Source organism: Carettochelys insculpta, chromosome 21 (genome assembly GCF_033958435.1).
Source record: "Carettochelys insculpta isolate YL-2023 chromosome 21, ASM3395843v1, whole genome shotgun sequence".
Taxonomy (NCBI): Eukaryota; Metazoa; Chordata; order Testudines; family Carettochelyidae; genus Carettochelys; species Carettochelys insculpta.
This window is the reverse complement of record NC_134157.1, coordinates 1,748,448-2,028,861: the sequence shown is the minus strand read 5'-3', so window position 1 is coordinate 2,028,861 and position 280,414 is coordinate 1,748,448. Positions and strand designations below refer to the sequence as shown.

General features: G+C 57.7%; 5 protein-coding genes across 8 annotated transcripts in view; 1 reads left to right on the top strand and 4 right to left on the bottom strand.

Moving 5' to 3' along the window:
* The window catches only part of CLIC3 (chloride intracellular channel 3), a 10,382-nt gene extending 8,045 nt beyond the window's left edge, over positions 1 to 2,337 (bottom strand). The window contains exon 1 of the mRNA XM_075015447.1: positions 2,302 to 2,337. Coding sequence (XP_074871548.1) covers positions 2,302 to 2,337 — 36 coding nt within the window. The remainder of the gene's footprint in view (positions 1 to 2,301) is intronic.
* A 6,288-nt stretch (positions 2,338 to 8,625) lies between these two features.
* ABCA2 (ATP binding cassette subfamily A member 2) lies at positions 8,626 to 98,911 on the bottom strand. 2 transcript variants are annotated; one of them, XM_075015082.1, is made up of 49 exons: positions 98,780 to 98,911; positions 65,974 to 66,067; positions 60,758 to 60,869; positions 59,721 to 59,887; positions 58,427 to 58,554; positions 57,522 to 57,617; positions 56,163 to 56,345; positions 55,614 to 55,832; positions 54,238 to 54,554; positions 53,145 to 53,304; positions 52,023 to 52,151; positions 50,899 to 51,066; positions 50,247 to 50,343; positions 49,527 to 49,700; positions 49,345 to 49,447; positions 48,837 to 48,951; positions 46,400 to 46,590; positions 40,278 to 40,428; positions 39,372 to 39,576; positions 38,941 to 39,105; positions 37,622 to 37,802; positions 36,922 to 37,134; positions 36,183 to 36,379; positions 35,170 to 35,352; positions 32,940 to 33,124; positions 32,527 to 32,647; positions 31,483 to 31,773; positions 28,575 to 28,793; positions 28,241 to 28,343; positions 27,371 to 27,699; positions 26,105 to 26,318; positions 25,002 to 25,107; positions 24,302 to 24,413; positions 23,659 to 23,719; positions 23,034 to 23,208; positions 22,154 to 22,269; positions 21,052 to 21,199; positions 20,632 to 20,755; positions 17,832 to 17,964; positions 17,132 to 17,249; positions 16,577 to 16,755; positions 16,083 to 16,224; positions 15,024 to 15,158; positions 14,425 to 14,528; positions 13,945 to 14,037; positions 12,813 to 12,915; positions 11,631 to 11,768; positions 11,110 to 11,316; positions 8,626 to 10,502 (listed from the first exon to the last, which is right to left on the bottom strand). In XM_075015082.1, exons 1-49 carry the CDS (start codon positions 98,843 to 98,845, stop codon positions 10,467 to 10,469), a joined length of 7,506 nt encoding a protein of 2,501 aa, XP_074871183.1. In that variant the 5' UTR covers positions 98,846 to 98,911; the 3' UTR covers positions 8,626 to 10,466. The 2 variants fall into 2 exon arrangements, with proteins under 2 accessions (XP_074871183.1, XP_074871184.1); XM_075015083.1 differs by lacking the exon at positions 56,163 to 56,345.
* Positions 98,912 to 126,883: 27,972 nt separating this feature from the next.
* FUT7 (fucosyltransferase 7) lies at positions 126,884 to 132,680 on the top strand. 3 transcript variants are annotated; one of them, XM_075015342.1, is made up of 2 exons: positions 126,884 to 127,193; positions 131,251 to 132,680. In XM_075015342.1, the coding sequence occupies exon 2, from the start codon at positions 131,269 to 131,271 to the stop codon at positions 132,391 to 132,393; it is 1,125 nt and encodes a 374-aa protein (XP_074871443.1). In that variant the 5' UTR covers positions 126,884 to 127,193; positions 131,251 to 131,268; the 3' UTR covers positions 132,394 to 132,680. The 3 variants fall into 3 exon arrangements, with proteins under 3 accessions (XP_074871443.1, XP_074871444.1, XP_074871445.1); XM_075015343.1 differs by having other exon boundaries at positions 126,884 to 128,078; XM_075015344.1 differs by lacking the exon at positions 126,884 to 127,193 and adding an exon at positions 129,517 to 129,653.
* A 14,717-nt stretch (positions 132,681 to 147,397) lies between these two features.
* LOC142023887 (POU domain, class 5, transcription factor 3-like) lies at positions 147,398 to 158,757 on the bottom strand. Its single transcript, XM_075015303.1, has 5 exons — positions 158,251 to 158,757; positions 153,478 to 153,592; positions 152,796 to 152,926; positions 148,769 to 148,933; positions 147,398 to 147,658 (listed from the first exon to the last, which is right to left on the bottom strand). The coding sequence occupies exons 1-5, from the start codon at positions 158,755 to 158,757 to the stop codon at positions 147,398 to 147,400; spliced, it is 1,179 nt and encodes a 392-aa protein (XP_074871404.1).
* A 12,599-nt stretch (positions 158,758 to 171,356) lies between these two features.
* NPDC1 (neural proliferation, differentiation and control 1) lies at positions 171,357 to 277,985 on the bottom strand. The gene is made up of 9 exons (XM_075015588.1): positions 277,779 to 277,985; positions 205,683 to 205,826; positions 178,972 to 179,067; positions 177,477 to 177,653; positions 176,747 to 176,813; positions 175,369 to 175,453; positions 175,009 to 175,088; positions 174,612 to 174,708; positions 171,357 to 172,486 (listed from the first exon to the last, which is right to left on the bottom strand). Exons 1-9 carry the CDS (start codon positions 277,879 to 277,881, stop codon positions 172,409 to 172,411), a joined length of 927 nt encoding a protein of 308 aa, XP_074871689.1. The 5' UTR covers positions 277,882 to 277,985; the 3' UTR covers positions 171,357 to 172,408.
* Between the last annotated feature and the right edge of the window lie 2,429 nt (positions 277,986 to 280,414).

Genomic DNA, 280,414 nt, shown 5'->3' with positions numbered 1-280,414 from the left:
GTGCTGCTCCGTCCCCACCACACTGTGGGCTGCCTTGGCCCTGCTCCCCTCCTGGCCTGGCTGGGGCCTCAGCTCGTCTTCCAGCTTGGCTAGGGATGGGCATGGGACTAGGCCCAGGACTAAGGGCCCCGGGGGCACCAGCCAGCTGGCCTGGGCAGCCCTCAGGTTGGCTTTGGAACAGCCGCTGCCCAGGGTCTACCTCAGGCAGCAGCGGTCCAGGCAGGGAGCCCCGCTCCAGGGTGCAGCCCCCTCCCAGACTGGTGGCGCCTGGCAGCCTTCACTCGCGCCAGACCCCACAGGGGGAAAGGGAGCTGAGGCTGCGCCAGGCCAGGAGCTGGTGTGGGCACCAGCATCTCTGAGCCTGCCCAGGGCGCATGGATGAGGACCTGGTCCAGACCAGCTCCCCCCAGGGCCCACTGCAGCAGAGCCCTGCTGAGCTGAAGCAGGAGGGGCCTAGCCTCAGCTCAGGACAGGGGGCCCTGTGCTCACCTAGGCCACGGAGCAGGGCCCCAAACCAGCCCTCAGAACCACCTGTGCGCAGGGCCCTGGAAGTGGTGTCAGGAGCTCAGGTGGTTCTCCGGGCTGGAGCCTGTGCTGCAGCCGGCTGCCTTAGGCCAAGGGGGATAGGAGAAGGCAGCTGCCTCCATGCACATGCCCAGTGCAGGGTGGGATCAGCCTCTGGGCAGATCTCCACTGAGGTCCCCCCTCTGCAGAGTCCCAGGGTTGGGTTACCCTACCTCCACCAACAGTCAGACCTGCAGGGGCAGCAGGTGGGAGAGCTGCGGGGAGCAGAGCTGCAGGGCCAGTGGGCAGGAGGTTTGGAGCAGGGGAGCTGAGCAGATGGCTCTGTGCTCATAGGTGCGTGATGGGGCCTTTGAATGTGTCTCCCTCCCCCTGTGCCTGTCCCCAGCCTGCCCAGCCCCCAAGCACAGGCCGAGCCATGCTCCTGCCTGCTCCGGGCCTTGGGAGGGATGCACAGAGCAATGGGAGTAGCTAGGGTGGCTCCGGGGCAGCTGTTCCAGTGCCGTGGACGGGAGCAACAGCGCAGGGGCTCGGGGCTGGGCCCTGGGACTAGCAGCCAACTTTGCTCACTCTGAGCACAGGCCGCAATCTGTGCTCCTGGAACCGGGGAGGTTACAGCCTCATTCCTCTTCCCTGCCAGTGGCCCCCAGCAGCTCATGGCCCCTGCAGCCCTGGCCCTTGGACAGTTGCACAGACCTGCCACCCACCCGCCCCCATTGCTTTAGCAATCCAGTTTTTCAACCCATACTTTTTTCAGCCTCAAATGCCGCTTTGGTGGCCCTGGAATGTGTCATTTCCTGTTCAGTAAACTCAGCAAGTCGGCCTGGGGTACCTTATAGGCAGGGAGGGAGAGCTCAGTGGTTTGAGCACGAGCCTGCTAAACCCAGGCTTATGAGCGCAATCCTCGAGGAGGCCATTTGGGATCTGGGGCAAATAGATTAAAAAAAAAAATTAAGAAATACTTTAGAGCAGAAGCTTTTGTGGGCAGAGACCTGCTGTATCAGGTGCATGAGCTCATCTGACAAAGGGGGTCTTTGCCCACAAAAGCTTATGCTCCAAAATATCCGTTACTCTCTAAAGGTGCCGCAGGACCACTACTTGTTTTTGAAGATACAGAGTAACAGGGCTCCCTCTCTAATACTGTTCAGCAAACTGTTTTGGTGAAGAAACAACCAAAGCAGCCCCTGGAAGTCCCCCAGATTATCACACTGGTTCCAGATTTGAATGGAAATAAGTTCAATGGTTTGGAATTTTCTGTAATTGTATTTTCAAAGCACGTAAAACCCGCTTTCCTTTTTGTTTCTGCCTTTTGCGCTCCCCCGGGCTGCGATTCTTCCAGCTGCCGCCCTGGGCAGATTCCAAGCTCAGCTCCGGCCAGAGAGAGGGGAATTGTCTAAGGCACAGCCCTGCGTCTTCTGCTCCCGCTGCCCAAGTCCCACCTGAGAACGTTCTGCCCCAGTCTGTGGCCACTGCTCTCTGGCACGCTGGCCAAGCCACTGCTGGTGCCGTGCCCTGGGGCAAGGGGAGGCCCACACTATGGGCACCAGCCCAAGGGGCTTCCATGCAGTGACAGCTGGGCTCCCCACCAGACTGTACCGTTTCTACACTGGGGCTCAGCTCCAAGCTTGCTCTCAGCTCCCTTTGCTGGCACACTCTGGGTAGGACTTGCTAGTAACACGCGACTCTGGGTCAGTGCTGTGCTGTGCACAGATACAGCCAGCCACCCCCAGCCAGCCCTGCCCGTAGTCCCCATGGCAGCCAGGCTGCGGCCTTGCTCACCTTGACAAAGAGCTGGAGCTTGCTGCTCTCAGCCATCCTTGCCGGCAGATCAGGAGGGGCAGGCGTTGCTCTGAGCACATGTTCAGGCAGGTCAGCTTTATGCAGCTTCTCGCTGGCTGCCCTGCCTTTGCCGGGGCACCTCCAAGTGCATTCCTCTCTGGGGAGCGTGCTGGTGTCCTCCCCACTCCGACACACAGAAATGAACCTGTCACACCCGAGAGCCATTGCCACACAACTCCACGGAAAGACAGGCAGGGGACATGTCGGATGGCCACACGCAGCTTTCCTGCTAACCTTTTTCCATCCATGGGCAGAATAAAAGTTGTTACATGCACAAGGCCATGAGCCCACATGTACCACCAACAGAATCCCAGGCCTGGAAGGGACCTCACGAAGTCATCAAGTCCCAAACCCCTGTCCAAAGCAGGATCGACCCCAACTAAATCGTCCCAGCCAGGACCTTGTCAAGCCAGGACTTAAACCTCGAGGGATGGAGATTCCACCATCTCCCTAGGTAACACATTCCAGTGCTTCACCACCCTCCTGGTGAAGTAGTTTTTCCAAATATCCAACCTACTCCTCTCCTTCTGTAACTTCCGACCACTGCTCCTTGTTCTGCCGTCTGACACCAATGAGAACAGTTTCTCTTCATCCTCTTTAGAGCTCCTCTTCAGGAAGTTGAAGGCTGCTATTAAATCACCCCTCTGTCTTCTCTTCTGCAAACTAAATAAGCCCAAATCTCAGCCTCTCCTCACGCGCTCCAGCCCCCTAATAATTTTCATTGTCCTCCGCTGAACCTTCTCCAGTATGTCCACAACCTTTCTATACCGGGGAACCCAGAACTAGACGCAATACACCAGAAGTGGCCTCACCAGTACTGAGTAGAGGGGACTCATAACTTCTCTAGATCTGCTGGAAATGCTCCTGCTAATGCACCCCAATATGTTGTCAGCCTTCTTGGCTACAAGGGCACACTGCTGACTCATATCCGGCCTCTCATCCACCGTAATCCACAGGTCCTTTTCTGCTGCACTGCTACTTCACCAGTCGGCCCCCAGCCTGTAGCAGCACTTGGGACTTTTCCATCTCAACTGCAGGACTCTGCACTTCTTCTTGTTGAATTTTATCAGATTTCATTTGGCCCAATCCTCCAATTTGTCTAAGTCACTCTGCACCCTATCCCTACCTTCCAACATACCTACTGTCCCCCCAACTTAGTGTCATCCACAAAGTTGCTTTGGGTGTAATCCATCCTCTCATCCAGGTTGTTGATAAAGATGTTGAAAAATATAGGCTCTAGCACTGACCCTTGGGGCAATCCACTTGAAAATGACTGCCAACCACACTTGGAGCCATTGATCACTACCCACTGGGCCCAACCATTTACCCAGCTTCCTGTCTATCTTACAGTCCATGTATCCAATCATACTTTAACTTAGGGGCAAGAATGTTGTAGGACTCTTTACCAAAAGCTTTGCTAAAGTCATGGTATATCACATCCATTGACTTCCCCATGTCCACAGAACAAGTTACCTCATCATAGAAGCTAAATCAGATTGGTCAAGCATGACTTACCCTTGGTGAATCCATGTTTACTACTCTTGATCACTTTCCCCACTTCCAAGTGCTCCAAAATGGATTCCTTGAGGATCCCCTCTCCCACCCCTTGATTTTTCCAGGGACTGAAGTAAGGCTGACCAGTCTATAGTTCCCTGGATTGTTCTTCTTTCCTTTCTTAAAGGTGCGCACTACATTTGCCTTTTTCCAATCATCTGAGACCTCTCCCAGTCTCCATGAGTTTTTAAAGATAACGGCCCAAGGCTCTGCAATGACATCTGCCAATTACCTCAGTACTCCAGGATGCATTAAATCTGGACCCATGAATTTGTGTGTGTCTAAAGAGCTCTTAACCTGTTCTTTTGCCACCAAGGGCTGCCCACCTCCTTCCCGTACTGCATTGCCTAGTGCCGTAGGTTGGGAACTGATCTCGCCCGTGAAGAATGAGACCAAAAAAAAAAAAAACGTATCGAATACTTCAGCCTTTCCCATATCTTCTGTCACCAGGTTCCCTCCCTCACCCAGTAACAGCCCCACACCCTCCTGATAACTCACCAGCATGTTATAGAAACCCTTCTTGTTCCTGTTCACATTCCTTGCTAGCTGCAATTCGTTGTGCTTTCACTTTCTTGATTACCCCTGGCCTTCTCCAGCCATATATTTGTACTCCTTCTTAGTCATCTGTCCAAGTTTCACCTTCTTATACACATCCATTTTGAGTTCAAGCTCACCAAGGATTTCCCTTCTAAGCCAAGCTTGTTGCCTACCATATTTGCTGTTCTTACTGCGCATCAAGATGGTTTGTTCCTGTGCCTTCAGTAAGGCTTCTTTAAAATACTGCCAGTTCTCCTTAACTCCTTCCCCCTTCATCTTAGCTTCCCTGGGGATCCTGCCCATCAGCTCTCTCAGGGAGTCGAAGGCCGCTCTTTTGAAAGTAAGGGTCTGTATCTAACTGCTCACCTTTCTTCCTTTTGTGAGGATCCTGAAATCTACCACCTCATGGTCACCACAGCCCAGGTTTCCACCCACTTCTATTTCTCCTACTATTTCTTCCTTGTTTGTGAGCAGCCAGTCAAGCTGAGCACACCCTCTGCTCAGTTCCATCAGCACTTGTACCAGGAAGTTATCCTCAACAGTCTCCAAAAACTTCATGGAAGGTCTGTATGCTGCTGTATTGGTCTCCTAACAAATGTCTGGGTGGTTAAAGTCTCCCATAAGAACCAGGGCCTGTGATCCGGTAGCTGCTCTCAGACACTCCTCGTCGGTTTTCGACAGCATCCTCCCAATTAACGTCCCGCATCTGCCACTCTTGTGAGAAAGTCTTTGGTGTTCTGATGGAGATCATTGCCAAAGCGTTTCTAGCCTACCCTCAGCAAGCACGGTGGTTGGTGATAGCTGTGTCCAAGTCCTCTGTGCCAATGCATGTGAACAGATGCAAGGAAATCCTGAACAAAGCTGTAGTCACATGAAGGCATCGTTTGGAAGCTTCATTGGTGATGCAAGACACCCAACAGATACACCACTAGAGCTACGCAGCAAATCGATTGCTGGGACCAACTCTACATTAAGGAGGCGTGTTCATGTCAAGACACTGAAAAAGCTAGCAGAGCAGACATTTCCTGAGCTGCTCATCCCCTTACAACCTGTAAGGGCACTTCTCTGCCGGTGCTTCCTGGCACGCATTCAAACTGTGACCCTTTCCCTGGGCCTATGTTGCAAGCTTTGACAGTACCCTTTCCTCTCTTCAAACCCCCAAAAGGTTACTTTAAGAGGAGGTTCAGCTGGACAGGCCTGTGCTATGATTTGGGAGCCAGAAGCTGACCAAGGAAAGGTTTAACTTTTTCATTACTAAGTGCTTAACAAAAGGTGTCATCACCTAGGCGAGAACTTCACACTCAGTACAGATACACTGCTGGCTGCAGGACTCTGCTATCCAGCTGGGCGCCTGCCCAAGCACTCACATTACACCGGCCATAAGGCAGCACCCCTCTTGCACCTTGCAGCAGCCAGTGACCAATGCAGCCGCTGGGGGTCGTACGTGTCATGGAAGCTCCATCTCCATCTGCTTCCAGCCCGTGAGCTCCCAGGGTGGCGAATGACACGGGCGCGGTGTGGGGGAGGAAACGCTGAGCCAGAGGGGAGTGGTCTGATGTCCCGAGTCGGGTCCCCCAGAACTGTGAGATTAGCCCTAACCCCCCCCACCCCCCAGGAGCTTTCATTAAAGACCTTGGTGCTGTGTGGTGGAGCTTTTCTCTGCAGCACTGTGGTAGAGACAGGGCCTGCCGTTCCCACGGAGGTGTGAGGGGCATTACTACCCTGTGGGCAGAGCCTCAAGGCCCTCTGCCCCCGCAGAGCCAGTGGGGCACCAGAGAGGCCCGGTGCTTGCCAGGAGAGCGCCGCTTGCAGTACTGGGCCTCGAAGTTCCCCCCTGCTGGCTGACGGGAAGGGGCAGGGCCTGGCACAGCCACCTGCTCCTTTACCTGGCTTCCTGATGTCTCAATCAGGGAGCCCAGGGGTGGGAGCCCCGGAAGCAGGCAGGCTCAAGCCAAGCCAGGCTGGGTGTCTGGCTGCAGCAAGTCCAAGGGAGAAACAACGGCACCTGGGAGCGGGCCTGCTAGAGGCTGGGGGCGCGCACGCTGCAGAGAGCAGCGGCTGGAGTCTCAGGGGGCAGGGAGCAGAGGTGTGGCCGGGGCCCTGCCCAGCTGAGCATAGCCCTGACCTGCAAAGCCACAGAGGGGCAGGGGCTGGAGGGGCAGGCTGGCCGGCACGTGGTGCATCTCCCTGGTGGGAGCAATGGATGAGAGGACAGATGGGTGCCAGCCTGGGGGGCCTGGCCTGCAGTCCTGCTCACTCCCCTTTGTGCCCCCAGCTGTGGCTTAAAGCAATTAACAAGCACCCCAGTAACATGCTCCACACGAGCTCCTGGAGGCAGCCTCGGAGCAGGTGACTGCAGCTGGGGGCTGGGCTATGAAGATATCCCCCACCCCTGCTTTAAATGTGGGTGGAGTGCCAGAGCTCACAACGTGGGGGTGCAGGGGTCAGGGCAGGGGGCAAGGGAGGGCTGAGGAGGGAAACCCTGAAGCTCTCCCTAAGGTTTCCACCAGGGCTGGGAGTGAGAAGAGCACATGGTGGGGGTCACAGCTGCTTTTTGCCCCCGGCTGGGCTGGGGGGGGGGAGGGGAACACAAGCAGCATCCAGTTACAAATCCCAGGCAGGGTGGGGAGGGCTTCAGCCCCTGCTGCCCTCACTACAGGGCTCCAGGTTAGGATGTGCCCCCAGCTGGCCACCCCCCCGCAGCCAAGTGCTCCAGCTCCTCCCCAAAAGGGCAGCCAGCTGCACCCCCTCGCTTCTCTGCTCCACACTGCAGAGGGCCGGAGCCTGCGCTGGCATCACCAGGCCAGGTCCTCTCAGCCCCAGGGCTCCCTGGCCTTCGTCCAGCATGGGTCAGTATGCGAAGGTGCTGGGCAACCCCGAACCTCTCTGCTCCCAGCCCCCCCCGGCGTAGGACACGGGGCGGGGGCAGGAGCTCAGGGCTGCGCCGCCACTGGTCTAGGGCTGGAGTTTTTATTTAAAACAACCATTTTCACATCCGGGGGGCGGGGGGGGGGATGTTTGCAATATACAGGCTCTCCCAGGTCACCCCACTCCTCTGTGCCCAACAGACCCACCCTCTGAACACAGGGAGCCAGCAGCCTCAGAGCACGGTGGGAGACCCAAACCAAAACCAAGCACCTGGAGTTAAGGCAGCGCGCCAGCCCGGGGCTCAGATAACCACAGGGAAGGCAACAGCTCAGCCTCATACAGGCCAGGCTTTGAGGAGACAAGTACTGTTGTGCCTGCAGGGGTCCTATCCCCTCGGCTGCTCCAGGGCACCGACTCCCTTCTCTGGGGCTGGGGCTGCTTACATCCCACTCCCCCTATTCCTCCCCCCCGCCCCCAAGGCCACAGGCAGAGCCAGGCAGCAGCTGCAGGCCAGGTACCCAGCTCCACAGGCAGAGCCGGGCAGCGGCTGCAGGCCAGGCACCCAGCTCCACAGGCAGAGCCGGGCAGCGGCTGCAGGCCAGGCACCCAGCTCCACAGGCAGAGCAGCGCCAGCAGCACCGAAGCAAAGGAGACAACACAACAAGTGATATTCCTCAATGTCACTTTTCACAGCAGACAGGGGCCCATTGCCACGCTGACTTCTGCAGCCCTGCTGCCACCCTGGGGTTGACAAGCAGATCCCAGCTACCTCTAGGCAAAGGATTCTGGAGGAGGGGGAAGCCAAGCCATGGGGCTCTGGCTGGCAGCCCTGGGGTGGCAGGTTCCCATTGTCTCCTTTACACCCCAGTTCCCAGTTGCGCATGGCCCTTGCCTATGAGCCCAGCCCCCCAGTGCTGCTTGCCAGAGCTCTGCCCAGCTTGTGCCTGGGGGGGAGGCATGCCCCCCACTTACAGAACCAGCAGGGGCAGGCACTCTTCCGGGCACCAGCACTGGTTACATACAGTTCTTTGGCCATGCTTGGGGCCCTTGGGAGCTAAACCAGAAGGCTGGGCTCTGATGTCCCCAGGGGGAACTGCACTCAGAAAAGGGGCCCTGGGTTGAAGGCTTACACCAGGCTGGGGCGGGTCCTGGGGCCAGCCCGCCCCTGTGGGCTGGGCAGCTGAAGGGAAACTGGTTGCCAGGTTGGTTGCTTGAAGAAATTGTGTGCAATTAACTGGGCCTCAGCCCAGGGAGGAGCCTGGGGGGTGCTGAGGCCTGAACGCTCTGTTTCTAATCCAGGTGGTTTGTAACATGGCCCAGCCGCCTCCTCTGCACTTAACAGCGACAGACCAATGCAGGAGCTGCCGGCCCTGCAGCTGCTGGAACAAAGGCTGCCCCTGCGCCTGGAGCACAGCTGGCGACTCCCCTGCCCCGCGCTCTCCTGGAGATTAAAAGAGGGAAAAAAAAAAAAAAAATCGGGAGCCTTGTGCTCAGGTTTCTTTCATGGAGCCTGGGCAGGTTCCAGGGGCAACACAGCCAAAACACCAGCTAAACCAAGTGGCCCCCTGCAAGGGGAAGGGGGGCTGGTTCACCTGGCAGCTGGGGGCTTCTTACGGGGGCAGCTGGTACCATCATGCAAGAACACGCCAATGGGGAGTTAGGGGCCTGATTCTGCTCCTCCTGAGTACGTGCCGGAGGAAAGCAGAATCAGGCCCGGCCCCGCGGCAAAGAAAAGCCGAGCTCCTGGCTGACTGGAGGGGAGAAGGGAGGCCCTGCAGTGGCAGCTGAGGAGGAAGCTGGGGGAGGCAGTGAAGGGCGGGCAGAGGGGGCCTCAGTGGTCGGGAGCAGCATGCTGATGCACACGCTCCAGCTGCTGCAGCTGCATCGCCGACAGGACTTAGTGCAGCTGAACAAGCTGGCCCAGCCCTGCAGGTTGGCTGCCACCCCCACCCTCCCGCCCCTCTGCCACAGGAAACCCCCTGGGAGTCACAGCTTCCAAGCCAGCACCGCCTGCAGCCCTCCAACCCCACAGCAGACAGGGCTGCGAGCTTCGTAACTCTCAGCACCAGGCCTGGTGGTGCTAACACAGCTCCCGTACACGCCCCTCCTTTCCCCAGCAGCACAGGGGCAGGTTAGCCCCAGAGGGCGCAGGCCTGGCGCTTACCTTCGCCAGCAAGGGGCAGCTGGGGAAGAACTCAATGGCTCCTTCCCCGGCAGAGAGGAGCGTGGAAAGCAGACGTAGGGTCCTGCCCCCTCCTGGCTGGGGTGGGGGCACAGTGAAAGGTAACCCCTATAGGCTCCCCACCCGGGCTCTCCTGCTGGCCCAACTCTTGCTCAGTCCAAGGAGTGGCATGGAGGATGGGCTGGTGGAGAAAGCAGCAAGGGGGCGGCTTCCACGCATCTGGCCCTGGCACTAGAACAGGGGCTTGCTGCCTGGAGAGAGCTGCAGGCCGACGGCCACGCACTGTGCTTGGCCAAGCCCTGGGAGGAACGGGCCGCAGTCCCTGGCCCCCTGGCAGAGGCAGCCCGGCTCAGCCAGCACAGTAGGCTGAAGGGAAAGGCCAGGCCAGGCCAAGCCTGCGGCTCAGGGGAGCTGGCCCTCCAGCCGTGTTTAAAAAAAAAAAAAGTATACAGGAGCCAAACCCCAGGGGAAGCCAAGTTCTGCTCCCACTGCGGCTGGCAGCTCTGTGCCGAGCCGCCTGTCACTTCATTAAAAAAAAATACATCTTCCCTCGCATAGGCCGGGGCCCTCCTGCCTCAGGGAGCAGCTGGCCAGCGAGTCCTTGGCAGGGCGGCAGAGGCGAAGCGCCCGTCCTGGCTGCGCTCTGCTCGCGGTGCTCAGAAATGGGTCAGAACACGGCGGCCACGCAGAACGTTCTGTCTATTCGCTCCTTCCCACGACCCTGCAGCCGTCCCCCTCTGCCAGCCGCAGGGAAAGCAGCTGCTGCGGGTCTGGCCAGCGTCCATCCAAGCTGGTGCTCTCCCCTCAGGTCTGGGCCTTGTGCCGGCAGCCCAGGGCAGCGAGCAGCCTTGCCCGCAGAGGGTGGAGATGGCCACCTGCCTCGCTACCGCTCGGTGGAGGTGGGGAAGGGGCAGGGCACTGGGGAGTCAGCAGCTCCCCCGCTGGCAGTTCGCAGCCCAGCTCCTCAGCAGAGAGTGTCCGTGTTGAAGGAGAGCTGAGCCTGCGGAGAGCAGGGCAGCCGGGTCACAGGGCAGCCGCTGGCCGGGGGGACCTCGGCCCCGTGAGCGAGAGTGAGACCCTCACCCCCACAGCAGGGAACGGCCAGTGTCCCTAAGCCAGGCCAACACTGGGCAGGGGTCCCAGCCTGGGTCCTGAAGAGCTTCTGGGACCACCCCTCCTTGGGCCAGTGGGCTGCACAGGCCCAAGGAGAAGCCAGACAGAAGCGCTCAGTGCCTGGGAATGGGAGCTCCAGGCAGGGCACAAGGGGCATAGCTCCCCAGGGGGTCTTGCCAGGGAGCAGGACTTGCAGAGGCTGCTTGAGCAGACGCCTGTGCCCCCAGGGCTGGGCTTGGACCCTCATTCTGCCCGGGCTGCCCCCCCAGCTGCAGGCTCTGGTGAGGGCCACAGGCAGCAGTGTCCAGCCCAGCGCTGCTCTGGGATTGGCCACAAAGTCCACTTTGGGCTCTCCGTTGCCTCCCTCTTCCCGAGTGGAGGGCAGTGCCCAGGACTCTGCCGGGTAACCTCGCCCCAGCACGCACAGGGGAGGGCACAGCTCCGCCCAAGCACCACAGGACGCCCAGGGGCAGGGCAACTGCAGCCGCGCTCACCCTCTCCTCCTCGAAGCTGATCAGGCCCTCGTCATCCGTCTCCAGGTCCTCAGGCTCCTCCACCACCAGGGCTTGCAGCTCGGTGGGCGCGGCACGAGGCCGCAGCAGGCTCAGGATGTGCTCCAGCGGCGACTGGACCGCACAGCTGGGGCTGGCCTCCTGCTGCTCCAGGTTGTCACTTTGCTTTTTGGCAAAGTTCACAAACACCTGGCAGGGCGAAGGGGAGACGGGGCTGGGGAGACCGCACACAGCACAGGTCCCACCCTCCTGCCTGCGTGCACACCCGGGGCTGGAGCCCAGCCTGTGGCAGCCCCAGCTCTGCCAGACTGGCCCTCCGGCACCGGCGAAGGCCCTCTCCACACGGAGCAGCTGGGGCCAGGCAGAGAACAGACGCGCTCCCTTCGGCATCTAGCCACAACGAACACCTTCAGCCCTCGCAAGGGGCGGCCCCAGAGAGGGCTGCAGCCCTGCTGGCTGACCCCCACCCCCCTCGCCCAAGAGCCGCCGGCCCCGGGACTCACGTTATCAAGCGTGGTCTGGCTGACGGAGTAATCCTCGATGCCCAGCACCTCCACCACCTGCTCCATCTTGCTGAAGACCTGAGCCAGCGAGATCTGCTCCGACTTGAGCTGGTACTGCACCTTGGTGTGGTGGCGCTCCTGTGGGGGCGGGAGAGGCCAAGGCTCAGCCCCAACAGGCCCGGGGCAGGCACCAGCCAGCTTCCCCGACCATGAGCCCCTCCAGTCCGTCTCAAGCGAGGGCCAGGGGCCCCCTGCTTGGAGGGCTCAGGGGAAAACGTACCCGGATGTTTGGAAGCCCCAACTTCCCCCCCACTCCGGTTGCATCTGCCCCAGGCCTGGGCCGGCAGCATGGAGCTACTCCTGGCCAGTCCATCTCCTTCCCCTTGGACTTGGCTGTGCAGCCTGTGGGGAGGGCCCAGGTGGACAAGGGGGAAGGAGAGGGATCCCTCTGCCCTGCCCACCCTGGGGAAGGGATCACAGGCGTGCACCCACATGGGAGCCTCGTCTCTGAGCCTGGCTGATGCAGGGTCCCCCCAGAAAGCCCCGGGCAGCGCAGTCCTGTGTCTGCCACCAGGCCTCTGCTTCCCACCTGAGCAAGGAGCTTACTGCCAGGCCAGGCCAGCAGAGCCTCTCCACAGCCCCAGCCCTGCTCGCCTCCTTCCTGAGGCCACACCCCAGCTTTGCTAGGGAACTGGGGACCCCACCTGGCCAAGGCCAGGGAAGCCTCAGGCCCACGTCCCCAGCCAGGGCAGGTGGAGGGGCCGCTGCTCCCCACAGCTGCCAGGACTTCCCTCATCTTGGCTCCAGGCGCCAGCCCGGCTGAGGGCAGAGCCTTGGCTGGAGCGGGCCAGGCCTGCCCGGCACCCAGCAACCTCTCCCTGAGCTGAACTCACTGACCCTGCCAAGGACGTGGGGGGCAGGAAGAGTCATTCTGATGACACCTCAGCCTGGTGCAGAGCACCACATGCCCTAACATCCCCCTGGCTGGCCCCACGTGCTGTGGGGCTAGAGATCAGGTCGCAGCACCAGCTGGCTGCAAGGGGCATGAGGGCTGCAGCCTGCCAAGCTGGCAGCCCCCACAACACTCTGCCATTCAGCCTGAAGCCTGCTCCAGAGGCAGGCGGCTGCTGGGGCTTGGGCCAGGCCGTCTGTGGGGCCGGGCGCAGCTGGGGAGACACTCACCTTGAGGACGGCCTCGGGGAAGTTCCGGTTGAAGAACCGCACCACCTCCTTGATGTTGAGGCTGGACTTGGTCCGCACCGTGATCATGTAGCCGTCGCCAAACCTGGGCAGGGCGAAAGGCGACGCGTGACACAGCAAGAGGCCTGGCCGCAGCCTGGGCCGGCCTCGCACAGCAGGGCACAGCGCAGGGCGAGGGAGGAGCCCTTGCCCCACGGGCGCTCTCCCTGCCAGGCCTTGATTGGCTCCACCCTGCACCTTCCTCTGCAGCCAGCCGAGCAGCCCCGGACACAAGGCCAGGCAGCTGCGCGAGTCAGCCCACTGCAGCGTGCATCCCAGGGAGCCTCTGGCTGTGCCACTCAGCTCACTCCTTCCAGCTGCACCCCCTGGCTGCCAGCCAGGCCCGTGTGCCTGGCACCCAAAGGAGAGCGGGAGCCTTCCTTCCCAGGTGACCCCAGCGACTGGCAGAGCGGCCGGCCGTGGAGGCCCTGGGACGGAGGAGGCCAGGAATCCTGAGGCTACAGAACAATTCTCCCTAACCCCTGCAGACAGGACAGCGGGAGAAGCCAGGGGCTTGGCCTGCAGCAAGGGAGGTGCAGGTGGAGCCTAGGAAAAGTTTCCTGCCGGGGGTTAAGCACCGTAAGGGCGGGCCAGGGAGGGGGCGGAATCTGCAGCGGGGACATTTCGAGGACACACCTGCCAGGGATGCTGCAGCCAGCACGCAGCCCGGCCACCAGCACAGCGGCTGGACTAGACGCCCCCTCGAGGGGCCTTCCCAGCCTACGAGCCTCAGGTACAGCCACACTGGTGGCAGGTGCTGCCCCACGACTGCCCCTCCCTGGCATCACGCCCAGCCCCCTCTTCGGGCTGGAGGCCGGTTGGGGGCTCCCCTTGCAGGGCCCTGTGGCTGGACGGGGCTCCTTCCGTGGCAGTCAGGAGCTCCCCTCCTGGGCCCCTGCGGATGGATGGGGCTGGTAGGGGGGCTCCCCTCACGGGCCCCTGCAGATGGGCCAGTCTGGTCCCATGGCAGTGGGGGGCTCCCCTCGCAGGGCCCTGCAGACGGATGTGGCTGGTGGGGCAGGGGGGGGGATGCTCTCCCCACTGCCCCTTCCAGCGCAGGGTGGGAACCACTCACCTGTTTTTCAGGTGCTGGATGCTGCCGAGACACTTGAGCCGCCCGTTCACCATGATGGCCAGCCTGGTGCAGAGCGCCTCGCACTCCTCCATGCTGCAGGGGTGAGGCCCAGGTGAGCAGGATGGCCCTGCCTGGCCCGGCTGTGCTGCCCACCGGAGTGCCCTCCGGAGCCCAGGCAGCCCAGGGGTTGAGCCTCTCACACAAGCGGCCCAAGGCTCAGGCTGTGCCGACCCTGGGAGTCTGGGGGGGGCCAGGCCCTGGGGTGCCATCAGCACAGGGGAGGCCCAGAGATGCTCTTCTGGGCCCTGATGTCTTCCCTGCCCAGGTGCCTGCATGGGGGTAGGGAACCGTGTCTGGTCCTTGGGTACTGGTGCCCCTGCGTTCCCACCCCACAGCTCCAACTCGGGGAGGCTGCCGGCTCCAGGGGCGACCCCGGCTAGCTCCCACCTGGGGGCGGGGGGGGGGGGCAGTGGGACGGACCTGTGGGACGTCAGCACCACGGAGCGGCCTGTTTTGATGATGTCCAGGATGAGGTTCCACAGGAAGCGCCGGGCCTTGGGGTCCATGCCCGTCGTCGGCTCGTCCTTCCGAGGCAGAGAGGCTGAGCTCGGCCACCTCCAGCACCAGGCCCAGCCTCACCTCCCCTCCCCTCCCCTCCGCCCCACCCCACCGCTCACGGTGCTGCTGCACCAGGCGTACCGCGGTAGCGCCCAGGGGCCCCAGCCCTGGAGCAGCATCTGTCTGTCCTGACCCCCGTCTCCATGGCACTGGCACACGGCTCCTGTCTGCCCCTCACCCTAGCCTGCGGCGGGGGGGCAGTGTGTGCAGACCCACCTGGCAGTCAGGGGACCCCCATCCCCGCTCAGCCCCCCAGGCTGGTGGGGGGGGTAGGCAGGAGAGCTCTCTCTGAGCCAGGGGGCAGCAGGGTGGGAAGTTCCTGCCACTCGACCCATTTTACCCCAGGCAGCTGCCTGCCCTTGGGGCGAGCTCAGCCCCAGGCACCTCAAGCAGGAGCCAGGACAGTCAGCGCTGGGCTGTGCCAGAGCCCCAGGCACACAGCCGAGCCGCGTGGGCCTCACCAGGAAGATGAAGGCGGGGAAGCCGATCAGGGCAATGGCCGTGGAGAGCTTCCTCTTGTTGCCCCCGCTGTAGGTGCTGGCGGGCTTGTCGGCGTATTTGGTGAGCTCCAGCTTCTTCAGCGCCCACTTCACGACCTGGAGGAGGCGCTGTGTGAGGGGCGGGGCTCGCTGGGCCCTCTGGAAGCAGCCAGCCTCCGGCAAGGGCCACGCTCCCGCTGCTGTGCCTGCAACAGGCCTGGCCGTCGTGCAGCCGGGCACGGGGCGAGGAGACATGGGCCTGGCGCTCGGTCTCGTGTGCCCCAGGCCTGCTGCAGGGGCTGGGGCAGCTGCCCCAGGTGCTTTGGGAGTTCCAGGGGACGTGCCAGACACGCTGGGCCCCAAGTCACAGCGCTCAGACTCAGGAGCTGTGGCCCATTCCCCACGTTCCCACCGGCCCCTCCTTCCAGGCACTCAGGCTAGGCACAGGTGTGGGCACTCCCCGGGCCGGGCTGGGCCGGGCCGGCCCCCAGCGCAGAGCTGCACCCCCATAGGTGGCTGTGCTGGGGGGAGAGGGGCACGTTGCCAGGCAGGAAGCTGCGCTGCTCACTCTGGAGCGCGGCAGGCGGGAGCTGACGAATGCTCTGGTCTCCCCGCAGCAGCTCAGTGGCGAGAAGGGGATCAGTGGGGCTGGGGAAGGGCAAGGGGCCCCTTGCTGAAGCCAGGCCCCTGGCAGTCTTGGAGAGTACCAGGGCTGTGGCTCCTGCACAAACACACAAAATGGCATTTCCAGAGCCAGTGGCCTGGGAACTCCCAGCAGAGCCTCCCAGAGCTGCTGCAGTGGGGCCCCCGAACCCAGGCCTGCCTTGCCCACCGGGGCCAGGGCTGGAGGACGGCCCACAGGCCCTTGGCAGAGAGACAGCCTGCAGCCTGAGCGGCAGCCCTGCTGCCCAGGGGAGGAGGAAAGCTCCCAGCAGCCGGTGCTCAGGGCCTCCTGCTCCTGGCCAGAGGCACAGGGACGCTGGCCCTGTGTGATGACCCAGCCACCCCTCGCCCTGCCCAGGGGGCTCCCCGCAGCCTGACCCGCTCTTCGTCCTTCCAGGGGATGCCGCGCAGCCGGGTGTAGAGCTCCAGGTGCTCCTGCGCCGTCAGCTCCTCGAACAGAGCATCGAACTGGGGGCAGTAGCCCAGGCTCTGCTGCACCTGGAGCAGCTCCTTCAGGATGCTGCGGGGAGGGGAAGGGTGGTGCAGTGGTTAGAGCACTAGCCTGGCACGTGGAGCCCTGGGTTCGCATTCCTGCTCCCCTATCCTGTGCGACACAGCCAAGTCCCAGCCCTGCTCTCCCCAGCAGCGAAGCCAGGCCGGCAGAGGTGCTGGCCCGGTCTGCGACTGCCGCCTGGAGCTTGGCTACTCCACGGCCTCCTGCTCTGGAAAATCCAAACCCACAGGCAGCCGGTGCTGCTCCGCAATAGCCCCAGGGGATGGATTGACTCCAGAGCGCCCCCCTGGTCGGGCTGGACCCTCCCCTGCCAGGCCACCCACAGGCCCTGAGCGCCAGGCTCCCCCGGCTGAGGTACCTGTGCCCGTTGATGAAGGCCTCCCCTCCTGTGGTGCTCTCGTCCCCCGTCAGCATCTTGAAGGTGGTGGTCTTGCCCGCCCCGTTGACGCCCAGCAGCCCGAAGCACTCCCCGGGCCGCACGCCCACACACAGACGGTCCACGGCCAGGATGCGCCCGATCTTGCGTGACTTGTACACCTGACCCAACGGGAACAGAGGGGCGCTTTCTGGGGCGCCTGCCGCGCGGCCAAGTGCTGGGCTGGCAACACACCAGCGCTGCCCACGCCAAGGGCGGGCAAAGGTCCCCAGCCGGCAGCCGTACTCTGGGTGAGCTGGAGCCATGCCCCAAGCTCCACCATGGGCTGCCAGGGCCAGGTATGTGCTGGCAGCTCGCTCTCCTGTCCGGCTGGGGGCTCCGCTGCATGCCCACGCTCAGAGCGGCCGGCGTGCACACAGGCCACCCGTCTCCAAGCTGGACACATGGCCTCCTAGCTCAAGCTGCGCCGGCTACCGGCTTCAGTGACCCCCAGAGGGGCGGAGGGCAGGTCTGGGTCCCAGCCAGAGACGCCCCTACCTTGGTGAGGTTCTCAATCTTGAGCATGTCGTTGTCGGCATCTCCGCGCAGGACCCGGTGCCGCTCGTTGGCCACGTCGATGTCATCCTCGATGGGCTTGGTGGAGACGGGCAGCCGCCTGCAGGAGGGGGCGGGACGTGGCATGACCTGTGCTGGGCAGCCAGGTGGGCTGCAAGGGGCCGTGGACCTTCTCAAGGCAGTGGGGGCCAGAGGCTGGACCATAAGGCCCGGTCCCGGTCACCCATTTCTAATCCCACCTCTGCTCTGACTTGCCAGGTAGCTGTATCCTGTCACACCTGCAGCTGTGCCTCCATTTCCCCTCCAACACAGGGCTAGTACCTCCCACTTCCGGCCTGAGAGGACTCGGGGGGGGTCGGGGGGTGTGTGTGTGTCAATATTCTGCTCACACACTGTCCTCTGGTGAGCTGAGCTGCAGAGTGACCCCTGAAGCGTTGCTGGCCCTGGCCTGGCTGGGCAGGGAGTCCCTGAGCAATGGCGGGATACACCCCTCCCCGCTGTGCTCTCCAGGGGCGGAGCGGCCACATGACAGGCTCCTCTCAGCCCGGGTGGCTGTTCCCGGCTAGGGTGCTGACCCAAGGGGAAGAATTCAAAGCCCCAGCTCTCCAGGGGGCCAACCTGGCCTGCGACTAGGCCTCCACGGCCAGCCTGCAGCCTCCCAGCCCCCAAGCCTGCCACTCACTGTGGTTTCCGGAGGAAGTTGTATTGGCACATGATGGTGATGAAGAAACCCACGAAGCCTTCAATCGTCATGGCAACCAAGCCCCGGGTCACAATGTCCCACTCAAAGGGTGATTTCATTTTGTCAAACTGCCCTGGGGGAAGCGAAGTGTTAGTGGGGGTAGGACAAGCCCCAGGCCACGTCACTCTGAGCGGAGGCCCTTCTGTTCGGGGACCCCGGCGCCGTGTGCCAGCTTCTGCTAGAGGGATGTTGAGTTTCCTTCTGGATCAACATGTGCCCTGAAGCACCAGGCCTGAGAGCACCAGTATTTTACCAGAGATTCGCACAGGAACAAGCCTGCCTAACCACAGTAACCCGGCCGAGAAGGAAAACCAGGAGCTCTGCTCACGGAGCACAGGGGCCACATTCCCAGCGACATACTGGCCAGTCAAGAGGCCAGGAGAAATGCCCTGTACCAGATCTCAAGCAACACCTAGCTGAGACCTGTGGCCCCGATCCTGCCAAGGTGCACACACCCGCTTACCTCTGTGCGCAGAGGGGCGCCAGAGGTGTCAACAGGCCACTCAGAGGGAGTAAAACACACACACACACACACACACACACACACACAGGTGCGCTTGTCGGGGCAGGGCCTTGGAACCTGAGCTCTTATCTCGTGTGTGTGTGGGGGGCGGGGGGGGGGGGGGAAAGAGACAGACAGACAGGCCAAGGATGACCTCTGGGGCTGTAACCTAAGTTGACAGGTAACACCTCTGACCTGAACACAGAGCAGGGGGAAGCTGTGGGGGGTTTGAATCGGAGGCGGCAGTTAGAAGCTGGGGGAGAGAGAGGGGAGGCAGCCAGCCTGGCTGAGGGGAAGCTACACCCCAGCTGGGGCACCCCTCGGGCTCCTCTCCCCAGGCTGGGTTGGAATGACTGTCTCCGCCGGCTGTACTGACACCTCTGTGCTGAGCTGAGCCTCTGTCGCCTCACAAACGTCCTGTTCTCCCTGCTGAGCGAGAGTCACTCCTGCCTGCAGATGGGGTGCAGTGCTTGGGAAACCCCTAACCCCATCAAAGGATGCAGAGTAAAAAAGGGTGCCCATAGGGTGAGAAGCCCAGATCTCAATATAATGCCCACAACGAAGATGAAAAAAAACCAGCAAGCCATGAAAGCCAACATTTCACAGGGCTGCCCGAGCCAGGGCTTAGACTGTGATAGGAGCAGATGTTCGACTGCTACCTTGAAGAGAGACAAAAGGAGGAGGTGGTTTTACCTAAAACCTGCTGCTATGGAGCGGGACTGGGAAAAGGAAACCTTTTCCATGGCAGGCGACAGTAGCACTGATACAATAGCGGTATTTCAGTTTCAATTTGTTCTTCACTTCTAGGATTGATGCCACACGAGATCTTGGGCAATTTATTGTCACCCGTGCTGGAGCTAGACAGAGCAAGGCCCTTCCATGTGGGCATCCTTCACCCGTATAGTCCTCCTGTCACTTCGCAATACCGAATACCAGTCGAAACTGTCTAGTCGGGCACTAATCCATAATCTGGCATCATCTGGTTTTAGTTGGCTGGACAACCACTGTCCCATAAAGTTTTTTTCCAGCCACCAGCCCCGGCTCTCAGTGTTCTGGCCTCTTAGAAGATACTGAGGTGTAACTTACAGCTAACTAAGGGCCCAGTAAGCAGTGGGAGCGTTGGTAATGTGCTAGACAATATCGACCTCTCGTGGTCCAGCACCAGTCAGCTCCTGAGCGCGCTGGACGAGAGAGGTTCAACCCGTACTCAGGAAACCCGAACTAGGAGCCTGTGGTTAGTCAAAGGCTGTCTCGGTACTTTCTGCAGCCGATTCCAAGACGGCAGCAGTTCTGGAATTAAACGCGAAAGCCGCTTGGAAAGAGGTTTCCCTGGCCAGAGCCCCCAGGCAGAGGGTGAGCTCCTTGGCGTGGGACCCTGGTTTGTGCTGCGTCCCCGCAGCACATGTGTGACGGGGTTCTGGGGTCCCCCAAGCTCTGCACCCTGTCCGCAGGCAGGAGAGTCTCTCACTCAGCAGGAGAACAGTGGGTTTATTAGCCGACAGGACACAGCATCGTACAGAGGAGTCAGTACAGCAGGCAGAGACAGCCAGTCCCATCCATGTTGGGGAGAGGAGGCCCCGAGGGGCCCCCAGAGCCGGGGCCTTGCCCCCTCCTTTGTCTCTCTCTCCCTCAGCCCAGACTAACTGCTTCCAACTCCCAGTTCCAATTCAAACCCCTCAGGCTCCACCTCCTCCTTTGTCTGCAGTACAAAGGTGTTACCTGGTTGTCAGGGTTACCCTCGGCAGGAGCCCCACACCCTCTGAGAGCCACTCACACACACACACACACACACAGGTATCCCCCACTCCATCACAACATGGCGCGCTGAAGTGCTGGTTCTTGCCCATGCCTCCTCGGTAAGCGACAGTTTCCCCAAGCGAACGGCAGAGTCCTGTGATCACTGACAACAGCCCCGTGTCTCTGCCGCACTTGGGAGCGCCCGGCCAAAGCTCGAGCTGGACATTGCGGCTAGTTTCATCGATGCCGGCCGTGAGCGATAGCCTGGGGGGCCTGGGGAGCACGCCGTCACAGTGACCAGGAGCCCTAGCCCTCCCCAGAGATCGCACTAGGTGCTGCACAGACGGAGCTCTACGAGGGAACCTGCTCCATCTCCCTCCCATCCCCCTCCCCAGTTGCTTGCACCAGCTGCATGTCCTCTGTGCCACGCGCGGCGTCCCAAGGCCAGCCGGCAGGGGGTCCGTGAGATGCTGCCTGTGCCAGGCCGGGCCAGAGCCTTACCGATCTTGGCATAGTACTCATTGATGTACTCGTTGTAGGCCATCTCCATCAGCCCGTGGCCCAGGTTGTAGTTGGGGAAGATGAGAAAGCAGCTCTTCAGGTAGCTGTTAACCACCTTCAGGTCCTGCCGAGGCGGGAGGAGAAGATGAGCCACACCCCACCCCCCGATGCCCTGTGCCCACCCCGGAGAAGCGCCCCTGAGAACAAGGCTGCAGGGTGTGGAGGGAAGATCTCACTGGGGTCAAACAGCTGGCGCATGCTCTGCTCTGCAGCCCCACACGTGGGGCCTGGCAACATGCTTCCTCCCTGCTGTCCCTTGGAGCAGGGGCCCTGCTGACCTGGAGGAAGACCTTGGGAGCAGGCCCAGAGCAGTCCTGGCAGGGCCGTCCCTCCCCTTCGGGCGCCCACAGGGGCACTTACCTTGTCATGTTCGAAGAGCTGCAGCAGAAAGGTGGCGACAGTGGCCGTGATGCCGATGAAGAGGTTGATAACGATCAAGAAGACGTAGGCTGAGCTGGGCACCTCGAACCAGAAGGAGGCCGGGTACATGATGGGGGTGATGGACCAGCTGGTGGAAAGAGAACGCCAACGGGAGTGCAACAGCTGCAGGACGGAGCCCCAGCCCTGCCCGCGCCGGCCACCCTGCCCTGCCCAGCCCCGTCCCACTAGCCTAGCGAGCAAGACCCCTGAACTCCGACAGCCTCAGCTCATGGACTATCAACCCAGCGGGGCTTTAGCCAGCCCTCAGCCAGCTCCTCCCAGGGCGACTCCTGAGCAGCGAACGCCTCCCTGGACAACACACCAGCACAGAAGCACCCACTCGCCTCGCGTTAGTGACTCCTTCCCAGACGCTGTCGCCGGAGCCGCCCCCTGAGCTACCTGGTGCACTGGACTGCAGGCAACAGGAGGCTGAGACCTGAGCATGTCAGGCTTCCACTGGGGCCGTCCGGCTCGAGTCCTGGGGGCTGTTTTGGCTGGCGCCGAGCGCTCACAGCTCTTACGGAACTGCACCAGCGCGAACCCCAATCTGCTCCAGTGCACTATGTCCACACCTGGCCCCAGTGGCCGCACCGCCAGCGTATGCCCGGGCCAAGAGGCCACTTGGGAACATACCACCCACACAGCCAGACCTCCTGAACCACATCCCCAGGCTCTGCCCACACCACCCTCCTTCAGCCCACAGGGAGCTGCGGAGCTCTGGGAACAGATCCTCCAGGCTGGGTTAGATGGGCTGGTAGCACAGAGCAGGCACATGGGTCAGGCCGGCAGAATCTGCCACTCTGCAGTGACTAAGGCAACGGTCCGGCGCCCCAAGGCCAGGCCAGGCCACGCACCAGCCCCTGCATCGCTGAGCGCTTTGCCAGAGGACTGCCCTCCTCCAGTGCTCCCAGCTCCACTGCTGGCTGTTGGGAACCCCCTCTGCCTGGGCAGCCTGAGACCCTGCTGCCCATTCACCCGCCGCACAGGTAGGGGCGGGTCAGGCCCGCAGGCGCCCCAAGCAGCGGCCGGCCAGCGCAGGTACCCGTAGAGCAGGAAGAGCGAGAGCACGGCTGGGAAGTTGGTGGGGGACGTGTACGCCGGGAGGTCGAAGACGAAGAGGATGATGATGCAGCATGTGGCCGGCACCAGGTAATTCAGCTGGAAGAGATGCACCGAGGGGAGGCGTGAGCTCAGAGCTCACCCGCCCGCGTTCAGAGAGCTCAGAACCGGGGACGCCGGACCAGCAGGGGAGGGATAACTGCCCAGGCCAGGACTGCCACGCTCCGACGGCACGGCTGTGTTGTGGTACCCCCCAGTCCCAGCTGGGCCAGTGATGCTGGCAAAGCCCAGGGCGCCCGCTGCCATGCCAACAGACAGGGCTTCTGGCTGCATGGTGCTGGGGAAAGGAGGTTACCAGGGCAACATCTGTGCACACGCTGCGTTAAAGGACAGGGCTCAGAAAGGGTTTTCCTGCCCACAGGATCGGAGGTGCCAGGAGTGTCCCATGCACGCCATCCACTGCTCCCTTGTGCTCCCAGTGTGCCCCACAGGCTCATGTGGGGCACAGCCAAACCCTCTCCCCACAACTGGCCTGTCCAAGCTTCTGTGCACTCCCCAAGACCAAGGAGAGGGCCACAAGACGCCACCTGACAAGCAATCCCCATGGACAGGGCCAGCCCCCCGACGTAAGCAGTGCGGTAACCCTCTGCCCAGGGATGGGAAGTGCTCAGCAGACCCTTCTCCAAGCGCTGGCTGCTAATGGGGGTCGGGGAAGAGATGGTCCTGTGCTGGGAGAGCCTGGAACTTCCTGGGGCTGGAGAACCCCTCCAGAGACCCGCACGTGCCTCCCTCTTGGGCATCAGACAGCCCCCAGTTTCCTTTGCCGCCCAGGTCTGTGCCCTGCCGCCCTCCTTGGCTCGTACCATGTCCCACACGTAGTTGGCCAGCCAGTAGATCACCGGGTTGCAGCCACTCACAAACTGCAGGTGCTTGGCTTTGGTGGCCTTCTCGGCCACCAGGAACACCACGAAGCTGGCTGGTACGAAGGACATGGCCACGATGATGAAGATGGCGATGACCACGTCTGTGCCTTGCAGGCTGCAGGGGAGGAACGAGGCGGAGGGGGACGAGGTTATCTATCCCAGGCGGGGGATCTGACCCTGGACTCCACACAGAACAAGCCACCGTTCACGTGGCAGCTGGGCATCCCTGCAAGCAGCCACCCAAGGCGCTCTGTGCGCGTGTGCAGAACTGGTGTGCAGGGCCTGCGTAAGGCTAGTGCATTGTCATGGGAATGAATTTCAACCCTCAGGAGGATTTCAGCGCCCCACTTCCTTGGGCTTCCCTGGGACCAGGAGCCAACCTCCCCTCACTGACACGTATTCAGGAGGGCTGGGATCCCTCCTCAACCTCTGGCTGGGGCCAGACCTGGGCTGGCCCAGTTCCTACCCTTCCAGGCCTAATGGGTTTCCCTCCCCTGCCAGCCATGACAAAATGACCCCACCCAACTAGGCCAGTCAACACCTCCCGCCAGCCCTCGGTACACACAGATAATCCAGGGACAGGCTGGCGCTCGTCTTGTTCATCGGATGGTTGGTCACTGTGATGCCTGCAGAAGGAAGCGAAGTGAGAGCTGGCAGGCAACAGCTCCTGAGCCTCACCCTGGGGATCAGCCCTGAACAGGGCGCCCATAACTACCCCTTGACTCAGCTCCTGCCTGGCAGACATTCAGGTTCCGATCCTGTCCCTGCCACCCAGAGACCTGTTCCCAATTCCCTGATCCACAGTGCCTCTGGGGCATGGCCCTGTAGCACAGGAGCAGCCAGACCAGAGCCTGTCTAGAGCCCAGCTTCCCTCCTGGGGCATTTCCTCCTCCCCCTCCATGAGCCAGCGGTGGGATTCTGCACCGGAGGCAGAGGGTGCGGGCTCGGGAAGGGTGTTCATATGCATTGAATCTCATTACGGCAACAAACATCTCGCTTGTCAGACCGTCAAGCCACAAGGAAAACACCACCGAGGGCGACCGAGGGCATCGTGGGGAAGGTCTCCTGAGACAGAAGGACGACCGCTGGGGAGCTCCTGGAGCCAGCCAGAAGTTCTGTCTCGGGAGAGTGAAGCGGAGGGGACGTGGAGGTGCCCTGTGCTCCACGCAGAGGCCAAGGGTGAGGCAGTAGCCTGGCGCCCAGCTCACCGTAGGCAGCGGGGTTCCCTCTGCTCTTGGGCAGGTTGGCCCGCAGGATGGCGTTGTTCAGCACGTTCAGGTAGGTGGGCATGCTGTGGTAGCCCTTGTTGTTGTAGAAGACCTGGAAGAGCCGAGCAGAGATGCGCCCTCAGCTGCAGGACGCTGCCCCGCTCCACGCTGGGGCAAGCGGAGGGGCCGGAGCAGTTGGCAGCACGTGAGCGCTGGCTCTGGGCTAACCCTGCAAGGCCTGGCTCATGGGCACACAGTGGGGCCCTCCCAAGAGCCATGACCAGGCGGGGCCGGCTCGACACAGGGACGTCGCTCTGGCGCGGTGCCTGGGGGAGCAGCAGCACCCACCGGCCTGCCTTCAGCAGTGGCCATTCCAGAGTCGCCGCTGCCCAAGGCTGGCAATGGGCACAACACCAGCTGCCAACCGGCAACCAAGTGCTGCTGAGGGGCACCAGGGAGACCTCCGGCCCCGGCTCACCCCACAGCAGGGCAAGCTTCAGTGGGGCGACACCTGACCTCCAAACAAACCCAACTTGAGTGGAGCCAGGAACAAGACTGGACTTTCCCCCCGTCCCAAGAGCACGCTGGGAAGCCTGGATGTCCCTCTCGTGCTGGGACCCCTGCCACAGGGCTCAGGAAGGAGGACTGGTCTCTGGGCAGCTCACAGGGACAGGACCTCTCCTTCCCCAGCATCCCCTACCTGGGCTGTTCTCCTGACTGCGATCTTCCGCACCATGGGAGGGGCCCTGGTGCCAAAGGATGCTGGGATGGATTTCTGGACATTGCCAACGGTGATCGCGCCATACCTAGGGCACAAGGGGAAGCAGAGACAGGCGGGTGCCACCTCCGTTTAGCCCAGGTGCTGGAGAGGAAAGACGATGACTCGAGGAACGGGACCCGAGCCTTCCCTGAAATGCTGGGCTCCACAGGAGAACCCTGGCAGGGCAGGGCAGGGAGCCCTGGCTGGAGTCTCGGCACTACTTCTGACCTGCAAGCTGCTCCCAGCCACCCAACGCAACCCAGTCCCTGAGAGCCGGCGGCTTCACTCAAGGTCACAGCTGCTGTGCCCCTCGGCCAGCCCTGCATGGGAAGGCCAGGCTGCTCCCTTTCAGCCAGAGCTCGCCTCTGGGAGCGCCCTGCTGCTTAAGCAACTAGGGTTTAGTGCTGGCCACAGCAGGGCCTGCCCAGGCTTCAGAGCAGGAGCCAACGCCTCCCAAGAGTGGGGCCACGATCCCCCTCACCACGTCCCTGCAGCACTGCTGCGGCCACGCCAGGGCTTCTCCTTTCCACCGCGAGGTTGGACACCACGCAGCCCCGAGGGCAATCTCGGCGCTCAGACATCCTGGGGGGTGGTCACAGCCCCGAGGGCCAGGCTGGGGCTCTTCATGGCCTCAGTTAGCCACTTGTGAGCTAGGCTCAAGCAGCACCTGCTGCAGCCTATCCCAGGAACAGCCCTGCCAGCCCTATGTGGCCCACACTCACTCCCTGCACAGCCCACAAAGGGCAGTGCTCAGTCACTGGCCAGCTGGGAGCTGGGGCTGTGATGCCGAATTAAAACAAAACCAGCGGCCCGTGATCACCCCACCCTCCTCCCCGCCCCCCACGTGCTGAATCTTCCCCTGCCCCAGGGCCTGCATGGAGGACAAGCCAGCAGGCGGTAAGGTGAGTGGAGCAGGCAGCTCAGCCTCCCCTCCCGCCTCACCCTGGTGCCACTGGTCCAGCTCCAGTCCCAGCACTGTCACGCTGGGACCCCACCCCATGCAGGGGGGAAGTGCCAGCTGGCTGGCCGGCCGGCGTGCTCACCGGTGCAGCCGGAAGCGGTCCGATGTGTAAAGCAGGTACTCGGAGACGTTGCGCCCTGTGATGTCCGTCAGGATGTCCCCAGTCACCACCTTCATCTGGGGCGGGTGGCCTCCCACACCGCTGGGGCAGGAGAAGCCCGTCCCCTGCATGGAGCAGGTGCACCGGATGGGCTCGTGGACGATGCGGGGCAGGGAGGGAGCCAGGGTGAGGGTCTCTGAGGAGACAAGAGGAACACGGTGACCCTCAGGAATGCCCACTGAGCATCTCCAGGTGAGGGGACAGGGGCCCTGCAGGGAGAGCCGGGGCTGGGGAGAACGAGCCAGCTCAGGGAGACACACCCGAGTTGGTGAGTCACCAGGGTGGGTCAGAGAGCAGCAGCGATGGGGCAGCACAGGCCAGAGGGTCCCGCTGGGGATCTGGCCCGTGCGGAGGCCCAGCTGCTACAGCACCGAGCTGGCCACGAGACACAGCTTCTGTACGGCTGCTGGAGAGGCCAAGGCAGCCTGACACGTGTTCCTGCGTTGGAATTCAGGCAGAGGAGTTCCCACGTGCTCCCGGGGGCGAGTCTCTATCTGCTGAGAAACCCTTCGAGCAAGCTGCCAGGGAAAGTGAGCCACAGGGGCATTCAGAGACGGGCGAGGAGAAGGAACAGGACCAGCAGAAACAGATGTGACAGGAGCGTAGGAGTTAGCGAAGGATCTCGAGAGGGGAGAGCTGGGACCTCCCAGCTTCAGGACAAGAGGGCGCTGGACAGGCTCAGAAGGAAGGCTGGCATTTCCACACCACGCACAAGCAGCCGTGGGACTCCCTAGTACAGGAACTCACCAGGGCCAGGAATGGAACAATGTTCAAAAAGAGAGCACGGCGCCGCCACGGACAGCGAGGCCGCCCAGTGCTCTGGGCTCTACGGGCACCTCGGATGGGGTGTGGGGCTTCCTGCTTGAGCTGATCTCTAACTATGAGCAACAGGGCCTGGCCTAGGCAGGGCACGTCGGATCCCACGTCTGCTCCTCCAGAGCGCGTACACTCTGAACAGCCAGGCCGGGCAGCCGTCACACACCCCGCCAGCCCATTCCAACCTGAACCCTGGGTGCCTTGTAAAGCCTCACCTCTCCCTGAGGCGGCGTTAGGGGAAAGCCCCAGACTGGGCCCCACAGCAATGCCAGAAACACAGGCGCTCACCCCCACGGCTGCCCTGGCCACGCGGGGAAGGTGTGGCTTGGCCAGAGGCTGTTTACCCACAGATGCCGCTGGGCCCTGCATTACCTCTGAGGACGGAGGGGTAGGTGGTGGAGTTCCAGGCGTGCACCATGTCGTCATCCATGGAGACGGGGTAGTCGGAGGGGGCAGGAGAGGGGGGCGGCGGCACGAAGTTGGAGAGGGGCAGGCCCTGGGTGAAGGAATCCACGCACATGGCGTCGAAGTACTTGGCCGCCAGCATCTTGGACTCGTTGCTGTTGAGGTTCAGGGTCTGCACCAGCTGGTCCAGGGTGCTGTTGAAGGCCGTCTTCAGCACGCAGGTGGCCCCCACTCCCGAGGGCAGGTGGAAGGTGCTGACCAGCTGCTGGGGGCTGGCGTCGGGCGACAGCTTTATGCTGGGGAGAAGGAGCCGAGGGAGACGGGCTCAGCGACCAGAGGACACTCCTCTGGGGCAGCCGTGCTCTCCAGGATGGGCCTGAGAAAGCCCTGGCTTGCCGGCTAGGCTCCAAGTGATTTGCCAGGTGGGGCTCAGCAGGGAGCCCTGTCACTGCAGTGCCACGGAGCCGGCACTCTGGCTCAGGGGGCCCAGGGGAGGGGATCAGGGGCCTCTCCCCGGAACGTCATTGGCCCAGGCTGGTAGCCACGGACAGGCCTTAACAGGCCACAGCTGGACACAGCATAGAACTTCTCCCAGGGCCGGCTGCCTGCGCGAGGCTGAGCACTGAGCCGGCCCTGCTGAGTACTGCGCCCGCGGTGGGGCCCTCCCCACAGCTGCACCTCCTTGGGGTGGGTAAGGAACGGGTCAGTGCCAGACAGAGCTCCGACCCTGCACTGCAAGCAGCGCCCCGGCTCTACAGCCTGGCAGCACACGCAAGCCAGGGCACTGGGGCCAGGCCGTGGCTGCGCTCCCAGGCCGGGCAGCGCCAGGCCTCTCACCGGTACTCCCGCCGCTCCTCGTTGGCGTAGGGGATGAAGTTGCCCTTGGGCTGGGTGTAGTTGTGATACTGGGATGGCGAGAGGATCAGAGGCGGCAGGTCGCCTGCGGGAACAAGAAGGGGCAGGCTGAGCAAGGTCCGGTCCCCACGTCGGGCCACCCCACAGTCCAGGAGCGCAGGGAGACTCCTGGATAGCCGGTCCCTGCTCCTGCCTGGGGCTGCTCCCGTAGCTGGAGCCAGAGACACTGGCCACATGCAGCACACGCAGGCCTGGCAGCAGCAACAGGCGGCACGGAGCCGGGCATGGGGGGTGGGGAAGGAGCACCCGCACCCACCTATTTCGGGCACCGAGAGCGCCACGGTCATGGCCACGCAGACGAAGAAGGCGGGCAGCAGGATCTGCGAGAACAGGGCCTTGGTGTTGCGCTTGGCGCAGTGGAAGCGTTTGATGATCAGCCCATGGAACTGGCGCAGTTTGAGCCAGGAGCCCTCCAGCTTAAAGCTGCCCTGTCCCACCAGGGCCTGGTCTGCAGTCTCGGCATCAGCCTCTTGGTCTGGAGCAGGGAGAGCAACGGTGGGCGGGGGGAGATGCGGGCAGGGGCTCAGCTCTCAGTCGCCGCACGACGTCTTGGGACTTGGCGCATGCACGACCGGGGCACACGAGCACGCGTGCAGCCAGCGAGGCAGGGCACGTTCCCCACGCAGCACGGGGCTCACGCTGGAAAGGGGGGCGGGACACCAGCCCCAGCACCGGCTGGCGCCTCTCGTGGACTGCGGTGCACGTGGCAAGGCAGAACCTCCAGCCAGCACAGGCCTTGGCAGGCCAGCAACGGGGGCCTGGCATCAGAAGCTGCTTTCTAAGTTCACATATCCTTTGTGCCAGCTGCTCCGGCAGGGTCAGCAGGTCACCGTAACTGGCCAGCATCCCCGAGCCCACCAGGGACTCGTAGGGCAGGGCAGAGCAGCAGCCCTGGGAGCACAGCAGCCTGGCAGGTGCCTTACTTCAGGTCTGTCACCGCCCTGCAGACACTGCCCTTCCAGGCAGAGCTCGCCCCAGCTCACACAGGCCAGGCACACCGCGCCAGGACCACAACCCCAGGCCACCTGCTTGAGCCATCTCTCTAGACCCCCCGGCACAAAGCCGTAGAGCAGGGGGAGCCTGCAGCCTTGGACGGGCCAGCTCAGCTCAGCTCAGCGGGCTCCAGCCAGGTGGAAGGCGCTGGTTTTATGCCATGCTGGCAGCTCCATTTTCACGGGAGGCAAAGGGGATTCTGCACCCTGGGTTCAACCTCTTGGTTTTGGAACCAGTCAGGACTCGGCGACCTGAGAGAGGGGGACCCTGCCCCACCAGCAGCACAATCCCTGCTGGCGTCATGACCGCTCTGTGCCTATCTGCCTTGGTCCCACCCATGGGGCTCAGGAGCCCCCACCCTCCAGCTCATCTGGGAGGGGAGAAGACACCAGGCTCCTCTTGAGAAAGCCTCCCTGACGGAGCCGCACCCAGCCCAGGCCAGCAGGGAGACATGAGGGACTTGGGAAGCTGTAGGGCTGGCCGGGAATTTCCCGCTGCCACCGCTTTCTGACAGAACAATTTTTCATGGTGAATAGCAACTGGTTTCCAGCCTGACGTGGGGATTGTGAAACGCCAGTGCAGAGCTGTGGCAGAGCTGTAGTTCAGGTGCCACAACACCAAAAGCAGATGAAGTGAAACAGGCACCAGCAGGCCGAACACCCACGCCACACAAGGCGCAGTTAACCTGTGGAACTCCCCGGGGTGGGATTGGGTAGGCCAACTTCTAAGTGAGTTAGAAAGAGACCCGGGGATAGGCCTGTTACTGATTAGTAGCCAAGACGGTTCAGGACATGACCTCCTGCTCGGAAGTCCTGCCCGAGGCTGGGAGGGGAAGACGGGACAGGATGCTCTCCGCCCTCCCCTGGAAGCTCTGGATTGCCAGAGACAGGACGCTGAGCAAGGTGGGCACAGCTTGGCCCAGTATGGCCGCTCTTAGGCCTCACGCCCCAGTTCTTTTCTATAGGCCAGGCTTCCCAGCCAGCCCTCGTTTCCCATGATGCACTGCCTTGAGCGCGCACGGGGCATTGTGGGAGATGCATGCGGAGCTGTAATGCCAGCACAGTGGGGCCCACGAGGCACCGCAGCCCCATTCGAGACCCAACATAGTTAGGGTTTCAATTTGCTGTTGAAAATCCAGCAATTCCCCCCTCACTGTTGCTGGCATTTGCCTGAGCTGCCGCCTCCCCTCCACCACGGCCGGAGCAGCTCTCGGCAGGAGCCGGCCAGTTGGGCTAGTGGCCCAGGCAGGGAGTGGGGTTCGAGTCCTGCGGAGGTCTCGGCTCAGGGGAGTCTGCGCTATGCTCCCTGCTCGCGCCTCCAGACATGCTCCTCAGGTACTGGGCAGCCACGACGCTCAGGGACGGGCTCCTGGGGCGGAGATAAAACACCAGTCCCCTGTGCTCGGTGCTAAGAGCCGTGAAATGAGCTCGAGCGGGGCTGTGACTCCAGCGGCGGCTGCTGGGTGACTGGTGTTTGGGGATTACGTTGCTATACCGGAATCCCCACGCCGGGGGAGACTCTGGGGGTCCTGGGAACACGTCACAGACCTCTGCACTGGGCAGCGCCCAGAGCTGCATGAGCTGCCCCCTGCCCCCGGGGCGAGCCTGGCTCATGCTGCCGGGGAGCAGAACAAAGCCATGAGACGGCGGCGGCAGGGCCCAGCCACCGGGAGCATTCGCCTGGGGCCCTGGCGGCTGGTGCGGAGGCTCGGTCGCTTGGGGAAGGAAAGGGGCCGAGCTGGCCAGGAGTAAACCAGCCGGAGCCAGGCCAAGGATGAGCACCAAGTGCAGCACTCCGGGGTACCCCCTCCCCAGCCAGAGCCTGAGGTGTTCCCAGCTGCAACCCTGGGAGACTGGTGCACCAACTCATGGCTTCCCCACGCAGGTGGGGTTGCACTCCCAGACTCCTAGCCACCTGCTGTAAGGCGGGGTCCCCGCACAGACAGCCAAGGCAGGCGCGTGCCCGACGGGCCCGGGGTGCATGGGTTGCACGTGCTGGAACAGAGCCCTGCCAGGCATCCCTGGTGTGTGTGTGGGGGCGGGCGGGGGAAGAAGCCAGGCGCTCAGCCCTAGCGGGATAGGTCTCTCAGAGCTGGCAGGAGCCCCCCACCTCCCCGTTCCAAGAAAGCCGAGCGCGGCACCGGGAGAGCGGCCCTGCGGCACATTACACACCTTGCAGACTGGCGTTCTCGGGGTCTTGTGGGTTATCGAACAATGGAGAGTAATCCCCATAGAACTCCGAATAAGTCCCACCTTCATCGCCCCGCACGGAGCCCACAGAGGAAGCTGAGCGCAGGGACGCCTGGGACTGGGCCAGGCTGGAGCAGGCCACCAGGTTGCTGAGCTTCCCCTCTGGCTTCTTGGGTACCTCCACATCAGAAAGGGGCTCCCCATTGGCCTCCGGCTTCGAGTCCGTCTTGGGAGCCGGCGGCTGCAGGGCGTCTTTCTTGGACTCTTTCATGTCTGGAAGGAGAAGGGAACCAATGGGGTCTGCCCAGCATGGCTGCGGGAGCAGCCATTCCGCTCATCCTCTGGGCTGGCTGGAATGCCTTCACCGGCCCCCCCAAACCTGGGCATGCCAGCAAAGGAAGGGGGCTCTTCCTTAATACCCTGCAACCCTCAGAGCACCAGGCAGGGCCCTGGCAGGAGCACCCAGCTCAGGGTTGGCCAGGAAGGACACTGATTTCCAGGGCACATCCAAAGAAAGCTCACACTGACGTACAAACCACAGCACCACAATGCGGCCACTGCTGGGGTGGAGCGTGGCAAGCGGCGTGAATCATCCCCACTCACATTGAAGAGGGCACCTCTGTCCCCGCCCCTGGCCGCAGGTATCCCTTCTGTTCACCCGAGGCCCGTGCAGTGCACACAGGAGTCAGGGTTACAGCTCAGCAGTGTGTATTAAACAGCAACAGCGGAAGCCGCTGATCACAGCTGCCAAAACATGACGCTGGTGTCTCTCGGTCCTGGCTTGGTGCGGTGTAACACGGGCGTCTCTACCACCTCCCTGCCCACCTCTGCCATTGCATCGCTACGCTGCCCTCACAGCCGCTTCGCACCCCTGCCCTGCTTGGAGGAGTCACTGCTGCGGGTCCCGACCAGACCCCACCAGCCACGCATTGGTGCTCTGCAAGGCCTGGCAATGTGAGGCCTCTAACCTGAACTCCCCACAAGCCAACCTCACCCACAAAAAACAGGCACACCCAGAGCCCTTACCAACATCACTGTTCTCCAGGGACAGATCCTCCTCAGAGACCTTGAGGAAGACCTCCTCCAGCGTGGTATCCATCAGCCCAAAGCTGGTCAGCTCCAGCTCCCCCAGGCTCTGCTCCAGGTGCTGCCAACGGGGGATTGTTCCAGGTGAGGAGAGGCAGGAGACCACAGCAAAGAGTCAACCAGCCACCCAGTGAGCACCCAATCCGAGTCCCGAGAGTGCTGAGTGCCTGCCCCCACCCCCAGGCCCTGCGGGCACCCCACAGCCCCAGCGAGCGCCCAGCCTGGCTCCTGCGGGCACCCCCACAGCCGGCAAAGACCAGAGCTGCGTTCTTGTAAAGCTCCTGCCAAGCCTCCTGATCCCACGTCCAGCCCAGCTGCACTCCCCTGTGCGGCCACCCCCGAAGGGCCGGTACCTGGAAGAGCCTCTCGAAGCAGCCTTTCTTGACGGCCTCGCTGGGCAGGATGTAGGAGAGCTCCGTGTTGGTGTCAGAGATCAGCAGGCAGGAGGCCACGTACTTCTTGATGAACTGGGTGACGCGGGGCTCAGAACAGGGGCTGGCGGAGGAGTGGGAGGGAGGGCTGTGCGTCTGCCCGGCATCTAGCACAGGGAGGGAGCAAAGGAGGAGGGGTCATGTCGCACACCCAGCTCTACCTGGGACAGGAGCCCTGGGGCTTTTCTTTCTGGCACCCCAGAGCGGACGCAGCTTTTCAGTTTTATTTTAAGGTCTCCACTTTCTGCAGTGACTCTCCCATAGCATTCGCAGCCCCAGGGAACCCTGCCCCGCACGCTCGGAGCAAACTGCCCAACGCCAGCCTGAAAAAGGAGGGCTTCCCTATCAACACTCCCAAAACGGGAGCAATATTACAGAGCTGCACCTGTCTCCTGTGGTCTCCCTTCTCTGCCAGGGCAAGCAGTGGCAACAACCTTCCACTGCTGACAGCCTGGGCTGGATTGAAACCAGCCCCCGGGAATCAAGGGCTCCATGCAGCATGTTACAGAACCCAGGGAGCAGATGCCAATCCCAGCTGGGCAGGGGGTTAGAAGGGTCTGAAGTGTGTGGGCAGATGAGCCCCAAGGCATTCCTGGCTCACACAGGAACCCCAGTGTCACTCTTCTTCAGACATCCCATTGTATGGCTTCTGGTGCCCGAGTCTGACCTTCCTCTGTGGGGTAGTTGGTCATCTCACAGGCTCTCTGTTTTGCACAGGGCTGGGGGGAAAGTCTGCCACTGGAATTTTTTTGCCCTCTGCACGGAAAGTTACGTTTGCAACTCAAAGTGATAGCTGCCCAGGAAAAGCGGCTCGGGGTAGCAGAAAGCCTGAGATACAGGCAGGAGGGTCAACAGCTTTAGAGAGAACCATTCCAAGCTTTGGCAGAAACCCCCAGAACTGTCAGAGTCAGAACTTTCTGCAGGTCGCTTTGCGACCAGCCCTAACTGGAAGGGATTTCCAGGGTACGTCTCACTTTCTCAACCCTTCCCCGCTAGAGCCTTTCCGCAGCTCAGGAACTGGCACCGGCTGGACTGACAGGCAGGAAGAACCAGGATCATCCCCCTCTCGGCTGCAGAGCAGCCAGGTCAGGTCGGAAGCATTTTGGGGCCAGGAAAAGAGTTCTCGGGCTCATCACTCAGGCACGTATGAAATTGCTTTACTCAGTAGTTGTCAGTTTCTCCTGCCCCGAGATGGAAACACTGGCTGCTTTGATGAATGGCCTGAAACAGCCAATCAATGTCCCTGTTGGATCATTACACACTTCTCAGTGTCCCGCTCCAATGAGATTGTAATAGCTTCCTAAAAGCAACAGGCCTCAGAGGTTCACCTCCGACAGCCCATGCCCTGTCCATGGGGATGAGCGGGGACTACTTTTCCTTCCCCCAAGCAGTGGAAGCACACAGGCACTGCAGAAGCTCCTGGGACACTGGAGATGAGACCCTCTGCTCACACACCCACACAGAACAGAGGGAAAACCCTTAAAGCCTCCACTGGAAAACAGCCAGCAGCAATGGGCCCCCTGGAACCAGTGTGGAAAACCAGCCACAGCTGGCGGGGAGCTCTTCCAAAGCTCAGCTCCTTACAAAACACTCATTCTCCCACACCAAACCTCTTCCAGGACCTTTCGTCAGGCGCTGCCTGGAATTTATAGCCCTGCAGAGGCGAACCAGGACCTCCGAGCCCCCAACCCTCAGGGCACATGCTGCCTTGCTCACGGGGCCAGCGACTACCGAATTGTTCATGCAAAGCTGTAGAGCGCCGGTAGGGAGTGAGGGCTTCACAGCTGGGCAGCTGACAGGAGAGGAGTCACCGATCTGTCTACTCCCTCTGGGCACCTGACCTTGACTGTGTAGGAAGACAGGACACTGGGCTGGGTGGCCCTGTGCCCTCCCCCAGTGCAGCCATTCACGTTCTGTGCACTCAGATCCCTGCTGTTGCCCTGAGCGCACCAAGGCACAGGGACGTCGATCAGAGTTCATCTGCTCCCACCGTGAGCAGGCCGCAACGGCAGAACCCTGCCGCTTCTCACAGTCGGGGAACTAGACTTTCAGGCCAGCCCTCTGGGGAGCAGCTCGGCCCCGCTCGCTGCAGCGGAGCTGGCCAGGGCAGAGTCCTGAGCCTGGGGTGGGGTTGGCGTGCACGGCAGCTGACCTGCGCAGGTCCTGGAGTCCGACTGCTTCTTCACCACCGTCAGCTTGTAGCCATCCCCGTAGGTGCTCCTCAGGAAGAGCGGGGAGCCGCAGCACTTGAGCTTGCCGTGGGAGATGACTGCAATGCGATCCCCAAGCAGGTCGGCTTCGTCCATGTGGTGCGTGGAGAGCAGGATGGTCCTTCCTGCAGGCCAGGGACAAGCATCGGGGGTGGGGGTGGGTGAGTGAGTGAGGGACGTGCTGTGAGTCAGCCCCCAGGGACAGCACAGCACCGGCTGCAGGAGATACCGTACGCCCTGCCGGGCAGCCACCGCAGACAGACAACAGCCTACTCTGCCTCCAAGCCCTGCATCTCCGGCGCTGGGTGCTTGGCCCAGGGGGGCGGCCTTACAATCCCTGCAGCTCAGGTGGGGAGACAGAGGCAAACAGAGACCAGGGAGGGATTTGCCCCAGATCACCCACTGCAAGAGTGAGCGGAGGCAGGACTAGAACCTGGGCATCCCGATTGCCAGCCCTGCGCTACAGCCCCTCCTTGCTGGGCCTAGCCCAGCTGGGACAACAAGGGGCTTTATTTGGTGCTCCGTCACAGCCAGTCCCTTCTCTAAAATCCAGGCCTGTCTCTCCTCCTCCTTCCAGGGGCAGGTTGCAGCCTATCAGCCAGGGCAGAGGGGTCTCAGTGCATGGAATGGACTGACAGGGACCAGAGCCGCTACAGGCTGAACCTCTCTCATCCAGCACCCTCGGGACCTGACCGCTGCTGGATGAGAGAATTTACCAGGCCACAGGAGGTCAGTATTGCCTAGCACATTTCCAGCACTCCCACTGCTTACCGACGACGTCTAGGGGTAAATCACAGCTAAACAGCCCAGGACACCGAGAGCCAGGGCTGGTGGCTGGAAAAACTTTATAGGACTGCAGGAAACTCAGCTGCGCCCCCCCATAAGTGATCGTCCGGCCAACGACGACCACGCCGGCTTACAGAGGTTCAACCTGCACCAGGCTCTGGCTGCTCACCGGGCTTGTACTTGAGGATCAGGTCCCAAATAGCCCGACGTGCATACGGGTCAACGCCAGCAGTGGGCTCGTCCAGGATAACAGCCCGGGACCCACCCACGAAGGCAATGGCCACCGACAGCTTCCTCTTCATCCCTCCCGACAGCGTCTGCACCAGGGAGTGCCGCTTGTTGGACAGCTCCAGGTCTTCGATCATCCTGGGGACAGAGCAGCAGCCTGGTCTCACATCCACCCTCTCCCGGCTCCTGCAGGGACGACGCTGGGGAGGAGCACGCGCACCGCGCAGGACCGGAGCTCAGAGGTAACAGCCACTGAGCGAGTGGGGCTGTTCACACCTCCCAGAGCTGCCCCTTCAGCTCGCTGCAGACTCAGACCCAGCCGCCTGCACCCAGAGCGAGATTTGCCCTGCAGGCACAAGGGTGGAAAAAATACCCTTCCAAACCACACAGCAGCTTTCCCCACCCAAGCCCCGAGTTCCAATAGCTGCTGAGGGTCTGGGATGCCGGACCAGAGACTCCGTAAGGGGGCCTGGCCCAGATCTTGCCAGCCAACACGCATGGCCCCTCCAGGTGTGCCCTGGGGCCCCCATCACTAGCTACTCTGAACATCTTTGGCCGATTCTGCTCCAAGGGGTGGACTCTGGGGCCAGCCGCACAGAGCACCGGTGGAAGTCCCCGAGCCCTGCCAGGCCAGGCCGGTCAGCGCCTTGAGGGGAGGCGGGGGCCGGGCTGGTCCCTACTTGTCCATCTCCTTGCGGATCTGCTCCTCCGCCATGCTCTTGAGCTGCGAGTAGAACCAGAGGTGTTCCTCCACCGTCAGCTTGTCGAAGAGCACGTTGTGCTGGGGGCACATGCCCAGGTTCTTCCGGATCTCGTCCATCTCCGTCCGGATGTCGTGGCCGTAGATGGTGGCAGAGCCCGAGGTGGGGGGGAAGAGGCCGGTCAGGATGGACCTGGGAAGAAACTCGGCAGCGTTAGCACCTCCCGCTGGCCGCCCAGGGATCTGGCGAGCGCCTTGCAGGGCGTCAGTGCCGCCAGGGCCAGAGAGCGCGTGCACCTGCCTGTGACTGCGACAGCCTGTGGGGCCCTCCCAAACCTGCCCCCGCCCCCACTCCGGGCATCGCCTCCCTCCACATGCCCCCCCGCCTGCACTGAGCACACCCCGTCTCCTTCAGACCCCGACCGGCTATGCCCCCACACCCGCTGCCCGCCCAGGGCACTGCCAGGCGCTGCCTGCCTCTCCCCTGCTGAAAGGGCCCAGCGCTGGCAGCGCTGCCAGGCCGGGGGCGTGCGGCACACGCATCGGCGAGGCTAGAGGCTGGCAGGCCAGGCTAAGCCTCCAGTGCCTGTGGTTGCGCAGCCTTGTCAGCACCAGAGGTGAGCAGCAGCCTGGGCCTGAGACACCCCACAGCCACCCCCTCGCCAGCGCCCACAGCTCACATGGTGGTGGTCTTGCCGGCCCCATTGTGCCCCAGGAAGGACACCACTTGGTTCTCGTAGAGGTTCAGGCTCAGCTTGTTCAGCGCCAGCTTCTTGTCGGTCTTGTAGACCTTGGTGAGCTTGTCCACGCACACGACGAGGGGCAGATGGGTCGGCTCCTCCTCAATGCCCCGCGGCTCCTCTAAAACGGGAGCGGGAGGAGGTGGGCAGCTGCCCGGGGAGCGCGGGAGAGGTGGGCAGCGGGGAGAGGGCTGCAGGGTGCTGCCACGCGGGCCAGGGTGGCTCAGTTACAGGGCAGAGGGGCGAACGCCAGGCCAGAGCTGCAGGCAGATGCCCAGCCCCGAGCTGGTGGCTCGGGAGAAGACAGTCAGGGGCCAGCCAGGCACAGCCTCCCCCAGCCCTGCACGCTGATCTGGCAGGGGAGGTGCTCACTTGGGGCCCCAGGGCTCGAGGTGCCCCCCGTCCTCCACCCCCGCCACTCAGCACAGAGACAAAGGAAACTGCTGGGAGGGAGGGAGGGGATGGACAAAACAGCCATGGCAAGGACCTGGGGGCTCCCGCCAGAACCACTGCGCTCAGCCCCACGGCTCTCAGCTCCGACCCCACCCTGGGTCCCCTACCTTGCGCCATGACCCCCACCAAACACAATCGCACCTGCGCTGCCCCCGTCCTCTGCCTCATCCCCCCAGGACCCCCCGCACCACCTCCCCTTCTCCTCCACCCAGTCCCCCTGTGCCATGACCCCCATACACAATCCCACCTGCGCCGCCCCCCGTCCTCTGCCTCATCCCCCCAGGCCCCCCCGCTTCTCCTCCACCCAGTCCCCCTGCACCGCCCCCTCCCCCAGTCCTCCTGGTCCACATGACTCTGACATCATCCCCATCCGCCCCCCTCCCCAGTATCCCGTCCCCCCTTCACGCTCCTCCCCAGAGAGCGGACCAACCGAACTGACAAAGAGCTCCCCCAGCCCTGCCCCACCCCTACCCAGCGGGGCCGGGAGCTCTTTGGGGCAGGGGCTGCTCGTGCTCCCCCAGCACAGCCCCTCCGTCCTGCCCCAGTGGCGTAACCCCCGTCTGGTACCCAGCGGCACTTGGGGCGAAGCCACAGCAGCTGTGCGGCTACTGCTGGCCGAGGGGCTGGCCCAGACTGTCCGGTCGAGCATCTCCCCCGTCCCGCACCTCCTCCTCTGGCACCTTCTGCTGGCGGCGCTCAGGCAGCCGAGCGCCAGGGCCCAAGGGGGCCCCTCCAAGAGGCCTGATGCCCTGGGGAACCTGCAGCACAGGGCCGAGCGCCTCTGCGCGAGGAAGAGGGTCTCGTACCCAGCCGCCTGTTCTCCATGGCGCAGGCCTGATCCTCCTCCATGACGCTGAGGCGGGTGGTTCTAGACCAGGGCCAGCTCCACTCCCAGGTTTCGAGGCGCCCGTTCCCGAGCCAATAGGATTTCTGGAAGGGGAAGTGCCAGGGCCGGGGCAGCCCGTACATGCCTGCAGAGGGAAGCGGCCGTCAGTTGCGTTCCGGGGCCGGTGAGGAAGGCCCCGGTGTGGTGGCCACCTGGGCCTTGCCCCAGGAAGCAGGCATGGTACACAGTCCCATGCAAGGGACACTCCACTTGGCCCAGCCGGGCACCACGCGCTGACCTCCCCCCAGCATTCACAGCCAGACCCAGGAGGCTATTGACAGGCCCTCCCGCCCCACAAGGGGGCCCTCTGCACCCATCCCCCTGGGGCTGCAGGGGGCACCCGGCCCGTACCTGGGTGCACGGCCTCGATGTACCACGTCAGCACGCCGTAAACCACGGCGTCCACCATCAGCATCATCATGGAGAGCAGCAGGTTGAAGTCGTCCCCCTCCACAGGCGACTGGCTGAAGGTGTGCCACTGGATGCCCACGCCGGCCACCTCATAGAGCGCAAAGTACTTGGAGCCCAGGCCGAAGGCCGTGGTCGACATGAGGGACTGAGCGCGGGAGAGGAGGGAGAGTCAAACCCCGTGCGGCAGCCCCGGCTGGTGCCGGGGAGCTGGAGGCCCTTGGAGCGAGGGGGGAGCCACGGCAGGTCCGGATGCAGGGAAGGGGGAATGGGGCAGCCCCACTGTGAGCAGGGGCCAGCTGCTGCCCTGCCTAGCACCATGGCAGGGAGCAGACCCGCAGCTCGCCTTGGTCACAGGAGGCAGCTGGGCAGGGCCAGGCTCCCTCCCAGCCTGCACGCCAGGTGGCAGGTGCTCACTGGCACACGCTTCTGCAGGGAAGCGGCTCCCTGCCCCCACAGCCGCACAGGGAGGCCTCAAGACCCCTCTGTTGTCGAACCCCCAAGCCCAGCAGGGCTCCGGCCAAGGAGATAGGTGTAGGGCTGGCATGGGGTGCCATGCACGCTTCAGTACCTCCAGCCCTATCCTGCTGCAGGCCACCCAGTCCTGGGGGCTGCAGCAGTCCCCCACTCCTCAGCTGGGAGGCCTGACTCCACCAGCGACAGGGCTGGAGGCACGGCCAGGGTCACCCTCCTGCCTGCATCTTGGGCAAAGAGCAGGAAGCAGCCCCCTCCCCGGCCCCCAGCCTGCAAAGACAATGGGACAGGAGCCGCAGGCCAGTGACTGGGCCCCGTCTCTGTGCCTGGAGAGGTTGGGCTCAGGGGTCCCTGCCGGCTGCGCCCAGTACTCACGGCGATGCACTTCTCAAAGGCCGTGATCCTGTCGTGGGCCACTTCCTCCCGGATGGCCACGTACATGTAGGGGACGTAGCTCAGGAAGTAGATGATGCCCCCACAGGCAGAGGCCAGCTTGGCCTTGGAATAGAGCACGGAGACCAGGAAACTGCGGGGCAGAGAGTGGGACAGCCTCAGGCACCCCAGCCCCATCCCTCCCCCCGAGAAAAAGGGGTTCCTGCCCCCCATGCTTTATAGAACCCCAGGGCTGGAAGGGAGCTCAGCAGGTCAGAGTCCAGCCCCCTGCCCAAAGCAGCATCAACCCCAACTAAATCACCCCAGCCAGGGCTTCACCACCCTCCCGGGGAAGTAGCTTTTCCTAACATCCAACCTCCCCCTCCCCCTCTGTAACATCAGACCGTTGCTCCTTGTTCTGCCACCCATCACTACTGTTAACAGTTTCTCTCCATCCTCTTCAGAGCTCCCTGTCAGGAAGTTGACGGCTGCTATTAAATCACCCCTCAGTCTTCTCTGCTGTAAACTAAATAATGCCAAATCTCCTCATAGGTCATGTGTTCCAGCCCCTTAGTCCTTTTTGTTGCTCTCCGCTGGACCCACATCCTTTCTACATGGGGGTCAGGGGCGCAGAACTGGACACAATATGAAGGCCAGGGCTCTAACAGAGTTTAAAAAAAGAGCTCGGTAAACATTTGGAGGTTAGGTCCATAGATGGCTGTTAGCAAGGGGTACGGTGCGGTGCCCCCAGCCTTTTGTCAAAGGCGGGAGATGGATGGCAGGAGACAAATCACTTGATCATCATCTTCAGTTCACCTCCTCTGGGGCACCTGGCACTGGCCACTGTCGGCAGACAGGATACTGGGCTGGATGGACCTTTGGTCTGACCCAGTATGGCCGTTCTTATGCAATAGAACAGATGTGGCCTCACCAGTGCCAAGTAGAGGGGAACATCCACTTCCCTCGATCTTCTGGAAATGCTTCTCCTAAGGCAGCCCAACACGCCGGTAGCCTTCTTGGCTACAAGGGCAGACTGACTCTTTCCCAGCTTCTCATCCACTGTAATCCCAGGTCTCTTCCTGCTGCACTGCTACTTAGCCAGTTGGTCCCCAGCCTGTAACAGTGCTTGGGATTCTGCCATCCCAAGAGTGGGACTCTGCCCTTGTCCTTGTTGAACCTCATCCGATTTCTTTTGGCCCAGTCCTCCAACCCATCTAGGTCGCTCTGGACCTTATCCCCACCCCTCAAATTCTCTACCAGTCTCCCTAGCTTCATGTCATCTGCAAATCTGCTGAGTGTGCAATCCACCCCTCATGCAGGTCACGAATAAAGATGTTGAACATTAGAACCGATCCTTGGGGCACAACCAGACATTGAGCCATTGATCGCTACCTTTTGGGTCCAACCATCTAGCCAGCTTTCTATCCACCTTACAGTCCATGTATCCAATCCTTACTTCCTTAGCTTACGGGCAAGAATGTTGTGGGAAACTGTATCAAAAGCTTTGCTGAAGTCAAGGTATATCACATCCACTGACTTCCACATGTTCAGAGCCAGCTACTCATCGTAGAAGCTAATCAGATGGCTCAGGCAGAACTTGCCCTTGGTGAATCCATGTTGGCTACTCTTGATCGCTTTCCCCTCTTCCAAGTCCTCCAGAATGGATTCCTTGAGGATTCCCTCCATAATTTTCCCAGGTACTGAGGTGAGGCTGACCGGTCTATAGTTCCCTGGATTGTCCCTTCCTTTTTCAAGCACGGGCACGACATTTGCCTTTTTCCAGTCATCCAGGAACTCTCCCGATCTCAATGAGTTTTCAAAGATAACGGCCAAGGGCTCTGCAATGACATCTCCCACTTGCCTTGGTTCTGTTCGATGCCTTAAATCCAGACCCATGGATTTGTGTGCATTTAGTTTTTCTAGGTAGCTCCTAACCTGTTCCTTCCCCACCGAGGGCTGCCCACGTCCTGGCGATACTGCAGCTTGTCTGCGAGCATGCAGTCCTGCAGACAGGCCATGGCCGATTGCCTAATGAGGACTTGGACAGGTGACCTCCTCACATGCAGGCTCCATCTTGGAGCATACAGTTACACAAAGAGCAATGCAATTCTCTCCACAGGGGAAAGGTTTAAAGGGACCCGGGGGTTCCTCCATCTTTGTCTCAGGCCTGCCTTGGAAACTGCCTGACACAAGTTAAGGAAGACTGAGAACTTTACTGGAGGCCCAGGTCAGGATAAGATCATTTCTGACCTGAAGATTTCACCTGATAGGAAGGCAGCTGGCTAGGGCCAGGCCGCACCAGTAACTAGGTCTCTAGTGGAACAGAAGAGAACACTACACAAAGAAGAAGAGGAGGAGGAGGAAGTTACTCACCATGTGCAGTAACAAGGGTTCTTCAAGATGTGTCCCCAGGGGTGCTCCACTCTGGGTGTCTGAGTCCTTGCACCGGCGCTCTGAGATTCTTCTAGAGCTGTGGCTTCCCATGCGGCGCATGTGCGGTAGCACCTCCTCGTGCTCTCTGGCACGCACGGCACAAGCCCCTCTGTTCCTTCTCTACCCAAGCAACTAGAGCAGGACACTCCAAAGCAGGGGAAGGAGGAAGGGAAGTGGAACCCCCTGCCATCGTTACTGCACAAGGTGAGCAACCTCCTTTTCTTCGAGTGACATCTCCATGGCTGCTCCACTCTGGGTGACTGCAAAGCAGTAGTTGCACTTGGGAGGTGGGTTTGGACCTCTGGAACTATATTATTGGGGTGTATTAGGAGGACCATTTCCAGCAGATCTTGGGAAGTTATTACTCCCCTCTATTCAGCACTGGCAAGGCCACATCTGGAGTATTGTGTCCAGTTCTGGGCCCCTCAGTTTAAAAAGGATGTGGATGCACTGGAGAGGGTTCAGCGGAGGGCAACGAAAATGATGAAGGGGCTGGCACACAAGACCTATGAGGAGAGGCTGAGAGAAAAGAGTGAGGGGTGATTTGATAGCAGCTTTCAGCTTCCTGAACGGGGAGCTCTAAAGAGGATGGAGAGAGACTGTTCTCAGTGGTGTCAGATGGCAGAACAAGGAGCAACGGTCTGAAGTGAGATGGGGAGGAGCAGGTTGGATATTAGGAAAACCTACTTCACCAGGCGGGTGGTGAAGCACTGGAATGCGTTGCCCAGAGAGGTGATGGAATCTCCATCCCTAGAAATGTTTAAGTCCTGCTTGACAAAGTCCTGGCCGGGATGATTTAGGTGGGGTTGATCCTGCTTTGGGCAGGGGGCTGGACTCAGCTGCCTGGAGGTCCCTTCCAGCCCTAGGGTTCTATGATTCTACAGCAGATAGAACTGCTTAACCCACTTGAATGGCGGAAGCAATGGAAGACGAGAGAGCATAGTGCTGTGAAAACGTATTACTGGAAGACCACGTGGCCTCCGCAGTCAGGGGCATGTTCTTGAGGAAGACGGTAGCGGAGGACACAGCCGGATAGAATGGGCAGTGACAGCACCCAGAAGCTCCCTTCAATGAAGCGCATAACAAGTCAGAGTCCAGGTGGAGATCCACCTGGACAGCCATTGAGATGAAACAGGCAGACCCTTGGACCACTCTGTGAAGGACAAGAGCCGCGTAGGGAGACTTGTGCCAAGGCCTCGTGCAGCCAATGAAGAAAGGCCACACCCACCGAATGGCCAGGAGCGTTCCACCCCGCATGCGTGGGGTCGGAGAGCAGTTTTGGGATGGGTTTGCCGATGTTCACCGGAGAGGGAACCTGAGGAAAAGGGTGAGGAGTGACCCTCTCCTTGGTAAACACGGTAGAAGGATGTTCAGCCCTGAGAGCAGCAAGCTCCTTGTCCTTCCTGGCAGGGGCAATGGCAACTAAAAACAAGACCATCATCGACAGATGGAGCCAGGAACACATCACTGCGGTGCAAAGTGTGGTTTCATGAGGGCCTTGAGCACATAATTAAAGGTCCCAGATAGGGACTAGAGGTTGTACTGTTGGGAGGGTGTTTTGCAGATCCATCAGAAAACGTTTGGTGATGGGATGGGCCAGGAAGGAAGTCTCACGCTCTGCCTGGTGGAACGCTGCAGCGTGCACTCAGACAGCGCTGAGGGCAAGGCCTGACTCCCACAGGCGTGTCAGGTCATTGAGGAAGACGGGAAGGGGCCCGGTGTGAGGTGGCACAGGACAGTCAGCGCACAACCCCTGAGAGAACGGCTTCCGCTTTTAGAGGCAGGGCTTGCATGTGGCCTCCCATCTGCTGTTAACGAGAAGCTTCTTCACCCTGCTCATTGCACGTGATTTTGGCATTCTGGAACCACACCCAGAGACGCAGCTCGAGCAGATCGGGGTGATGAGTGCAGCTGAAGTTCTGAGATAGAAGGTTGCAGCGAGGGCAGGAGGACATGGAGTCGTTACTGACATCCGATACAGGTAAGGACACCAAGCTTGTCTTGGCCACACCAGGGCTATCAGGATGAGGCAAGCCTGGCCCAGTCCGACCTTGAGCAGGAGCTTGTGAATCAAGGGGAAGGGGAAGAAACGCGCAGAGAAGGGGCACGTCCCACTTGATGGGGAAGGCGTCCCCACGGGAGTGTCTCCCCAGACCTGCTCTGGAGCAATACTGGTGACACTTTGATGACTTGGGTCACAAACAGGTCCATGGGATAGAGATGGGGGCGCCAGTGGCACCGGAGACCCTTAGTGGGGAGAGCTGAGCAGCGACAGGCCCAGTGCTGTGTGTACTCTTGGCAGCCAACCTTCGCAGTGCTGTTTGGACACCATGCTGCATTGTGGTGCCGGGGGCTTTGCCAAAGCAGTGTCCTGGCGCCATTTTAGTGCTGCACAGGAGTGGGGCGGTGCCTTGGCCCTGGACTTGCACAGTGCTGAGTCCAGTGCCTGATGCGAGCAGCGTGGAGACTTGGAGTGGTGCCACTTGGGCTCCAGGTCCGGGACAAAGGGGGGGCGGGGGGGTCTTGGAAGACCTCTTATGGCCTGGGGTAGAGGCAGCCGAAGCCAGTGGTGGCTCAGTTCTAAGAGCCCCCTCTTCAGTGGGGCCAGCACAGATGCAGCTGAGGGCACCATGGCAGATTTTCCCGCTGGCGCAGCCTGTGAAGCTGGCACTAGAGGCCAAGAACATGCCAAAGGGTCCACAGCTGCAGGTGGGGAGCCAACCAAGACAGAGGGACAAGAAGAGTCCGCCCCCTTAGTCTCCCTTGCCAACTCCTCAGTGGAAGGCTGCTCTGGGGCTGGTGGTTGGAGGAACTTTTCATATACATAAGTTATGAGCTTGTTGGCTTGGTCCCTCCTGGTCCTCGCTGTGAGGCTGGAGCAATGGAGAGCAGAACTGGGTCTGGCGGCCCTCACCTGAGCACCTAATGCAGGAAGCATGGCCATCAGAGACCGGCATGGCTTCCCTGGACGCTGTGCATCGCTTGAAGCCCAGCCTGGCAATGATACAGCAACTAATCCTAACACTAACTAAACTCTTCTTTTGTTATTTAAGCTTTAAACAGGAAGAAACACTTGGATAAGGGTAAACAACGTCCAACTAGCTAATGAACGTTCTTTGTCTTCCGGCTCAGTCTGCAGTCGAGGAAGGTAAAGAAGGAACTGAGGGGCCCATGCTGTGCGCCAAATTGCACAAGGATGCACTACTGCGCACGCAAGCGTGGGAAACCTGGCTACAGAAGAACCTCTGAGCATCGGCACGAGGCTGCACCGACACCCGGAGAGGAGCACCCACCCGGACGCTACTCGAAGGAGAAATAGCTCAGCCCTTGTCCTTGGATCTGGAAACTCATTCTGATCTGACCATGCTCCATAACCACTGAAATCCTACTGCTATGCTTACCAAAAGCTCTTTTTTTTTTTTTTTTTTTAAAATAATCCAGCCCAGCATCCTACCTGGGGAGGGCAACCACTGGGTGGATCTGCCCTTCGTTGGCATAGGGGCTTACCTAACGAGCCCTCCCTGTGCCAGTCTTCCCCACAGGAAGAGATATGGATGTATTCGGAGCCGTGGTTAAACAGCGTCTGCATTGCGCCGCGGGGTGGGTGACACGCGGTAATGCCAGCTCTGTGCCTTGGCTGAGGGAGACCACAGGACCTGGCTCGGCAGGACAGGGCGGCAGGGGACACTCACCAGAACATGATGGTGGCCACGGCATAGATGGCGAGGAAGAGCCAGATGATGAAGACGTCGCTGTGCATCAGGACCTTGCCGTACTTGAGGATGGCTGTGAGCGCTGTGACGGAGATGGAGAGCTGGACAAAGCCAGTGATGAACCAGGCCACCCAGTGCACAGCGTTGTTCAGGCCCATCATCTTCATCACCTGCAAGACACGGAGCCGCATGAGCGCGTGGCCCCCTGGGGCAGTTCCTGCCCTGCTGGCAGGGTACCCTCAAGGGACATGGGCAATAAGGCCACAGAGACCAGGCTCAATGAGCCACATGTGGCTAGTGCCTGGCGTGCTGGACACCAAGGGCCTAGGGAACGCTTAGTCCTGGCTTGAGAGCAGCGGACTGGCCTAGACGACCTCTCACGGTCCCTTCCAGTCACACGTCTATGGCCCCCGGGGCGAAGTGGGATTTTTGGTGATGCTTCCATGAAGACTGTATGTGCCTCGGGTTCCCTGGTGTGCTGCACTGTTACCTGGGAGCGGGAGAGGGCTGTTTGCCCTCCGACTGGGAAAGACAGATATGGTGTCACTTGGCAGCCTGGCTCCTTATGAATGGAGCCTCCGATGTGACAATGGCAAAATCGCATTGCCTGGCCGCTGACACCTGACAGCCAAGCACCCAGGGAGACGCAGGGGGCTGAGCCCTATCGCTCCAGCTGGCTGGAGGCGGCTGCTAGCAGCGAGACGACAGCTGCCAAAGGAAAGCAGAGCACGCTAGAACAAGGGGCTCATCCCAGCCTGGCTGGGCACCAGGCTGAGCAGAACTGACAATTCCTTCCCCTTCACCTCTGCGTACCCGCGACTTCCCCGCCACGTTCAGCTAACGAAGCAGCACGACTGCTGTGACCTCGTGGGTGGGCCCCTGCACGTGCTGGCTGAGGCACGTAGATCGCCAGGGTGCGCAAGTCTCCGGCGGGAGCTCAGTCTCGGGAGGTGGTGAAGCAGCGTGGCCTCCCCCCAGAGGAAGAGTGAGGCCCCTAGGGAGCCTGGTGTGCCAAGGGGATTCCCCGGAGACCCTCCCAAAGCTGGAGACACAGCACTGACCCTGTGGATCTGACACCCCCCGCAAAAGGGAGGCCGTAGGTCCGGAAAGCACCCGGCTCAGGGAACGTGCAGAGCTCTCTGCTCCTCTGCAGCCAAGGGTCCTGCCTGGTGTCAGCTCAGCCCCCGCACGAGGAGAGGCAGAGAACGCCACAGCCACCGTGGGAGAGAAACGCCACCTGCTTCTTGCTCAGCCGCCTAAGCCCAGCTGTCCCTGTGGCCCAGGCAAGGTGCAGCTTGCGCATATTGGCTGCAGCTGCAGGACACCAGACCCCGCATGTCTCTGGCTCTCCAGCCACACAGCCTGTGCTGCTGCCGCACATGGTCTGCCAGAGTCCTGCCAAGACCCCAGGCGCTCAGCAATGCCTGCCCCTGAGTGCCAGCTGAGCAGCACTGCCCCACAGCCAGGTGGGCGAGGTTCCGGGCACATTCCTGTCCGGCAGCGCATCCGCAGGACTGCGTGAGCCAGCAGCACTGGCGGTAACAGCAAGCTAGCCCGGTGCCCACGCTGCTGCTTGGAAGCGGCCTGTGGGGTCCCACTTGGACACTCGCCCAGCGGCAGGAAGCTCAGGCTGGCATTTTTCTGCTGCATCCACCTTGCCAGCGGGGAAGGGGCAGCCCTCTCTGGAAGCCTGCCATGCCCAACCTGGCAAGGGCAGGCTGGTTTCCCCTCACCGGGAGCAAGCCCCAGCCACTTCCTCATGCTCTGTTAGCTGCCAGCGCCCTGCTGCTCCTGCGGGCAGGTGCCAGGAGGGAAGCAGCGGCTGCCAAGGACCAAGTGCTGCAGCTCTCCGGGAGCAGATGGGACCCGAGGCGCGTGAGGCAGAGGCGATGGCATCCTTTCCTGTCCCAGTCCCAGAGCCGGAACACTCCCCACAGCACAGAGCTGCTCCTGAGGGCTGGCCAGCTTGGGGCATGGGTCACTGCTGCCCTGGGGCACCTCCTGTTCACTCCCACGGGGGAGGGCAGCTAACGCCACGCGCTGGTGGTTAGCCAGGAACTAGAGAGCCCGTCGGTTAGGGCGGGGGGTGGGGGGGACGACAACCCCTCCCCAGCTCCCATGGGTGCCACTGGGGGTGCTGGGGCCCATGTCTCCCAGGCTCTGCTTTGCAGCACGCACGCAGCCCCAGGCCTACCCTTGTTTTACACCATAAACGGATCTGCCCCCAAATTTACACCAGGGGCAGAACCAGGCCCTGGGGCTTTCCCTGTAACCCTTCAGTTGGACGTCCACTACCCTCCTCATGGGTGAAAGTGGCCTACCAGGGCCCTGTCGCATGGGCTCCCGCACAGCCGCACGTCGCCCCGGGGCCAGGGTACGGGGCCAGCGAGGTCGGAGAGGCACTTCCTGGGCCCACCTCTTTCAGCCGATGCTCCTTCTCCGCCACAATGTGCTGGATCATCATGGCCACCGAGTAGACCCAGGAGATCACCATGCACAGGGGCATCATGTGCTCGATGACGAACAGGAAACTGGGGAGAGAGCAGCAAAGCAGCAGTTTCCCTGGGGCGCTGCACTGTTACCTGGGAGCGGGAGAGGGCCGTTTGCCCTGGGCCATCCTGTGCTGGCGGGAAGGGCAGGGAGCAGAACAGGAGCCCATGGAATCTGCGCCAGCTTTCCTGAGCCCGCCACAGGGCCAGAACGTCCGGCAGACGAGCTCTGGCCTCGGGCCGGGGCCTTGTCCCCACGTCACGCCTGTGCCCACCACCCTGCTGGGACCTCGCTAGGTACCGCCCGCCCCGCCCGGCCCCCACCCACCCCTCTCACCACCACGCGAGCTGCAAGCTGGGAAGCCAGCTCCAGCATTGCCTGCCGGGCCCAGGCTTTCAGGCCAGCACGCGCCACCGGCCCCGGGCTGCACTCACTCATCCCTGGTGTAACACGGATAGGGGAACATCTGCACATAGTTGCCGGGCTCCACCACGTCGTGGCCCACGAAGGTGTTGATTATGGCTCGTTCCATCATGTCTGAGGGGAGGGAGGAGAGCCCAGCTCAGTGCGGGGCCGGGGCAGTGCCGGGCCAGAGAGGAGGCCGCCGGCCGCTCACCTTGGATCCACACGAAGCCGTAGAGGAAGTAGAAGCGCCCGCCCGTGTTGGGGCCCGGGCGCCAGTACGCCCGGCGGATCTCGTTGGTCTTCTCGGTGAAGCTGGAGTTCTGCCGGATCTTGTACATCACGTGGGGGGGCAGGGAGCCGTCCTTGTTGGTCTGGAAGATGACGCCTGAGGGAGAGCACAGGGTGCTGGAGGGGGCAGCCGGCGCTGGGGCTCAGGCAAGGCACTCCCCCTCCTCTGGCACCCGCGAGCGCAGCCCCCTGCCCAGGGCGCTCCCCAGAGATCTCCGTGATCCTCAGGCCACCAACCAGTGGGCGCTCCCTGCTCCTGGCACACCTGTAATCGCCCTAGCTCGCCCCCTCCCATGCATGCTGTCAGCGCTACCCCAGTGCGGCCAACCTAGGGGAGGGACCAGCCTGGGCCTCACAGGGCTGGGCACTGGCCCCAAAGCCACTCCCAGAAGCAGCTCCAACGGAAGCAGGAATGGCAGCAAAGCAGGTGCCCAGAAGCCAGGGCCAAGTGTGGAGGGGCCTGTCTGTGCTCAGGCGGGAGCCCCTGAAGCGCTGGGCCCAGAGGCCAGGGCAGCTGGCTGGCCCCAGGGCTTGCAGCTCAGCTTGCTGGGGAACAGAACAGGTGTGCGCCAGGCCGGGCACAGCCACGTGTGGCCTGGCGAGGGGTGCAGGAGGGGCCGTGCGAGGGGGGCAGGGCACATACTGGCGAACACAGTGACGTTGTCCTGGTAGGCCTGGTTCAGCGTGTAGTTCACAATGCTCTCCTCGTCGGGGAAGCCCTTGAAGATGTCCACACTGACCTGGCGGGAGGGAAAGGCCCCGTCAGACGTGGACCCACGGGCGGCTCCCCACTTCTCTGGCTGCCCCACAGGGGCTCTCCAGGCCACAGTCCGGTGTCCCATGGCCCCTCGCAGGCAGCTGCAGTGCCTCAGGGCGAGGGAGAGGACAGGGAAGAGGAAGCCTTTGTCCAAGCACTGCCAGCCACAGCAGCACTGCCCCTGGGACCAGCGTGCAGCCCCTCCAAGCATCCAGCTGCTGTTCCCATGGGACAGGGCTCCCTACAACTGCCCTGGGGGGTCCTGTGTGCAGCAGCCCAGCCCCAGGCGCTTGGCTCCTCCCTGATTCAGCCCCCCAGCTATGCCCCAACTCTTCGCCAGTGCGCTCTGGAGGCCCCGGCACAGCCGCTGTGGGCAAAAGACCCCGGCACTGCCAGCTACAGCCTGACCCGCTGGGATTTGAACCCATGGTACCAGGGGCCCCGACCACTTAGCTCCTGCCAGGCCCCTTGGCGAGCAGCGGCTGGGCCTCCCAGCACCCCCAGGCAGCCTGGCAGGGTGAAGGCCGGGTGCCGGCACCTTGGACATGAACTGGATCCAGCCGCAGGCAGCGTTGTCGATGGTGTCGAGCTGCTGCAGCAGAGCGCTGGCGTTGGGTAGCGAGATGTTGCCCTCAAGGAAGCTGCGGAGCAGGCTGCTGTCCGAGGCATTCAGGATCTCGGGGTGGCTCTGGAGATGGGCAGTGAACTGGGGAGAAGAACAGCCCCAGTGAGAGAAGCTGAGCAAGGAAGGAAGCGGGTGCTGGGAGGCCCCCTGCACCACTTCAGCCTCCCTCCTCTCGGTGGTGCTCTTGGGGGCCCCACATCCCTGGCATTGCCCCCTCCTTCGCAGCCGTGTGAACACCCATCCAACCCGTGACTCTCACTAGTGGGCGCTTTGCATTGCCTGCCTGGCACCAGGGCGGTGCGGAACCTGGCCCTGAATCGCTGTGGGAAAAGGTCTTTGCAGGGCCTGTGGTGCACAGAGCCCAGGGCAGCCACCCCCCTGCCGTAAGGCCCCGAGCAGGGAAGCAGCCCAGACGTCATCTTTGCTCTTGCCTCTCCTGTGATGTTCTTGTAACTGTGCTACGCTGAGCGGCGATAGCCCTGTCTGAGAAGGTTGGCCCCACCCTTCAGACTGGACATGAGGTGCAAGAGACCGGGTAGGACAGCACCCACCTGCCCACACGCACCCCGCCCAGATGCTGCAACCCAACTGGGAAGCTGGAAGCCAGGGTAAGGGGTCAGGGCCGGGCCCCTGCAGCCAGAACACCCGAGCATGGAAAAGCCCCTTGGAGTGGGAGTGGGGGACAGCAGTTTGGTCTTAAGAGAAGGTTTTGCCCTCGGCACGGAAGCGAGGGAGAGAAAGCTCTGAAAACCCCTGGTTCAACCGGTGCCCGAATCCGGTGGCTCTCAGAGTAAGCAGCTGGCTGGGGAGGGGCCATTCTGTTGGGGCAGCCCGAGGGAGCTGGTCTCTCTAGTGGGATCAAAAGGTTCTGGGGGTGGGAGCAGACCAAGCGCAGGCATGGCACAGGAAGAGGGTTCACACAAGAGACCCATGCAGCCCCCTGAAGTTGCTCCACGGCTCTGGGACCAGAGACAGGAGAACTTGTCAGCTGCTCCGATACTGGGGCAACCCCCTCAGCTTTCCCCACCCCACAGCACCTCCTGAAGCCAGCGGATCCGTCGCTGCAGTTTGCCCTCCTCCAGGAAACCCCGGATCTCAGAGGAGATGTTGAGCCAGACCTGGGCGTAGTGCGTCACGTTCCCGACAAAGGCAAAGGTCTCATTGGCCTGTGGGAGAGAGGTGAGCAGGGCTGACGGGACGCAGGGGCAGTGGGGAGCATCAGCCTCAGCGCAGCCCTGGAACAGGCTGACCAGGTCGTTAAGGCTCCGGGACAGCGGGGCCATTTCCAGGCTGGACAAGCCAAGCCAGGGCAGAGGTACTGGGCATCGCCCCAGACCAGCTCCTGCCCAATATGTCCCCACCCACGCAGAGTCCAAAGGCACTTTCCAGGGGAGCGGGACCCTCGGCCGGGCCCCACTGTAGCTTCGGCCAGCTGCTTGCAGCTGTTTGCAGCTGCTTGCAGACGGGTTAGGCGGAGGGCTGGCTGTGCTCCCAGCTCGCTCCGGTCCCCTGCGCTTGGCTGGGTGTGTTTGCAGAGCACCCGGCCCGAAGTGGTCCGGCCTCTATTTGGACAACAGCAAGCCAGTCTCCACAGGGACTGAGCCCAACGGCCGTGCACCTAGGGCAGGGCCCTCGCTCGTTTAACCAGGTCACTGAGCGCTGCCATTAAACCAGATGAGCTCTCGGAGCCCAGGCTGGGCTGCGGTCCTGCCCTGCCCCGTTGGTGACTGGGGACGATGCAGCCGCGTGGCACCTGGGACGCAGCCCCTCACAGGCCTGGTGCTGATGTGGGCGCCAGGCAGGTGGCAATGCTTCCGCAGCAGCCCCCCCCCCCCCCCCCCCCCGCTGGCCTCTGCCGCCCACCGCCCAGCCCTGCCACTGGCGCCACTCGACACGGAGCTTCCACAGCGCGACGGGCCCCGGGGGCCGGACACCACCTGGCTGCCTGCCATGTGGCCCAGACCTGCTGAAGCTGTTGAGCCACGCAGAGCTGGGCTCCCGCCGCTCCTCTGCCGCAGGCCGGGAAAACGTCCCAGCCCCTCACCGAGCGCGAGGCAGAGATCGCTGGGCCCTGCAGCCGGAGCGACGCACTAACCCTCACGCCCCACACACCGCTGCTTGGCTTCCCCAGGGCCCCGCCAGACCAGCACCCGCCTCACCTTCAGGATGACCTTGTCCACCTCCGTCCCCATGGGCGCGTAGAGGATCTTGGGGTTGCTGGTCATGAGGTGCACCAGCAGCCCCAGGTTACGCTGCTCCTTGCTGGTGAAGCCCAAGGAGCTCATGTTGCCCTGCTTCAGGGCCTCGGGCTCGATGGTGCTGGGAAGGGAACCACAGGGGTCAGGGCGGACGCGGGGGGAGCTGAACTCCAGGCACAGGGCAACAGGCCAGCAGTGGGGCTGAATGCCTGGAGCTTCTGAGCCTTCCTGCACCCTCGGCAACAGGGAGGGCTCAGCCAGCCCCCCACGGCAGAGAACTGGATCAGCAGCCCCTCCAGGGAGGAGGGGCCGGCACTGCCCAGGCGCTCCCTGAACCCCACCACTTCCCCAGCTGGGGGAGGAGGGAGACCTCGGCATTCCAGCCCTGGCACACGCCCGGGGACCCCCACAGTAGCAAGGCCGTCACACGGAGCCCTGTCCAGAGCCTGCCCCTTCCCCAGGCTTTGCCTGCTCCCTCCAGGGCCACCGCCCCTCCCTCCATGGCTTCTGGGGGCACTCCCTTGCCGACGCCTGGTGCGTCCCCTGCCAGCGCCCGCGAGGCCCAGCCAAGGCGTCACACCGAGTCACTGGCTGGCGAGACGCCACGGCCTGGGTGCTGCTGCCATGGAAAGCCTCCCACGGCCAAGGACGCCTGAGCTGCACATGCAGAGTCACTGGGACTCCGGGGCTGGTCCCTCTCCCTACCCCAGACTAGGCAGCAGCCAGCCCAGCTCCTCCACATGGCCCTAGGGCGTGGGCGTGCTGCCAAGGACGGGACGCCGGCTACGAGGCCCGGGCTGACCTGGCCTCTCTGGACGCTGGCTCCCAAAGCAGCCCAGGCTGCCTCCCAGTGCCAGGGCCAAGCCAGCCGCAGGCAGGTGGGGCCGGTGACAGTGTTGAGGCCTGGAGCACAGACCCTGCTCCCCCTCCCCGCTCTGCTAAGGGCACTTGATCTTAACCTGCCGCCACTCCTGCCAAGCCGGCTCTGCCGAGGGGCCGCGCTCAGGGTCCTTTGGTCCCCCTGTCCCAGGGCTGGGACCCCAGCAGCGCCTACCGGTTGTTCCCGCACAGGATGGGCTGCAGTCCTGCCCAGAGCTGCACGAAGGCCGAGCACTGGCCCTGGGGGTTCTCCCCCCATGGCTCTCGGTCACCCTCCTCCGTGGTGGCGTTGGCGGTGAAGTTGCTGCTCCAGCTGGTGCTGTTGGCGGGGGGCGGGGGCGCTTTGCTGGCACAGGCGCCCTTGGGCAGCAGCTTGGCCAGAGCCGAGAGGATGTCCACGTCCTTGAGAACTTTCTCCATCTCCATGAGGCCCTGCAGGAGCGCGTGGAGCCGGTGCTGGGCCACCGTGCTGTTCACCTCGTCCAGCTTGAGCTGCAACGCCAAGGATGGGAGAGGGTCAGACGCAGCCCAGGGCTCCCAGGGTCCCACTCGCTCGGCAACTGCTCAGGCCAGAGCCAAGGAACCACCCAGCTGGCGTGAAACACCCGGGTCCACCTTGGACATGGGCTGCGCTTCCGAGCACCCAGGCAGTCGCCCCCGCAGCCCGGACCTCCTTCTTCCCAGCCTCCTAGACGGTCACAGGGCTTCCTCCTCCAGCCCTCTGCCCGCCTGGCATCTCTTCCTTCCCCAGCCACCACCAACTTCCCTCAGCTGCCCCTCACATGCAGCCCTCTCCAGCCAGCCACCCGCTGCCTCTGGCTCATGACCTCCATCCCCTGTTGCTGAGCATCTGGGGGCGATGGAAACACCTCACCGTGGCTTTGTGCATTGCAAGTGGCCTGAGCCGCTGTGGGAAAAGGGCAAGACCCTCAGGCTTGAGCCCCAGGTGAGCAGCACCTGTCAAGTCTCCACAGCCCGACTGCACCTGGCAAGGGGCCTGGCTGCCAGCGGAGGTGCCCATGAGCTGGACGGGCCATTCGTTGGGCCCCCAGGAAGGAAGCTGACAGCGTGGTTACACAGCAGGCACCGTGCAATGCAGCCGGTCAGCATGAGGCCGTGTGGTCCTGGGCTTGGCACTGGCAAGCAGGGCCTGGGAACGGCACCAGCACATTCCCGGAGCACACACACGCACACACAAGTGGAGCTGCTCCCAGGGACACGGGGAAGGGGCTCGTGCGAGGGGAGCACCGCAAAGATGGCACCAGGCCACAGGAGGGAGGCATGGGGCACAGGCGGGGCGGCGCTCACAGGGAGCCTCGCTAGGCACCAGTGGCTCCAGCCGGGGGCGTGAGGACAGCAGCGCACGGGCTGGTAACTGCCGGGGGCGGGAGGACTGGGCTGGACCAAGCGCTGCCTGCGACCGAATGGGACAGCTGCCGGCCGGGGCTGCCAGCGAAGGAAGCAGCAGTCAGTGACTTTGGACCGGCCTGAGCCCAGCCGAGCGGGTCCCTGGGCACCATCTGCTCCCGCCTCGCCAGAGGTGCCGCTTACCCAGCTGATGACCTTGTGCACATCCAGCTGCTCCTGCAGCTCCGTGGCCAGCTGGGCGAAGCGCTCCCGGCGGCCGCTGGCGCTCCCGTTGCAGATGGCCGCGCGGTAGGCCCGCAGCCAGGGGTGCTGGCCCTCGGGGACGGACAGCAGCCGCCTTAGCTCCTCCTGCTCCTGGCTGCAGGTGAGGTGCTCCAGCACCGCTGGCGTGAAGAGGACGCTCTGCGGCAGAGAGGCCTGGCTGTCACTCCCCGCCTGGGCGGGGGCAGCAGGACCTTCTGAAAAGCGGGCAGCTCCTCAGGTGCGGAGCAGCCTCCCGGTTCCCCCCCTGCCCAGGCCATGGGCATGGTGCCAGGCAGGGATCCCTGCCCAGCTCTGCCGAGACTGGCTTTTGGACCCTGGGCACATCCTTCTCAACGCCAGCCAGGGAGCCCCCCGGCTGAGCCGGGAGCAGAATCCCAGCCAGTGCCCAGAGAGCCCCCTCCAGCATGGGGCAGGGAACACGGCCCTCGCCCTGGAGCCTCCCCACCACCGCCGCCGGCAGCCCCTCACCTCCATCTCCCTCACAAATGCCTGGGGGCTGTAGGCAGCAGCAGCCGCGGAGGGGGCACCAGCCAGCCCCAGGGCTTGGGACAGGAGGTGCAGCAGGGCCTGCCGGTGGGTTGATCTCCTGGGGTCACGCAGGGCCCTGTGGATCAGCCCATCTTCCAGGCTCCTCCAGCCCCCGAGGAGGCTCTGCTGGAACCAAGGGAGGAGGTGAGGGGCTGGGGCAAGAGGCCCAGGCAGGGTGTGGGCAGAAGACAGCCCTGGGGGAGGGGGGGGCACTGACCTCCCCCCCACCCCCAACATCCCTTCAGTGTGTTGCTGGTGGGAGAGGAACACCAGCCTCCTGCCTCCAGCACCTTGAGTGCTAAGGGCACAGGGAGGGGCAGGGAAAGCCCCAGCCAGCCAAAGGAAGGGTCCCACCTTGGCACAGCACGGCCGGCTGGGCAGAGGCACCTCACAGGTCCCTTCCCTCCTGGCAGCCTCCCGCGAAGCAACGAGGAGCGCTGCTGGGGGTAGTTCCCTCTGCCCAGAGCGAGCTGTACTGCTCTCCACCCTGTCCTGCCCTGCCAGTCGCCCAGACACAGCCCAGGCCGGCGGGACTGTTGCCCATGGGAGGCCTGGTGGAGAAGGGACCCACTGAGGCAAGGGCAGAGCTGGGGGCCCCAGCTGGAGGAACCAGCCCCTCAGCAGAGCGGAAGGCACCATGATGGGACGTTGTTCAGCAAGGTTGTGGTGCTGATGGGACCCACGCGCTGGCAGGCAGCAGAGGGGCAGGCACTGGTCTGGGGTGGCGAGCGAGGCAGGCCTGCCAAGCAAGCCCTAGCCAGAGCGCAGGCCTCCCCTCCAGCCAGCCCTCCCTTCCCTCTCCCAGCCACAGCCCGTCCAGCCCCCTGCACAGCCAGTCCCCTTCCAGGCCCCACAGCCCAGAGGACTGAGAGACCCGAATCAAGCAGTCACATCTGTGCCCTCGCCAATGCCCACAGGCAAGCTGGGCTGTGGGGGCGGGGTGCTCTCCCCAGCGTTTTTAGTGCCTTGGGGAGTTCAGCCGGCCCAGGGTCCCAGTGGTGTCCTGGATCGCAGCCCAGGGCCGGACGCAGGGGGCTAGCGGGAGGCCCAGGCAGGCAGCAGAGCCACGCACCAAGCGGGGTCCTGAGCTGGGGAGCCGCCCGCTCGGTAGGCCCAGGGTGAGAAAGGGTGGACCCAGCACTCCTTGCGTGCGACATCCCAGATGTTACACTGCCCCGGGGACGGTCCCTTGCTCCCGCCACCCCGAGTGACCGACACAGCTGCCCACAGCCTCATGACGTGCCCCAGCTCAGGGATACGCAAGCCAGCCCTCCTCCCACCCCCGGCCCCACTTCTCACCTCCAGCTGGAGAATCTTCTCCCCGGCACCAACCTGCTCCCAGGCCTCTCCTTCGTAGGAGCCGTCTGCCGCGGAGCCGAAAAACAGGTGGTACACCTGCAGGGGGAGGGCGCGGGGACGCCCGTGAGAGGAGACTGAGAGCAGGGCTCTAACCTGCCAGGCAGAGGCGGCCTGAGCCCGAGGAGAAGCCACTGCCTGACATCTGGAAGCCAGGCCAAGGCGTCTGCTGCCCTGGCTCAGCCAGATGTTCCCGAGCTGGGTGCAGGGACTGCAGCGTGCCGCCCTGGTGGGGACCAGGCACCAGGCCCCGCAGCTGGGATCCCCCTCCCCTGCTGCTGCAGAACCAGCCCTTCTCCTACGTCTCCTGGGTTCCCAGCCCAGAGAGCGGGACATCCCCTTCCCCCCCAGCTCCCCCGGTGGGCAGGGACGCAGCCCGACACCCCAGTGCCTGCAGAAGAGAGGCAGCACAGGCTGCAGAGGGCGCAGCCAAGGTTGGCCTGCAGCTCTGGCCACTGGATAAGTCACCGCGCCACAGAGAGGCCAGTTCAGCCACTCCCAGCCCATGGGGCTCTGGGACCCCAGGCCCTGGCAGGGTTTGCGGCCATTTCCAGGAGCTCCTGCACTTGATCCCATGGCGAAGCCTCAGCCTTGGCCGCTCCCCCTTGCCCTGCCTGGGGTCAGGGAGCAAGGGGAGTGCTGCCCAGGGTTCACACTGCAGAACCCTGCCCGATGGGCACTGTGAGCCCATCACACCCCCACCCCCTGCCACAAGCATCCGACAGAGGGAGCCTGAGCCTTACTGATCCAGCTCAGCTCCCGTTGGCCAGCAGCTGTGGGTACCCAGCACCTGGCAGAATCGGGCCTTTCGTGCCCTACCGAGAGGGGCTCCCCATGTCGGCACACACCTCCTTGAGGTCGACGGCAGAGGTCAGCAGCAGCTGGGCCGTCTCATTGGGCAGGGAGAGGTTCTGGGTGAGGAAGCGATGGAGTTCCCGCCAGTCCTTTGCCGCAGAGCCCAGCGTGAAGCCGGACACTGGTGGGGAGCAAGAGAAACAGTGCGACGTTGGAGGCTGGGGCCAGGGCTGGGCACAGCTCCACTGCAGGGGGATTTCACACCGACCCCTGCAAGCTGCAATCTGAGTGCCAGCCACGCTGGGGGAGCCGGGGGGGCTCCAACGGGCTCCTGGCCTGCCTCATACCCCACCTAGGCGTTCACCCCCTTCCAAGGGGGCTGTGGGTTATGGCCAGCTACAGGCATCCCTGAGGATTGGGCCCTGCCAGGTTGGCTCAGTGTCTGCCCAATAGGGGCCTGTCCGTGGCACGGTCCATTTGCATCTCCTAAGGAGGACATCTCTGCCTGCAAATCGGGCCGTTTTACACCTGGGGAGTCCACGCACAGCTGGGCACCCCTGGCTCTCCTCGCCGGGGCCAGAGGCGGGTACAGAGCAGCAGCACCATGCCACATGCCACGGCGCTTGGTTCAGACAAGGGTCCCCGGCTCCCCTCTTCTAGGCTCCATGCAGGGGAAACACGCCCAAAAGAGCTGCCAGGAGTGGGAGAGCCCTGGGCTCCTGGCCCCCCTCACTCGCATGGGAGGTCGGGGACACCTCCAGCCCCATGGGGCTTCGGTAACCAGGCACCAAGAGCAAATCCCGTCTCTTGGCGGCAGCTGGTGACGGCCCCTGGCAGGGAGCCGGCTGCCAGGACGGTGGCTGATCTGCGAGGGGCAGGTTAGCTGCCCAGGGCCAGACGGATCCAGGGAGAAGCGCCCTGGTTCAGACTGAGGCAGAGGAGTGCGCCCAACCCATTAACCGCCAGCGCTCTTGCCCTGGCCAACACCGGGCCCCATAGGTGTAAATGCCTCTTCCGGCTACACTGTGACATCCTGCTGGGCAGAGCCTGCCTCAGAGCTCCGCTGCCACCACTACAGCCCCTCAGGCCCCAGAGAGCTCAGTGGGGGAAGCCCAGGTCCGCTGCGGACACGGGATGCTGGTAGTGCTGCTGGCAGAACCGCCCCCCCCGGTGCGCAGGAGACACACAGCCACCCCAAGGTGGCTGCCCTGGGGCACTGCAGAAGCCCGGCCCCGAGGCGCAGCACCACAGATGGGGACTGGGCAGGGGGCCGCCTGGTAAGGGCTCCGTGAAGGCAGCGATTTCCTCAGCTCCCAGCCCTGCCCGGGGCCCCAGGGACACCCCTACCTGCACGACTGTCGAAGTGGCTCTCTATGGAGCTGGGCTCGCTGGTGCTGAGGGACTCCAGCTGCCGCCGCAGGGACTCCAGCTGCTCCTCCAGCCCCGGGTGCTCTGGGTCAAACAGGTTGCTTTCTTCCACCACTTCATTGAGCCGCTCCAGGAGCTGGGTCACACTGGGGAGATGGCCAGGGCTTAGCACGTGGGGGGGCACCGGCCAGGCTGGCCACCAGCAGGGAGGAACACACGGGACAACGTGGGGCTGGGTCAGCGGTGGAGCCCGCGTCCTTAGGGGAGATCCATCCCCTCCCTGTGCCCCCCAGAGAGCTCAGCTCCTTGCGCAGCCCCAGGGATGCTGCTATCCCCTTCCCATCCTGTCCCAGCCCAGCGCACGGAGGCTGGTGCTCGCTGAGCAGCAGAGCTTTCAGGTTCAGCCGAGCCCCAGCACATGAAGCCAGCTGGCTGCTGCCGACCCATGCAGGGGACAACTTGGCACTCCAGCGCTGCTCACTGTTAATCTGCCTGCCCCCCGCCCCAACCACCTGCCAGCCTCCCAGAGCACAGCCATGCCGCCTTGATGGGGGCACAAACGGGGCCCCAGCCCAGCTTGCTTGGGGCTGGGGGGCGCACTGGAATTATGGCCAAGGAACCCAACACAGCCAGAGCAGCCTCCAGGGAGCTACAACTCAGCTGGTCCCAAAGGGAGGGAGCAGCTTGAAGACAAGTCCGCAGAGAACTGGCACAAGTCGGGCACGTGGGGAGCGCCCCTCCCCGCTGTATCCTCAGGCTGCTGGAGACACTGGAACCCTGAGGATGGGGGCTGGAGGGCAGCTCACAGCTACCCCCCGCCACCCGCAAGCAAAGGCTGGCAGGGGCCAGCGACAGGCCCAGGTTCAAGCACTGCAGCTGCCCCCTCAGCCCTCTCCCGCTAGCCAGCAACTCACCAGCCAGCAGCCGCTCGGACGCGTGAGCAGCCAGCGGGGCGCAGAGCCTGTGCCTGTCTGCACGCACCCCCCGGCCCCTGGGGCCCCAGCAGAGAGACTCACGTGGAGTTGGAATACTGCAGGAATCCGAACTCATCTCGCTGGCCATCAGGGCACAAGGACTGCATCACCGGCAGGATCCCAGCCGAGGTGAGGGGAGCTGCGGTGTAGAAAGCTGGAGAGGGAGAGACAGTACCAGAGAGAGGGGAAGGATACAGGGGACAGGTGCAGGGAAGACAGACACCAGTTCAAAGAGAAGCAGGGGCGCTGGATCAGTACGATTATTGGCTAGTAGGTTATCTCCATCCAGTACAAGGACGTCAGAGGGTAAAGGTCAGAGGTCACAGAGCCCCACTGTCATGTTAGCTTCAGGGGGGTGCCCAGTGGGTCTCCCCAGCCTCAGCACCCAAAATCCAGGCCTGTTCTCCCAGCAGGACCCCGCAGGATGTGGCTGGTCCCACCACAGGCCTGGCCCCAGAACCACACAGGGGGCTATGCTCAGCTTCAGTCCCTGCAGGGTTTTTAAAGCCCCCTGGGTGCAGGCCCCTCAGCCCCTTATTGCCCCGCGAGCTCCCTGGAAGCAGCAGGGAGGGGGACATCTGACCTTTGCCCCCCAAAAGCTGCAGGCCCAGCAGCTGCTGTGATCAGCCTGGTAACGAACCTCAGAAGGAAGGTTGATTTTGGAGGGTGGGAAGAGACAGAGCGAGAGCAGCCAGTGCTAGAAACGCCCGGAGCAATTCCACACCCCAGTCTGGCTCCAGCAACCCCGGGGACCCCCCACCACCCTGGAGCAATTCCACACACTAGCCTGGCTCCAGCAACCCCGGGGACCCCCCACCACCCTGGAGCAATTCCACACACTAGCCTGGCTCCAGCAACCCCGGGGACCCCCCACCACCCTGGAGCAATTCCACACACTAGCCTGGCTCCAGCAACCCCGGGGACCCCCCACCACCCTGGAGCAATTCCACACACTAGCCTGGCTCCAGCAACCCCGGGGACCCCCCACCACCCTGGAGCACTTCCACACCTCGGCCTGGCTGCTGCAACCCCAGGGAACCCCCCGGAGCACTTCCACACCCCTGGCTGGCCAAGGCCAAGCGTGGGAGTTACTGGGAGGCAGCCATGACCAGGCAGGGAGGAGCACATGGGAGGGGGTTGAGGATGTAACAAGCCACCTGCCCCTCTAGCTCCACCATCAGCCCTGCTAGCACAGGCACATCCCTCCCCCATCCCAGGCCAGGCGCGGCTCTGCCGCAGGGTGCACCTGCCCAGCTTCCTGTCTCATGCAATTGCTGCTCCCAGAACAAGCGAAGAGCCCAATTAAAAACAGCAGAACCAGCAGGAGGGGGACGTCAGCTCATGGGCTCTGGGCAGGGGAGGACCACGAGCCAATGGACACCACTACCAAGCAGCAGTTTTCTACAGCAGCACCCACCAAGAACCCCTGGGACCACAGCAGCAAGGGACGCACCCCAGCCACGCCTGCTGGGGCGATCGGCACACCGGGGTGGTGGGGGGGAGCCAGGCAAGGATCCAGGGGGGACTAGACGAGGCACCAAGAGCAGCTCACGAGGAGCAGGGTGGACCCCGGCCTCGCGTCCTTACTCCGCGGGCCGGAGAACGTGTGTGAGGAGCCAGGGCTTGGTGTAGACACCCCTCCCATCTGAGCTGGGGGTGGGAGGAAGCGGGTCAGAGAGCCAATCCTCCTCTCCCCGCTGAGGGCATCCCTTTGTCCTGCTACTGGGTTGCTCACCAGCACTCCCCCCACGGAAGGGGTGGCCCAGCTACACCAGCCCCCAGAGACGGGGTTCTGCACTCCCAGCTCTGTTGCCACTAAACGTGGATTCCTGCTGCCTGCTCGCCAGTGCAGCTAAGCCCCTTCCCCCCGGCGTCCCGGCCACACAGCAGGGCTGAGGCTGAGCAAAGGCGCGGTGGGGACCCGCGAAGAGACTCACTGATGCAAACCCCAACTCTCAGGCCACAATCCCCTGGGGCCACAGGGCCCCCCGCCAGGCCCAGGGGTCCACGAAGTGAGTAGGAGCCCAGCCCCCCGGGGCTGCGGGGACCAGCCCACGCTGACCTAGCAGCCGGGGAAGGGGCTTCGCCCTGTGGAGGAAGAGCTGGGCAGCCAGTGGAGGAGGTGGCCCTGGGACAGCCCAGCTCAGCCATGGGGGTTAACCCCACTCGTGCCAGCAGCTGGCCAGAAAAGCCTGAGCCTGGGCTAACGCACACTGGGGAGAGGGAGACAAGAGCCGCTCACGTGGCTATCCCGTCCCTGTGCACCCTGCGGCTGGGCCGGGGGTGAAAGCGACGGTACCGATCAGTCCCAGGCCCGAGCCTGCTGGGTCCAGCTCCCCGGGTCCTTCAGCCTCACGCAGAGGCGGCTGGTTCACACCTCCAGGGCACGTCTCCCACAGGTCAGCTCCAGTCGAGGGAGCCGCACTGTCCGCGCACTGGGGACAGCCACTGGCTGAACCCTGCAAGGGGCTCCCAACGGCCGCACCTGAGAGCCCCCGGGGGAGCACGCAGGGCCGGTGCTCTGCGTCTGACCCGACCAGAGCAGTTTGCCCCACGGAGGGGCAGGAGGTGCCGTGGGGAGAACAGGGCTCCCCCACCTCTCCAGCTGAGTCCCCACTTCAACCGCCACAGAGCCCATGCCCGGCCGACCCCAGGCAAGCGCCCTGCCGCCGTTCAGCTCAGCTAGGGGCTGGCCATGGGATGGGGCTGGGTGTGGAGCCAGGGAACGAGGACGGTGGCCAGGAGGATGCCGGGAATGATGGCAAATCTAGTGCACAACACAGGGGTCCTCTCCACCAGCCCCTGGGGACAGGAGGAAGAGGATGGGGGTGAAGTTAAGGTTAAGTGTGTGTTAGTCAAAGCAGCCAAGAAAGCCGAGCCAGCATGGCTGCCGTTTCCCAGAATGCTTTGCCAAAGGGGAGCGGGAGCGCCAACCCAACCGACAACTTACAGACTGGAGCATGCAGTGGCAGCGGAGAGGCAGACAGGGGAGTGATGACGGGAAAAGAAAAAGAGAACGTGCGTGAGAGAAAAACAAGACGAAGAACGCAGGTCAGAGGCGCGGCCCTGGCTCCCAGGTAGCCGCGGCCCGGCCAGGGGCGCCTCTGGGCCATGCCAATGGCTCGCCGTGCGCGGTTGGGGGCTGAAAGAGGCTCAGGACGTGGCCGGTCTGCTCCCAGGCGCCTCGCTGAGGTGTCCCCGTGCCCCCGGAGACCCTCCCGCTGCAGCACGGCCGAGCAGAGCCTGGCCCCACTTCCCGCAGCAGCGACCAGGGGCTGAGATCTCACCAGGCTGGGGGGATGGAGCATTGGAGGGGCAGAGCCCAGCCCACTGGAACACGCCTGCCTTCTGGGCCTGCCCGCCCCCCATTCCGTGGGACTATTTCAGCCACCTCCCACCCTGGCAGGCCCCGGCCCCTGCGCTTTGCCATCCGACTCAGGCTGAGGAGAGAGGCCCCCACAGGGCCGCCTGCCCTTCCCTCTGAAGCTGCTGGGGCTAGCCCAGAAGGAGAATGTGCTGAGAGCCAGGCAGGCAGTGCAGCCTAGTGGGCAGGACTTCAGACTAGGAATGGGGACCCCAGGTCGGTTCCTGGCTGTGCCCCTGATGCTGGGTGACCCTTTCATCACTCAGTGCCTCAGTTTCCCCTTTGTTTGCTGGGTCTATGCAGCCAGGGGCTCTGTCAGGTGCCTCGCTGGGCGGCACCTGGCCCCATGGGGACATTTGGGGAGCCTAGGTGCAAACGTAAGGCCATGGAAGACCTGGCCTGGCAGTTCCTGTCGGTGCAGGTCCATCTCCACCCTCATCCTGCTGGGATGACACAGCCCGAGGGGAGCTGCCCCAGGGCCTGGCAGTGAGTGAACCCTGCCCTGGGCTCTCACTGCAGGGGCAAACCCCCAACAGGGACCCTCAGCTCCTCTTCCCAGAGGCTGCTGCCTCAGCGCTCTGGCCCTGGGCTCTCAGAGCCCCGGCTTTCTGAAGGGGAACCTGGCCAGGGCGGGGAGGCCCCAGGCGATGACTCTGCCTCTGGGGAGGACCGGCCAGAACTGCAGGGTATCACCCAGGTGAGCAGCGCATGGAAGGAGCCCAGGGGGAGTAGCCAGGTTAGCCTGGGCTGGGTGGGGCGTGGTGCAGCCACAGCACCCCAGCTCACCCGAGGGATTGGCTGCAGCCCCCCTGTACTGTAAGCCATGGGGATCCCAGGCCCCTTTGTGCTCCGACTCCATCCCGGCCCCTCTTGCAGGCAGGCAGCGGAGGGCTCATGGCTGGAGTTCCTTGGGGAGCAGGGGGCCCGTCCATTATTACCCCACCCCCTCTCGGCTGCCAGTGCTGGAGAGGCACGAGGTGGCCCAGGAGGCCTGGGAGCTGAAGCGGGGAGAGCTCCGGCCACAGGCAGGCGGAGGTTGCTAGCCCTGGCTCTTCATTCCCAGCCACCCATCCAGCTTCGGCCAGGAGCTCGCCCAGGCCCTGCTGGAGACAGCGCACACGTGGGGCGCACCCACAGCTGGGCTAGGCGGGCAGCACAGGGGTGAGCCCCAGCACTGTGACACTGCCCCTCCACACACCCCTGCTGTGCTCCAGAGCAAGCAGAGCCTCCGGCCTCCCACTCTGCCGAGTCCTCCCCATGGCCTCTCCGGCCCCCGAGCTAGCAGGGCGGTTGGTAACGACGCTTGGCCCCGGGTGATGTGGAAGGGGGACCTGACAGCCACCCCGTGCAGGGCAGCCAGCCAGCAGCCTTGAGAAGGGGCTCAGCCCCTCCCCATGCCATGCTCCCCTCTTGCTTTCCCAGTGTGGAGTGATGCAGTGGGCAGGGCTGGCAGGACCCCCTCTCCAGGCCCCGAGGGGAGCAGGCTGGGGTCTAACCAACTGGCCCAGCAGCTGCAGGGAAGCAGGTTACCAGTGAGCTGCCCCAAGGAGTCATGCGGGGAGCCCCACCCCCTGCTCCCCATCCCCTGTGCTGCAGCAGCACTGACAGTCCTGGAATCCCGCAGTCCTTGGCCATCTCGACCGACTGGGCCGGCACATGCTGATGCCCTGCTCAGCCCCACCAGGGGCTCCCAGCAAGCCCCCTCCCTGCCGAGGCAGCAAGGGCACCGGGCACCCTTCACTCTGCCCTTGCTCCCACCAATCCTGGCCCTCTGCAGCTGGCACAGGGCTTAGCCCAGGGGCCAGCCCACCACAAGGGAGCAGCTGCAGGCTCTGCGAGGGAAGGATCTGCTTCAGCCGAGGGTCTGTGCTAGCTCCCCACAGCCCACACTCACCTTCCTTCACGGGGATGGTGGGCTTCTTCTGCCGCAGCCCCAGGAGAATGAAGAAGAGGACTAAGGGGATGAAGATCTCGAAGGCCAGCACCCACTGAGGACAAGACAGCACAGGAGCCCGTGAGCTTCAGGGAAGGGCCACAAGGCAGGTTAAGTCCCATAGGGCCCACCCAACCAGCACAGACTTCGCCCAGTTGCGCAGAGGGGCAAATGTGCTTGGAGACACACACCCCCTGCCCCATGTACGGAGCTCGCGCCCTGGTGCACGAGCCCCAGCAGGGCCCCGCTGAGCTCCCAGGAGCAGCAGCAGGAGGTGCAAAGCCCAGGCACCCCAGCCTACCCGTGCACCTCAGCACGGCTGCTTTCGAGCAGGGCCCAGCGCCTCGAAGTGTTTAGGGCATTAAAACCAAGGGGCATCATGCCCTTGGGGAGCTAAATCCAGCTGCTCTTCGCCTACTGGATGGAGACCAGCCATCAAACCCACCTCGGCTCACAAGCGACACATGGGACCCATGGACACTCACCAGCACCCTAACACCTGGCCCCCGCTTCCCCAACCCCCAGCAAGGAGCGGAGAGGCTGTGGGTCTGGACTGAGGGGCCCAGGGACCACAGGGCTGGGACATGGGGCGTGGGAGGGGGATAAGACTGAGGCAGGGCCTGGCTGTGGGTCATGGGGCAGTGAACACCTGAGGAGGCTGCTGAGTGTGTGACGCACAGGAGGATGGGAAGTGGGTGGGGCTGCCAGGGAAGCTGAGCGGGTGGCTTTGGGGCTGTAGGACGGCACGGCTGAGCAGCATCGGGGGCTGGCAGGGAAGCTGAGCGGGTGGCTTTGGGGCTGTATGATGGCACGGCTGGGCAGTGTCAGGGGCTGCCAGGGAAGCTGAATGGGTGGCCTTGGGGCTGTAGGACGGCACAGCTGGGCAGCGTCAGGGGCTGGCAGGGAAGCTGAGCGGGTGGCCTTGGGGCTGTAGGACAGCACGGCTGGGCAGCGTCAGGGGCTGGCAGGGAAGCTGAATGGGTGGCCTTGGGGCTGTAGGACGGCACGGCTGGGCAGTGTCAGGGGCTGGCAGGGAAGCTGAGTGGATGGCTTTGGGGCTGTACGATGGCACAGCTGGGCAGCGTCAGGGGCTGGCAGGGAAGCTGAATGGGTGGCCTTGGGGCTGTAGGACGGCACGGCTGGGCAGCGTCAGGGGCTGGCAGGGAAGCTGAATGGGTGGCCTTGGGGCTGTAGGACAGCACGGCTGGGCAGCGTCAGGGGCTGGCAGGGAAGCTGAATGGGTGGCCTTGGGGCTGTAGGACGGCACGGCTGGGCAGTGTCAGGGGCTGGCAGGGAAGCTGAGTGGATGGCTTTGGGGCTGTACGATGGCACGGCTGGGCAGTGTCAGGGGCTGGCAGGGAAGCTGAGTGGGTGGCCTTGGGGCTGTAGGACGGCACGGCTGGGCAGCGTCAGGGGCTGGCAGGGAAGCTGAGTGGATGGCTTTGGGGCTGTACGATGGCACAGCTGGGCAGTGTCAGGGGCTGGCAGGGAAGCTGAGTGGATGGCTTTGGGGCTGTACGATGGCACGGCTGGGCAGTGTCAGGGGCTGGCAGGGAAGCTGAGCGGGTGGCCTTGGGGCTGTAGGACAGCACGGCTGGGCAGTGTCAGGGGCTGGCAGGGAAGCTGAGCGGGTGGCCTTGGGGCTGTAGGACGGCACAGCTGGGCAGTGTCAGGGGCTGCCAGGGAAGCTGAGTGGGTGGCCTTGGGGCTGTAGGACAGCACGGCTGGGCAGCGTCAGGGGCTGCCAGGGCCCAGCAGCACAGACAAAGCCCAGTACTGAGGGGTGCTTGAGCTCCGAGCCGGGGAGAGAGACCAGAGCACTGGCCTGACCTGGGCAGGGAGGGAGGGAGCACCCCACCCCGCAGGCAGCGTGGCTGGAGGAGACATGGCTCAGAAGGGCTGAGACAGGGAGTTACGCAGCAGTGTGTCAGCATTTCCCCTGGCACCTGGAGCAATCAGCCCCCCCACGAGAGCACCAGTCTCATCGCCACGCAGGAGTGAATTTCAGCACAGCCTCATCAGGCCTCCAGCACCCGCCAGCCACAGACCAGAGGGGCCAGGGAAGGGAGTCTAACCCTAACACACACACACACACACACACACACACCCCCCCTGAGGCCAGCTGTGCTTGGCCAGCTCTCCCAGCTGATGGCAGCCAGGGACCCGGAGGAACCGAGCTAGGCAGCTCTCAGCACAGATCCTGGTGGGCAGGCGCGGGTGTGAAAACGATCTGAGCAATGATGCCCACGGCAGAGAAGGGGGGGTGTCAGAGAGATGGTTCCTATACAGGCTACTCCACGTGGACCTAGGCTGCCACATAGGAGGGAGCTGGGGCGCACCTGCAACCCCCTACCCAGGCATGGCTCCGAGCAGGACAAGGGAAAGCAAGACAGCCCAGGGTTCTCCGATCGCCCGGGAAGCCAGCAGCTGGTGACTGGCTCCCTGCTGCTGAGTCAGACGCAGCCAGGAACTGCTGGGGAGACAGATCAGCACCTGCAGCTCCCCATGTGTGCGTGGGCTGCATGCAGGTGACCCAGCTCTGCCCATCCCCCAGGCAGGCTCCTGGGGACATTGAATCTCCCCCTCCGTGGGGGAAGCGAATCAGGGCTCTGCCCATGAAGCCTGCTCATGCCAGCAGCTTCGCCAGGCAGCACCGACGGGGCAGCTCTCCTTTCTTTCTAACAAGTGCTTCATGCCCACGAACGCACAGCGTGGCCTGCAGGCTCAGTGGTTAGAGCAGGGGGCCTGCTTCTGCCGGGCTCACCCAAAGCCCAGCCTTTGCAGCTCTGTGCCTCAGTTTCTCCTCTGCGGGGAGGGGGGGAAGGAGGAGGTTCTCTCCCAGGCAAGGATGCGAAGAGCTACTGGGCCCATGGATGGCAGGAGGCACAGGAAAGTGAAGGAGCCCAGGCCAGAGGGGGACCCCAGGTACTGAGAAGCAGAGTGAGGGGCTGATGGCAAGGGGAGCTGGGGTGGATGGCTGCTGCTGGCAGGTGCTTCCTAGGACAGGGCCCCAGAGGTACTGACCCTGCTCGAGCGAGTGCCCTACAGGGAGCACAGAGGCCACAGCAGGTCAGGCCGGCTGAGCACCTGCACAGGGGCTGGGAGCGATGGTCCTCAGTAATGGGCTGCAGCCACCGTCACCCCAAGAGCCTCAGCCCCTGGTGCCCGCTCTCCCCACTAGCCAGCAGCGCTGCCATCACTTCCAGCACCCAGGTTCTCTGCCCCTGGCCACCTTCCTATGCAAAGGCCAGTGCAAGGAGGCCCTGGGAAAGGGGACTAAGGGCAGACAGGGCCTTGAAGAGCCATGGGGAGCAGAGCACGGCGAGGGTGAGAGGTAGTGGGGAGCAGCCCCCATGCCTGCCAGGACCCGCTGGGTATGAAACCCAGAGAGGAGTCAGACCACCCATCACCCGCATGGGTCAGCAGCAGCCAGCTGGCTTCACGTGCTGATGCTGGGGCTTGGCTGACCCAGACAGCTTCCCACCACCGGCCGTCTGGCACATGCCACTTTCCAGCCTCCAGGGGCTCAGCCTGCGCTGGGTGCCGGGGGCCCTGACCGCTGTACACAGCTGGCTCCAGGCTGTGGGCCTGGGCCAGCCGCATGTCAATGCGCAGGCAGAAGCACCCCCACGGCTTCTCCAGGGCCATCTCCCTTCCCAGCACGGCATCAGATGGCAGCCAGCCCAAGGGGCAGGGGGCCAGGCCCCTCTGGTTTGCAGCTGGGAGGTGCTGCAGTCACACAGCTGGGAAGCACTGCCACGGGAGAGGTTCTGCCGCCGGGCTGGCAGCTGGGACTGGGACCGAGCCCCCCTCCCCACACCCGCTGCCTGGCATGGGGACTGGGCGGGCGAAGGCTGCATGCGACATCCAGCGCTGGAGATCAGGATGCCGCCACCACCTGCAGGGCCAGCAACAGGGAGCAAAGGGGGCAGCTGGCCATTGCCCAGGGCTCCCGGCAGGAGCAGCAGTGCCTGGAGGCTCATGGAACTGCAGCCATAGTGCCTTGCGGGGCGCTGTGGGCAGCACCAACGAGTGGGGGCGGGGGGCAGCCAGGTCTGGCCCACAAGGCCCTGCTCCTTCCAGGAGTGCGGAGCCGCCCCCCCCCCGCCCCCACACACACCTGCCCAGGGGCCCAGCAAGTCTGGTCCCACCCCCCCCTCTCCCCCCACCTCCCAAGTCCATCTGGCCCTGAGGCCAAATAGCTCCTCCCCAAACCCCCAGGGTCAAACACAGGCAGATAGGGCCTAGCGAGGGCCCCGAAGACCCCCACGGCCTGGCCTGGCTTCCTCTAAGGTCACATGGCTTTGCATCAAGGCCCCCAGGGGTTTGGCAAAGGCTCAGCTGCAGCCAGACAGTCTCTGGGGGCCTTACGCAGTCTGACTCAGGGCACAGCTGTGCTTCGTGGACTGCACCGATGAATCCCGAGTCTCAAACAATCGCAGCCACGTAAATCCCCAGCTCACTCCCAGGGCCAGCCCCAGACAGCCAGGGCAGAAGGCGCAGGGCCAGGCCAGGAGCCTGACCCCTGTGAGCCACCTGACCACTTACGACTTCCCCTTGGTCCTTACTCCCACGACCCCAGCATCACGCACCTCCCGACTGCACAAAACTCAGGTTAACGCGAGTTTCACACAACTCGAGGGCACCGGGTGCTCAGCTTCCCACAGCTAGGCAGGCTAAGAGCCCCTTCCCACAGCAGTGCCAGGCACCACTCTGAGAAGGCAGGGAGGCAGGTTTTAGCCCATGCTAGCTACTCACAGCTGCAGACAGCTTGGAGGCTAAAAACCCCTTACTGCCCTGGCTCAGCGCTCCCCTGTGGCCCCAGCTCAGCCCTACCCCGTGCACGGGGCTCCCAGCCCCCGGTGCACTAGAGCCCTGCACAGGGCTCGAGCTCCCGCGCCCCCCACGCAGCACACAGGGTTCAGGCTGCAGCCCCCTGCACGCCCCAGCTCAACTCCAGCCTCCCACCCCCTGGCTTAGCCCCTCAGCTCCAACCCACCACGCAAGAACCCGCCCGCCCTGACTTAACTCTTACGTATCCCAAAATTCGGGTGTGGAACACAACCCTCACTTATCTCGAGAGACCACTGGAGTCACCCCTCTGGGCTGTGCAGCAGGGCCCCAGTGCTAGGTGCTGTACAGACTGACCAGAGAGCTGACCAGCTCAGTGCAGCTGACAGTAGGCCTGGCTTAAGGCATCTGGAGATTGACACAACCCTGTGGGCTAACGGGACAATCACCAGCCGCCCCGACGCTGACAGCTACGGTACGGCCGAGAGTGCGTGTCACCTGTTCTCTCAAGGAACAGCGTCACACCCACGAGAGCCTCATTCTCGGGCGGTGCTACCAACCAACAGCTGGCAGGGCAGCTGGAGGGCAACACCAACCAGCTCTGCTCTCAGCGCTCCCCCCGGGAGGAGGGTTGAGAGGCCGTTCAGGGCGGGGTGGGGTGGTTAGCATAGCTCAGCCCCCACTTACACAGCACCACTCGGGGCAAAGGCCAGTACTGGGCCAGCTCCCAGGCCGGGCCCATTCAGGGGATGGGGCTGAACTTCTGATCGGGGCTGAGACTAGGAACGCCACATTCATCCAACACCTCCATGGACGCGTGCAGCCCAGCACCGGGCAGAGCAGGCAGCCTGAGGAAAGTCCAGGGCTTTGGCAGAAGAGCTAGTTCTTGCCAACCCTCCCCCCAGGGCCGGTGCCTGCACCAAAGAGAACCTGCAAAACCAGCTCAAGAGGCCGAGGCTGCACCCACACTCTGGGGAGTCCAGGGCCAGCGCCACAGAGCTTAGCTAGGCTGTGCCGAGCGAAGGGTTCCTAACCCACGGAGAACCCAGCTCCCCGAGCTGCAGTGGCTAGTGCCAAGGACAAGCACAACCCTCACCCTAGATGCAGCTGCCCCAGGGCGGGTCACGCCGGCATAGCTGTGACAAAGCAGAGTTTGGAACGGAGGCCCTGGGGAAGGGCAGCAGAGGGGGACTTGCTCTCCTATTGAGCTGCCGGCCCACCAGTGTCAGAGAGAGCAACCTGCTGGAGGGAGAGGCTCTCCAGGGTTCAGAAGTCAGCCCCTGGGCTGCAGCAGGACAAGCCCAGCGATATCCGACTCCAGCGCGAGGCAGAGCTCCTTACTGCTGCACTGACCTGCGCATTGCTTGTGCCAGCGAGCACTGGGGTTCAAATCCTGCCGCTCGAGCCCCGCAGGGGCCCAGCACACGGCCACTGGGAGGGGTGCTTGAGCCGGGGGAAGGGATGGTTGGACTCTGATGTCTTAGCTGGCAGGAGAGGCTTCTGGGTAGGGTGTCTGCACCTCACGTGTGCCGGGAGGGACCCCCTGCCGCTGCAATGACTGGACGCGGTTCGCGCCCGAGAAGCTTAAAGGGCCTCTGATTCAGCATTTGGTTCCCCTCACCGGCACCTAGCAAGCGGCCAGCACGGGAGCTCCCCAGACACGGGGCAGAGGCTCCCGGACCCCCAGAGCAGGGCACACCTGGGGGAAGCTGCCTGGCCTGCAGGGTTCTCAGTGAGCCCCACAGCCGCAAGCAAGGAGGGAACACACCCTGCCCTTACGAGCAGCGAGGGCAGCTGCCAGGTCAGTTCCAGCAGGGAAAGGACACAACCCCTCCCCTGCATCCCATCACCGGGCCGGGGGCACATGACCAGCCCACCTGGGCAGCAGCAATCGCGGCCGAGCAGACGCGCTGGGGTCCCAGGAGCACAGCATAGTGCTAGCCAGCCCCACTGACACTCGGCCTGGTACTAGGACAGCCTGGGCATCGCCCACCACAGGCTGGCAAATGGCTACAAGGATGAGGTTCTGCTGCTCGTCACCCACTGTGAAGGGATTACTCCCCCCCCCCCCACCATCCCCTTCCTCATGGGACCCCCCAGGCTCTGGAGAGCCACCTGCACTGCCTGAGTTGCGCCCTGGGCAGCGCCCGCTTTACCCACTGCTCCCTGTGGTGCTGCAGCCTCCTGGAACCCCAGCCAGCCAGCCAGGCCCCAGTTGCCCTGCGCGTGCGCATGCACCCCCCCCCGCCCACAGGCTCGGGCCCCCACCATGCCCACCCTGCCCCAGAGCACCAGCTGGGAGGCAGAAGGAGCAGGGGGGCCAGGCCGGCTCTCCCCCTACAAGCCCCAGAGATGCTCTGCTCCAAATTCCCAGTTTAGATCCTCCTTTGGAACAAGCTCTGTTCCAAGACCCTAGTCACATTCACCAGCTCCCGCTGGCCTCCCGTGGCCATCATGCCCCAGCAAGGAGAAGAGACCCACGAGTGGCGCTGTAGGAGCCAAGGCCAAGCCAGGCTCCCCTAGTATCCCGCCCCCACCCCCAAGGGCCAGCACAAGGCCTGCTCACTCTGCCGCCCTGCCCAGGCACTCAGCCCTGCTCGGCCCAGCCTGTTCCCACCCAGCAAGTGTCCCATCTTGGCTTTTCTTTCCACCTTCCCTACTGGCTTGGCCCTCTCCTGCCCATCTGCTCCCAGAAGCTACTCCTGGTTCATGCAAACCAAGGGGAGTCCAATGCGCTTACACCAGCACAAGCCCTCGTGATCATGTCCTTTTATCAACTCTAACAGTGACTGTGGTTTACAGCTGCAAAGCCAGGATTAAGCCACAAGCTGCCCCAGAGCCTGGCAATGCACAGCTCAGGCTGCCCAGCACCTGTCCAGAATGCCAGGTGGGAGAACCAGGCACTCCTGACCTACACTGGCTGGGCAGCATGTCCTGGGAACGCCAGACTCAGGGCAGACCCCACACTGGCTGGTATTTCCCCAGCCAAGCAGATGCAGCCCAACCGTAGGATGGCTCAGGGTGGCTTGCCCAGGCCCTGTGCTCTGGGGAGTCCCTAGCAGCAGCCCAGCCCTCTCAAACACCCTACAGACAGGGCAGCCCTGGGAATTCCAGGGGATGATGGGAGCTGGAGTAGTGTGGCAGCCTGATCCACTACCCCTCACTGCCCCATCCCAGGGAGCTCTGCTTCCCGCAGCCTCCCCAAGGTGGGGAGAGGGCAGCAGGGCACAGTGAAATGGAGCAGGATGCTTCGGTGAGTAAGTGAGCACCACGCGTCCTCTAGGGCTCGCCCAGGCTAAGCATGTGGCATCTCTGGTCTGTGCCTAGCAATCCTTGCCCCAAAGCCAAGCAGCGCCATGGGGAAGTCCCTCCTTGCCAGGTGCTCTTAGATCCCCTCTCCCCACCCTGAGCTGTAGACTCAAAGGATGGAGGAACTCGCTTGCAAGTCCCATCTAAGTGGGACAGGCAGACAGACAGAGGCTTCTGTCCTCTCTGGTGTCCCACTCAAGACCAGGGGTGTCCAATACATGGTCTGTGGAGCCTTTTTATCCAGCCCGCAGAGCCAGCCACTGTGCTGTTTTAAAAGGCAGCTGGGAGGCTCTTTAAGAAGGCAATGCTGGTGGCCCTGGGACACGGGGGACCTGGAGCTCCTCACGGAGCAGGGGAATCCTGGAGGCCCCAGGGTGGAAGAAGCCCAGGAGCTGGTGGGGATGGCAGTGAGCAGAGTTAGGGACTGCAAGGGGTCTAAGGCTGGGGGCAGTTAGGGGCTATTTTGTGTTTGGCCCCAGCTCTTACAAAAATCGCCGTGTGGCTCGCGGCCCTAGGCCATCGGGGGGCTGGGCCTGGTGTCAGCCAGGGCAGAGCCCCTGTGGCTAGGGAGTGCAGCTTACGCCGAGCCAGAGGCTCTCAATACACATGGGCACACGTGACCTCCCAGTACTGGAGACAGGTGCAACCCAGAAGCCTTCCATGGGCGCCACAAGCCTTCTTCCCAGCCCAACCCCTGTGGCAAACCACACTCAGCCAAGGGTTGTCAGTCTTCCATGGACACCTGGGACGTAGGCCAAGCTCACTCCTGCTCTGCCACCCTCACCCATCGCTGCACTTTAACCAGCGAGCGGCTCCCAGTACCAGCCACGCTACAGCCGTGCCACCAGGGCAGCAGGACGGGGCCCAGCTCAGCTTCACAGGTTTGACTCCCGACACACTGGTGAAACCGAGAGCAGACCCAGCCCAAGCACACACCCCCACAGCCTCACACTGCCAATCCAGCCCCTCTACGAGTAGGGCCAGCGCAGAGCCCACCGGTGGCATTTAACTACACCGAGGCAGGCCAGGAGGCCAAGGACAGCCAGTGGTGCAGGGACAGGAGGGACATTTCTTTAAAACTCCCCCTCCAAACCAGCCACTCCCAAGATCTCTGCCCCGAGGTGGCACCAGCTGCCCCAAATTACCCCCCAGGGAGCTGGCTGGGACATGCCCCAGCTTTGTCAATTGACCTGAAAGAGGAAAGCCGGGGCTCTCGGATGCTCTGAGAGGGACGGGCTGGGTCTGCCCTGCTCGGCGGCGCTGTGGTGGAGACTCTCAGCCCTCACCGAAGAGCAGGGCAGGGTCGGAATCGTTACCCAGCTGAGCTTCTCCCAGACTTCTGGGAGCTCTGCGGGCCGTGCTGAGACGTCAAAGGTAGTTGTGTGCACACGTGCAGTTGATCGACAACTTCCAGAAGCTTAGGGAGGTGCTCCCCCTGCCCCAGAACCCAAGGCCACGTGGGAACCTTGCTTTGGGGGCAGGAGCTCCCCCAGCCAACAAACCCCACTCCTGCGAGCGGCTTCTGAAGTGTTTCGCCAGCAGCTTCCCCATGGTGGGGCCTGAGTCTTGGCGTTAAAAGTCATCATGCAGCCTCGGAGTCACCCTGGCCCCTGCCCATCCGTGCTCTCCAGCTACCTGCTGCCTCTCTGCTCCCCAGACATCTCAAGGGCCAGCACAGCACTCCGAGCGGAAATCCCACCTATGCTACCACTGAGCTGGGGGAGAAACTCAGGCCCTGCACGCCACTGCTCAGAGCCTCCACTCTGCACCCAGAACCGCTCAGGTTACTGCTCCAGGCCTCAAGTCCCAGCTATGCTCCTCAACAGGCTTTGCCCATTTCAGAAGAACTCCCCATCCCTTGCCCTGGTATCCCAGACAGCTCCAGGCCGGTCTACACAGCCCTTTGGATCCCTGCAGCTGGGTGCAAAGCTCTGATTCTAGCCCTGCCACGCACCACGTGGCTCTGTGGGCTCCTGCTGCTCGGCATTGAGCTGCCCCACGCCGAAAGGAGAAGGAATCAAAGCGTATGTGGGACTTGCTAGTTCCCAGCTGCGCAGATGGGCGTGGGATAGTCTGCAGCAAGCTAGGCTGCAAAGCTAACACTTCAAACTAGAGGCATACGCCTTCCCGACCACACAGGCCTTCCCACTGCAACGGGTAGGGCAGAAAACAGTCACAATATACGGCTATCGCCACACAAAATTCCTACTGAAACTGCAAGATAAGTTGCCGCGTCTTTCAGCTACAGAGAGAAATTGAAACCCAGCGCGTCTGCCACATGGGGAGATTAGGTTCAGAGATAACCTTCTATTTCAGATCTTCCGTTTCCTTCTGCCCACCTACCACTGAGCCTACGCAGAACCCTGACTTTACCCAGCATGCAGTCCTGTAGCCATCCACTCCATGCAAGCCCAGGCTGGGTAAGGCTGCTGTGTGAATGGACTGCAATGCCTGCACGTCAGAGCTTTCAGGTTTGGGGCCTTCAAGGACATGGCAGAAAACAGGCCTGATTCTCAGCTATACCGAGGCCCCTTTACAGCCCTCTGGCCTCCAGAGGATCAGCTCCTCTGAAGCGCTCCCCAGCTGCCAGACAACTGATGTTAGGGCTACACAGAGCCTGACAATGGCCTGGGGGCAGATGTGGGGCATGGCCAGTGTTCAGTGTTACACAGCTGTTCTGCTTCCCATGGTCCATGGGACGAAAGCACGAGTTAGAGCAGCCCTGGTGCTGCTCTGCTTTACAACAGGGGGCAGGCAGACCCTGCACTGCTGCAGAAGACAGAGAGCACAACAGTTCAAAACTCCCTCCTAACTCCTCCCACGTGGTCCACACACCAAGTGCAGCACCAGCCAGAGATGCCATGGAAGCCCAGAAGCGTTCACAGCAAGCGTCCTTCTCGACCATGCCCAGGGCGCTCAGCCCTGGCAGGGGCGAGGGAGGTGCCAGCCAGCCAGCAGCTGGAGTTCTCACTGGAGCAGTTTGCAGCTGCCGCAGCAGTGCCCAGGCAGCCCAGCACTACACACCCCGTTAGTCCCAGCACAATGGGAAGAAAAGAGAGGGGTCGTCAGAAACCTAGGGAAGAACCGAGTACAGGGGAGAGCACAGAGCTGGGGAGGGAGATTATGCAGGTCAGTAGGACAAAGCTGGGACGGGTGGTGTCAGCAAGCTGGGAATCCAAGCAGTACAGCTGCACGAGGAGTCAGTGCAAACCTGGAACTCCAGAGCAGGGCACGTGCAACCTCTCCAACTCCCTGGGGCTGCTCCTTGTCCACCCCCACCCCAAGGGCCCAGCTCTCCCCTCTGGTCGCTCCCACTCTCAATTGTTTCCCCTGCTTAGCCTAACGCCTTTGTTCTTTCCCTCCTCCCTTGTTTACGCCGTCTCATAATCACCCCTCTGTTGCTACCAAACATTCAGGGTCTGTCCCCTTTGCCAGCCCTGCCTGGCACACACTGGGCCCAGTGTGCCGGCCGCGTGGGGCTGTTGTGGGATTTTGAGAACACGTCATTTGCTCTTTAAGAGAGAAGCAAAAGACAAGCAGGGGCTCGAAATCTGGCACCTGCATTAGTGCAGGACGCCCCAGGTGCTCAGTCCCCTGCCCTCCAGCCCAGCCCCCACGGACATCCCTTCCACTAGCACAGGCAGGGGCTGCAACAATGCATACAGCGGGGTGCTGGGAGCCACTGACCCAGCCTACAAACCTGCATGGCTGGGAACCACCTCCAGCCAGGGGTGCAGCAGCCCCCAGTGCCCCTGGGGGAAGGGCAGGTGGAACGCTCCTGAAGCCAAGCGGCTTGGCTTCACCCTGCTCTGCTCTAGAGCACAACAAGCCTCCACAAACTGATGGGCCAGGGCGCGGGGGGGCACATTCAGAGGAGACAGGGCACCGGACACAGTTTCTTGGGGGAGGGGGAGGGGGAGGGGTTGGGGACAGGTGTGGCTAGATCCAGGTATGGCGTTAGGAGAAGCTGCGCAAGTTCTGCTGGTGCCCCTCACTCCTGACCAGCAGCCCCCTTGTCGTCACAGTTAAAAGGGACCTCTCACGGGCGTGCCCTCCATGGGCAGAATAAGCTTCCCGATGTGCACCACGGCACGTGTGCGCACACACGCACGGCAGCTCTTCCCCCCCCTTCTCTCACACGCATGCATGCAGCTCTTCCCCCCCCCCCCCGCAACACGCACGGCAGCTCTTCCCCCACCTTCTCTCACACGCATGCATGCAGCTCTTCCCCCACTTCCCCACTCTGAGCCACTGGCCTCAAGCGGGGCACCCAGGGCACAACTGAAGCCCAGGACAAGCGAGGGGTCCCGCAGGGTGCCCGGGGGTGTGGGCAGTGACTGAGGGGTGGCAGCGGCCCAGGGCAGGGGGTGTGGGTGGAGGGCGAGAGGCTGGGAATCACTGCCCAGGGCCAAGGTGAAGAGCTTCACGGCTGGGGCTTTGTCCTAGGGAAGGAGCCTCCATGTCGAGTCCCAGCCCGATGCCCCACTGCTTCTCTGGTCACTCAGCGTGGGCGGGGACGGGCAGGGAGCAGGGCCACCCTCAGCCCCCGCCAGCCATCTCCCTTCCTCCGAGTATGGCGACGCGCGGGCCTGGCTGAGCACATGGGACACCCCCTCTTCCAGAGTCCAGGGCTCGCCCATGCCCAGCTTCCCAAGGGGCTGGGCGAGTCCTGGACAGGGTGGTGCCCTCCACTTCCCCGCCAGAGCGGGGGGCCATGCCAGGCACTTCCCCCTCACTCGGCCTCTGCTTGGCTTCCTTGCTGCACAAGTGACAGGCGAGGCCTCACCTTGCTGCATTGCCATGGTAACCACAGCAGCGTTGCCAAGGCAAGGGGAGGAAATGAGAGGCAGGTGTAGCGTGAGCTGCCAGGTTGCTAGGCAGGGCCCCCCCCTTTCACAACGGTTTCCAAGTGACACCAAGGGAACAGAACGGGGGTGTGGCTGGCTCTGCGAGAGCTCTGCAGTAGCTCCTGCGTGGGGTTGTGAGGGGGGGGAGGCTCTCTGGGGCAGTGGTGTCTCTGGTGCAGTTGTTTCCATGGGCTTAGGGCTCAAGCCATAAGCAAACAGGCTGGAGGGGACACTGCCAGGAGGGTTCTGGCCCACACAGCAAGACAGGATGGACGCACCTGCCCACTGCAGAGAGCTTAGCAGAGCAGCGCGTCCAGGCAGCTGCTGCCAAGCCTCAGCTTGCACAACTCCATTGCAAGGTAGGGCAATGGCCAAGCACATGCCATTAAGGGACTGACACCACCACAGGTTAACCGAAGCACAGAGCAGCCCCACGGACCAGTGCCGCTGAGCCAGACGCAGCAAGAGAGGAACGAACCGTTCGCATTCACGTGAATCCGCCACGAAACCCATGGAGTGCCCTGGGGTTGGCCTCAGAGCAGAGCCAACTTAGAATCACAGAATCCTAGGGCTGGAAGGGACCTCAGGTGGTCATTGAGTCCAGCCCCTGCCCAAACCAGGCTCAACCCGAACCAAATCATCTCAGCCACGACTGTATCGAGGTGGAACTTGGAAACCTCTAGGGATAGAGGTTCCATCACCTCTCTTGGTAACGCATTCCAGTGCTTCACCACCCTCCTGGGGAAGTAGTTTTTCCAAATATCCAACCTACACCTCTCCCTCTAATTTCACACCATTGCTCTTGTTCTACCATCTGTCACCACTGACAACGGCTTCTCTCCATCCTCTTCAGAGCTCCCCTTCAGGAAGCTGAAGGCTGCTATTAAAATCACCCCTAAGTCTTCTTCTGCAAACTAAATAAGCCCAAATATCTCTCAGCCTCTCCGCACACGTCATGTGCTCCAGCCCCCTTATTTTTATTGCCCTCTTCTGGACCCTCCCCAATGCATCTACATCCTTTCTATACTGGGGGGCCCAGAACTAGATGCAATACTACAGATAAGGCCTCACCTGTGCTGAAGAGAGGGAAATAACTTCTCTAGATCTGCTGGAAACGCTCCTCCTAATCACTCTAATATGCCATTAGCCTTCTTGGCCAATAGGGACACACTTGACTCATATCCAGCCTCTCATCCACCGTAATCCACAGGTCCTTTTCTGCTGCACTGCTGCTGAGCCAGTCAGCACCCAGCATGTAACAGTGCTTGGGATTCTTCCATCCCAAGTGCAGGACACTGCACTTCTTGTTGAACCTCAGATTTCTTTTGGGCCAATCCTCCAAATTTATCCGAGTCACTCTGGACCCTGTCCCCACCCTCCAGTGTATCCACTTCCCCCCTAGCTGAGGGTCACCTGCATATTTGTTGCGAGTGCGATCCATCCCCTCATGCAGGACAATACTGGCCCTAGAACAGTTCCTTGGAGCACTGGCTGTCAACCAGACATTGAGCCATTCATTGTTACCTGTTGGGCCCCGACCATCAAGCCAGCTTTCTATCCATCTTACAGTCCATGTATCCAATTCATACTTCCTTAACTTCTGGGCAAGAATGGTATGGGACATGGTACCAAAGGCTTTGCCAAAGTCAAGGTATATCACATCCACTGACATTGACATCCCCATGTCCAGAGCCAGTTACCTCATCAGAGAGGCTAATCAGATTGGTCAGGCAGGACTTGCCCTTGGTGAATCCCTGTTAGCTACTCTTGACCACTTTCCCCTCTTCCACATGTGCAAAATGGGTTCCTTGAGGATCCCCTCCATGATTTTTCTGGAGACTGAGATAAGGCTGACCCATCTATAGTTCCCTGGATTGTCCTTCTTTCCTTTTTTAGACATGGGCACTACATTCGCCTTTTTCCAATCAACCAGGACTTCTGATCTCCATGAGTTTTCAAAGATAACAGTGCAAAGGCCCTGCAACATTGTGATGGAGTGGGGGATACCTGTGTGTGTGTGTGAGTGGCTCACAGAGGGTGTGGGGCTCCTGCTGAGGGTAACCCTGGCAACCAGGTAACACCTTTGTACTGCAGACAAAGGAGGAGGTAGAGCCTGAGGGGTTTGAATTGGAACTGGGAGTTGGAAGCAGTTAGTCTGGGCTGAGGGAGAGAAAGACAAAGGAGGGGGCAAGGCCCCGGCTCTGGGGGCCCCTCGGGGCCTCCTCTCCCCAACATGGATGGGACTGGCTGTCTCTGCCTGCTGCACTGACTCCTCTGTACGATGCTGTGTCCTGTCGGCTAATAAACCCGCTGTTCTCCTGCTAAGTGAGAGACTCTCCTGCCTGTGGACAGGGTGCAGAGCTTGGGGGACCCCAGAACTCCATCACACTGGTGTCAGAAGTGGGATGTTCTGCACCCCGAGGATGGAGCATCCAGCAGTAAGTGACCGGGGCCCCGGAAGAAGTGGGGCCTGCGAGACCCAGGTGTGCTGAAGGGCAGTGAGGTGCAGTTCCCCAAGGCGGAGGGGCCTGCGGCCAAACCCAAGCAACTGCGGTCGTGGTCCTCGAGAGGGGGTGTCACACCCAAGGAGGCGTTACTCCTGGGAATCTGTTGGAGTCGGTCCCAGAAGGTGGAGGGGCCGAGAGCCCAACCCCCAGGAACAAGTGACCCCTGAGGAGGCTGACGCTGAATAAGTCTTCCCAAGACAGTGTGCCCATGGTCCCTGAGAGCGAGTGTCACACTGAAGAAGGGGTTCCGCTGGGAGTCTGTTGGAGTTGGTCCCAGAGGGCGGAGGGGCCTACGGCCTAACCCTGGGCAGCTTGTGACCCGCAAGGAGCCTGGCACACTGAAGGGATTCTTCCAGGAATCGTGGGGTGCAGAGGGCATCAGCCTGAGAGCCTGCAACCACGCTGAGCAACTCCGCTGTGAAGTGGCAGCACCTGGAAACTGAATTGAGATTAAAGAAGCTGGACAAGGCAGTGTGGATGTGCAGTGACAGAGCTGAGGGTTAAGGAAAATCCTGCAGAGGTGAGCCCGGATCGGGGCAGGGAAGCCTGGACTGCCTGGAGCTCTGAACCGAGTGGCCTGCTGCAGCTCAAGGAGGGAAGGAGCGATTCCAACCCATCATCTACTAGTGGCCAAGACAGACCTGCGGAGAGTTTTCCAGGCCTGGGCTGAGGAAGGTGCCTGTGTGTCTGTGCAGGAAAGCAGCTTGTCCACTGGAAATGGCAAGTTGTCTCTGAGAGAAGCTGCTCCACCTTGTGTGTGTGTGTGGAGACCAGCCGGGGGGCTGGGAGAAAGGAGAAAGTGTCTCCCATTGTCTGTCTGTGTTAAACAGCAGCAGCCTGGGGAGAGAGCAGAGCCTGCATTTGGAAAAGGTGCCAATGAGGAAACAGCCCATTGTCTGAGGAAGATTCACCAGCCTGGGGTGGCTGGAGAAGGAACCACCAGGAAAAAGCATTCCAGGTGTGCCTAAACCCAGCCATGGGGGCTGGAACAGAGGGAATGGCTCTGGGATGGGCAGTGGTGTCCCTGCTAAGGACACTGGTCCTTGGTGCAAGAAAAGTGCTTCTGCTTCTGGGAAATGAATCAATCCTTTGCCTGAGCCTGTGGGGGCTCGAGATGGAGCCAAGATCCCAGAGCTGGATCTGAGGGCAGCTGAAGCCCAGATGGGAAGTGGGCCTGCCTCTGTGTCTCTCAGGGGGGATGATGCTTTAACTTGGTCTAATCCAGTTAGTATCATCAGGGAATCCCAGAGACCAGACGATTCTGGTACTTGTTCTTTGCCTGATGCTGAGGTGTTACTGGGAGGGGGTGAGAGGACTCTGTCCTACCAGAGTCATCCTCTCACCAGGACACAAGAACAGACGGGCAATGGAGTTACGCTGACTGATGAAGATAAAGGAGCTGGTAGCAGAAGGGAGGAAAGGGACCCTGACCTTCTGTCTGGTGGTACTGGCTGTCTGCCTGGAGGGGGATTACATGGGAATCTGCCTGATGGGCCAGAAGTAATCCTGGGTGTAGGTGAAACCCAGGAGCTGGTTGTGGCTCAAGGGAGCAGTGCCCCTGTGGAGCCAGACAGGGGTGAGTTGTTGTTTGGGGGAGCTCTTGAGGAAAAGAATTTCCCTGAAACTTTTCCTGACCCGTCTGTGGGGACTGCAGAAAATGGAAGTGAGGTGGAGGAGAGTGAACAGGAAAGGTGCTTGTCTGTAAGCACCAGAGCAACCCTTTGCCTGGGGAGAAGTTTGTTTCAGCTCCTGATGGCCAGGACCTGCCTGAGTGTGAAACCACTGGCTGTGCTCTGCAAGGGTCCAAAGCAGGCAGGGTAAAAGTTTCTCAGGAATTGGAAGTTGATGCAAGTAAAGTGAACACTATCAGGTAGTGTGAGCAGCCCTGTGAAAACCAAGTAAAACAGCTGCACAGTCAGTCTCTGTAGGATGCAGGAGAGGGCCAGCAATTCCCCATCTCCAGATGGTGGAAACACTTATATTCTTATACTGGACTCCACTTCTAATTCCATGGGGAGGCAGTAGTTGGAGGGGGAAGGACAAAGGAGCTGTGGTCCTGGTGGGCCGATAAGGGATAAACAGGGATTCCTCCATGTGGATTCTGCGTCTGGGACTCACAAAACAACTTTTAGAAACCAGTTTGGTTTGCAAATTTCCAGGCTGGCTGGGAGCGGGAAGTCTCCCTGAGATCATCAATGGCCCAGCTCTTGTTAGAAGGGAGGGCACAGCCAGAGAGATCAAATTTCCACCCTAGGGGGCAAGAGAGAAGATTAGAACTTGATGGTGCTAAGAAAGGCCTCAGCCATTTATCCCCAAAATACCAGATTCTCAAGGATGTTGCACAAAGGTTGTGGTCTACCAAAGAGCAACGTAAATGTACAGTTGAAATGGGTTTGTTCTGTTACTCACGCTGACTGCTGTAACCAAGGGGTGCTGCTACCAAAAGCTGTAGAATTGTACCATGTACTGAAGGTTTGGAAAGAGCCATGTGACATGATGACATTGATGTAGAAGCATGAGTTGTATGTTGAAGGAGTCTGTAACTCTGAAATGTCACCATTGTTCCCTGTAACTAGTCTTGCAACCTCGCACATGAGGAGGAACATTCCAAACCTATTGTGTGGCATGGAAGGGGAAACTGAGGCACACAAACCATTTTGGTGGTCTGGCTAAATGCCAAGGGTGGAAGCATTTGTACCTTCCTTTACTGGACTGTAACTGAATTCCAAACATTGGCCGGAGCAGCTGTATGGGCTGGTGGTCAGACAGGGCAGGGCCCAGACCAGAAAAGAACTATTTGATCTGTTGGTGCTGCAGCATCTGTATGGGCTCTGCCTGCCCGATTTGAGAACGTGGCTGATGGACCAGAGACAGAAGCAGGGAGACCGACCAACTTGAGGGAACTAAAGGGACTTGCCCGGCTGCATCACATGAAAAGGGCCAATACCAAGCTCCTGAGTTGGAGCCTCCCCCAGCAGGATTATGACATGGAGGTGGTGCACATCAAGGGGAGCACTGAGGGTGCAGCCGATGCCCAATCACGAGGGGAGGGCCCCAAACTTCCCCAGGTCACTGGCTGAGTGACCCCGCTCAGTTCGGTCTGGAAGGGGGGAGAGATGTGATGGAGTGGGGGATACCTGTGTGTGTGTGTGAGTGGCTCACAGAGGGTGTGGGGCTCCTGCTGAGGGTAACCCTGGCAACCAGGTAACACCTTTGTACTGCAGACAAAGGAGGAGGTAGAGCCTGAGGGGTTTGAATTGGAACTGGGAGTTGGAAGCAGTTAGTCTGGGCTGAGGGAGAGAAAGACAAAGGAGGGGGCAAGGCCCCGGCTCTGGGGGCCCCTCGGGGCCTCCTCTCCCCAACATGGATGGGACTGGCTGTCTCTGCCTGCTGTACTGACTCCTCTGTACGATGCTGTGTCCTGTCGGCTAATAAACCCGCTGTTCTCCTGCTAAGCGAGAGACTCTCCTGCCTGTGGACAGGGTGCAGAGCTTGGGGGACCCCAGAACTCCATCACAAACATCATCTGTAAATTCCCTCAGTGCCCTCGGATGCATTAAACCCAGACCCATGAATTTGTGTGCATCTAGCTTTTCTACACAGTTCTTAACCGGTTCTTTCCCCACCGAGGGCTGCCCACCTCCTTCCCATACTGCATTGCCTAGTGCTGTAGTCAGGGAGCCAACCTCGTCCCTGAAGACTGAAGCAAAAAAGCACTGAGTACTTCAGCCTTTCCCATATCAGTCATCTGTCACCAGGTTACCTCCCTCATCCAGTAACAGCCCCACACCCTCCCTGATAATCCTCGTATTGTCAACATGCCTGTAGAAGCCCTTCTCATTGCTGTGATTTGGAAGCTCGTCTTAGCTGTCTGAAGAAATCATCTACTGATCTGGCGTCCATACACACACCAAACATCGCCTCTGTTGCTCCTGCTTCTAAGCTTAGCCCAAAGACCCTCAGCTGGCTTTTCGCCCTCTATACAATGGAGCTCCGAGCAACCATACTGCTCCCTTGCAGAGTGCACCTCACCCTGCTTTTCTCCCCTCTATCCTTCCTGAACAGTTTATACCCTTCCAAGGCTTGCCCCACAGCCCCACCTCGCTGCTGGCCAAGGCCCTCCTCTGACTCGGCCTCAGGATGCTGGTGGACGTAACCCAAGGGCTGGCTAAATCAGCCCCAGGGGCCAGATCCAGCTCACAATCATTTCTCTCTGGCTCACCCAGCTGATGAGCAGTGCATGTGTACTTACAGCCAGCAGCATGTGTTCAGCACCCCCTCCCCTCCACAGCTTGTTCCACGTGTGGCTGAGCTGCTCCTGGGATTCTCTGTTGGCTGCGCAGAGGGGATGGGGTGGAGGTGGATAGTACCGAAATCAGGGAGGTGCCCTGCCCTGTACCCCACCTCTGCAGAGCAGGGTCACAGAGAGCGGGAGAGACACGCAGCAGCTGGTCAGTGACTCACTCTGGAGCACAGAGCGGAGGAGGGGGAGACAGAACAGATTTTCCCTTAGAGAAACAGAGGGGACATCGCTCCAAAACTTACCCAGGGCAGCCAGCGCACACTGTGCCGCACACACACTAATCTGTGCCACGAAGTCTGGCTCACACCAAGTGTTTCTCTTTCACACCCTCACTGTCCCCCCCAGCCCCGCCCCACTTGGCCAAGGCCCCGCCCATTCCAGGAAGCCCCGAGCCAGCCCATGACCCAGACCAAAATTTGCAGAGTGGCCTCTGCAGAGGCTTTTGCCCTCCCCACTGTACCCAGTCTCCAAACAGACGCAGGCGGCGTAGCCTTCGATGCAGAGGGACCGGGCAGTGAACCGGCTCATCCCTGCCTCCCAGCTGAGCACAGCCTGGGGACTCCTCTTCCGCCCCCGGGAAGGGCCCACAAGCAGGCTACGCCTGGGGAACCCAGCCGACAGAGAACACTGCTAGAGCACCCCTAAACCAACGGGGAGCAGCACAACAAGAGCCTGAATGAAACACTCCTCACTTCGAGTCCTGGGTCTGCCCTGCAGGTGGACAGCCCTGGGGTGTTAGCCCCAGCCCCCACCAGCCCAACTGCATGGCAGTGGACCCCCCACCCCAAGATCGGGAGGGCCAGCCACCAGACCCTCAAGATGCTGCACGACACTTGCATTGCCATGGAGCCACCTCTCTTACTAGGCCCCTGGCAAGGAGCCCTGCTCACCCCAGATCCTCCGGGTTTGGATCTGGGAAGGTGGTCCGGAACCCACAGGCAGATGCAGCAGCTTTACCCACACACAACCCAGAGTGTGTCCATGCTATCTTTGCACCTGCCGAACTACAACTAAGAGCCCCATCTGCATAGCCCATTCCCTGTTCATATGCTCTCCTGTGCCCCTTCGCCATTGAGCCCAGAAGCCTGGGCTGGAAGTTCAGTCTCCTTGTTCTGTGTTTGTACAGGACCTAGCACAACGAGGTCCTGAGCCGGAGCTGGGGCGCCTGGAGGTTACCACAACACAGGACTTGTACTAATTGCCGTAATGCCAAGAGGCACTGCCTTGGACATCGACACCCATTTGCTGTTCCCCTAGGGCCAAATCCCACCCCTGGAGAGAACAGAAACAGCCCCCATGTCAGCTGATGGAAGACGCATCCCCTAGGGGATGTGTCCTGGGGGGGTGGGGGTGGGGGTAGAGCTGCTTCTCCAGCAACATTCCCCAGCCTAAAGTTACTCCACTTGCAAGCCTGCAAAATGCCAAATGCAGCAGGAACACGTTCCCCTGCCTCCCTGACCTCCCCTCACCATCCCCCCTTACTTCCCAGCTGCATCAGCGCTACACAGACACAGCAGGAAGCTGGGCACAAGAGGGCCTAGCACCTCCGAAGAGGTGAGGAGCGGTGCCACCCTCTGGGCTTCCACCGCTGCCCTCAGCCCCTTCATAATCCCCGGCGGTCTGGAGAGCCCTGTCCCACAGGCACACCCCCAACCAGCAGCCTGGCTCCGGATCATCATGTTCCAGTCCATCACTTCCAGCTTCTTCCCCACAACCGCAAGGGCTAGAAACAGACAAGATGTTTGTACCAATTCACATGACTCCCACAGCTGGGGATTTGGAGGCAAACACAAACACGTATTGCGCCACAAGCAGTGGGTGTGCGCTTCTCAATCCGGGGGCGGGGAGAAAGCATGGCTGGAAGTTATTTCTTTGGGACTGGCGCCTGTTCACATGCCCTGCGCCTCCCGAATTCTGGTTTTACCAAATTTGAAAGACAAACCTGGCTGTTCTTGCTCTGTTGGTTGCCACGCCCTGGTCACACCCTCCTCCGCGCACAAGTGGCAGGACAGGATCACGCTGCGGAAACCTAGGCTGCAGGCTACACCACTCCCAGCTGTGCAGAGGTGTGGGCCTTGCGCTCTCCTGGCTTAGCACACGCTGAACACACGGCGTGAACAGAGCCAGGCACCCCAAGCGCTGCCCACGTGCAGCTGCTGTATCCTTCGCTCCCGCTACCCAGCCCCGGTGGGAACGGCAACGTGGCCTTGACCGACTTGCCACAGGCTGGAACGGGGGCAGGTGAGACGATGCTCAGTTCGGACACACGAGGGCGAGCCGGGGACCTCAGCGGTGCCTCCTTCCCTCCCCGAGCCCTCGGCCAAGTTGGGTACGCTGCCCGCGGCTGTCAGTCACCTGCTGGGCAGAAGTGGCTGCGACCCAGCCTGAGGCTCCAGGGCCAGCAGCGTGGGGAAGGATGCTGCCCTTTGCTGTGGCCTGTGGAAATAAAGCCCCAGGCTCATGCAGCAAGCAGGGACCATTACCCAAACCCCTGGCAGCTGCAACGTGGACAAAGCACAGACGTCCCTTTTCCCCCCGGGCCATCCTACCTCCCTGGGTCTTCGCGGGACACACTGCTCCTCTCCCATCCAGCTGCTCTCGCCCAACTTCTTCCAACTCCAGCCACATGGGGGCCCTGTCCGCCCCGTGCCCAACCTGCTGAATGCGCCCCAGAAGGGGGCGGAGGGAGAACAGCCTGAGGAGGGGCAGAAGGGAGATGGGTAGGGGATGGACATTCCAGCACCTTGGAGCTGTGGCAGAGCGAGACTCAGTCCCTTACAGGCCCAAGGCCTTGTGGGTAAAGCAAGGCTCCATTCCTGGCATCTGCCACTGGCTTACCGGCCTGGAGCAAGTCCCCCGCCCGTTCTGCATGGGAAGCGGGTTCAGGACACGGGTTTCGACTGCGCGCGTATCACAGCAAATGCCGCTCCCAGCAGCGCCAGCCTCGGGCTCCTGACCCTACCCCTGGCTCTTAACTGGCCTGCGACAAGCTGCTGCCATGCTGGGCCTCTGCTTCCCCATCCCTAGCCCGTCCTCTTCCTCCCAGGGGAGGTGCTAGGTTGGACGAGACGACACCCCTGGGCTCTCACACCAAGGGCTGCGCCTGCCATAGGCGGTGACAAACGGCTGCCCAGCATGGGAAGGGAAGCCCGCCCCCGGCTGGGCCGATGGCACGTCAGACGCAGCAGTCCCCACGTGGTACAACAGCCACAGTCGCGGGCCAGGGGCAGCTTTCGGAGCCAGGATCTGCCTTCCTGCTCCTTCCCACAGGACTCAGAGCCACGGGGCCCCTCACTGGGGCTACATTAGCGCCAACGAACAACCGCCTCCCTTGCTCCAGGCTGGCCAAGCCTGCAGGGGCAACGCACACCAGCGAGGGCGTTGGCATGCCCAGCCCCCCTCCCCACCCCGGTTCCAGCTGCCGGTGCCCCATGACATCCCAGGCAGTCAGCGCAGAGCCTGTGCGCGAGCTCCGACCAGAGCGGGAGCAGCTGCTCACTGGCGTTAGCCTGGGCTGCTAGACCTCTCCCCCACTCCCCACTGACCTAGTTGGAAAGGAATTACCAGGCCACTGGCAGATCCAAGCTACCTGCTGCATGGACAGGAGAGAAGTCTGGGGGGTGCTGCGCCAGGTCAGGCTGCTGACCCCTCTGCTCCCGCAGCTCACCAGGCGAGGGAACTGGGCTGCAGAGCTGGCCTGGGTCACTGATAAGCTACAGGCAGCAGAACCTGCTTTCAGGGCCCAATCCTGCTACTCTGAAGCTTAGCAGCAGTGCAACTGGAGGCCTTGAGGCCGCCTGGTGCTAGGTGCTGTACAGAGAACACGAGGCAGTCTCTGGCCCTAGGCAAGACCAAGTTGGCTGGGAACACTGAAGCATAGAGAAAGGGTAAGTTGGGAACAGCCCAGGAGAAAGTCAGTGGCACAGCTGGGATGTCCCGAGGCCCTGGCAGCAGCTGCCAAGGCTTGCTATAGCAGAGCACAACGAAACCCCTGGTTTGCAGTTGCCGAGGAAAGAGCAAAAACTCCAATGACACACACAAACCACTGTCATGGCCTCCTGCTCTTCGTAGCCTTTAAGCAGCCACACTGGAGGACCAAGCCACTAGGAAACCGCGTTTCCATCCCTGGGAAATTCCAACATCTTGACATTTGTTTTCATTCCAGTTTGGAACCAAAAGCCAAAAATGCCATGTTCCCTGCCGGTCGAGAATTCCGAGCCATCTCGAGTCAGATCTGATATTTCGCCAGAATTGTATCGGAATGAAATCTTTCTAAAATCTGCATTAGCTACAGCATGGGAAGTACAAGCAAAAACCCCACAAGCAAAGCCACCCAGCTCAACTGAGCAAAGTGATACGTTTTTAACTGGTGGAAAAGATGCAGACATTTTTCTATTGCATGTTTCCACAGATGGACATGACCCCCGGGCTTTGGCCCCAACTTTGTAAATCTGCCACGTAGGACAGGAAATTGTTCCAACGGCACTGCCACCTGCCCCATTGGCCCCAGGACGCACCTCTGGCCCAGTCCCAGAACAGCGGGCCAGGAATTCCCTACTGGAGTTCAGCCAGGCAGGATGTTCCATTCCCTAGAGTACCTGCAGTGGCATGTTAAGGTTTCCCCTAGACCTCCTGCGTGCCTGTCAGCCAGCAGGGAGCTCTCACCCCACCGTGGGCTGGTTTTACCCACGCAGAAGCGGGCAGCTCCACTTTCTCTAGTGGTGAGAGGGAAGACAGGATGCAGAATGCCCTGTGCACTGCTCAGTGAGGCACTGAAGAACCTAGCAATGGCTGTGCTGGGTCAGACCAAAGGCCCATCTAGCCCAGGATCTGGTCTTCAGACAGTGGCCAGTGCCAGGCGTCCCAGGACAGGCAATCAAGCGATCCCTCCTGTCATTCATCCCCAGCTTCTGGCTGACTGAGGCCAAGGGCACCATCCCAGCTAATAGCCATTGAGGGATCCGTCTTCTGGGACTATCTGGCAACTTTTTGAACCCTGTTAAAGGCCTAGTTTTCACATCGGCCTAGGGCAAGAAGTTCCACGGGTGACCTAAGCGCTGCATGGAGAAATACTTCTTTGTTTTAAACCTGCTGCCTATTAGTTTCACATGCGGGGCCTAGTTCTCATGTTATGGGAGCAAGCAAATAAGTTTTCCTGAACCTTCAACACCAGTCACAATTTTATTGACCTCTACCCACACCCCTACAATCTCCTTCCAGCTGAGACAAGCCCCAGGCTTTCCAATCTTCCCGCTCAGGGCAGCCCTTCCAAATCCCGAGTCACTTTTGTTGCCCTTTGCTGAACTTTTTCCAGTGTCAAGAGACTTTTTTTTTTTGATGAGGTGACCGCATCCACACACTCTATCTTGAAGATGGGGAGGGACTTTGCAAACTGGAGCAGCCCCACCTACAGGTGGAAGTTTTCTGACTTGAACAGACTGGAGGTGGTCACTGACCCACAGGGCCGATGCTACGGCCCCAGTGTAGGAAGGGCTTCTAGGAGGAGCCCCTTTCGTGAGCTAGGCCCCAGAGGGAGCGCGCTCTTCCGCTAGGCAGGGTAAGCCACGCAGCTTCACCGCCCTGTCAGACCGAACCTAGAGGACTATGGCACCTTGCTCTACATGGGGAGCTCCGTTCAGTGAGTCCAAGACAGGCCCTTAGGGATTACTGCACCTCAGCGAGCACTTGCTGGGACCTCATACAGCTCTGTCAGCACAGTGGGGCTGAGTCACTAACTGGAACGCAGCATGGGACGTCCTGGGGGAGTCAAGAGACAGAGGTGTTCATGCATCACCCATTCTGGTAGCCCAGAGCACAGCCAAGGTGCAGCAAATCCCTTGGGTCAAGTTCTGCCTGTCTTCTCCTTGGCGAGTTCGTCTCCTTCCTTTCTAGCAGCCAGCTCCGAGCCCCTCAGAACCCTCCTGTGCTTTGCTCCCAAGCTGGAGGGCTGCGGTTCAGCTTCCTCAGGCAGAGGCAGGTCCCTCTGGGGTACTGGTCACTAGGTGCAAACGGATTTGCCATGGTCTTCTCGGCTACTCCCTGGCTCTGGAGACTACCGTGCAGACAGCTAGACAACACCCACACGCCTCAGCCTGCCCTGAGAGCAAACAGCCCCCTTCCACTCACTGGGCAACAATCCCGCATATCAGGGAAACTGAGGCAAAAGCCAGCACTCAAACATCCCAGAGAAATTCTCCACTGTGGCTCAGGGGCACGTCTCCTGCTCCTTAGCAGCACACTACACCATTCGAAGGATTCAAATCAGCCTTCCCCCTCCTTCTTAAACGGGCTCACTTTTGGAGATTCCCACTTCTGGCTGAGGCAGCGTCTAACAGGTCCTCCTGACTCTTACTGCTGCCCTGCACGCTGTTTGCATACAGGCACTCCCCTCCTGGGCACATCCTTTGGCGACCTGGACAGACTGACTGTGCCAGAGGAACAGGGGCATCACTACAGGCCTTGGGCCACAGGCGCTCTCGGGATTGCTCAGAACCACTTTCAGGTGTTAAGGGCACACTCCAAGCCAGACTGGAAACCCCAGCCCATGGCCCAGTGCCTGCAGTTCTCTGGCAAACCCAGCCCTCAGTCAGTGCTCTGAGCCCGTCGGAAGAGGCTGCCCAGAGTGCTGCCAGATGCAGAGAATCGACCAACTGGAAAAACCCAGACACCGGGCAGCGTTTCCAGCAAGCCCATTACTGACGCCATCTGTGACCGCAGCAGCACAAGAGGAAAACACAGCTTCCAAGATGTCCTCAATAGGATGCTGTTGCCACCAGGAACAGCCCGTTTCAGAACCCGGCACAGCAGCCATCTCCCCCCTACCACTACCCCGGTTTATTTTCCATTACAAAGTCCAAAAGCCCCAAAAGCACATGCACCCAAGGGACCCACGTCTGGTTAACCCTTTCGTAGCTGCACCACCCCACTTTGCCCCACATCCTCAACTCCCTGAACAAGAGAGTTCCACTGTAGCCCAGAGTGCCAGGAAAGACCAAGTACTTCCGGCTGCTGAGAGCACACCCATCTGTCACACTGTTGCCTCCCCAGCAACCGAGCCAAGGAGGGAAGAGAACACAGCAAGCGAGGGAGATGAGGAGGCAGAGATGCCCAGAAACAACCTGGGAGATCCCTGGACATTAGCAGGAACCTGGCAGGAGCTGGGAAGGCTTTTGTTTACTCCAGGGTTTGTTCTCTCCACTCAGGCGGCTGGAGCTCCGCTGGGCACTTGAAGCCAGGAAGCAGTCTCCAGTGTGGATGAAAAACCCGGCACCTCTTCCCCAAAGGCCCATTTACTGCCCAGGCCAGACCAGCTTGCCAGGTGCCGGAAGGAACTCCAGTGAGGTTGCAGTGCTCGCCAGACTGGGTGTTACACTAATCTCAGGAAGTCCTGCATTCAGGCTACCCTGTAATCCAAACTGCACAGGCGCCCAAGCCAGCCACAGCCCGTCTCTTCGGCACCGCAGGGCGCACGAGAAGGTGCTGGCTGAAAGAAGAGTCCAAGTGACCTAAGCAGACCCCAGAGACTCCAATCCCTGAGCTGTACAACTGTGGCAGGGGCTGCAGAGTTGGGTTTGGTTTGTTCAGGGGCCTTCTCAGGCCCAAAAGGGAGCAGTTTAAATGGAGCTCGCCATCCCAGCGACGCGTCAGGGCAGTGCTACTGACAGGGAGCGCTGCAGGGGTCTCCAGTCAGCTACAGCCTCTCCCAGGGAATTTCTAGAGTCAAACCCCGTCCTGATGCAGCCCCTGGAGGGGAGTCCCGCAAAGGCCCCGTGGGGCAAAAAGCCACCTTAACACAATGCATCGAGACACTCCAGCTTTCCCTGACGGTCACTGCTGCGTCCTACGCAAAGCGCCCCTTCCTGCCGACGCATCAGCCCGATGCCGCAGACCAGGCCCACCAACGGGGGGCAGTCAGCCTGGACCCAGAGCGCCAGCCACCACCCCTACTACATTGGCACTGGTGGCAGCAGGAACTCTGGGACCCTTTGAAGAGCCACAGCCGCACTGCTCCGCCCCTGTGCACGGCTATAAGGGAGTGGGGTGGGGAGCTCAGTGCCCCTGGGCTTGCCCCTTGTCGGGCACACAGCTGCCACCCGCTCCCGCCAGCCCCTTGCCTCAGGGCCTGCAGTAGCAGGCGGCGTTTTGCCTTCCGCCTTTGCCAGGTGAGCTGGGCAGGAGGAGCCAGGACGGGAGGGGGGACAGCCAGCAGCCGGCCAAGTGCTAGTGACGTCCTATGGCACCCATCAGATGTTTGCACAAAGCCAGTGGAGGAGCCGCCCTGTCCCTACAGAACTTTGACCAACTCCAGAGTCACTGTCACGCCCTGTGCAACTCACCCCTCGTTCAGATCCAGATCTGGCCTCCCCTGCCTGGTACGGCAGCCTGTTACCTAGGGTGGGGTGAGGTAAGTGGGGTCACCCGCCCCAGCAGACATCCCCAGAGGGAGCCAATGACAAACCAGCTCATTTCCAGACATCAGGGGCACCTGCCAACACCCTGGCAGGGCTGGGAAAGGGAGATGCTCAGACCCTCGGTGAGCGCTGCCCACAGCTGGCAATTTGCGTCACAGCAACGTTGAGACCCCAGCTGAGCTCAGGGCTCTGCTGGACAGGGGATGTACAGACCTGTGAGAGGCGGCTCCTGCCCACAGACAGAATACACAAGGCAGGTGAAAGGGAAACCGAAGCACAGGGCAAGGAGTGATTTGCCCAAGGCCACCAGGAAAGGTAGTGGCGGAGCCAGGAACATAGCCCCGCTCCGACTCCCAAGATCACCATCTTCTTCACGGGGTTTTTCGACTCCACACACGTCCGCACCTCTGCGGGTGCAAGACCACCCTGGCTGCCGTTCCAGGAGGCTGGCAGACAGCAGGGATATCACCTGCTCTGCCTTGCTGGCCACATTGTGAAGGCCACGGCCAACCCCCTACCCATCTCCCACAGCTCTCTCAGTCCCCTCTCTTCACCAGTCCTTAGCGACATGCACCCAGACACTACTGCAGCTTGGAGAGCATAGTGCAGGGCAGCCAGTTTGTCTGAGCTTCGCAGAGCAACCCTGAGGGCCACACGCCCCAGGCAGGAGAGCACATGAGCCAGATACTCTCTGCACAGCAATCAGAGCTGAGTGGCAGCACAGGGGGCTCCCAACCCCAGGCACTATGACCAGTTCCTGCACTCAGAAAGAGGAGAGAGCCTGAGTGCAGGGCAGAGGGAACTTACACGCATTCAGCTGCCCCTTTGTCCACATCAGGGCCTAGCCCAAGCCTGAAACCCACATCAGGGGCATATCTTTGCCTGGCAGGGCACAAGTTCAGACCTCAAGTGCGGGAGGTTCGCTGGTTATTTAGTGAACAGGAGGGGCACAGTGGGGCTGCTGCAACCAGCCTGGCCCGCTCTACCCTGGCGCCTGGCTCACCCCCTCAGCCCAGCCCTCAGGGAGGAGCCAGCTCTTGCACAGGTGCAGAGAGAAGGGGGGCCAGTCACCCAAGGCAAGAAGCCTGAGCCACACGGAGCAGTGATGCACAGGGCAGGCAGGGAGCGCACAAGTCAGAGCCAGGGGTGAAGCCAGCCCAGCAGTGGGAACGGGAGTGGCAGGAGAGATGCTCACATTGTGCCCAGTACCGGCCCAACAGGCTGCACAGAGACAGGTACCCCGATGCTGCTGTGACACACAACCCTGGCTCCCGCCGCCCCTGCAGCTGCCACCCTCAGTGCCACCACTCGCCCTGTCTCGCGCACCACACTGAGCTCCCTGCTCCCCACCCTCGCCTGGGGCAGTGGAGTGGGGAGCTACCCAGGAGGGTCTGATTGCACCTGCATCCGCTGCAGCACTGCCCCGCCCCAGGGCTCAGCTCCCCAGGCCACCTATTGACCCTCTTTGGCAAGCGAGCAGAACACCCCTCCGCCAACAGGAGACTCCTGGGGGAGGCAGGTCGAGCGGGGCCAGCGGCTGGCCACAGGCTGCACAGAGGGGGTGCAGAAACCCATCGCTGGAGCCTGCTTCGAGCCGGAGGCGCTGCCACACCCCTGAACAGGGGCTCGGAGGTCGCGTAGCAGCTGGAGCCACCACATCCCTTACTCCAAAGGGCAGGGCAGACCCTGTGCCAGGAGAACAGCAGCTCCTGCCACCGCCTCGCGAGGCATGAGCCACCAGCCTCTGCTCCTCCTCCAGGGCAGCTGAGCCAGGGGCAAGAAGCCGGAGAAAGCCAAACCGCCCAGCATATTCACCTGCTCCCTTCTTCACCCTCAGCGCCAGGTTCCCATCACCTTCCAAGAACCCACCCAGCATGACCGGCAGCACAGCTCAGTAAAGCAACAGCCTGACTCAGCTGGGCGCTGCGACCCCAGGGTAAGACCAGTGGGTTGCAGACAGAAGGACTTGGGCAGTGGAGGGGGAAAAGTGGCCTTGCCTGATCTCTCCCCGCTTCACGAGCAAGTCCCAGCTGGGCGGCCAGGGATGCAGGCGCTGCAGATACCTTGACGACATAAAGCCCAATACTGCACAAACCCGAGAAGATGGCCAACGTGAGCAAAGGTGGCAGGATCGGGTCTGCATTACATGTGGGGGAGGAGAAAAATACCAGCCCCATGCCTCTGAAGCTGTCGCTAGCTAGCCTTCAGCTCAGACTAGTCAGACTGCCAGTGGCCCCATGCCCAGCCCTGCCTGTTCCCAGGGCTCTGTCCATGCAGCTTTCCCCACTGGCCTGGAAGGACTATTCGCCTGCACAGCTCCCTCATCTTCCCCTGCACTGAATGCGGCCCCAGGCCTGTCGCCAGATCACCCAGGAAGAAACTTCCTCTGCTTAGGAACCCGCAAGCGCATTCTGCATCAATTACTATGCGCATAATTCTTCGTTAAATCAATGCCCATTGCAGCTCGCATGGTGGAAAGAGCTCTGTGCAACCCACGGAATGTACTTGGCCACCGCCGAATTTCTTCCCAACCAACCAGCCACAAGCAGGTGGGGAAAGGGAAGAGGTTAAACATCAGTAATAATCATCACAGGTTCCAAGGCCAGAAGGGACCGATGAGGTCAGCTGGCCCGACAGGCTGCAAAACACTGGCCAGAGACCTGCTCCCCCTAATTCCTAGAGCAGAGGGATGCTTTGCTAACCTGTCTCGATAGGACAGTTGTCAGCTATTGCCGAACCCACCGGGGCCCTCGGTAAAGCGTTCGATGGGTAATCGCTCTTAACATTAAAAATTTACATCTCATTTTCAAGTTGAAGCTGCGCAAAAGCAGCCTGCAGACACTACAGCGCGTGCACCTTTCCCTGGGGGATTGCAGAGGCCAGTGGTAACATCTGCTCCCCAGGAAGATCTGTGCAGACAGATCAATTCGCCCCTTCACCCCCCTGCGTTTAGCTAAGCAGATTAAGCTCCCTGCATCAACCATGGTGCGGTGGGCCCTGCCAAATTCACGCCCGTAGAAAAGGCAGCACAGACTGTGAAAGCTGGCCTGACCCTGTTCTATACAGATTTCACAGAGGAGAAAGGCCCACATCTCTCACACCGGAGTCCAGACCCAAGAGTTGAAGGGGGATTGTAAAGTTTTATTGCACGCTTGCTTCTGCGCTCTTCAGAGCTGGGCAACTGGACAGCAGGCATTGTAACGCTGGCGGGGTGCCCACCTCTAAAGGCAGCACCATTGCAGAAGGAAGAGCAGCAGTACCATGCCCTCGCCACCCTTATTTCTGCACTGCTGCTTTCAGAGCTGGGTGGCCAGAGAACAGCAGCTGCTGATTAACAGCCCTACTCTGCAGACAGCAGCGCAGCAGTAAGGATGGCAGTACACACCGGGCCATCCTCACTTCTGTGCTGCTGCTGACACTAACTCTGCCTTCAGTGCTGGGTTTCTGGCCAGCAGCCGCTGCTCTCCAGATGCCCAGCTCAGAAAGCAATGCTACTGCCAGCAGCTGTGCAGAACTTTTAGAGTAGCCGTACCACGACCTCCATATAATAACCTCGTGCCTCACACACAACTCCTTTTTGGATCAAGAACCCCACAGTTACAGCCCTGAATAGCTGCAATCATGAGATTTACCATTTTTAAAATCCTACAGTTATAAAATTGATCAAAGTGGACCATGAATTTGGCAAGACCCCAACTATAAGGCAGGTTTCTTCATCCTCTTGTAGGTTCGGTGTCTTTTCTCTAGCCTCCCCTGCTTAGAGATTAGATACAAGAGACTCTTCCTCCCCAAAGCCCTTGGGCTCAGGGAGCAGACAGGCTGCCAGGGGATCCCTCTGGCCACCTTAAATTTCTCTCGACCTGCCAAGCACCCAGAAGCAGGAAAGTGCCTTCCCCATGTGGTACTCTGGAGAGCTGCAGCTGACCCACATAGGATTTGGAAACCTATTTCCAGCACAGGGGTAGGAACCGCTTGTGAGAGAGAGCTCCCCTAACAGCCACATCCACCGGGATGATAAAAATGGAGCTTGATAGAAGCAGGGTGAACCTGGGCGTCCAGTCCTGCTCAGGGAGCTGGGGGCAGGGGAGAGAGGATGACAAAGCTGCAGATCTGGGCGAGCACACGACTCCAGCCCAGCTGTCCTGGGCCAGCGCTGCAGTGCCCCTTCCTGGGGGAACCCGGGAGACCTGGCACACAGGTGAGGGGCCCAAGCGCTGCTCCTGCACACAGGTGTGTTAAAGGGCCAGGCCCCGGGAGCAGCCTCTCCCCAGGACTCCCGCTGCACCCAGCGCCGGGCCAGCCACTGCCCCCGCAGAGCCGAGCCCAGCGGAGCCGCGCCGCGCCGCGCCAGCGGAGCGCTACCCCGAACCGGGGTGGGGGCTGGGTCCCGGGTCCCACGCTCAGAGGCCGGAGGCGGCGGGGGGGAGGAGGGAAAAAGAGAAAACCGCCCGGCGACCAGGGGGAGGGGCCCGGGGTGACGCTCCCCGGCTGGCGGCCTGCGGGGTCCCCGGAAGGGCTGCCGCGGGCTCGGGCGCGCCAGGGCAGGGGCCAAGCGGGGAGCAGCCGGCACCAGGCCGCCCCCGGCCCGGCCCGGCTTACCGGGCTCCGGCGCTTCAGCGTCACGTTCTTCCAGAGCAGGAGGTGCAGCTGGTGCAGGAAGCCCATGGCGGGCGGCGGGGCGGCCCGGGCCGGACCCGTCCTGTGCTGGCCCCGCCCGGCGGCCGGGCTCGGCGCGGCGCGGCAGGTGGAGGTGCGAGCCCGCTGCGGCTGCCTCGCTCCGTCGCAGAGCCCCGCCCCGCCCCCGGCGCCCGGCACCGCCTCTTAAAGCCGCAGAGCCCGGCCCGGCCCGGCCCGGCCGCTCCCCGCCAGCGCCGCCCGCCGCCCCGCCCCGCCCCGCCCCCAGGACTGGCGCAGCGCCTGGGGCTGGGCCCGGCCCCCCGCTCGGCTGTTGGGGGACGCGGTTCCCCCGGAGGGCGGGGAGCGCCGGGGGGCGGGGGCTCCTCCATCCCCCCAGGTCCTCCGGCCGGCCCGACCCCTGCACACGGGTGGGCGGCTGGACTCCCACCCCCGGAGCTTCCTCCACCCCACGGGCTGCGTGGGGCAGGGCTGGGGTCCTGCTCCCGGCGCAGAGCCAGCCCTTCCCCACCCGTCTGCTCCGGAGCCCGCGGGGGGCGGGGGTCTGGGGTGCAGTGGGAGCGAGGTGCACCCAGAAAGACGGGAGAGAGGGAGGGAGGCCCCCCACGCATCTCCTCTGGCCTCATCTTCCCCCCCGCGTGCCCTGGGCAGCGCCCCCGGCTGAGAGCCCGGGCCCGCCTCAGCCGGCTCTGCTCGTCCCGGCCCTCTGGGCTTGGCAGCTCCCAGCCTTCTGCAGGTACAAAAATGGCTTGAGTCCCAGCTGCCCAGTCATCGATTAAAGCCTGACCCCAGCGCTGCCTTCCTTGGGGCCGCGGGCCTGGGGCAAGCCCCGCTCCCTGGGGGGCTCCTGTCCTCACCCCAGCCTGCGCCCGCAGCGAAGCAGTGACCTCCCTGGGAGCTAGCTGCAGAGCAGCCGCCCTGTCCCTCCGCTTCCCGCACCTCCCACCACCGACCCCCGCTGCTGCCCCAGGCCGGGCCCCCGGATAATCCCCAGGCTGCTCTGGGCCCACGGGCTAACATCAATATGGGGCATCATCCCAGCCGTCGGACTGCTGGGGCAGCTGCAGCAGGGCCCCTCAAAGCCTGGGGCTTGGGGTGCCTACCCTGCCGGCCCTGCCTGTTTTGGGCACCCTCCACTGCTAGTTCCACTGACAGTAAGTTTTGGGCCCTGCAGCCCAGATTTTCAGGGTCGATCTGCTCCCAGACGGCACGTACAAAAGGGCCAGATTTCCAGGCACGTGTCGGTTTGCTGGGTGCCCTACGCTCAAAGCTGGCTCTGAGCGCAGGAGCTGATCACCCGCCTTCCTGGCCCTGCGCTCCCGCTTGGATTCGGTGAGCAGCTGTGCGCTGTTGATGTAGACTGGGGGCAGGACCCTTGGCAATGGGCAGGACAAGCTTTCCGGGTGATGCTGGGTTCTTACTGGAGCAAAGTTCCTTCTTCCGTGTCGAAGGAAGCAGCTCTGAAGCATCACGGCTGTCATGTCACAGATGACCCTGCCCAGAATCCTTTGCGGGACCAGCTGGCCCTGTTTGGGCAATTCAGAACCACAGCAGGTTACAGGGTTAGCACTGGCAGCACGCTTCTAGCTTGGCTACACAGTGTGCCAGCCCAGCCTTCCATCGGTCGAGCACAAAGCATCCCCCTGTGCCGTGTGGCTGTATCCTCCCAAGCCCTTTGGGACGTAGTATCCTTAGGTTAGAGATCGCAGATTGCCAGAAAGAGGCTATGACTTGCCCGGGTTCCAACAGCAAGTTTGTGACAGAGCAGGGACCTGGGTCTTCCAGCTCCTCAGCTAGTGGCCTAATCTGTGGACCAGCCTTCTACAATGCACCCATTTTAGGGCTGGGAAAACGGAAGCACAGAAAACCCTTACCTTCCAAGAACAGAGAGGGAGTCGCCACCAGACCCAGGATTAAGGCACACAAGATACTATTGCTCAGGCTGGCGTTCTTTGTTTGAGTTGCCCCTGCTTTCCTTCTCCCTGGCTTCTCTGTGACTCAGTGCTTCACCACTAAAGCACCATTAAAGTTGGTCAAACTACTCCATTAGCTTCTGATTGCTGATAGTACCTGTTGGTGACTCCTCTAGCCTGGACTTTCCACCCAGGGAGAGCAGGCAGCGACCCCATGTTTGTCCATAGCACCTAGCACAGTGAGGCCCTGACTTTGGCTGGACCTTGAGCAGCTGTTGCTGTGGGAAAACAGGTTCCTGAAAGCCCGTTTGCAGGGGAAGGACTCACCTCTTCCATGGAGAAAGTCAATCCCGCTCTTTCCAAGGCATGCACGTTTGCAGTGCCCTGGGAGTGGTGTAGCATGTGAATGGGCACTGCCTGGAAAATGCCCATTCTGAAAGAAACCAACTGCTGCTCAGCTCTGCTGTCTCATCTGTCCTGGCAGCTCCCAAGAGTTTGGTTTTAGTACACAAATAACTTTGCGCTCTACTATGCTGACCTTCTGTGAGCACAGGTGGAAATAACCAGCTATCCTCTGCCCAGCGCTCTCACTAAAATGCCAGCCAAGCTCAGGGAAATAGCCCAAACCCAGACTCTCCTGTGGAGCAGCCAAGATATTTAAGTTGAGAGGAAACAGCCTCTGACCGTGGACAAGAACTAACTTGCACGCTACGTCTTCAGAAACCCACCTGCTGCAGAATTAGCCTGAGATGTGGGGCTAGGGCTCCTGACTTTCGCGCTTTTCTCAGCCATTTCCAATCCTGTCTGGTGGGTGGCGAGTTTGATTGTGCAGAGGACTCACCCTCCCTGATGTTCCCCCGAGTAAGAGACACAGTGGAGGTGGCAGGCAGGAGAGATGGTGTTGTCCGTGTCAGAGGCACTCTGCTGAAGATCTGCACACACATTTATTGCCTAGAACTCTGAAGTTGGACTTGGGGGCCAGAAGAGGGAGGGCATTGCTCCCGTGCTGCGCTGCAGGGCTGAGTGGGGATCAGGGCGCAGGGGGGCTGGAGAGCTAAGGGAGAACCAGTACAGCAGCAAGGCGAGACAGCCCTGGAGCGAGCACTGGAGAGGTGGGGATGAGGTTCGGGTGCCAGGACAGGGCACAGAACGAGTAGGAAGGCAGGAGGCTCCTGGACTTCTGCCAAGCAGACTGGGGGTGGGGAGCACAGGAGCCGTAGTCCTATGGCAGGACAGCAAGGCCGGCCTGTGGAGGGCAGGAGGCCCCTTATGTGGGTGGGTGTTGGGCAGGATGGGGTCTGAGTGGCAGCACAATTCAGCCCCTGGATCTTTACCTGCAGCCTGAGAACAGCCAGAGGCTCTCTGGGGGGAGCACAGAGGACTGCCTCTCATGTTGGCTGGGCTGCACCTGGCAGCCGTTGCTGTCCTACCCTCGCCGGTCCCTGGGGCAGAGCTGCAGTCCCGTGGGAAAGGCGAATTGGTGCCTCTGAACTGAATGGCGTCAGCACCAGCTGTGCCCTGGACGCAGCCAGAGGGAGCCTCAGGAGAGCGGCCTGGGGACTTGGACACTGCGGCGCCTGCCTCCAGGTCACCAGCTCGACGTCCTGAGGCCCAGCTGCATTGATTCCCTTGCGATGCTCTAGTCTGCCCGGTGTGACACAGGCCAGGCTCAGAGCCCAGGAATGGCAGCTCAGTGGCTTTGATGAGATGACAGACTGGGCCAAGGACGAGGTGGAGGGAACCACTCCTGAGCACAAGGGAAGGTGAAGCCACGCATGGCTGTGTGGGGGAGTGAGAGCGCTGAGGGGGACAGCACACTAGGAATGGCTGCCAGACAGCACTCAACAGCCCAGGCTGCCAGCCCTGAAGCTCCCAGCTTGTCCTCCTTCCCTGCAAGCATGCCACAAGCGAGCAGGGACCGAAAACCCCGAGCCGGGGGGCCTTGCCTTTTGCTGTAGGCATTCAACAGCGTTGTGTTTCGCAGCGCACGTGTGCACACACATGCGCGCGCGCACACACACACACACACACAGAGGCATCGGATAAAAACACAGAAATTCTTGCTGGAAGGTTGCGACATCCCACTGCTTCAGGGCTTAGCATTCCCAGCAGCGGAGAGAGACAACGCAGGCAGCTTGCGCGGCAGAGGGGCACAACTCACACCACCTGACACTAGGCAGTTTGTTCCAGACTGACTGCTCCCAGGTCCTTGCTGTGCTAAGGAGCCCCCGCGTCTGCAGCAGGGTGGAGGGTGCCCACCCTTTAAAGTGACAGCTTGCAATTCCAGCCGTGCCAGCGCTGCACAGCAGCCAGCGTGAGAGCTAAGGAGCGTGCAGAGCGCGGCGGAGTGCAGGGGCTATAGCAGGAAAGACGCCGAGAGAAACCGTCTCTGGGGAGTTTGCACCACCTAGAGCTCCTAGCTCAGCTGTCATAGGCAACCCTCCCATAAAAGCACCCCAGAGCAGGCCAGGGCTCAGGCGTAACCCTACAATAACAGAGCAGTGTTGTGGGCAGAGTGGAGAGAAAGAGATTCCTGGGGAAGCAGAGTTGAAGTCCAAAGTAAAAAAATGAGTTAGATTTAGGGGTCCCTGCATAGGGGGGCAGCGTGGCCTAGTGGATAGTGCCCTGGGTTGGCATGCAAGAGACCAGTGCTCTAATCCTGTTGAGCTTCTGTGTTGTCTTGGCCAAACCCCTTCCCTATGTCGGCCAGGGAGGGAGAGGCAGGCCTGGCAGTGCGGGGGCTCGGCAAGGCCTGTTTGCCCCAGTTCACCTGCAGCCAGTGCCAGGCCTGGAGGGAGGTTAAAAGGATGGAACCTGGCTCAACTCAGGGCTGACCAGTGAAGGGGCAGGAGTTGGTTTTGCCAGCCGCAGACCTGAGCCAGAGCTGCCTACTGGGTTGTGGTGTAGCTGCAGGAGGCCTCTAACCCCTCTCCCAGATGCCAAGGGGGAGAACCAGAAGGAAAGTGGATTGTAGGGGCCATGCCCCACACTGCAGAAACAGACTTTTGTAAATGACAGGGAGCCCTACTCCCTAGGCTCTCAGCTAACCCAGGGAGCTAACCACTAGGCCACCCCACTGCCCAGGGGACCCAGCTACACTCCCCTTCCACATTTTGTCTGTTTCAGCTGTGAGCTTTGGGGCAGGGATCATCTCTGGCCATGTGTATGTACAGCACCTGACACAGTGATGACCTGATCTCAGGTGCAGGTTCTAAATGCTATTGGAATGCTAATAATTAACATTAACACCTTCCCAGAGCCCTTTGAGTATTGTGTCAGTGTTTTAATTCAAACTCTCCGTTTTTTTCTCAAAAAAACCATCTTTGACTGAAATATGACAAGCATTCAGTCGAGGGGCTATTTCAGCAGTTTACATGGCAACCAACCCACAAAGTTCGCTCAGGTTTTAAGCTAGTCAGCTAAAGCAGGAGTGGGGGGATGCTACTTTCTCTTTGCTGATTTTCCAGCCCTACAGACCGTTCTGTGCTCGCCAGCCAATTGTTTGAGCTGTTTGAAGGACATTTACAAAGGAACAAAAAGATACAAGTGAGCTACCTGGAAACGTTTCTTGAGGGCAAGTTGGCACATAAGGCCACACTTTGCACCGAGGTTAAGGCAGAAGCCCAACTTTGGCTGAATTTCACACAAGCCACATCTTGAACTAAAGCACCGATGTTCTGGAGCAGGTGCTGTAACAAACTCCTGTTCTCTGTGGCTTGGGCATGGAGGGGGCCCTGTGGCACTCACCAGGCCATTACAACATCAGCACGTCACTCAGTTTAGCCACTTCTTTGGACGGCTGCCTAAAATGTAAATTTCCTTATTTGCCATCCAGGTCTCCATTTGTCTGGTTCCCACGCCCAGGGATTATCACTCACCCCTTTCAGTTCTGCTTCCTTGTTGCACGGCTGGGGGCTGGCTTTCAAAAATCACATGAGTGCTGTGCACCCGTAAAAATGGTGTTGCCATGGCTGGTACCGCAGGGTCTCACCAGGTCTTTTTCTAGAGGTACATCCCTCCGTCCGACTTGGGCCATGACTCCCAACTCAGAGCTCACAAGCTAAAGATACCCCGCAGTCGGGGGTGGGCACTAGTTGCCCCCAGTTGGAAACACTGGGCTGCTGTGGCTACCCTGGAGTGTTGGTGCACTACCTCCAACAGACTGAGCACAGTCAGGCTACTCAGGCTGGTGTGATGGGGTCCCCAAGCTCTGCACCCCATCTGCAGGCAGGAGTGACTCTCACTCAGCAGGTAGAACGGGACGTTTATGAGGCGACAGAGGCCCAGCTCAGCACAGAGGTGTCAGTACAGCCGGCGGAGACAGTCGTTCCAACCCAGCCTGGGGAGAGGAGCCCGAGGGGTGCCCCAGCTGGGGTGTAGCTTCCCCTCAGCCAGGCTGGCTGCCTTCCCCCTCTCTCCCTCAGCTTGTAACTGCCGCCTCCGATTCAAACCCCCGACAGCTCCCCCTGCTCTGTGTTCAGGTCAGAGGTGCTACCTGCCAGCTTAGGTTACAGCCCCAGGGGTCATCCTTAGCCTCTGGGAGCTGCTCTGCCTGTCACACACACATCCAGCCTGACTCTCACCCCCCCGCCACTCCATCACAGGTGGGAATTACTGCTCAGGCTGCGAACTGGCGCTGCCTAGTGGTTAGTGTGGGGCGTCACTCTTGCCAGCCGCTGGGGACTTTGCCCCAAGAATTGACTCTAGTTAGAGAGACCAACGCAGAGAACAGACTTGCCCCCAGGAGGCAGGTATCGGCCCTTTGGGTGAGATCTCTGACAGATGGGGTTGGCCCATCCTCCATTTGTGACCACCTCTGTTCCAGGATGCCTGAGTCTGGTACACTACGAATATACCCTGCCTCCACCCCATTGCTCTCTCCTTCCACTGGAAACTGAGCTGCAAGTCCCTGAAAGCCGCTGTCACTCAAAGAGGTGACTCTAATTTACATTCTACGTCACCCCTCACCCAGAAGGGCTTGACATTGTAGGAGCTTCTTGTTCAGTATTTCTTAAATCATGTGTGATTGCCTCCCTTAAGTGGCTCCCTTGCAAAGGTCTCGACACAAAAGCAGGGCCCAGAAGTACAGGAAAGAGAAGGGATCATCTCTGGCACACACATTTGAAAAACAGATGTCACTTGTGCTTCACCCAAGGGTAACCCGGTGCACTCCCTAACCGGAGCCTGCTGGCTGGCCGCCCAGCTCTGAAGGCAGCATTGCCAGCAGCAGCAGCACAGAATCAGGGTTGCATGGAGAAGTATTTCCACCCTTACTTTTGCAACACTGCTGGTGGCAGCTTTCACTTGGTGTCAGTACAGGTATAGGTTGTTATTAGTACAGGTAGGGAGTTATCTATTTCATGTCGCGGAACTGGCCATCAATATTTACAAACGGGGCCTGGTCAGTGCACTGTATTTTTGCAAAGCATTAAATCCGTGGGCAGGAAGCAGTAACCAGCTAGAGCAGGGCTTTGAATGCACTAAAACTGCAACATCTCTAGTCACAGCCCTACGATAAGGGAGAACCAAGACTAGATCCCAGGGGGTTCTGCAGCCAAGTTGGAGCAGACAGGGCGCCTTGCCCAGGCCTAGAACACCAGAGCACCATCTTCCAACCGAGGACAAGTGGGCAGCAAGCATGCCTGGGCACCTCTAGCTAGGAGCAGGCAGCAACTCAGAGCACCTCCCTGCCAGTGGCAGTGCCATTCCCAGCTCCCATCAAGTGAGCACACTAAAAATAGCTCTGTCCCCTGGGAGGGACTTAGGCCCCAGTTCTCAGAGCCATTTATGTTCCTAACTCCCAGTGGGACGATCTGAGCTTTAGTCTACAGAGCCCGGATGCTGGTAAATGGAAAGACAAGAGGAGCAGCCACTGGGAAACTGCCAGACAGCTGCCCAAGACAAGCTACCCGTGCAAACCTCTCAGCAAGTCACCTCACAGGGTGCATCGACCAGGACTTTAACAGGGCTCAGAAAAGAGCTAGATGCATTCACAGAGGGCAAGTCCATCAATACTCATTAGCCAGGCTGGGTAGGGATGGTGCCCCTACCCCGTGTGTCAGAGTCTGGAAATGGATGGCGGGAGAAGGACCACTCAACTATCACCTGTTCTGTGTGTTCCCGCTGGGGCGTCTGGCACTGGGCACCGTCGGCGGACAGGACACTGGGCTGGATGGATCTTTGGTCTCACCCACTGTGGCCGTTCTTATGCTCTTAGCCTCTGCTTGAAAGTGGGTGGTTAACAATACGCCTAGTTGGCTGCAAGACTGGAGCCCAGGATTGAGAGGCGTGGACTCTGTCGACTGAGCTAAGGGACGAAATCTGCGGCAGTGACACACTTTCAACCACTCTCCCTGGAGGGGCCATGGGCAAGGGCCACGTGGCTTTTCTAGTCTGTGCCAGGTGCTTGCACTAGTCCAGCTTGTTCCCACTCCAGACAAGGCTAAAACGTTAGCTGTGTGGCTGGGACCTAGGGCAGCAGGAGACCAGAGCCTGAGAGGGATAGGGCCGGCAGTGCCTGCTCTCTGACTGTGAAAGAAGAGAGGGTAGCAAGATACTCAGACCCTCCTGGGAAGCAGGCCCAGGGGTGTGGGTGAGAGCTCAGAAGGCAGGTTGCCGATGCACCCACCTCTGTTCCAGGGCAGGTGAGCACAGAATCAGTGACTCAGCTGCACAAAGAAAATACCCAGATCCCAGGTCACTGGCTTCTCCTCCAATGGCCAACCCACCTGCGAGGCACAGACACCTGCTGTCACCAGCAGAGAGCAGCATTTGAAATTTGTCCAGCCCCTTCTGCTGCTGTTCCTACTTTAAGTAGCAATGACGGGTCCTGTGGCGCCTTATAGACTAACAGAAAAGTTTTGAGCATGAGCTTTCGTGAGCACAGACTCACTTCATCAGATGCTTTAAGTAGTGAAACTTGAATCCTGCTTAGCTATACCTTGATTTTACTGACCAACCATAACAGGCTGTAGCAGAATTACCTGGCCAATCAGAACCCACCATCTTCATTGCTTTACACCTAGCAAAGCTAATTATACAGCAGAGGGGACCAATTACAACCCAGGCAGAGATCATACAGAAGACAATAGACAAGTGAGGACAATCGTCATAGAATGGGGATTCCACAACCTCGGCTCTTGCGAAGTCGTTGCTTGCCAGACAAAATGCTGGTGACTAAGGTTTCTTTACCCATCTCAAGATCTGTTTCTTTATCTGGTAACAGCGGGCGGCATTAGGATGTGGGCTTCTTCTTACCAGCCCGATGTCACACTATTGCACTGAAATGCAGATGGAATGAGAGTGTGTGACCTGTAGCTTCACAGTTACCGGCTGCTGCTCTTTACTCTGGCTTCAGAAGAGCTCTAGGCCTCTCAACATGGCTAGAGAAACCATATTGGTTGTGCTGTTACACTGCCAGAGCCCAAGTTCACAACGTCTGAGCCTCTCAGTCTAACTATGCTGGGGGAGGACAGTTACGTCCACTTGCCTGTCCTGGATGAGACCAAACCAGCCAGTGGGACACATGTCTATGCCCATCTGTGTCTGTCCTTCTGGCTCTCACTCCTGCCGGACCTGACCCAAAGCCAGCTGAAGTCAAAAGGAAGATTCCTGGTGAATCCAGTGGGTTTACTGAAAACTAACCTACATTTATAAGCTTGTTACTTTGTAAGTGGGGGGTAGAGGGGAGGTTCCAGGTCCCGGCTTCAGGCAAGGGTGTCTGCAGGCAAGTGAGCAGCCTGGGCTTAGCACAGTCAGACCTTCAGAGAGCCTGTCCTGAGTAAAGTGGAGCAAACTGAGCCTGTTTTAGGAAGTACCACGTAGCTGGACTTTCATAGTGGGTCTGGAAACCATTTATATGCCCAGTGTGGCTATTGGCCCCAAATATTGTGCTGGGGGGGGGCATGCGAGGTATCAAACGAAGCTGATGATGCTCTGAATCTACGGATGCTACTGGTGTGTCTGTATCATATGTGTAGGTAAAGTTATAGATGTTTAACTCTGCAGCTGTGTGAGAAATGTCTCAGTTGTGGGGTTCACAATGAGAGGTGAGGCTCCACCCCAGCCAGCACAATTGACTGAGCAAAGGCCCAGACGGCCAACACCCAGTCTATGATGGTGGGGGTTTCCCACTGCGACTGCAACAAATGGAAACTCAGCTCAGAGACCGACTGGTCAGGTGGTGGGCCAAGGCCTGTGGAGAAGGTGGAATTTTCTCTCCACATATGAAATGCTGCAAGATGGTTCTTCAGCACTCAGGAGTTGAGCCTGTCTGGACTGGAGGCCTGTCCCTCAGAGGGGTGATGTGGATTTAGCAGTGTCCATCTTGGATCTTTTGTCTTGTGGTCTCCAAGGGTCCATGTCCCAGCATGTGGACCCCAGTGGGCCGGATCTGCAGTGCTCCAATGACTGAAGCTAGGTAACCTGAAATGAACTTTCAGAGACTTTCACGAATCAGCAGATAACATTGCTGGCTGCACCAGTAGTTCTGACTGATCCTGCTCTTTCTTTGTATTAATAAATCCTTAGATCTGAGGATCTGGCTTTTGTGTGGTTGTTTGGGTAAGATCCAAGTCTGTATTGAGTGGGGTCTGGGGCTGGGCCCTTTGGGGTCTGGGAGAATCTGTGTGGTGTTTGGTGAAACAGGTGTAATAACCTCTCACCTGAATTTGGGGGTTGTTGCTCTGGGCTGGTAGAGCAGCTGAGAAGTCTGTGGGTTTGCCTGTGTGGCTTCTGGCTGGCCAGAGGGGCTGGCAGAAGTGCTGTGAAGGCTAGTTGGATTTGCCTTAGTACGAAGAACAACAAGAAGTCTTGTGGCACCTTATAGACTAACAGATATTTTGGAGCATGAGCTTTCATGGGCAAAGACCCACTTCATCAGATGCATGAGTCGGGGGGTGGTTTCAGAGGGGTATTTAAAGAGTGGGGTCCCAGTAAGAGGGAGGGCCAGAGCTGACAAGGTCTATTCAGCAAGGTGGAAATGGCCCAGTAACAACAGTGCTTATCAAAAGAGTTAAAAACAAGTCAGATCAGACAGGGGGATGTGAGCCATTGTCAGAGTCTAATGGGGAGATGATAGCACCCAGAGCAGAGAAACTGCCTTTCTAAGCTGCGAGCCACTTCCAGTCTCGCTACCTCTCTGATACTTAGTAAGAAGGAATTCCCAGCCTGGGGCTGTAAGTGGCCCTGATCTTAAGCAAAGTTTCCCTGGGTTGATTTCTCTAGCTGTGCCCAGGACTCTGTCATATCACAGGGAGCAGCCTGCTTTGTCTCTGTCTGGTCTGGGGCTCTTGGGTGTTTTATTCTGAATTCTAAGAAATATAGCTGTGTCACACGGCACTCTTCCAGCAGCAGCGGTTGTGTACGTTTGCAGTGAAGTTTAGATAGCCTTCGATCAGGCATATAGTTCTCTGTCCACTGCTGTGCAATTGCTATTTCTGTCCATCAGTTGCAGTCCATCCCTCCTGCTTGATTTTCCTCCATTTCCACTACCCCTTCTCTCCCTCTCCCCTGTCTCTACAGCAGCGTGCCCTGAGGAATGCATTTGGCTACAGAAGATAGGAGTTTTGTTGCTAAGGGCGACTGAATTTCAATAGCTGCTCTGGAACAGCTGGCCTGTCACTCAACAAAGCCGCCTGTTGTCCCGGAACAAAGTTCCATTATACAAAAACTTCTGGGAGAAGCCTGGTGTGATGGAGTGGGGGGAGTGCATGTGTGAGTCAGGCTGGATGTCTGAGGCAAGCAGCAGCTCCCAGTGGCTAAGGATGACCCTGGGGCTACAACTGGCAGGTGACACCTCAGCCTGAACAAAGAGCAGGGAGGAGCTGAGCTGGGTTTTTGAATCGGGGCGGCAGTTAGAGGCTAGGAAAAGGGAGAGCTGGAAGGCAGCCAGCCTGAGGAGGGGGAAAGCTACACCCCAGAGGGGCACCCCTCAGGGTCTTCTCCCCAGGACAGGTTGGAAGGACTGTCTCTGGCTGCTATGCTGTTGCTTCTGTGAGAAACTGGACATCTGTTGCCTAATAAACCTGCTGTTGTACCTGCTGAGTGAGAGTCTCTCCTGCCAGCGGACGGGGTGCAGTGCAGGGGGACCCCTGAACCCCATCACACCTGGTGTGGCCCATCTGCCATGCTGCGCTAACCTCCAAATGCAGGGGACGGAAAGAAAAGTCAGGCGTGTGCTTACAGCCACAGAAGCCATTTTACAACCAGAGCAGAGCAGAGACAAGCCTTTGAGAGAAGCAACTGTGGGACAATCTTTAGTGTGGGCAGGTCCAAAGCAAGCCTGGGAATCCAAGGGCAGGGGAGGGAAAGGCTCATCTTTGTGAGGAGTTCACACAGGAGCTACAGTCAGGGAACTCGGTCAAGGCCTGCTCCTCCCTGCAAGGCCAGGGGGAAGCAGAGAGGTCATTCCAGGCAGTCAGCACATGGCTCTGTCTCTCAGGACCTCGGGCCTGGCTCAGACGGGGCCTTGGAGGGGAGTGAGCAGTGGTGGTCTGGGGGGTCGATGGGGCTGTCCCGGGATCGTGGGCTTTGAGGGGATTCCTGAGACAAAGAGGTTGAAGAGCTTTGCCAGCAGCATTTGGCGTGGCCCGTGCTGCCATTCCTCCTGGCCAGTGTGGGGCACCTGCAGCCAGGACTGGGGTGCGGGACACGGCAGTATGGTGGCAGGAGCCGAGCTCCCCCACTCCTGCTCAGAGTGCCCCCTTCTTCAGCGCTGCTCTCCGGGAGGCCTAGCTACCTGGCTCTGCCCGCACGCACGTCTGTGCCGGCCTGGCTCAGCCACGGCACCGAAGCGCCTGGGCGTGGAACGCTGGGCTCTGGGCGAGAGAGGCTCGCTGCAGAGCGCTTCCCACTCGGCGCTAGCTGGGTCCTGAGCAGACACAAAGCCTTGTCCGCTATCTGGGTGGCTCTGCCCCAGCCGTGCAGCAGGGCTCTGCCGCATCAGTGTTCGATCCCCTCCCCTCCTGCCTCAGGAACACACACACCTGCTCCCATGCGTTCAGCAGGCTCCAGGCCCCGGCTGTGTGCCACCTGACCCTGCTCTGCCATCCCCAGGGGCTCCTGGTCCCCATCACGCTGCTCCATGCTCTGGGCCTCCACCCAGGAGCCTCCCTCGCTAACAGCAGCTACTGCTCTGTACCCCAAGCACGGCCCTGGGAGCGCCGGGGGCGCCGTGTCACAGGCCCCATAACGGCACGCTGTATGGTGGAGTCTGTGCTGCTGGGGCACCGCAGGCCTGCCCAAGTGTGACAATGCCCTGCAGAGCCCACAGGAAGCCCTTGGACCAGGCTGCAGACATGTGGGTCGTTATAAGTTCCCACCTCACACTGTGACCTGGAGGAGCCAAGTAGTTCCACCCAGAGAGCAGCTCCCCGTATGCAGTGAGGGAGTTAGAGAGTGCCAGACCAGCAGCAGCCGGTCTCTGTCCCCACGCCCATGGAAGACCTGCTTTGGTACAGCAACACAGAGTGCTGGCCCCCCAGTCCCTGGCATCCCTGCCAGGAACCATAGATTAGAGATCAATCCCTCCTGGATGCATCCATGCCCCTCATGGTGTCATCTGCTAGGTAGGATGATGGCTTGGGACTCAGGATACCTGGGGGAGGGAAGCGAATAGTGACTCTGCTACTGACTTGCTCTGAGCCCTTGGGCAAGTCACTTAACATGACATCCGTTGCTTGGCTTTATTTTTCCAAGCAGTCTCTCTGCAGATAGGGCCCCCTTTAAGACCAGAAGGGGCCACTGTGGTCAATAGTCTGACCTCCTGCGTAACAGAGGCTGAGGGAGCCTCCCCATTAAGCCCTGCATCTGGCTGGTGGAGCTAGTGCATCTCTCTGCCGTCAGTGCTGGAGAACCTGGAGGGCCCTGAGAAGGCTGTGCCCAGGGCTCCTTGCTCGCACTGCGCCTGAGCGCAGGTCGGCCTTTGTCTAGTGTGGATTGCTGTGAGCGTGTTCTCCCTTCCCGGCCCCTGCCTCCCTGCAGCAGGGTCTCGGGCAGGGCGCGTCAGCTCCCCTGCCCTCAGGGAGGCGTGAGAGCAGCATGCCAGGCCCCTCTAGCACACCCCTGCTGCCTCTGCAACATCAGCCGCTGGGCATCACGCCTGGCTCACGCGGCGGACACAGCTGGCCGGCCCAGCTCGCAGGCTAAGCACATCAGGGCGGCCGCAGCACTGGGGGCAGGAGAGGCTAGTCACACTCAGCATGATCCAGCCAGGCCTGGGGCTCGCTTGGACCCTTATCCTTTCCCGCCCCCCACGCTGCCATGGCGACACGGCCCTTTTCAGTACAGGCTAGTGTGGGTGCAGCGCCGTGGGCTGGGGTGCACGTCCAGTGCCAATGCAAAGGCGTCTCCGGCCTGATGAATGCGCCCTCCCCGGCCCTGGGGCACAGCTGGGCTCTGAGCGCCCCCTGGTGCAGAAACCAGCTACAAGCAGCCCACGTAAGTGCTGGGAAAGGCACTGCCTCAACACAGGGAGAGAAATGTAAGTGTTCCCTGGGGCCGGTCGATAGCAGTGATCCTGGGATCACCTGCTCCAAAAGTGGGGACAGCATTTCTGTCAGCAGTGTTATTTTCCTGGTTGAGAGCATCCCTCTGACTGCTCTGTGCCTCAGTTTTCAACCCAGACAAAGGCTCATCTCAGGTCTGGCAACCAGAGAACCCCTGGGCTCAGCTTGCAAATAAAAAGGGTTGTGGGCGCAGAAAACTCAGGCTGGGAACCAAGAGCCTCGCTGAGGTCTTGTCATCTCATGCACCAACTATAAGAGCAGAGCTACGTGAGGCTAGGCTCTTCGCCCATAACCCCTAGAGGTGTCAGCGCATTGTCACACATGCAGCTGATGGGGTCTCAGCAAACGCACAAAGAGATTCCAGCTTCCTGGCTTGTCTCTGCGTTGGCTCTGCCAGGGGCAGAGGGGTAGAAAGGAGCAGAGGAGCAACTTAGGGCACATTTCATTCTCTTTGCTGCACAGAGGGCAAGAAACACTTGCTACAGCTGCTTCTGGAAGCTGCACAACACCTGCACAGGGCAAGCCCTGCAAGCGAGGGGTGATGTGCAGACTCGGAGGATGGCAAAGCCGTGGTAACAGATGGTACAGTCCCTAGTGCAGGAATAGACCACACACAGAGCAGCACATTTCGCTCAGAGTTCTTCAGCAGCTCACCAGCCACGCTTAGAGAGGGGGCAGCTGAGTCACAGACCAGTGAAGCCGATTTCCCCGAAGTTAGAGAGCAGGAAGCACCACTGAGGCATCCTGACGCCCACACCGCTGCCCGCCCACTCTACGAGAAACGGAACGCGATTAAATTGTGAGCGAATCGGCGTTCCGAGCGTTCCGTGAGCCACGCCGTGGGAAGGGGCAGGAGGTAGCAGCCCAGCGCAGCGGCGACCCGTGAACGGACGCTGAAGCGAACCTACAACCCAGGAGCAGAGGGCGGCGGCAGCCAGCACGCGTATTCCTCTGCTGAAGAGCAGCTGTACTGGTGTCCCGGATTGTGGGGGTCCCCAGGCCCTGCACCCCATCAGAGGCAGCAGTGACTCACTCGGCCCGTAGAACAGGTGGTCTGTTAGCCGACAGGGGCACAGCATAGCAGAGGTGTCAGGACAGCAACCGGAAACAGTCAGTCCAATCCACTGTGGGGAGAGGGAGGCCCCCAAGCCGGGGCCTCGGCCCCCCTTTGAGTCTCTCCCCAGCCCTCCCAGTTCCAATTCAAACCCGTCAAGCTCCACCTACCCCCTTTGTCCTGTTTCCCAGGGAACAAAGGTGTCACCCGGGCACCCATATTACCCCAAAGCACTGATGCTGCCTAGTGAAACTTAGGGAAGCAGCAGGGAACCACAGAGCATCAGGAAACGCCTGCAACCTAACCCAGGGGATAAAATCCCCACGCACCCCACTTCACCACAACCGAGTGCCAGGCTCCCTCCTCCGGGAGCACTCAGTAACTCTCCCAGATCAGATCGGCTTCTCCCCAGGGGTTAGCCTGTTTGTGGTCACAGGCTAGCAAGAGGTGAGGATGGTGGGTAAAAACCAAACGCTGCCCTGAAAGAGCAAGCCCAGGACATGCTGAGAGAGGGCTTGGTCCCCAGGGCCAGAGTCTGCCTTTCCTCGGCACTGAAGGACAGCAGGTTTGCTCCCACACCCACAATATCCCAACAGAACAACGGACAAAGTGGCTGAGCTCCACTCGAAGGAACAGATACAGGAGACAGAGATCCTGGGCCTGGGCCTGGGCTAGGACCAGAACCATCTCGTCGGGCCAGACAGCAGGTTCCCTCTCGCTGACAGCTCATCCAGGCTGCAGAATTGGAGCAGCAGGGCTGGAAGGGACCTTGAGAGGACGTCGGGGTCCAGTCCCCTGCCCTCACAGCGGGAGTAAGCACTGTCTCCATCCCAGACAGGGCTTTGTCTGACCTGCTCTGATAAATCCCCACTGATGGAGATGCCACAGCCTGGTGATGCTTAACCACCCTGACACTTGGGAGGTTTTTCCTGATGTCAACCCTAACTTCCCTTGCTGCAGTTTAATCCCACTGCTCCTTGGCCGGTTCTCGGAGGTTAAGGAGAACATTTCCCCTCCCTCTCCTTGTAACAGCTTTTTAGATATTTGAAAACGTCCGCTGTTCCCCAGACTTCTCTGATCCAGACTACACAAACCCAATGTGTTCAATTGTCCTATGAGGAGGCATCTTCCCTCCCACCTCTCCCGTCCTCAAGAAAAAGTAAACTCTGCGCTGCGGGCTGAGAAAACCACACCTCTTCTGCTTTACAGGGTGAGCTCCAGCGGCTCAGGTATAAAAGCAAACAGCTCAGATCAGAGGCTGATGTTTGGAGGTAAAGGTTGCTGCAGCAAGAAACCAAGGCACTGCACCCAGGCTGACGGTGTGAGGCAGAGGAGAAGAAGAGAGCTTCAAAAACTGCCCTGCGGCTCTCCAACAGCTACCCTCACCTGCCCCTTCTGCAACAAGGCCTGCGGCTCCAGAATCGGGCTGGTCAGCCACCAACAGTCTCACAAATAGGAGGGTGACATGAAGACGGCCTACTCGTTCTCAAGCAACCGCCAAGAGGACTGCGTACACACACAATCGCCATATTTTATTCTTTTCGTGTATACAGGACTTATTGATACCCCGGGGATCGCTAGCTGTCTGCCGAATGGCTATTTCGCCTCCACAAACTGCATTCGCTGTCCTTGGGGTTTGCTGTTGGATGGGGTTTACCATGGGGCAGGACCCAGCACCAATCACGCCACTGGGATTACTGAAGTTCCCGTCCTGTGGAGCTCACTAGTCTGAGTTTGAGCGCCTGGATTTGTGAGTGCGAGCGGACGCCTACGCTGCAGGGAAGGCTGACCCTGCCACAGTCAATCTTCTGGAATTCGATTTAGCCTGCCCAGTGGAGCCATTCGAAATCAAGTTTACAGGGCACCCCCATTGACTGCAGGGCTTCTGCCGCCGCTTGGCGTAATGGAAGTTGATGGGAGCACATTCCCTCCATGGAGATGGTGCAGCAGCCTGAATTAAGGTACAGCGCCTCTAGCGCCGTAATTAGTGTAGCTGAAATTGAGTCCCTTAATTCTCCCTTTGCCGGTGGGGCAGGCCTGCCCGGGGCCTGCGCATGTGGGTCGCCAGCTTGCCGAAGGACGGAGCGGGTCGGACAGGGAAAGGCAGAGTACCTGGCAGGACGAGAATTCACACAGCGACTGGAAAAAAAATGTGCAGCTGAAGCTTTGCCAAGCCCCTTTCCTCTCCCTCTCAGCCCCAGGAAGTCAGCGTAGAGAAGACTCCGGTTCACCTCTTCTCCTGCGCTGGGGAAGCCGAGATCTGCAGCCCGACTCTGGGGGACTGGGGCTAAAGTGCTCCAGCCGCTGCCTCCATTTGCAGCGGTACCATGCGCAGCCGAAAAACGGCTATTCGAGTTCAGGGTCTCCCATCCCTCTCTGTCAAGGGCACCTTGGGAAGGTGGCCCTGGGCCCTCTGCAGCCCCTTGAACTGCGCTCCGCCTCTTGCTGTCCGGGCAGGGTGGCTGGATAGCCAGAGTCCAGTTCTATACCCCTCTCTCAGTGCAGTGTGACCTCACAGCCCCAAAGTCAAAGCCATTCCCCTGCAGTGATGGTAGTACAGCCTAGCAGTCACTACAATTCACCCTGCGGTCATAGTCCAGCCCAGTGGCCATCAAGTCAGTATACTTCCCTTTGTGGTCAGGGTAGCACAGCCTTTTGGCCAGAGTCACTACAATTCACCCTGTGGTGGGGCCTAGATCCCTGTATGGGGGTTGGTGAGGAGCAGGCAGTAGAGGGACCCGGGCCCTCCCTTTCCACGGGGTCCCCCACCTCCACAATTCCCTGCCCTGGGCTGCTCCTACCTCTCTCTTGTGGGAAGTCCTATGTCCCTTTGCTCAGCCAGGTGAGCCAGGTTAACTCCTTCCAGCCCAGCATGAGGTTAACACACCCTGTCACACTCCTCCTCCTTCACAAACTGCTGACTGGCCAGAAGGCTGCCTCTCGGGAGTGCCCCCCAACTAATGGAGGATGCATCGGTTGTAAGTATGAGCAACAAAAGCCATGTCTACACTTGCACACTACTTCGAAGTAGCGGCACTAACTTCGGAATAGCGCCCGTCACGGCTACACGTGTTGGGTGCTATTTCGATGTTAACATCGACGTTAGGCGGCGAGACGTCGAAGCCGCTAACCCCATGAGGGGATGGGAATAGCGCCCTACTTTGAAGTTGAACATCGAAGTAGGGCACATGTAGACGATCCGCGTCCCGCAACATCGAAATAGCGGGGTCCGCCATGGCGGCCATCAGCTGAGGGGTTGAGAGATGCTCTCTCCAGCCCCTGCGGGGCTCTATGGTCACCATGTGCAGCAGCCCTTAGCCCAGGGCTTCTGGCTGCTGCTGCTGCAGCTGGGGATCCATGCTGCATGCACAGGGTCTGCAACCAGTTGGCGGCTCTGTGGATCTTGTGTTGTTTAGTGCAACTGTGTCTGGGAGGGGCCCTTTAAGGGAGCAGCTTGCTGTTGAGTCCGCACTTTGACCCTGTCTGCAGCTGTGCCTGGCACCCTTATTTCAATGCGTGCTACTTTGGCGTGTAGACGTTCCCTCGCAGCGCCTATTTCAATGTGGTGCTGCGCAACGTCGATGTTGAACGTCGACGTTGCCAGCCCTGGAGGAGGTGTAGACGTTATTCATCGAAATAGCCTATTTCGATGTCACTACATCGAAATAAGCTACTTCGCTGTAGGCTTCACGTGTAGACGTAGCCAAAGGGTCCTGTTGGACAAGAACCCCCACTAAGAAGTTACCCAAAATTGTCCACCACCAAAGGGAGAGGCTCACTGCAGGGGAACAGTGACACCTTCACAAAGCTGTGGCAGTTTGGTAAAGAAACGGAGGCGAGACACCTCAGAAAACCCTGGAGGTGGGGTCTCTCAAGCCTCACAACATAGGTGGAGGGGGGGGCCACAGGTCCTGCAGATTGCAGACATACTCGTGCTGTGGTGGTTGGCTTGCTCAGCACGGTGTGTCTGAGGTCAGCCAGTGCGGTGACTGGGTGGCTTGGTGGGAAGGCTCTGGCTTTCCTGGCATCTAGGAGGGCTCCTATGAATTCCATGGACTGTGCTGGTGCTGGTAAATTTCTGTGAGTTCATGAGGAAGCCCATCCTCTGTCAGAGATCTCGCATCACTTGAGTCTTGTGCCTTTGATGGACCAATGGGCCTTTGATCAAGAAGTCATCCGGATACAGGTATATTATTACGCCTTGTCTGAGATATGCGACGGCTATTGCTACCATCTTTGAGAAGACTCAAGGAATTGTTGAAAGTCCAAATGGGAGAACACAATACTTGTAGTATTAATGGCCAACCATAAACAGTAGGACACATCTGTGAGTGGGGTGGACACTGGTGTGGAAGTATGCATCTTGAAGGTCGAGAGCTGAAAACCTGCCTCCCTTTTCCAATGCCAGTACAATGATCATAAGTGTTACCAGCTGAGTATGTACGTATTGTTGAGATGTCTGAGGTGAGCCCGGGTCTCCTTCCCCCTGATTTTTTCTGGGTGAGGAGATATTTGGAATAAAATGCTCTTCTGTGGTAACATTGAGGAACTGACTGTGCAGCTCCCAGCTGAAGAAAGTGGTCAACCTACAGCTGGGTAATTTTGTGGGAAGAGTGTCTGAAGAGGGAGTGGGTAGAGGTGGTGGAGAGGAAGGGGATGACGTAAGATTATTTCAGAATCCATTGATCTGACGTGATAGTAGCCCCATAGTGGGAACAGAATTAGAATCATATACCCTAGGCCTGGAAAGGACCTCAGGGGGCCATCGAGTCCAGCTCCCAGGGGTGGAGGTGTTGTGGCGAAAGGGTGCAGGATGAAGCTGTAGCATGGGAGAGGTTCTTTGGGCCCTCGACAAGCTTTCAAAATGGTGGTTTGGAAGTGGAAGGAGGGTCTACAGAATGCGATTGTGGGGCTCGCCTTCAGGTCTGATATCGTTCTCAGTGTTTGGTCGAACAGCCGATGTGGTTGGTGATGGAGGGGTGGATCCTGCAGTCTGTGATGTGGGGTGTAACACGGCCTTTTGCTTGGTGACGTGTACACGTCTAGGGTGTGCACGGTGGCTTGCAAGCCTTTCATAGGGTGAAGCGCTTCATGAGCCTTCACCGCAAATCGCTGCACCTTGTCAAAGGGGAGATCCTGCCCTGCTGCCTGCACTTGTTTTAGCAGCTCCAGACCCCCTGGAGCCTGGAAGCTCTGTGCATAAACAATCGCCGTCGCTGCTGTTCTGGCAGCTGCCTGGAGGCCTGTACAGTGGTACACGCAATGGTGTGCACCTCCTGAAGGAGGATTGAATCCAGGGCTCTGCTCCTCTGGGAAATCGGACATAAGGTCCTGTAATCTGGAATAGTTCATGTCATCCTATTCTGCTCGTAGGGCCAAGTGGTTTGTGACTCGTAGCTGTAGAGTGGCCAAAGAAAACACCTTGCGCCCGAAGAGGTCAAGACTCTGGTGATCTTTGTCACGCAAGAGGGATCCGAACTGGGGCAATTTGGATCATTGCTGGGCCGAATCCACAACCAGCACATTCGGTTGGAGGTGGGAGAACAAGAATCCTTCCCCTTGGGTGGCACAAAATACACTCATCTCTCACTCTACGAGCACAATTGGTTCCCAACTTTTTGCTCGTAGGCAAAAACTCGTGAGAGGGACACTAAATTCCCATTAAATTGCACGTAAAAGTCTCTGATGTTTCCCAGAGCTGGGCGAAGGAGCGGCAGCGGGTGGTGCTGCTTTTGAAAGGTGAGTGAACCTTGGGTTGGGGGGTTGGAGAGGGTTAAAGGCTGGGGACGGTTTGGGGCCATGAGTGAGAGGGAGGGTTAAAACCTGGTGGCCAGTTGGGTCTGTGGGACAGGTGCAGGGGTTCAGGATGCTGAAGGCTGGGTGTGTGGTCCAGCGAGGGAGGGGTCAGGCTGCAGCGAGTTAGGTCTTGTGGGCTGGCGGGGGAAGCAGGCGGGGGTCAGGCTGCCACGGGGCGGTGGGGGGCTGGTGGGATCAGGCTGCTGCAGGGCCGGCAGACGTATGGGGGGATCATGCTGCTGCAGAGGGTATGAGTCAGGCTGTTGCAGGGCCAGCAGGGTAGGGTCAGGCTGCTGTGGGGCCGGTGGGGAGGGGGGCGGTCAGGCTGCCGCGGGTTGGGGCCACGTAGCTGGCCGGGGGAGGGTCAGACTAGGGCAGGTTGGAGCCGAGGGAGCGGGATTAGGCTCTTATTAGTGGGGGGAGTTCGCTCATAGAGTGAACAAAGGTAAGTAAACTTGTCCCTTGTTTAAACGAGTACTCATTAGTAAAGTACTCGTGTAACAAGGGACGAGTGCATTTCCTGTCCAGTCTCTCGGGTGTGGGGTGGGCGTGGATAGAGGCCAAGGTCTGCCAGATTGTGTCTGGAGACTCCATAACGGCCTTGCGGATTGGGAGCGCTGTTTTTGGTGACTGAGCTGGTTGCAAGTTTCTCAGTAGCTGGTGATGTTTCTCTTGAACCTCCCGCAGGTCTGAACAATTCTTGGAATTGTTTGATGTCATCTGTGGGCTCAAGCAGATGGAAGAATTGCCTCGTCTGGAGAGGAGGAAGAGTTATCAGGTTGATTTGCATCATTGTTGTCTGACTGCGGTACACCCTCTGTGTCCACAGTGGGGTCATCTTCTGCTGGGGCTACTGGAGTAGGTTGTTGGTTCTGCGCAATAGGTGTTGAGGCTGAAGAGTAGATTGGTGTTAGTGCAGGTGGGTATGGATGGGGTGCAGCCTCTGGATCCCAAGGTGGCCCTTGGGGTGGATATGGTGATGGTGCATATGACCATGGTTGGTTACACTGGGGCGGCTGGTGACTGTGTTGTGGTGTGGAGAGTTTGGGCTTGGAGTAAGCTGGGGAAGGATGTTCAGATGAGAGTCTCCAGATTCCATGGGAGCCAGCATGGCTGTGCATGGAGGAGGCTGCTGGAGAAAATGCCTGGCACATTTTGGACGGGAAGTATTGGTGCCAGTGTCCCCTGGTGGGCACCAGTGAGCTGCGCAGTTCTCTGCAGCGAGGAGGCGTCGGGGTCGAGGACAGGTGCTCCTTAGCAGACTGTGCCGGGGGCGTGTTGCAGCCGGTGCTGAGAGCTGTGCTGCCACGAGCACACGTCAGCGGCAAGCCTTGGCCCGGTGCCGGAGTATGTGTCCGCGCCGAGTCCGGTGCCGCGCCGTGTGTCGCTGCTGTGGCAGGTGCTAATGGAGGTTCACGTCAGGCCACTTTAGCATCAGTGCTGGGTGGCAACTTAGAACCGATGGCTGCGCGGAATTCGTCTTTTCGTGAGCTGCCTTGTTCCTCAGACGACTTCCTGGGACTCCGCCAGGCCAGGGGCGGGTCTGGGCCGACCTGTGATCAGGAAGGAGCCGCCAGCCCCCTCTGCTGCGGACAGCACACCCTGCATGACGGGACTCCCAGGGCCTTTGGGGTATGTGACAAGCCTGCCTGGACAAACTGCCTCCCTGGAACGCTACCAGCCTGGCCTCAAGTCCCCTGGGGTCTCTGAGCATCTCCTTGGACTAGCCGGTGGGGAGGGGTCTGGCCAATGAGCGCTCTCTCCCAAAGCGAGTGGGGAAAGGCGCAGCCCAGCTCTGACTGTAGCAGAGGGAGGGCGAGAGCTACCCAGGCAGGCTGCTGCTGCGCACAGGCCAGCAGGCTGCTTGCCCAGATCCCAGCCCCCACTATCGGGGGGACGCCACCTCCAGGCAGGCATGGCACAGTGGACTGGCAGCACCTCGGGAGCTGAGTAGCATCTTTCCCTTATTAAACGTACAATGGAAACTGGGCAGCTTTGCCCCAGGCCAGGTGCAGTTTTCAACTGGGGCAAAGGGGTGTGTATCCTAAGTTCCACTGCTCCCTCCTGGGTACAGCATTAAAAACCCTTAGCTGTGTCATAGGCCCTGTACCACCCTGGCCGAAAGGAGACTTTCCTTTGGCTCAAGGGGCACGTGGCTGGGCCTCTGGGGAAGAAGGAGCGCTGGTGACACTTGATACGTCAGTTGCACACAGCCCCGTGCTGGGGGCAGGGGGGTGTAGGCAGCTGCAGGTTTGCTTTGGTCTTCCCTGCACTGCAGGCTGCTCTCCTGCCCTGCCCTTGGGCACTGCTTGTGGCCGCCTGCCTTCTCTGGCGGGCGTGGGCTGCAGCGCAAGTTCTCATGAACTCAGCGTAGGCTGAATAAACCCCAGCACGGCAGAATTCGGGTTGCATGCCGCCTGGTATCTGCTTCACCCATCAGTCTGTGGCAGGAGAGTTGCTGTGTGCAGATAACAGGAAACAAGGACACATTTGGGTAGGAAAAAACACCCAGCCCTGAGCTGTAGCTGGCCTCAGTGGGTGCTGGGGGCGTTGTCTGAACTACACGGTGCTTCCTCCCTGGCACACATGCGACACAGAACCAGTGAGCAGAGCCAAGTGGTGGCTGGCACCAGGGGCCCCCTCATAGCTCTTCCTGCCAGTTTGCCTAGGGCCCCCCACGTCCCAGCAGGCTGCGGAAGGGCACAGAAGGGGATGGGCCTGACGCCTGGACAAAAATCCCCTGGTGAGGGATTGCGTGCTGGGGAAGGGGCCCTGGGTTGCTGGTTCAGAGCTGGGGCACTGCACTGCCCCCCCCAGACCTGGCGGAATCCCCGGGGGGGGGGGGGGGAGGGAAAGCTTGTCTGAGCTACCCAGGAGGTGGAGCATCTGAGCAGCCTGGCCCAGGGAATTCTAGGCTCTCCTCTGTTTGAGATTTCAGCCAAAGCCTGTGGGGCCAGGCCCTGAGCAACCCTGAGTATAACACCCGGTGCCTGGTTTGTGGGGAGGACAGGCCAGTGCTCGGAGAAACCGTGCCACTGCCCCATGGCAAACAGGGCCTTGCCATCCCCGGCAGGCTCGGCCCACGTGGCTGCGAGCCTCCAAGAGGCACCCTGGGCCAGAGCACAGAACTCAGCTCAGGAGTCTGGGGCCTGCCCCTCCCGTGGGGTGACCTTGGGAAAATCACGCTGCTGCTATGTGCCTCAGTTTCCCCTCCCAACCTTTGGTCTGGTGAGAGTGAGAGCTCCTTGCAGCAGGGGCTGGCTCTGCTGTGTGTTTGCACAGCACCTGGCACAACAGGGCTCGCTCCCCCACTGCTATTGTGATACAAACAATGCCATGGAGCCTGGACGAATGGCCCGATTGGGAATAGGAGTGGCTGGGATGGTCAGAGGTCTGTGGGGACTGACTGGTGGGGGAGCAGAGATCCTGCCCCTCTGGGTGGCACACAGCTGCTATCCATCCTTTCTCTATGGGGCAGCTGGGATAGGGCTGGGCAGGCGAAGCCACTGCCAGGAACAGTGTGAGCCAGTGGCAGTTTCAAGATGACTCACTGGGGTCTGGAGCGAGCCTGGCATCCTGTTTGCAGTCAGATTGTGACAGCACATGGCCGCTGGCTCCGAGCAAGGGGCTGCCAGCTTGCACCTGCATGGGCCTGGTGGCTCTGGACCAGAACTTGGGCTGGAGCCTGCGAGCCTGGGCCATGCTGAGCTGGGCAGGCACCCTGGGGCGAGGCCCCAGCTTTCTGAGGAAGCCCCATGCAGGGAGCTGCTGCTAAGGGAGGTGGGAGGCCCTGCCCTGGCCACACAGTGGTAATAAGCCGGTGGTTAAAGTGGGCCCTCAGCTTTTCCCATTGTTTTAATGGTTTGCGACCCCCTTCCCTCAGGCCACGCAGGAGCCCCACCGCTCAGGCAGAAAACCAACTGTGCACCCACAGTGTTTGCCCAAACCTCTTCCTTCGAGACGAAAACCAGGCGCTGCCCGTGGGAAGCTTTGCACCCATTGTATGCCACTGCTACGACGAAACCCAGCGCCTCACCCAAACCCTGGCCCATTTGCAGCCTCCCCCAGGTGGGCTCTCAGGATGGTTGGCTGGTTGAAAAAACAAATCGGTGGTTAAAAGCAAAACAGAATGTGAGTTCTAAATAGGGCACCTGTATTTCCCTATGCCACACACAGGACACTTCAGCGAGTTCAGTGAAACTAACCAGACCCAGGCCGTACAAACGTTCAAAACAGCACTGTTTACGGCACGCCCATTAAAAAGACACACGGCGTTTTTATAACTAATAATAGGTAAAAGAATTAAAATAGACATTGACGAGTCAAGGGTCACTGCTCTTTAGCAGGGCCGGCCTCTTGGCCCTGCATGAGACCCCACTGCGCATAAATCCGGGGCCCACCGGCGGTTAATCTGGACCTGACTCTGCCCCATGGGTTTCAGAGGTTCTCGTGGGGAATGAAGGATTAAGCCTTGCCGCTCCCAGCTGTTGCCCTGCAGTGGGGCACTGGCCAGGGGGGCTCCAGCCCTGCAGTGGTGGCTGTGGGCATAGGGGCTGCCCCTTCCCAGTGGGGGCAGAGGGCCCTGGGGATGAAAGCTGCAGCGTGCAGGCCTGTGGGGGTGGCTCCCCAGCCATAGGGCACTAGGAATGCAGCCTGGTAGAGAAGGGGGCTGGCTGCTGGGGGGCTGCCCCAAGCCATGGGACACAATGGGGCTCCTGCCCCAGAGAGGCAGGGGGAGGGCTTCTCCACAGCTGCCCCACACTGAAGGGTGCTGGGAGCTCGCTGCCCGCCTGCAGCAGGGGAGCGCCCAAGCTCCAGGGGTGTTTGCTCTATGGGAGCTACCACTCTGTGGGTGGGGTGTTCCCTGTCTGCCCCAACCTCCGTGGTGCCAGGAACAGGGCTGCAGCCCCATGGGTGTGGCTCCCAGCTTCTCCCCAAGCTGTGGGTGCCAGGGATAGGGCTATAGCCCTGTGGGTGCAGCTCCTGGCTTCTCCCCAAGCTGGATGATACTGGGAACAGGGCTGCAGCCCTGCCTGATGTTGTGGGCGGGGGGGGGGCTCCCTGGCTGGAGGGGCAGCTGCCTGGGGCATCAGGTCCCCTTAAAAATCTTAAAGAGCACTGGGGGACACAAAGAGCCCCCCCCCCCATCCCCTGCCTTACCTATGGCACAGCCCCTACTGGCTCCATCTCCTGCTGCTGCCTGGCCTGTCAGTATGTGCTACTCATACTCCTCCAACAACACCTGCCACCTGCAGCTGTAGCTGCTCTGGCCTGTGGGAAGGGCAGCTCAGCAGGGGGTGTGAATACGGGCCAGTTAGCCTGTTTGTTAAAGTAAGTCTTCCTAATGCCTGTGCTATGGGACCGTCCCAGCCAAAATGGGACACATGGGCACCCCAGTGCTAAAGGTTATTGTGAAATCTCCTCCAGCATCGTTGAAAGGTTTGATGGTTCCATAAACAATCAAAAACCTCCCAGACTCCAAACCCAACATACCAGGGCCCCGCGCTCCTGAGGCCAGCAGGTGCTCCGTAGCCACTGGAACAATTTCCTGAGGGCTGGCGGGGATTCGCCTTCCCCTCTCTTCTTAAATTAAGAGCAGGCGTGTTTCTATACGCTCTGTTCCAGGCAGCTCCCTGGCCTACGTCATGCAGGAGGACAGCCCAGCTGTTCCCATTTGTCCTTTCGACTCGACGGAGTCATGTCTAAGCAAGCCCCAGGTCTGCCGGGCAATCCCCACCATCTCCATCCTACGGCAGGCAGGGATGGAGCAGCTTTAGAGGTAGTGCAGCCTAGTGGCCAGAGCACCGGACTGGGACTCAGCTGAGCTGGAGTCAGTTATCAGCTCTGCCGGATGACCGTGGGCAAGTCACTTCTCGCCTCTGGTCTCAGTTGCCCCAGCTCTGAAATGGGGCTAAGGCCACACTGGTTTAAGGGCTTGGCGGCTGCCAGAAGAAAAGGGCTAGGTACAGACGTTTAGCATTCAGTCGCCCCCGGAGCCCACACTACTCAGAACACAGGTGGAGCTGAGCTCAGCCCCAAATCTCCCTCAGGTCAGGCACTGCGGGGGAGATGGCGGGAGGGGCGTCGGGGCGGAACCCCAGCTCACCGCGGTTTCCCACCAGGAGTGCCGCAGGCGGTGGCTGTTGTGATACCCCCCCACGGGAGGCACTGTTGTTCCTGTGCCACTGGCAGAGTTACCGCGCGGGGCAGAGCACCTCCGTCCACTGGCACGACAGAGCCCATGGCCCCCCGCGCTGGTGCCTTGCCCGGCCCCGGCCCCGGCCCTGCTACACACAAGCTGGCGCTGGACGAGGCGACAGGGTCCAAACGAGGACGGGCCAAGGAATTAGAAAAGGTTGTGTCGGCTTCTGCTTCCTTAGGAGACAGGCCCCAAGGGGTTATCCCCCTGTGCCCAATGAGCGCTCCTGCCAGGCAGGCTGCTGAGAGTAGTGGCCGAGGATGAGTGGGGAGAGGAAGGGATTTGCAGAGGGGCAGGCGGTCATCAGCTTCCACTGACCGCAGCTGCTGGGGAGACAAGCTCGCTGGGGCGGTGGCAACCTTGCCTGGGGACGTGCCCAGTTCGCACCGGCCGGGCAGGCAGGAGGTGAGAGACGGAGAAAACACACAGGGAGAAAAAAGGAACCACAACTTTTTTTACTGAGTGGGGGTGGAGGCGAGGGAGGGGGAGGGGAGTGGAGCGGAGCGAGCGCGACCGAGTGTGGCAACAGCGAGGACGGGCCCAGTGCCCGGATCTCCCCCCCGGGCAGTACCCAGACCAAGGGAGGGCTGGAGATGGCGGAACACCGCCGGCTGACTCCTCCAGCCTCACTCGCCTGGCCAGCTGGGTCTGTGGAGCCGGCCTCTCGCCGAGGGCAGCGAAAGCAGAGCCGGTGGGAGCCGTGAGCCAGCCCCGCCAGGACGCAGCTGACAGCGGCAAGCGGGGCTGTGGAGGAAGAGGACATGGTGCAACCGCAGAAAAGGAGAAGCTCTAGAGTGATCCCAGCTGCTGCCGGCCCTCAGCTGGGTGGGTTCCTTCAGCGCTACCCAGACACGGGCGGGAGAAGGAAAAACCGTCTGGGACGCCAGGCGCCTTCTGATCCGAGCAGCGGGTAAGTCAGCGAGCTCCAGCCGCTGCTGGCAGCCAGGGCTAAGGCGGCAGCCAGGGACGTGGCCATCGGGCGGGTGACGCTGGCATGTTTTGGACTAGGATTAAACAGCGCGCTGGGGATTTTAAAGAGCTGGGCAGCAAACCCAGCAGGGACGCGGGACCGATTTGTGCAGCGGGGCTGCTGAGAGCCGCTGAGCCACAGCTGGGATGGACACCCCTTCAAGCCAGGGGAGCTGCACCCCGAGTTCCCGAAGGACAGCGCCTAGAGCTCGCTGCGGCAGTGCCCGCACACACTGAGCAGTGCCCCTTACACAGGGTGATGTCACCAGAGCAAACCCAGACCTCGCAGCCCAGCAGGCGGGGACCTCACTTGGCTGTGCTTGAACACACAAGCAGGCAGTCCTGCAGCTCCTGAGTGACGAGCACATTTCTGGATCAGTAGTGAGCTTTCCACCCACTCGGCTTTCCAGCAGCTGTTAGAATCCAGACGCATTACTCAGTGTCCAGCAAGTCCCACCTATAAAAAGAAGCACGTGGCTGGGAGAAACCGGCCCCTGGCCCTGGAGAGAAGGAATCTCTAAGCAGAGAGCTCCAGGCAGGGCTGAGTTTGCAATATACAGTTCTGCCACGCCTCTAGGAGGTGGCTTTAGCGCTTAGGGGCCCTTCCTGCACCTCCAAGTACAAGTTGTACTATATCGAGTCTGTTCTGGTAAGGCTATGAGCTGCAGGAGTGGGTCTGCCCCACAAAAGCTCATCACCTAATGAATTATTGTGTTAGTCTTTGAAGTGCTACATTACTGCTTTTTTGTTTTGATTGAGCACAAGCTAAACCTTCTCGGACCAAAGTGTGATCCCTGGGCCAGGCGCTGCCTCACTCGCTGCCTGAGTAAGTAGAGTACTGAGTAAGGGCTTGAGCTGACACCCGTAAAGGGCAGGGGGTGAAACTCGCCGACCAGCAGAGCTGGTCCCCAGAGGCAATGCCCCGGGGCCTGCTCTTGAAAATGTAACTTAACCCAGCACCAGAGACTGGTCTATAGGGACCAATGCTGCCTTGACTGGGCTGTGGAGGCCTCCTCATCTACCAGTCACTCCACAAAGAGGGGTCAAAGAGGCAGAGCTTCCCCACTCTCCAGGTACGTCAGTGTTTCTGTAACTTGGCTAGAGAGAAGAGAGGCCGAAAGGGAGGTCAGGGCGGGTAGAGGCACAAGCCGCCTTTCTCCAGAGGGAGGGGGAAGAACGTGAACCTGACTATAGGGTTTTTTTAAATCAGTGTTTGAGCAGCTCAGACAGACAATAAAAGTAAAAATTCATATGCCTCCTACGTGATTTAGGAGCCTAAGATCCATTGACATTAGGGTTACATATAAAACAAAGGTCACCCCAAGAGGGAGTGTACCTGTACCAGAATCTACCCACTTGTGTTATAGTGTATCTAGCACATTACTACGGCGTGAGTCGGGCAGGGGGCTGAGGAGGTGGGGGGTTCAGGAACCAGGGCAGGAGACTGGGGGTAGGAGGTCAGGGCAGGAAGCTGGGTGTTTGGGACACATATATGAGTCCAGGAGGCCACTCCGTGTGTGTTGGGGCCAGGGGGTGTTGCAGGAGACAGCCACAATATCCAGCGTTGGTGCAGGTGTTATAGGAAATGTAGTTATTAGTGGTTCACAGTCGTGCTGGAAGGGTACAACAAGTGGGGCTCTGCAGGATCTGTGCTGGGACCAATTCTATTCACTATCTTCATCAACGATTTAGATGCTGGCATAGAGTACGCTTAGTAAGTCTGCAGCTGATACCAAGCTGAGAGGTGTTGCCATTGCTGTGGAGGGTAGGGTCAGAACTCAAATTGCTCTGGACAAATTGGAGAAATGGGCTGAGGGAAACAGGATGAAGTTTAATAAGGCCAAATGCAAAGTGCTCCACTTCGGAAGGAACAATCAGTTTCACACATACAGAATGGGGAGAGACTGTCTAGGAAGGAGTATGGCAGAAAGGGATCTAGGGGTTATAGTGGACCACAAGCTAAACATGAGTCAACAGTGTGATGCTGTTGCAAAAAAAGCAAACATGATTCTAGGATGTATTAACGGAAGTGTTTTGAGCAAGGCATGGGAAGTCATTCTTCTGCTCTACTCAGACAACTGGTAGCCAAAGCTACAGTTAATAAATCTGGTTAAGTTAGGAAGAACAAAATAAGAGTTATTTACAAGGTTAATTACCACAAGCGAATATGAGTCAACAGTGTGATGCTGTTGCAAAAAAAGCAAAACATGATTCTGGGATGCATTAACAGGCGTGTTGTGAACAAGCCACGAGAAGTCGTTCTCCCGCTCTACTCTGCGCTGGTTAGGCCTCAGCTGGAGTATTTTGTCCAGTTCTGGGCACCGCATATCAAGAAAGAAGTGGAGAAATTGAAGGTCCAGAGAAGAGCAACAAGATTGATTAAAGGTCTAGAGACTATGAGGTAGACTGAAAGAACTGGGCTTGTTTAGCTTAGAAAAGAGAAGGCTGGGAGGGGACAGGACAGCAGTTTTCAAGGACCTAAAAGAGGTTTACAAATGGGAAGGAGAAAAATTGTTCTCCTTGGCCCCTGAGGACAGGACCTGGAGCTTAAACTGCAGCAAGGGAGGTTTAGGTTGGACGTTAGGAAAAAGGTCCTAACTGTCAGGGTGGTCAAACACTGGAATAAATTGCCTGGGGAGCTTGTGGAATCTCCATCGCTGGAGATATTTAAGAGCAGGTTAGATAGACATCTGTCGGGGATGGTCTAGACGGTGCTTGGTCCTGCCAAGAGGGCAGGGGACTGGGCTCAGTGACCTCTCAAGGTCCCTTCCAGTTCTAGTGTTCTGTGATTCTATGGGGACGCTGTCTGGAAATGGCCCCAAGAAACCCAGGGTCTGGTCCCCGGCTTTCTGCTCTCTGCCTGACCGTAGACAAGCTGCTTCCTCTCTCCATGCTTCCATTTTCCTCCTGTAACTCAGGGACAACAATCCCCCCTCCCCCCAATCCCCCCCCATAAAATGCTTAGAGATAGCCAGGGTGACTGTATGTGAGTGGTGCAGCCAGGATTACTCCCCGCTGCAGCCCGGTCAGTGCTGGGGCGGGTGCCTGAGGAATGACCCAGAGATGAGGTTAAATAATCTGGAGCAAAGCTCACACACATCAGCAGAGCCATACAGGGTCACCCCAATGGGCAGGGAGGACGTCCCCAGCCTCCTTTTGTCAGACGCTGAGAATGGACCCATGGGGAGGGGTCACGTGACGACTGCCTGCTCTCTTCAGTCCCCCTGGGCACGTAGCATTGGCCACTGTCAGGAGACAGGACCCTGGGCTAGTTGCACTTGTGGCCTGACCCGGCCTGGCCGTTCTTTTATGTCAGGAGACTACAACATGGGCTTTACACATGTGTCTGTTTGTGTCCAGCTGCTGGGGGCTCTCAAGCAGGGCTCTGGGCTCTGCAGCTGGAAATAAACGGCAAGAAGCCCTGGCTCTGCTAGACACCTCTTGGGGCACTAGTGATAACCACCATAACTAACTAACAACCTTCCAGCCTGTGACCACATCCCCTTCTGCTGTCAGACCGTGAGCATAACGAACAACGAGCCACCCATCTTTGGGCTGTTGCTCTCCTAGGGCTCAAGCTGCCCGTCCCGGGTGCTGAAGAGTGACCCCTCTCCACCCCAGGTACTGGGGTCTGAGGCTGGCTAGTCGCAGCTGCACCAGATGCTGCTGCAGCTAGGAAGTGCTTGCCTCTTCCAGCTTTGCAGCCCAGGTGAAATGTAATCCCCAAAACGTTGTAGAAGGACGGCAAACCCTTTGGGCAGCTCTGGGCCAGAGCACCTCATGGCAGCAAGAGTCCCATAACCCACCTCCCGCAGCTCCATAAACAAGGACCTCAGTCTGGCGAGTGCCATCAGCACTTCTTCCATCTGCTAGTTCCCTGGGTGCCCTTGGACTTTCTCCCAACCCACCAACACGCTCAGACCCGGGAATGAGGATGCTGAAGGTGCACTGTTACACTCTGGAGTCTGATTTGCACCATCTGTCTTTTTTTCTTCCAGGGACTGGACTCACTGTTCATGAAGCAGAAATTCTGCCAGCAACTCCACCCACCCAGCAGCTGGGCACCACAAGTGCAATGTGAGGTATTACTGAAGATGCGCATTTGCTCCTTGCTTATGTTGAAGGCTTTGGCCAGTGCAACAATATTTGCAGTCATTCTCTGGAACCTGAATTTTCTCAGCTACCAATTAGAGATCCCTGGCAGAGCCCTGGGGCACCACAAACCCCTGACAATCTTGGTCTGGCACTGGCCCTTCCATGACACAACAAACCACAGCACTGGGGTATGCGCAGACTGCAACAGGAGCCAGAGCTGCCAGCTGACAAGGGACCGCACGCTCTTTAACCAGGCAGATGTGGTGGTGTTCCACCACCGGGAGCTGCAGGAGGGCAAGGTGAGACTCCCAACAGAAAGGAGGCCACCTGGGCAAAACTGGGTGTGGGTCACCTTAGAGTCCCCCACCAACACAAAGGCACCGGCTGGCTGGAACCGAACCTTCAACTGGGTCATGACGTACAGACAAGACTCAGACATCTTCATGCCCTACGGGGAGCTGGTGCCCCACCCCTCAGCCAGCGTAGACATTCCAAACAAAACTGGCTTGGTGTCCTGGGTCATCAGTAACTACCACCAGACTCAGAAAAGAGCACAGGTCTACAGAGAGCTGTCCCAGCACCTCCGCATCGATGTGTATGGGAAAGCGAACCAGCAGCCGCTGTGCCCGGACTGCCTTTTGCCGACCACCTCCAAGTACAAGTTCTACCTGGCCTTTGAGAACTCCATCCACCGGGACTACATCACGGAGAAGCTGTGGCGGAATGCGCTGCTGGCTGGCACTGTGCCAGTGGTGTTGGGCCCCCCCCGAGCCAACTACGAAAAGTTCATCCCTGCAGACTCGTTCATCCACGTGGAGGACTTCAGCTCCATGAGGGAGCTGGCCGGCTTCCTGAAGACCATGAGTGCCAGCCGCTACCAGGCCTTCTTCCAGTGGCGGCAGAGGTATGGAGTGAAACTCTACACAGACTGGTGGGAACGGTTCTGCACCATCTGCACTAGATATCCCCAGCTGGCCCAGGGGCAAGTCTACCCTGATGTGGAGAGCTGGTTCAGGGCTGGGGAAGACGGGACTGGGTCAAGCTGAGCTTAGTCAGAGACGTGTGGGCTCATAGTGAGAAACAAAGTTCTCTGTGTCAGCACAAGAGGCTGTCTGCCAGGGCCGGCACATTCTGAGTCAAGTAGCAGGCGGAGTGACTGAAGGGTACAGGGCTGGACGCCAGGAGCTCTGCGCACCAGTCCCAGCTCTGACGCAGGCTCTTGCGACCTGGTGCATGTCGCAGGTACTCAGCTTCCCACCTAGGAAGGTCTTGTTCCCTACCTACCTCACAGGGGTGTTGTGAGGTGTAGCCACTGCCCTGAAAATACATGGTGCTACCTGATAAGCCCGCGGATGCTGCTCAGCAGGTGGGTGGGTTCTACGCAGGCGAGGGGAGGGCAGTGGGCCTTCGCCAGCCCCCAGCAAAAGGACGACAGTGAAAGGGCTGGTTGCTCCCCTTCACTCCTGCAAGGAGTCCATGTCCTCCCAGTGCCTGATCCACTCTGGCAGTGGTGGGAGCCGGCGTGCCAGGCCCTCAGAGGTTTCCTGTCTCACTTGTGCTTAGCGAGTCCCAGCTGCGCTGCTTGGAGGCTGCAGCACAAGGTGCTCTCCTGAGCAATCACGGCCCGTTCAGTGCTGGGGACAAGTCATAGGGCGATGGCTGTGGTTTCTCACTCCTCTTTCATGCCCTTCACGGCTCTAGCAGGAAGCCGTTGAGTCTGGTTTCGCTCTGACGCGAGGCTCCCTGCAACGAGTGTGGCCTGCCCGAGCCCTGAATGTAGCCAGGGAAGGCATCACCCAACTGGCAGTGCCGGGCAAAGCAACAGCAAACCCCGAGCGGCAGCCAGCTCCCAACAATGAGCCGCCCCTTCTCCCCAGGGCTTGGCCCTGCTGGGCTTCAGAGAACAGGGGAATACAGTGCAGCTTTGCAAAGCTGCCTGATCTGAGCGCTCAGCTCCCATTCCAGTGCCCCACAGCCCTGCCTCGGGCAGTGCCCAGCACAGCTGAAGTGGGGGCCTGCAAAATCTTTAAAACACCTTGCCAATGCCCAGGGTCACAGCTCCCCTGGGTGCTGGGGAGTAGCTGCTACCACCTGAGTGGGCAAAGACCACCCCCCACCCGCTCCAGAAGACACACTCGGGACATCTTCCTGTGGGGTTCCCCAAGCTCAGCTGCATGGTGGACGTTGTGTTCTACCTCATTCCACGCCAGGACTGCGGGGTCACTTTCCAGGGCATGAATGGGCCCAGAGAGGCAGAGGTGGCAGCGTGACTCTGTCACAGGTGGGTGGCCACTGAGTGCACAGACCTCAGCCTGCTTAGTCCCACACAGGCATCAGCCAAGCACCGCCTATTAAAGATCCAGAAAAGGAAGTGCGGCGAAAGCCCGGCAAGTGCGATGTGGCCACGCAGCTGTCACGGCAGGAGTAGCGCCTGCTCCCTTTGCGTGTTGCAGCGGTTCAGTAGAGCTGGGCAGCTGCTGGTGGTAGTGAAGTATGACCCTGCCACTCTGAAGGCCACAGGAGTCAAACACCCAGCAAAGGGACAAGAAGAAGAGAGCAGCAGAGCCAGAAATCCCACTGCCTCTCGTGCTCTGGTGCCCACGCTCAGTGCTGGCAAAAGACTGGCCCAGCCAGGGCTTTTCTGCCACGCCAAGGCCCAGCCTGAGGCTGCTTAGGTGTTGGAACAAAGGCTGGACACCGTTTATGAAGCAAGCAGGAGGGTTTATTATGCACAGCGCTGGGTCTTATGCGGGAGAGACGGGGCCCAGCGAGGTACCGCACCACTCATGCTGAGTGGGTTTCTGTAATATTGGATTAGAGGCCTGCTCCAGACTTTAGGAACCGAACAGGGGGTCTTTAGCACAAACCATAACCTGCCTCAGAAATGTCCATCCTACATTAGGACATTGCTTTCAGCTGCCTCTCTGCTGGCACATTCACGGCCATTTGCAGAGTAGGTACCTAGGTCCAGCCAGGTCAGACTCGCTAGGCAAAAGGCAAGGAAGAGAGGTCCAGGAAAGGCACATGCATTGGGGAAGGAAAGGGACACATGGGACTGGGACTGGGAATGCTCCGGTGGTACCTCTCAGGCTAGCCCAGGCTGGAGTGGAAACTGGCTGGTGCAGTTGGGCACAACTGGCTGGCAGCTGGGAAGGGTGCTCAGGTAGGAGTCTATATACCTGCTTTGGCCTCAAGTGCTTAGAGCCTCACTTGTGGGTTGGCTGGGCCCCTTCCCTCATTATTTTGTCCACCAAGTAGGCAGGCTTTCCAGCACTGGCTTTTGCCCTTTAACAGCTGGTCCATTTTTACCAGGCAGGGGCCCCAGGGAACATTTTGTTTGGCCTAAACCATGTGTAGTACCCGGAGGCACTGAGACCGCATCTGGGGTGAGTGAAGTCTCTTCTCTGCAGCCTCATCTGAGAACCAGCTGACCTTTAGCTCACCTGGTAGCCTACTGGGCTTTTGACCCTGTGCTGGCAGGTTCTATCCCTGGGGCTGGTAACCTGCATCTGTTGGCGTTACATGTATTTCATCTTAAACTCTGATGCCTTTTACATGCAATTTTGTGTAACAGGCTGAATTGGACTTTGCTGGCTGGAACAGCTTAGAGCGGCCGGGGGCGGGGGTGCTTGCTACAGGCCTGCACCCTCTGCTCTGAAAACAGCTATTACATTTCCATAGGGGCTCTTGTGACAATAGCACTGGAGGGCTTCACGAGCCTTAGTGCATCCACCGTCACGACGCTCCTGGGGACAGGGAGGGAGCTGTTATTTTAAGTGGGGTACAGGGAGAAATGAGGGTTGGAAATTTCTGTTTATCTGGGTGCTCCAGCCACAGCCTGGAGGGTCTGGCTTTACCGCACAGCTCGTGTTCAATAGCATGGCCCGTGGCCCACACGCAGTGCCGGGGGGCATCAGCTGCTGCTGAGCAGGCGCTGCTCTTCTGCAGTAATGCCCCAGGAGCGCGAGGCAGGCCCCTGGGAAGTGCGCAGAGAAGAGAAGAGAGAAGGTTTGTGCCATTGAGTTGCTCGGCCCCACCCAGCGAGAGCTTTTGTGGCAGAGAAAGGGACAGACCCCCTGGCCTCCAAAGCAGCGGCAGGCTGTCTGATGTAGCAGACTGCTTTCTTGCCCTACCGTTCCATCTCACCACCACGGCGTCCAGCTTCTGCAACCCACCCAGAGCCAGCAGCTGCCTTCACCGGACAGCCCGAGCCATCCCCAGAAGAGCACCCCTCCTCTGCACTGTACGGCCTGCAAACAAGCGTGGGTGAGAATGCCCTTCGGGAGAGTAACTGAGCGCCTCCGCACAAGGGAACCGGAGGGTAATATTTACTCTGGCGGTTCCCAACTTTCGAGTGCCTGACTTATTCTAATGTGGGCAAAGCCCTGTATTTTTGGCCCTAAGCTTGTTCTCAGCCCTGGATGAATCATTTTAGCTGAAAGTTTCCAAAAATATTCATGCTGAAACAGACAAGTGGTAAATGTCAGCACGAACGGTTAGCGTTTGGCACAGCAACAAAAGCAGGGTCTTAGACTGGAAAGTGTTAGGTACCCAGACAAAGTGCCACCAGCTTCTCTTAGAATACTTCAAAATTGTGCATGATCCCTCAAACAAATACAACTCTGTCCACATGCTGGGGGGCTGATTTAATAGGACCTGGTACCACAATATGCCTGACTTGGGGTTTTCCAATTGCACAGTGGATGTATGTATATATGAGTGTATACACACACACACACACACACACTCTCTCTCTCTCTCTCACCCCCCCGCCCTTCAGGAGAGGGCTTTGTTGAGGGGGCACAAAGGGTTAGCTTTTAAACAGCCACCAGACTCCCCAAGAGTTGGGCTCTGGCCCTCGCAGGGGGGGCCTGGGAATCCCACTGCAGGGATGGCTCTGCAGAGCCTGGCCGGGCGCAGCAGCTGACCGTTGCCCTACCGTACGTGGGAGGGAGGCTGGGGCTTGGTAAGCTCAGCCCTTCCGAGACAGCATGTTACAAGCCCAGGCTACCATTTCCCTTGCAACACCCGCGTCTCTGCGTGACCTCAGGGCGGGGCATTGCTCCTCACTCCTTTTCACAGATGGCAGTGGGGTGAATCAGCCTTCCTCTGCTAACCTCAGTGATCCAGTGTCGTCCTGCCTGTTTGCACAACATGAGCTGGCACCTCTGCCAGGCCCAGTTCCAACTCAGCAGCTCCCAGGGAGGCCGGCAGCCCTGTCACCAAGACCTCCCACGGGCCAGTGTGGCAGCAGGGTCAAGAGACCGAACGAGGCACTCGCTTTAAGGGGATAAGCGCCGAAGAAATGCCGACAGCTTTTGAAAAATCCAACCAATCCCCCCCGCATTGGCATTAATCATCAAAACTAACCTTCGGAGCAACTCACCTGGGGTGTCGCTGTGCATCCCAGCGCCAGGCCCCAGGGAGCAGCAGGAATCAGTCGCTTGCTCGTAAACAGTCTGTGCCAGTCTAGAGCATGTGAAAAGGGCCAGCCAACCAAGGCATTCGTCTTGGGCACCAACACCGGCCAGGCCCTGCCGGAGTGGCTCTGTGAAAAGTCCCGTAATGCAGGGATTCCCAGCTTATGGGTCAGGACGCAAACATGGGTCGCCATTAGCCGGCTCTCAGCGATGGTTCCCCTCACCCTCCCTGCTGGGGATCCCACGGCTGGCACTGCTGCCCAGAGCTCCACACCCCAGCCAGCTCCCTGCTGCAGGGCTGCCAGGGTCCCCACCCCCTGCCCAGGTTTTTGGAAATCTTAGGGAGGACAGGAAGACCTGGCTGGGGATCTCGTGGGTGAGGCTGCCTGGCCCACAGAAGTTTTCCAAAAATCTGGTAGCCCTAGATGAGAGGGATTTCAGCCTGGGGATGGCAGGGGGGGGGGGGTGTTTTCCCAGGGGGAAACCTCCAGTCCCCCCACCCCCTCGTTTTGAATTGCCTCCAGTTACGAAGTGTTCTTGAACTGTCAAAATGAGCCTGTCTAAAAAAGGTTGGGAAGCGCTTGCAAGGAACAGGGTGCTGGGCACCCTTCCGCTCACCAAGCAGCAAAGCTAAGAGAGCCAGAGCCGCTGCCCTGCTACCCGGCTCACTCTCTGGGGCTTCAGTATGGAGCACAGCTCTCCAACCTTCTCCAACTGCTGTTGCTGGAGGCTGGGAATAAGCCACCCCCCCCGAGGGATGAAAGTTACAAGCCCTGAGTGCTGCTGTAGACAGTACTCTGCCAGCGGAGGAGCGCTGTATTACCCCTGAGAGCTTTCTCCCATCGGCACTGACCCCTTCGCCAGGTGTACTGTGGGGCTGCACCTTTAGCCTGGCTGCACCCAGAGGGGGCACCCTGTCAAAAATCATTCACTGAACGGCAGCACCGAACCCAATATTCGATATAGACATCACCCCACACACAGAGGGTGTGTCTACACTTGCATTCCTCTTTTGAGATGTATGCAAATGAGGGAACTCAAACATGCAAATGAGGTGCTGATTTACATATTTGGCATCTCATTTGCATATTCTTCTTTTGAAAGAAGAAACCCCATGTAGACACTGCTCTTTCGAAAGTAAACCCCATCTTCAAAAAAAAAGCCTTCCCTTTCTTTAACAGGAAGGATTCCTTTGAAGATGGGGTTTCCTTTCGAATGAGCGGTCTACAATGCTTTTCTTTCAAAAGCAGCGCTTTCAAAAGAATATGCAAATGAGGTGCCAGATAGGTAAATCGGCACCTCATTTGCATTTTAATTTCCTTCATTTGCATGCCTCTTCCAAGAGGAATGCAAGTGTAGATGCACCCAGAGCGAGGCGGGGGAGGGGGCTGTCATGCAGTGAATTACACTAAGCCTAGGGATGGGAGGGTGAGTGCCTGTCCACCAATGCAGGTGGTGTAGCAAAAGTCAGTGTCCGGGGGCATGCCAGTGCTACACTCTGCTGTCCTGCCGCCCCAGCCAGTTCCACTTGGACGTGTAGTTTTTCCTTTGCCTCCCCCTCCCCCGCCCGGAGAACTGGGCGGCGCTGCTCACACGCCCCCAGGTGCGCCCCACCGCTGTACAGGAACGTGAGCAACTGTTGCGTGCGCTGGGCCGGGCGTGCGTGGTAACGCTGCCAGCTGAGCTGTAGCCTTGCAGCGCTTTGGCACTCAAGCTGCTCACCGAAGTTTAGTGGGGGGGCAGGTGTCTGGTGCATAGAGCACTGCAGATCCGGATTTTAATCTTAGCTCTGCCCCCGACCTGCTGTGGGACCTCGGCCAAGCTGCTTCCCACCTCTGTGCTGTCATTTTCACTCTCCCCCACTTTGCCATGTCGACCTTTGTAATCACACCGCAGGGCAAGGGCTGCAGCGGTACCGTGCCTAGCCCAGCCAGGCCCTGATCTTCACTGGGACCAGAGGCAAACGTAGGTGGGTGCGCCCTGGTGTGCAGCCGAGGTATGGAAAGAGCTAGCAGGGACCTGGGTTGCAACAGGACAATGCCTTTTAAGTCATTTTCACATCTGGTTGGGACCTCCTGGGTCTACCATGACCCAAGTATTTAATACGAAGCACTAGGAAGTCTCATTAAATCACAGAAACGTAGGACTGGAAGAGACCTCCAGAAGTCACATAGTCCAGGCCCCTGCACTGAGGCAAACCAAAGCATTACCTCGGCCATCCCTGACAGGTGCCTGTCCAACCTACTCTTAGAAACCATCAAGGACAGAGGTTCCAGGCTGGCTACTTTTGTCATTAGGAAGTTTCTGCTAATGTCTAACCCCAGTCTGCCTTTCTGCACTTTAAGCCTGTTGCTGATTGACCTGACTCAGCATAAGAATGGCCATACTGGGTCAGACCAAAGGTCCATCCAGCTCAGTATCCTGTCTGCCGACAGTGGCCAATGCCAGGTGCCCCAGAGGAAGTGAACCAAAGACAACGATCAAGCGATTTGTCTCCTGCCATCTGTCTCCAGCCTTTGACTAAAGGCTAGGGGCACTACACTTTACCCTTGGCTAATAGCCATGTATGGACCTAGCCTCCAAAAATTTATCAAGCTCTATTTTAAACTCTGTTACAGAGTCCTGGCCTTCACAGCCTCCTCTGGCAAGGAGTTCCACAGGTTGACTGTGCGCTGTGTGCAGAAACATTTTCGTGTATTAGTTTTCAACCTACTACCCATTAATTTCATTTGGTGTCCTCTAGTTCTTATATTATCGGAACAAGTAAATAACTTTTCAATATTCACTTTCTCCACACCATTCATGATTTTATATTCCTCTATCATATCGCCCCTCAGTCTCTTTTCTAGACTGAAAAGCCTCAATCTCTCTAGCCTCTCCTCATATGGGACCCTTTCCAAACGCTTAATCATTTTAGTTGCCCTTTTCTGAACTTTTTCTAATTCCAGGATATCTTTTTTGAGGTGAGAAGACCACATCTGCACGCAGTACTCAAGATGTGGGTGTACCATAGTTTTATATAGGGGAAGTATGATCTTCATCTTATTCTCTATCCCTTTTTTAATAATTCCTTACATTCTATTTGCTTTACTGACTGCCGCTGCACACTGCGTGGATGTTTTCCTAGAACTATCCACTATAATTCCAAGATCCCTTTCCTGATCTGTTGTATCTAAATTTGCCCCCATCACATTGTATGTATAATTGGGGTTATTTTTCCCAATGTGCATTACCTTACACTTAGCCACATTAAATTTCATTTGCCATTTTGCTGCCCCATCACTCAGTTTGCCGAGATCTTTTTGAAGTTCTTCACAATCTACTTTGGTTTTGACTATCCTGAACAGTTTGGTGTCATCTGCAAACTTTGCCACCTCACTGCTTACCCCTTTCTCTAGATCACTGATGAACAAGTTGAACAGGATTGGTCCCAGGACTGACCCTTGGGAAACGCCACTAGTTACCCCCTTCCATTGTGAAAATTTACCATTTATTCCAACCCTTTGCTCCCTGTCTTTTAACCAGTTTCCAATCCATGAAAGGATCTTTCCTCCTATCCCATGACCACCTAATTTACATAAGAGCCTTTGGTGAGGGACCTTGTCAAAGGCTTTCTGGAAATCTAAGTATATTATGTCCAGTGGATCCCCTGTCTGCATGTGTGTTAACCCCTTCAAAGAACTCTCATAGATTAAAACAAAAAGCAGTCAAGTACCACTTTAAAGACTAGCAAAATAGTCGTTAAAGTGCTACTTGACTGCTTTTTGTTTTGATAGTGTATAGACTAGCACGGCTTTCTCTCTGTTACTATTCCAGTAGATTAGTAAGACACAACTTCCCTCTACAGAAACCATGCTGACTTTTGCCCAACAAATCATAAGAACAATTTGTCACCCACCTCCTTAAACCACCTTTTCTGGGGTGAAGACTTAGCACGTTCCCCATCAGCCTAAGCAAAGCCCCTATTTAAAATCTTTCAAGGGAGGTTGTGTTTTCCAGCCTTTTAATCCTTTTTGTTGCTCTCCTCTGGCTTTTTGAAGGGGGTCCACACTTTTCCCTGTACTGGGGTGTAGATTGTCAAGACCTGTCAGTGAGAGACATGCAAGTTGTGTACCGCATTTGTGCATCTCCTGCCAACAGTCATGTCAGGAGAGGCTCTGCCAACATTTAGCTTGTGCAGACTGGGCCAAATGTCAGGAAAACCACACCCTCTGCTGACACAGCCCTTCTTCCTCATGGCAGTCTGGACATAGCCTTTGGGTGAGGCCCAGAACCAGAACAGACACCTGCTCGGTGATGAGCCCAGCAGAATTACTCCTTGCAGCTTAAACAGTCTCAGCAGGGGAGCCGTGTTAGTCTGTAGTATCGCAAACAACAAGCAGTCCTGAAGCCCCTTAGAGACTAACAAATTTATTAGGTCAAAAGCTTTCCTGGGTAAGATCCCCTGAGATGAAGAGTTTACAGTGATGCAATCATGATGCAGGAGACAGATGAATTAATTGTATTACGCTGCCTGGAGCTGCAGGTGGGCTTTCTTCACTGAAGGAGCCCTTAAAAAGGAAATTGCTCAGTGCACCTTAGCCTTGCGGAACAGTGCTTTCTCCAGCATCAACCCCCCATAGGTTGGCAGGGGCCAGTTACAAAAGGACCATGCAACAGGAAATCACACTGCCAAAAACCACAGAGCAAAACAAACCTTTTGAGTCCGGTTCAAAAGGAGTTTGCCAAGCCGGCTTTGGACAGCGCTGCTGTCACTTCCCAAAGTCCACGCTGGGCCAATTCCTGGTGCCTACCAGCAGTAGCTTCCACTGGGTTAGAGGGCTCTGCTCATGAGACAGGGGTTCACACTGACGCCTCTAGCGCACAGGCTCTGGTCAGACAGCTCAGCAGGGGCCCAGTTTACTGATGCACCAGCAGGAACCCAGGGAGTGCTAAGTTTGACAATGAACAAAATGACACCTTTTTGTCTGATGAAAGTCTTTCACACCCATCTGGCCCCAGCTCCAACAACAGGAAACCCAGACAGAATCTACCAGCCCTGCCCCACCCCTGCTCCGAGTTCTAACCCCAAAAGGGAGAGGAGCGATGCATTATTCAAAAGAATAGCTCGATAGAAGTGCACTGCAAGCAGCTAACTGGAGGTTGGTCAGACACAAGGCGTTCGTTCCCTGAAGTCCCTGCTTGACCTAGGGACTCACTCTTTGAAAGACATCAATCTCTGAACCTGCCCTGTGCGGAGGACTCCATGGCCCTGCATAAGTTGTTTCAGGGAGGCACTACCCAGGCTGTAGGAAATATGCCCCTTATTTCTAGTCTGCATTTGTGTGATCTGGTTGTGTGCCACGGTTAGGGGGCCTCATCAGATCTCTGTTCCCTGTGCAGTACTTAGAGACAGACCCAGTCTCTCTGGGCCTTCATTTCCTTAGGATCAAGCGACAGGGCTCCAGGAGCCTTCAGTGCCAGGCCTGGCTTCCAGCCGTTTAATCGTTCTCCTGGCTTTGCAGGGACCTCGCCAGCAGCACGCCCCAGAAGCGGCAAGCCTGGGGCCAGGGCCCAGGGCCAGGGCCCAGGGCCAGGCTGGAGCAGCACAGACACCCGACTTCAAGGCATTTCAGCTGGTCGGGGGTTTGAGACGCAGATTTGGAGACGGGGATTCCTGGTGGGAGAGAACGAGGGGAGGGCTTTATGCAGGACGAACCTGGATGCTACCAGGGCACGGGGAGGGGCCAGTAAATCCCTCAGACCGATAAATGCTCCAGAGCTGCCGACAAGTTCGGGTTTCCCTCGGACATGGCGTGAGCTGCACACCCGTATAAGAGGCACTCGCCAGCTCGCCAGGCGCGCCCCCGGTCCCCCGCAGCTCCCTGCCTTCAACAGCTGCTCAGGCCCTTCAGGGTCCAGCCCTTCTGCTGACGCAGTCATCCGGGAAGCTGAGGTGGCCTCACCCTCCTGGGCCCCAGAGAAACAACGACCCAACGCGCTACCAGGTATCAATACCATGCCGCCCACTGCTCTTCCTCAGCAGGAGCCAGGTCCCCAGGCTGCCTCCTGGCAGGACTCACCAAGACCTCAGCTGAAACCAGACAGAACTTCAGACCTGCCCTGTGAGCCTCTTCAACAGCACCCCCCCACCAGGGCCACCTGCCTGGAGCCTCTGCCCAGGAGCGGCTCCGGAAAGGAAAATCCAGACCCATTCTTCCACTCCTGGATCTCTTCCCCTGCAGGGCCTCCAGCCCACGCCCCTCCAGCTGGGGCTGCTCCACAGCTGAGGCTGCCAGTTCTCCAAGCACAACAAAGCTGGCAAATGCAGCGCTCGGCCTCTAGAGCCGCTCACCAGCAGTGGGGGGTAGCACACTGCCTCAGCCGCCCAGAAATCACACCCCAGGGGCCCATTTCCAAAGCACACCCGGCTGGGGCATCAATCCGGCTCCTCCCGGCTCTAAGGGGGTATTTTCTAGCTTGTCAGGGCAGGGACAGGCAGGGGCTAACTTTGCTGTCAAGCTGCAGGGGAGCCTGGTGGAAACAGACCCTGCACAATGCCACAGCTGTTAAGGGCTCTTTGAATCCTGCCTTTGCCTCGTCCAGTTGCTGAGATGGCAGCTTCACATTAACTCTGTTTAGACTATCGGCCTGCCACCTCCTCGGGGCCAGGACCTCGTGGTTGTGTGTACAGCTCCCACTACAGTGGGGTCCGCCCACTGACCCCCATGATGCTCCTGCCTTAGAGCAGTTCGGAGGCAGGCTGCTCCCCTCAGGCAGGAGATTCATGCAGGAATGTGGCTTGGAGAAAGGAGTGTTTCCAGCTGCCTTCTCCCAAAGCTAATGCCAGGACATCATCCCATTGCATAGCCCCGTGCTGCACCGAAGGCCCCTGCTGACAGCCCTGGAGACTGAAATCTTCTCCCACCCCTAGAGCAAGGCCAGGCCAGAGGCAACAAAGCACATTTCTGATCTGACCGAGGGATTCATACGCCCCCCCCCCCCAAGGGCTGAAAGACCCACTCAGTCTCTGGCACCGCAGGGCGGCAGGGCCCTGAGAGCAAGCCCTACGCTTCTGTCATGGGGGAACCAGCACGAGTGCAACCCCCTCCCCTCCCACGCCCCCTGCACCCCACACAGTGCAGGGGGCGAGGAGCTGGCTTCCTGCGACGGCTGCTGCCCTGCTCTTGCAACGAGCACATGCCTTGGCAGAGCCGAGAGGTTTCAGCCAGTTCCGGGTCTCATTGTTCTAGGTGCTGCAAAGACACATTGAGATATTGCCTGCCCCAAAGAAAACCCCAGTACCTTTGCTGCAGGAGTCTCCCAAGGGCACAGTCATATTGCGTAGGTCCTACAAAAAAGAAACTGAATGACCTTATGCTACATTGGCCGCAGCTCTGAAATGTGGAGATCTGAGGCTGCAGCAGGAAGGCAGGTGGGGGTGGGCATGCCCTATTGCTAGAGGTTTTGGAACAAGCTGATGCACATTGGTAAGTCCTGCACGCCGGCTGCTATTCACCCGAGAGCTCTCAAGGAACCCAACAATGGAATTACAGAACTACTAACTGCAATCTGTAACTCTGTCCTTAAATCAGCTTCTGTACCAGCCACCTGGAGGAGAACTACCACCACACCACTTCCTCAGCAAGGTTCCAGAAGCCATCCTGGCACACAGACCAGCAGTGCCAGGCCAACTGATAAAACCAGAGTCAATATTAGAACGGTCAGACACACGGATGAACGCAGCGTTGGGGAAGAGTCACTGCGACTTTGTAAAGGAAATCGTACCTAGCCGGGAGGGGGGAACAAGCCCGTGGCAGAGGGGAATTCAGCGGTACTGTGTACTGGACTTTCTGACAGCGCCTCGCGTCAAATGCTCTTAAGCAAAGTAAGCCGCCACAAGAGCAGAAAGTCCTGTCCCAACCGGGTAACTGGTTAAGACAACAAAAGGAAGGGTGGGAATAAATCAGCTGTTTTGGCAGCGCAAAGCAGGAAATGAAGAGCTGTACGGAACCGTCCACTCGACTGACTCAAACACTCTGGAAAAGGGGTAAACAGAGCGGGCAAAGTTCACAGCGACACAAAACTGCTCATGACAATTAAGTCCAAAACGGCCTGGAAAGTTCCTAGAGGTGCTCACAAAACCGGCCCAGGCAACGAAATGGCAGCTGAACGTAACCGTAGATAAATGTACGTTGGACAACTTAATCCCAATTAGATGCACAAGATGACTGGAGTCTAAATTAGCGGTTATCAAGAGGCTTGGAGCCAAGGTAAGACAGTTCTCCGAAAACCTCCCTCAATGTGCAGCAGCAAACAAGCCAGCTAAGTTAAAAAGCATTAGGAAAGGCAGAGGTAACAGGACAGGAAGTGCCATGCCATGTGGAATGCACAGCACGCCCACGCGTGGAGCACTTGTCATCCCGTCTCAGAAACGGTGCACTAGAAACGGTGCAGGTACAGAGAAGGGCGAGAAGAGGGATTAGCACAGTGAGGAACAGGTTCCATCTGGAGACAGGTGAAAAGACTGGGAGCCCAAGGGGAGGTCTGCCAGACATCCCCCAGACCAGACCCCAAAGGGGGCAGAGACAGTAAGGAGACTAGAGAACACAGGTACCGGGGTCACCAGGTTTAAAAGGAACACAGGGAAGTTCTTCACCCCACACACAGCCAAGCTGCTGAACATGTTCCCAGGCTACGCGGGGGCAAAGCTAGACATGGATTGAAGGAATGGGGCCTGTCTTTCAGTGGCTACTAGCCCAAGTTGTAGGAGACGCAACCTCGGCTCTGGGGTCCCTAGCCAGGAAGGGACACGGGTCATTGCTACCTCCGGGGTCTGCGGCACAGTGAGGGAGACGCATTCTGCTAACTACTGTTCCCTTCATTCCCTCCGAGCACCTGGCATTGGCCCCCGGCAGGCCAGGACACTGGCCGAGATGGACCATTGGGCTGACCCAGGGTAGCTGTTCTGATGTTCTTAACTGCTTATGTTTCTTGCCACAGAGGCAGTGAAGCCTGAGCTTCCTGGCCAGGCATGGACACCACCAAGGAGAGGCAGGGAGAGCCCAGCAGCATGTCTGAACCCTGCCCAGCCCACAGCACATGTACGGTCGGGCCCAGAACATCAGCACCAGCTTCTGAACCCAGCGCTGCATTCGGTCATTTCCCTGGGTGGAGCTTGGGGAGTGCCCCCCTCCTTCCCCGGCCCCTTTGACACCTGTGCCGGTTCCCACAGTGCGCCGAGAGATCGGGACAGAGGTAGAACCCTGCACAGCCTGGCAAGCAGCCAGAGGCTCGGAAAAGGGCTTTGTTACTGTTACGATCCAAAGCATCTTCTACCCGAGCCCCTCTTGCCAGGCTGTAAATCCCAGCAGGGCTCCTGCTAGCAGGTGTGTCACTCTCCTGGCAGGGGGTGCAATCACGGCTGTGCAGAGCCAGGCAGTGGGGAAGCACCTCTGCCCCCTTCCAGTGCTTCGCCGAGTCAGCATCGCCCAGGGCGTCAGACGCAGAAGCTTCTTCACAGAGAGTCTATGCCCTACGGAGCAGAGTGCAGCCTGCAGGGGCCACCTGCCTTACCAGCACCAAACCCAGGCAGCGGCAGGCAAGCCTCCGCTTGCTCTTATGCCCTGCGCAGGCATTTAGTTACTAGAAGGACATTATGAACTCAGTAGCCAGGGGGCTGACGGGCACCTCGCCACAAAGAGCAGCCCGGGATTCAGAAACGAGGAGCACAGAGGTAATTCCAACCTCTTTCTGCCCTTTAGAAACCCTAGCGGCCCAGAGCAGTCACAGGCCTTGGCAGCTGTACAGTGGAGTAACCCAGCCAGCAGAGACGCCTAGTCCCCTGATACCATGTGGAAGCTTGTCCGGCCCAGGGCTCCTGAGGGACACAGTTGGTAGAAGACCAGGCAGCTGAAGCATCTGCTAGACAGACAGGCAGGGATGGCCCATGAGGAAGATGGGGGTTGAACTGCTCAGCGAAACATTCTCCTTGGAAAACGAAAACTGGCTGAGATCAAGCGTGCGTACAAGCCTGGGGAGCAAGGCTGAGCCGCAGGCTGGCACCTGCCTAGGAGAGTGGAGGGCCGAGCCCCCGACAGCACGCAACGGGCACCCTAACCCCCTTCGGCTCCTTGCAAACGCCCAGGATAACGGGTGCCTGGGACTCGGCACCCCTGCGGACAATGGCCCCAGGGCTAGCACAGCCCTGCTGAATGCAACAGACACACAGAGACAGAGCATTTTAAAACTAGAAATGGCTAAAAAGGGCTTTTTTTCCTTCTCCAACTAGCAATATATAAAATGCCGTTTGCACATGAATGACGAGGCCCCACCCCAGGGGAGGGGCAGGATAGGTAGATCAACCAGGGGGTCAGCTCCCCCCATGGGACGCAGGCTCCTTGCAGTGGGAGCAATTCGATGGGTGGGAAGGACAGAGATGTCCCCCGAGCCCAGGGTGAGCCGCTCCCTCCGCCTGGCTTGCCGCCCCTCACCCTCACCCACAAGGCAAATAAGCACAGTGACCCCCGCCCTCCCCCCAAACCCCCAAGTCAGGCACTGGGGTGCAGCTGGACGGTCTCTAGGGCGCTGCTCTCTCCGGGGAACCACCAAGCAGCACCGGCACGCAGACACCTCCGCCCGGCTCCCAGGCTCAGTTGCCGCTGTTCCCCATGGAGACCGCCGGGTGCAAAGCTTGCGGGAAGACCTCGCCTTTGTGGAAAGCCGGCATGTAGCTGGAAGGGGACGAGGCCAGAGGGGCTGGGGGATATGCTGGGGAGCTCACGGCAGCGGGCAGGGCTGGGTGCGCCAGGCCCGGGCTCATGTCGTACGGGGCTCCCTCGTTCTCATCGCCGAAGGGCAGCAGCAGCCGCTTGCCCTTCTGACGTCGGTTGCAGAACCAGACCCGCACCACCTGGGCGGAGATGGGAGAAGGCACAAAGGGGAGATCGATCAGCCCAGCCAGTGAAGCCTCTCCCTAGGGGGCAGAGCCCCGCCAACCCCACCTGCAGCAAAGAGCAAGGTGCCCGGGAGCATCTGGCCCAGCTGGGAGCTCCCAGGTCTTTCCCAGAGGGCTCTTTTCTCCCTTCTCTCCACCCTGCAGGGCCTGCAGACTCCCCACTCAGCTGGGAGCACTTTGGGCTGTCAGACAGACGGCTGGACCTCTGCAGGGCCCCATGACACCCTGAGGGACCCCACCACGAATGAGGCTGCCCTGCAACCAAGCTCCATTCCTTCACCAGGCGCATCCACTAGTGGAGGCAACCTGGGGTCTAATCCCACCTGCTGGTACCGCCCGATTTGGCAGACATTTGGCTCCCAGGGAGCCCATGTGCACTCTCAGTACAGCCGGCCAGACCCTCAGACAGGCGTGAGGTGGGGGTAGTAGCGGGTGCTAACACACTCCTATTGCTGCCTTGCTTTGTGCTAGGTCTCTTGGGGCAGGAGCGTGGTGCCTGCTCACCTCCAGAGGGAAGTCTGGGTCCCAGCTGGTCCAAGACATCGCATCCAAGTTTTCAAAGGAAAATTTAAATGTCTGCTCGCAAATCAGACTCTTTCATTAACGGGACTTGGCGTTTGGGAGCCAGGAGTCCCGCCCCATCCTCTCTAGGCTGGACTACAGCACCAGTGTACCCCACAGCCTGGGAGGCGGTGCCTTGTGGGCCTCCTCAGCCATGGTGCACCATGGGAGACGTAGGCTGGCTGGGCCACCCGGCTCATAAAGGAGAACAGGGAGATGTGGAAGCTCAACTAGGGCTCCAAAGAGGTACCAGAGCTGCCCTTCCACAAGGACAACGCTGGATTTTTTAACTAAAAACCCGCCTGTGGAAACAGCCATTTGGCGAGTATTTTGTTTCAGTTGTAAAGCCAATCTTCTCCTTAAAACCAGCTCGGGGGGGAAATTTTCCACCAGCCCTGCAGACGTGCGGAGCACCCCGAGAGGGCAGGCATTGGAGCCGTTCCTAGGGACCCTGCCTCTGAGCCTGCCCTCCCCGCACCAGGGCAGGGCGCCAGCCCAACCTACATCTTTGTCCAGGCCGAGCTCCTCGGCGATCTGCGAGATCTGCTGGGGACTCGGCTTCACGCACTTGCGGAAGAAGCTCTCCAACGTGCCCCTGACATTGTTCTCAATGCTGGTCCTGCGCTTCCTCTTCCGGGCCTGGGCCAGCACTTGCTCAGCATTGCACAGCTGGAAAGCAAGAGAGACAAACCCACAAGAACCATGGCACGTGGTCAGCTGTCATCCCCATGGACCCTGTTCCCAGCTCCTCGGGTCACACGCCAGCTTGGCTGAGGACCAGAGCTGAGAGACGCCAATTCAATGTGCTGCGAATCAGTGAAAACTCACCACCCCCACCTCCGAGAGGCAGTTCTGAGTGGAGCAAAAAGGACAGTGGATCGGTGAATCCTCCCCAAACAGCCACAGGGCTGAATGCTGTGTTTGCTTCACAGCTGGTTAAAGCGATGTTTGGAGACACACAACAGAGCGATGGGGACACTGATCTAATCTGGCTCAACAGTTTTCTGCGCTCATGTTGATTTGCTATGGATTTCGCTGCAGCCCACAAAACTGCATCTTTCTACCTGGTCTACAAAATTTACGGTAGCATGAATTCCCGTCACGGACAGCTGGGGAGAGAAGCCAGGTCCAAAAGGAAGCAATGGAAGCAGGGTCAAGCCTGCAGCAAAGTGCAAGAAAAGATACAAATTGCTTATAATTTCATCAGCTCCTCCTTTCCCCTTGGGGAAGTCCCCCTCCGTCCTTTCCTTTACGGGGGATCTACGCGGCATTAAGACTAGGGCCCACTGCATTTATCCACCACTCATTCAGCAATTAGCAGCCACCACTTAGGCTTTAGCTGCATTCTGATGGGCGCAGCACCCTCCGATTCTCCTTTCTTTCTCCTGCTCAGCCAGAAGAAGCTGCTACGCACCATGGGATTAAGGAGCACAGGGGGCAGAATTCGATGGCCTCTCGAGGTCCCTTTCCAGTCCTAGTAGTCTATGATTCTATGAAGGAGAAATCCCTGGTTTTCAGCTTTTCTGCAGCTGCTCCTCACTGGAAGCGAGGACATCAAAATTTGCAGATTTCAACAGGGCCGAGATTTCACCTGTGATCTTCCTGTTGTTCACTTTGCAGCGCCTCTTGTAACTGCAGCGTCTGGGCAAGGCACCACGGACCTTCTGCCTGGTACCCACCTCCCGCTCTGGGAAGCGCATGCATGGAAAACCCAGCTCCCCTGCAAGGTTTCACTATACCATGTCCCCGGTCAGCTGAAGAGTGCCAGCGGAGCCCCAGGAATAACTGTCAGCTCCAGGTCTTCCTCGGCAAGGAGCTGAAGAGGACACGGCTCAAGAGTGGTCCCCCTCTCACCCAGGATACAGAAAACGGTCTCAGATTCAGCCCTGGTCCTCGTGCTGTGGTAATCCATCAGTCTCAAAGGCACTCCACTGACTACGGCTGTAACATTAAAGAGACGGGGGCCCCTCTCCAGAGCCACCAGCAACAGCGGACCTCTACCCTGACTGCCTCTGGAGGCCGTCAGAACATCCAGCTTCTCCGGGGTCAGAGCCGGTTGAAGAATCTGCTGCAAACTACATTTATTGGGAGTCTTGGTACATTTTCCACCAAACAATGATTGTAAAGCTCTTCCCTCTCTGACCTCCACTTCCCTCATTCTGAGCCTGCAGCCTGCACTGCCCATCCCCGATTTTCATCAGTTGTCCCCAGCGCTGGGCTGAGTGTGGGTCTCGTAGCCCCTCCCTCTAGGCTGAGGAAGGGGCCTTAGCAAGACTGGGCATCATGGGGAGAGGGCCATGCCAACAGGCCAGCTGCAGCCGCTGCAGGTTGGGCTTGCTCTGTAACACCCCCCTCAGGGGCAGGACCCCACCTCCCCCACTGTGTCACAGCCTCCCCCAAACCACTGGCCAGGACTGTCGCTGCATTTACCAGGGCTGCAGCCTGACCAATGTGCTCACACCTGGCCGCTCCGGGGAAGAGCTCAGGCCTACGGGAGGGGCCATCTTCCAGGCACATCAGAGCAAGACAACTGCAAGGGACGCTGCAGAATGGCGGCTCTGCTGGCCTGGCCAGGAAGCGAAGGAAGGAATGAAGAAAGATTGTGGAAAAGTTACAATTTCTTTGCCTCGTTGTATGTCAGGGACCTCCCAGCCGTGAGCTGCTCTCAGGTCAATGGCTGGGGATTCGAAAGAGGATCTGCTGGAACAAACTGCTGATGAGCAAAATATCCCAGGGACCGCACAGCGCCACTCAGGAAATCTCAACTCAAAACCACTGAGGAACCCCGCAGCACCTTAACGACTAACAGATTTACTGAGACAGACGCTTAGGTTTGGAAGGCACCTCAGAAGGTCCTCAAGTCCAACCCCTGCCTTTCAAAGGGCCAGTCCCAACTAGCTCATCCCAGCCAGGGCTTTGTCAAAGTGGAACTTAAAAGACCTCTAGGGAAGGAGCCATGTGCACCCCTGTGGAGCTGCCAGTGCCCCATCAACAAGACCCTGTGCCTTTGGACTGCTCCCGCGCCCCTCCCGCCCAGCCCCCCATCCTGCACCCCCAGCCCCAGCCCACTCCTGTGCCCCCCAACCAGACCCCCCCGTGCCCCCATCTCCCCACTCCCGCTCCCCTCCTGCCCAGACCCCCACCCTGCACCCCCATCCCACTCCTGCGCCCCCGCTGCTCCATCTCCCCACTCCTGCACCCCTCCCGCCCAAACCCCCACCTCTCCCCCGTCCTGCACCCCCAGCCCACTCCTGTGCCCCACAACCAAACCCCCCTACCCCCTTCTGTGCCCCCCCGCTCTCCCATCTCCCCACTCCCACACCCCTCCCGCCCAGACCCCCACCTCTCCCCCATCCTGCACCCCCATCCCCAGCCTACACCTGTGCCCCCATCTCCCCACTCCCACACCCCTCTCGCCCAGACCCCCACCCTGCACCCCCATCCCACTCCTGCGCCCCCGCTCCTCCATCTCCCCACTCCTGCACCCCTCCCGCCCAAACCCCCACCTCTCTCCCGTCCTGCACCCCCAGCCCACTCCTGTGCCCCACAACCAAACCCCCCTACCCCTTCTGTGCCCCCCCGCTCTCCCATCTCCCCACTCCCACACCCCTCCCGCCCAGACCCCCACCTCTCCCCCATCCTGCACCCCCAGCCCCAGCCTACACCTGTGCCCCCATCTCCCCACTCCCACACCCCTCTCGCCCAGACCCCCCATCCTGCACCCCCATCCCCAGCCCACTCCTGCGCCCCCAACCAGACCCCCCACCCCTCCTGTGCCCCCCGCTCTCCCATCTCCCCACCCCACGCCCCTCCTGTGCCCCCCGCTCTCCCATCTCCCCACTCCCGTGCCCCTCCTGCCCAGACCCCTACCTCTCCCCCGTCCTGCACCCCCATCCCACTCCTGTGCCCCCCAACCAGACCCCCCCATACCCCCCACTCTGCACTCCTGTGCCCCTCCCGACCAGACATCCCACCCCCTCCTGTGCCCCCCACCCCCTCATCTCCCCACTCCTGCACCCTCCCGCCCAGGCCCCACACCCACAGCCCACTTCCTGGCAGCTCCTCCCTCACTGAACCCCTCTGTTTTGGCCAAACACCAGAGCCTAGAGAGGCCCACAACACGGACTAGCCCTGGCCCCCCTCGGCTCTGGGGCTGGGGCATGAGGGGAACGTGGGGACTGTCTTGTTCGCGTGCGCTTTTCAGTTGGGGACCTCACCCGGGAGGGCGTGGCGCTGCTCGCGTTGGTGAGTTTTCTGCTTCTCACTCGTGTGGCTCCTGACTGATGCTTTTGTGGGTAGCAGCCCCTGACCCAAAAAAGGCTCCTTACCCCAGCTGCTCTCCCAAGTCACAGCCGAAAGGGTACAACAGGTCCAGGCTCACGCCCTGCCTGGGGGGCTCAGGAAGGGCCCTGCCCTGCAACGAGGTTACTTCTACAGCTGCCCAGGAGCGTCACTGACACCTTGCTCAGAAGTGGCTGGTCCTGGCCCCTGGGCTAAGCCCAGGCCTGTCCGGCCTCCCCACCCCACTTACCTCTTGCAGGCTGTCGCTGTTCTCCGCCTCGTTGAGCCAGCGCTGCAGCAGTGGTTTCAGCTTGCACATGTTCTTGAAGCTGAGCTGGAGAGCTTCGAAGCGGCAAATTGTCGTCTGGCTAAACATCTTCCCTGGGGGAGAGAGAGAGAGAGAGAGAACACCATTCTCTGCAGGCGCCTGAGCCTCTACTCAGCCAGGGAGGGAAAACCTGGCCACCGCCTGACCCATGTACGGAGCAGCCACGACTCCGGGGGCTGCAGCCACACGTGGGAGATGCCTCCCAACTTCACCTTCCCACCCTGGAGCAGGGAGTCAGACAAGGGCTGTCAGCTCCCTTCCCCTCCCGCCTGGCATGGAGGGGGCGCTCCTGCCCCTCTCCCTTATGTGAGGGCTCAAGGGGCATCGGGGTGCCGGATTCGCTCCCTTCCCCCACTACAGCTGGATCTGAGTCCGTGGCGCTGCTCCCTCCACCCCAGGGTCCCCATCTCCTCTTGTGATTCTGCTATCCCTGCACTGCCTGGAGGGAGGGGTTAGCCGCTGGGGTCCCCTGGAATCACCACACTGCTCCCCGGGGCCCACTGCAACAAACAGCCAACTGGAGAAGAGGCTGTGCCCCCGCCCCACCTGGACCCAGCCAGAGACCTGCGGGGCCTGCCTGGGTGCGTGAGAAAGGAATGCTCACCATAGAGAGTCCCCAGAGCCATGCCCACGTCAGCCTGGGTGAACCCCAGGGTGATGCGCTTGTGCTTGAGGTCTTTGGCAAACTGCTCCAGCTCCTCCGAGGTGGGAGGGGTGTCCTGGCAAAGACACAAAGCCCATTTCTTCCTCTGAGGGTGGGACGAGCCCCGGGCGGGGGCTGGCAAGGAGAGAGGCATGTTGGGGTGGATGCAAACCCAAGGCCTAACCAGCTGGAGCCCTGGAGTACCGCTGCAACCAGGCTCCACAGGGCTTGCATGGCAGGTGAGAGGGCTCAGCCCAGCTCCATTTGTTCATGTGGACAGAGCAAGGGCTGGCCTGCGGGGAGGCCAACCACCCCACACCGAACCACTGCTGCTTTCCTCTGGGTCAGCTTTGTTGGGATCCATGCAGTGGGCTTATGCCCCACACTGCTCATCGCTGAACTCCCAACTGGACTGTCCCTCAGGCCACCCACGGCAGCGCAAGACAGCAAAGCCCCGATCTCCCACCGGGGGTGCGGGAGGGTGTCTGGCAGGAAAGACACAGGACTACAGTAGGGAAGGGGCAGCACAATCTCTCTTCCCCAAAGTGTCTGCAGAGTGAGCTGCCCAAGACAGGGTGGGTAAAACTCATAATTAAAATACAAGTTCTCGCTCTTAGCCTCATACTGAGGACACCACAAACAACTGCCAATAGCCACCAAGGCCACTTCCGAGAAGCTGCACCTCCACAAGTCAAGAAAGCCACAGTGCTGGCAGCAGGCTGAACCTCCCCACCTCCGGTTTGCAGTGGGAAGTGAACAGTGACCTGGGAGCACAAGTCCTTCAGTGCTGCTGAGCACCCCACCTACAGGGTTTTACAGACCTACACACTTTGGCCTGTTTCGTTCACAGTCAAGTTGATAACACAGGAGAGGGAGCTCAGCTGGCATTGTTAACACTATCTGTCAGGGACTCTCAGACACGACCGAGCAACCTGCTGACATTTAATGCCTTATCATCCCCAGCGTGGGGAATGGAGAAAGGGAGCTTGAGGCCCAGCTTCTGGGGTGTGGAAAATCCACACCCGAGATACACATTTATGCTGACCACTCTCCTGGCAGAGGAAGCCCTGTGTCCGTGAGTCCTGCGGGCCCAGCGAGTGCTTTGCAGGGAGGCTGAGCACCATTCGGAGGCGAGACGCTCTCTTGGCAGGCGTAGCTAGGGCAGGGTGCTCTGAGCAGGGATGAGTCCACCCAAGGCTGTACAACACTGTACATCCAGCGGAGCAGAAGGCTAAATCTAGCCTTCACACGAGCACTTTTGCTGGTAAAACTCTTGTCAGTAGGGGCGTGAAAAGAGCCGCTGCCCCTATGCAGACAGCCAAGCTGCTACTGCTCCGCAAGGAGGGGTTAATTGTACAGCTGGGAGCCCTCCCCATCAGCACAGAGCAGCTACACGGGAGACCTTCCAGCAGCACAGCTGCATCAATCTGGCTCTGCTGCTGTGAGGTCTCTGGTGTAGACAGAGCCTCTGTTCTTGCATAAGCAACGAGAAGTCCTGTGGCGCCTTACAGACTAAGGTTTTTTGGAGCATAAGCTTTTGTGGGCAAAGAGCCGCTTGGTCAGAAGCACGTGCTTGTCTCTTGCACGTCAGCCCAGGGCCCTAATCGCTGCACCTTCTTCTCTATACACTGAAGCGGTTTTGTCTGAAGGGATAAAGATCCGACACCATTAAAAACCATTCGCAATAGAAACTGAATTTTAACCCATTGTCCTGCTGCCAGTCATGCAGGTGCTTACCCTTGAGCACACCAGGCACCCACCTCTGGCACCAGGGCTACACTGTGGGATAAGTTCCAGTTAAGATTCATTGATTGCGTAACTGGAGTCAACACACCTTGACTCAAACTTTGGTGCCATCCCCACAGAAACACCCCCATCGACGTCCCTTACTCTTCACAACCCCGGGGCGTCCTGGGAGGTGCATCCCACCGAAACATGCTCCATCGAACCTGGGAAGATCACCCTCTGGAGCGTCCAGCCACAGGTGAGCCGAGCTGTGCCCGAAGTAAATGGCACTGTCCATTGGTTTTTAGGGGCCTTCACATCTTTGAAGATCTGGGCCACATGGCTCAACAAAACAAAAGGGATCCATACTCCTCTTCCCTCTCTCCGGTAGGCAGACAGGCTGCACCCAAGCCAGCACTGACAGCAGCAAACCTCGTCCTGTGAGAAGGTGCACAGTCACCTCCCTGGCTCGCCTGGACCATACTAGTATAACCTGCAGGATGCTGACAGTTGCTAGTGAGTCACCGGCTGCGATCTAAGACTGAGCTGAAAACAACATGGGCCCAGCTGCCTGCACCTTACATCATCATTTACACGGGCACAGAGCGGCACAAACAGCTAGGCAATCACCACAATGGCTGGTTACACTCGCCCAGGCAGTAAGTCTCAACACGCGTCCAGCACAGGAGAGACTGGGGCACCCTAGGTTTGCACAGAAATGAAACACACACAACGCAGTATCAGAGGGGTCACCCTGTTAGTCTGTGTCCAAAAGACAAGAAATCCTCTGGCACCCTGTAGACTACCAGACTTATTGGAGCATAAGCTTGCACAGGCAAAGACCCACTTTGCCAGATGCATCTGGGAGTCCACCCCAGCAGCACGCAGCAGCTACGCCAGAGAGCTTCCAGCAGCACAGATGCAGGTGGCAAAGTGGGTCTTTGCCCACCAAAGCTTATGCTCCAACAGCCGTTCAGTGCCACACACAATGGACTTGCTAGTTCTTGTGCACACAGGTTATCAGAGCCACCCTTCCCTCCACCTGGAGCTCTCCTGGCTCATGAAAGAGGGTTAATTAGTTCAGAGCCCTTCTGTACAGTTGGCTGTGTTTGAAAATTAGTCACCCTCACCATCTGATGGCACAGGGAGATACTGGTACTATCAGCAACTCACAAAAAAACAAATCCACCGCTGCGCCCTGCAAAATTTTTGTCCCTGAGTCCAGGAAAGCGTTCTCCCTTGGGTCCATCATTTACTTCCTCAATTTTCCCCTTAGAAAGAGCAGGAATGCCCAATTTAGATTTTCCCTGGCCATTCTGGGCTTCTCCACACACAGCTGTTTGCGCCAGTTTCCACTACAAGCAGGTTCTTGATTGGCTGAAGCAGTATAAACCACAGCATGGAGAGGCTTCAGTATGTTCTCCTGTCTTAACCGGATGTGGCTTAATCCACCTGCAAGTTAGGAATCTGAGCACTTTTAAAATGATCATAATCTGGAGGAAGCAGCCCAGCACGTTCTAAACAGCTGGAGTTTTAAAATTCCATTTCAAGCAAATGATACTCGTCCAATACTGAACGCAGGCAGCCCTGGCCTCTGGGGGCTGGCATCCGCAGAGCAGCGCACGACCGACTACACGGAGGAACAGACTTTTTTTTCTGCAGCAGCCAGCAGAGGGAGCCCAGGGGAAAGCCGATGTTCCAAAGGGTGCCCAGGAGAGGCAGCTCTGAGTGGTGCTGGGGATCCTGAGCACGCAGGGGTCCCTGTCCTGGGGCCTAACACAGCTTGGCCGCTCTGTCCAAACCAGGGCTCTGGAATTGCGCTCAATGCAGTAAACCAGGTTGGAGAGTGAAACTCACCTGCCCAGAGCCAACAGGGTATAATCAGGGCACAGCTCTGCCCCTAGGAACTCAACCTCCTTCCTGAGCCTGGGCAAGGCAGGAGGTCGCCAAAGTGGGAAACAGCTGCCCACGGTAACATTGTCCTATAGTGAACCCGTCACAGCCCGAGCAGCCTTCTGGACTCCTCCCTGATACACAGTTCCCGAATAGCTCAGAAACAGCAACTTCCCTGTCAGGCGGAGGAAGGCCCAGCCACCAGGGCCCACGTACGCAGGAGCCCCATCACCACGGTGTGCTGGAGCGGAAGGGGAGAGCAGCAGATCTGACCCACAGTGCAGTCAGTCATGGGAACCACTGATCTGCTGGGGTCACTAGACTGGTGCCCCAAAGAACGAACACACAAGGTCACCAAAGCTGGGGTGGGGGCGAGGCTGAGTGAGGGAAGGTTGGGTCACTGGTGGAGGGTGGAAGGTCACGCCCAGGAGGCTAGTAAGGGGAAGGGGTCAGCTGCAGGCCCTGCTGGGTATGTGCCAGGGGAGCGGGTGGGGGCACTGGCAGTCCCACTCCCCTAGCCAGCTCTTCCCTGCACACAGCACAGATGAGTCAGGCCGAGGTCAGACCAGATGACCCATAATGGTCCCCTCCAGCCTGGCACTGGAAAAGCCGGCGAGGGCAGGGGAGGGGGTGCGCTGAGAGCTGGGGCCTGGAGATGCAGGAGTGGAGAGAGGGGAACAGAGAGGGGAAGGCAAACGCAGAGAAATGCAAAAGCCGAGCGTGGGAGATGCAGCGATGGCGCTTCAGAGCCACGGGCCTGGGCAGAGCGGGCAGGGGGCACCGGCGCCACTTAACGTACCCCCTGCACCCCGCCTCTCAGCCAGACAAGCCAAAGACTTGGGCACCTCCCCAGGCTCAGGCCAGCAGAGCCCATCCACGAGCGCTGTCCCCAGCAGCGCGGGCAGCCTTCTCCCTCCCGTCCAGCCGGGGCACCCCAGGCCGGCCCTTCCCAGGCAGCCCTGCAGGGAAACGCACCCCGGGGAGAGGCGCCCCCGGGGTGGAAGGCAGCGCTGGCTCGCCCGTGCCACGGGGCCCGGCCCGGCCCTTCGCAGCCCCCGGGCGCTGCCGGCCAAGGGCGCCCCGCGCGCGCAGCCGGGCCCAGCCCGCGGTCCTTACCTCGTCCCCGCTCTCGCTGGACTGGCCGCCCTCGCTGGCCGCCCCGCTGGAGCTGCCGCTGCTGGGTTGCTGCGGGGCGCTGGGGTAGACGGGGCACACGCCGAGCCCCGGGAAGCTCTGGCGAGGCGCCGCCGGGCCGGGCCCCCCCAGCGCCGGCCAGAAGGGGCTGCCCCACGGGTGGGCGTAGTAGGGGCCGGCGGGCAGGAGGGCGCACGTGGCCTCGGGGGAGCCGCCGGGCCGCCCTTGCCCCGGGCCCGGCTCCTCCGCGTGGGGCGGCCGGCCGTGCAGCAGGGCGGGGGCCCGGCCCGCCTGGGGGCAGGGCTCGGGGCCGGGGAAGGGGCCCCAGGCCTTGGGCGGGCCGGGCTCGGCCGCCGGGGGCTCGGGCTCGGCTCGCAGCGCCGGGCAGGCGAAGGGGAAGAAGGGCTGGGCCGGGGCCGGGCCGCTGCCCTCCGCCAGGGGCCCCGCGCCCAGGCTGCAGGCGGCGGGCAGCGCCTCCGGGCTGAACATGGTGGGCGCTAGGCGAGCCCGCGGCTGCTCCGCATGTTGGCGAGCTCCGGGCAGCTGGTGCGCGGCGAGCCCTGGCGGAGCCCCTCCATACTGGCCGGCCCGGCCCGGCCGCCGGCGCCCCTCCCTCGCCGGGGCTATGGTAATTGGCAATTGCCCTGCTCGGCCATTGGCCCCTCCGCACAATGACACCAATGGGTTGTAAATGAACTTGAGTCTTTTGTGCGCCCGGGGGCGGGGGCGGGGGCGCCTCGTGCAACCACCTTGGTCGGAACCAGCCGCAGCCTCCCCTCCCACGGGCCCACCCGAGCCCTGCTGCCGGCTCCGGCCTGCTCGGCCCCCTGCTTTGCACGTGGCTTGGACTCCCGCGGGCGAGCTGCAGAGTGCGGCGCCAAACCCCTTGCCTGCTCGGGGCCAGGCTGCCAAACCCTCCTGCTGGCAGGGGCCAGGGTGCAAGGGCGGAGCGGGAGCTGGGAGTCCCCCCCGCCGCCAGCAGAGGGACAAGGGACGTGGCATGCAAAGGGAAGGGCGCACGTTTGCAAAGGCTGCTCGGCCCGTTTTCTGGGTGGGCCGTGCAGCTCAGCGCCTCAGGAGTTCACCAGGGCCTAGGACCTCGCGGGTTAGAAGGTTGCAGGGAGCGAGAACAGCCCCAGTCCTGTTTCCTGGGACTCAGATGCTGGACTGAAGCCTCCTTGCCCGGAGCACATGGCAACCACTGACTGAGCGCGGGAAGTACCTATGGGCCATCGCTGGGTTTTGGACCTTCTCTGCAGCAGCGGGTGTGGCCGCTCTGTGCTGGGTTACAGCTTAGATGGGTAATACATTGCCAGAGCAGATCAGCCCCCTTTGTTGCTGTGGCAAAGGGAAGGAGTAATCAGTCTGACAGGCAGGCGCTTCCTCTCCCCTGGCTGCAGGGCCTGAACTGAGATCCCCCCAGGTGGAGTACGGGGCTTTGCAGATGCCCTATTGACCCTGGCCTGCTCTCCCAGAGAACCTAGAGCTTGGATTAAATAGGGAGAGGTGCACATTTCCTAGCAGCTCCATTGCTTTCCTTTTCACCTCCCGGCTTCATGGGCCGCCAAAGGATGGCTGCAAAATGTCAGAGCCCCTTGGCGAGAGCCCTGGTGCCTCCCAGTTGTTTTGTGGACAGGTATTTGTGGTCCTGGGGTCCTAATCGTAAGGGGCTGGGACTTTTGCTCTCATTTCCGGGTCCCTGGCCTCTACCACTCACACCCACCTGCTGCACAAGGGTACACAGTCACTCTGGAGTCCGTCTAAAGGGGCTTTAATTGTGATTGCCACTTGACAATGGTGCAGTCCAGCCTGGGCGTATTACATGTCCCAAAACCACTCCCCTCTGCTCCCAGAGTCACTTTTCCACATAGCGGTTGCAACGGATAGGACTCTCCTGTCAGGGCGCAGCACCTACCTGCAACAGACCCTGGCTCTGGGCAAGCGGGGAGCAGGGTCACTCCAGAGGAAGGGGCTAGCCTGGCAGCCCCAGTCTGTGAGCAGGGACTTCCCTGCTGATTGACCTGGCTGGTTGGTACGGGCTGAGCTGTGGCGCTTTCTTTGGAGCCGTGCTCAGAGATAGGTCCGGGAAGCTCATTTCCTTTGTGTTTGGCCAGAGCTGCCGGCAGGCTCCAAAGGGAGGGGAGGCTTTTAAGGTTTTACTGAGGTAGTCAATTGCTTTGGATTATTGCGGGTGGGCTGCCCCTTGCCTGGAGGGGTTCTGAAGCGGCGCTGAGTACCCTTACTCCAGCTGGCTTCAATGGGCTCTACAGGCTGCCCAGCACCTCCGGGGAGAAAATGCCCTAAATCTGTCACCAAACTGCAGAACTATCAGAGGCAGGATGGGACCCTGACCCTCCTGCCATTCCCTGCAAAGCCGAGTCAGTTTCACTGGGGCCACGATTCCCCCCAGTGTTCAGACTGCGAGCTACCTGGGGCATGAGCCGGCCACGCCAAGATCATTACAGCTGCGCAGTCAGGCTCTGGCGAGCGAGAAAAGACAATGAAATGGCTGGATAACTTGAGTGAAGCCCCTTTGCCCATTAGGACAGTAACTCTCTGCAGGAGCACATGCGATTTCTAAATTACCCAGAGAGGGGCTGCAGAGTCTGCTGGGGCTGGAGTCCCAGTCTGAGCTAGAGCTGTCTCTGCCAACCCCCTGGCCCTGCCCGCAGGAAGCTCGGGCTCTGAGCTTTGAGGAAGTGGCACGGCAGGATTCCAATTGCAAGTGATTCTCCTCTGCTCCTCCCCGGCTCCAGCTGGGGACAGGACACTTTTAGAAGCTCCTTCAGCTCCACAATCACCCTCTTGCCTTTGATTTATTGTTCTGTGGCCTGGCCCCCCTCTCACTTCCCCAACCTGCTCTTTCACTCCCTCCCCCCAGGAAACGCAGCAACCCAGCAGCTTTCATATACAGGCCCTGGCGGAAGGGGAGCCCGTTGACTTTGAACTGCTCTTTGGAGAAGGGTCGCCCATTGTGGAGATCAGTGTTCTCCCTCGGGGGACAGAGCGAGCCAGTGGGGTTTCGCTCTCCATTTCAATGCGGCAATTCTCCTGGGTCATGGAAGGTGTTTCCCTCACTGTCCCAGGGACATTGGCTGGCTGGATCAGCTCACTAGAGCTGACTCACTGGACCCTCTTGGAGAAGATCCTGCTACAAGCTGCAAGTTGCAGTTTAGCCAAGACATCTACTGCGTCTTACAGGTGCATTTCTGCAGGCAATGCACGCACTATGTGCTGGGCTCCTGCGGGCGCGCTGCAGCAGGTGGAGTTCTGCACTTGGCTGTGTGCTTGTCCCCTATAAATCCACCTTTCAATACCAGGCAAGTTTTGAGGTCCATCACTCACACCCATGAGAGTTTTGCTAGAAGCAGAGCAGAAGGCAGTTTGCAACAAGGCCTGCAGAACTTGGCGATGGTAACCCGCTTTGGCAAAATGCCACCCCCCACCCACCTGCATTGAAAGCCCTTGCATGGGGTGCTGGAATAAGATTTTTGTGCCCACCTCAAGATGCAGGGCAGCTGGAAGAGTGTATGGAAGGGGCTGGCTAAAGGAAAGCCTCCCGTGAGCCTGGCTCAGAGAGGGGAAATGTACAGAAGCACAGGAGATGAACAGAGAGACAGGCCTTGCTCATGCTCTCAGGTAGGGAAAGATGGACAACCTGTGACCCCCCAGAAGGGGTCTGGGTTCGGAGGGCATGTGCTTGGCCTTCTCTGGAATTCAGGCCCCTTCCAAGTGTCTCAACCTGGGCACTGGATGCTGGGATGCAGACTCATAAGTCACTTTTAAAACTCTCAGCCACAAGCCATGTTCTTGGGAAGAGGGGATGAAAATTCACACCAGCTGGTCCAGTGAGAACCACACAAAAGTCCAGGCTCCCTGGCTCAATCCGTTCTAAATGCCCTTTTAGCAAACGTATCAGAGGGGTAGCTGCATTAGTCTGTATCTTCAAAAGCAACGAGAAGTCCTGTGTCACCTTATAGACTAAGATATCGCTTTCATGGGCAAGGAGCCGCTTCCTCAGATGCATGAGTCTGATGAAGTGGGTCTTTGCCCATGAAAGCTTATGCTCCAAAATATCTGTTGGTCTCCAAGTTGCCACAGGACTTCTTGTTGCTTTTAGAAGCTACTGAAAGCCATTCTGATCTGACCCAAGTTCCAAAGACGAGCAGCGGGACGAATGCAAAGCTCTCGCCATGATCAGCGAGAGAGGGACCCGGCCGCCCTTGCAGAGTTTCTCTTTCACATGCACACGTGACCAGCAGCCTTTCTTTAAATTGCCTCTTCTCAGGTAAGCCCCTGGCATTCGCTGAGCTGAGCCTGCCAACCCGCCAGCTGTCAGCCAGGCGGCAGAGAGAGTGAAGCGTCTACGGGGGTGCTGCCGAGAAGGACAGAGGCAGAATTCATTCTCCCTGTTCTGTGTCAGGCAAAGCAATGCTGCAGCAGCAAGGCCGATGGAGACAGCTGCTTTTCTGAAGGGGGGTGAAGAATGCAGGCCCAGAGCTGTCTCTCAGCTTCCCACTCCATATTGACTGGCTGCCATCTCGGAGGAGAGCCTGGCCTGGAGAATATGGGGGTGCTGGGCACCCAGAAGCCAAGGGGAAGCAAGATGCCGTGACAGAGCTGAGTGTCACCTGCTCTTGCCCTGTGCCTCAGCAGCTGTTTCCAAGAGCAATAAACCCAAGTCCCACCTCTCCAGTGCGGAGCTGGGATAGCTCAGACTCCAGTGCTGCCGATGGAGCCGGGCTCTGGTCGCAGCAGATGATAAAAAATGATTTATTTTTTCTCCTCCTTTAAATGTAGGGTTATTTTTTAACTAGCTCAGGGCCTGCTGCCTGTCCTATTGCCTTTAAGAAACCTGCCCTGGCCCAGGCCCCCTCCCTGTGGCTGGGCACAGTGCAAATAATGACACATAGAGATATGCACATCTCGTAGAGCTGGAAGGGACCTCAGGAGGTCACCGACTCCAGTTCCCTGCCCTCTTGGCAGGACCAAGCACCATTCCTGACCGATTTTTTTTTTTACATCTATTTGCCCAGACATCTAAATGGCCTCCTGAGGGCCTGAACTCCCAACGCGCTAACCACCGAGCTACCCCTTCCTCAGCACGGCCTTCTTCCCTGCGGGGTGGGCCAGGAGCGAACAGGTCTGTGAAGAGCACGGCTGCTGCAAGGCAGGGGAGCTCAGGGAGGACACTCATTGAAGTGGCTCTGCCTGTCAGGGTTGGGCGGGGGCTCGTGTGCCTAGCCCTGGGTCCCTGCTCACCTGCATGGCCTCCCCTTACAGCAGACCCATCTGGCAGGACTGGCTGCAGACACAGATGGATGACAGCCCCCTCCCCTTGGCAGGGGGGTCTGTCTCAGGCACAGAGGTCTGCAGAGTGCTGGGGGTGGGGCTCTCCACTAACCACATGCATGTCCTTGAGGAAGTGGCAGGTCTCTGCAGCAGCACCCTGGCCTTGTGATGGGCCTGCCGTAGCGCTGTGCTTTTACGTGGCACTGCTGTAGCTCTGTGCTTTTACATGGCACTGCCGTGTAGCCCTGCCGTAGCTCTGTGCTTTACGTGGCACTGCTGTGTAGCCCTGCTGTAGCTCTGTGCTTTTACATGGCACTGCCGTGTAGCCCTGCCGTAGCTCTGTGCTTTACATGGCACTGCTGTGTAGCCCTGCCGTAGCTCTGTGCTTTACGTGGCACTGCCGTGTAGCCCTGCCGTAGCTCTGTGCTTTACATGGCACTGCTGTGTAGCCCTGCCGTAGCTCTGTGCTTTACGTGGCACTGCTGTGTAGCCCTGCCGTAGCTCTGTGCTTTTACGTGGCACTGCCGTGTAGCCCTGCCGTAGCTCTGTGCTTTACATGGCACTGCCGTGTAGCCCTGCCGTAGCTCTGTGCTTTACGTGGCACTGCCGTGTAGCCCTGCCGTAGCTCTGTGCTTTACGTGGCACTGCCGTGTAGCCCTGCCGTAGCTCTGTGCTTTACGTGGCACTGCCGTGTAGCCCTGCCGTAGCTCTGTGCTTTACATGGCACTGCTGTGTAGCCCTGCCGTAGCTCTGTGCTTTACGTGGCACTGCTGTGTAGCCCTGCTGTAGCTCTGTGCTTTACATGGCACTGCTGTGTAGCCCTGCCGTAGCTCTGTGCTTTTACGTGGCACTGCTGTGTAGCCCTGCCGTAGCTCTGTGCTTTTACGTGGCACTGCCGTGTAGCCCTGCCGTAGCTCTGTGCTTTTACGTGGCACTGCCGTGTAGCCCTGCCGTAGCACTGTGCTTTTACGTGGCACTGCTGTGTAGCCCTGCTGCAGCTCTGTGCTTTTACGTGGCACTGCTGTGTATCCCTGTCATAGCTCTTTGCTTTTATTTGGCGCTGCCATGAAGCCCTGCCGTAGTGCTGTGCTTTTACGTGGCGCTGCCGTGTAGCCCTGCTGCAGCTCTGTGCTTTCACGTGGCACTGCCGCAGCGCTGTGCTTTTACGTGGCACTGCCATGTAGCCCTGCAGTAGCTCTTTGCTTTTCTGTGGCACTGCCGTGTGCCCTGCCGTGGCTCTTTGCTTTTATGGGGCACTACTGCGTATTCCTGCCGTAGCTCTTTGGTTGCATCACCAGAGCAAGCCCCTCAGAGATGTCCACATTTTTGTGGCTCACCATCAGGTGGGCTTGCACAGCCTCTGCTGGCCAGGCCCTGGCGTTTGCAATACTTTCTGTCTCCTCCAGGCAGGAGGGCAGCCAAACCCCCTCTGGGAGCACGCGATGCTCGGCCATTGCACCCAAGGGAAGGCAACAGGCATGTAGCTGAACACAGGGAACTTTAAAAGTGGCTCTTGGGCTTTGTGGCCTGGGGCTATGGCGTTTAAATTGGGAATCAGATCAGTCAGTCACGGGCAGCAGGGCTTGTTGGGACAGCTGCTGGACGACTTATGGCTGATACAGACCGCGCAGTGCCTGCGCTCTTGGTCAGGCCTGCTGCCGAGGGTGGGCAAAGGGGCAGTTGAAGTGCCCATGGCTCTGAGGGAGTTGGCAGTGCTGTGGTCTGGGTGTATTGAGAGCTGACTGCCCTGGGGCCCACCCCTTCTTGGGCACACATCCGAGCCCCCCTCCCAACTTGCCCCAGCGCCCATGTGGCTGGTGGCCCCGTTGCTCTTGGTTGACCATGGCACCAGGCTACTTGAGGACACAATTTTACTGTGTCACACTGATGGGATTAATTTGTGAACCCAAGACAATTTACCTTGACCCTCCCCCTGCCACACGCAAAAGAACCCTGCCCTGGTTTTGCAAAGCCGGCACAATGGCCCCTGCTCCTGTAAGACAAACAACCAACGTCTCCAGGTGAGATCCTACAGCCTGATCAAAGGGGCTGAAGAGACTGACGTAGGGAGAAAAGATTAAAGGAACTAACATGTTTAGTTTGGCAAAACAATGCTTAATGAGAGGAGGAAGTGGAGAGATAATAGCTATCTCCCGGCATTGGAAGTGTAGACACCAGGGGAGGGAAGGAGATAGCAGACCAGGGTAGAGTAAAGAGAACATCTAGAACAGTGTTTCTCAACTAGGGTACATCTTCCCGTGGGGCACACTGAGGTCTTCCAGGAAGTACATCCACTCACTACATCTTTGCCTAGTTTTACAACAGGCTACATTAAAAACACTAGTAAAGTCAGTACAGTCTAAACGTTCATTCAGTCAACGACCTGTTTCTACTGCTTCATATGCCTTACGCTGAAATGTCAGTACAGTGTTTCTATTCCAATTCACTGATTTGATAATAAGATGGTAGAAAGTCGGCAAGTTTTCAGTAGTCGTCTGCTGGGACATTTTTGCCTCTTTTTGTTGGCGAGGTGTAACAAATCTGACTCCTGCAATAGGTACAGGAGTGGAGAAAGGTTGAACGGTGCTTGTTTTCAGACCTCAGATCACCTTAGGACCATGTTTCTCAACCGTTGGTTTGTGCACCCCAAGGGTGTGCAAGAGTTGGGGATTTTTTTTTTGCAAGGGGGTACTTTATAAAGCAGGTGGAGAAACCCTGCTCTAGAACCACGCGCTAACAGTCACTGCGGTTGTCTCCCACTGGCAGGACTGGCCGCCCTTTCCCACATCTATGCAAGGCTCCCGGCTAGCTCTGCACACAGAAAACCCCCATGGACTGCGCATGGAAGGGGTAATTCGAGCCTGCTGAGGAACCAGCTGCACTAAGAGCAAATTTCTACCAAAACCTTCCTGGGCCTAATTCTTCTTCCCACATACAGTTGGGAGTCGGGGGAAGAAAGCCAGATTTGGCGCCTTTTGCTGGCTGATGCTGGACCCTCAGCCTAAGCACACCTGGCGGCAGACCCCAAGCCCAGGCTGCTGCGGCCTTCCCAGCTGCTCCCAAGCCCTGGCCACTGCAGATGGGTGCTGCCCCAGCCTGTACGCCCCAGCTGTAACTGGTGAGCCTCATCCGTGTGGGGGGGGCTGACTGATTAACCGCTTAACCGCTGACATCCCTAGCGTCAGTGGCTCCGGGAACAGCGCCGTGTAACTTGGCAGGCGGGGTAGGTGCCCCGCGTCAAAGGCACTCCTTGGCATCCAGATAAAAGTCCACCAACTGCAGGTTATGTATGGGCTGCAGAGCCTTGGTAGACGCTGGCAGCGGAAGAGCCAGTCTGCCCTGAGCGCGCTTCAGCCCGAGTCTGCCAGGAGTTCATCGCATTTGCCCCTCCTGTGCGTTGTGGCTCCAGCCAGAACTGAGCTCGTTACCAGTGCTCTCGCGCATCTCCTGCTGAGGCTCAGGCCTGGTCTCACTCCCGGGTATGGTCAGCACTGGCCACATGGCATCGACTTTATACGCAAGCCACGTCCGTCGCTTTTAAAGTCCGTTTGGGCACTCCAGCAAAACGAGGAGAAACGCTACATTCGACTGTGCCAGCTGGATTCAGGCTCAGTGCAGATGCCAGCGGGGACTGCGGCCATTACAGCCCAGTGCCCTCCAGACCCTGGGGTAGAGAACCCAGGGCTCTACTTTGCTGGCCTCCTGGCCCACGCAGAGGGAAAGAACTGGACTTCAGCTTTCAGCTGCTCAGTGGTGGTCGGGGTCCCTGTCAGCTGGGGCGGCTGCCCAGGCGAGAGTCAGGTGCTGCCCAGCTACAGCAGAGTGCCTGCAGCCACCAGCCGGTGTTCTATAGGTGGTGCACGTACACACACCCCTCGGTGCACAGAACAGCATTTATTCTTCCCACGGATGGAAAAAGTATAGTGTGAACACTGTTGGTGTAGGCAGGGGCCAGCTGGGGGAGAATGAGGACAGCGGGTGTGTTTACAGGTGACAGAACTGACAATTCTTTCAGGCCGGGGTGGAAGGAAAACCCATTTGTCAGTTACACTGTGTATGAAATAACGCGATGCTCCCTGCAAAGCCAGCAGGCACCCGCTGGAAGACTGCCAGGGAAACTTGTGCTGCTTTCTGTGTCCTGGGAGCCCGTTTGGGGCTATTCGGACAGGCCCTTTGCGGCTGTGCACAGAATCACAGGATGGGTGGGGTTGGGCGGATGGCAGTACCCCAAATGTTAAACTAAAACCTAGCTGTGGCTCCGGAGCCACCCTCCCTCCCACACACCACACTCTCAAGTGGTTTGAAATATGGTCATTTAATAAAACTTCCTTTTTACAGTAATACAATCCATCCAACAGTTACGGGCTGGGGTCACGCATCTAGCATTCTACACACGGTAAAGGATCAGGAATCGTAAAGTGACGATGTAGCCGTAACACCCTGCCATCAAGGCTTTAGCTGAGGCACAGCTGTTCACACACACACGGCCACTGGGTGCTACAAAACTGCCCTGGGGTCTGCCGTGCACAGGGCGTTTCCCGGGCCACCTGGGTGCTGGCTGATTCGCTAGCGGCCGAGACTTGTGGCTCGTCTCAGCAGGTGTGTATGTGTGTCTCATGCAAAGGTTCCAGCTCTCCTCTGTATGGTTAATTCATGGAGGGACTGATGGGAGGGGTGACGGCAGGTAGCGACACAGTGAACTCAGCCTTCCACGCCCTGGGTTTGAACGTGGAGCAGTATGAGTGAAAACAACCTGAGATTCAACTTTGGGCCAGATCCTGTCTGCGCTGCGTGCGCTCAGCCTGGAGCAGCCAGGGGTGTCTGCAGCCAAGGGAGAAAGTCTTGGAGGGAGTGAGGCTTGCAACAGGTGTTGGGAAACTTTGTACCCTTGAAATGGGCAGAGCTGCGAAGGGCTCCACTTCTGACGGCTTGTAACTGGCCTGGTAGTCACACTCCCAGCAGTGACGGGAGCTGCGGCGGCAGGGCTGAGAGGGTGGCTGTGGCCTGGGTAGTGGTACCGTGGGCCTGAGGCTAGTACAGAGCATCTCAGCGCACTGCGATGCAGAGGCCAGGCCAGGCCTTTGTATGGCTCGCAGGGAAATAGAAATATGCCCCATGTAGGCAAATAGCAGGAGGAGCATAATCCTGGGGCTCCTGGCAGCCGCAGAGCAGCCAGGCTTGCTGAGGTGCCCGAACCAGGGCTTGTTCAGCCACAGGGCTCATGAGGCTCAGAAGGGATGTGCAAATGGAGCAGTGGTTTCGACCAACTCTGAAGCAGCCAGGGCCCGGCTCTCTAGAGCACCGCGTGGATAACAAATTGGCGTCCACAGCCGCGGGTATCTGCATCCACACCTGCAGATGCGGATACCCGGGGATACAGAGCAGACTGACCCCCTCGGCGCACTCTGGGCAGGGTCCCTGGGACACTAACAGGAGGGGAGAAAAGCACAGGAGAGCTGGCTGGATTTTAAAGAAGCCTTATTGAAGGCGCAGGAGCAAACATCCCGCTGTGTGGTAAGAAAAGTAAACGCGGCAGGCGGGCAGCCTGGCTTCACTGTGACATCTTTGGTGAGCCTAGACACAGCATGAAAGCTTACAAGAAGGGGAACCTTGGATAGACAAGGAAGGCAGGGAACGAATACATCACTTGGGCAGCCGGGGCGGAATCAGGAAGGTCAAAGCACAGAGCTGTGGTGAGCAAGGGATGCAAGAGGGAACAAGAAAGGGTTCTACAGGCACGTTAGCAATAAAAGGCTGGGCAGGGGGTGGGGGACCTTTACTGGGTGGGGGAGGTAACCTAGTAACAGATGTGGGAAAAGCTGAAGTGCTCGATGCTTTTTTTGCCCCGTCTTCACAGACAAGATGGGCTCCCAGAGCGCTGCCCTGTCTGGGGAGGGGGCGGCAGCCCTCGGTGGGGAAAGAGCAGGCTAAGAACTATTGAGAAGAGCTGGACGCGCACAGATCCCGGAGGCTGGATCTAATGCAGCCGAGGGGTTTGGCCGATACGATTGCAGAGCCATTGGCCGTTGTCTTGCAAATCTGACTGGGGAGGTCTGGGATGATCAGATCATGGCGAATGTAGCGCCTATCTTTAAAAAAGGAACGAAGAAGAATCCAGGGAGCTACAGACCGCTCGGCCTCACCTCAGCCCCCAGAAGAGTCATGGACCGGATCTTCAAGGAATCCATTTAAACCAGGTGGAGGAAAGAAAAGTGACCAGGAATAGTCAACATGGGCTCACCAAGGGCAAGTCGTGCCTGACCACCCTGACTGCCTTCTGTGACAAGGCTACTGGAAAAGCGGTTGATGTAAACCTTGTCTTTAGCAAAGCTTTTGATACGGTCCCCCATGGCATCCTTGCCAGCAAGTTAAAGGCGTATGGATTGAATAAATGGACTGTAAGGTGGATAGAAATTTGGCTACATCATCGGGCTTAATGGGTTATGGTCAACAGCTCTATGTCTGGTTGGTGGCTGGTATCAAGCTGAGTACCCCAAGGATCGATTCTGGGGTCAGTTTTGTTCAATGTCTTTATTAATGACCTGGATTAGGAGATGGATTGAACTCTCAGCAAATATGTGGTTGCACTGATCTGGGGGGGAGGTTGATGTGCTGGAGGGTAGGGATGGGGTCCGGAGAGGCAGAGAAATTGGAGGATTGGACTAAGAGAAATTTGATGAAGTTCAACAAGGAGAAGTGCAGAGTCTGCATACGGGAGAGAGGAATCCCAAGCACTGTTTCAGGCTGCGGACCGACTGGCTAAGCAGCAGCTCGGCAGAAAAGAACCAGGGGATTACAGTGGATAAGCTGGACATAAGTCAAAAGGGTGCCCCTGTAGCCAAAATGACTAATGGCATAGTGAGGTGGATTAGTAGGAGCGCCTCCAGCAGATCTAGGGGAGTGATTATTACCATTTATTGAGCACTAGTGAGGCCACATCTGCAGTACTGACTCCAATTCTGTGCCCCCCAGTACAGAAAGGATGTGGATGCATTGGAGGGAGTCCAGCAGAGGGAGACAAAAATGCTCAGGGGGCTGGAACACGAGGAGAGGCTGAGGAACTTTGGGTTATTTAGTCTACAGGAGAGTGAGGGATGATTTGACAGCAGGCTTCAACTACCTGCAGGGGGGCTCTAAAAAGGATGGAGAGAGGCTACTTTCAGCAGTGATGGATGGCAGAACAAGGAGCAATGGTCTCAAGTTGCAGTGGGGGAGGTGTAGGTTGGATATTAGGAAAAACTATTTCCCCAGGAGGGTGGTGAAGCACTGGAAGGCGTTACGGAGAGAGGTGGTGGAATCTCCATCCCTAGAGGTTTTTCAGTCCTGTCTTGACATGGTCCTGGCTTGGGCTGATTTGGTTGGGCTTGATCCTGCTCTGGGCAGGGGGCTGGACTCGATGACCTCCTGAGGTCCCCTCCAGCCCTTGGGTTTTATATCCATAGATTTGCAGGGCTCTGGTGACCTTTCACTGTTTTTCCTAGGAACGAGACGAGGCTGTCTCATGGTACTCATGCACTGTAAAGGGAAGTGCAAGGCCTCTATGGAATATGCTCTCCCCAGCAAAGATGCCTGTTTGCTACTTGCTCCCAGGCCAACAAGGCCAGTTGAAAATGCCTGCACTGGCCCACCAAACAGCATCTCCAGCCACAAACCCAGCACAGGACCTGGCATTGCCATGTCTCAGCAGCTGGGCAGGGCACCAGCACCACAATAACTGATGCACTCAACCCCCAGGGCCAGCGACTTGTTTGGGCGAGCGAATCAGAGCCTAGCAGGCTGAGAAATCCACCAGCAGAAACCTGCATTGCTGCTTTATTGGACAAACCGTTTCACACAACAAAAGACAGAAGATGGGCCCTGGCCAGGCTACGTGTTGGAAAACGCTACTAACACAGAATTATAAACCCTGCATCCCAGCAGCGCTCGGGGATGGGCCAAGCTTGCTGTAGCAGACCCCAAGCCCCAGGGACAGTGAGAAAAGGCACCAAGTCTAGAATCACCCAAGAGGGAAGCCAGAAACCAAGCGTAATTCAGGGTGGATCTTTCCCCCTGTTGGGATGGGCCAATCCGTGGGGCTAGAGTAACTCCACAGCTCCAGGACAAGGAGCTCTGGAGAGGGCTGATTCCCAGGTTCCAAGTTCCCACCCATGGCTCCTGCTTTTGACATCACACCATGGACCTGATCCCCCAGGGCTCGCTGGCCAGGCAGGCATCACAGCAGCTAGAAAGGACGGGCACTGTGACCATGGCTACCCCAAATCGTTCTTAGACAGGTTCCCACCAGTCGGGCTGTGAGCACTAGTGCCCCCTGGGCCCAGCTGGCCGCCAGCATCAGGCACCGTACCAGTCAGCTCTGTTCCTGCCAGGTTCCCACTCTTGCAGCAGCACTGGCATCGGTCAGGGCGGGGCGTTTTCTGTAGCTCTGGGGAGCGAAGGCGAGCCCCTCGCCTTGCTGCTCACTCCAGCATCCCCTCCCAAGGTCCTTTCCCAGGACCCCTTTTCATCTGCTACACCACAAGTGTCCCTCCCTGCTAACCAAGCAACCCCGCCCCAAGGTGGAGATCCTGACACCCCTGCGCTGGCACTCAGCCAACCAACCGGCCCCCAGCCGCAGGGGAAGCGGAGCGCCCAGCCGCGCCAGAGGGCCAAGCAGCTGAAATGATACAGGGAACAGGCAAGGACACGACAGAGAGCAGAATGAGAAGTGGGAACCCGGAGGGAGGCCCCTGCACAGGTATATTCCCTGGGGATCCGTGGCCGGAGTCGCTCGGGAGCTGCTGGAGTTCTGGCTTGCCAGGGTGCGGGCATTCTGCGTGCCAGTCGTGGCGAGCCGCCGGCGGGAGACAGGTTACAGGTGTGACCTGGGGCCTGGCGGGGGCAGGGTAGAGTCGTCAAACAGGGGGTTCTTCACTTCCATTTCTCCAGTCTGCAGCCGTTGGCGGGGACAGAAGAAGGGGGGAGATCACATCAGCTTACGGCAACCCTCCCACACCGTTTCCCTCCCCACCCGGGCCCCACCGAGCTGCGCACAGATCAAGGCCCTGCTGTGCTGCACTGACACACGACTGGGACCTGCTGCGGCAGGCACGGCGAGACAGCCCTGCCCTAGACTGAGCTGGGCTCGCAGAGGGGGTGGCGGGAGGAACGAAGCCGTGTTTGCACCACAGGGAGGACCCGGGAACAGCTGCAGCAGCAGAGGCCGGCAGCGCATTCTTCCGCCTAGCTAGCCGCCTCCACACCAGGGCAGACGTTTGCTCCACAAAAGGAGCCCGTGGCAGCAAGCCTCGGTGCCGGGCTCTGCGGATCTGGGCTGTGCTGCAGAGCTGGCCGGAGCCCGTTGGCTTGCCGGGTTTCTGAGCAGACGCCCACACAGCTCGTTACAGCGCCAAGCGCCAGACAAGGCTGTGGCCCGGGGCTCCCACGAGCCCTGCTGGAGCACAGCCTAGGGACGTGACTTGCCAAGGTCACCCAGCAGGTCAGCACCCTGGGAGTTCCTCCTGGCCTCTACCTGCTGGGCCAGGGGGCTGCTCCAAAAGACCTTGTGTTTCCACCAGTAGGTGCAGAACAGGCAACTGCCCTGGGGCTGGGCCTGCTGGAGATTCGCAAGGAAGGCTGGGGAGGCAGCAAGCGGGAGGGCTCTGGGGCCCTTGAACTCTGCCATCCTCCCTGCGCGGTGTTGATCCTGGGGCGTGCCCGAGCTACCCGGGAGACGAAGGGACCGGCCAGGGATGGAGCTGCCACGTTGGGTGGTTGGTAGGGGGCAGGGCGCACAGCTGGACACGTCCCGGGGCGCTGCCTCTCCGCAGGGAAGGAGCGGAGAAGGAGCGGCATTTCCACTGCGGCCGAGCTACCCGGGGACTCTGCTACAGGCAGCTGCACAAAGCCAGTCTGGGAGGCAGCTGAAAATCTCACAGGAACCAAGTTCCTGGCACAGGCTGCCAGGATGGGACACAGCACCCTGCAACGGGCAGCGAAGACGTAATGACGACAGTTAATCTGGGCGCTGATGGCCTGGCAGAGACAGCAGTTACCATGAGAAAGGCCATGTCTGCACTACAGCTCCCTTCCCAGACCTGCGCCCTTGCACCACAGCCGGCAACAAGGCGGGTAGATGCTGCCACTGGCTGGGAGGGGCCACTGTGGCCAAGCCCAAGACAGGCGCTGGGGGTGTGCAGCTGAGGTTTCCTGAAAGCGCATCAGCCAGAAACCCCCGGGGGGTGGAGCAAGCCTGGCTGTCCTGATCTAATCAAGATCACCTGGCCCCTTGCCCGGTCTGCTGACCCCTGGGACCACCCCCACCCCTGCTCCCTGCCGGGGAGAGCTTGAGAACAAGCCGTAACCAGGCACAGCCATTCCTGGGTCTGTGCCTGCTCTGCACACACTCCACTGGTGTAGCTTTGCTGTCCCACCCCCGGCACAGACGCGGCGAGGACCAGCTGCCGGGGGACACAACAGTGACAGCCGATCTTCCCCAGTGAGGTTGGAGGCATAGCTAGGGGCTTGTCCACACTCCAAACGCCCCAGCGATGCCAATGTCACGCCAACGATGGGAGGGATCGCCGGGCCGCAGGCAGCCCGCCTCCCTGAAAGGAGCTAGAAGGATTCTTCTCCCACGCCCCGAGCCAGCCCATCCCTGGTGTAGACAGCGCTAGGTCGAGGGAAGAATTCTGTCACCCGTCTAGTGACCACCTCCGAGGTGGGGCCTGGAGAACCGCTCCCCTCCCTGCAGCTAGCGTCCAGCTTTGACTTGACCGGCAACGACAGCTGTTACCAGACCATTGGGATACAAGCGGCACTGGCGGGTCACAGCCTATGAGAGCCTTTTTCTAGTTTCCCTTTGACGATTGTGACTCCACACCTGCTGCCCCCCAGCCACACACTTGGGGTTCAAAGGGAGGGGGCGGAGCTTCTTGTCCCCAGCGCCTGCGGCCTGGCAGATGCCGGCAGTGCTGATGCTAGTGCCTCTCAAGCTGGCTGGGGTTTGCTCATTGCCGGGGGCACGGAGAGGCTCCTGGGATGGGGCAGAGGACATGCACATGCTGCCGACTTACAGGCGCCAGCCCCGGGCACTCGTACACTGTGAAATCACCGTCCTCGTTCTCCTCGTCTGAGGACGCCGAGTCTGGCAGCTTGGGCTCCTCTTTATGCCTGTAAGAGAGAGGTGTGTAGAGACGGATGGAAAAGCCACAGGGGCAATTTCCTCTGCTCTTCAAAAGCTCCCCCTCTGCAAGAGTGGGAACCAGCCCTGTCCAGAAGAGTGGACCTTCCACCGAGGAGGCTGAAGCACATGGAGATTCCTAGCACCACGCTGCAGGCACCTCTCTCCCTGCCCCAGCCTTTCCTGAACCTCTCAGGGAAATTCTCAGCGAGTTCCAGGCTTGGCTGGTCCGTATTCCGGGCTGGCAAGGCCAGCGCTGCTTTCGCCGGAGGTGGGAGGGAGGCACTTACTTTTCCATGGAGAGCATCTGCTGTTTTTGGTGTTGGTAGTGGTACATCTGGGCGCTCTGCGCCAGCTTCTGGTCTCCGGGCTTTAAGAGAAGAACAGGAGAAGTGAAGGCAGGTCTCCCAGGAGCAGCTCACTGCCTGGGGCCCCCAGAGCCACCTGTGCAGACTGAAACCCAGAGACTGGTTTTGGCATGACCTGATGTCGTCTTTGAAAACCCCTCCCCGTGACTCCCCCCGCCCCGGGCTTCGTGTTTCCCTGTCCTCTCCGGGATCCATACAGGGGCTGCTCACACAGCACAACCCCTCGTGTTAGAAATGGACCCACGGCCACCGAGTCTGAGGGGCGGCCCAGAACATGCTTACCGAGAGCTTGTCGTACGGCATGGGGCCAGGGAGCTTCTGAGCTGGGTAGTCGGTTTTCTGGGCCAGTCGGATTTCCTTCTGAAGCCTATGGAGGGGGCAAGGCTCTGGTGAAGCAGGAATGATTTAAAGGGACAGGTCTCAAATTCCTTCTTCGCTTTCTCAAATTTCCATTTCGACCAAACTACCACGGCTTGGGGCTGCCGCAACGACTCCTCCCACCTCTATGAGGTTTGCTGTGGAACAGACCAAGGGGCTGGGTTCCCCACACACTGAGCAAAAGCCAGCTGTGCACCTGTCTGCTTGCTGCTGGGGCTCAGAACCACTCTCCCCACTCAGAGGTCTGCAGAGATGCAAGCTTGCGCAGGCCCCTCTGAGGTGGTTCGGTGCTGCCGCGGGGGGTAAAGCACTGGAATAAATTGCCTGGGGTGGGTGTGGACTCTCCACCCCGGGGATATTTAAGAGCAGGTTGGATAAATATCTAACAGTGCTTGTGGTCCTGCTGTGAGGGCAGGGACTGGACCTGATGGCCTCCTGAGGCCCCTTCCAGCTAACGTTCTGTGATTCTACCTGAGGTGGCAGCAGACACTGCAACCAGGGCAGACGAGTTGCCCCACTCTCCAGCCACGGCCCTGGGCTGGAAGAGTTGCGTCCCCAGTGACTACTGAGGGAGGGGGACCCATGCCCTTGCTTGCCCTGCTAGGATATATTTACTGGCCACCACAAGTTACAGCCTACCCAAGCGTGCGGCACCCCTCTGCCCTAGAACGTCCTGCGTGGCTGAGACCCAGCCCTGGAGAAGTTGCTTTCCAGAGTACACCACCCGTCAGGAGGTGCGTTAGTCCTGCGTACCCCACATCCCCTCACTTAAAAACAACTCGCTTACAAGCGCCCAAGAGTCACAGCCTCACCAGCACGGCCAAATCGCCGACGCTCACTTCTGCCCCAGAACTATAAACTAATTCCCTGGGCTGTCGCCACTGACGGGCCCCATCCACAACTCGCTGTCTGCAAGAGTTTCGTTTGGGCTGCAGCCTGTCTGTTGCAACACAAGGCAAACCTCTAGACGAGCTGAAGTCCCCTGGAAGAGCTCTGGACCTTGCTCAGTGACATCCCTCATCACCCCTGCGCCTTCTGCAGTGACTGGAGCTGAGAATGATCCCTCCCTCCCGCCTTAGCTGTCCCCTTGCCACCCGTGGGGGCAGACGGTCGTGTTTTGCACTGTGCCAGGCACAGGTGCAGCCAGAGTTTCTTGCCCAGGAGAGCTACCTTGCTCTTTTTAAACCCCTTCCCTTTCCAATTCCACAGGCATCCCGGCTCCCATTCAGCGGGAAACTAAAAGCAGGACCAGCGTTTGCTGCAGGAGGCCCTCCTGACTTACCTGCACCAGCAGATTGCAGCCACGATGAGAGCAACAATGCCAGCAACAGAGAACACCACGATCATCCCTGGGGAGGGAAGGACACAACGCAGAGCTCGTCACCTGTCCACTGCTGCCCAGGACAGTGCAATGCAGACCATGGGGCTGTTATGGACGGTGACGGCCCCCTCCCTGCCCTGGCAACAGCTCTGTGCCCCAAACTGCCTGTCCTACAGGCCACAGTCACTCACCCCCACTTGGAGCACAGCAGCTTTGACGGCTGCTATTGCAGCTGACCGGCCAGCCGCCCACTCCACGGACTCCTTGCTGGACTCATAAGCAAACCGAATTCCATCTCTCCCTCGGGAAGATCAATAAGCTCGCAGGAGAGGCCAGATGGGACTGCAACACTCCTCTTTGGAGCCAAACCACTTCATGGCCCATCCCAGACAGCCGCAAGCCCTGAGGGGCTAACTCTGCCCCTGCACCCCTAGCGGGGACCACAGCCACCGTGGGCCAGCTCTGCACGCTGGAGGTGGGGGGCCTAGGACGCTGGGCTCCCTGCCCCATAGCTGCAAGCGGCGGCACTCTCTGCTATGGCATTCCCAAGGGGCCCAGAGCGCTGGCCACTGCCACTGCCAGGCCCCAGGGCAACTGACCCCTTTGTCTTCCCATCAGCAGGCCTGTGTACCCTACATAGCCTGGCCGGGCCCACGTCTAGCTCTGAACTGCAGAGGAAGCCTGCACCTACCGAGTATCAGGAGGTCATTAGATGTGACGTGGAACACCTCCACTGGAGAACTCTTCACTGTCTTGGTGGTAGCAGAGGGATGGGATGTCACAGCCTTGTGGCTGGCCCTGTTACCTTGGGCGGGCTCCTCTCTTGCCCCACTGCTTTCAGGATGCTTCCCTGCAGGGGCCAGGGGTGCTGTACAAGCAAGCAGAGGCCAACAGCCTTAGCATGAAGAAAAAAATTCTAAAATCTATTAATTGCTACTAGCCTGTCTGCAGTCTCTGCTGAAAAACTCGGAAGGCAAAGACTGGACTGCTTTGGAATACAGCAGGGTCACAACATTTGCGAGGGCTCTGTGTTGAGAACTGCATTCTGCGAATATGGCACTCCCCACCTGGAGCCCGGCTGCCGGCACTCCTGCCCAGAGCCCCAGGAAAGGGGTCACTAGTGAATAACTGAATCTGCGAACCTTACATTTGCGACTGTGGGACCCTACTGTATTGTTTTTCACTTACAATATTACAGCAAGATCCCAGACGGTACTTCCTATAAAACCTTTAGTACTGTATAAACTGTCACTAGGTTGTAACACGCTCATTTTACCAGTCTCTGTTCTCATTCATATTTAACCTCTCTCATGCACACTCATGGCACGATTATTTTCAACTCCTTTATATTTAGGAAAGTTGCAGACTGTATTTACAAAACGAGCCCACTCCCCAAACAGAAATCCCCGTGTCCCGGACCGCCTCTTATATTAGGAAATGAGGCCCCACATCAGGGAATTCCAGCTCCTGGGACAGAAAAACGAAAGGGAGAAAAAGTTTCCAATGTAGATAAGCCCTTTCCCTGAAAACACCCTCCCTTCCCCCAGTCACCAAACACACTGAGCTTCTAGAGCTTCTTGCATCTAAGAATCTCCCAGGAGAGGCCATCCCAATCCATAAGCTGAGGCACCGAGCGGGTAAGGGAACTCCTCAAGATCACAGAGTTGTAGTCAAGACAGGAATAGGCTGCAGTCCCTTGCTCTAACCACTAGCCTGCACTGCCATGCCACGCTCTAGGGAATGCGAGTCTTGAGTCTGGTTCCAAACAAGGGAGTACAAGCGACCTCCAGGCCCTTGGCTTTGCTCCTGCCGAATTCAGGAGTGTTGGGTTTGCAGGGCATTGAAACTCTTGCTCGCTCCCACCCTCAGCCAGGCAGGAAATGCCAGGAACCCTTCCCTGGACACCTAGTAATACAGGACAGGAATTTAAGCGCCACACTATGAAATTGGCAGCAAAGACACAACAGCTGAGCACTTAGCAAGCAGGACAGCTCAGAGGGCTCCTGTTGATTTGCTTTCCACAGTTCTCGGTCTGAGAGCAGAGCACCCAAGTTGTCGGTTACAGGGGTCTGGTCCGAGCACCGGGACCTTTGGCCTTGCAGTTCTTCAGCGCGGAAGGCAGCGCACCTGTGCAAAAGGGGCTGGGGAAAAGGTGAGAGGAGCGGAGGGGCAGCTTCTGGACTCACCATCCTGGAGCAGGTGGAGGCGAGCGGTGCCCTGCTTGGCCAGCGCATCGGCTAACAGGTCGATTTCTTCCTCTAGGTTGGGAACAGATGTTCTGCCTGCGGAGAGAGAAAACAGCATGAATGCTTCCTGCTCTGGCGCAGTGGGCGCCTGTTGCTCCCCAAGGAGCTGTCCGCTGCCGACAACATGCAGCATGAGAGCAAGTGACTGCCCAGAGCTGCTGCAGGAGGTGGGCCCTAAACACGCTCCGCTCACAGAGGGCTGAGCTCTCCCCCAGGTGCCGTGGGGTTATTGAGTGGGGATCGGCGCCACGTGTCTAAAGCAGAGAGCGACGGCACGAAGACAGAAGATTACACCCCCCACCCCTTCCCACCACAACGTTGTGAATGTACTTCAAGAGGTGCGGTAAACCTCCACCCTTTCTCCTAAACAAACCATGCCTCGGTATTCTCACCACTTCCAGGACACTGGCCTCTGGGGAGACCGAGACAGCCTTACAGGGGTGTAGGGACACGTAGGGGCTGTGGCTCTACCTAGGGCAGCAGCTTGGGCGAGGCAGGGGGGTAGCTGGCAGACGCTGGCTGAGGTCCTGCTCACGCAGGGGCAAACAGCGCCCTGCCTCCTCCCCAGCCACATGCCGGGTGTGGGGTCCAACACCATGCCCTTGGCCACAGTTAGCGGGTTAATAAGGACGACGGTTTTAGCCCTGCAGGACCCTGTGCAGCCAGAGAGCTGCTCCTGCTTCCCATGAGGCAAGCCTGGGTCCTGGCTGCCCTGGCGTGTACAGCCCCTGTGGAGTGGGCGGGGCCCAGGTCCTGCCTAGAGACTGCAGGCCAGGCGGATAGGTGACCTGATGCTGGGACGGACAGAGTCGGTCTCCGTAAAGCTCAGGGTGCACAGCACCTCAGTGCTATCTCCAGTCTGGGACAGAAGGAAGGGCTTCCCCAGGCCAGGGATCAGAGGGGTCCCACCAGAGGCCAGGCCAGTGCTGCCCTGGGGGAAGAGGCTTCCCAAGGATGAGCCAGAAGCTGCCGGAGCCCAACTCCCTCCTCCCCCAGACTGCTGCTGTGGGCAGAAGGAAAGTGCCTTAAGAGCCCAGCACAGGTGTGACGGGGCTAATGGGTTTGCCCAGCCTGGCCCTAAGCTGCCAGACGGACATGCTGAGCAGCCAGCCACTCCTGGCCCAGGGGTCAAACTCCAGCACCGCCTGCTGACTTTGAGGGGCATCGCAGACACACAGATGAGGGCCATTCATGGTCTACAAGACCATTCCCCACTGACGTCCCACCCCCTTGTCCCTTGGCAGCACACCCTGCCCCGTTCGCTACAGACACGGCCCCAGGCTGCCAGCGCTGGCCCCGTTCTGCCCCCAGAGGTCTGACCGAGCAAGGCGCCTCTCACTGAACAGGGCTGCGGGATACAGCCGCTGCTCTGACTCCAAGGGGGTGATCAATCACAAGCGCACTTCAAACTTTGCTCCCGTGCTGATGGGACTAGAGCCCAGAGCTGCCCCTGCCTGGCCACGACCTGCGCACCTGGTCCTCTCCCTTCCCTTCCATCCGAGACCGTGTTACAACTCTTGACTGGCAGCTCCTGGGAGCAGGGACTGCTGGTTTGGGGTACATGTACAGCAGTGAAGAAGCTGGCGCCTGGCCTGGCGGGCCTCTAGGAGCAACAGAAAGGTGCCTGGTAAACGGGGAGCACATTAAAAGGCAGAGACACACCCCAGTATCATCGGGGGAGCTTTAAAAATAGAGACATCAGCTCTGAGGGGAGCTGCTGCTGCTGCTGCTAACGAGACCACGTCTGGCCAAGCTCCATGATGTGAAACCACTGCTGGAAGAGCGCAGGTGTGGTGCACCGAGCGCAGGCGGCTTTCACTTCTCTGTGCACGTCTGGCACTCACACACACAGGGACACAGAAATCCTGGCATTTGTTACCCTGCTTTTGGCTTCGGGGAGAGCTTGCCAGACGCATATCAGAGCCTGCTATTCAGGCACCAGGCTTTTAACAGGATTAAACTCAACTTCAAAGCCAGAAGATGTTAAATGCTGGCTCTCTCTTTTTTCCTACCTCTCAATTGCTTCATTCAGTCCGGGCTGTCCTCAGTGGGGGGCCTGGGAGGATGAATCAAAACACACAAAAGGGGAAGTGGGACAGAGGCGGGCTCAGCATCTGGATAATTCAAGGTTATAGCAATTACAGGCCCCTTTGGAATTTGTTGTCACTTTGAATGTTTGGAAACAAACAGCAGTTCCCTCCCTGCCTGCCTGTACAATAGGCTCTCTTCCCCACGCCCAGCACCTAATCCCAGTGACTCAACAATGCTATTTGTGCCACAGTCCAGCTGATCAGAGACTTGACTTCCGGGTGATTTAAAACAAGAGGCCTCAGGAGCCACAAACACTGAAAACTGATTTAATTAAAGCTGTGCCAACCTTTGCAACAGACGCACTTAAAGGGGTTTATCTTTGCTTATCTCAATCCACTTTGCATCTGTTGCTTTGCCAACTCTTGCAATTTTATTTTGAGCCTCAACTCCTACGACTGAGTCCAAACTCCAGCATAAGACAGACCCGAAAGCACTTCTTTCTCACAAGATTCAGTGTATTCCTCAAAATCCCAGTTCCCAAAATCATGCAATTATTTGAGAATTTCAGCTTCCCTTTTAAAAGTAGGAAATTTGTAGCTGGCAAGTTTGCAGAGAAAAGCCTGACATATGAGCCAAATGCAGACACCAGAAAGAAAATACCAAGAATCACGTATATAAAATAGTTTGACTTTTAAACCAGTCCCGTGATTTTAAGGCCTGTGTTGGTGACACTGCAGCTGATTTACCAAATGAAGCTACACTAATTTAGGCAAGGGTTAATCTGACCTAAGAGCACCGGCATTAGATGTTTGCACAGGTTTACCTAGATCAATCTAAATTGAGTTTAAAGAGAAAATCAGTCACACTAGCTTTCTGTGGCCTTGTCTATGTAAAGGCAGCACCAATTTAATTACACTGATGTTAATTTGAGTTGTAGTCTAGAAAGATTTAAGCCATAGTTTAACATTTGAAGATGTGTGCTGGGGTGTGCACATGTTTAAATGGATTTTAAAATCTATTTGCTTAAATAGACTGCCACAACTTTTATATTATACACAAGAACATAAAGAATGCAACTGGAGCATTCTCCCCCCCCCCACAAAAAAAAAAAGCATCAGATTCTCCATTCTGTATTCTATTTATTTAGAGCATAACAGAGAAAGCTATTGCACAGCAGAGAGAAAACTAACCTTTATGATAGGCTCAGAGTGGACTGAAAGCATGAAATAAATCATTTCAATTTTACAGTGGATTCTGTCAACACCGTAATAATTATTTTAGATTTTCATCTTTGCAGCTCTTAGGAAAACAGTCCATGCTACTTGGCTGGTAAGACGCTCATGCCCACGTAAGTCAGTACTAATCAGATAACACTGCTATAATGAATTAAGGATGTAGGATGCTGTTTTACATTTAAATATGATATTGTTAAGAGCAGAGAGTAGGAAATCTCACTGCCTGGAAAGGAAGCAGCCTCCTGCCTTTAGCCTCTCTGACATGAGTGTAAGTGACTTTGCTAATTTGCATTTTAAAAGTGACAAAAACCTAGAAAAATCCCATTTTGTGTTGCGTGCTATTTACTAAAATGTTTTCCTTTCAGTCCAGAAGGGCTCCTTGTGTGTCTAGGATCTGCTCTATTGAAACAGGGCATATTCCTCCACGCCACCATACCATCCATATTACATGGATGAATAGTAACAGAGAGGGAGCCGTACTAGTCTATATACTATCAAAACAAAAAGCAGTCAAGTCCTCCTTGATTACCGTTTTTGGTTCTCTGTGCCTTAAATATTGAGTCTGTTCTGGTCTGGCTATGGGCTGAAGAAGTGGGTCTGTCCCACGAAAGCTCATCACCTAATAAACCATTTTGCTCGTCTTTAAAGTGCTACTTGACTGCTTTTTGTTTTGATATTACATGGATGCTCCTGTAGAGAACTTTATATTTCAAAGAGGCTGCATTTGACATGCACATAAATAAATCAGTAGGGGTGGGACTACACAACCCCAGCAGGGTGCAGAACCACAGGGTGAGCTGGGGAAAACAACAGGACTGCTTTTAAATGCAAGCCAACATTAAGCTGCAATCCTGGAAAAGGCCAAGCCAGAGTTATTGCTACGGTGACAGCGACTTTTTTAACTCAGCGTTTCACTACCGCGCTGTTTGCTTGCTGCTTCTCTGCCAGGTTAGCCAATGGAAAAACCAGGCTGGTTGGTTCCTGGGTATTTCTAAGGTTCCTTTACAGTAGGGAAGAGTTAGGTCACACGGGCTTCAGGGGAAGGTCTGTTAAAGACGCTCCCCACCACCCTTGCCTGAGCGCTGGAAAGCTCTGGTACAGACGGTGCTAGATGAAGCTGTCCGTCACCGCTGGGACAGTGTGGGACGCTTCATCGCTAGGGGAGCTCTCCCCTGGCAATAACGTGCGATCACACGGCCCACGTCGCAGCATCACCACGCGGGCAGGGCAGACACACATTGCCCGGCGATGATGTTGGGCGACACCGCCAAGAGAATGCCGCCTCCGGCCAGCCCAGGCTGCGTGCTGGGGCCGCAGCGGTACAGGTCTCCCAGCATCGCAGATGCAGAAGCGTGCAGCACAGAACAGCCCTTGGCACGGCTGACACCAAGCCACATCGTCACCTGGGCTAGAGGCAGCTTCCCAAAGCAGTTCAGCCGGGGTGCACCGGGGGCCACTGCTAACTGCACTCGGGTTCACACCAGGCGCGGAGGTACCCAGAGTTTACAGCTTCCTGACACCCCATGCACAGCACAGCTGGCAGGCCAGCGCACCGGCGACACCTCTGTGGCCGCAGCTGCGTGGCCCAACCACCCCAGCCCGAGCCTGCCTGCCCCCAGGCGCCTACTTGGGCAGCTAGCCTAGCCCAAGCCGCTGCAGCCACACTGCTCAGCTGGAATGGAGGTGGCACGTGCTGTCTAGCCGCTGTGGGACGCAGTGCAGCCCCAGTCCGTAATGAACTCGGCCTGACCCATGGAAAGCAGCCGTGAGCTCGGCTTTACGGGCAGCCAGAGCGTGGGACCGAGCGCCGGGCTTTCCGGGGGAAATCTCAGCTCTGGCAAGTCACTGGCTCCATGCCTCTGTCCTCGGCTGTAAAACAGGGCTAATGATAATGAACTCATTTCACAGCACTCAGGGACTCCTGCGAGCCAAGCACTGGTAACCCCACCCTTGCCGCTCGCCTGCCGTGAGACGGGCGATGCTGATTATTTCCAGGGCGGCAGAAGTCTGCCTTGAACGCTGCGGCCAGGGCGGTGGCTCCTTCCCCTCGGTCCCTCCTCCCTGCGGCAGTGAGCCCCGGTCAGTGGGCCAGAGGCTGGCGGGTGTCCCGAGCACCGCCCTCCGCGCTGAATGGCAGTGCGTGCACAGAGCTGGCGGGAGGCCTGCCGAGGTGCGGCTGGGCTCACGATAGAGGATCCCGTAGGCACAAGCGGCGGCAGAGAACGAATGGCAGTGGGTTTCGCAAAAGGCCACGCTGGGAGCCCACCAGTAGCTGAACTCAGCCTCAGGCGCTGGGCACCCCGCTCCTCTCTGCCGGGTCTGAACCTCCCGGCATGCAGGATTGTGGTGGGCGTGTGCGCCTGTGCAGTCTACCTCTCAGCCCCCTTAGCGGCCACACCCAGCATGCTGCCCATTCCAGCACAGTGCTGCTGTGCCACCGCCCTCCAGCACAAGGTGGGGTCAGGCCCAGGCCCAGGCCCACAGAGCCTGCACACACGCCGTCCTTCCCACGGAACAGCTTCAGCCGCACTGCTCACCCTCAGCTAACCGGAGGAGCAAGACACCAGCTCACAGCGGCTTTTCAGAGCTGTGCAGAGCAATTCAGTCTGCGCCAGCCGAGGAGCCGGCCCAGCATTTGTTTCCTTGAAAACAAAGGGACCCTGGGGTAGATGAGACCTAAATGCCTGTACCTGGTAAGGTTCAGCCCCAGAGTTCACTCTCGCCTCAGACGACGACTGTGGAGCCTTCCTACTTCTGTGGCTTACTCTAAAGCCCCAGGCTTTGTCCCCTCTAGAAGAGATTTCCCGGCACAGCTCCAGCAGCAAACGCTCCAATGTGGACGTAGTTTATACCGGCGGAGTTGCTGCTTTTGCCCGCGGAGTTGTAACCTGCTCCCCCAGGGAGAAACATCTCCAGCCAAAGAGCTTTTAGGCCCGCAGAAGAGAGCTGCTGCACTGGGGCGTACACAGATACCTCTGCTGGGGAAAAACAAAGGGTCACGTCTCGGGCCGGCACAGCTATGGCCAGAGCAGCTCTGCGGATCAGCCCCCGGACAGCTGAGGCCTGGGTGCAGTTGGGTGATTCCACCATGGGGAAGAGGGGCTGCTTGTAATCTCATCTCCAGAAGTTACCCAGAAAGGCTTCCTGAAGCCCATGAGAACTTTCCCAGCTCTCCTGCAGGTTCCACTAAGCAAAGGGGCGCGTGCTCAGCCCAGAACACCCTGTCTCTGAGACCAGCAGGCATCAACCACCCCCTGATTGAGTCAGGTGGAGCGTCTAGCAAACAGCAAGCAAAAGAGCATTTACCCTGTGAGCCTCCCAGCCCAGCTGTGTGACTCGGCTTCCTTTTCACAAGAGCACTGGAAGCCAGGGAGGGAGAATTTGTAGCTGCAAAGCGACTACTCTGCAGTGTATCCATTTTATCTCCTAGCATAGATCTGGCAGGGGCCTACTTTAAATCTCCTGCTGCCGGGTTTAAGCTGTACTGCATTACGCTAAACTGGGCTTCAAATGCACAGCCTGAAGCACCAGTGCAGCTCGCAGTTGAAATCCACACCTGGAGTTAAGCCAGTGCCAGGGTCTCCTGCACACAATCTGTAAGGACTAGCAGCTAAGTACCCACAATCAAATTAGCACAAAGCTCCCCCTGCCCATACAACTTGCAGCCCCAGCCTCCTGAGGCCCCAACAGGGGGGTGTGGACTGAATGGAGGAAAGCCAGCCCCTGGCAGCAAGCCCAGCAGAAGGGGCTGGGGTGTCCGCTGGAGGGCACTTACTGGGCTAACGGCCTGACAAAGCAGAGCAGTAGGATGCAGCTGAAGGGTTCTGCCTTTTGCCATCCCTGTCGCTGTGCATCTATCTGTGGCTTGCACCTTCCTCCCTCTAGCGGCCGCAAAGCAACCCTGAATCGCAGCAGGGACAGGTCACAGCTGGCCTGCCCCATGCCGAGTCCACGTAGGGTGTCAGAGGCAGCTTCCAACGCACATCGCTCACCTGGCGAAGGACGCTGGGGAGGGACAGTGGAAGGGGGGACGGACCTGTAGCCCTGCCCCTCTGCTGGTAACGACTGCGCCTGTGACAGCCGGCCAGACGTAGGAGTAGGGGGAGGCCGCAGGGGATTTAAATGTGGGCCGTCTATACTTGCTCTGCGCAGGATTCAGCAGCATTATAATAAGGTGTCTGTGTCTCAGCTGCACTGCAGCTCTCACTGCTGGCTCTGGGGAGCAGAGCCTACAAACAGCTGCAGGCTCCGGCTGTGCTGTGAAGTGCCTGAGTTGAGAACCCCTGTCCTACTGCAGGATATAGAGCCCCAGTACGATCTGATCAGCAGCCCCTGCTCGGCGAGGCTCTACCGGACAGGGCTGCATGCAGAGCCCTCCGTACCGGACGCCTGGGAGCCCCAAGCACGTACGCAGCTGCTTCTCCTGCAGCACAAAGGCGCCTTGCTTGAGGGATGTGTTTGCAGTGCACCCTGCCGAGCTCGGCATGCTGACTGTGAAAGCACTGTGCTGGGCCCTGGAGCCGTCACTGCCCTCGGCACAGTCCACGGGAAAACCGCCTGGTGCAAGGGCTGCTCATCCCTTGGGCCCCTCTCACGTGGGCTTTGCTACACTCTCTCAGAGGCCGACTTCCTGGGAGATCCCACGTGTCGTATCTGGCCACCCAAGAGCCCTCGCACCCGGGGCGTGTGTGCACGTGTGTGATGTTCAGGGAGAGGCACTGGCTGGCTGTCCAGCGTTATGCTACAGCCAGTAGCACACCCCCGTCCCCTGGCTGGGGGATTAGAAATGTCAGCAAAGGAGACAAAGCATCCACCAGTGCAGCGGTGTGCAGAGAAGTGGTGTTCCCACATCACGGGCTGCTAGCAAAACCACCTGTCTGGCACGTCTCTAGCTGCCCTGAGAAGGCCATCGGAAGGGCCTGGCCAACAGGTGTGAGATTACGTCATCGGCAAGGCTGCACCCGCCTGCGGAATGAGGAGCTGTCTGTATGTCAGCCTGGCGAGAAGGAGTTAGCTCCTGGCCTGATCATCAGCTCATCAAAACTGGCACCCGCTGCGTGGAAACTGATGATCCAGACGGCTCTGCTGGACAGATCTACATGACTGCAGGTGAAGCTGCCGTGGTTGAGAGCAGCCACCGTGGGGTTACTGCTTGGAGGGCAGCTAGAGCTGTGAGCTCTTGGGACAGCGCTGCAATGCAAGGACATGGCACTTCCAAGCAACCGCCACCGAGGCGTGCACAGAAGCATGGACTCTTGCAGCCTGTTCAGTCGTAGTGCTATCAAACACCACCCTTGTCTGGGACAATCTTCCGCTAATCTTTTCTGTCCGTGTGCCTTTTTTCCAGCCACATGTGGAATGAACTTTACGTGCACCAAGGGCCTGTGTGAATGTGCACCACCAGCAGAAACAAAACCCGGCAGTGGGACTCTGCTAACCAGCTGGGTGGCATGTGACTCTCCTGAGTGTCTGCACAAGTGCCCGGCTTACAGGGAACGCTGGTCTGAGGCCTGGGCTAGGTGTTCTGCCCAACTGATTTAATTAGGTGGGTGCCGTTTTGGGTGTGAACACTCCTCTCAGGCTGCTGCGTATCTGTCTAGTTTGTATCAGTCAGTTTACAGACTCAAGCTCCACCAATATAACCACTTTTGAAATCAATGTAAGTTCACCCACACAAGAGATGGCAGCTGTTTAAATCAGTTTTTAAATAGACTGATGACCAACCAATGCAACTTCTGTGTCTGTAAAGGAGGAGCAGGACATTAAACAGGTACCCTACATGGAGCTGCACGTCAGGCTGTTTTGCTCAGCTGATCCTGACACCATTTTGCCCCACTGCTCTGCTTTCTTAGCACTGATTTCATCGAAAGAACCTGGAAGCTGAAACAGGAGTTTAAGTGCCATTTAAAACTGTAACTTACGTTTTCCGAAGGCAGACGTAAGTTACAGCAGGGATTACCCTGCACGTGAACACAATGGGCAACATTGCACAGGTTCTGCACCTGTGGAAAAGCAGCTCTAAAGCCTGCCTTAGACAGTTGCTGCAATGGCATTACAAGTGAAACATATTTGAGTCAAGGGAGACCCCCAGTGGTGAGCTGCCTTGCGTGGCTACCGATGCAAAGGACGCTCACGGACAGAAATCCCTTTCAGAGTCCCGGGTATCACCACTGGGCTGCCAGGAACAGTGTCATCACAGGAACAACTGTCTTGTAGCTGTGGCACAGGAAGTCAGGAAACATGAGCTTTACACCTAGGTGGGCTCTAGTGAGCCATCTGTCTTCAATTCCCCCACCGTTCGAATGGCGGTAACGACTCTGGATGGAGTTAAGTGGGGGTTAAGACAAATTGTTGTTCGCAGAGCACTTGAAAACAAGTCATAGATGAGATTGTAGGTAAGTAATACTGAAACCTGTTCCAGGAATATGCATTTATCAACGAAACTTCCCTCTGGAATGAAAAACCGCTTTTGTGGAAATATTGCTAGGAGCCTACAGCTTAGGTCAAAAGCTCTCACCTGAGACAAGAAGAGAGCGCATGCACAAGGAAGTATCAGGAGCAGCATTTCTGATGCCACCTGGTTAATTTCATACAATATTAAAGTGCCACTGAAATATATCAATGCTGGGTTCACAGCTTAGTGATCAGTTTTGAGTAATTACTGTTCAGTATGTATTACCGGCGAGTCAATCCTCTCCACTTGCTCGAGGCAGAGACTACGTACAGAAGAGTTTGGACTGAAGTTACGCTTGTTTAACTGGGCCTGCTCTTTGCGTCTCAAGAGTGTTTTCACCCACTCAAAAGGTATGACATGACCACGTGCTCTTGCTAACAGACCACAAGTTCTTTCAAGCACTCTTCCCTGCTCATGAGTGGAAGAAAATGGTCATTATGACTGTAAGACACCAGGACATTCTGAACAGGGCTGAGCAGAAGAAGAGGCAGGTGGCTGCACACGTTCTTTAAAGGAGTTTGAAGACGTGAGCTGAAGGTAGTTCCAGCTCACATACCAGCTCTCGAGTCTCTCCTCTGCTGTTCTTTGTGATTTGACTGGCAGTGTTTCTCTCCGTGTGTTTGTGCCCAACGGACCTCACAGAAACAGAGCAACCCGCATGGAGGAGAAGCCACGCAGACAGCACCACGGAATGCACAACGAGGAGGGTTTGAAACAAACTGATAAAACAAGTAGGACCAGATGGCATTCATCTAGAGTCCCGAAGGAGCTACAACTGCAAAACTAACTGTAGCATGTAACCAATTATTGAAATCAATTTGTGCACCGGATGTCTGCAAGACGGCTAATATGATGCCAATTTTTAAAAAGGTTTCAGAGGCAATCCCAGTAATTACACCGTGGTAAACCTAATTTCAGTATCAGGCAAACTGGTTGAAAGTACAGTAACGAAGAGACTCAGACGACACAGATTTGTTGAAGAAGAATCAACATGGCGTTAGTAAAGGAAAGTCATGCCTCACCACTCTACTAGAATTCTTTGAGAAGGTCAGCAAACAGGTGGACAAGGGGAATGCAGTGGACACAGTGTACAGGTTGAACCTTTCTAGTCCAGCACCCTTGGAACCTGACTGGTGCCAAATGAGAGAATTTGCCAGGCTATGGGAGGTCATTATTGTCTAGCACATTACCAACACTCCCACTGCTTACTGAGCTGCTAGAAGACATTTTGGGGTAAATTACAGTGAACAGCACACAACATCGAGAGCCAGGACTGGTGGCTGGAAACAAACTTCACGGGACCATAGGAAATTTGACCACACCCATGACAAATGGACGTCCAGCAACTAAAATCAAGCTGAATGATGGAAGTTGCTGGACTAGAGAGATTCAAGCTGTAGTTAAACTTTCTGAAAACCTTTGACAAGGTCCCACACAAAATGCTCTTAAGCAAAGTAAGAAGTGGTGAGATAAGAGAGAAGGTTCTCCTTGTGAATCAGTTTTCAGAGTCGAGATTGTATTAATGGCAGTTCAACCTCCTTTACCCACCCCAGGAACAGGCTGCACCTGGTTCTTACTTGGCCTCAAGTATCTGCTCTGGGACTAGCACTGTTCAACATACTCATAAATGATTTGGGAAAAGGAATAAACTGTGTAGTGGCAAAATGTTGAAACAACACAAAATTATCCAAGATTGTTAACTCCAAAGCATACGTCAAAGAGTTATGAAGGGATTTCACAGAACTGGATGACTTGGCAACAAAAGAAAACAAAATGAAAGTTAATGTTAATAAATGCAAAGAAATGCATATTGGAAAACAATCACCACTACACATACACACCGATTGGACCCAAATTAGCTGTTACTACAGCAGATTGATCTTGGAGTCATTGCAGATAACCCTCTGAAAACATCTGTTCAGTTGCAGGCAAAAAATCAAAACAGCGTTAGGAATGATTGGGAAAGGGCTGGAGAACATAACAGAAAACATCACATCGGGCTTACATCAATCCATAGTACGCCCAGCTCTTCGATTCTGTGCACAGATCTGGACGCCCCATCTCAAAATGATGTATGAGAATTGCAAAAGGTACAAAAAAGGGCAACAAAAATGACTGAGGGTTTGAAACGTCTCCCAGATGATGAGTGATCAAAACTGGGACTGGGACTCTTCTGCTCGGAGAAGAGACAACTGAGGAGAGACATCACAGAGGTCTATAAAATCTTGACTGATGCAGAGAAAGTGAATAAGGAAATGCTCACGAGACAAGAACTATGGTTCTCTCAATGGATGAATAGGCAGCAAGTTTAAAAGAAACAACAGGAAGCGTTGCTTCACCCAGCACACGGTCAGCCTGGGGTATTCGTTGTTGGGGGAGCTGTGAAGTCCAAAACTATAGCAGAGTTCGAAAAAGATTGAGAAAAGTTCACCGAAGTAGGTCCCTTACTGGGTATTCACTGGGACGGGGCAGGCATGCAACACCAGGTTTGGATGCATCCCTAGCACCCACTGTTGGCCAAACGGTGGGAGAGGATGACAGTGGATGGATCACTGTAATGTCCATTCCCTTGGAAGCACTTGGCATCGGCCCTTTTAGAATAGGGTACTGGGTTAGATATACTGGTCTGACCTGGCATGGCTGTCCTTACTTCACCCAGCTCCTGCGTTATGGCAGGACAAAACCTACCCTCTCAGGTGGTTACCAGTGTTTGAATTTTTCCAAGATCTCAGTAATGCAGCTGGGCAGTGGGTGACAACAGTGGCTCCCAGTTAACAGCTGCACAAACTTCCAAACAGTTTGAACACAAGCAGTCTGGGGTTTAGCAAGGGTTAATCTGCAGACATCTCATTCTTTTCCATGGAGATACCGGACAAAGCTATTTGCCAGGCACTCTGCTAAGTCCCATGGTCTTTTCAAGGTGGAAGCACGCCCTGGACACAGCTAGGAGTTCCTGCGGGGTGGGAGGGGGGGTGTTTGGACTTCCAATAGCACACCAAAAGCCCCCCAGCAAAGCAGGATTTTTCTTCTTTTGCATCGACTAACCTGCAGGCTGAGCATCACAAAACTAATTTGCTGAACAAGGAAATCTTCTGTTATTTTTCAACTGTTGCAGTAATATCTCAGCATCCCCAGTCCCAGACCCCTTCATGCTAGGTGCTGTACAGACACACCACAAAAAGAATCTCATGCCATGAAGAGCAGACCAGTATTTGGAACTGGTGGCTAGTACCTTGCCTAGATTAAAATAATTCTGCCCATGGGATGGCTGCAGCCACTGGTTTAGGAAGACAATACGGACTGAGTTGCCAGTGTCATACACGTGGGCTTAGGCCCGGTACCCCTCTTACCTTTGTGGTGGTAGAATCCAGGCAGCACGTGGCGCACTGGAGAGCTGATGCTCACGGTTACCAGGACACACAAGCACTCGGGAAAGAGAACTTGGCTTAGCTTCATCCTGAGCAGAATGGTTCTTGCGCTGTTTAAATGAGCAGCCGGGGGAGCAGGAGGGTCTAAGGCAGCAGAGACAAGGCACCAGCGGCAGCACCGCACTGCAGGCAGTGGTGTTATTCTCCGAGCTCTTGGCTCGGTGCAGGTGCGTGGGCAGAAGGGGGAACACTTGCTCATTCGTGCACTCTGCCGCCAGCAGCGGCAGCCAATCCCGGGAGCCAGCAGCCACAGCTGGGATTTTAACATCCGGCCTCACACGAGAAGCACCTAGGGGAAGTTAACCCTTTGTCACCAGCCCCCTCCAATTCCAGAGGCTGGTGAGTGGGGCTAACTGAGGGTGTCTGCTCTCAGCAGACCCTTGCATTCAGGCGCTGGCTGGGCTGGGCCGGGCTGGGCCGACAAGGTCCTGAAGGGATGCTGGTGTGTTACGCCCACAGGACAGGGCTTTCACGGCCCCCAGGGAAAGCTGGATCCCTGCCCTTGGGAAGGATCCAATCGGCCTTACAGCTGGTCTGGGACGGCCAAGGGCCAACAGCCACAGCACAGGGGAGCCGGCAGGGCCGGGGGCCGGCTAGGATTCTCAAAAGGGCCCTGCAGGAACCTCAGTGCCCCAATTTCCTAAGCCTGGGCTATAGAGGCCAAACTCCCTTGTGCCTGCAAAGCACTGGCTGGGCTGGGCTGGGCTGGGCTGGGCTGGGCTGGGCTGGGCTGGGCTGCAGGGTGGAGGGGGCAATATGGGCTGCAGGCAGCAGTGAGCAGTGAGCACTTGTATGTTTCTCCTGGCACGTTGGGTCCTAGAGCAGCGCAGACACAGCCACTCCTCAAGCTGCACAAGGGGAGTATGGCAATGCGGCACTGCACCTACGCCCTGGCGGCGCAGCACAGCACTGCACCCAACCCCCCGCACGCCACTGCACCTACGCCCCCGGCGGCACAGTGCCGCACACCCCCCCCGCACGGCACCGCACCCAGCCCCCTGCTGGACACAGGACTGCATGCACGCCCCTGGCAACACGGCACTGCACCTATGCCCCCGGCGACATGGCACTGCACCCCTCCCCCTGCCGGACACAGGACTGCACCTACGCCCCTGGAGACATAGCACTGCACCCAACCACTCCCCGCACGGCAATGCATCTATATCCCCAGCGGCACGTTACTGCACCCAGCCACCCTGCATGGCACTGCACCCATCCCCCACCGACACAGTACTGCATCCAACCCCCCATACAGCACTGCACCTACATCCCCGGCGACACGGCACTGCATCCAACCCCCCTGCATAACACTGCACCCATCCCCCGCCGACACACTACTGCATCCAACCTCCCGGCAACATGGCACTGCACCCACCCCCTGCACGGCACTGCACTACACGTACGTCCCCAGCAACATGGCACTGCACCCATCCTCTCGCCGACACAGGACTGCACCTACGCCCCGACAACAGGGCACTGCACCCAACCCTCCCTTCATGGCAATGCGCCTATGCACCCGGTGACATGGCACTACACCCAAACCCCCGCCGGCACAGTACCGCATCCAACCCCCCTGTACGACACTGCACCTACGTCCCTGGCGGCACAGCACTGCACCCAACCCCCCCGCCCCCATGGCACTGCATCCATCCCCCGCCGACACAGTACTGCATCCAACCCCCCGCATGGCACTGCACCTATGCCTGCCGGCGACATGGCACAGCATCCAACCCCACTGTATGGCACTGCACCCACCCCCTCCAGCGACATAGCACAGCATCCAACCCCACTGTATGGCACTGCACCCACCCCCTCCAGCGACACGGCACAGCATCCAACCCCACTGTATGGCACTGCACCCATTCCCCCGCTGACACACTACTGCACCCACCCCACCCGCCCCGGTGACACGGTACTGCATCCAACCCCCCTGTATGGCACTGCGCCCATTCCCCCACTGACACAGTACTGCACCCAACCCCTCCCCCCCGCCCGACAGCACTGCATCCATCCCCCCCGACACAGTACTGCACCCACCCCCTCCAGCGACACGGTACTGCATCCAACCCCCCTGTATGGCACTGCACCCATTCCCCCGCTGACAACAGTACTGCACCCAACCCCCCTGCACGGCACTGCATCCACCCCCCCCGACACAGTACTGCACCCACCCCCTCCAGCGACACGGTACTGCATCCAACCCCCCCCCATGGCACTGCACCCATTCCGTGCTGACACAGTACTGCACCCAACCCCCCCCCCCCACGGCACTGCATCCACCCCCCCCGACACAGTACTGCACCCAATGCCCCCTCCGACCCCCCGCCACAGCACTGCACCCATCCCCCGCCGACACAGCACTGCATCTCATTCTCGCCATTTGCTCCCCGACAACCACACAGTGGTGGTGCATTCACACCCCCCCCACACCCACACAACAGTGCTTTTCCCCACCAACGTCAGGGCATCCGCCTGCCCCCGCCACAAACTGACACAGCACTGCACCCCGCCCCCTCAACATGACACTGCATTCCCCTCTTCCCCCATGCAGCACTAGGGACCGTACTGGCTGTGCTGACTCCTCGAGTGAGGCTGATGTCGCTGACAGGACAGGACGTGAGGATTCGCTCATTATTTCATCAGCTGCAGGGAGCACCCCCGCGGGGGGCAGCGCGCCCACCCCAGACCCACGCAGGGCTGCGTGCGGACACACAGCAGGGTTGCTATGGCGATGGAGATGAACAAGCTGCATCTCTGCTGAAAACCTCACTCCGTAGAGCCTAAGGCAAGCTGGGAAAAACGTACAACTCCCCCCACCAACACTGGACAGGACCAGCCCACGGCCTCCCCAGAGGCATCTGTGCCTTCCAATCAGCAGCTCCTCGCAGGGAGACGCATAGCGCCCACCCAGCCAACGCAGGCCAGGCCAGGCCACCAAAATCCTCCCCAGGCCTCCCCTCCCAGACCTCTCAGCAAAGCCCAGTCCACACCCATCCTCCAAGCTCACAGAGGACAAGAGCTAGCCGAGGGGAGCAACAAACTGAGCTATTCAATTTGACAGACTGATGAAAGCAAAGCCAGGTCAGAGCGATCACACTGACCCTGCCTTGTTATGCATGTTGTGGTCACCCCTCCATGCCTCCAGCTGAGATCAGGGACCCACTGTGCCAGGTGCTGTACAAATGTAGCACAGGAAGCAGGCCATGTGCTGACTATTTACAATCCAAGCAAGTGGGGCCCAGACAAGGAGAAAGGCTCTGCCCTGCAGAGCTGGGCACAGACCCCAGAAATGCTCCTGTTAATCTTTTCCACCCATGTGCAGAATAGTTTTATGTGCATCGAGGCATGCGCGGCTACGCACCACCTGTCAAAACAAAACACAGCCTGTGGGTGCTCTGCTCCCCAGCCGGGCAAGCACTGGACTCTCTCGAGCAGCAGCACAAGTGCCCAGCTTACAGGGAACACTGCCCCTAGGTCCCCAGACCTCCAGCCCAGTGCCCCAAGGCCTTCCAGTGAAGGGTGACGTTCAGCATCAGCGAAAGCTTCCCCTTTGCTGCCCAGCCACAGTGCCTCTGCCCATGACCTCAGGACCCTGCCGGCGACACCCCAGCGGAGCACCTACCGCCCATTCAGTAAGCCATGACTGCGGCTGGCCCAGGCCAGCTGCCTCTGTTTCCCAGGGCTCGGGCCGTGGCCTAAATACTGCAGCGTGGAGCTCAGGCTCTGAGATCCTCCCCTTCCAGGAGCTCAGACACCCAACTCCAGCCAAGCCCATCTGCCCCCGTGGCTGTCAGCCCAGACCCTGCACCCCACTGACCTGGGCTCAGAGACTCAGTCCCTGGGGGGCTTACTGCAGTGTGGACCTGTCCTCCCGCCATGCCCACCCACCCTCCAGCCTCTGCCCACCCGCGCCATTTCCCCTCAGCGGGCAGGTCACGCTGGCGCCACGCGAGGGCCCCACTCCGGGTTCAGAAGATACGTCCTCCTAAGCATGCAGTGGTCCTGGGTCGAGAGGTGCACAGCTGAAGCGTGAAAATGCAGCGGGGGAACATACAGGGTTGGGCACAGCCAGTCTGCAAGAGAGCTGAAATCCCGCCTCAGATGGGGAAATTCCCAGTTCAGACCCCAAGGGAGGCCTCCAGGGAAAGCACCAGCTGGTTGTGTGGGACCCAGCCGTCCTGGCGCCTCTTCCCATTGTCACCCTGGGAAAGCAGCTCCCACCCCTCCCCGCCTCGGGTTCTCCTGCTGCACAAGAGAGGCGCATTGCTCAGGCTGTTTGCCCGGTGCTTGTGAGGCGCACGTAAAGTGCGCGGCTCAAGGCAGGATTCCACCCCTCAAGTCCAGGGCAGCGGACTGACTATGAGAATGGACAGAGGCTAAGCTTCACCCACATCCCCGAACCTCACCTGGCCGTGGCGGCAGCAAGCCATGGGCAGGCCGAGGAGAGGTGCCTCAGGTGGTCGCTGCTGTGGAGACCTTTTCCATACTCCTGCTAGAGAAAATCCCCCCTGCGCCGGGCCTGGAAATGCCGTCACAGTGCCTGCCCAGGCTGTCCTTACTCCAGAAAGTAAAGCTGTGGGACAAGCATGTCCGATACCACAGAGAACCATCTGCCACAGCTGGTCACGGCTGCTTGGGGCTGGTGGGAGAAGACAACGAACCAGCCTGAGCACGCACGAACTCGGCACCCCTCAGCCCGGAGCTGGAAACGTTGCCAGGCAGCCATTGTGGTGGGGGGGAGGGGGGGGTGGATAGCCACAAAGGTGACAGGCCTGTTCCCAGGAGCCCCACAAGGCACTAATACCTCCCTCACCTCAGGTTCTGGCCTCTTGCAGGCTAATGTATTTCTCCTGCTCACGCCCCTGTGCACTAGGGCAGGGCTGTTCCCCTTTTACAAATGGGAACCTGAGGCACGGTGAGCTAAGTGATGTGCTCAGGGTCGCCCAGGAAATCTGCAGCAGAGAAGGGACTTCAAACCAGGTCTCCCAGCTACTGCCTAGCTCTCCCTCTGGATGGGGAGGTGGGGGTCAGGATGAGATGAGGCAGTTCCACCTGCTGCCGGTCAGCTCCCAGCACATGCAAGTTCTTGCCAGCCAAGCGTCAGCACCTGGCACGGCACAGGGCCCACGCGCTGCACAAAAGGACGTACTTATGGGTCCTGCCCTTCCCTCCGAGGCCATGACTAACGCCTGTGCTGTGCCAGCTCTGGGCATCGGGCGGATGAGTCAGAACAGACAAGGGAGGGCTGAGACCCCCCCAGCCCTGCACAGCAGGGAGCAGCACAGGCTCAGTACACGGGGCAGAAGGAAGAGCTTAGATTTGTCATTTGATGCTGTTCAATTCCACTGTGCAACATCGCCTGTTGGTCCTCGACCAAGGGAGACCAGGCAGCGCAGCCATTGGACCAGAGGCGGCTTCGTCCCTGCACACACGCCAACAGAGAAGGTGAAGCATAAAAGCCATTTGACTCAATTAAACCCACAGCAGTGAGGGGGAACCAGGACACGACCAGCTGCTTAACTCCTGCCTGGCCATCGCAGATCTCGGCAGAGAGAGATCGGGGCTCAGAACCCCAGCTCTGGGCCTTGTTTGCTGGAGTGGGAAGCAGTGGGGCGGTGGTGGGACAGACAGACAGCTGCTGCAGCCCCAGGACAAGGTGGGAGGGGGCCCAGCTCTGTGCCACCAGAAGGGGCAGGGCCAAGGACAGTCAGTTCTTGGTGCTGCCCAGACTCTGGCAATGGTCCCTCCTTTCCACAGCAGCAGCAGCAGCCGCCTGAGCTCTGGGCCCCTTTGAACTGCCAGGCTGCTGTGCAAAGCCCCCTTGTTCCTCCCTTGCTCGGTGGGCCTGGGGGGCAGCAAACACAGCTGCGTCTGCTAAGGCCAGAGGAGGAGCAGCCCTGAAGGACTGTGCAAGGACTGCCCCTGTCAAAGCACTGGGGGCGGGAGGGCAAAGCAGGGAAGCCAGCAAAGAGACTGGGGAGCACGAGGGTGTAAAGCTGCCTCTCGTCGGTGGCCATCTTGCCTTGTGAGGAACAGGAGGCCGAAGATCAGCCACAGCCTTACAGTGCCTGCTCCAGCCCCCGAGGAAGGGGACAGCCACCTCCTGCTGCCAATTTACAGAGCAGCTGGGAACAAGGGCGCTCACCTGCCCAGAGAGGAGCGAGGAGAGGGACAGAGGATAGGCACTCAGAGGAGGAAGGGCGCCAGAAGAGTGGCTCTCAAGGCTGGACACATGGGGCCAGGCTGACAACTAGAGCCACTGAAGCAGACCAGGCTCAGAGCTCCTGGCTTGAAGGTCAAGACCAGAGGCTAGAAGGGGCTGACACTGACTTCCTGCCCAACGGCTCAGGAACAGGAGTGTCCTGCCCTGGTTAGGGTCGGGCAGTGCAAGCACACAGGGCTGTTTTGTAACACAGCTGGCAGCTGCATGGCAGACCAAGGTGGGTTGTCAGCACCAGCCTGAGATGTCTCACTTCATATGGCTCCCAGCCACCGAAGGGCCTGTTGTGGCTGAGTTAAGGGCTGGCTGCTAACCAGGTCATTTCCCACTTAGCAAGGGGAATAAGGAATGACTGCATCTGGTGAATGCAAAGGAGGCCATGGACTGGCTGCAACAGCTCAGCTCTACCACCCGTCGCGCAGGTCTTGTCCCAGGCAGCTGGCACCAAAATGAAGGACCAGATGCTCCCAAGCAGAAGCTGAGGTCCAGGGGAGCTGCCTAATGGCTGTTGTCTCTCGCTGCCTCACTCGCGTAATTTGGCTACTGAGGCCAAGAGACATGTGCCTGGAGCATTCGGCGTTTGACTCGCATCCGACAGGTGCGCAGATGAACGGCTGGAACGCACCATCCTGCTCGCTGGTGCCCCAGGTGAGTTACAAGAGTGACAAACAGGAGGGCCCATTTCCAGCCTCCAGCACTGACTGCTGCCCGGGGCCAGTCACAGCCACGCACAGGCTCACCTGAGCACAGCTCTGGTCAAGATGGAGCCACAACTGGATTCCATCATGTGTCAGCTGATCTGAATCCCAGAGCCAAAGTGCTGGGTCAGCACAGGTGTGAGCATCGCAGCGCTGGCAGGAGAGGCGGGGCGGGTTAGTGCAGCGCTGGCAGGAGAGGCGGGGCGCATTAGCGCAGCCCAGGTAGGAGAAGCGGGGCGCATTAGCGCAGCCCTGGTGGGAGAGGAGGGGCGGGTTAGCGCAGGGCTGGTAGGAGAAGCGGGGCGGGTTAGCGCAGTCCAGGTGGGAGAGGAGGGGCGGGTTAGCGCAGTCCAGGTGGGAGAAGCGGGGCGGGTTAGCGCAGCGCTGGCGGGAGAAGCGGGGCGGGTTAGTGCAGCGCTGGCGGGAGAAGCAGGGCGGGTTAGTGCAGCGCTGGCGGGAGAGGCGGGGCGGGTTAGCGCAGTGCATCTCAACCATTTTTTACGAAGTGCTCCTTTAAACAAATCTATAAGTACCCTCTGTATGTCTAATTTTCAGACACACCATTTTTTTCTGCCATCACAACACATTTGTTTAAACAACTTAATCATACCTGTTTGGTTGGAAAAAATGGCCTCTTGGCCATCAAGTTCCCATCAGACTTATCACTGTGCACAAAGGATAAATAAAAAATAAGTCCAATATTTTTTATTCATAAAAAAGGTTGAGAAACAATGAGTTATGCGCCCTCTGGAAGAGCTCTGATTACTCCCACAGTATAGGTACACCTGGTTGAGAACCTCTGGTCCAGTGGACAGAGCTCTGGAGCCTGGGGCTCTATCCCCTGATCTGCCTTTTCCGTGGCCTTGGAAGAGACACTTCCCTGCTCATTCCTCAGCTTCCTCGCCTGTAACCAGACGATCAAGGGACACACCTCCTGCGTACAGGAGCTTTGAGATCTGCTGGGGAGAAGAGGAAGTTACTCACTCTGTGCAGTAACGCTGGCTCTTCGAGATGCGTGACGTCGTGGGTGTTCCAATCTGAGTTTTGGTGCATCCTCGCGCCAGCACTGGGAGATTCTTCTATAGCCGGGGTTTCCTGCACCGTGCATGCGCCGTAGCGCCTCCTCGTGCTCTCTGGAGCACACACGGCGCAGACACCTCAATTTCTTCTCTACCTGACATATAGAGCAGGACACTCCAAGGCAGGGAAGGAGGGAGGGAAGTGGAAGACCCATGGGGGGCGGGGGGGGACATCTTGAAGAACCATCGTTACTGCACTGAGTGAGTAACGTCCTCTTCTTCTTCAAATAGTGCTCCCGTGGGTGCTCCGCTCTGAGGCTATGTCTACACTTACCAAAAGCTTCGAAATGGCCACGCTAATGGCCAGATCGAAGAATAGTAATGAGGCGCTGAAATGCCCCCTGCCACAGCGCTTCAAAATCGCCATGTTTTGCTCCCGTGTGGCTCAGCTACACAGGGGTCCTTTTCGAAAGGACCCCACCAACATCGAGCTCCCCGTATACCTATGAGCTCATCGGACGGAGGAGGTGGTGCATGTGGAAGCAGGAGTGTGCACTTCTGCACACGCATCGCGTAGGAAACCATGGCTATAGAAGAACCTCTGAGCACTGGCATGAGGATGCACCGACACCCAGAACGAAGCACCCCCAGGGACACTATTTAAAGAAGCAGTCGCTATGGGCTGCCTGCAACTACTGTGAAGCAGAGACTGGGGCAGCACTTGGCTAACACACTCCACACTGCTAGATTAGCTGTGGCCCAGAGAGTAACACACGGAAAGGAAGGGTGAGGTGCCACGGCACGTTCTGCCCTCAGCTGGCGCACACAGCTGGCCAGTACTCGGGACACTAAGGGGCTCTGCAGGATTCTCGGCAAGAGTAGCAAAGCCAGAGTATCCAGCACCTCGCTTCAGCATGTGCCCGTTGCAGTGGGTGCAGAAAGAAGGAATATTGCTGGGCCTCAACGTCAGAGATGGTTTGGGAGGAAGAAGCCAATTATCAAGTAGTTCCTCTGACTTTGTGGCACACAACCCCGTGTGCTTCTGGGCTGCAGCTAGGACCCACTGCACCACGTCTGGTCACCAGCATGAGATGGTATCTAAGTTCTAAGTCTGCACACGGGAGGTCCTAGACTCTGACACCTTGTCACATTGTGACTGGCCATTTACCCCGACCTGCTCTGATGAAATGCAGAGGCCACCAGCAGAACTGAACTTCCAGGATGTGACTTCCTACAATACCCAGCACTGGAGCCAACTCTGCTTCTGCCAAAATTAACTTCATTTCCATAGGCACTAAATCAGGGCCATGCTGATTGCTTTGGGAAATCCCATCCTCTGGACATTTGCTGCTGGCAGGGAGATGCTGCCACTACTTCCTGGGGCAGAGTGTGCATAGGTCATAAAGCACAAACGAACCAGGTTCCAACGGACACGGACATGACGGCAACTCAGCACCAAGGTCTGTACTCCTGAGAAAAGTGGTGCCATAAAAAACCCTAGGCTGAGTTCAGGGATAGCAAGAGCATCACACGTTTGTCAGGAGCAGAGGGTATCCCAGAAATACCCAAGCCCTGCTAATGCATCTGTGCCCAGGTACAGCAGGAGCTTATATGTAGAATTCGTCTCCACTAGACAGGCACCTTTTATGGGCACATATGCCCTGGAATATCTGACCCGCATCGGCTGAATGCTGCTCTTCTCCTGGCACATCGGTACAGATGCAGCCAGGGTCGAATGCTCTGTCTTTGCCGGGTTTAAAGCAGTTAAAACGGAGAACTTGTGCCACATTGATCAGTAGTTACAACAGCCTAGTCCCATGCAGGGCAGCAGCTGTGGCCTGTGCAATTCCTCCAGCCAGCCACAGCACGGGGGGCACCTCTGGGGGTGCAGAATGCATGCACATTATGACATGCAGGCCATCCAACACCAGTTAGGAACGTGATGTGGTTCATTTTCCCCATGCACTGGGGATGGGCTTGAGCTTTCACAAGCCTGGGAAGCCCTGTTTCACAGGAACCCATCTCTGCACTATTCCAAATGGCCACGGGGGTCTGCGTGTCACTCTTCCAGCCCTTACATAGGTCTGCTTCTCTGGTGCTGGCTAGGGTGCACCCTCATTCAAGCCCTGGGCATGCGAGGCCAGATTAAGAGAGGATCAGTCCTGTGGGCTGAGATTCATTTACATCAGCTTTGCTGGTCAGCTTGCATTGAACGGAAGCATATACTAGTCTGGACAGTGTCTGTCACCCCCAGGGCTGCATTTTGTCTCAACTGAGCAGCCCCTTCTTGGCCCCCAAGGCCCACCCCAGACTCACTCGGTACTGAGGAGCTATTCAGAACCAAGAGCAAAAGCACCAGCTGGTCACCTGTCCAGGGACACCCTTCAGCTGCAAGGCAGACAGAGCTCTTTGCTGGGGCTCACCTCAACAGCCAGGCTTCGAAGCTTCATGCTAGCAGAGTCTGCCAGCGTGGGTGGCGGCATGTGGTCCGGATCGTGGCAGGAGGGCTAGGGGCCACACACGGGGAAAATCTGCCAAAACAATTCAAGGGCTGGGGCCCAGCTCGTAATGCACTCTGCCTGTCACACCCCCGGTAAGTTTCGCTGCTAGGTTCCTTCCTTCCGCACTCGAGGAGACTCCAGTAACGCGTCTCAAGAGCGGAGCTCAGTGCTCCAGCCCAGATCTGAGCAAGCTCAAAGGCCCCCACCTCTGCCCAGCTCACCCATCAGCACTGCCGCAGGTGGCTTCTCCTCCCCCACTTCCCAATAAAGCTGCTGCAAAGCACAGCTCTTCCCAGCCCAAGTTGCTCTGCTCTGAAGACACACAGCGCTCCCGAGAGTATCTCCGACCCCAACTGGCCAGGGAAGAAACTCAGAAGTCTCCCAGCCTGAAAAACTCTTCCCGTTTTGCTCACCAGCTGTCAGATTGCAGTAGGGTTGCCAACCTCCAGAGCTGCACTCCCACCATCACCCTCTTGCTCAGGTCCATCTCTGCAGGCTTGGCCGTGCCCCAGGGCCACCAAGCCCCAGCACCTCATTAGAGAACTGACGTCAGTGCTCTCTGCGCCAACGACACTGACAGCAAACACAGGCTGGCTGCACGCAGGTCTCCAGAGGCCCTGCATTCATGGGCTCAGGAGGCATTTGCCAGAGGCCAATAACAATTAGCCAGGATAGCACAGAGGGCTGGTTTTAAGTGGCGCAGACAGGGTACCGGACAAGGGCAAGGAGCTCGGGTTCCTCTTTCGTCAGGATGCAACGCCATCACGTGGCTTCCCAGAAGGGCTGGCGCTCAGTGTGAAAATGCACCAGAGCGCGATGAGAAGGCAAAGCAGGGAGCTGGGAGACAAGCACTTGAAGTCAGGAGCAGCATCCCCATGGGCGAGATGCCCCAGAGGCAGGGATGGAGACCAATGATCGCATGGGCCGAAGCCTGAGCCCTGGTCTACCCAGCTACACTGCTCAGGCCCGTGAAGAACGTCATGGGATATTACGTGGCCAGCCAAGCCCCCGCTGCAGCAGCAAGCAGGTTGGCAGAAGAATTCGTCCACTGACCTACTCTAGAGACAGGGTTATATAGGAGAGCGACAAACCCCTCCCCTCGCTGCAGCTGGCAGCTATGGGTGCAAGATGCCAGTCGGGAGGGTTAAGGGCAGAGTCACACAGCATCAGCCCAGCCCAAGACTATCCACAGCAAGGCACTCCAGAGTCCTGCTCTAGGTGACCCCCAGAGAGGGGTTTTTACAGGATCACATCCACAGTAGCTCAGCTTTACAAGCCAACTGGACACAAAGCGGAACGAGATGGTCGTCAAACTCTGTTCCCAGAACCACCAGGCCCACTCCTGACACAGGGAGCACCAGTGAAGCCTCAGGCTGTAGTGGGGTCTAGGCTGCATATTAAAGACAACTGTTTCTCTAGGAATTGTATAATCCCAGGGCAGGAAGGGACCTCAGGAGGCCATCTTGTCCAGCCCCCTACTTCAAAGCAGGATCAACCCCAACTAAATCATCCCCGTCAGGACCTTGTCAAGCTGGGACTTAAACACCTCTAGGGGTGCAGACTCCATCACCTCTCTGGGCAACGCATTCCAGTGCTTCACCGCCCTCCCGGTGATCCAACACCCAACCTACACCTCTCCCTCTGACTTCAGACCGTCGCTCCTCGCTCTTCTGCTGTCTGTCACTACTGAGAACAGCCTCTCTCCATCCTCTTTTGAACCCCCCTTCAGGAAGCTGACGGCTGCTATCAAATCGCCTGTCAGTCTTCTCTGCTGCAAACTAAATAACCGCAAGTCTCTCATCCTCTCCTCATAGGTCATGTGCTCCGGCCTCAATCATTTTCATAGCCCTCTGCTGAACCCACTCCAATACATCCACATCCTTTCTATACTGGGGAACCCAGAACTGGACACAACACACCTGATATGGCCTCACCAGTGCTGAGTAGAGGGGAACAATGGACTTCTCTAGATCTGCTGGAAATGCTCCTCCTAACTCGGGTGACCATAACTCCCTGTCCCAAATACGGGACAGGGAAATGGTGGGGGAGGGGTGGCTCCTCCCAGCTGCACCAAGCCCCAGACTGCTGGGAAGGAGGCAGCAGCTGCCAGCCCTCCCAGGGAAATGGCAGCCCCCCCAGTGCTCCCCAGGGAAGAGGCAGTCCCCAGAGCTTCCCAAGCCCTGGGGAATTGGCAGGGCCATGCTCCTGCACTTCCTGAGGCTTGGGGAAGTGACTGCCACTGGCAGCCATGCCTGCGCACCTGCTGGAGGAAAAGGTCAGCAGAAGGAGGGCCCAAATACGGGGCCATTAGTCCCTTTTAAAGAATAAGTTGGGATGCCCTTATGGCATGGCACTGTCCTGCCTAATACAGGACGGATGGTCACCTTAATCCTAATGCACCCCAATATGCCTTTAGCCACCTCGGCTACAAGGGCACACTGTTGACTCCTATCCAACCTCTCATCCACTGCGATCTCCAGGTCATTTTCTGTTGTACTGCTACTTCGCCAGTCGGTTCCCAGCCTATAACAATCCTTGGGATTCTTCCATCCTAAGAGCAGGACTCTGCACTTCTCTTTGTTGAACCTCATCAGATTTCTTTTGGCTCAATCCTCCAATTTATCCAGGTCACCCTAGACCCAATCCCTACCATCCAACATACCTATCTGTCTCCCCAGCTTAGGATGGTACTGAAGTTCTGCAGTGGGTTACCTAAGGAGATGGTGGAGTCTCCATCCCTAGAGGATTTTAAGTCCCAGCTTGATATAGCCCTGACTGGAATGATTTAGATGGAGCTGGTCCTGCTTTAGGCAGGGGGCTGGACTAGATGACCTCCTGAGGTCCCTTCCAGCCCTAGGATACTAGCAGGGGAGAGATCCTGCTTCGCTGCCAACACTTGCCTCTCTACAACGCACTTTCATCCACAGGTAAGACTTCACAAGCCCAAGAAGCCCCCACTTTCAAGGCATCTCAGAGAATGTTCTAACCCCTGACGTGAACAGAGTCTGGCCAGAGTGCTCACATGGACCCAGTGGGAAGGCCTGTTGCTGAGCATACATACATACCAGTGGAGAACCATTTCCTCTGGATGCATCGTCCGTGTTCATCTTCCACAAACTGTTGGAGGCAGGGGCCGCAGGTGTGGGAACCAGGGGGGCAGAACTCCCGTCTCTGCAGCGTGCAGTCCAAGCTCCGTGGACAGGATTCCACTGGGCAAAGGAAGAGAGAAGAGACCCAAGTGAGAAGGACCTCCGCAGGCCGTGCCTTGGATGGGTACCAGAGCTGGGTCCATCCACAGCCTGCGGAACATGGAGACTTTACTGGCATTGCCACAAACCAAACGAATGGGAGCTACAGCTGCACTGCAAGCATCTGCCTGTGCAAGTCCCAGGCTCTCCGCACTCAGGCTGGCCAACGGGGAATAATGTTTTGGTCTAATCTGCAGGAGAACGGCACTGGGAAGCCTTGTCCTCAGCAGTGGGAACAGAGTTGAAAGGGAGCAGTCAAATGCAGAGCAGTTTTGTGGAGGAGACACAGGACTGGGCTCAGGAGATCTGCCCACCACCTCCACTGCTCCGGGCCTCATTTCCCCCTGGGGCAATATGGGGAGAGTCCAGCTGTGAGTCTGAGCTCCGAGAGGCTGCAGGGGAGCACGCTCAGTTAGGGAACGACTGACTCCCTCCTGCGCTGCAGCTCTGCGCTCCCACTAAGGTAGCTCTCACCCTTCAGCCCAGTGTGGGGGCTGCGCAGGGAGGTAATCAGTAACACCCTGCGTTACTGGCCAGAGGTAAGTCTACAAGGCTCACATGGGCAGAAGTCTGTTGCGTGGGGTTAAAGAGACGCCCAAGGCAACGGATGTTCCCTTGGCAGCTGGAGCAGCGCCTACCGAGCACCAGAAAACAATATCAACACTGTGATGCTGCAAAGCAGCAGTGACTAGTCATCAGCTCGCCCTACAGGCTCCAGCTGCTGCTCAAACAGCCAGCGAGGTCGGCCGCCGCAGTGCTGCTACAGTGCAGCTCTTCACAGCTGCGAGCTAGCCACCACCCCAGGCAGATTCACAGGCTGCTCGCCTGCCGTGGGGTGGGGCCAGGCCTTTGGGCTCAAAGTCCTGGCTGGGGCACTTGCATGGCAGGTATATAAGGAAAGAGCAACAGCCTCAACAAGCGAACAACGGCCTTACACCTCACAACCCTCCCAGCCACTCAGCATCATCCGCTGACCAAGGCTCAGTGCTTCCTACTGGGTCAGCCAATAAGAACAGCCCTCCTCCTGGTCCAGGCACCCAAGCAGGTCCCCCAGTTTCATGGAGGAGGAAGAAAGAAGGGAAAACACAAGAGACAAATAAAGAGGAGAGAAGGTTTAAAGTCTGCCTCAGCCCTAAGCCTACAACCCCCCAGCCAGTGAGGGGCAAGCAAGAGCCAACCACTGGGCAATTCAGTCAGTAAAAACACTCATTCGGAGGTTGTCTGCGCCCCTTCCTTCACAGCAATGGGCCCCGTGCTGGCCCCCCTTGGACACAGGCTAGCAGCTTAGATGGCTGGGGGCCTGACCCAGTCCGGCCAACTCCATTCTCCTTGCCAGAGCGGGTCTAATTGTTGTTGATGAAACAGGTTTCCCACAGGAAAACACTGCTCTGAAATCGAAACGTTTTGTAGAAACATGTCAATTTCAAAGAAACTGGACAAATTTTTGAACAAGGTGCATCAGAATGGAATGTCTCCTTGTGGCCTTATTTCACTAGGACTATTTGTTTTAAGTTTACAATTTATTTTATTCTGTTTCTATATAACAACTAGTCTATCCAGTGTCAATATTTTGTACTTAATTATAAATGGCCTGAGGTTATTGAAACAGAACATTTCAAGCAGCATGTTCTGATGTTTCAGAAATAAAATACTCCGGAATTTCCATTTCAGAGTCAATTTCAGAAGTCCAACTTTTCACCCCAGCTCAGGACGTGAAATGTGGATGTGCCCCCCGGGACAGTAAAGAAACTGCTGTAGCAGAGGCTCTTGTGACCAGCCAGCTGTTGGATGCCAGGGCTAGGTGCACAGAGCAGCTGTCCTGTGTTATGCAGTCACCACCCCATGGTGTGGCATTCTGGTGGCCGAACTGGACAGCCCAGGTCAATGGCTCTGAGGGGCCCCTTGCAAACCTCGCATCCCCAAGGAAAGCTGGGTGCAGGGATGTGGGTGATGAAGCAATCAGCTTGTGGCTAGGACATGTCCCTGGACTGTCCATGCTGGGGGAGTCAGAGCAGCTCAGCTACCATGCAGAGTCCGACCTGCTCTCTGGCTGCCAGGGACAGGCATGTTCCAGCTGGGTACTATGGTGTGCCCTCAGTCACAAGCAGCACAAAGCCAACAAATTGGCGGCTGTGAACAAACTGCAACTGCTGTGCCGGGGGCTCTTTCCCAGCAGAGCTCTGGGTTTAGTTTCCATCCAGTGGAGGGGGGAAGGAGGTAAAGAAACCTCCACACCCTCCCCTGCAGAGCCAGGGGCCAGGAGGCAGCCCACCACCTTCTGGTTTACGCTGCGCCGAGAAAAGGCTTTAAAGGACATCTTACGTTTTGTGTTCTAAATGGCGACGCTTCTCCTGCTCTCCTCATGCGCAGGTGAGCCTGCTGGGAAGGGAAGCACCTGGCCCCAACACAACACAACACAACACACACACCTGCAGAAGAGCGAAAGCAGAGGCAGGGATGCTCAAGTGGGATCTTGACTGAACCTGTTCTCAGATACTAGCTATGTGACCACTGTACGGTGCTCCGTCTCCCTGGGAGCGCGGGCAGCCTAACGCCGGAGCACACATGCACAGAGTGCGTCTGATCACTGCAGCGTTAGAACAGCTCCTGAGGATCTGTCGAGGAGTTGCCCTCTAATGGGAGCAGCCAGTGCTGTAACAAGGACATGGCGAGAGAGGCACCTGCTTCAGGCGCACAGAAAAATAATAGAGAAAATTAATTATTTTAAGACAGCTACTTAGACATCTTCGCTTGTGCCTCTTGCCACGTCTGCACCCCTGCCCATGCTGAGGACGCTCAACCACTCCATAGGGGCACCATTTCCTTGGGGGTGGATCTTTTTCAAACTGGTACAGTAAAATAACTTGCTTTGCAACAAAGATTTTGTCCGATTTCTAAAAGATGTTTCCTTTATGAGCTCCATGGTAAAGTCCACATTGGTGATTCCTTACACGAGTTTCCAATTTTCTAGGTAACTATTTCAACCAGGAGTGTGAGTCAAAGGCTTACTGCATTTAAGGTTAAGGACTGAAGCCGGAGAAAGTTGTTCTTATCAGCAGTGCGTTGTGTCTGATGGTCGGCAGACTCTCTTTTTTTAAACGGATACGGCTACTCTTCAAAAAGCAGCAGCAGATTTAAGTTTTAAACACACAGCAATTTGAATGCCTCGGAAATTCTGTCCGAGTTTTAAATATCAGGCAGTCGGGCTGTGGTCAAAGCTTTCATCTGTGACTAGTTTGGATCTTCTACAGTTAATTCATGAATATAATCTGGCCGAATCTTATCCAAATTTGGAAATCACCCTGAGAATCTCTCTCTGCTTGACAGTGACTGTGGCTTCTTGCCAAAGACGCTTTAGTAAACTAAAATTAAGAACCACTTTTGAGCATCCACTGATAGGAGAGATTATGAAACATTTCCATCTTATCAACAGAACACAAGGTAGTGAAGAATATTAATTTCAATGCAATTATTGATGAGTTTTCCTCATTCAAAGTGTGCAAAGTACAATTATAAACCAGTACCAAATAGTGCCTGGCATGGTGATATTTTATAATTTTGTGTATTAAAATACAGATTATAGCATATGTATTAATTGATTCTTTATGCAAATCTCGTAACTATAATACATAAATATTGTGTTATTATTTATGTATTTTCCCTTTTTCTGCAAAATAACTACTATGAATATATAAACATGAGGGAGGGCAATGTTATATTCTTGCCTCAGGCGCAAAATTATCTAGTTACGTCCCTGGGAGCACCTCTTGTGACTATAAACAAGAGCCAGGAGGAACAATAAGGGACAGAGGGGAGACAGTGCTGAGATTCGAGGCTCGGCCATCAAACCCTGATCTTATAAAAAACCAAACCGGGCCTTGGAACAGCTGAAGTAGTATTTTCACTCTTGGCAAACACACACTGAACACTGAAGTGAATTACACACACAATAATCGCTGTCCCTTCCACCAACACAATGCAGCCACCTCTGGGCCGGGACACAGCAGCCACACACCACCGCGTAGTGTAACCGGTGAAGAATACTGTATCCAGATGGAACGGTGGAGGAAGTTTGGGGAAGTAGAGTGCTGCCCATAGCTCCTGCAAGCTCCATCTTTGAGGTACATTTTCATCTGCCCTCCCCGCCACCCCTCCAGCATTGCAGTGCCCCCAGCAGTGTGACCTCTAATTTTTCCACCTCTGTGCAGAATAAATGTTGTTCTGCGCACCAAGGCGTGTGTGGATGTGCACCACCATAGAAACACCAGCTGCGGGCGCACTGCTTATCAGCTGGGCAGCACCTGAATCTCTCCTGGGCACCTGCCCATGTGCTCAGCCGACAGGGAACAGTGCCCCGACCCCTTGCCCTTGTTGGAGCACTGGGTAAATACTGATCTCGAGTGATCACTGACCCCGAGCGATGAACCAGCACCACTGTGTGTTGCATGCTCAGCCTTTCCCTTACTGGGCAATCAGGCAGTGAGCAGCCTGACCCTGCTTTGCCTGTGAGAGCACCGGGCTGCCTGGCCTGGAGATACCTGCACCCTTCTATGGGCCGGGAAAATCGGTTAGGGATTTAAACCAGCAGAGGGAGGCTGGCGCGGGATGTCACTACAGACCACAGATGGACATTGATTACTGAGTTCTGCACCAACAGCTCCTGGAATTGTTGCTGTGCCTGTTCCTTGGGGATAGTTACACACCCTTAGTGCAAGGTGAGCTCCCAGCCCAGCCATCTGAAACATCCCCTCGGGTTGTTCGTTACCAAGGAGGCAGCACAAGCCCTTTTGAACCGTTACCGCTCTTGGACAATCCCCAGACCTCGGGCGTTCTACAGGCACTAGGGAGCACAGCCTCCGACAGCTGCTCTCTTCCACATGGGCACTAGCGTTCAGAGCGGCTCTGCCATCCGCCCTGCGCCAGGCCTAGCGCAATTCATGCCCGCGCCTGCGGGGAGCGCTGGCGCGTTCCAAATGGCGGTGATACCACCGCTCCCTTGCTGTGCTCTTACTCATTCTGCCATGGGGCTCTGCACAGCATGTGCTTCGTGCCACTGAATTCCAGCTTCCAAGTCCCCTTGGTGAGACTGCTGGGGCGGCGTGTTCTCAGGGAGGTCCCCGGCCCACGGAACAGATCACCAGAAATGAAGGGGACCCCAATTCGTGCCTGGGTTTGAGCAGAGTCCCAGGAACCCCATAACCCGTGGGGGTGCTGCAGTCAAGTGTAAAGCATCCACCACTTGTCACCAGACCTTACGCTGTTTCCAATTCATCTAAGCAGGTTAGTCATGTGCATGGAGCATTACAGACTGCAGTGAGGGAAGCATTCAAAACTCGCCCTGCCGTTTACCGACGACCATAGAGAAAAGCCCCACCTCGGACGCTGGCCCAGCGCTGACAGACTTCAAAGGAGAGCCATTAGTAACCACACACCAACCACTGGCATATTCACGTTTGACTCTGAGCGGTTCCTCACTGGAGACCAAAGGTGTGTGCGTTGCAGTGTGACCAGACAGCTCCAGAGGGCAGCAAGCCAACAGCTTTGCCTCATGCTGATGAGCCAGCAAAGCAAGTCCTTCAGGTCATCAATTTCCAGCATAACCTCCAGCCTGGCAACACGGAGTCAACCGCCGCGTCTTGGACACGGCCGCCAGGGGTGCCAATGAGCAGAGATGCCCGTGCCTTGCTCAGAGACAAAGCAGAGCCGCAGTTCCTGGAACCATTTCTCTACCAGGCGCTGTTTTCCCAATGTCTTCCAATTAGGCCCATTAGGCACAAAGCTCAACCGCCAGAGCCCTGCATGGCGCACGCAGGAGTACGCTGGTGTGATTTGCTCATATTATTATCCTGCACGTCGCCACCTGAGAAAGCCTAAAGCCTTAATGCAAGGAGCTTAAGAGTAACATTAGGAGGGTGAAAACAAAGCCACCGCTGCTTCCGGAACCTGATCATTTGCTTATTAAAAGAAACCAAACAACAGTGGGTTTAAAATAAAGGGCAGGTAGCAACAGGGGAATACGACATTTCCAAGCTGAATACATGCAGACAAAACAGCAGTACACAAACAGCGCAGCTCCCTCCGAGTCAGACTGCCAGACAGCCGTAGAGATAGGGAAACCGAGCCAAAGCAAAGCTAGTGGGAGAACTAGCGCACACAATGCAGAGGAACAAGATGGTGGTTTAGCATGGGAGGAACTGGGCTAGCAACTGTCTAGAATCGGCGGCACCAATCGGCTAACCGGATATTCCAGGCCGGATACATGCACGAGCGCGAGTGAGCAAATGCTGGAAACTATTCCTATGGGATGGATACATTTTGTGCGTGGCCTTTTTTTTTTTTGGCGGGGGGCGGGGGTTGGTTTTATTTTTTGGACAATATTTTCTCCTGAAAAAACAAACTTTCTGTGGAAAGTCGAGTTTAAACACCCAGAAACTAAAAAAGGGTCAAAAATAATTCAGAAATATTGCTGTAGTGCATCATGGGAGTAGTTCAAGTAGCTCAGGCCCCCAGTCTGCTGTGGGCTGAGTTTCTTAACCAGACTACACCTTCCATGACGCATTGCACCAGCCCACCAGGGAGTCCACAATGCATTATGGAAGATGTAGTGCTACTGGGGTGACTGGCTCATAGACAGAGAATCGGGGGCTGAACTGCGACTCCCATGAAGCAGTGCATTGAACAGACATGTTCTGTTGTGGATTGTTTGCCAGGTAGTCTAAGTTTTCCATGGAAATAGAACTCATTCTCCAACCAGTTCCCTTTGCAATACCCCTGCTTCCCAGCTGGACGTGCTCCTTGGAACACTCTCCCTCCTCTCTGGAACGGCCCTAGAAGGGACCCTTCTTGGCAGGCTCACCCTGCCCGCAGCTTCATCGAGGCATCCACCGACCTCAAGCTCAGGAGGGAAGATGGATCTGGGGGACTCCTAATGGGGATGAGGCGAGTCTTCCTTGGCCTGGCTCTGTTACAGCTCGGCTTGGTAATCAACATGGATTCATCAAGGGTAAGTCATGCCTGACCAATCTAATTTAGCTTTGATGATGGGGTAACTGGCTCTGTGGACATGGGGAAGTCAGTGGATGTGATATACCTGGACTTTAGCAAAGCTTTTGATACATTCTCCCACCGCATTCTTGCCCATAAATTGAGGAAGTACGGACTGGATACATGGACTTTAAGATGGGTAGGAAGCTGGCTAGACGGTCGGACCCAATGGGTCGTGATCAATTCCTCTATGTCTGGTTGGTTTCAAGTGGAGTGCCCCATGGATCGGTTCTAGGGCCAGTATTGTTCAACATCTTTATTAATGACCTGGATGAGGGGATGGATTGCACTCTCAGCAAATTTGCAGATTGCACTAAGCTAAGGGGAGAGGTAGATAAGTTGGAGGGTAGGGATAGGGTGACCTGGATAAATTGGAGGCTTGGGCCAAAAGAAATCTGATGCAGTTCAACAAGGAGAAGTGCAGAGTCCTGCACTTGGGACGGAAGACTCCCAAGCATTGTTATAGGCTGGGAACCGACTGGCTAAGTAGCAGTGCAGCAGAAAAGAACCTAGGGATTAAGATAGACGAGACGCTGGATATGAGTCAGCACTGTGCCCTTGTAGTCAAGAATGCTAGTGGCATATTGGGATGCATTAGGAGAAGCATTTCCAGCAGATTTAGATAAGTTATTATTCCCCTCTATTCAGCACTGGTGAGGCCTCGTCTGGACTACTGTGTCCAGTTCTGGGCCTCCAGTATAGAAAGCATGTGGATGCATTGGAGCAGAACCAATAGAGGGAGACAAAAACAATTAAGGGGCTGGAGCACATGACCTGTGAGGAGAGGCTGAGGGATTCGGGCTTGTTTAGGTTGCAGAAGAGAAGACTGAGGGGTGATTTAATAGCAGCCTTCAGCTTCCTGAAGGGGAGCTCTGAAGAAGAGGGTGAGAAACTGTTCTCAGTGGTGTCAAATAGCAGAACAAGGAGCAATGGTCTGAAGTTACAGGGGGGGAGGTGTAGGTTGGATATTAGGAAAAACTACTTCACCAGGAGGGTGGTGAAGCACTGGAATGCGTTGCCTAGAGAGGTGGTGGAATCTCCATCCCTAGAGGTTTTTAAGTCCTGGCTTGACAAGGTCCTGGCTGGGATGACTTACTTGGGGTTGATTCTGCTTTAGGCAGAGGGGCTGGACTCAATGACCTCCTGAGGTCCCTTCCAGCCCTGGGATTCTGTGATTCTATGATTCATAGAAATGGAAGGATGTGGTAGGAGGGAGCAATAAATCTATCGCAGACACACAGCTCCAGCCCCAGCCTTCTCGTCTCTTCGTGAGTGGAAACTACACAGACGGGGACTTTTCAGCTGAGAAAAGAGTAGACAACGGGGACACGCTGTAGAGGGCTATAAAATCATGACAGGTGTGAGAGAAGTTGCATGTCTGTTCCCATAAGACAAGAATTTGGGGGCCATAAAATGAAATTAGTGAGCAGCAGGTTTCAAACTAACAGAAGGAAGGTTTCTTCACGCAGTGCGTGGTCGGTCTGTGGTGCTCCTGGCCAGAGCAGGCTGTGAAGACCAGGACTTCAACAGGCTTCCCAAAAGAACGGGATACATTCGTGGAGGTGAGGTCCACCAATGGCTATTAGCCAGGATGGGTCCCTGGCCTTTGTCAGAAGCGGGAAGTGGTTGACAGGAGAGGGATTATGTGATCTCCTGTTCTGTTCACTCCCTCCCAGACATCTGGCATTGGCCTCTGTCGGAAGACAGGGCATTGGGCTAGATGGACCTTTGGCCTGACCCAGGAGTGGCCGTTACGTTCTTGTCCCCGGTGTGTCACCGAGCAGGAGCTGCAAATGCAGCTTCTCTCAGAAAATATAACAGCAGTTGTGAAGCACTGGTCGAAAGGTTGGCAATTTAAGTTAATTTCTCTGGCTTGCTATTAACACCCCCCCCCGCCCCCCCCGAGAGCTGCTCGGAGCCTGTTCCACATTGAGCGGGGGCAGCGCCATTACGCATTTGCCAGGAGGAACTATTCATGTTTACAAAAACAAACGTGAATGATTCAGCCGGGGAACATACAGACTCAGCAGATTTGCGCTCTGAGATAGAGGCGGCATTAAGGCACGTTAAAAGCTCTTGGCCTGTTTCCGAGCAACACGACATTCTGGAGCCAGTCTCTGAGAATGACGGCGTGTAAGGGGGTGGGCTGGGGAGGGGTTGCCAGAAATAGGTGGCACAAAAGCTCTCTTCCTGGCAGGAAAATAACGGCGGAGGCTCACGGGTATGAAAAACAAAGCCTGTTTTGGGTCCCAAATTACATCCGTTGATGTCAAAGGCCTTCACGCAAGCGGTCACGTATCATTACGGCCAACCTGGGTGTGCATCTGTACAGAGCCCAGCACAATGGGGCTCGTAGGGGCTATGGAAACACACGTACATTAGCGATCCCCTGGTCTGAGAGATGGGTACACTGAGCTGTGAGAAGAGCTTTCTTCAGGCAGGTCAGCGATGAAGCCACACCTCTAAACCTGCTCTTTTAACTCCAGTAGAACATCCAGAGGGGAAATGACACCAGGCTCCACTGCAAAATGGCACCTGCCCTAAAAGCGTTCCAACTGTGTCACACAGCTGCTTCGCTAACCCTCAGCTCCTGCGTGGTAGTGGCAATCCCTAGCTCTTACCTACTACTTTCATTAGGAGGCTCTCAAAGAAGCCAGTTCATTATACCCATGTTACAGAGGGGGAAACTGAGGCACACAGCAAGACACAGCTAGCCCAGGATGGCCCAGCAGGGTAACCAAATTCAGGTCTCCTGAGTCCCAATCCCATGCGCTAGTCACTTGGCTCAGGAGAAGTTGGGTGTGAGAGTCTCAGCCTGGGGAAGACCTGCATCATGTGCCAGCGAGACTCCAGAAAATGAAATAGATTGGCAGACTTCACAGACTTTAAAAAAGGGGGATTGGACCGCAGCGAGCTCTGGCTGCCAGATTTGCTGTTTATAGGATCTGTGCAGCTTCCACACTAACCTCCTGTCTGTGTGCGCGCGCGTGCATGCCCAAAGCGAAAAAGATTTCCTCTAGTTAATCCTGCACTGAGAAAACGTCTTACGTCTCCACATGACCTGAGACTTTCCCTGTGCACGTAAATGTGCGCTAGAGGGCAGCTGCGAGCACCACAAACAACACACCCAGCAGGCACCGCAGGTATTAGGCAATCCTGTAAATAAAGCTGAGCGTTTAACGGACATATTAAGACCATTGATCTAAATTAAAGCAGCAAGACAATTGCAGCTTAACTCTTTCCATGCAGGATTAACTACCGTGATGACGAGACTTATTGATCTAATTACATTTTCCATGTTTAATCAATTGTTATTTAAAACCCCACATTATCCTATTATGTCTGACTTTACACAGTGTTAATTAGCCGCTAGCATGGTAACTAGAATTTGGGGAGTGTCAAGTGGTGAAAGGCAAGAAGGGCTCATTTGCTATTTTAGGGTGTCCGGCAGACGACACCGGACGTCTCAAGGGGAATCCATGTTTTAGTCTATTAGCAAGAACTGTGTAAAACCATCATATTTTTGAGATGGGCAGCGGATGAGCCCAGCAGCTGCAGTGAGCCTGGGACTGAGTCCAGCTAAAAGGAGAGGCAGGGCTGTGCAGTCACGTACCGGAGCTGGTTTGAGCAGATCACACAATTTCAAGGCATGTGCCACTCCAGTCCAGTTAGCTTTTGTCTATGTTCCTCAGCCTCTAGCTAGCTGCACCGCAGCGAGAGGACCTCTTCAGCATGCAGGTGAGGAGAGAATCACAGAAGACCCACGTATGCTATCACATGGCCAAGGGTAATGCCCCCGCGTGGGTGCAGTGCAAAAAGATCAGTGCAGCCTTGGAAACCTGGCGGATGAGATTAGGTGTGTTCTTAGACTGTTGGAGTGGCACGGACCATTGCAGGGCAGTGGTGGTGAAGGCAGCTGTGTTATGGGGACAGGCGGGAGTGGGAGGGGGAGCAGTACAAGCTGGAAGCCGAGACATATAAGAAGATTCTCAACTGGACAGATGTGCGCAGAAGCTGGAGATCTCCTCTTGACGCAGGTGACATCCACAGCAGCTTGCTGCTATGAGGGTAACGGGGTCCAGGGCGTCAACCGGCAGAGGAAGCAACTATGGACCCACAGAGGCGCATGAGCTCTGTGGTGCCACTGCTCTTGTGACCAGAGCACCCTGGGATGGTTACAGACAATGCACCTGTCAGCATTTGCATGCAGAGGCAGAGTGGTCCATGCACAGACCACCAGCCTGGGCCCTCACGCACCCAGATTAGCTCCCTAGCAGGGCCATTAGCCTACTAGGTGACCTGGGGCAGATCAGGGTTTCAGTGGGCCTCAGTTTCTCCATCTGTACAGTGCACTCCTTTTAGGCCATGTTGAAATCTCCTGCCAAAAAGCACTACATTAGAGCCAGGTATTACCACAGGGCACCTGTGAAACCCAGTCGTGGGTCAGATTGCCGCTGTGCCTATCACCTGTACACACGTTTCTTCATCTGGCCTCCCCCAGCGAGCTCACTGTCCAAACATGACTGGGACGTGACAGCTGGGCAACATGCCAGACAAGGTGAGGAAAGGGGGAGAGAGACACTGAAGCACAGGGAGACTGGCCTTTTGAAGCAGCCCAGGGTTGAGTATCACAAAACCATTCTCATGTACAGTATGGGACTGGAAGGTACTCAACAGGTCATCAAGTCCAGTCCCCTGCTCTTACGGCAGGACCAAGCACCATCAAGACCATCCCTGACAGGTTAGACAAAGATGGCGATTCATTCCCAGGCTTAACCACCCCGACAGTTAGGGAGTTCTTCCAACTTAAAACTGGCCTTGCGGCTCTTCAAGTCCATTGCTTCTTTTCCTGTCCTCAGAGGTTTTCTGCCTCCTCCTTGTAACAAGCTCTTAAGTAATGGAAAGCTGTTATGTCCCCTCTTAAGCCTTCTCTTTTCCAGACTAAACAAACCTGATTCTTTCAGTCTTCCCTCACAGGTCACGTTTTCTGGACATTTAATCATTCTTGTTGCTCTTCCCTGGACATTTCTCCTAACTGTCCACACCTACATTGAACAGAACTGGACAGCCGAGGTGTAATCAGCACAGGGTAGAGCAGAAGAAATACTTCTCGTGCCTTTCTCACAACGCTTCTGCAAACGCATCTGAGAATCACGTTTGCTTGTTTTTCCAGCAGTGTCACACAGTTGACTCCTGTTCAGCTTGTGGTCCACTTGGCCCTGGGTCCCCTTCTGCAGTGCTCTGTCCTAGGCAATCAGTGCCCACTGTGTACGGCCAGATCTACACTCACACTTCAGTTGCTCAGGGATGTGAACCCCCCTCCCACCCGCCGACAAATTAAAGACCCACTTCATCAGATGCATCTGTGCTGCTGGAAGGTCTCCCACGTAGCTGCTCTGTGCTGATGGGGTGGGCTCCCAGATGCATCTGACAAAGCCGGTCTTTGCCCACGAAAGCTTATGCTCCAATAAATCTGTTAATCTGTAAGGCGCCACAGGACTTCTCGTTGTTTCAGCGTATACAGACTAACGCAACTCCCCCTCTGATATATGTAGCACCTTAAAGACTCGCAGACTTATCTATTAGTTAATGAGCTTTTGTGGGCAAGATTCCTGACGAAATGGGTCTTGCCCACAAAAGCTCATTACTCAATAAATACATTTGTTAGTCCATCAGGTACTACCAGGCTGCTTGTATTTTGTGATGCTACAGCCTAACACAGCTCTCCTTGGAGGCTGTTTTCCATTTAAGCAGTGACTTTCAAACTGTTTCTCAGGTGTCTAACTAAGCTGCTCTACACCCACGTGTCATACTTCCTGGGCTGCTCACGTCTGCCTAACTGCTGCCATGCCTGCGGTATCACGGGGGACATCAGAGTCCAGAAACTAAGGTAAAACATTCCCCCTGGGCCAACAGCACGTGCAGGTTGTTGGCCACTAAAACACAGGATTTCAAAGGGTCTTGCTTGGCTCCCAGTCACTTTTGCCAAGTTTGAGTTTCTGAACCTCAAACATTCAGTTTCAGCTGCTGCATTAATCCCAGCATCCGGCAACCCTGGAGAGTTTATTTCAGCCTACTGGAACCCTGGCAATGGTAAGCCCTTAGCAGGGAAGCTAACGTTGCAGCCTTCCCTCTCTCCCGTGCATTTGCTAGCATAGCGCACGCCTGCCCTGCTCTGTGCTTGGCCCACGTCCAACGTTCCCTTTCATCTTTTCCGTCCCTGGGTGGTTTTCCCCATCCCTGCGAGGAAGCACGGGTTTTGTGTGTGAACCGAGACGTGCAAATGTGCACCACCAGCACAAACAAACTCTAGCTGTGGTAGTGGGAGTCGTAGTCAGCCTCTTCCATGCCTATGCCTGGAGCACAGGCCACTGACGACCATTCGCCCATCTAGAAGCGAGTGCACTGCTCATCAGCCAGGCATAGCAGGGACACCTCCCACAGCTTACAGGGACCACTGCCCACCCCGACCTGCGAGGGTTACTCTCAAGCTGTAAGAGCTTGCACTTCTGGTGCCAGCATTCCCTGGGTCAGCCCCCTAAGAAGAGCAAGATGGCAGCTGTCTGACTGATCACCAGCACAGAGAACAAAGTGGAGAGTGAATGACATTCTACTACCTGAAGCCTGGTGTCTCTCCATAGCCACTGGATCCCACTGCCCAGGTTCCCTTCTCCCCAGGACAGATATTGCCACCTAGGAGAGGACTGGCTGGGAAGAGAAAGCTGCTTGGCCTCTCCACCATCGGTTGGGTGAGTAGCATCTAAACCAGTGGTGCTTAGCCCCGGAGTTGCTATTTTGGGATACAAAACAACCGTTGCACCCACTGCCATAGAGAACAGATAGAAAAGCAGCTTTTGTTCCACGGAGAATTGACTTTTCAGAAAAATAACTATTTCAGTGCCTCATGGGAGTTGTAAGCTGGGTACCTTCGGTTATAGCCTGGGCTCCCCGGCCAAAACACAACTCCCCAGAATGAGCCACTTTCACCCTTCTCCATGAGGGGCAAGGGTGAGCCACAGGAGCCCTGGTCATGGCCCATCACAGGAGAGGCCGTCTGGCCAGAGAGCCCAGCCCAGAGAGGAAACTGGAAGCATAAAGATCCAAACTGAAATTCACGAGCGATGCCATTTGGAACCAAAACATTTCAGTTTTTGGTTGAGAAATGGCCACTTCTTGGCTTCTGGTCATTCACCCTTTCGACAAAAGCGTCACCGTTTTCTGCCAGGTACAGGTATACGCCTGTCACGGTTTTAGTTTAATCCGAAGGCCTGTGTTTCCCATCAGCCAACCCTTGAGAGTGAAATTTTTTCAGTTGCACTCCTCTCCACCGGAGTGCTTTGGATCTGTGTTTCAGCCCCCTCCCGCCCAGCAGCAGCAGGAGCGACATTTCGAGTTCCAGCTCCAGCGTAGCTGCAGCCCGTTGCTAACGCTGTACTGAGCAGCGTGTCCATCGCTGCCCCTGTGCGGGGTTGTTTCCTGTGGTGGATTTCAGAGGGGTCCCAGTTTGGCGGCGATGGCCTGTGGAGGACTGGGAGTAGGAACTAGATGCGACAGTCCTGCCTTTTCTGCGGTGCTAAACAAGGGCAGGGCCCCAGCAAGATCCCAGGTAAATGGGAGGATGGGTCAGTCTGGAAATGGAGAACTGCTAGGTTGGTCCTGTCCGAACGTGGCCTTGTGCTTTAATGGCCTGGTGGGACAGCGGCATTTCTCATTCCCAACTGGAAACGGCACCACTGCTTGGCGCATTGAAGGGACTGGCCTGGTCAGTGTGTGAAGCGGCTAGAGGATGTCAGCTGGGAGCGTTTGCGTGGCCTAAGAGCCCTGGTTCCATGGGGATGCAGCTGTACTTACTGCTTTGTTTTGTGCCTCATCCAGAAGCAAAACAACGATGCACCAAAGCTCTCGAGAGTCTACAGCGTGTGGATAAGTCACACACCTCCTGGGTGAGGGTCACTGTCCCACCTAGCGGCACCTACACCACGTAGAGAGAGAAAACGACTTTCCTCGATGGCCCTAGTTGAGAGCCAGCTGTGGAGGCTCCTGCACTAAGCTGCAGAGGTCCCAGGTCTGAGTCTGCCTGTGGGTGCTTACACACACCGTTTGACTGCGCTGAAGCTGGTCTGTAGTGTAACCTGTGCCAATGCAGGTACACATTTCTTTTATCCCCTTTGTAGCCTGCACCAGTGGGACAGTCTCCAGAGCTTTACTTGCCCTAAACCAGAAGTGTCCAACCGGTGGCCCGCGGGTCAGAATCCAGCCTGTGTAGCCTTTTTATCTAGCCCATGGTGCCAGCTGCCACAGCAGGACCAGCTTCCATTGGGCCGGTTGCCACAAAGCCCTGACAGCTGGGGCACAGAGCTGCCATCGGCCCTGCGGGGAGCAGAGCCCCAACTGGGTTGCAGGCTGGAGGCAGAGTCCCAGCAGCTGGAGCACCAAACCACCACCAGCCCTGGGGGGGCAGAGCCTCGGATGGGGTGCAGGGCCAGCAGCAGAGTGTTTTGGAGCTGAGAAGGGGTTTAAGGCTGGGGCGGGGGGCGTGGTTTGGGGCTGTGGGGGGTTTAAGGCTGGGGCGGGGGGCGTGGTTTGGGGCTGTGGGGGGTTTAGGTGGAGGTGGGGGGTGGTTTGGGGCTGTGGGGGGTTTAAGGCTGGGGCGGGGGGGGTGGTTTGGGGCTGTGGGGGGTTTAGGTGGAGGTGGGGGGTGGTTTGGGGCTGTGGGGGGTTTAAGGCTGGGGCGGGGGGGGTGGTTTGGGGCTGTGGGGGGTTTAGGTGGAGGTGGGGGGTGGTTTGGGGCTGTGGGGGGTTTAAGGCTGGGGCGGGGGGGTGGTTTGGGGCTGTGGGGGTTTAACCTGTAGGCGGGGGGCGTGGTTTGGGGCTGTGGGGGGTTTAGGTGGAGGTGGGGGGTGGTTTGGGGCTGTGGGGGGTTTAAGGCTGGGGCGGGGGGCGTGGTTTGGGGCTGTGGGGGGTTTAAGGCTGGGGCGGGGGGGGTGGTTTGGGGCTGTGGGGGGTTTAGGTGGAGGTGGGGGGTGGTTTGGGGCTGTGGGGGGTTTAAGGCTGGGGCGGGGGGGTGGTTTGGGGCTGTGGGGGGTTTAGGTGGAGGTGGGGGGTGGTTTGGGGCTGTGGGGGGTTTAAGGCTGGGGCGGGGGGGTGGTTTGGGGCTGTGGGGGGTTTAGGTGGAGGTGGGGGGTGGTTTGGGGCTGTGGGGGGTTTAAGGCTGGGGCGGGGGGGTGGTTTGGGGCTGTGGGGGTTTAACCTGTAGGCGGGGGGCGTGGTTTGGGGCTGTGGGGGGTTTAGGTGGAGGTGGGGGGTGGTTTGGGGCTGTGGGGGGTTTAAGGCTGGGGCGGGGGGCGTGGTTTGGGGCTGTGGGGGGTTTAAGGCTGGGGCGGGGGGGGTGGTTTGGGGCTGTGGGGGGTTTAGGTGGAGGTGGGGGGTGGTTTGGGGCTGTGGGGGGTTTAAGGCTGGGGCGGGGGGGTGGTTTGGGGCTGTGGGGGGTTTAGGTGGAGGTGGGGGGTGGTTTGGGGCTGTGGGGGGTTTAAGGCTGGGGCGGGGGGGTGGTTTGGGGCTGTGGGGGTTTAACCTGTAGGCGGGGGGCGCAGTTTGGCAATGTGAGGGGTTTAAGGCCGGTGGGGTGGCCTGGGGCTATTTTGTGTTCAGCCCCTGGAACACGTACAAAGTTGCCGTGTGGCCCCCAATGAAAGCAAATCAGCCACCTCTGGCATAACCCAAAGGCAGGGACACAGCATAGAAAGAGCCCGAGTCCAGCCGCAGCAGCTGCCAGGAGGCACAGCCAGAATGGGGTACAGGCTGCACAAGGAGCCAGAGGGGAATGAGGTAACTGAGGGCATCGGTGCGCCAGCAGTTCCTGGTGGGACATCGGTGGGAGGGACAGCGATTAACAGCCTGTTCTCCAACGGCAGGCGTCCAGCTCTCTCCTTCTGGAAAGTCCTCAGGGAGCCTAGAGAGGGTCCGGTCCCCCTTTGCTCAGCCTGGCTGTGCCGGAGCAGCTGTTCAGAGTGGCCAGGCGACCCTTTGAGAAATCCTGGCAGCTCAGCAGCCTGGCTGGATTTATGAGCCGGATGAGGAAGGTAACGATTGCACAGGTGCCACGACAACCCCACAGGGGTGATCTTACTGGGGCAGAGAGGCAACAGCTGTGACTGCCCAGGAGCAGGATGAAAATCCAGGAACAAGGAGGGGCGTTTTTGGCCTGGCACGACACCCAGCTGTGCCCGCTTGAGCCAGAATGGCCGCCAGAGCGGGAGATGGCTTTACACGGGGAGGCACTGTCAGATGCTGAATCCAAGCGGCACCCGCATGGGGCTGCCCGGGGAGGAGGCACGAGAAAGGGGCAGGCATGCCCCCCCTCCACTTACAAGGCCTGCGTGAGCAGGGAGCCGCCTGGGCGGCTGCGTGCGTAACGCCAGATCGCACGTGATTTAAATCAGCCACGCGACGCGCCACGGCCTAGGGAGCCCGAAGGTGCGTGCTCCGATGCCGGGCCCAACGGGGAGCTCATGACGCTGGCGCCGCAGAACGGTTCTGCACACAAAAAGCCAGGTGCTGGAGTTGCTGTTTCGGCTCAGCCGTTTCCATGCCGAGGATCCGCGAGCCTGTTACGACGCAGGGGCCGTGCGGTTTGCTGGCTCCAGCCCACCCGGCCTCCCTCCTTCTCGCTCCGGAGCACGGACGAGTTGAGTCATTTGGGTGGGGGAGGGGGAGCCTGCTCATAGGACAAACCCCCTGAAAAACGTTCCCCTTCCAGGCTGAAAAAAAATGAGGAGCCCTGCAGGGCCTTCCAGGCTAACCATTAATTTGGGCATTCGGGGTTGGAGCCACAGGACTCCCCATTGCTGTCGGTGAAACACACTTACTTGGCTACCCTCGGACTTTGATGGGCGACGTTCAGTCCAAAGGAACCTCCCTCAGGCAAAGGAGCTGCCCCTTTGTCATACAAGCGGCTGTAACGCTGTCTCAGAGCCCGGTGGGACTGATGAGCCCAAGTGTCAGAACAGCCCCGCAGTGCCGCACAGGGTACACTCCGCAAGAGGCTCTTTCAGAGATGCAAATGACACCGCCCGTCCCAGCGATGGGCAACCGAGGCTAGTGGTCAGGTGCAGGAGTGGCCCTCTGCTGCAAGATGGTGGGTAACCAAGCTGCTCTCCCAGGACAGGGCAGTTTTTCCAACTGTACCCAGTCCCTAGGGTTTGCAGGGTTCAGTGCCAGCTGAACCATAGCAGTGCTGTGATTGGCTGCAGAGGGGGCACACGGCTCCCACAGTCAACATTGTGTCCGACCAGCGTGCACCTCCCTTCGGGCGCCCTCGCGTTACGCATGTCTCTAACAGTCCCGGTAAGAGAGAACCCTGCACGGACAGAAGCCAGTGGACTCTGGCAACCCCGCACGTGGGCAATGGAGCGTCTCACAGGGCGCAGGCTGCCGATCACTGCTCTAGCCAAACCCTCCCCACTCAGACTGGGCAGAGTCGGCCTGAAGCTCCAGTGAACTTCCTTTCAAACAGTGACTCCTTGTCAAGCCTCACCCTGGCTTCCTAATCCCCCAGCCAGTTGTGTGATCTTGTTTCTCCACACCCCACGCCTGTCCACAGGCAACACCCTCAAGACCTGCATGCTCCATGCTGTCAAATGAGCAAAGTCACAATTCTCCATGTCCCGAAGTTGCCTGTGTCCCTTCAGAATTCAGTGGCACGCAGGCTGGGGATCACTGGTTATGTGATGGGCGCGATCTATGCTCAGATGGATCGTAAGCATTGTGGGCTGGGCAGAGAGCCTCAGCTATGTTTTCTAAGAGCCATCTGAGCTCATGGCATGACGTCTATGTTTTCCTGCAGCAATCTAGACCAAGATACGCCCTGGCAGGAGACAGGCAGAATGACATCCGGGAGCTGGCAAAGGGGAACACACAACAGTTGTTTCAATGCTGTTACACTGCTGCAGATAAATCGGCAATGATAAGATAACGAGCAGGGTAATTAATGTTGACTTGCAGGGAGAAAGCCCATAAAAGTACTTACGTCCTAGTCATTGTCAGCATCAGTGTTCACAGGAATTAATGGTAATGCCGTACCTGCTGCCAAGCGGAGCTGCTGCTTTTAAAAGAAACCATTCACAGCTGAGGGGCAGACCAAGGCCGTCCTCCTTCCCACACCCAGCAAGAAAATCATCTTCTTTGAGTGGGGTGGGGGGGAGGAACACCCACCGGGTCCCTCACAACCTGCTCACTAGTAGGCACAAACCCTCCCCGAGGCAAGCGGTCTGGAGAGGAGACGGGCGTGCTCCCCCATCTCGGCCAGGAGCGCGGGGAAGAGCAGTCAGAGGGAAGACAGACAAATGGACTGCACCCAGGGCTGGGCTGGGATGCCAAGCTGCTCCTTTTTCTAATGGCGGCAGCAGCTGAGCAATCCTGGGCACGGTGATCCGGAGTGGCTAAGGCACGTGCAAGCACAGATCAGAGCAGCAAGACAGGGAGCTGCATAGACCCTGGTAGATGACTCAGCGACAGCAGATACATCCACACTTCATGTCCTTCGGGAGGGCATTTCATCTAGCCCTGGAGAGACGCTTTACCAAGGCCCTGTCTACACCACCGCGGGCCGTCGACCTCAGCTGGCCAAAGTCAGGTCTGCTTCCCCCGGTACTGTCACTGCTGCACGTGGACAGCTGACGCTCTCCCAGAGACTCCACTTACTCCACTTGTTTTGGCGAGTACTGGTGTTGATGGGAGAGCGCTCAGCAGTCGATGTATCACATCTCTACTGTTTATCACATATGGATCGATCACTGCCTGTCGATCCAGCAGGAGTGCAAACAGGCCCAAACTCTCAGCCCACCTGAAATGTAGGCAGATCTTCCCATTGCTACTGATGGAAAACCTGAGACCAAGGAAAGGTTAAAGCAAGTGACTTAGGTCACAAAATTAGTCAGTGGCAGAGACAGGACCAGTGTCCAAGCTTCTCCACATGTTCTGCAATGACTCCCTGAACTCCCAGGCACATCTGGACATGTGCACAGTCCTAGACTCACAGTGTTGGAAGGGACCCCAGGAGGCCATCGAGTCCAACCTACTCCTCAAAAGTAGGACCAAACCCAGCTAAATCATCCCAGCCAGGGCTTTGTCACACCCAGCCTCGAACACTTCTGGGGAAGAGATTCCACCACGGTCCCAGGTGACCCATTCCAGTGCTTCCTACGCAGTCCCTGACCCAATGGATTTACAGCTGCAGCTCCAGCCTCCTGCCCCAGCCACTAGACACGTTTTGCCCAGCACATACTTTGAAAATCCCCGAAATGGGAATCGGACACCGGGGCCGTCGCTCCTCCCCGTCAGGCTTCAGGAGGAGGGCGGACGGGTGTGGACCAGCAACTAGACAGCAAAGCCTGGGCCGCGTGCGGCTCGGCAGGAGATGGCCACAGCGAGATCTCCTCGCCTTCTGGTGCTGCAGCACCGCCGCCAGGACAACTAAATGGAGGACTGGCTGCTTCCTAACCCAGGGCCGCATGGGTCAGTCCTGCTCACAGGACAGCTTTAAAACTCCAGGAGGAAGACTCCTGCGAACAGAAGGGTCGTGCCCCAGGCTAATCACGAGTGGATGCCACCTGGGAAGAGATCTGAGCACTTTGGGTGTAAAGATCGATGTCTTAACTCCCCCTGTGCTTGAGTTTTAACATCTGACTAGTAAGTGGCCTTTCCCCCTCGGCCTTGCGGAACCACAGCAACCCCTGGCTCAGCAAAGCCAGGCACAAAAAGAACATTTCACTGCCCGTCCAGTGGCTGGGAAATGCTTCCATAATAAAGGCACTGAGAGTAGATCGCACCTGAGTCCCCGCCTGGCCTAAGCCAAATGGATGACTCAGAATACCCATGAAAGCCAGCAGCCAATGTGCTGCCCAGGTTTCAGGCCCTGACTTTCAAGGGGGACAAGGTGGGCGAGTTAATAGCTTAGTGGACCAATTTCTGTTGGAGAGAAAGATGAGCTTCAAGCTCCACAGGGCTCTTCTTCGCTCAGGGGAGTGTTCTGAGGGCAACACAGCCATCCCCGACCTCCACTTCAATGAAAGTAGGTAGTTAATTGCAGCCACTTCCTCTTGAATGGTCCCGGAATGAGCAGAGATACTTAGCATACAAATGATCTGCTCCGCCTCGTATTTAGCACCATACAATGAGGATCTTTTCCAGATCCAAGGAAGAGCTGAGTAGCTCAAGAGCTTGGCTCTCTTGTCAAAACAAGTTATTCCAACAAAAGATATTACTTCACCCACTAGGTCTCCCCAACGTGGCAGAACCCACCCCGCCTGAGGGTGCTGGAAGGCTCCCCCTCCAAACACGCCAGGAAAGCTCCATGGCTCATCTGCGCCACAACTGTTCCGTTACAAAAGCCTGGGCCGGCAGTAAGGGTAGTGAGCCGGGCAACTGCCTGGGCTTCGGCTTTGTGCCCTGGGCTTCAGTGAGGGTAACACTGGCCAAGCTTGGTGGACCCCCTGAAACCATCTCATGGCCCTCCAGAGAGTCTCAGACCCTAGATGAGGGCCACTGGTTCAGGCAGCGCTACCTGCCTCCCCTGAGCTGTGAAACTGATGAGAAAGTTGGTTTCACTGCTGGGAGGGTCCCCGATTGTAAATTAAACAGGAGAGGGAATGTTCCAGCTGTGAGCCACAGCAGGGGCTTTGCTGCCTTGGTTTCTCTCAGACTCCCCCGCCCCCACACACACACGCTCGGGCTCATGCTGAGGAAACGCACCACCGACAGGAGGAGGGTACCATGCACGTAAAAAACCACCATAATTGCCGCAGCAGCTGTACATCACCTGAACACAGGCTGACTTAACTGTGTAACATAGACCAGCATCAGTCCTAGAAGTTGGCTTCAGAGCCAAGGCTTGAGACTGGAGTGAAAGTGGCTCTCCTACAAGTCAGCGAGGGGCTCTCTGGTACGTCTCCAGATACCAGGGCTGGCCAGGCTGATGGGTCTTTGAGGGGCCTGCAACCAGGACCATCGCTTTGCTAAATGATTCGTCTCTGGTTCTCAGCTCAGTGTTCCCAATAGCGCCCATGTTGTGTGAGCCACGTGCAGACAGAACGCTGCTGTTCTGGCCCTGAAGAGTTCAGTCTAACGGGAAAACCAGAGTGACTGGTGACAGCAGACAGGGAGGGTGGCCCAGGGGGAGACAAGTAACATCGCAGTACAATCCTACCTCCCCACACATACAGGCGCTTTCCCCCCGCCCTTCAGTCCAAGGGAGCCCAGGCTCTAGGCAAACCATGCTCACCAAAGCACGGCGCCTTCCCGCCACCTCTTGGGCGTGGAGGACACGGTAGTGGCAGGTGTAGAGCAGAGAGTCCACTGGAAGGGGGGTAGGAGGGAGATGCTTTGACCCCAGGACAGCTACACCAAAGCTGCTGTGCAATGGGTGATGTCTACCCCAAGCAAACAGGACAAGCCCAGGTGCCTAACGCAATGTTGAGCGGAGGTGACAGCCACGCCACGCTTCTACTGGAGGAAGTGGGAGCAGAGACTCAGGCTGTGGGTGCTAGGGCCAGAGAGGATGGCGAGGCACCCCGTGTTAGCTTTTCAAAGCCTTCTGCAAAAGGCCCGGGAGAGCCCCCACAAAACGCTCCTCCTTGGTTGGGCTGAGCAGGCCCTGCAGGGACTGGACTTGCTGGTTCTAGGGATACAAGTGAGCTGCTTAAAGCTCTAAGCCACAGCCTTTGGAAGTAAAATTAAAGACCAAGCTAGAGTTAGGAAAGACACATCCCTCAGTACCCCAAGCAGCAACCTGACCATCCCCAGCACCATGCACCCCCGTCAGAAAAGCAGAGGACAGCAAGAACACAAGTCACGCTGTGCCAGTTCAGAGCGCTGTCATGTGAGAACCAGACAACCTCCCTGGCCTTTTCCAGCAATTCTGGGCTCCCAATACGCAGGTCTACCGAGACCACAGCACATGCCAGCCCCACAGAGGCCCCTGCAACGATCTCATTCCAATCTGCCATCACACTAGGCTCTCAGTGATGGACCTGCGTGGCAAGAGCTCACCAGTACCAAGCCCAGGGACCGTGACTTCACTCAGCTGCTTTGGGAAATGAAATTCAAGTGTCCATGGCAACGGTGGTGGGCTCCGTAAGTGTCCCAGCTGCATTGCAAGCCCTGAATTATTTGTTCTCCAGCTGCAATTGTTTTAAGCACACACCGTCCCTAGCACCTGGCAGGGGCTTTGAGTAATCAGAACAATGGGACCCAGAACAATACTGTGTCACTGATAATTTCTGGAGAAGGGACCAGAGTCCTACCCGCATTAAAAAAGCAACACAGCAGCGTGCCAAATATCTCCAAAGCCTGTATACAAATGCAAGGGCTGTGGGGAAGCAGAGCCATCCCACCCACACAACAGTTTGGGGCGGCTGCCCCCAGACCCACACTTTGGTGGGGCCCCACTGCAGCCACCTCAACTGTCCTGCTGATGGGGCCCAGGACGGCCCCGTGGGAAGACAGCAGGGTTCTGTGCCCCCCTCCCCCACCACGTCAGTGGGAACTGGAGCAACCCGTCAGCCACTGCCTATCTCCCAGACCACTCCCCTTCCTGCTGCTGTAGCGGGAGTCTGCAGGTGGGGTGCCAACCCTGGTTGCTGCGCTGGGCCAGGGCCCCTGGTAATCACCCCCGCTTGCACAGCTCATGGGAGAGGGCTTCAGTCAAGAGCTGCAACGGGGGCCAGGTTTGCAGGATGTAGCCAGGCTGGGGCATGGGGCTGGCCTGAGCCCCATGCCCACCTAGGGACCACCTTGTGGGGCACAAGCAGGGTGAACTGGAAATCATGGTATAGGAAAATAATTGTGACATAATCTATATTACAGAGACTTGGTGGGACACGCTGTGATGGGGTTCAGGGGTCCCCCTGCACTGCACCCCGTCCGCTGGCAGGAGTGACTCTCACTCAGCAGGTACAACAGGAGGTTTATTAGGCAACAGATGCCCAGTTTCTCACAGAAGCGTCAGTACAGCAGTCAGAGATAGCCCTTCCAACCCGTCCTGGGGAGAAGACCCCGAGGGGTGCCCCTCTGGGGTGTAGCTTTCCCCCTCCTCAGGCTGGCTGCCTTCCAGCTTTCTCTTCCCCTAGCCTCTCACTGCCACCCCCGATTCAAAAAAAAAACAGTTCAGCTCCTCCCTCCTCTTTGTTCAGGGCAGAGGTGTTACCTGCCAGTTGTAGCCCCAGGGTCATCCTTAGCCACTGGGAGCTGTTTTGCTTGTCTCTTACATCCAGCCTGAGCCTCGCATTTGCACTCCCGCCACTCCATCACACACGCCCAGGATTGAAATACAAGCATTGAGGGAAATCACTTGTTAAAAAGGATAGGGATGGGAAAAAGGAAGAGCAGCGCTAGAGTGACCGTCTGTTATAGACACCACACCAGGAAGAGGGTTAGTCATTCTACAAGCAGGTAATGGGATCAGCTAACCCACAACACTTATATTAAAGGGAGGTTTTAACTTCCCTGATATCTGTTGGGAGATGATTGTAGCAAAGGGTAACACAGCCCGTAAATTCTTAGTACGTGTGGAGAACAGCTTTCAGATTCATACAGCTAATGGGCTGAGGGGGTGATCCTGTCTGGACCTGGTTTTGACCAACAGGGATGAATTAGTTCTCAACAGGAAGGTGGTTGGAAACTTGGGAGGAAGAGATTGTGACCACATAGCACTCAAGAGCCAAAGGAGAGGACGACACGAGAGCCACGCACACAGATAATGGACTGCAGAAAGGTGGGTTTCAACCAGCTCAGAGAAATAGCAGGCGAGGGCCCACGGAAAGGCCAGTCAGAAAGAAGAGGAGTCAAGAGCGGCTGGCGGTTCCTAAAGGACATACTGTGAGAGGCTCAGCACGAAGCTGCTCTGATGCAGAGGATAAGAAAGAGCCACAAGGTGCCCAAAGTGGCTGCACAAGGAGCTTTTTCCACTATCTCCAAGCCAAGGACCCCCCTGGAGATGGGAGAAGGGACACAACACCGGGGCAGTACACACGGGGACAGCACAACTGTGTAGGGGCAACATCAGGGAAGCCCAGGCAAAGAACAATTTACTGCTGGTAGCAAGCGTCAGAGAGACCCAGAAGAGGTTCTTCAAACAGGTCAGACACAAGGGGAGCTCAAGGCAGGTGTGGGTCAGCTCCTCAATGGAGATAAGCAGGTAATGGAAGCCAACAGGAAGGCTGAGCTGCTCAGTCCCCTACTTTGCTTCAGTCTTCCCACAAAAAACATGTGACCAGACAACTGGCAAAGTTACCACAGCTGATCAAGGGGACGGGATGCTGATCAGGATAAGTAAAGAACACAGATCTTCTGACCTATTTGAACGAATTCTGATGAGTGGGGCCTGACACTGCTCACTTGAGGGTAGTGAAGAAATCAGTTGAAGAAATCTTGGAGACACTGGTATGATATTTACAAACTCATGGATGACAGGAAAGACCATTTACTATATATTTTAGAGCATTTGTCTGTTTGATCAAGAACTTCTCCTAAACGGTAAGAGGTAGGACCACCAAATTCAGCACACAGCATCCTCTTATTTAACTTAAAGAAAGGTCAGGGTTTGGTTGTGTCAGGAAAACAGGACGTGCCTGAGTGGGTTTGCATCTCAGAAAACCAAAGAGAAGAGAGACCAAATTACCACACCAAGTAGTCCTCAAAACTGACATAACTGAGCAAATGTTGAAAGAGACTGAACCAAGATAGCCAGAAAAATAGGATGAACCTGGAACAGGATTGCTTCTCAATCAACCTTACAGAAAAGGGAAGAACAAAAATTTGGAGCAGTGGCCTGTTTTGCCACAGGTAAATCAACACTTACGTTTGAAAACAAGAAGAAAATGTTACTGGAAACAAACTTGACCATAGCCCTACAAAATAATAATTAATTTCCAAAAAATAGCACTGTGTTTTTGAAAAATACAATCATTTAAATAAAGCAGGTACAATAGCGGAGAAAGCTCGATGAAAGAACAGAATGTATACGGTTGCTTCGTCGATTTTCAAAAGGCATTTGACAGTATAGGTCAAAAAGTGACTTGGGCGGTGCTGGAGTCATATGGAGTGGATAGCAGACTGATACCGTTGTTGAAGGATACCAATGACAATGCGGAGGCAGCGGTGAGAACATGCGGGGAGTTGGGAAGTTGGCTTAAAACAAGTAGAGGAACGAGACAAGGAGATTCACTATCGCCAAGTATCTTCATTGCACATCTGGAGAGAGTGATGGACAAGATCAAGGAAGAGGTAGAAGGGATATCTGTGCACGGGAAAAGAATTAACAACTTGAGGTTTGCAGATGATATAGTTACAATTGAGGAAGATGAGGAGAAGCTAGCAAGAATGGTGCAGGTGCTAAACGAAGAAGGGAAGCGGTACGGATGGATGATGAACATTAATAAAACAAAACCAATGATTTTGGAGATAAGAAAATCGGAAGGAAGATCAGTGTGGATGGTATTGAACTAGAAAATGCAGAGAAGTTCACATATCTGGGGAGCAACATAACATATGATCTAGACTGTAAAAAGGAAATAACGACTAGAATAGCAAAAGCAAGAGCAAGCTTGAAGGTGATGGGTAAGATCTGGAAAAGCAAAGCAATTAGCTGAGGAACGAAGCTGAGCATCTTGAAAACGTGTGTATTCAGCAGCATGTTGCATGGATGCGAGACATGGGTGATAACGGAAGATTTGAAAGGACGAATATCGGCGTTCGAAAGGAGTTGTTATAGAAAGATTCTGAGAATAGGATGGATGCAGAATGTCACCAACAAGGAATTATATAGAAAGATACAGCCAAAAGAGAACCTGCTACAGAAGGTTATAAAATGGAGGCTACAACTATTTGGGCATATTTGCACAATGAATGAAAAATCAAGACCCTGGTATTCAGCATAATGGATGGTTCCAATAGGAGAGGCAGACCCCACAGAGAATGGATAGACAATATAGTAGATTGGTGCAGGGCTAGTCTACAGAAACTAAGCCACTCCACACTGGACAGGGAAAGATGGAAGGAAATTGTGAGAGAGGCATCAGACACCAATGGGCGCTGAGCCCATGGTTATTGATGATGATGAGGCACAATTTCCTTTTATTTAAAAAACTGCTCAGGACTTTAACTCAATTGATCTGCTAGTCTTTTAAACAGGGGAAAAGGAACAGCCAGGAAACTACAAACCAGGCAGCCTGACTTCTATACAGGGGAAGGTAATAGAGCAATGTACAGAACACTGAGTTTGTGAATAGTGGGCGGATGAAAGAGCAATCCTGAGCAGCCAGCATAGGTTAACCAAGAACAGATCCGGCCAACCCAGCCTGATTTCCTTCCTTGACAGGGCAACTGGTGGATGCAGGAACGCGGTGGGCATAATATACCTGAACTTCAGCAAGGCTTTGCACACATTCCCATGTAACATTCTGGTGAGTATGCCAGAAATATATAGGCTCGAAAAAACTACTGTTAAGTGGATTAAGACAACTGCAAACAAAGGCTTGGTCTGTGCAACAGAGTTCTGTCGACATAAGGCAGCTTGTGTTGACCTAATTATAGCGGTGTACATGCGATTGCTTTGCTCCTGCCAATGTAGCGCCCTAGTACACCGACAGCTTCACCTCCATGAGAGTTGTAGGGCTGAGAGTCATCACTGTAGTGAGGGTGACCACGCCTGTGCAGACACTGTTCCTTACATCAGCTGTTGGCTGTCTTGTCACGTTCACTACCCTAGCGGAGCCATGAAATTGCCAAGATCCAGCTCCCCAGCTAGGCTGCTACCAAGCCTGCCAACTCTGTGCTCTGCTGGCTCCTGGGGTCCCAGCTCTCTGCTGGAGGCAAGGGGTCCCCTGTTGGCCCCCTTGCAACTCCCAGCTGGGAGTGGGAAGGTGAGAAGCCCGAGGGGGCAGCTGGGCTCTCATCTCATACATGGCCCCGCTTCAGTTGGCAGAAGCGCTCCTTGTGAGGACGCACTCCATTGATGGAGAGTGTAGCATAGGCAAACACAGCAGTAGTCGACCCAACACAGGTCAGTTTAAGAGCAGAGTGCAGACATGCCTGAAGAGTAACTATTAAGGCAATAGTGTCATGTTGGATGGAGATCTCAAGTGGGGTCCTAGAAAGATCTGTTTTGCCTCCAGCATTGTTTGACATCTTTAGTGATGGCCTAGAGCGCACGCTGATCAAGTATGCAGATAGCACAAAGATGGGGAAGAAGGTTTTGCCAGCATGTTAGGCTTCCAAAGTTAAAATTCAGAGGGCTCTTGGCACATTAAAGTACTGGGCTATAGGCAACAAAATGGAATTCAGCAAATACCAAATGGGAAACAACTAGCTGGGCAGTAGCACAGTGGAGAAGGATCTGGGGGTCATGGTGGATCACAACTTTAACACAAGTCACAAAGTGGTGATGTTGCAAAAAAAAAAAAAAAAAAAAAAAAAAATTCAGGTGTAGGTTGCTTTAACAGAGGTATCCCATACAAGTTACAGGTGGTGAGAGTCCAGCTCTGCTTGGCGCTGGTTAGACCTCAGCTGGGCGAGTGTAGCCAGTTTTGGCCACCAATGAAGAGAAAGGATGTAGAGAAACTGGAAAGGATCCAGAAGCGAGTAACAAAGATGAGCGGGGTATGAAATGTAGCCACGTGGGCAAAGGCTGAAGGAACGGGCTATGTTCACTTTGGAAAAGGGGGGGGACATGACAGCAGTCTTCAAATACAGGTTGAACCTCTCCAGCCCAGAACTCTCGTCTGGCAACATCTGTAATCCAGCAGGATTTTAGTTGCTGGATGACCATTTATCATGGGTGTGGCCAAATTTCCTGCAGTAGCATAAAGTTTGTTTCCAGACAGCAGCCCTGGCTCTGTGTTCTGGCCTGTTAGTCAGCTGTAATTTACCCCCTAAACATCTTCTAAGAGCCCAGTAAGCAGTGAAAGTGTAGGTAATCCTGCAGACAATATTCACCTTCCATGGTCTGGCAAGTTCCCTCATCTAGCACCAGTCAGGTCCCGAGGGTAACGGACGAGAGCGGTTCAACCTGTATCTGACATTCAAAAAAGGAGAAAATTCGTCCTGCTCTCTCTTGCCCCAGGACGCAATGGGTTCAAAGTACAGCATGGCAGATTTAGATCAACTCTCGGGGAAAACACCCTAATTGTAGAACAGTGGGACTATGGCAGAGAAGCCGGGGGGGACAGCGGGAGGGTGGGAAGTTCCTTCACTGGAAGCTTTCAAAAGGAGGCTGGAATAGCCATCTGCCATGGATGGTCTGAACGCTAAATCCTGGATCTCGGCGCCAGTTGGACTACATGATCCTTTCAGCCCTTCTAATGCTGAGAGTCTACAAATCCCTCTTCTATGCTAATGGCTTCTCAGTTAACCTTCTCCCTGCTCAAGAGCACTGCAGACAGGAATGCTCTGCCCCTCCTTTCCCTTTCTCCTGGGGCACATGCGCACTGTACCTGCAGCTCTGGACTCGCCCAGCTGGCGGCTCCTGGGGAGTGGGCCTAGGCCCTAGGGTTACCACTCCGGGAACCCAGCCAGCCTAGGCAGCCCTGGAGAAAATCAAGCTGCCTCTCCGGTTTGGAGACGGGCCATGGCTTCTGTAGATCAAAGCCAGGGAGGTTTTAGGAAATAAAAATAAAGCGCCAGGGTGCAGCAGAACACTGACCTCGGAGCTCACATCCTGCAATTGTTCCAAGGGAATTCCAGTAGGCCCTGGTCTGGCTTTGGGCCCTGCGACCAGGTTTCAAGGTCCTTCCTGCCCCCGGGAAGGTGAGTCGGGCCAGGTAAGGAGACTCCTTGCTGCAGCAAAGCTAGGGTGGATTATTTGTTTTCAGAGGCTGGTGTCAGCTCTCACTGTCATATCAGGCAGCTTAGAGGTCCATGAAAACAAAGTGGATAATGATTGTGGGATGAGGGGGGCGGCTTATCGAGCAAGCCAGAGCAGGGAGCTCACAAGGTCCCCAGGAAAAGCAGCAGAAGGTAAGGGGGCCAGGGCAGGGGAGGGTGGTGGAAAAGCATCAGCTCCAGAACAGATGGGCCCCCAAGCCAAGGGGCTGATGGATAGCACAGGAACCTGCCCCAGGCAGTCACCTGGGCAACAAAGCCCAGCCTGTCCCAGAGACGTGATTCCGCCAAGAAACAGGGGCACTGGGATCCCTGGGCTACAGGGGCAGTTACTATAGGGACTTTTCTGCTAGTACCACAGGCCAGATTGGAGGCTGTGCACATTTTCTTACATGGCAGCAAGGCCGAACCCGAAAGACAGGGATGCCAACGGGGCAGCACTTTAAACATCCACCATGTGCTTGCCAGTACTTCCTGGTACCCTACCCGGCCTGCTCTGGACCTTTCATCTCAGAGAGCAGCACAAACAACCGTGGCTGCCAACCGAGTTCACCTCCACCAGTCAGAAGGAAAGGTCTCCCCCGGAGCTGAGCAACGGTGTTCCACCCGCAGAGAGCTGCAGCTCTCATCCCTTCCCTTACAGCGCCCACTCCCACTCACCCTCTTCTGACTGACTGGCACAGGGAACAAGGTCAGGGCTCAGGGGCTGCCCTCGATTCCTGGGGGGTGCTCGGCTGCCCTCTCCCCTGCATCACTATTCACATCAGCTCCCCCCACACGCACTCTGCCAGTTCCGCACCGATCTCACCCCTTCTGGCACACTCCTGTGACCCACCTGGGTGGATACGGAGGAATTGGAGACTGGGGCTTTTACAGATCAGGGTTATCTGGACCCGAATGCAAAGGACCCCGAGCTGCACCTGCTGCTGGGAATGGAACCGGACAGTGGGCGCTGTGCCAGTGCGGAATCCCTTACGGTGTGGGCAGCCGATGGAGATGGACGGGACAGTGATCGAGTTGAAAGGCACAGTGCAGCGAGCGGCCCTCCTCAGGCGGGTTTTGCCCACAGGGCCAGTTTACGCAGCCTTCTGGAGCCTCGAGGCTGGCCAGGGAAAGCTGCTCCTGTTCCCAACAGCCTTTGCAAGGGGCTGCACAGTAATGGCACTCGGCCACAGTCAGCACGCGGAAGAGGGGGGTCGGAAATCGGCGAGTGCCACGCAGACAGCACGTGGCAGGCAACACGAAGGCAGCTAGTGCTGCCACGAACTAGCCGGGGGAGCCTGGAGGTGGGAACAAAGACAAAATTAGCTCCTTGGCTGCAGAGCTTATTACAGCCCGTCACCAATCCCTGCCAGCTGCCCATGGGAGCCGTCTGCAAGAACAGCCTTCTTTCAAATGGGGGGGCGGGGGGGTGGCTTTTGGGTCGGGGGCCACTGACCGCAGAAAAATCTGTTGGCGGCCACAGAAAAGTAAAAAGCGCAACACACACAGACCCTCGCTGATGTGGCCCTGAGGGAGACACCGAGCTCCCCTCACGCTCCGGCACCTCGGGCAGGGCCAGGGCGGACAAGGGAGGACTGAGGTCCAGGGCTTCCCTGGGCCAGATGAACTCTTCTGGGGAGACCAAAAATGGGGGAGTTCAGAGTTCAGTGTGTGGGGGGCTGCTGGGGAGCAGGCACGGAGTCTGGGTGGAAGGGAGGGTGCAGGAGCAGGCTGGGGGGAAGGAGGGAGGGAAGCAGGGTGCAGGAAACAGGGGAGTTCAGAGTGTGTGTGGGGGGCTGCTGGGGAGCAGGCGCGGTGTCTGGGAGGGAGGGAAGCAGGGCACAGGAACAGGCTGAGAGTAGGGGTCTGGGAGTGAGGATGGAGGAGCCTATGTGGATGTGCACCGCCAGCAGAAACACGCTGCTGAATGCGGGCGCTTAGCTAATCAGCTGGGCGGCACTTGCACGTCTCCTGGCTCTGCTTTCAGCGACCGCCAGTGAAGACCTGTCTGTAGCTCTGGCTCCTGCGCACAGTACCCACAGTAACCCTGCTTCCAGCCCAGGTACGCAGGGCAGACAGAGCCCGCCAGCCACGAACACGCCCGCGGTAGCTGAGCGCACACCAAGAACATCTGAGAACCCTGCTCCTCCCCGCGCCCTCCCGGTCGGCTGTCAGTGGAACCGAGCTCCAGCCCACACTCGGGGCTACGCAGGCGCTGAACTGCCACCGCAGCGAGCGGGGCTTAAGCTGTCATGCATCAGTGCTCCGGGGTCCCCGGCCAGGCCCATGCCATTAAGTGGAAGTGCTCTGCTCCAGAGGCCCCCCCCCCCCCCCCCCCCGTGGGCTGTACTCCAGCCACCTGTGCTCAGGCTCCTCTGGCAGCAGCCAGTCACTTCCTAGGGGTCACCCCGCACGCCGTGTTATAGCAGGGTTTGTTTTGAAGTCCCCTCATTTCTGCATCGACCCGCCTAGCCCCGGGGGCTGAACGCCGTGCCGGTAAAGCTCTCGCTTGCTGTTGGCTGCTCAGCGCCTGGGCAGGTCAATGGCTTGAAAACGACTGCTGGGGGTCGGAGGTGGAAAGGAAGCTTTGGGCCGCCTCCCTCACCGACCTTGCAGAAGACACAGCCAACACGTGAGCCTCTGGCTGGCTGATCTCTCTCCAGCCCCCCGCGCCACGCACCTGTGAAAATCACTGCAGGAAAATTACATGCAGCTACAGGGCAACGCAGAAGCGTGGTGTAAAACGGAGTCACAGACTGCACTGCTGCTCTACGCCCCAAGCTCCTCCACCCTCGCCAGCCACCAAAGGGCAGCAGATGCCCCCCACGGAATCCTCTCAAAGAGGAGCACAGAGTCCATTTGGCCACTGCAGGAGAACAAGGTGGTGTCAGGCACCCATGTCCCCAGCGTCTGTTTTGGGAGGGGCTGCACAAGCTGGCGCACTGGGCTCTGTTCTAGGGTGAACAAGAGACCAAGACGTGACTGGGAAACAGAAGAGCGCTAATGACATCAGTGTGATGGTGCAGGGAAGGTGCGGGGGCAGGAGCAAATAGGCAGCCTATTACGACCCCTTGGCGCCCCACATTCCTTGTTTCCCACTCCCAGCGAACGGCTTGAGGTGCCATCAGACTCCCCCAGGATCTATGACGGGAGCACTTCTCCCTGCTCTGGCGTCTGCTGGAGACACACCTTAGTTTCCCTATTGTGCGCTTGAGGCTATCAATCTGCGATATTAAAAAGGCACCTTGATGTCCTTGGCTGCACAGTGTCCATTCCCAGCCTTGCTTGGCACTCGCTTGAGCAAACTCTGATAGTCTGTGGGGAGCAGCCTGGCAAGGCTCTGACCTGAAGAATTGCTCCACGGAGCTCCAAAGCTGGTCTTGTTCACTAACAGCCTCAGGTCCAATGAGAGCCATTACCTCACCCCCACCGTCCCTGCACCGCCCTGGGACCAACAAGGCTACAGATAAGGCTGCAGTTAACAGCGGCGCAAGTCAGCCCGGGCCCCATATCCACTGGCCCATGCCACCAAGTGGTCTGCAGCTGGGCTGGTTAGAGCCCCGTTCTCACTGATGGCAGCCTGCGCTCAGAGGGGAATTTTTAAGCTTAGCCCTCGCCTGCTGCGGAGGCAAAGCAACACCCGAGCTCGCAGCCACGGCTCTCACTATGGGGCTGCCTCGGTGGGGTTCTGATCTGCAATCCACCAAATGCGGCCGCGACATGGACCTAAACTTTGATGGCGCAGCCGACTCTCTCAGCCAGTCTCCACTTTCCAGGCAGTGCGACAAGCAATTCTCTCCAGCCACACACCACCTGCAAATCACACCAGATATCTACCCTGTCAGCGGGGTCTCAAATACGAATTCAGATTTAATACACAAATTGCTACAGTCAAAGAACTTTCTGATGGCTAGAAAGGCAAGTAAGTGCCCCAAGCTTTGGAAGTGACAGAATTCAGGGTGCCTGCGCTACCTCTATTTGCTCCCCCGATACACGCACATTACGATCCTGCTTTTCATTGCGCTATCACCTGCTGCTTTATACCTCAGAACTCCTGCCCTGCTCAGAGCCCAGGACACACAGTGCTCAGTTAATAAGCAGCTGCTCAATACTTTGTCCTGCCCTCATTGTTGCAGGGGCAGCTCTGCGCCTGTCTTACTGCACACTGCTCAGACCCTGCTCTAACGTCAGAATTACACACTTCCTTGCAGCTTTTCCATGGCTGTCACCACTCTACTGATCAAACACTTCTCAGAGACGACCAGGGCATCTGTGCAAACCCCCGGCAAGACCAAGGGTGGAGTTGCCACATCTCACAGATGGGGAGCTAAGGCACAGAGCTTCCTCCAGCCAACTGGCTCCTAGTCCCACTGCCCAACCACAGTCTTGTTCCCACCACCTGCCAATCCCATTCGCTCTCCACTCCAGGCCTGTAGGCTCACCAGTCTGCGACCCCCGGACACTCCCTTCCCCTCCCCTCTCGTCTGGACTTTGTCCTCTCAGCACTTATACTGTGGTTTCTTTCTCCACTAACTAGACTGTTCTGGGTGAAATTTTCAAGGCCAATTCAGCCGGAGGCAGACACTCAGCACAGAAAATCCCAGCCCAAAGGGCTGAAGCTCCACAAGGTTATAAGCAACTGAGAACAAGGTCTTATAATGGGGAGCATCAGGCAACCGGCACTGGTGTCGCTGCCAGCCCCGGCTGTACCAAAGGAAGAGCAGGCCAGCTCCCAGGCAGCGTATTTATTGCACTCTCATTACAAAACAGTGACACTGATGTAACTGAACAGTCAAGTTAGCAACAGAAGTGGTGCCACAAAATGACAATGATAGTGTTGCATGGGGCTGACTCCTAGCTGTCGGCTTTCCGTGCCGTACTCCCCAAGGGGGAACAGTCACAGCTCCTTATGAGGAGTCACTCGAACGCCCGGCCTGGTCAGCCCTGCCACTGGCAGACCTCCTGCCAAGCGGGAGTGGGTGGTTGTGTCTGGAGGATGGAGAGTCTGCATGTCCCACAGGACCATGGGCCAGAGTGTGCCTTCAGGGCTGATCCTGCAGTCAGCAGAGGGGAAAGAGAGGTGCAAGGTGTAACCACCAGAGTCCACAAACGAAGAGGAGCGGGCAGCAATGCCAGGACACGTAACAGAAACAGCCGGAGCTGGAGCAGATAGACACCAGGGCTCCCTCTCAGTGGAAAGGGTCCAACCGGCTACACCTCACCCCTGCATTGCTGTCACGGCATTCCCCTGGCACAGGGTCAGAGGAGCTTTCGCACATCAGTGAGGAGAAACCCAACTGCCAGAGGCACGACCAGCATTTTAAATACTGACGTCTACGGCAAACAAACAATCAGCCCTGCCTGCTAGGCCTCCTTTTAGAGCCCAAGGTCCTGGTTTAAATCTGCACCACATGCTGCCTATGTCAAAAGGGAGACAGCGCTTCCCCAGTCTCACACCAGGCGACTGGGACCTTCCAGCAACTTCGTGGGCTGGATACAACCTTCCCCTGCGCCGGCTGTCAGGCACCCAGTTTTCTGATACATAGCAGCAAAGGGACAGCGACAGGTTCTCTCTCTGCCCTGCAGAACAGCCTCCGTGTTGGCTTTTCTCTGAAAGAGCCCATTACAATCCCTGGCCTACTACACCGCCGGGGTCAGAAGCTGCCAAGAGATTGGCAATTTCCCTACAAGATAAGGAATTGGCAGCCCCAGAGCAACCTAGAGGCAACGCAAGGTCAATTCCTGTTACTCAGGCATTACTGAAAGAGGACTAAGGCTTTGTCTACACTGGCTAGTTACTGGGCTGAAACTTTCCCTCTTGGGATGTGAAAAAACCCCTCCCCCACCCACCCGAGCACAGCAAATTTCAGCAAAGTAATGTCCAGGTGTAGACGGGCTCCAGGCACAGGCAGCCACGTCCCTGGTGGAGATGGCTTTCCTGCGGTGCTGGGATAGCGCTCCTGCAGTGCTGCACTGTGACCAGACGATCCCATTAGAGCACAGCCACGGTCCACATATCTATTCTGGAGACACCATCGCTGGACCTAACCAGGTTATTCACAGAATCACGGGCACATTCTCATCTTCCTCTTCTAACATCATCTATGCCATCATGTGCCAACAATGCCCACGTGCTTTGTATATAGGACAAACAATGAATGGACACAAAATAGACATCAAAAAGCTCTTAACTCACAACCAGCACTTTAATGGAGTGGGCCATTCTCTTTATGACCTGACAGTCTGTGCTTTACCAAAAAGGAACTTTAAGAATCGCCTGCAAAGAGAGAGTGCCGAGCTCTCTTTTATATTTAAATTTGACACATGAACACGAGGTTTGAACCCGGACGCCAGTTACCTGGCCCGTTGTAAGGACTCTTTTACATACTTTGTTTTATCTCACTCTTGAGTTTCCCACTTCCTACTGCCACTCCACTCTCCTGATTTGCCCACCTTGATTACATTTTTTCTGATTTGTCAGCCTAGAGTGCTATTTTTCGTTCTCTGTGCCTTAAATATTGAGTCTGTTCTGGTCTGGCTATGGGCTGAAGAAGTGGGTCCGTCCCTCAAAAGCTCACCACCTAATAAATTATTTTCGTAGTCTTTAAAGTGCTACTGGACTGCTTTTTTCTTCAATACTGCAAGTGCAGACAAGGAACACAGAAACAAAGGCACACGGCCAAGCAGTTCTGACCCCCGGCGTAAATCACTCTGAAAACACAAGAGCAGCAAGAGCACTGAGGGGAGGAGATGGACAGCCAAAGGCACCGGATGTATGTGAGGCCGGCCTCTGTTTTTGCTCCAATACACTGCCAAGAGCCCAAACTACCAGAACAAACACTCGTTCCTAGAGTAGCTGTCGCCCCAGGAAGGCTGTTATTTGAGCAGATAAACAACAGTGACCTTGGCTCGTGAGTCAAAGGGGAAAGAAATTCTTTGCCAAAGACACGATAAGTGGTTTGAGTCTGACTTTTCCTGAGCAGAGAATGGCACGAACCGTGGAAAAAACAACAGCTGAGAAGTTATACAAAAAGTGGGACCCGCTGTACTGGCTTTGCCACACAAATGGAAAAGTCCTGGAGACGTTAAAGGTGAATTCTGGTATCGCTCCGGAGTTTTACCAGGGGGAGGTTAATGGTCTACAGAAGAGACACCCAAGTTTTACAGGCTTCTTGCCTCAGTTCTAAAGGTAGTTACATATTCAATGGTAATTTTCCGGCCATTTCCCTCCCTATTTTCTGCCCTGTTCTAACAGCAGAACACCCAGCTCTTATATGGCTCTTCTCATCCATAGATCTCAAATGGCTCTGTGAAGAGTCAGCGGCACAAGCTTCAGCTTACCTATGGGGAAACTGAGGCACAGAGCATTGCCATGACCTGCCCAAAATTAGTACTTTCACTCATCTCTTGGGTAACAGCTGAATCCAGACCCCCTGAGGCCCAAATAAAGTTCTAACCCTGGGATGAGCAATAAGTTTTGACGTGTGGTGGGAGAGGGCACTCCAAGAATTTGGAAAGCAGTCAAGGACCACACTTCACCAGGATATGAATGGAGCGGGCATGAGGTCTGGGAGGGAGGTTGGGTGCAGGAATGGATTCTGGGCGATGGGTGTAGGACAGGCTGTAGGACGTGGGAGCAAGTTGTGACCTGGGGCAGGGAGTCGGATGCGGGGGCGGGGGGGGCGTGTCAGGTGCAGGCTCTGGCTGGGAGGCACTTACCCAAGGTGGCTCCCGGCCAGCAGCCCAATGTGACCCTCAGGCAGGCTCTCTGTGGGCTGTACCCCTCTCCACCCCACACCTCTCCAAGTGGCTTGCTGCTGGGCCAGCATGTATCTCTGCACAGTATGAGACATGGGAGGGGGTGGAGGGGAGGTGTTGCTCTACGAGCTGCCTGCCAGTATGGCCTGGGCAGCTCCCATTGGCTGGCTTCTGGCCAATGGGAGCTGTGAGGGTTGTGCTGAGGGTGGGGACAGCACAAAAAGAAAAATCACTGTCCGTCCAAGCGGTGCACTGCACAGAGACTAACTTGCTGGCCCCAGCAGCTGGCTGCTTTGAGCGGCGTGTGGAGGTACAGCAGGCAGGAGCCTAAGGGTCCCACAGGACACTGGCAGCCCAGATCCAGCCCATGGGCTGTTTCTGTTTGCCCCTTCCCTAGCCCTGCTGCTAGTAATTTCAACGATCCTATTAAACTCCTGCAGCGCCTTCCTGCTTTCACCTCTTCAAATCTGGAGAGCTCTTCCCACCAAAGGAGTGTGAGCCGGAGGTCAGCTCCCGGCAGTACCACACCTTGAAGGGAGATGTATCATCCCACATAAAGCCACTTCGCTAACATCTCAGAAGATCTCTCTTCCTGCATTTTCAAACCATCAAGATCAGCTGCCTTGACCAGAGGAGTCAGACTGGTCAACCACTTACCGTCAGATTAACGATCAAGCGCTCTGTACCTCCTGCTATTCTGATGGAAAACCTCCTGCAGTCAGGGCTGAGATTCCCAAAATTAAGATCCCCAAGGGTGTGACACACGAAAGGCCATCCCACCAAAGGAGTCTCAGGGGCTGATGGGCACAGAGTAAGCAGGGGCCTCCAGGATTCTGTGTGCCTTGAAGCACAAAGACGGGGGGCAGTGGGGAAGTGGTACTAACCCACTGTCCTCCTGGCTTAGTTCAGCTCCAAGGCCATGTCTGTGGGAGATGGAAAGGTGTTAATGGCAGTCAGGCTGCCTCCAACATGGACAGCCTAGGGACTTCACTGCAGGAGGAAGTCAAAGCCATGTGCTAGCAAAGAACCATGCCAAGGAGAACCCATGGAGAAAACCTTGGCTCTTGGAGAACAGCCTTGTGTTGCAGCTTGAGGGAAGTTAGATCTCTCCGATAAGCCCTTTCCTAGTCCACCTGGTATTTCACAGGAGTTGTCTTCCCAGAAAAGTCCCATCCGCTCTAAGAGAAGTCTGAGTCCAGCTGGACAAACTAGGAGATAACTGGGTTTAAAAAATGCAGGCCAACATCACTCTTGAGTGTGCCACTTTACTGTATATTGATCTCCTTACCCCTTCAGCGCCAGCCACCAAAACGTCACCTGCATCTCAGTCTGTTGATCTGAGCAAGTCCACACAAGAGATCCACTTCCTGGACAGTACTGTGCAAATAAGTGACGGTCACATAAACACCACCCTATACCGGAAACCCACCGACCGCTGTGCTTATCTACGTGCCTCCAGCTTCCATCCAAGGCACATCACATGATCCATTGTCTACAGCAAAGCACTAAGGTGCAACTGCATTTGCTCCAATCCCTCAGACAGAGACAAACACCTACAAGACCTTTACCAAGTTTTCCTGAAACTACAATGCCCACCTGAGGAAGTGAAGAAACAGATTGACAGGCCAGATGTGTACCCAGAAGCCACCTGCTACAAGACAGGACCGACAAGGAAAACAAGAACACCACTGGCCATCACACACAGCCCCAGCTAAAACCTCTCCAGTGCAACATCAGTGATCTACAATCCATCCTGGCCAATGATCCTTTACTCTCTCAGACCTTGGGAGGCAGGTCTGTCCTAGCTTACAGACAGCCCTACAACCTGAAACAAATTCTGACCACCAACTACAGATCACGCCACAGTAACGCTACACCTAGAACCAACCCCTGCAACGAACCTCAATGCCAACTCTGCTCACATATCTACACCAGTGATATCATCACAGGACCTAACCACATCAACCACACCCTCAGGGGCTCATTCACCTGCACATCTAATAATATAGTATATGCCATGTGCCAGGAACACCCCCCTTCAATATACATTGGCCAAACTGGACAGTCTCTACATAAAAGAAGAAAATGGGCATAAATCAGACATCAGAAACGGTACCACACAAAAACCTGTAGAAGAACATTTCAATCTCCCGGGACACTCAGTGACAGATGTAACAGTAGCCATCCTGCAACAAACACACTTCAAAAACAGACTCCAAAGAGAAACTGCGGAGCTGCAATTCATGTGTAAATTTGACACCATCAACCAAGGATCGAACAGAGACTGGGAGTGGCTGGCCAACTACAAAAGCAAGTTCTCCACTCTTGGTGTTCACACCTCCACATTAGCTACTGACAAAGGGCCACATCCTCCCTGACTGAATTGACCCTGTCAACTCTGGCCCTACTCATGAGTGGGACAACCTCCTTTTCATGAGCCTATGTATTTAAACCCTCCTCTGGAACCCCCACACTCATGCATCTGGCAAAATGGGTCTTTGCCCACGAAAGCTTATGCTCCAAAATATCTCTTAGTCTATGAGATGCCACAGGACTTCTCGCTGCTTGAGCAAGGAAAGGTGCCTTGGATTAATTAATAAGGGAGTGGGAGGGACTACTGGCAAAATTATGCACCTCCAAAGAGTGGCTTGGCATTCCATGGGCCCTTGAGAGCAGACAGCAGGGGCGGAGGGCAAGGGGGGAATTCCATCTAACAGTACCTAGCTCGTGTTGCTTTTCAGGAACAGATCTAAAAGCACTTTACAAAGGAGATTGATAGCATTAGCCCCATTCTACAGATGGCAAAATGGAGACCCAAAGGGAGAGGACCTACCTGGAGTCCTCATTTAGTGAGCAACAGGTGGCTCCCATCCCTCATGCTTCCCCCCCATCCTCACCTTTCAGCTCTCATTAACTGGGGAGGAGGTAGCCACAATGAGGATGGGAGCGAGACCCTTGCTGGGAATCCTGGCACTGAACAACTCCTGCAAGGTTGTCTCCTGCAGCTTCCTTTGCATGTCCAGACCAAATCGGGTTGGGTCTTTTGAGGGGAGTGTGGTGCTCACCCCTCACTCCAGGGGTAGACTTATCTCCATTTTACCTGAGACATTTTCACTCGCTTGCAGATCAGCCAAACGCCTTCTGTCAGTTTCAACACCTTTATTAATGACCTGGATGAGGGACTGTGTTGCACCCTCAGCAAATTCACGGACGACATAAAACTAGGGGGAGAGGCAGATACGTTGGAGGGTAGAGAGAGAATCCAGAGTGACCTGGATAAATTGGAGGACTGGGCCAAAAGAAATCTGATGTGGTTCAAAAAAAGAGAAGTGTAGAGTCCTGCACTTGGGACGGAAGAATCCCAAACATTGTTACAGGGTGGGGACCGACTGGTTCAGCGGCAGCACGATGGAAAGAGACCTAGGGGTTATGGTGGACGAAAAGCTGGATATGAGTAAACAGTGTGCCCTTGTAGCCAAGAAGGCTAATGGCATACTGGGGTGCATTAGGAGGAGCATTTTGAGCAGATCTAGAGAAGCAGTTGTCCCCCTCTATCTGGCACTGGTGAGGCCTCATCTGGACTACTGTGTCCAGTTTTGGGCCCCCCATATAAAAAGGATGTGGATTTGCTGGAGCAGGTTCAGTGGAGGGCAACAAAAATGATTAAGGGGCTGGAGCACAAGACCTACGAGGATAGGCTGAGAGATTCGGGTTTGTGTAGTTTACAGAAGAGAAGACTGAGGGGTGATTTAATAGCAGACTTCAGCTTCCTGAAGGGGAGCTCTAAAGAGGAGGGTGAGAAACTGTTCTCAGTGGTGTCAGATGGCTGAACAAGGAGTAATGGTCTGAAGTTGAAGAGGGAAAGGTGTAGGTTAGATATCAGGAAAAACTGCTTCACCAGCAGGGTGGTGAAGCACTGCAATGCGTTACCTAGAGAGGTGGTGGATTCTCCATCCCTGGAGGTTTTTAAAAGTCCCGACTGGACAAGGTCCTGGCTGGGATGACTTAGTTGGGGATGATCCTGCTTGAAGCAGGGGGCTGGACTAGACGACCTCCTGAGGTCCCTTCCAGCCCTAGGATTCTGTGAAAAGGCAAGAATGGCCAGCCTGCTAAACAGACTCTGAAAGATCAGACGGTCTTTTTCCAGCAGTCCACGTGCAAGACAGGGCTCGGCAGGCAACTCTGTGAGGTCAGAGCAAAGAGAGCCAGTAAAACCTTTCACTGGACAGAAAACAGTTTGTCTGTTGCCTTGGTGTTTAGCTTAGCACATGAAGGAACCAGATGCAGGATTAACGGGCTTTATTGAAGGTTAAGCTCCAGGGCAGATAAAAACCACAGCTCCTGTAAAGTGCAAGTCCAGAGCCTGAGGGCATTGCAAACATCAGATTTCCCCTCCACCGAGGTGGCTTTTTTAAATCAGAAAGCCCAGCTGAAAGGGGAACCTGACAGTGTAAGGTCAAATGTACTGGCCGGACACCTGAAATCTGGTTACTGCAAGGGGAGGTGCTGGGTCATTAACTTCTCAAGCCAGTCCTCCACGTGTCTGAGCACAGGAGCACGTGTACGGCTGACAAGAGAAAACCAACAATCATCAGCCCTCTTCCACCACAATCGGGCTGGCTGGCTGCCCTCAACATCCCCAGCAGCACTCACTCCCCTTGGCCACGCAGCTGGGCACACCCTGCCTGGGAAGCCACCACGTTAACGAGAACCAGCACGTGGCTCAGAAGTCAATGCCTCCTGGAAAACAGAATGCAGAATGGGCTTGGACCAAGCTGCACACTGTCCAGGGCAGGGACGCCTCATGCCACACTTGTCCTGTGCCTACCGCCGTAATGCCCCAGGTTCTGATTAGGGCCTGTAAGACACCTCTGTAAGCACACTGGTAGCGCTGGGTTAGCAGCTTCTAATTGGACAGATGCAAATCAGAGCTGGTCAGAGACAAACACCTCCCAGCCCCTCGGAATCTGTGCCCATAAAAAATACCAACATGTCACACAGCCAGACACACTCTGGCTCTCATGGCTATGATCTGACCAAGTGGGTCTGTCCCACGAAAGCTCATCACCTAATAAATTATTTTGTTAGTCTTTAAAGTGCTACTGGACTGCTTTTTTGTTCTGATAGAATACAGACTAACACGGCTACCTCTCTGTCACTCTCCAGCTAGCTCTGCCTATGGCCCAACCAGGCTCCTTCGGGTCACACCCCCATCTGATCTGATCCTGGTCTAGCTGCTCTAATGAGCCTTCCTCATCGCCGTTTCCTATTGACTTTCTCAACGTCCAACTCTCGCTGCACTCAGTGCATTTAAATATACAATCTCCAAGGGTTTCCCTAGAGTTCTTCCATGGGCACCTCTAGGGCCTGGGCTGGCTCTGTGCTTTCGCAGGGGTACGTCACTGACTGTTTATTTACTGTGGCTAGCAGTTGTTTTGGTCTGGAGGCACCGAGTGCAGCGTGAGTTTGTACAAGGTTAGGTGTCCGATTCCACCCACCGTTTCCCCTTCGGAAACGCTCAGAGCCAGAGACACGCAGATCACTTTCATTTCGCCTGCAGCAAACCAGGGAAAGGAGCTCACAATTCAAAAGCCCCAGGCCTGTCACTGTTCTGGGGACTGATCTGCAGGAGCAGAGAGCCCAGCCTGGCTAGATGCCGGGGGTGGGGAGGGGGCAGGGAGGGGGCAGGGAGACTGGCACCCAGCAGCAATGTGAGTCAACAGGAGAGGAGTACGATGACGGATGGGAGACGCCGTGTCCCTAACCCAGTTCTGGTCACCACAGCCCAAACCCATTAGCCAGCTGGGCATTCCAACCTCCTTCCTCTCCTGAGGGCAGTGTGCTGAGGAGTCACTCAGCAGCAGTAAATGCAGGAGCCCAGGAGCTGCCAACTTGGCTGCTCTCCTGCCATTGCAAACAGGAAAGCAGCACGGAGACCAGGAACTGAACGGGTGGGGACAGGGGGAGGAGCTGCCGAGCTGGGCCCAAACAGTGCCAAATGGGCCGGTTCTCCAGGAAGCAAGTCCCCAGGGAACGGCAGTGCAGAGCCGCACTAGAGCAATGCCAGGCACTAACACAGCCAACAGCATGGAAGCTGCTGAGCTAGAGAGATCAGACTGAGCCAGTACTCACACAGCACGAGCCCACACGCCCGAGGAGAAGCCAAGTTCCTTGTGCCTACCTGAGAGGGTTCCCTGTATGGAGGCAAACAGCCAACAGGCAAGTGCACCACGAGACAGAGCGATACAACTAGCGATGCCACCGCCTGGCGCACCAGCTCTAGCACAGGTGCAAAGGAAATCAGGGAGTATGAGGGCTGCTGTTTTGGCTGACACCCCAGGGACCAAACCTGGGACCTGGTAGCTGATCAAATGAGCTCTACAGCTTGCACTGAAGTGCTAGGGTTCCCTGGCTGACATCGTCTGTGAGTTTCACCAAGAGACACACTGCACTGTGCTAGAGTGCGGTGAACATTCCCAGCGGAAACCTACTAGGGGTTCAAAAGAAAGCTACAGATTTGGGACAGCCCAACATTCTTGGAATTCACTTTAACTTTTGCAAATGGTTTCAGTGTTTAAAAAAAAAAAAAAAAAAAAGCACCCCGCAGTTTGTTTTAACGCACCAAAAGCTCTTTCAAGGTTGCCTTTATTAAAATTTTTAAAACTTTCAATGCACAAAATGCATTTGCTTAAGGGTCAGAAAAGGGAAAAGCCATCTCTTGTTTGCATGGTTCAGCTAGTGCTGGGGAGCAAGGGGGCAGATGCCTTTGAAAGCATCTCTTATGCATGGAAGGAGAAAAGCCAAGTGGAGCCTCAACCCTGTGAGAGAATTGCAGAAGAACTGAGAAGAGAGCAATCCCAGCAGGGTGCCACAGCTGTTCTGGAGACCCTCTACACCTATGGAAAGAGCATAAATGCTTCTTGACAACCTTTCGCTCTGGAGCTGAGGGATCCTGTTGTCCCCACTCAGCACCCAGAACGGCGCAGAGTGCTTTGCGAACATTGCGCTGGCCAGGGGTCAGATCCACTAAGCCCACCCTGCTTGGCTCCAAAAATAGCCCCATCCCAGGCCTGCACAGGGGGGAGGTCAGCAAAGGAGTAAATTGCCCCGGGCCCAGAACTCCAGTCGCCACCACAATAGCAGCAGCGAGAGTTGCAGGTCCCTTTGAAAGGCTGCAGAGCACTGTGCACCATGGGGGCAGGGCTGATTACCCTAAGCCCCACCCCTTCTGCCCTTGGCCCCGCCCCCTCCACCCTCCCCGAGCCCACAGCAGCTCTCAGAGCCACGGTCCTGTCCTCAAAGGGCCAGATCCAGCCACAAGTTCTTCATTAGCTTTTAGATTCCTGAGTGCCGCCATCTTTTCCTGCAGCTCCGCCCATTACACCCCCAGCTTCCAGCAGCTCCCAATCCAGCTGCAGGGAGAAAAACACACACACACACACACACACACACACACACTGCCCAGTTCCTCTCCACAGCTGATCAGAACCTCTAGGGCCCAGGTGCATGGCTCTGTACAGATAGCTTCCTTGTGCCTCATAGCCTCCATTCATACACAACAAGACGTTGTCGCAAACTGCCGGGCCTCCAAACACAGCCTGGGATCTTGGAGCCAAGCTGGGGTCTTCCTGGCTCACGCTCGCCATGTGGGATGAAGATCTCCGACCCCCGGTCACTGGGTTACAAAGATACAGCCTGCCAACTGGGAGGGAGTGGGGCCCCAGGGCCCAGGTTTCCCGGCTGTCTGCTGTACATAGGTCACGTCTCAGAGCTGACCAGGACTGCAAGCCCTGAAGGACAGGAAATAATGCAGCTTCCCCCCGACAAAGCAAAGGAAGATTCACCACCACCCCTTCCTGCCCACCTGTGAAAGACAGCATGCGGAGGAGGAGCAGAGCAATTACGTGCGGTTCACCCTTAAAGCAGAGCTGGGCAACCTGCATCGGATTCTGTGTGGGGCCCATGAGCCATTTTGCTCACTGCCGCCCAGGTGCAGGGCGGCCAGATTCTGGGGGTTTCCGCCCACGTAGGTGTTGTCCCCGACCAGCGCCACTAAAGCAACATGCAAGTGACACAAGGGCACGCGAAGGGAGTCGTGCGCTGACTTCACACAGCCAGGGGCTCCTGCTGCAGCCAACCGCAGCGCTGCCACGGTTCAATCAGCACACCGGGCAGGCTCTAGCCGACCAGTGCAGCTGTGACGATCTTCCAGCCCACTGCGACGAAGCGGGCTGCTCCTGTGCCTGCTCACTAGCCTCAGCTGGACCGTGCCGACCCACCAGCCGCCGCGGCTGTTCCATTGAGGCGTAAGTGCCGGGCTCCGGCTGACCAGCAGGCCCTAGGACCCAGCAGAGTGGGAGACGTGAGCCTGAAAGCCAGGAACAGACCCCCGAGCCAGGATCAGCTGGCAGCAGGCCAGCTTAAGCTTCTCTTTGCTGTGCAGACCTATGCAAGAGCCCAGCAGGGCTGTGTGGACGGAAGGGTGGCTGAATCAGCACCACCCGCACTGAAAAAGCATTGGGGTTGCTCTCCAGACAGGTGCATGTAAATCTGGGCTTAGCAGTCTGAAGTCTTTGCAATTAGAGCCTTAAAGGAGAGCACGAACAAAACAATGGCGCTCCCCTGTCAGTCACAATGGAACAATCCATAAGGATCACCACACAGACCATTTAAATAAAAGGAGGCAGCAGGACGCTTTGCTGGCTAGCAGCCGAGCAATTGTGGCAGGCGCTTTGGTGCGTTGCGATCCCCTTCCTGGCCCCCCACCCACCAGGGCCCAGGGAGATCATTTGTTTTCTAGGTCTCCGTTGCAGACAGGTCCCTCTGCTGCGATTCTCCTGCAGCCGGAGGTAGCGCTGGCTTCCCTTGCATGCCTATTGTCCTCAAAGCCAGAGCCTCACCCGGCGTCTGGAAAGACGCGTTCCTCACCCTGGCAAAGCCCCACGCCAAGTCCTGCGCAGAGCTGATCTTTACAGAGCGCCCAGCAACAGCTGCCCTCGCCCTCAGGGAAAAGACGGGTGCAGGTTCAGATGTGCTCCAGAAGTGCTCCTGGCCCCGACCGAGCTCTCTCCTCGGCTGCTGCAGTTACTGATTGGTTGCAGCATGAGATCGTGTCTCTGTTGTGACAGTTTTTAAAGCCCAAACTCGACATATCTGAAACACAGGGACTGCCAGGCAGGCTCCGGACTGCGGTCTGTTCAGTCAGTCCCAGCAGGTGCCTCTGACAATGGTGCCTGGAGTTTATATGGCCATTGTGAAATAATCTGCCGCCAGGGAAGTGTTTTTTTTTTTAAGTGATCCCCATCAGTTAGGCCTTGGCGCACACACACTGCACCACTTTAAGTCTTCCCGTGCACAACGCTCCACAAGTTCAGCACCGAAGGCTGCAGTGTAGAGTCTGCCCCAGTGTGGACGCAGTTACACCATTAAAAGCAGCCTTAGACCAGCAGTTTTACTCCCGTACAGGATGGGGAGAAAGTTACGCCAGCCCTACTGCATGGGTTCAGCAGAACAGTGCAACAGCCATTTGTTTCTTAAACTAGGGTAAAAACAATGAGAAAAGGAGCTTGCCAGACTCGCCCCTCTACCACTTATGGTCTGACAAAGACCCACTGCGTGACGTGAATGGACGGAATCAATCCAAAGTCACTTTAGCAGAACCAGAGACAGCTAGATTAGGGCATTCACTTGCGTTCAGGGCACAAGGAGAGACCTCTGCAGATACAGTGTTGTACTTAACCAACTGCCAGAGAAGGAGGTGGTGACTAAAGGGATGTTGCAGTGATATCAGCTGCCCCAAGATGCCAAATGACGCAACCCTGAGTTTTTTTGTATGAATTATTAACCGGACTCTTCCCATCACCAGACATGAAGCCAAGGAAGCCACCAAATCACAAAGCAGATTACTCTGCTCCTGCTCAGCACTTCACAGACAGCAGTTCCCTTCTCCCTCCCTCCCATTGCTAGCTGAGAAGACTGCCTGGGAAGATCCCTGACAGATGAAAGACAAGGAACTCAGCAAACAACACAGGAAAGCTTTATCCACCCCTCTGTCTTCCTCTCTTCATGGTGAGATGATGCTGCGCCCAACAAGCCAGAAAGCCCCCACACGTTCTCTGGGCAAACTGGGCTACACAAGCCCAGCCACATTTAGCTGTCCCACAGTAAACCAGGGCTCCATGGGGCTAGGTGCTGTACATCAGACGACAGTCCCTTCCCCAAAGCAGGAAGACAAAGAAATGCTCCTCTGCCTTGCTGTACAGCTGGGAAGCAGATTGTCCGAGGCCATGCTAGGAGTCAGGGCTGGGCTGGGAACAGGAAACCCAGCTCCCACAAGTCACAGTGCAGAGCCTGCACCACAAGACATGCTTCCACCAACTGCGTGCCAGGCTCTGGCCTCCAGTTCGAAGCACAGTTTGGGGACACCTCACTCATCATAGCCATTTTCAGCGGGGATGCCCCTTCCCCCTCCAACTTGTCCTGCTGGGAGGGATTTCCGTTCCCATCGAGCGACAACCAGACCGTTAAAGACTCTTCCTCCTCCTGAGCTCTCAGGGGATGAGCCGGGGGCCCCACTCTCCTGGACAACAAGGCCACAGTGGCTCTGTGCTGACCCTCCTGAGGGCACATGGACTGCATGGGCCCTTGCCATTCCAGAACATGCTCCCTTCTAATCACAACCAGCAGGACTAGGGACCTGCGGGTTCCAGGCACTGAGGCTGCCACATCGCCCAGGGAAGCTTACGCCAGGTTTCTTGAGGCGTTTTACCTTTTATTTCCTTGTAAGCAATTCAGACTTTTACGTCTTATTCCTCACAACCTCTTCAGCTCTGCCTGTAGTTAATGGACTTGTTTTATTGTTTTATCTAGAGCAGTGTGTGTACAGGGGGAGGGCCGACACCAGGTGCTGGGATTGATTTTTAGTTCTGTACTCTTCTGGGGCTGGGGGAGGGTGGAGAGGGGAAGAACTGGAAAAGGCTTCCCGGCCTGGGGAACGTCTATTTAAGGGAGGAGATGCAAAGACTATGGGGTTTTCAGTGAGCTTTTGAAATAGCCTTCCCACCCTCTGAGGATCAGCAGCACCTGGAAAGAAACAGAACCACAGTGAGAGGAGTGCAACAAGAAGTTCTGTGGCACCTTATAGACTAACAGATATTTTGGAGCATGAGCTTTCGTGGGCAAAGACCCGCTTCATCAGATGCATGAGTCGGGGGGGTCCCAGTAAAAGGGAGGGCCAGAGCTGACAAGGTCTATTCAGCAATGTGGAAATGGCCCAGTATCAACAGTACTTATCAAAAGAGGAAAAACCAAGTCAGATCAGACAGGGGGATGTGAGCCTTTGTCAGAGTCTAATGGGGAGATCTTCACAGCCAGGGCAGAAAAGCTGATTTTGTAAGCTGCAAGCCACCCCGAGTCTCTGTTTAATCCTTGGTTAATGGGGTCAAATTTGCAAATGAATTGCAGCTCAGATTTCTCTCTCCATTTGATTTTTGAAATTTCTTTGTTTCAGAACTGTCACCCTTAAATCTGCTACTGAGTGTCCAGGGAGATTGAAGTGTTCACCCACAGGCTTCTGTACATTACTGTTCCTGATGTCTGATTTATGTCCATGTATTCTTTTATGGAGAGACTGTCCAGTTTGGCCAATGTAAACTGCAGTGGGGCATTGCTGGCACTGTGAGAGGAGTGGACAGCATTACAGGGCCAAGGTCAGAGCAAAAAGTCTGCTTTGGCTTGGGAAGAATTCATCTGAGATAAGAACCAGGGAGAGAAATAGGATTTGTAACACTTTCTTGCAGTACATGAGGCTCAGCTAGCACGTTCTGTTTATCTTTTCCTAGGGAGTAGTGGGGGTGGGGGGGTGACCTCCTGCAGGCTGTAACCTAAGCTGTCAGGGAACACCTGTGTTCCCAAACAAAGAGCGGGGTGGAGCCCAGCTGGTTTTGAATTCGAGGTGGGCAGTTAGTGAGTCAGGCTGGAGGCTGGGAAGGAACAAAGTCAGGCAGGACCTGAACCAGGGGCTCCAGGCCTTGGGTTCTGGGGGCGGGAGAGGAAGGAATCTCCTCCCTTCATCATGGGCCAGACAGACACTTCTGGTTGCTGCACTGACAAGTGTGTACTGAGCTGCACCCCTGTTGCATAATAAACCTTCTGTTCCACCTGCTGACTGAGAGTCACTTCTGGCTGTGGATGGGGTGCAGAGACTGGGAACCCCTGAAACCTGCTACAACTGGTGGCAGAAGTGGGATCTACTGCACCCTCTGGATGGAACTTCCGACAGTAAGTGACTGGGGCGCAGCCAGCAGAATGGCAGCCGGCGAGGTCCAGGCGTTATGAAGGGCAGTGAGGCAGAGGGGCCTAAAGCCAGCCCCGGGGAGGAGTGACCCACAAGGGGGCTGGCACACTGAGGGGCGCTGAAGGGGCTCCTGTGAACCGCATCAATGATGTATAATCGGCTCCTTAAAACGGGCATTGTATGGTTATGCAGGGAGAAAAGAAAGGGCTCCCTAGTGCCAGATCCACCAAAGCCCCGATTCTTGCCCAGCTGGAAGAGAATGATCACTCCTTTGATTTGGGGCCAGACGCCCTGGGGAGCCACCAGACAGCCCCCCGGGGATGCTGAGGCTCAGGAAGGGTCAGGGAGCAGCCGAATTAACCCCAGGGCTGCTGGAATCCACGTGGCCAGTCGCAGCTCCTCCCCACTCAGCACCTCCTCCATGGAGCTGAAGCGTCTGGAATTTGAACTGAGGCTGAGGGAGTTGCAGGACCGGGAAGAAGAACGGCACGAATGGGAAAAGCAGCACCAAGAACAGGAAAAACTCCATCAGGAGAGATAGAGAGCGAGCGAGCGAGAGCAGCAGCACGAGCAGACCCCTGAGACGTACAGGAAGAAGTTCCAGGAGGTGCAGAGGGGGCCAGAGCCCTACGTAGACCTGGCCTCCCCCCTGATGCAATACTTCTGCAAGTGGGTGTTCAGGATGGGGGCCCACACAGCAGAGGACCCGGTTAAGCTGATGGTCCTGGAACGGTTCTGTGGAGTGTGCCTGCCTGACCTGAAGCTATAGCTCAAGGACCAGAAGCCAGAGGACCCACATGGCACAAATAAGCTGGCTGATGAGTTCATGGAGAGCTGGGCCAGGGTGAAAGGGAATCCCGGAGAGACTGGTTCCTGGCTGTGCAATGGAGGGAATCAGCTATGGGGCAAGCCCAGGGAACAGGGCCAGCTATCCACTCCCTAGAGGGGCAGCCAGGGCTGGACAGAGCAGCCGGCCTGCAGACACAACAAGACCTGGTCTGTTATTGCCGTAGGCAGAAGGGGCATAGACAGGCACAGTGCCCCAAGTTCCCAGACAGGCCCAATAGGCAGAGGCCTCATGGGGTCCCAGTGCCAGAGGAGTCAGCTGCCCAGGCAGGAGGGACTGGCAATACATCCTCAGCCTGAGGGAAGCTGGATCCGCAGGTCAGCTCCTCCGGGAGACTGGACACGCCAGAGGCAGGCATGTCTGTGTACCAGGCAGGGGCAGCCCCGAGGAGCGAGTGCCTCGTGCCCCTGGAGGTGGGGGCAGGAAGGTGATGGGCTTCTGGGGCATGGGGGCAGAGCTGATGCTGGCCCAGACCGCATGGTACCCAACACCCAGCCGACGCTGAGGGGCACTGACAGGCCCCATTCAAGGTACCAATAGCCCGGATGCATCTGAAATGGGGGAAAGGGGACCCCAAGGAAGTGGGGTGCTCCAACACTTGCCTATGGCGGTGCTGATGGGGCAGTGATCTATTGAAGTGGCCAGAAGGACCCCCCAGTGTTCTGGTCACTACCCGTAGCCAGAGCCAGTGAGGAGTTGGCGGCCCTGACCCAGTGGAGGGCACCATGAAGGGGACGCAGGATCCCCACCCGACAGGCACAGGCCTCAGCAGGGCCGGGACTCCGGACCCAGGCAGTGGTGGGGAACAGGTCCCTGTCCCATCCCCAGCTGCTGGATTCCAGGCCGAGATGCAGGCAGACCCCTCCTTACGGACGCTGAGGGGCCGGGCTGGCCACAGTGCAGTTCAGCCCCTGGTGGGAGGCTGTCAGGAGAGATTCCTGTGGGAGAGGGGATTCCTGTACCGGCCCCCCCCCCAGGGAAAGGGGGATCACGGGGGATCCCACAGCAGCTGGTGTTCCCCAAAGGTACTGCCCCAGGCTGCTGCGCCTGGCAGGTCATGGCCTGCTCTTGGGGCACCCAGGGAACAGGGGCGCCCAGCTGAGGCTGCTTCAGACCTTCTACTGGCTGGGGATACTCACAGCCATGCAGGAGTACTGCTGGACCTGCGGCTCCTGCCAAAGGGTGGGGAAAGCCCAAGACTGGGGGAAAGCTGCCTGGAGGCACCTCCCCATCAAAGAGGAGCCATCCCAGAAGGTAGCAATAGATACGGTGGGGCAAGGCGTTCCACAGACAGCAGAGTCCTCTGCTTCCATAGCTCGGCCCATGCGAAGACTCTCCCCGCTCTGAACAGACACCTGCCAGTCAACATTTCCCCTCGTCTTTCTGATCCTTGTGGGGAACAGACACGTGTATACGTGCACTGCGGAACGCACACCGGCTGGAGAAACACAAAGCCGGCTGGGGGCACCCTGCTAATCTCCCGAGCGGCTGCCCAAGTGCTCAGCTTCCAAGGAAACTTGCTGCCAGCCCAGGCTTTCTGTGAGCTCACAGATCACACGACCACCCCTGCTAGGGAGGCTTTTCTTGCCAGCCTCGGGGTTTGAGGGCAGATTCGCACCAGAGCACCAGTTAGAGAGGCAGGATTCCCAGAGTACCCTGTGCACAGACACAAGAACGAAATGTACTTAGACCAATAGCTCTTTGGGGCAGGTACCATCGGTTTGTTCTGCGTACAGCACCTAGCGCATCAGGTTTCTCACCATGCCTGGGATGATGCTAATGCCACCTCACTAACTAGCAACAAAACAAGGAGTCAGACTGCCGGAGGGCAGAGTCCTTCCCCGTCTTTGTCGGCTCAAAGCATAGGGGCCTACATCCTATTTTACAGCAGGAAATACGTTCACAGTGCGCCCGATCCACAGCTCTATCAGTCAGCACAGTTCCACTGAAATAACTACACGCTCATTCACAGCAGAGGGGCATTAGGCCCATTATATGCAGCAAGAGCCGGACAAGGCACTATAGAAATTTTTTTTCCCCCACAAGTGGACTCCCCAGAACCTCTTAAGGCGGAGATGCAGACCCCTGTGCAAATCTTAGTCTGCAGCCTGCCAGAATTCACAGACTGGCACGCCAACACCCTGCAGCCCAGCTGTGTGGGGGCAGAAGCCTGGACTCACTAAACGCCACGAAGGCTTTCTCCATCTGTCACTGCCTCTATCCCATAAAGCCCCTTGGAACGCAGATTCTTTACAGCATCCCCTGGATCTCCCCCTGTCCCCACCAACGCCCTGCATCTAGCACTGCAGGGAGAATCCCTACAAAGAACAGGGCAAGCTGCACCGAGCCCTCCCCGCCACCCCGCAAGGTGATCCCCCTCCTCTGGCGTGCCTCAGCAGGCTCCTCATGAATCCTCACTGCCTGCTCATTTATGTGCTGCTTCGTGAGCCTGTTCAGCGGAATTACTGATGCTCCTCTAAAATACCAGGCAGCCTCTGAAAGGAGCTGGGGGTTGTGATTGGAGCTTTGACTCTAAGGTACAGATCTAAAGGCAAGTCCCCCTGCTCTAGAGCTCCAGTATGGTGACAGAATTAATTGGTTTGATAAAGACAAACTCTCCTTTGGTCTTTCCTCCTGGCACTTTTCTGAGGGATGGTGTGTGAGAGCTGAGTGTGTAACTCGAGCGATAAACCCCCAGAGTTTGGAATGGTTCAGGATCTGAAGAACAGCTCTGTGTAGCTCCAGAGCTTGTCTCTTCCACCAGTAGATGTCGCGGCAATAGGAGATGACCCTGTCCACCCTCACAGTTCGCACTGTAATTTACAAACAGGTGTGGTCAATGGGACTTGTCCCTAATTACACATTTTTGCATATTTGCCAGGTTCTGTCCCCAAGTTTGTCTTCGTTTCAGGACTTCAGCTCTGCTGCATTCAACACTTCTCTACAGGACAGAGCCAGCCCCAGTTCCAAACAGCCCTTCCCCAGATCCACTCTCCTGCCCCTCCTAAGACAGTCCGTTCAGAAAGCCCAGCCCAACAAAGCCGGACAAGCGAGGGCATGAGGAATCTGAATGACAACACCCACGGGGCACTACTGCAGCCACAGGCAAACGTGACTTCAGGTTGAACAGAGTCAAAACATTTCAGTCCAGGAATGCTGAACTGTTTCAGTTAGATCCAAGGTGTTGCAACGAACCGTTTCTATAAATCGTTTCCGAACACGTTCCTCCGACAGCTTTCGACAGCTGGAGCTTTCCTCGTGACTCCAGACAGAAGCGAAAATTTCCAAACCTCCTGCAGGAACGAAATTCTGACTTTTGTTCCCTTCTGTGTGCACTCCTGACCCGGAGACTATTGCTGTGAAATTAACCCATGAGGACGCCGTGCAGAGCAGCTTCCAACAGAAAGTGCCTGTTGTCCAAGCCAGGCAGGTGTGTAAAAATCTGGTGAATCCAACTCTCAGAAACAGGGCACCAAAGCAGCAACTACAACTCAGGTCTCCAACTCTAACTCCAAATGGCGCAGCAGGGAGGCTCCTACCAGGATAAGCCAGGTAGGAGGCGAGCAACTAGCACACACATTCCTGACATTTAACATGCTCCATTTCTACCCATGACAAGTGCTGCCACACCGGGACATTCCTAATTCTAGGTGTGTTGCCACCACTGACCATATCCATGGTGTTTGCTGTAAGCAGGACAGCCCTGAAAGCGGGAGAGTGTCTCTCATACAGTGAATTACCTGGGAGTCGAAGTTTGGGACAGCAGCACATGGGGGGGTAGTGGGGAGGACAGACAGACACTGGCAGGACCAAGCACCAAGCCCTGGAATGAACTGGGGCCAGAAAATCCCCTGGCTGGTTGGAGACCGAGGAGCTGACTCAGGGGTGTAGCGGGCTGGCCTCTGAGGGGCAAATGTAGATCAAGGTGGCCCTAGAAGCCCATTCAGCACCCCACTCGCTGTGAGGCCACAGGCAGCAGACAAGCAGAGGATGCAAAAGAGTGGGGGGAGAGCCTTTGGAAGCTGCTGCACGACATGCGTGCTACCCAGCAAAGTCAGCAACAGCCTCCGTAGTTAGCCAGCAGCTGCCCAGCGCGCTGCTCTGGCCCCACTTCAGGCCACCAGCACCAAGCAGCCCCAAAGCCAGTGTGGGACCCTCCCTGGGCCACACAGCCACCCTAGTCACGCCTGCCCTCCCTGCCCCTGCGGCTGGCCTACAAAAGGTGGCTGGGGAGGGTGGGGGAATCACCAGCCACAGCATCAGTTGCATGATGCTATCCCCAGCATGGCACAGAGCAGACTTCGGGCTTCCCCAAGCTCCTGCACAGCCACTCTCTGGCGCACAAAGGCCACCTCAGCTCCATCCCCAAGCTGGGTCCCCAGCGGCACGACTTGGCAATAGCCAGGAATCGGAGCCAGCAGCATTCCTTCTGTTCGGATGCCAGAGGCTCCCAAGGGCGCCATGAGACCCTCGGTTATCCTGGGTTGGATGGAACAGCAAGAAACTGACCCAGCCCCGGCCCACTACTACCCTCACTTGTCTCCACAGACACACCTCCGGCAGTGGCAGCAAGGACAGGAGAGAAACTGAGGTGGCAATTGGGATGACTTTAACGAGCTGCTGCTCCAGAGGCTGATTAGAGCCCAAGGATGCCAGAGAACACCTTGAGCACTGCTCTGACATCAGCCTGTGATTTTCCACAACAGTCTGTCAGCGTTAGTCATCTCTTCAATCAGCAGAGTGGTGCCAGGTGCACGGTCACACTGGGAGCCCGTCTGGGGCAGGGCCTGCTGCTCCCATCACCCAAACAGCTCTTCTTCCCCCTAAGAGCGGGGAGCAGCTGGCAGACAGGGCTGGAAGAGCTCTAGTGTCACATACTTAATCCGTAGGCCGGAATGGAGGAGACTCCACCAGCGTCCTGGACAGGCCATTTGATACCTGCCCCAAATTCCAGTGGCGCTACGGTAGAGAAACACCTCCTGGTGCAGCCGGCTAGAGGCAGCGCTCCCTCCGCCTGCCCGCACCAGCCAGAAGGAAAAGAACTTGGAAGAGCAGAAATATTAAGGCGCGATGGGCTGCAGTGCTAAGTGAGATTCAGAGGCCCAGCTCAGCGTGTGTCAGAGGGACCTGACCTGAAGTGCTAAGTGCCCACCTGCTGGAAAAAAATCAAGGGCTCCTAAAGGTACCTCAGGTTGAGCTCCCCAGAAATGACAAGTCACCTTCAAAAAGCTTATTACAGGCCCTAGCCAAGATCCAGGCTGCACAGCAGCTGTTCACGCACCTCCTGAGAGGCAGATGAGGCGCTGCGACCTGCCCATGTGTTCTGACTTCCATTTCGGAAAGAGGCAGCAGAAGGTGCCAAACAAAAGAGAACCCGTCTTCTGTGTGTGCACTGACCAGTAAAACATCCTGACCCAGTGTCCACCCCGGGGGGTCAGAAAACAAATCCAGCTGACACATAAGAGAGGCAAATGCCAACTCCATATTGCGGAGTTGTCCTCTGGCTTGGTAACCGACTCCCCATTTACTGCAGGCCCGAGGCTTAAACCTCTCAATTGTAAATGCTCCCACAACTAAACAAGCCCAAAAGAGACACATAAGCAGATTAACTCTTCTAGTGATCTGATGACCCAGAAGATGAGCTGTTCTAGGCATGCCTGTCCTGGGAACTGGGGTCCAGGCTGCAGCCTGTGGAAGGCAGGTCCAAGCCAAATCCAGCACAGAGATGTCAGGAAAGGGTCACGTTTTGGCAAGAGCCAGGCATACAGGCTGTACCAGAGGAGAGCAGGCAGTGAGCTATATGGATTAGTGCACAGAGGCTACCCCAGGAGGAACTAGCCACTCACATAATGAGGAGCAAAACTCCAAGCACCTCTCCACAAATCAAGAGTCATCCTTTTCTTTCTCAGGAGCCACTAACTTGCTTCTACTTAATCCAATTCGTATTTACGTGCATGACATGTCGTGCAGGGAGAAAGGCGGCATTGCTCTATGATTATCATAGACTCACAGGGCTGGAAGACAACTCACAAGGTCATCTGGTCCAACCCCCTGCTCCAAGCAGGGCCTACTACTTAAATCTTGTACTCTGAGTGGAGCCTCTACATGTCTCCTCAAATTCACTGTCTCGGGACAAAACTTCTAGCTGACACCAGGAGCGCCCCGGTTGATGTCCTTCAATCTCAGTAGATTTTCCCATTGACCGAGGTCGTCCTCTTTTGTGTTTTCCTTGCAGGTTCCATGTGAGAGCCTGACAGACTCTGCCGGGTGAGGCCTAAACACACCCACTTCTTTCTCTTGATTTGAACATTAAGTGGTTCTTGTCCTGCTCTGTTCTGAAGCTCCTCATTTGTGACTAAATCTTGCCTTGTGATCTGAAGGCTGCACCTCAGGCATCTCTTTATGAATGTCTGTAGCTTGTGATTTGAAGACTTTTTACTACACCAGGTCTCACTTCCATACAAAAGCCCACTCTGCATGTGTGTGTTGAACAGCTGTCATTTCATCTACGCAGATGTTATTTATGAACTCCCTATGGGGCAGAGAGCCTTGAATGCCGCTGTTGCTTTCCCCATCCTGCATTGATATCCTTATCTGTTCCTCCTTCTCCATCCATTCCTTGTCCTGATGAGGTGGCTTGTGTGTCTCAAGGACCCCTGAGAGTAATGCCAGTGGAAGCTGCAGCTCCTGGAAGGGTCACCCAAACTGGACAGGTCAAACGGTAGAGATCAGACAAATGTGGACTAGCTCTCCCTGAGGCTGGCTTAGGGTTAACGATGCCATCCATAAAAAATACAAGCTACAGAAACATCCAAGCAGGACCAACCCAACTAAATCATCTGACAGGGTCCTGTCAAGCAGGGACTTATAGACCTCTAGGGATGGAGATTCCAGGACCTCCTCTGGCAAACCATTCCAGAGCTTCACCAGTGAAAGTTTTTTTTCCCCAGTATCCAACCTAGACATCTCCCGCCTTCTGTCATTTGCCACCACCGAGAATAGCCTCTCCCCACCCTCTTTGCAATCTCCCCTCAGGTAGCTGAAGGCTTCTCTCAAACCCCTATTCACTCGTCTCTTCCTCAGACTAAACACACACGAATCCTTCAGCCACTCTTCATAAATCATGTGCCCCAGGCCCCCAAGCATTTTGGTTGCCTTAAGCTGGTCCTTCTCCAATTTGTCCACTTCCTTTCTATAGCAGGGGCTCACACCTGGATGCAATATGATGCCTCAGTGCTGGACAGAGGGGAACAATTACTTCCCTTGATCTGCTGGAAATGCTCTTACTAATGAAGCCAAACATGCCCTTAGGCTTCTTGGCTACCAGGCCACACTGCTGGCTCTTCCACTGTTATCCCCAGGTCCTTTCCTGCCCAACTGCTGCTTAGCCTGTTGGCCCCCCAGCTGTTGCAGCGCCTGGGAATTTCTGTCCCAAGTGCAGGACTCTGACAGGGTCCCTCGAACGTCGTCTGTCCACAAGCAGAACAAGTTTTGTGATGTGCACCACCAGCAGAAACACGCACTGCCCACTGAGAGTGGCTGTGGGTGCTCTGCTAATCAGCTGGGCAGCCGCGCAAGTGCCCAGCTGACAGGGACACTAGACTCTGCACTTCTCCTTTCTGAACCTCAGATTTCTTTTGGCCCAACCCTCCAATTTGTCTCGGTCACTGTGGACCCAAACCCTACCCTCCGACTTATCTACCTGTCCCCCAGCTTAGTGTCATCTGCAGCCTTGCTGAGGTTGCAACCCAGTCCCTCACCCAGGTCTTAATAAAGATATTGAAAAAACTGCCCCAGTACGAACACCTGGCGCACTCTGCTGGACACTGGCGGCCAACCAGGCAGAGCTGTTGATCAGTACCCCTCGAGCCCGACAAGCTAGCCAGGGCTCTGTCCACACCATGCCAGAGCTGGGTGGCTGCTGACTGGGGGCCCAGCTCTGTAGGCAGCAGCACAGCGTGAGGGTGGCACGGTATGGTATTGCCACCCTTTCTGCTACACTGCTGCTGAGGGCGGCTCTGCCTACAGAGCTGGACTCCTGGCCTGCAGTTACTGCTCTTCAGCTGCCCAGTGCTGAAGGCAGCACAGAAGTAAGACTGGCAATACCCCCTAAAATAATCTTGTGACCCCCCCCCCCCCCCCGCAATTCCCTTTTGAGTCAGGACCCCTGATTTGAGCAGCGCTAGTCGCACCATGTGAAGTCTGTGGCGCCCAGGGCAAAAACACACGACAGCCCAGATTTCACGGTCCATGTTGTGTTTTTGGCAGCTGTGAATTTGGAAGGGCCCTATCGAGCTCCATCGCCCAGGGATGACCCTCCCCAGCCTCCCAGACTAGGCAGCGCATCGAGCAGAATTCGGCCTCCCGCTTGTTTTCTCATTTATTTCCACCTACCCTCCCGCCTTCCAGCAGCTGTTGCTAATTTACTCATTCCGCCCACCCCTTCTCCCTCGAGCAGCTGCTCACTCAGAATTTGCCCTGTTCACAGAAGGGCGGGCGCTGAGCAGAGGAGAAACAGAACCTACGTTGTCAGAACAAAGAGAGCCACTCCAGGGCACAACAGCTGCCACTCGCGTCCTACACGCTGGGCACTTTGTCAGACCCCAGGCAGACTGCCACAACCAAATGGGACACGAAGTGTCCGTTCCACCTCCCAGCCATTTGCCCCCCAGCAGAGCAGTGAAACGAGAGGCAGACGAGCTGGCCAAAGGGGCCATTTCAAGCCCCCTCCACAAGCCAGCACAGGACTGCTCCTGGCAGCGTGTTTGTCTAGGGCTTTGTCCACTCAGTTCTCCTGCACCGGCGTTCTGGCGCTCGCTCAGCGATTAAAGGGACAGAGGAGACAAAGGAAACCAGAATCATTCCTCAGTGACTTGGTGGAGACTTGAGCAGGAGGCAGCTTTCCTGATTGCATCACAGGACCTTAATGAGAAAACAAACATGAATCCTGAACACGCAAGGGGAAACCAGGCCTCCTGCCGGGAACAGCAGTCAGACTCTGCTGTAGGCAGTGCATGCTACCAGGTCCTTCCATGAGACTATGCAATCTTCCGGGCAGCTCCGTTGCTGAGATTAATCGTCACTGCCCTGTTTGAGCCAATGGAGCTGGGACAACTTCCCCCAGGGGACCTACCCACCAGCTGTTGTGAAAAACAAACAGACACAAGAGTCCACACTACAAACACACACTGCAAATAAATCCACTCACCCCCCAGCTGCCAGTCCCCATCCCAGCTGGAAGTATTTCCAAGAAGGCAGCAGTGGCATGGCCATAGGGAAAGCACACAGGAACTGAGAAGCGTCTTGGCCAACTTAAGAGGGAAAGAAAGTTCTGTCAACTCACAGCTATTTATCGCTGAATACGCACCCACATCCTGCCCTTTAGCCTTTCAGTGCCAGTGCGTGCCTGCCTACCTCTTTGGGACTTCTGCACTCGACATCTCCCATGGAAGGGACTGGTTCCAGTAACAGATTCTGAAAGGCTTCTCCCGGCAGTTATTCTAATCCCCTTGCCCCCAGAGCTGCCTGAGTACCCACTCCTTTCTAATTGCTGCCTCTTCATTTTCTGCATCTCACTAGCAATGAGCGCAGCCTCACAAGGGGGAAGGATAACATCAGTCTGCAATAATGGAATGTCTCACCCAGCGGTTAGGCCACTTCCATGGAGAGGTGGAGATTTAAAAATGCCCATAACGTGTTACAAGGAGAGAGAATGGAAGATTGCCTCTGGGATGAATTCCTCCGCTTGGGGCTGGTGGGAATTAGGGATCCGGGGTACAATTCAATGTGTAACATGAAGCTTTGGCTAATACGCAAAAACACCCCAGAGCATCAGGAAATGAACATTGGTCAGATAAGCTGAATCCATTCAAACTATTTCACACCTTCAGTGCTCTAAAGAGGGACAGCCCTATAACAGAGCCTGGAGTCAGCAAACCCCTTCACACAGCATGCGGAGAGAGAAGGACACTGACTATCGCAGGGCAGGTCAGACTGGACTTGGATCAGAGAGACTGAAATACAAGGAGACGACCGCAGAATACAGGAGGCAGCTGGATCTCAACCCATTCATTAGCTGCTTGGCTTTAAAGCAGACACATCTCATTCTTTGCAGCACGTTCCTTCCTGTTACCGTGAAACTGGATCTTTTACTGAAGGTACAGGGTCACAGAACATTAGAACAGGAAGGGACCTCGAGAGGTTATCGAGTGCAGTCCCCTCCCCTAACGGCAGGACCAAGCACTGTCGAGACCATCCCCAACAGATGTCTGTCTAACCTCTTAAATATCTCCAGCAGTTGAAGATTCCACCACCTCCCTAGGCAACTTATTCTAGTGTTTAACCACCCTGACAGTTAGGAAGTTTTTCCCAATGTCTAAGCTAAACCTCCCTTGCTGCAGTTTAAGCTCCTTGTCCTGTCTTCAGAGGTCAAGGAGAAGAATTTTTCTCCCTCCTCCTTGTAACCTTCTTCGAGGTACTTGAAAACCGCTATCATGTTCCCTCCCAGTCTTCTCTTTTCTAAACTAAACAAGCCCAGTTCTTTCAGTCTTACCTCCATAGCTCACGTTCTCTAGAACTTCAATCAATCTTGCTGCTCTTCTCTGGACCTTCTCTAATTTCTCCAATTCTTTGTTGAAATGTGGTGCCCAGAACTGGACACAAAACTCCAAGTGAGGCCTAATCAGCACAGAGTAGAGCAGAAGAATGACTGAAGGAAGGATGTTGCTCCCCCTGGGTGGAAGTGAGGATAATTGGGGGTCTGGGGGAGAACTGACCTGGGAGTGTCTTTGCTTTCAGACCGTTTTCCCATTGATCTCGGGGGTGGGGCATAAAAGTGCCCCCAACTTTTGATCCCCTTCCTTAACGCTGTAGTAAAAGATCTATATTTTAAAGAAAATGACAAAATTAATTTCTTTTTTATGGTCAGTCACAAAACTTTGTATTACACATTACTGGGAGCAGGCCTTTCTTCCCCTGGACTGTGGTACAGGCTGAACCTCTCCAGTCCAGCACACGCTCATCTGGCAACATCAGTAATCCAGCAGGATTTGAGTTACACCGATGACCACTTCTCATGGGTGTGGCCAAGCGTCCCGCAGTCCCAGAAGTTTGTTTCCAGCCACCAGCCCTGGCTCTCAGTGTTCTGTGCTGATATTGAGGTGTAATTTACCCCAAAATGTCTTTGAAGAGCCCAGGAACCAGTGGGAGTGTTGGTAATGCTGCTAAAGAATACTGATCTCCTGTGGCCTGGCAAATTCTCTCATCCAGCACCAGTCAGGTCCTGAGGGTGCCGGACTACAGAGATTCAACCTATATAGTAAAATAAAGAAGAGTGGAAAAAGTCCCACTAAGTACACACACAAGGGAAACTCCCCAGAAAAGGATAGTGGGTAGACATATGGCCGGTGTGCTCTTTCACCGTCGCAGCAGAATCTTTAGGCAGATTCCCTGAATATTTACCTAACCAGGATCAGGTTATTGTCTGAGGTAGAGCGTTACCATTTTATCAGAATATTGCCATAATAAAAAGCACAAATGAAATAATTACTTTAAAAAGCGTGGTAACAGAGAGAAAGCTCTGCGAGTCTACACACTATCAAAACAAAACAAAACAGTCAAGTAGCACTTTAAAAAGACTAACAAAATAATTTATTTGGTGAGCTTTTGTGGGACAGACCCACTTCTTCAGACCATAGCCAGACCAGAACAGACTCAATATTTAAGGCACAGAGAACCAAAAAAGTAATCAAGGTGGACAAATCAGTAAAAAATTATCAAGGTGAGCAAATCAGAGAGCAGAGGGGCAGTGTGGCGGGGAGTCAAGAATTAGATTAAGCCAAGTATGCAAAAGAGCCCCTATTATAACCCAGAAAATTCACATCTTGGTTCAAACCACATTTTACATTCAGATTTGACACATTAACACATGGTTTGAACCGAGATGTGAATTTTCTGGGTTATAATAGGGGCTCTTTTGCACACTTGGCTTAATCTAATTCTTGACTTCCCCGCCACACTGCCCCTCTGCTCTCTGATTTGCTCACCTTGATCATTTTTTTCTGATTTGTCAACCTTGATTATGATTTCTGGTTCTCTGTGCCTTAAATATTGAGTCTGTTCTGGTCTGGTTATGGGCTGAAGAAGTGGGTCTGTCCCATGAAAGCTCACCTAGTAAATTATTTTGTTAGTCTTCAAAGTGCTACCGGACCACTTTTCTTGTTTTAAAAAGGATGGTCGACCGTGTACACGCATCTGCGTAGACAAAGGGCAAGATGTGAAAGCAACAAGTCACAGAGGGAAGGGCCCTGGCCCGGATGCACTAATGGGATGAAGGCCAAGCCAGTCCATTAGGTCTCTCCTCACTCCCAGGACCCCATTCCCAGGCCAGTTGCAGAGCCTGGGCCATTAGCCCACAACAGTGCCCTTGCCCTGTTGTGCTTCGGATGGTGTCAGTTACAAGGCGCGGTGTGCGTGACCACGGTAACACAGGAGAAGGAATGAAGAGTTAAGTCACATGCAAGTCCACTGACTCCCTTCCTCTGCCAGGGAACCTGCTGACCTGGAGACGGACCAGTGTGGGCAGCACAGGGGTAACAATGAATTATCGCTGGCAAGAATTACACCCTGGAGCCTGCCTGTCTGTGTGGTCTCTCCAGGTCTCTTAGGAGACTCTTTCAATCACTCTCACTTCACAGCCCTTGCTCAGGATCAGCTCACCCTGCTGACTGAAGAGACCAATGCAAAGCAGGGAGAAGCCCAGCTCCTTTGAATCCATCCTGCAGAGCATGACTGGAGCTCTGGAGTGTAGAGCAGGCACAGAGAGAACAGCCCCCCCCACCCACTCAGCGATGGGTGTTCAGTTCTCTCTCACGTTGGCTCAGCTGGCAAGCCCTCCATGAGTGACTGCCCAAAACCAGGTCTCTGCCCAGCACGGTAAGTTTGAGGGCTCCGAGACTGGAACAGTGAGATGAGCAATGAGGAACTCTCTAGCTGGCAAAAAGAGGAGCAATTCATTCCTGCTGCATTTACACTAGTCTTTTCACCCATGAAAGCTCCATAGCATTAGAGCAGAGCTCCATACCGACTTGTAACACTGCTGGCATCGGCACTAAGCCAGGTTCTTCTGCCCTGCAGAGAGGTCCTGCAAAGCGGGGGGCAGTGGGGTTCTCTGCCCTTTGTGCTTCCTCATGGTATGTAACGGAGGACTGCCAGGATCTCCCTGCCCTAGTTATTTCCTTCTGCTGCTTGGTTTGTATTTTAACAGTCCAGCAATACAAGCCTGGTTTTGCTGAATGACTTACTAGGCGGCCGGATGGGGACTGTGAACTCCCATCCACAGCAGAAAGAGGAGAGTGGAGGTGGGGAACCCTTTTTGGGACAGTGCCACTGACCCACAGATTAAAAGTAAATAAATAAAAACAGTCAGAGGCCACATAAAAGTGAGAAGTTAGGTAAGCCAAACCCCCCACTGACAAGGCCCTGACTCCTCATTCCCCTCACACGCTAGCACCCAGGGCAGGGGGTGGAGGGCGGCAGGGCAAGGTTCACGGCTTCCCCTGGCCAAATTAACTCCTCTGGGGGTCCTGAGCTGGACCCAACCTTAGAGGACCAGGGTTCAGTGTGCAGGAGGGGCTGCTGGGGAGCCTGACTGGGGTGGGGGTCTGGGCAGGAGGGCCAGGTGGTACTTGGTGGTCTGGACGTGATCGGGGCAGGAGCAGACCGGAGGTGGGGGCCTGGGAGGGAGGGAACAAGAGAGGGTGGGGATGCAGAAGCAGGATGAAGGTCTGGATGGGAGGGGTGCTTACCTGGCACAACTCCCTGGGGGCACACTTGGCACCGTACCCTCTGCCACTCGTAGGCACCGCCCCTTCTGCTCCTTTTGGCTGCAGGTGGCCAATGGGAGCAGTGGGGGAAGAGCCTTCAAGTAGCACTTCCCTGGGCCGGGGAGGCGGGGTGAAGCAGCAACGCGGGGAGCATCTCCCTCCCCTCTGCCTAGCCAATCCGGCCCTGGCTAGCCTGGCTCCAGACAACAAGGATCAGGCTCCCTCTCCCCGGGGGGAACCAGCACTGGCATTCCAGCCTCACGAGAGGCCATGGGGTTGGAGCACCAGCCTAAGCTCTCCACTGCAGGGGAAGCTGGGCCTGGGGCCTCATGGGCCGGATTTCAGACTGTCACCAGCAAGAGATTCACTCGTGTTTCTCGGGTGGTTGAGTTGAACAGACGTTACCAAGGTACAGCCGACAGACCTGGGTCATCGGCAGCAGGAAATGAACCTGCGACCTCAGGGGCTAAAGCCATGTGCCTCTATCGTATGCGCTAAAAGCCAGCTGGCCCTCGGCCCCAGCTGCAGAGCAGAGACTTCACTATCCCTTGTCCGTGACCTTGGGGGTTACACCACCACCACAGTCTGAAAAGTCTCTTCCCTGTCCACCAAGTTACACCCGCAGGATGTCTGGTGTCAGGACCTCACTTGAATTCCTGGAACGGTTGCAGAAAGACGGGTCTGGCAACACCTAAATTTCTAATGTAAACAGGAGAAAGCCTCCTTTGAGAAATATGCCTGTCAGAACACAGCCATGACTTTCTTCTTCCTGCTCAGCTCGTCCAGGCACAGGTGGCAAAGTCCAGGGCTGAGGCTACACTTTCAGAGTTCAGAGATTCCTGGGGCAGGAAGTTCACAGCAGTGATCTCCCCCAGGACGGGAGTCTCAGGGTTTCAGTCTCCCTCCCAGACAACTGCTCTGAGCTCTCATCCCAGAGCCAGGTACAACGGGTTCCCATCAGAAGAGCCTGTTGATAACGGCCAGCTTTGTCACCTGCATAACCCTCTCTTTGGGGAGGGAAGGTAGAAAGCTCCTCTCATTGGTTATCCTAGGCACTTACTCAGCCCCTGGCACCAAGTATCTGGCCATCTCAGAATCTTTCATGTATCCTCAAACCCTTGGGAGATGGTGTGGGGGGAGGGGAGGAACAGCCCAGCCTCCAAGTCCGTTCCATCTAAACACGACAAAGCGCAGGCAAAAGGAAGGAATATTATCCCCATTTTACAGATGCCCTCAGGCACAGAGAAGGGACTTGCCCAATCACACAGAGGTCAAGGTCTGAAATCTCCTGAGTCCCAGCATGGTGCAGTCTTCCTCCCCACCTTCCTCAGCAGAACCTGATCTTCATCACCCAGACATCAAGGGGTGGAGGGCAGTGGGAAGGAGAACTAGCATTGGTGTTCTTTGGCCCTGGCAATGTAGGTACTGAGGAAATTAAGGCAGAAACACAAAATCCAGACTCTAAAATGGGAAGATATGTTGACTGTAAGACTTTTCTCCTTGAAATGCTCAATCTCCCTTCCCAGAGAACAAGTCAGATGTTAAAGGCTAGTAAGCCACTATTGTGCACCAGATAGCACATCCCAGGAGGTGGAGGTCCTGGCTCGGAGCTGCTGTAGTTCCACATCCCCTCACTGTACGTGTAAGTGACACACAGGGTACAAGACGGAGCTGTGCTAGTCTGTATACTGTCAAAACAAAAAAGCAGTAAAGTAGCACTTTAAAGACTAACAAAAGAATCCTGATATCTACCATCTCATGGTCGCTGCAGCCCAGGCTGTTAACCATTTCTATTTCACCCACTAATTCTTCCTGTTCTCTCGCTCTAATCTGTTGTTAAATCATCTATGTTTCAGGACACAAATTCTCAGGTCTAGCCAGGTTTCTATCCATTTTACAGTCTATGTATCCAATCCATGCCTCCTTAACTTATGGGTAAGAATGCTGTGGGAGATCATATCAAAAGCTTTGCCAAAAGTCAAGATATATCACATCCATTGAATTCCCCAAGTCCACAGAGCCAGTTACCTCATCATAGAAGCTAATCCTTTTTCCAGAATCCTGAAATCTACCATCTCATGGTCGCTGCAGTCCAGGTTGTCACCCATTGCTATTTCGCTCACTAATTCTTCCTGTCTGTGAGCAACAGGTCAAGCTGCGCACAGCCCCTGGTGGGTTCCTTCAGCACTTGTACCAAGAAGTTATCCAACATTCCCCAGAAACTTCCTGGATTGTCTGTGTGCTGCTGTATTGGTCCCCCAACAAATGTCTGAGTGGTTGAAGTCTCCCATGAGAGCCAGGTCCTGTGATCTGGAACGTTCTTTTAGTTGTCTGAAGAATTCCTCATCTGGTGGTCTGTGGCAGACACCAACCACAGCATCACCTTTGTTGCTTACGCCTCAAAGCTTAAGCCAAAGACTCTCCACTGGCTTTTCTCCCTCCATATACTGGAGCTCTGAGCAACTGTACTGCTCTCTCACATACTTCGCAACTCCTCCTTTTCTCCCCTGCCTGTCCTTCCTGAACAGTTTATACCCTTCCATGCCCGTGCTCCAGTCATATGAGTCATCCCACCAAGTCTCCGTTATCCCAATCACCTCACACTTCTTTGACTGCGCCAGGGCCTCTAATTCTTCCCGTTTGTTTCACAGGCTTCTCGCATTTGTGTACAAACACCTTATAGTTAGTCCCATCCCTAGGACCACTCATCCCAGGCCCATCAGTCAGTGGGGTCTTCTTCTGATCCCCTCCGTGAGAGCCCTCTGCCTCAGCATTCTCCACCATAGCACCCGTGCAGAAAGCTGAAAAGCAGTTGCTTTCCTCCACCAGAACTGGAGATACCTGAACTGGCTGTCTTCTCTTGGAGGTTTCATGCTGCCAGTTTTGTTCCTTGCTCTGTGCCGCCCTCACTGGTTGCTCAGTTTGCTGTGCTGACAGGACTAAATACAGCCCTCACATTCTCTGATGGGCCAGAGAGTTGATATTTGCGCCTCAAGTCTCTTCCGAGATGGCAACCGCTTTGCACTTGGTACATACGAAATCCCTTCTGTCTTGTGGGAGGAAGACAAACACAGGACACGCTGTGCAGGTCACAACAGCTGACTTGTCACTGTCCATTTTCCCTTTCTCCAGACAATTCCCTCAGATGATATTAGTGCCTCCTTGAAGGGCAGAAGAGAAACAAAACTTAAAAGGCCCAATGTAGGGCTGCCCCCAAGGAGAACTCCCAGACAAAGTCCCCAGTTAGCAGCCCCAGCTGGTCACGATCCCACTGGTCGCTAGCCTCTGGCTTGTGAAGCCTTCTCTCCTTCAATGTTTGGCTAGCTCTGAAACTGATCTGGCCAGCAAAACCACAATCCACCCCCCTGGCATTCACGATCACAAACGTGGTGTTGAGTGAACAAAATCACCGCAGCCAGCCACTCTCGGTCCCAAAACAAGGATCATTTCCCCTCCCAGCACCTCTGGAAGCAAAGCAGCAGGATTCAGTTCCCACTTCATCCTGACTGCATCCACAGCACCCGGCACGTTTTCATGCTGCACCTAGTGCAGCACTAATGTGGATATTGCAGCCAGCTGTGACCTAAAGCAAACATGGGAGGCACCTGTTAGCAGAAACCCCACCCGAGAATGAAGTGTCAGATTCAGCCTGTTTCTCCCAGAGCTAGAGACAAGGAAGCGTACCTGCTCCTCTGAAGATGACTGACCTAAGATTGATTTTTATTCTACCTATGAAAGGATATTTTAAATAGTCACTGGATATTTTAGCTAAACAATAAACTGTTCTCATAAAGAAGTGAAAAACCAGTCCATCTGCTTCATAATTCTTTCGCGTGCAATTTTTATATATGCTGAGTGTCTGCTTCTCCTGAGCCAGTAAGTAAAGTTTTTTGGGAAAATGAATCAAACAAGGTGTATTGCAGTTTTGTAACCAAATTACAAAAAGATGAAATAAACCATTTTAGAAATCTATATAAAAACGGGGGAAAGGAGAGTAGGGATGCAGAGCAAAGATGAAGACTTTGGAAGCAAGTTTTTATACTGTAATTAAAATTAAAATGCGTATTTTAGATGAGGGTGGTCTTTGATGATTTTATTTTAAAAAACTGTATGTCTAAAGATCCAAGAATGTAAGGCCCAAGGCCTGTGCATCTCAACAGTTATGCATGATGTTTTTAGACACGCAATTTTATATTCTTCAGCCACAAACTAAATATTTAAAGCAAAATTTAAACCAAGGTCCAGTTGACATGGCAATGCACAACTGTGTTTGGAAGTAAATTCAGGGCTGGAACACACCTGTTAAATGACTTCATTACCACTTAATGGCCCTTTCACAGATTCAGTGTTATGCTAATGCAGGGCTGGAAGGCTTTTCCTTTTCTTCAAGCTGCAAGAGCCTGCAGTGGGAGCCAGCAGAAAAGGTCAGAATTGGGATAGGATGAGAGGGAAGGTTGCCCACTAAGACCCAAGGGAGGCGTTGCCTCTCCTTACCTCTTATACCCACCACTCAAGCAGGGCAGTAATGAAGGAGCAGACCGCCATCCTGGTGAAGGCAAAGCCCAAGCCCCACTGCCCGTAAGTCAGCTTGGAGAGCCTCCTGGGGCGTGGAGCAGGAGACAACCCATCCCTCCTAACAGTGGTGGGTGGGAAGGCAGAGTAAGGGCACCTGGCTTCAGCAGTGTTACTGAGCATGCTCAACCCATGTGTACGCACCCAGTACAAGCAAACTGGAGGGAGAAGCATGTGCCCCACATGCACACTGCTTCTGCAGGACGACCCAGGCAATTACCCTGGCTGTTGTCCTCTGATTACACTGCCAAAAAGTTAAACCAAGGGCACTGCCTTTTTGTTGACCTTCCATCATAGATATTAGCCAGCAATTACAAACATCAGTTACAGGTTTGGCAGGTGACTGTAGAGAAGCCACAGGAATCCCCTCTTCCACAGACAAAAGACATTAACTCTTGGAACAGCAGTAGTTCTCCGAGGACTGATGCCTGTAATTTGATTCACCCAAAATTCACAGCCAAGGCTCCATACCTACTTATTTTTATTCTATTCCTATGCACCATGACACTACCTAGAAGTCAGCCTCTGAGCTTCTTCAAATGATCTCAGTGCACATGCAAACTTCAAATCCTATAAAACAAGCTCCTTCGTCATCACACTTGTCACTGCCGGAAGAAGACAGCAGAGGGTACTACAATGGGCCACTTGGTACTCTCTTTTAATCATTTTAGCTGACAGTCCCGCTTGCTCAAGGTGAGTAATTGCAGTGAATAATTTTGAGTAAATATTTTGTTTGTGATCAGTCCTCACAACACAGGGTGGGTGGAATGAGCAATTTTTGGGCCTGAGCTGGCACAGTTCAGCTAGGCTGTTAGGTCACCTTTAAAACTGCTCTGCCTTTCAAACAAAGCTGCATTACAAGACACATTGTTGGGCTCCTCCCAGCTCAGAGACAGCAGCAAAGACCTGACCCAGCACAGGGTGAACTCTCCCACTAGTCCAAAATAGATACATGGATACAAGAGTCTTACGTACTTCAGCAAACGGAACCACCAAAGTGTAAAGATTTACAGCAAATAGAACTGACTGCCAAGTCAGCTGACTCAGACCAGCCACAGGTATCTAACTGCAGGGTAGGCACACTAAGCCAGGGATGTCTACACAGGCCATTGAACAGCAAAACTTGTGCCCTTCAGAGATGCTAAACACACAGCTCCCCTGCCCCAACAAACGTTTTGCTGCTGGCAAAACAGCACGCGGTTGGCTGGAGCGCTCTACTGCCAGCACAAGTGCTGCTTGTCCAGGGTGGAAGTAGTTTGTCAGCAAAAGAACCAACAAACTGCAGCTAAACTGCCCAACTTTTAGCCCCAACACTACAAGCTGGGTAGTGCAGACAAAGCCTGAGGGTACATCTACACAGCCCCACCAGCAACCCTCCCAGCCCAGGCTGATGTGAGTGCTCTGCAAACAACTGCACAGCTGGAGCTATGAAGTGCTCCTTCCTAGGCTGCGAGAGCTCACGGTCCATCCCAAGGTGCAGCTCCAAAGTGCTGGCCACTCAGCTGGTTTCAGAACACTAGTGCTAGCCACCTGAGCTCACAAAGACCCACGCTGGGAGGCTCAGCACCAGAGGACACAGAGAGACACCCCTAAAAGGTCAGATTCTGCCAGCCTTGTCCATGCTGGACAGTACCTTAGTCCACAACTCAGAGTCACGTATTATTCAACTCACAGGTGTCTGAATCAGCTCCAGATGAAGCAGTGGAGAGGACAGACACCTCTATGGCTTAGAAGTACGTTGCCTTTCACTGCAGTTCACGCTCCTAAGGCGCATACAAAAATCCCACCCTAGAAGCTCATGAAACACAGGTACAGTAAACTCTCTTTTAAGCGGTACTCTGAGCCAACGAGTACTGCCATCAGGGCTGCTTGAGCGAGGGAGGGTGTAGGAGAACACCTCCCTGCAGCACGCCAGAACCTGCTCCCCACGCTGGCTGTCCTGACCACCACGGAGCCAGAGGCTGGCAATATTAGCTCCTTCAGACCACAGGCTAGATCAGAAGTTTTACCTTGTTGGCAACACGAGCCGGGCATGAGATTACCTGGGTCCCTCTCTACACCTCCCACCCTCAGGGACTGGTGCTGCTGGGTTCACTGCCACAGCTGGGGCGCTCTCTGTGCACTAACCCCTCCCGCCCTGGCTGGGGTGGGGTGGGGTGGGGTGGGGGGGGCAGCACAAGGCTGGGAAGCGGGAGAGTCAGGGGGTTGTTTCGGGTTAGACCATTCCTGGTGGAGGAGGGAGCCAAACCCAAGCCCCGCTCGCCAGCCCCTTTCTCAGCCCTTCTCCTCCAGCCAAAGGGGCCCAGAATGGCGGGTCGGCAGCTCACAGCGGGACCAATCCCAACTCCACCCTCCCAGCCACGGCTCTGCCCAGCCCGGACTCCCCCCTTCCCCACCCTGCTCGGGGCAGAGGGTCGCACCCCGCTGCAGGGGGCACTTTCCGCCCCGCAGCGGTGAAGGCCGGGCGGCAGCAGGGGAGCGCTGAGCCGCTCCCAGCACCCCAAGCCAGCCGGGAGCAGCGGGGCTTCGGGTCCCCACCCGCCCCAGCCACCCAGGGGCGGCCGCGGAGAGCGGGGCTCGGGGAGCAGCTTCCCCCCGCCGCAGGGCCGGGCCCGAGCCCGGGCCAGCCGCGGCGCCCCCAGGCGGGCAGCACAACAGCGGGGCTGCCGGAGCCCCGCCGCCCCCATTCCTGCGGCACCCGGGGCCGCCCCCCGCACCTGGCGTGCCGGCGCCGCGCCGCAGCAGGCAGGCTGCCAGCACCATCCCGGGCAGCAGGAGGGCTCCGAGGCGGGGGCCAGGCGCTCTCCGGGCCGCCACCATCCTTCAGCGGCGCCGCGCGCTCATGGCAGCGGGGCCGGCGGCAGCGCCGAGTCCGAGTCCGAGTCCGCGGCGCTGCGGGAGCCCGGGCCGCGTCGGCTGGCGGGGGCGGGGGCGGGGGCGGGGGCGGGGCGCGCTGCGGGGAGGGACGGAGCAGGTGCCGGACGGGGCGGCCCCGGGGCGGGACTTGCTGCTGCGCTGGGCACCTGCTCCTTCCTGCCCTGCCCCCCCGCACCGGGCATCGCCCCCCCACATCTCACTGCCCTGCCCCCCCGCACCGGGCATCGCCCCCCACCTCACCGCCCTGCCCCCCCATATCTCACCGCCCTGCCCCCCCGCACCGGGCATCGCCCCCCCACATCTCACTGCCCTGCCCCCCCGCACCGGGCATCGCCCCCCCACCTCACTGCCCTGCCCCCCCGCACCGGGCATCGCCCCCCACCTCACCGCCCTGCCCCCCCATATCTCACCGCCCTGCCCCCCCCGCACCGGGCATCGCCCCCCACCTCACCGCCCTGCCCCCCCATATCTCACCGCCCTGCCCCCCCGCACCGGGCATCGCCCCCCACCTCACCGCCCTGCCCCCCCATATCTCACCGCCCTGCCCCCCCCGCACCGGGCATCGCCCCCCACATCTCACTGCCCTGCCCCCCCGCACCGGGCATCGCCCCCCACCTCACCGCCCTGCCCCCCCGCACCGGGCATCGCCCCCCCATATCTCACCGCCCTGCCCCCCCCGCACCGGGCATCGCCCCCCACCTCACCGCCCTGCCCCCCCATATCTCACCGCCCTGCCCCCCCCGCACCGGGCATCGCCCCCCCACCTCACTGCCCTGCCCCCCCGCACCGGGCATCGCCCCCCACCTCACCGCCCTGCCCCCCCATATCTCACCGCCCTGCCCCCCCGCACCGGGCATCGCCCCCCCACATCTCACTGCCCTGCCCCCCCGCACCGGGCATCGCCCCCCCACCTCACTGCCCTGCCCCCCCGCACCGGGCATCGCCCCCCACCTCACCGCCCTGCCCCCCCATATCTCACCGCCCTGCCCCCCCCGCACCGGGCATCGCCCCCCACCTCACCGCCCTGCCCCCCCATATCTCACCGCCCTGCCCCCCCGCACCGGGCATCGCCCCCCACCTCACCGCCCTGCCCCCCCATATCTCACCGCCCTGCCCCCCCCGCACCGGGCATCGCCCCCCACATCTCACTGCCCTGCCCCCCCGCACCGGGCATCGCCCCCCACCTCACCGCCCTGCCCCCCCGCACCGGGCATCGCCCCCCCATATCTCACCGCCCTGCCCCCCCCGCACCGGGCATCGCCCCCCACCTCACCGCCCTGCCCCCCCATATCTCACCGCCCTGCCCCCCCCGCACCGGGCATCGCCCCCCCACCTCACTGCCCTGCCCCCCCGCACCGGGCACCGCCCCCCACCTCACCGCCCTGCCCCCCCGCACCCGGGCATCGCCCCCCACCTCACCGCCCTGCCCCCCCATATCTCACCGCCCTGCTCCCCGCACCGGGCATCGCCCCCCACCTCACCGCCCTGCCCCCCCATATCTCACCGCCCTGCCCCCCCGCACCCGGGCATCGCCCCCCACCTCACCGCCCTGCCCCCCCATATCTCACCGCCCTGCCCCCCCATATCTCACCGCCCTGCTCCCCGCACCGGGCATCGCCCCCCACCTCACCGCCCTGCCCCCCCATATCTCACCGCCCTGCCCCCCCGCACCGGGCATCGCCCCCCACCTCACCGCCCTGCCCCCCCCGCACCGGGCATCGCCCCCCCACATCTCACTGCCCTGCCCCCCCGCACCGGGCATCGCCCCCCACCTCACCGCCCTGCCCCCCCGCACCGGGCATCGCCCCCCCATATCTCACCGCCCTGCCCCCCCCGCACCGGGCATCGCCCCCCACCTCACCGCCCTGCCCCCCCATATCTCACCGCCCTGCCCCCCCCGCACCGGGCATCGCCCCCCCACCTCACTGCCCTGCCCCCCCGCACCGGGCACCGCCCCCCACCTCACCGCCCTGCCCCCCCGCACCCGGGCATCGCCCCCCACCTCACCGCCCTGCCCCCCCATATCTCACCGCCCTGCTCCCCGCACCGGGCATCGCCCCCCACCTCACCGCCCTGCCCCCCCATATCTCACCGCCCTGCTCCCCGCACCGGGCATCGCCCCCCCACCTCACCGCCCTGCCCCCCCACATCTCACCGCCCTGCCCCCCCGCACCGGGCATCGCCCCCCACCTCACCGCCCTGCCCCCCCATATCTCACCGCCCTGCTCCCCCGCACCGGGCATCGCCCCCCACCTCACCGCCCTGCCCCCCCATATCTCACCGCCCTGCCCCCACCGCACCGGGCATCGCCCCCCCACATCTCACTGCCCTGCCCCCCCGCACCAGGCATCGCCCCCCACCTCACCGCCCTGCCCCCCCATATCTCACCACCCTGCTCCCCCGCACCGTGCATCGCCCCCCCACCTCACTGCCCTGCCCCCCCGCACCGGGCATCGCCCCCCATATCTCACCGCCC

Excerpts from the sequence above, each read along its gene's own strand:
- ABCA2 (XM_075015082.1), bottom strand. The coding sequence starts at position 98,845 with ATGGGCTTCCTGCACCAGCTGCACCTCCTGCTCTGGAAGAACGTGACG. Across the intron at positions 22,270-23,033 it reads CCAACTACGTGTGGGACATG|CTGAATTACCTGGTGCCGGC; the intron begins GTACGAGCCAAG and ends CATCTCTTCCAG. Across the intron at positions 21,200-22,153 it reads TCGCTCTTCCTGCTCTACGG|CTGGTCCATCACCCCCATCA; the intron begins GTACCTGCGCTG and ends TCTTTCCACCAG.
- FUT7 (XM_075015342.1), top strand. The coding sequence starts at position 131,269 with ATGAAGCAGAAATTCTGCCAGCAACTCCACCCACCCAGCAGCTGGGCA.
- LOC142023887 (XM_075015303.1), bottom strand. The coding sequence starts at position 158,757 with ATGTTCAGCCCGGAGGCGCTGCCCGCCGCCTGCAGCCTGGGCGCGGGG. Across the intron at positions 152,927-153,477 it reads GGCTCTGGGGACTCTCTATG|GGAAGATGTTTAGCCAGACG; the intron begins GTGAGCATTCCT and ends TCTCTCCCCCAG. Across the intron at positions 148,934-152,795 it reads ACAGCGACAGCCTGCAAGAG|CTGTGCAATGCTGAGCAAGT; the intron begins GTAAGTGGGGTG and ends CTTGCTTTCCAG.
- NPDC1 (XM_075015588.1), bottom strand. The coding sequence starts at position 277,881 with ATGGTGGCGGCCCGGAGAGCGCCTGGCCCCCGCCTCGGAGCCCTCCTG. Across the intron at positions 179,068-205,682 it reads GAGGAAATGGTTCTCCACTG|GCAGAACATCTGTTCCCAAC; the intron begins GTATGTATGTAT and ends CTCTCTCCGCAG. Across the intron at positions 175,454-176,746 it reads GCTGCAATCTGCTGGTGCAG|GCTTCAGAAGGAAATCCGAC; the intron begins GTAAGTCAGGAG and ends CCCCCTCCATAG.